At 45.8% G+C, this 288,358-nt stretch overlaps 3 protein-coding genes across 7 annotated transcripts; 2 read left to right on the plus strand and 1 right to left on the minus strand.

Annotated features, from left to right (window-relative positions):
• The first annotated feature begins 38,579 nt into the window (after positions 1 to 38,579).
• On the plus strand, positions 38,580 to 137,714 carry LOC141100595 (glutathione S-transferase 3-like). 3 transcript variants are annotated; one of them, XM_073589169.1, is made up of 7 exons: positions 38,580 to 38,760; positions 118,717 to 118,814; positions 120,316 to 120,367; positions 125,273 to 125,405; positions 133,209 to 133,350; positions 135,124 to 135,249; positions 137,359 to 137,714. In XM_073589169.1, exons 2-7 carry the CDS (start codon positions 118,728 to 118,730, stop codon positions 137,482 to 137,484), a joined length of 666 nt encoding a protein of 221 aa, XP_073445270.1. In that variant the 5' UTR covers positions 38,580 to 38,760; positions 118,717 to 118,727; the 3' UTR covers positions 137,485 to 137,714. The 3 variants fall into 3 exon arrangements, with proteins under 3 accessions (XP_073445270.1, XP_073445269.1, XP_073445268.1); XM_073589168.1 differs by lacking the exon at positions 38,580 to 38,760 and adding an exon at positions 107,267 to 107,386; XM_073589167.1 differs by lacking the exon at positions 38,580 to 38,760 and adding an exon at positions 116,647 to 116,677.
• Positions 43,360 to 45,422, plus strand: LOC141100749 (zinc finger MYM-type protein 1-like). The gene has a single exon (XM_073589436.1). The coding sequence runs from the start codon at positions 43,467 to 43,469 to the stop codon at positions 45,420 to 45,422; it is 1,956 nt and encodes a 651-aa protein (XP_073445537.1). The 5' UTR covers positions 43,360 to 43,466.
• A 14,946-nt stretch (positions 137,715 to 152,660) lies between the features above and the next one.
• Positions 152,661 to 192,692, minus strand: LOC141100596 (transmembrane protein 14C-like). Of its 3 annotated transcripts, none has more exons than XM_073589171.1 (6): positions 192,403 to 192,692; positions 186,338 to 186,417; positions 172,697 to 172,798; positions 154,558 to 154,666; positions 153,407 to 153,494; positions 152,851 to 152,900 (listed from the first exon to the last, which is right to left on the minus strand). In XM_073589171.1, exons 2-5 carry the CDS (start codon positions 186,411 to 186,413, stop codon positions 153,443 to 153,445), a joined length of 339 nt encoding a protein of 112 aa, XP_073445272.1. In that variant the 5' UTR covers positions 186,414 to 186,417; positions 192,403 to 192,692; the 3' UTR covers positions 152,851 to 152,900; positions 153,407 to 153,442. The 3 variants fall into 3 exon arrangements, with proteins under 3 accessions (XP_073445273.1, XP_073445272.1, XP_073445271.1); XM_073589170.1 differs by lacking the exon at positions 192,403 to 192,692 and adding an exon at positions 191,988 to 192,311 and having other exon boundaries at positions 152,862 to 152,900; XM_073589172.1 differs by lacking the exons at positions 154,558 to 154,666; positions 192,403 to 192,692 and adding an exon at positions 191,988 to 192,207 and having other exon boundaries at positions 152,661 to 152,900.
• Between the last annotated feature and the right edge of the window lie 95,666 nt (positions 192,693 to 288,358).

A 288,358-nucleotide genomic window follows, 5' to 3' on the forward strand; every position in this document is an offset into this window, starting at 1 on the left:
TCCATACTGAGCCTGAGAGCGTCTGTGTGTGACTCCTGAAATAGATACGAGATTTACAATTTTCCCCTTCACCGTATACAGCTTTACGCTTCTGATACAGTACCATATATCTGCTGGTATTTTTGGTACATTTTCCCAAACATGAGGAAGTATGGTGGAAGAGGCCGCAGACATGGGCGGGGGGGGGGGGCAGCTGGTACTGATGGTGGTGGTGGTGCATCTGCTGGTAGTGCCAAAAGCACAATAGCACCTAAGGCAGGAGGTGTTGAGCCTGCATTATCGTCTGGCTCAAGAAGGCCTGGAAGGCTCCCTTTTCTGGGAGTAGGTATACCAATTTTAAAGCTGGAGCATCAGGAACAGGTTTTGACTTACATTGCCGAAACAGCCTTCAGCTCTATTGTCTCCTCTTCTGAAGTTTCAAAAAATGCAAGCACTGAGTCGTTAGTGCAACACCTTTCCTTATGTCCTTCACCCCCACCAAAAGTGAAGGATGCGGCAGGCCACACTTCAGATTACTCCATAGAGCTCTTTTCACATACCATGCCTGGGTTATCAAGTCAAATCCTGAATTCCCCAGTCCAAGAAGAATCTGACATGGAGTGCACTGATGCACAGTCACTGCTAGATGATTCTGCTGGTACATTGACCCAGAGCACTACATTGCCCTCGCAGTCTACTAAGCCAGAATATGACCCTGATGAAACTCAGGTGCCCCTTCCCACATACTATACCACCTTACATGGTGACACAGAGGAAGGTGCAGATGAAATTGAAGAGTAGGTGATGGATGACCCAGTTGTTGACCTGGATTGGCATCCATTGGGGAAGAGGGTGCCGCTGGCAATAGCTCGGAAGAGGAGAAGGATCCGCAGCAGGCATCGACATCGCAGCAGCGGTTATCTGGCAGGGCCATAACTGTTCAAACACATGGTAAAAAACAAAAAGAGTTGCAGGACAGCTTGGCCAGATGGTCAAATTAGCACAGCGTGCAAGCCCTGAAAATTTATATCATAAAAGGGAGAGTGTAGTGTGGCACTTTTTTGACCAAAATCCTATTTATGAGGCAAAGGTTATCTGTAAGAAGTGCGGAAGGACCTTTAGCCGACGGAAAAATCTCTGAAATTTGAATACCAGTTGCATGCTTAGACATTTAATCACCATGCACTTACAAGCGTGGACGAACTACAAAACCTCAGGTAGCACATGTGCACCTGCTCCGACTGAAGGTAGCCAGCAACGCTCTATCGCTTCCCCAACTGTAAGCCCACCGGTAAGCACACCAGCAGCAAGAAATGTTGAGGTGTTGTCACAAGGCCAAAGCAGTCAGGGAATCACAATGTTTTTGCAACGAAAGACTGAATCTAGGCCATCACCACCACCATCACCAACCCCCTCTCAGTCCGTCATGTCCACCGCTAGTTCCCCCATATGCAGCTCTCAAGTCCAACTAACCCTAGCAGACACTCTGAGTAGGATAAGAAAGTACTCATCCTCTCATCCGCATACACTGGCTTTGAACGCCTACATTGCCAAACTGATCTCATTAGAGATGATGCCCTTCCATTTGGTTGAAAGTGAAGCGTTCCGAGAGCTCATGGCCTACGCTGTCCCACGCTATGACCTACCCAGTGGGCATTTCTTTTCTAGAAAAGCCATCCCTGCCCTCCACCTGCATGTGAAAGACCGCATTGTCCATGCACTCAAACAATCAGTGAGTGGAAAGGTGCACCTCACAACAGATGCATGGGCCAGTAGGCATGGCCAGGGCCATTACGTGTCCATCACTACACACTGGATTAATTTGGTGGATGCAGGCTCCACAGGGGACAGCGGCGGTGGAACAGTGCTGCCTAGCCCGCGATATAGGAAACAGTTGGCTGTAGGCATTCGACCCTCCTCCTCCAGAAGTGAAAGCTCGTCGACAGAGCGCAGTCGCACGAGCACTCCATCCGCAGCTTCCAGTGTTGCACACGAGGTGTCCCACTATCGAACAGCTAGTGGTAAGCGTCAGCAGGCTGTTTTAAAGATGATGTATTTGTGCAACAACAGACACACCATGGAGGTACTGGCCGACTACTTGCAGCGAGAAACTGAGTCATGGCTGGGCAGTTTACATCTTGAGCCAGGTAAGGTAGTCAGTGATAACGGCCGTAATTTTGTGGCGCCCATAGCCCTTGCAAAACAGACACATACCTTGCCTGGCTCACACCTTGAACCTGGTGGTGCAGTGCTTCCTAAATAATTATCCGGAGTTAACAGCCCTGCTCCATAAGGTGCGAAGACTTTGCTCGCACATCTGTCGCTTGCACAGTCGTATGCAGAGGCTGCAGCAAATCGCTCCACCTCCACAAGCACCGCCTAATCATAGACGTTGCAACAAGGTAGAACTCCACCATGCACATGGTTGAGAGGCTGTGTGAACAGAGGCAGGCTGTAATGCATTTGTGGGAGGATACACAGGCAGGCAGTTTGTGGGCAGACATGGAGTTGTCGGTTGTGCAGTGGTCAAAGCTGAAAGACCTCTGTAACGTCCTTCAGTGTTTTGAGGAATGCACACGGCTGGTAAGCGCAGACGATGCCATCATAAGCATGAGCATCCCACTTATGCGTCTGCTCATGCAAACTTTGACGCACATTAAGAATCAGGCGTCTGCAGCGGAGGAGGAAGAGGAGGAAAGCCTTGATGACAGTCAGCCATTGTCTGCTCACTGAACTGTCCTGGATGAGGTAGAGGAAGAAGAGGAGGATGAGGGGGATGATTATTATGGGGAGGAGGATGCTTCTCGGGGGGGGGCACAAGAAAATGTTGGCTTGCCAAGGTCAGGTACAGGTTTTGTGCGTGACTGGAGGGATGTGGATTTGGCAGAAAGTGCACCTCCACCCACCACTGTCAGTGCATCATTGACACCTGGAACATTGGCCCACATGTGTGATTATGTATTGCGGATCCTAAAAAGGGACCCCCGCATTGCCAAAATTATGAAGGATGATGACTACTGTTTGGCCAGTATCCTCGATCCACGCTATAAAGGCAAATTACAGAACATCATGCCACAGGAGAACCTAGAGCTAACAAACAATCAACTCTGGTAAACCGTTTGTTAGGGGCATTCCCAGCACACAGCAGCGGTGCAGGTTCTATCGAGCCATACTGGGCCAAATGGAAGAGGTGTTCGTGGTGCACACAGCCCAACTGGCATTGGAGACAGGGGTTTCATGACCATGTTGTGGACTGATGTCTCGAGTACCGCTCACACGACTGTTAATACTGAATCGATTGCAACAGACAGGAGACAGCAGTTGTCAACTATGGTTCAAAATTACCTCAACTTCCCTATCAATGTTCTCCCTCACAGTTCATTCCCCTGTGACTACTGGGCCTGTAAACTGGACACCTGGCCTGAATTGGCACAATATGCCTTACAGGAGCTCGCTTGCCCAGCTGGTAGTGTGCTATCAGAAAGAGTCTTCAGTGCTGCTGGATCAATCCTGACAGAAAGAAGGACCTGGCTGTCGACCCAAACTGTTGGTGATCTCACCTTCATTAAAATGAACCATGCATGGGTTTCAAAGGATTTTGTCCCACCTTCCCCTGATGACACATACTGTAGGTTGCCAGCAAAATGGCTCGCTTTATCCTCCTCTTCCTCTGACTTCTCCAATTCCTCCATTTGCAGCTGCTGAATGTCCAGCCTACACCTCAATATATGCCACCTCCCTAACTGGGCTGCACCCCCCAGGGCCAGCATCAGCACGTGGCGCACCTGGGCAAGTGGCGGTGCCCTGAGCAGGTGGGGGGCCCACTCATGGGTGACGGCACTGGCACAGGGCCCCTCACAGTACGCCGGTGTCTCTGATGGTGGGGGGGCCCACTCACCGTCAGAGACACCATCGTACTATGAGGGGCCCTGTGCCAATGCCGTCGCCCACGAGTGGGCCCCCCTGCTTGCTCAGGGCACCAGCACTTGCAATACTTACCTCTCCCTGCTCCACCGCTGTGACCTCTTCCGCGTTTCCTAACAGTGACATTCAGGTCAGAGAGCGCGATGACGTCACGTCTGTACGCCCACTGCCTGAACAGTCCAAGTGCAGAGAGCTGGAAGATGGCAACGCTGAAGAGTTTAGAGTAGAGTAGTGCCCAGCGAGGAGAGGTATTTCTTTTTTTAATGTTTGGAGCAATATATGGGGAGCATTATACACTGGAGAATTATATATGGGGCCCATCATACACTGGAGCATCATCCGTGGGGCCCATCATATACTGCAGCATCATATGGGGCCCATTATATATGGAGCATTATATAGGCGAATCATACAATGGAGCATCATCCAGGGGGCCCATCATATACTGGAGCATCATATGGGGCCCATCCTATACTAGAGCATCATATGGGGCCCATTATATACAGTTGTGGCCAAAAGTATTGACACCCCTGCAATTCTGTCATATAATACTCAGTTTCTTCCTGAAAATAATTGCAAACACAAATTCTTTGGTATTATTATCTTCATTTAATTTGTCTTAAATGAAAAAACACAAAAGAGAATGAAGCAAAAAGCAAAACATTAATCATTTCACACAAAACTCCAAAAATGGGCCAGACAAATGTACTGGCACCCTCAGCCTAAAACGTGGTTGTACAACCTTGCCAAAATAACTGCAATCATTCATATGCCATGCACACGGTCAAGCAGTCCAGTGCCAGAGGCAGCAAAGCAACCCCAAAACATCAGGGAACCTCCGCCATGTTTGACTGTAGGGACCGTGTTCTTTTCTTTGAATGCCTCTTTTTTTCTCCTGTAAACGCTATGTTGATGCCTTTGCCCAAAAAGCTCTACTTTTGTCTCATCTGACCAGAGAACATTCTTCCAAAACGTTTTAGGCTTTTTCAGGTAAGTTTTGGCAAACTCCAGCCTGGCTTTTTTATGTCTCGGGGTAAGAAGTGGGGTCTTCCTTGGTCTCCTACCATACAGTCCCTTTTCATTCAGACGCCGACGGATAGTACGAGTTGACACTGTTGTACCCTCGGACTGCAGGGCAGCTTGAACTTGTTTGGATGTTAGTCGAGGTTCTTTATCCAACATCCGCACAATCTTGCGATGAAATCTCTTGTCAATTTTTCTTTTCCATCCACATCTAGGGAGGTTAGCCACGGTGCCATGGGCTTTAAACTTCTTGATGACACTGCACACGGTAGACACAGGTCCTATACTGTATGGCACATTATATGGGAGCCATCAAATACTGTAGCATTATGTGGAGCTCATCATATACTATATGGAACATTATATGGGACCAATTATTCTGTATGGGGCAATTTATGGGGCTCATTATTCTGTATGGCGCACTATGTGGTGGCCATAATACTGTATGGAGGAATATACTGTCTGGTTTTTGAGCTATTGTAGAATTTAAAATAGATATGTCATGTAATGTAAGAAGTGAAGCATTTGTCATTGTACTATACCTATATTTCTCTGCCGTATCGGAGCATCATGAATTGTGGTATGTGTTAAAGGGGCCCACTGACACTCTTTCGCCCGGGGCACACGAAAACCTGGAGCCAGCCCTACCCCCCCCCACAACTTTATCCAAATAACCCCCAGTTTTCAATGCGTAATTATTATTATAAAGTAAATTAAGGTTGACAAGCGTAAGTAATAAGAATTGATGTAGTTGGCATTGAAATGGGCACTGTAGGTGTGTTTACTGTCCTCCACTCCCTGCCGACTTTGCTTCCCCATTGACTTGCATTGGGTTTCGGGTTTCAGTCAGACCTCTGACTTTTCCCGATAGTCGGCCGATTTCATTCAACTCGACTTTTGAGAAAGTTGGGTTTCATGAAACCCAAGTTCCTCCCCAGTTCCTTCCTGGCTTAACCTCGCGAAGATGACAATTCCTTCTGCCTGTTTCGCCCCAGACTCGAAATCATCAGTCACCCGGTTTGGTTGCCTCTGGTAAAGCATACGGCCCCTCTGTACCGTTCTCGTCGAAGCTCCAACTTCCTTCAACTCCTTACTCCAACTAACTCCTGCCCTAAAGGTGTCCGCACAGGCGATGAGTCTCCACATCTTTCCTGTACTGGCCCCCTACTATGATGCACAATGGCCGTGGATAATGTGGGCTGCAGCTATTTAAAGTTGCGTGGCTGCCGAGCTGTCCGGGCCCATAGCCCATGTGGACACTTGGGCACCCTGGCGCCATCTGAACTACCTTCCTAAAAAATCCTGTCTTACCACCCGGCAGCCCCTCCTACACTTAACCTTCTATAACCATACTATGAACTATACCTACAGTGTACACTAGTATGCCCCCATCTAGTGGTTCCCACAGGTACTAAAGTTACCCATAGTAATAAAGACCTGCAAACACTATAATGCCCCCCTCTATTGTCCAAAGGGTACACTTCACTTTCCCTAAACTGTACATGTGCATTAGTAAACATTATTACATTATATTATACTGTATACAGTATTACACTAAAGTAACACAACAAAGAAAGCCACATCAGGCGAAACGTACGTTGGAGTTGGAGAGTCACTGGGCACTTTATTACTGGTATATATAATCTTGTTTACATACTATGCACTTTAAGATTTATCTGTCCACTGTTATTGCACTTTATGTTTTGCCTAATGAGGATTATATGCCATCAGATTGTACAGATTGTTGCCCAATGTCCACTATGTAACGCCAAATGTTTATGGTACTATATATGTCTATTGCTGCTGGTTTTTTCCTTTTTTCTTTTTAACAAGAGAACTTAATAAAGTATTTTAATATTTCCATTCATTTGTATTTGGGATTATTCATTTATCTGAGAAGGTGTAATAATATAATATAGTTCTAAAGAGAAAAGTAACCCATGTATGAATGTGGCAGTACCATAAGTGTGAGCAGTAATACATATTACTATGTAGCAGTACCACAAATATTACCATAGACATTACCAACATTAGCATATGTAAACATCAATACACTGAGAACAATTAAAGGAAGGGAAGCAAGAAGGTAATGCTATCTTACAGACAGGTGCCAAATCCTGTTGGAGAATAAAATTTCTATCTCCAAAAAGCTTGTCTGCAGGGAAAGCATGAAGTGCTACTTATTAAATGTGCTTAGCTCTTCCTTTTCCCATTACTTTTTCACCATGCTTCCATATACCCTTACAGTTTTTACCCGACTAATCCTCACTCTCTTTCCCTATCCCCAAACCCCATAACCCACTAAACAATCATCTCTCCTTCCTGCTTACCTCCCCACCTGACCTTATCTGCAGACCTGCTCCTCAACCTTAGATCTCTTCTACTAAAGCATAAAAGAATCTGGTCTCTATCCTTCTCCCACCTGCTCTCTCTCTTTCAGCTTCTCCTCACTGCTGGCAACATATCTCTGAAATCCTGGACCCCCACAGCTGATACTTCTCATTAATTCCCCCTCCTATCGCTCCCAACCTAATATGAACTACCACAATCTTTCCTACGTAAAGCCCATACCTTTGATGCCCACCCCCCCTGCTCCCCCTGTCTGGAGTGCCTGCTCCATCTGAAATAAGCTCCATGTGATCCATGACCTCTCTACCTCTAATTTTTCCTTCCTGGGCCTCACCGAAACATGGCTGACACCCTCTGACATGGCCTCCCCTGCTGTGCTGTGTTACGGTTGCCTCCACTTCACACACTCCTTTCCCTGGCAACAGACATGGTGGAGGAGTGGATCTTCTCCTTTCTGCCAACTGCACCTTCAACCCAATCCCACCTCTTATCTTCCCTTCTTTTGAAGTGCACTCTGTCCGTATCTGCTCTCCCTCCAACCTCCAAGTGGCCATCATATACCAGCCTCCAGTCCCGATCACTTTATTGACTAATTCTCTACCTGGCTTCTGCACTTTCTCTCTGCTGACATTCCCACCATGATCAAGGGTGACTTCAACATCCCCACTGACACGCACAAGTCAGCAGCCTCCAAACTACTGTCGCTTACTTCATATTTTTGGACTTACTCAGCGGTCCTCCTCAGCCATCCACACAGGAGGACATATACTAGACCTTAACTTCACCTGTCTCTGCCCTCTATCTAACTTCACAACCTCCCCTCTCTGACCACCATCTACTCACTTTCTCATCTCTGTCCTCCTCACATTTCACCCATGTCCAGCAACTAACACACCCCTGCAGAAACTCACTCACACACTCTCTGACTGTATTCTAACACTGGCATCCATATCTTCACTCCATGACAAATACAGTGCCATTGTTTTCTACCATGCCACTCTCGCACCAGCTTTTAACATGGTCACTCCTCTAATGCATGGCAGAGTGCGACGAATCAATACAAGACTGTGGCACAATAACCTCACTAAAAAGCTTGGGCAAGTGTCCAGGTTTGCAAAGCGGCATTGGAAAAAAACACATTTGCAAGATGACTTCACCGCATTCAAAAAAGCTATATGCGCATTCAAATCGGCCTCACCTCTGCTAAACAGGCCTACTTCACGACCCTCGTATCTTCCTTATACTACAACCCCAAACAGTTAATCAACACTTTTAACTCCCTCTTCTGCTTCTACTGCCCCCTCTGACCTCCCTCATCTCTGCTGATGACTTTGCCACACACTTCAAAAATAAGATTGACCAAACAAGGCAAGTGTTTATTTTTCTACCACCACAACCCCTTTGTATAACAGACGAATGCCCTTCCCCATAACCTCCCTCTCCAACATATCCGAAAGAGAGCTCACTCGTCTCCTCTCCACATCACACGTCACCACCTGTGAACTTGACCCCATCCGATCCCACCTCCTCCCCAACCTCACCACCACATTTATCCCATCCCCAACCCATCTCTGTATCCTATCACTAACTTCTGGTACCTCACCTTCAGCTTTCAAACATGCCACAATCACGCTTATTCTGAATAAGTCATCCCTCGACCCTACCACTATATCCATCAAAAATTGAAAGCAGCACGCCTTAGAAAGTTCAATATAATGATGCTTTTATTCAGCCCATCAGGCTATGTGCCCATTCAGTGCATCATTTCAGTCCAGAAAGGGTGCTGACCCTTTATGGACCGAAACGTTGCACTGAATGGGCACATAGCCTGATGGGCTGAATAAAAGCATCATTATATTGAACTTTCTAAGGCATGCTGCTTTCAATTTTTGATGGATACTTCTAAGGTTTGGTATATGCCTGGGAGCGTGCACCCCCTTTTTGTTTTTGTGCTGCTTTTTCATTTTTTCATTGTATTACCACTATATCCAGCTATCGCCCCAAATTGCTGCTACAATTCGCTTCCAAACTCCTTGAGCATTACTGTATGTTCATGCTGAACTTTCCTCCCACCTCTCATATAGCTCTCTCTTGGACAACCTACAGTCTGGCTTCCGCCCCCACCATTCCACTGAAACTTCCCTGACCAAAATTACTAATGACTTAATTACAGCCAAAGCTAACAGACGATGCTCTGTACTCCTCCTTCTAGACCTGTCCTCTGCCTTTGACACAGTTGACCACTGCCTCCTACTACAGATTCTCTCTTCCCTTGGTGTCAAAGACCTTGCCCTATCTATATTGCTCTATCGTCTACCACTACCTGTTCATCTCTCCCTCTCTCTATTGGTGTCCCTCAAGACTTTGTCTTAGGGCCCCTACTCTTCTCCATCTAAACCTTTGGCCTGGGACAACTCATAAAATCCCATGGCTTCCAGTACCACCTATATGCTAATGACACTCAGATCTACCTTTCAGGTCAGACATCTCTCTGCTGTACAGAATCCCAGAGTGCCTATCAGACATACTGTACCTTCCTTCTTCTCCTTTCATTTCCTCAAACTCAATGTGAACAAATCTGAACTCCTTATCTTTCCTACGTCTCACGTATCATTATCAGCACATGTATATCAGTACATGTGTATCACCCCCATATTATTAATTAGCTAATGTATATATCATCCCCCATATTATCAGTACATGTGTAATGCTCGCGCCCTAACTGGGTGGCGCGAGTGAGGATTGTGGCCCACTGTGCCACAAACCAGACTATCCTGGAGGGGCCTGACTAAGCAGCTACCTTGATGTTCACTGGAGCCTCTAGTGGTGAGGTCAGGCTTGTGCGGCAGGTAGCTGCCATGTACCGCTCCAGGGCGGTGTCTGGCTGTAGCAGCTGATCCCTCTGGGTGACAGAACACTAATGACAGGTGCAGACAAGTACAGACAGGCATGACTGGTATTCTGGCTGGCACTCTGGCAGACAGGTGGGCACGGCTGGCACTCTGGCAGGCAAGCACGGCTGGCACCCTGGCAGGCAGACAGGCAAGGCTGGCACTCTGGCAGGTGGGCATGGCTGGCATGCGGGCATGGCTGGCACTCTGGCAGGTTGGCACGGGTAGAATAAGAGAACAGGTAGGAACCAGTTCAGACTGGAGGGACCGGAACCGTAGGACGCGGGACGGGAGCAGAGCAGAACTGCAAGGGTGCAGAACGGCTGTGGAGCAGAACCGCAAGATGCAGAAGGGGAATGGAGCAGAACCTCAAAGTGCAAAATGGGAGCAGAGCAGAACCACAAGGTGTGGAACGCGAGGGAAGCAGAGCCACAGGTTGCAAAGTGGGGAGCGTAGCAGAGCCGCAGGATGCAGAGTGGAGAGCAGAGCTGCAGGGTGCGGAGCAGAGCAGAGCCGCAGGGTGTGGAGCGGAGAGCAGAGATGCAGGGTGCGGAGTGGAGAGCAGAGATGCAGGGTGCGGAGTGAAGAGCAGAGCAGAACTGCAGGGTGCGGAGCAAAGAGCAGAGCCGCAGGGTGTGGAGCGATGAGCAGAGCCGCAGGATGCGGCGCAAAGAGCAAAGCAGAGCCACAGGGTACGGAGTGAAGAGCAGAGCCACAGGGCGCAGAGCGAAGAGCAGAGCCGCAGGGTGTAGAGCGAAGAGCAGAGCAGAAGGAGTAGACACAAGGCTACACACAGCTGAGTAGGGAAGGAAACAGACAAGGACACAAACAGGTACAAGAAACACAAGAAACAGACTTAGTACAGACAAGGATGGACACGGGAACAAGGACAGGACAAAGGATTCAGGCCTGGGCATGCAGCCCCCAGGGAGGCAGAACACAAGACACACAGTGCAGAAACGGGTCTGGGAATGCAGCCTCCAGAGAGGTGGAAACAGGACAGGACCTGGTAACTCAGCAGCAAAGTACAAACTGACAGAGTTTGTTGCTCAGGCATCTCCTTATAGGTGGAGATGCCTTAAGTACCCGATACCTCTTGGCAATAGGCTGGGGCCAAATTAGGGCCGTGCACACTGTCTCTATAAGACTCAGGAATCTGCCGTTGCTGCTGCCCTAAGCATACAGCCAGGAAGTATGCAGCAAGCAAGGACATGAGGCCCACAGCATGGAGCAGGCAGAGGACAGAACTCACAGCAAGGCCCGGAGTGGTAAGTAAGGTGGTGTATCTGCCTGATGGGAGATGGAAAACCATGCAGTGATGACGGCAGGGATTTTACAACATGTATGTCGCCCACGATATTATCAGCACATTTATATAACCCTCATATAATCAGTACATGTACATCTCTCCCCATAAGTACATGTACATCACCCCCATATTATCAGAAAATGTGTGAGGGGAGCCAGGGCCGTAGTCGTGGCTGACATAGATTGCTCCAGCATGCCCTGGTCTCCCGCCACATGCATCAGATGTCCCCTTTGTGGCATACCTTTTGTCACACATACTGCACCATCAGGGTCCCATCCGGTCTGCGGAAGTTGTGCTGCTAGTCTTGTTATGCAAAAAGAGACAGAGTCCAGTTCCAATAAAGAATTTACTTGCATCAGTACGCAGTATGTCCATTTCAGTTACAGCCATATCAAAAGGTTCCACACAGTATGCATCCTTCACTTTCCCTGTGCCTTCCCTGTTTCCTCCCAGGGTGTTCCTTGGATGTACCAACCTATTCGGTACCACAGCATCTCTCTTGTCCAGCTTCACTAACTTTAGGAGTTTCCCTTTCTGTTTCGCCCATGTAGTTAGCTGCCACATTCTGGTGCTGCCCTGCATCGTCCTCCTGCTACAACCTTCAGCCACTATTAGGCCCTGGACAAACTGGGCTCCTAAATTGAACGTTGCGGGGTCACTGTGCTGTCCCGGGCTCTAAGCCTTACAGGACTGTTTGAGCTCCCTGGCCCTACTCACTATAATCAGGAAATGCTCCTGCCTTACCCTCAGCTGACTCTTCCTAAGTAAATTATGTACAGTAATGTACCCCCATCTAGTGTCCACATTGAGGTACTGCATTTACCCTAAGCTACAGCATAATATCACAATACAAAAGTACAAAACACTATATACAGAGTATGACATTCAAAACCGGGGCAGTTGAAACGTGTGCAGGGCATTAATAGTTTCTGCTACCCCTTACACATGTATATCACCCCCTATATTATCAGTACATGTACTGTATATCACCTCTCCATATTATCAGTACATGTATATTACCCCCATATTATTAATTCATGCATATCATCCCCATATTATCAGTACTTGTATATCACCTCCCCATATTATCAGTACATGTATATCTCTTCCCATATTATCAGTACATGTATATCACCTCCCCATATTATCAGTGCATGTACATCACCCCCATATTATCAGTACCTGTATATCACCCCCATATTATCAGTACATGTACATCACCCCCCCATATTATCAGTACATGTATATCATCCCCCATAGTATCAGTACATGTATATCATCCCCATATTATCAGTACATGTATATCACCTCCTATATTATCAGTACATGTATATCAGTCCCATATTATAAAGACCCCCATACCAATTAAACTAATTGCACCCAAACCTGCCCATAATGACGAGTTCAATAGGCAGTCTAGTGTGTATGGAGGTCCCAGACTTTTCTCTCCCAGATGATGTTGAGTGGGGGATCAAAATGCAACATGTCCAATTTATTATTCAGATTTTTTTTGTTCTCTTATAGAGAAAACATGAGCAGGCGGCCGATCGGGTGATCTGATATATGGCAGAGTTGGGCAACATGGCTCTCGGCCAAACAAGGGGTTTTCTTATTACAGCAAAGTGGCAACTTTGATCTCATGGCTTCATACTCTGATCAATTATGATCCATTAGATAGAAAGTACAATTGTATGTGACAGTGAGACCTCCTCCTCAAGCTAGAACATTGTGGTAGAGCACCCAAACCCCTGACAAAACAATCTTAATTGGCCATGGGCAGATAGATTTTCATTACTGAATAATTTAACATTTTGATAATTGTTTTCTCCACTGCATTAGTCATAACCATCACAGTTTGTGCACATGAGATATTTAAGGCATTTGCAAACCTAGTGACTTTTTCAATAGGAAGACAATTCAGGTACTTTTTTCCACTTTCTCTGTCGTTTCAGGAGCGTTTTTTTCAGCGTCTTTGGCCACTGGCATTTTTTTTTCGTTTTATGTATAACATAGCAACTAGTAATGAGTGAACGTGCTTGGATAAGGTGTTATCTGAGCATGCTTGTGTGCTAACTGAGTGTCTTCGGTGTGCTCAAAAAATATGTTTGCGTCTCTGCGGCTGCATGTCTCCCGGCTGTTAGACGGACATATATATGGATTGCCTGTTAAGTAATTCTTGCATGTGTTGTGGCTGTTGAACAGTCGTGAGACATGCAGCTGCAGAGACTCAAACATATTTTTCGACCTTGCCAAAGACACTCGGCTAGCACAAGAGCATGACAACCAAATGCCTGCTCCAAACACTGCACTTCTCCTTCAACACCAACCCAGGAAGTAGAACAACTATAACTGTCAACTCGCAAGTGCTAGTGGTGAGCAAGTAGACCAGAGGCGAGTGGCCAACACAGAACAGCGGAAACAATTCAGAATGGAGAGCTCCAGGAGAGCAACTGAATTGATTAACCCTTGTAATGACAGAGCAAGGAAAATCTACACTATTTAATAGGATGGTGAAGCAGTTCTAATCAGTGCAGATATTCGTGTAACCATATGCCAAGATCTTCTGGCCTCTCTCTGTCGCAGTATCCCTGTGACAAGGAGATTGTGAACTAGACCCTCTCATCCAACATCAGTGTCTGACTTCACAAATGCTGTTTTAGATGAATGGGCAAAAATTCCCGCAGACACACTCCAAAATCTCATAGAAAGCCTTCTCAGAAGAGTGAGCACCTTTCCAAAATTGAAAAATTGTTGCATTGCGTGTCTGTGTGTGCCACATTGAGAACAGAAAGAGAAGAGAGCTGTCTGAAGGCTTGAGAATAAAAATTGTTGAGCAATATCAACAATATCCATCTCCAGAGATCTTGATTTTCCTTTTTCCAAGATGCACAAGCTTACAACCCATGGGACTTTAGCTAATCTCACTGGACGTGGACGGCAGAGAAAAATTGATGAAAGGTTGCAACGCAGGATAGTCAGGCTGGTGGATAAGCAGCCCCAATCAAGTTCCAAAGAAATTCAAGCTGTCCTGCAGGCTCAGAGTGTATCAGTGTCAGAATGAACTGTCTGTTGACATTTGAATGAAATGAAATGCTATGGCAGGAGACCCAGGAGGACCCAACTCCTGACACAGAGACGTTAAAAAGTTAGACGCAGTTTACCAAAATGTACATAAGTAAACCAAAATCCTTCTGGGAAAGCATCTTGTGGACAGATGAGACCAAGATAGAGCTTTTTGGTAAAGCACATCATTCTACGGTTTGCCGAAAATGGAATGAGGCCTACAAAGAAAAGAATACAGTACCTACAGTCAAATATGGTGGAAGTTTAAATATGTTTTAGGTTTGTTTAGCTCTCTCTAGCACTGGGTACCTTACTTATGTGCAAAGCAAAGCATCATGAAATCTGTAGATTACCAAAGGATTTTGGGTTGCAATGTAGTGCCCAGTGTCAGAAAGCTGGGTTTGTGTTCTAGGTCATGGCTCTTCCAGCAGGACAATGACCCCAAACATTCATCAAGAAGCGGCCAGAAATGGATGGAAACAAAGTCCAAGAGAGTTCTGAAGTGGCCAGCAATAACTCCAGATCTAAATCCCATTGAACACCTATGGAGAGATCTTAAAATTGCTGTTGGGAGAAGGCCCCCTTCAAATATGAGAATCTTAGAGCAGTTTGCAAGAAGTTTATTGCTGGTTGAAGGAAACAATTGGTTGCAGTTATTTATTCCAAAGGATGTGCAGTTATTTATTCCAAAGGGTGTGCAACCAAATATTAAATTGAGGGTGTCAACAATTTTGTCCGGCCCATTTTTGGTGGTTTGTGTGAAATTATATCCAATTTGTCCTTTTTTTTATTTTTTTTTGTGTTGTTCAAATACACACAAAGGAAATATACACATGTATAACAAAACATTTGTAATGGCAATCATTTTCTAGGAGAAATACTTAATTTTTTGAAACAATTTCTAGGGTGCCAACACTTTCAGCAATGACTGCTTATAAATGTTATACTAATTTACACCTCTATATTCTGTAATTATTTTTATTGCATGGAGTCCAAATATATTAGTGTATGTTACTTTTTTAGGCTAGTATATGTATAAACTGATATGTTTTATATTTAGGAAAGGAAACTATATTTTTTGAAATTTGGACATGACCTTATATTACTTCATAGACAACAGCATATACAAGAAGCCTTTCTAAATCACATTACTTGCATTACTACTCACCCTAATGTACATGCCTATTGGTGCAGTTTGCACGTTTCCACATTAACCCTCTAGATTTTTTCTGCTTTTTGCTGAAATGCAACATAAAAGGATAAACCTCCCCAAAATAATAATTTGTGATTGCAAGCAAAATCATTCATAGTCAAAATGACCTCATAAAATGTTGTCCCGACCCTCCTGTGCATAATGATACCATGTGATTGTTTCTCTTTCTTATTGGGCACTTGACATGGCCAAGAACAAAAGTTGCAAATTTTGGCCTAAAGATAACTGTTTCCAAAGCTGATTTTAAAACACCATTTTGTCATTACTGAGGCCATGTGGTGTCTGATCATAAAAAATATCCTTAAAATGACCCACGTTGGAAAACAAAACCACTTTTTTGCCACTTTAAGCTATTTTCTGCTTTTTGTGAAAATCCAACACAGAATGTTAAAAAATAAAAGTTATATATATTTTTTACTTTTCATTATGTTTTGTTTCTTTAGTAAAACTTTTGAATAGAGTTTTATTATGTTTATTATGCCCATGTCAGCTCTTTTTTCAGCTGAATGTGTGTCCTCAGGGGGCAGACCTTCCCCTGCAGCCTGGGGGAAGCCCTAGTCAGATGGCATTTCCTGCTGTTCCAGGTGGGCGGGAAGAACCTGAGAAAGGCGCCCAGCGTCGGAGGCATAAAAGGAGAAAGCTTGCGAAACAGGGGAGTCTGGCACCAGCTGAGTGCAGTGCAGAGGGCAGCGCAGAGAGCAGTACGCAGAGCTGTGATCGGCGTGCCCTGCTTCCCCCACCAGAAGGTACCGGTGTGGTGACGGGCCATATAGAAGGAGCCCCGGTCGCTTGCAGAGCAGATCCATGCCAGTGGAGCGGAGCCTTGCAGAGCAGAGCCGGGCCAGTGGAGCAGAGCCGTGCAGAGCAGAGCTGTGCCAGTGGAGCAGAGCCATGCCAGCAGAGCAGAGCCGAGCCAGGTGTTGTAGCAGCCAAAGAGAGGAGTGCTACTTCCCTCGAGTACCAGCGGCACGAGACTGAGGCCCTCACCGTTGATTAGCTACTGCAGTATATGGACAAGGGGCAGTGGAAGGTACCGGAGACCAACGACTGCTGCCGGAAAACTGACCAACAGCTACACTTCCACCCTGGAGAAGGCGCTGCACCCGCCATTGCCGTCGCTATTGAGTGTGCAGCAGTAGCTGCAGTGTTAAGGACTTCCTGATACGCTTGTTACCAAATTGCCGTTATTTGAACCATTGTACTTCACTTTTTTCACTTATACTGTTTAACCGTTCACCTCCCTGCATGGAGAATTCCCCTGTAAATAAACCTGTTAACCCTTGCTCTGCCTCCCGTGTGTCACTGCATCCCGCGTTCCTGCGATTTCTAAATATACAAGGGTGGCATTACTACAGCAAGGGTCAGGATGTAGGGCATTATTAAAGGACTAAGGACATTATTACAAGATGGGGTCCATAACAGAGGATATTATTACAGATGGGGTCCAGAACAGAGGACATTATTACAAGATGAGGGCCAGGATAGAGGACATTATTTGAAGATGGGAGCCATGACAGAGGATATTATTACAAGATGTGGGCCAGGACAGAGGACATTATTACAGGATGGGGGACAGAAAGAGGAGCATACACTATCTTGGTTTTTCCACAACCCCTCTAGTGAGGGTGGTATGTATATCCCAAGTCTCAGGCAGGAAATACACATGTAAAACCTACGTTCCGTCACTGCCAGAATCTCCCAAATACCCCAGAACACACTTTGCTGCCACCAGCTCCTCATTCTACAATACAATCAATATTGGGTCAGGAGCCAACCCACACGGTAGCGTAGTTTTAGCAAGGAGGATGTGGCAAAACGTTTATAGAGCAAGAAAAACAAAACTAATAAATTTTATAGATTTACTCCAGAAAATATAGGCAGTGTTTACAAAAATATAAAAGATGTTACAAACAAGAAAAGTTACAGTATATACGGGCAATTACAAAAAAATGGACTAAAAGATGAACTTATACTTATCAGTCAATGGCACGCCATGTGGAGGAGGGGGGAGGGTTCCCAAAGGCGAAGATTCAGTCCACAGCATGGATGGTAAATAGCTGTCCTCCCCATGTACTGAACACCCTGCAAAATGGCTGTTCCGATTTTATAGTTGGCCCATAAACTTAGGGGCAACCCTGTGCTAACCTCACTGGGTGGCTGGATACGCCCCCTTTGGAAAGTTATGAAAAACCTTATATTGGCCTTAACTCTTGGGGGGAAGCTCATAGAGGGGCAGACGGAAGTATTATATGTCTGTTTACAAAATCATCTTTCATTTGAGACTAAAGATCATATCTCTAGGTATTACGGGGAAGCATATATCCGTTTCTCAGTTTCTGGTGAGCGAGGACATCGCAAAACTCTGTGTTGAATAGCTTTCATCATGCAGATTCCAAAAATATATGTTTCCTGCATCTATGCCCAATCTGCGTTATTATATTCAGGTTTTTGAGGGAACAAAGGAACTTCTAAAACCATGTGCTTTTAAACAAAGGCTGGTTTAGCTGATACCAAACCACATTCCTGAGGAAGGGGGAAAGAGTGGTATGGAATTACACAGGCAGACGGAGGGGGCATGCAGCTGTGAAGGGGGGATGTTGGTGAGCTCAGTGTACTTTACAAACCAATGGGGGGAAGGGGCCTCATGTCATTCAGAAACCAAGGAGCTGCAGCTGAAGCCCTGTAGGTGTAATTGGAACAATAAGAATTGCATAATATTTCTTGACACCTCTCCCTTTTGGACTGCGTTACGGAGGCAGGACCTCACAGTACTCCTCCATGCACACCTCAGCTGGCTCACCCTGGCAGGACTATCCATCTGCATTGCCATGCTTGCTGCCCTTCTTGTGTTTAACGGTAAAGTCGTACTGCTGGAAGGCAAGGCTCCAGCGTAGCAACCTTCCGTTGGTACCAGACACGGTGTGCAGTCAGCTCAGGGGGTTGTGGTCGGTCACCACGGTGAAGGTGCGTCCGTACAGGTAGGGCTGCAAATGTTGCAGGGCCCACTCCATGGCCAGACACTCCTCTATTGTGGAATAGGCTACTTCCCTCAGCAGAAGCTTCCGGTTCAGGTACAACACAGGGTGCTCTTGGTTCCCCGAGTCGACCTGGCTAAGCCCAGCTCCGAGGCCAAACTTGCTGGCGTCATTCTGTACCAAGTACAGTCAACAGCACTTAGCACTGGAGAGCTGCTCAGGGCTGTTTTCAAAGCCCTAAATGCCACCTCACAGCCGTCTGACCAGCCGACTGTTTAGGGTAGCTTCTTCCTGGTGATGTCCGTCAAGGGCTTTGCAAGGATGCTATAGTTTTGTACAAAGCGCCTATAGTACCCTGCAGTGCCCAGGAAGGACATCACCCGCTTCTTGGTCCTGGGGGTGGGCCAGGACATGATTGCATCCACTATTCCAGGCTCTTGCCTCATACAACCCCTGCCTACCCGGTGCCCCAGGTAGTGGACCTCTCTCATGCCCATTTGGCACTTTCCCAGGCCTGCTTGGTGGATGCGCCTGAGCACCTCCTGGATATGCTGAAGGTGTTCCTCCCAGGTGGAACTGAAGATGGCAGTGTCATCCAGGTACACCACTGCGCACCTCTCCAGTCCCTTCAGCAGGTGGCAGGGGCATTCTTCATGCCAAAAGGCATGACCGTGGACTCATATAGTCTGAAGAGGGTGATATAGGTGGACTTCTTCTGCGCCTCGGGGCTCAGGGGAATCAGCCAATATCCCCGTCTCAAATCCATAATGGATAGATAAAGGCTCAAGAAGCTCCTTGACGCGTGGCATTGGGTGCGCATCAGAGGCTGTGATGGCGTTGAACCCCCTGTAGTTCACACAGAACCAGGTGGTCAGATCCTTCTTTGGCACCAGGACTACAGGTGAGGCCCATGCGCTCTTGGACCATTGAATCACCCCCAGCTGCAACATCTCATTGATCTCCTGGCGCAAGACGTGCTGCACCTCGTCAGAGATCTGATAGGGTGTGCGCCATAGGGGGATATGACTCCCGGTGTCCACTTCATGGGTCAGCATGTCCAGGAGGGGGTCTTCCTCCCCTTCCTTGGGCAGGTTGCAGACCAGTAGGATGCAGGCTCCATGTTCTTGATAAGCCTTCATCATATTGACGTGGAAGGCCTTGCGCCTACCCTGGGCGTGGTCAAGAGTGACCACATAGGTGACTGGGTTGAGCTGTTGGTGTACGACGTACGGGCCTTCCCAGGCCACCTGAAGCTTATCCTTCGGTACGGGGACCATCACCCACAACTTCTGACCCACCTGGTATGTCCGCTCCCTGGCGTTCCGGTCGTACCAGTACTTCTGGTCAGCCTGAGCCTGCGCCATATTGTCATGCACCAACTGCGTTAAGGTCTGCATCTTGTCAAGGAAGACGTAATATACTCCACGATAGACACTTCTGAAGGGTTCAGCTCTTGTTCCCATTATAAACTTACCAACCTAAGGGGTCCCCAGACTCGCCTACCATACAGGAGCTCTAAGGGGGAGAACCCCTTCGAGGCCTGCGGAACCTCTCGGTAAAAGAATAGCAGGTGTGGGAGGTACAGCTCCCAGTCGCGTCCTTGGGTCTCAACCAGCATTCTTAGCATCTGTTTGAGGGTACCGTTGAAGCGCCCACACAAACCATTTTTTGGGGGTGATACGCACTCGATACCAGAGGCTTCACCTGCATTTTCTCATAGAGAGTAGGCAAGACACAAATTGAGTCCACTGGTCGGTAAGCATCTCCCTGGGATATTCTACTCGTGAAAAGATGGCCAAGAGGGCATCCGCCACCTTATCCGCCCTAGTTGAGGACAGAGCCACTGCCTCTGGGTACCAGGTTGCATAGTCTAGCACAATAAGGATGTAACGTTTTCCAGAGCTGCTAGATACGGCCAGTGGTCCCACAATGGCCAGTGCGATCCTCTGGAAAGACTATCAGATAAGGGGAGCCTTGGGAACAGGCCCTGACTTCCCCACTCTCTGACAGGTGATACGAGAGCGGCAGTAATTGGTTACATCTGTCCCCATCTTGGGCCAATACAAGTGTTGAGACAAACGGGCCTTAGTTTTGCTGATCCCTAAGTGTCCAGCAAGTGGGATCTCATGGGCAATCCGCAATACCTCACCCCTAAATTGGTACAGGACGACCAGCTGTCTTTCCCTCAACCACTCCCTTTGGGATTTACCGGGAACTGACTCCCAGTACAACCTTCCTCGTTCCCAGAACATCCTCTCCTTATCAGTCTCAGAGGTGGGCGTCTTGGCGAGGCGTCTCAAGGTCTCTAGGCTCGCATCTGAGTGCAGAGCAGCCTGGAACGCCTGGCTGGAGGCAGCAAGAAGTGACATCAAGATCCCTTCCTCACGGGAGCCCTCTGGGACTTGCTCTGGGTTCGTCCCTGGTTCAGTCATCCCTCTGACTGAGGATTTTCCACAAGGCAGCGTGTTATCTGCATTCTGGGCACTGTGACTGCGAGTGACAGCGGCTGTCTCCCCGAGGATTTCCACAGACCCATCAGCTGGCGCTGCTATGGGTGCTACTGTAGGGGGTATGCTATATTACGGTTATACCTATGCCCTTTCTCGCTCGTCCCGGTAATGACCGTTATATATATATATATATATATCTATGTCCATGTATAATGTTATGTTGGTACTGCTACACTGGTATGTGTATTACCACTCTGCTAAATGTGTATTAGTACTGCTACACTGTTAAGTGTATTACCGTTTCTTGCTAACTGTATATATATGTGTATATTGTTATACTGTTGTAATGCTGCTATGTATAGTGTATAGGGTAAGTGCAGTTATTGGACTGGCCACTAGATGGGGGCATTATAGTGTACATGGCTTTCATCTATCGTGTAGTGTAGGAAATGGGGAAATGGTTAACATAGGAGGGGCTGCTGTGTGGTAAGTTAGGAACGTTTCCTTAGGGAGTGAGAAGGGCCCAGGCACCCGAATAGTCCATATGGGCTCTAGGCCCACGACACCACAGCAGTCACGTAACGTTAGAAGAGAAGCATAGCCATTCGGAATCTATAGGACAGAAGTATGGTATCAAGCAGCCGGATGGCAGCAGTTCAAATCTGGAGAAAGAAAGCGGTCCGGAATAGTACAGGGCGCAGATTGCTCAACATGTGGCAGATATATGCATGGGCTGATGCGCTCAGGACCGGGAAGAAACGGACTAGAGAATCCCCAAGCACAGTGAGTCTGAACAGGAAGAACGCTGCGGTACCGCCTAAGGCGCTATTACCCCATAATGTACTGGAGGATGTGGAGTACAGGGAAAGAGCAGAAGGAGAACTGCATGGGACTTGCTGTTGATGTTACTGACAAGAATGTGCTGCCAAGTTATTCAAGTAAAGTTTCACGTGTTGCATTTGAACCGGACTGTGTCTCAATTCTTGGAATACCAATTGCAGAAAGGCTTCAGCACCACAGTGATATCCCTGATAGCGCAGTGAGAGAAGACACAGCTACGCTGGTTAATGAATGCTGTTTTCATGTGAGAGGAGGCAAGGGCACAGATACACCGGAGTGCTCGGCCATGACTATGGCCCTGGCAGCCTCTTACACTACCTCCCCATCCACTCCCATAACCTCAGTAGCAGTGCTATATATGGGGCAGTTACCTGCCTCTGTGGCACTGGTCAGTTGCATGGCATCACCTTCCTCATGGTTCCCGTGCCTCTCCCCATTTCTCTTAGCACTGTCGCTTGCTCCAGTTAGGGGTTCCTCAGCCATCTCACCCCGCAGCAACACGTGGATGAGTATTCCTGTACCTTCAGATACCTAATTGTTATCACATAAATCATTGTCAGGTAAAGCATTCATATTCACATCATTTGATGCCATATGTTTTTTTTTTATGATCCATTCACTTGAATGACTGGAGTAAGATTTCTGTCATGGCTCGGAAGCGCAGCCCACTAATCAGACACTCCTGATTCATGGATAAGCATGCACCCCCACATGAATCAGGAGCGTCTGACTCCACAACACACTCTCATCAAGACCGGAGAGAAAATTGCCGGTATTGATGAATCGGAGCTATGTGTGCATGAAAATCACAGACGGCACAAGAATACCATTGTGATGAATACTGATGAAGCTCAGACCATTTTTTGCGTGCGTGAAAAATCACTAAAGTCTGAATAAGGCCTTTCATTAAGTCTTAAAGAGTATGGCATAGTAAGCTCTGCTGTGAACAAGACAAAGGAGCGAGTCCTTCGAGACGCCCAGGGCAGGCCAGCAAGGTATCTGAGTCAATGAACAAAAGCACCAAAAAATAAAACAAGTCACAATCAGTAAAAACAACAATGACAGCAATGAACCGCACCAGGGAAATGCAAATACAGCTTCAGATTTACCTATTTACCGGCTGTAAATATGTGAGTATTGTACAAACATGATTGGCATTTTATTTTTATATGGTTGCTATAACCACAATACCCATGCGGAGCTCAGGCTTTCCATGGAGATATATATTTGGTTACTAGGCTAGGATGCATGATCCACCAAGGGATTCAATTAATAACTCCTGGGTGTTGTAGTTATCTGAATAGCAGCTGGCATAGCACCCACATGAAATACGGTGTCCGTACTTCATCTATTGTAAGAGGGATACTGCGCCCTTGTAACAAATTTGTGTTCCCTTTGTAATTCATGCCATGGGTTTATCAATGGCATCAAAGAAAATAAATAAGAAAAGTTATATTTAAATGAGGCCTGCACCAAGACTGCTCTAAAAATGCACACCTAGATGTAGGGTGAGGGTGTCTGATATAAAAGGGGACCCTTTATCGATGGCCTATGCTTAGGATCAGATTATGTTAGAGATCTCGGCATAGTCAGCCATCTTGTTCATACAATCCTATTTCTGAAAACTTAGGTTGGGGTTCATACAGTGCTCTGCACCTAGCACCGTGTCAGAGAATTCCCGAAAAGCAATGGGCCCGATTCATTAAGGCGTTTATGCAAATATTCTGGTATAAAACACCTTATTAAATCACAATATTTTTGCGTAACTCAGGAGCTGTGTAAAAATATTACAACATTTGGCAGGTCAGCTATACCTATGGGGAGTGGCAACACCCGTGTGTCAAATTCATGAAAAGTTACCCCACTTTAGTGACGTATCTTACTCCAGTCATTCACTCTAATATATTTCTGGCATCAGTGCATACCAGTTAACAAATGCGCCACTGTTGGACCACAGGCAGAAAAGGACTCCTGTGCAAGAACAGTACTGTATGTGGGCCCTTTCCAGTGCCATAACTCCTCATAATGCACAATTCAACCTATTTTGCCGGTGTAAATGGGCCTCCTTACCTCTTAGGCCCCTGTACGGCAGCACGTGTTGCACCAATGGTATATATCCGCCCCTGAAATGTGCTTAAATCATTTAGTTTCTAATCTCGGTCTCTGCGTTACATTTTTATTACATTTATAATGGTTGTAATAAAAAAAATTGTAAGAAAAAATATCAATCATGCCATTTTTTACACCATTTACCTGTTCCTGTAAATTATCTGATCGCTGTGTTGTGCAGGTCATTACAATTATAGGGACACCAAATACCTCCATGTTATTTGCTGATTTGTGATGTTTATTTATTTACCAGCTGAAGAGCCCGGCGTTGCCCGGGCATAGTAACTAACTGTGGTTAGTTATAACAAATTATAATGATTATATTGCACATAAAAACATTTCACATCATATATTCAACACTACAGATCTGCAACACAAATGATTACCCAAGTATTGATACGCCTCATGCTTCTGCTTTTTACACAGCCTCCTCCTGCACCTCATGCTCCTCCTTTTAGTATCAGCCACAGGGGATATATGTGACGCCCCTGAGAGTTCAGTCACCACAGGGGCGTCCAGTAAATAAAATGGAGGGAAAGTTGTGTGATGTTGAAATGTGGTAAAAATGAAGATAAAGTTTACAGATGAATAAATACGTGACGCCACCTGTGGTATTCTGGTCAGAGGTGACCAGCGCTGCGGTGTTGTTTCCCCTGAGACTGTTGGTGTGTCGCAGCTAAGGCGAAAATAGCTGTCCACAGGTAGAGCAATAGTCCAAGGCAAAGATGTTTGATTAATAGTTAAGATGGCTGTGAACGTTGGGGTGCAGAGAAATGTGAGAAGGACACAGAGAGGTGCAGTTTCTTTACCTTTTACTGGCAATTGGTTGCAATCCGGAGTACCACATACTGGTGATGGATTGAGTCCGGCTCACCTGGAGGCATTCAGGGGATCCACCCTGCCAGGTGGGGGTTTGGGACCTTCCTTCTGCGCTTTGTATATGGGTCTCTGCTGTTTGTAACTATGCTGCAATCCTCTCTTGCGTGATTTCTCTAACCTGTACGGCTGTCAGCGTGAGCCTATTCCACGGGTACCGTCCTTTTCACAGTCAGCCCTGGGCTCCTTATCCGCTGCCGTGCCCTCAGGTGTTCAATGTCGCACAGGAGCTCACAGTCCCCTGTACTTTCAGATTCAGCTCCTGTCAGCCTAGGACTCTGGCATCCTCTTTCTCTCTATTAGCGCTTCGCTCTGGGGTCTGCTATATCGGTTTTTAGCTTCCCCAGAGCCTCTCTGTCCCTGCTCGTGTCCTCTCCCTTTTCACAGATCAGCTCACCCCTCACCAACTTCTCACAGATCAGCTCCCAGTCTTGAACAGACTGGATCTTCCAGAAAGATCTTTTTACCTCACGTTTAAACTGTCTTGTCCTTTTTCTCACAGCTCTCAGCTGCTCTCGTTTCCATGACAACTCCCTCAGCTGACTTCTAGCTGACTCACCAACCCCATCTGCTGGCCAGAATTTATAAGGCAGCTCCCTTTTCTGACCTGCAGCAGGAATTGTGATTTAATCTATGTTACCTGGCATGGGGGCCCCCTTCTGCCTGAAAACATGACTTCACACCTTTAGATGATCTCTTGAGACTGCTTCTAAGGTTTCTCCTCCATCCTTGCTGATGAGGCATACCTCGGTGTTATTAAAATCTGAAGGTATAACGGTGTATGGCTCTGCCTCCCACTGGTCATCTAGTTTGTGAACACTTCTCTTTCTTTTGAGTACTTGTTCTCCTGGGGTCAAGGGAACTGCAGGGGAGTGTTGATTGTAATTCCTTTCCTGCCTCTGTCTTGCTTGTGACAAACTTTTCTCCACACATTCTTGTACTTTGCGGTATTGTTGCTGCCGCTCTGTATCCCAGTCTGCATCTGGTGATGTTGTCTCCGGTGTTATGACTCCCATGTCTAAATCAATGGGTAACTTGCCAGGTCTTGCTCTCATCAGGTAGGCCGGAGTGAAATTGGTGGAGTTTACCGGTATATGATTATATAGATCTACCAGATCTGGCAACTTCTCTGGCCACTGGTTTCATTCTTCCAGAGGCAAGGTCTTCAATAATTCAATGACCACTTGGTTCATCTTCTCACACATGCCATTTGTCTGTGGATGGTACTGTGTTGTTCTGATTTTCTTGCAACCGTACATGTTACAGAACTCCTGGAACACTTCTGCCTCAAAGGCTTGACCTTGGTCGGTGAGCACTTGTTCAGGGTATCCGTGCAGTCGACAAAAGTGTTGCTGAAATGCCTTGGCTGCTGTCTTCGCTGTTTGGTCTTTAACAGGCACAACTACCAAGAACCTTGAGTAATGGTCAACGATGGTCAAAGCATAGGTGTAGCCATTCTTACTCGGAGTTAACTTCACGTGATCCAAGGCTACCAGTTCAAGCGGCTGTTTTGTGATGATCGGCTGTAATGGGGCTCGCTGGCTGTTTCGGTCTTTTCTGCGCAGGTTGCATGGGCCACATTCTTGACACCACTTCTCAATGGAACTCCTCATGCCAACCCAGTAGAATCTTTCATGAAGTAGGACCTCCAACTTGCTGGGTGCTGGGCTGCAATTGGACGGTGGAAGGCTGGTAACTCAATTTCTTCGAGTTCTTCTGGATCTTCTCCCCCGTCAGGTGAATTGGGCATCCTGGATAGCGCATCCGCATTAGCGTTCTTATGTCCTGCTCAGTACTTGATGGTGAACTCATAGTTGGACAGCCGGGCCATCCACCGCTGCTCAAGTGCCCCTAGCTTTGCCGTTTCAAGGTGGGTTAGCGGATTGTTGTCCGTGTAGATGGTGAACTTTGCTGAAGCCAAGTAGTGCTTGAAGCGCTCTGTTACTGCCCAGACTATGGCGAGGAACTCCAGTTTAAAGGAACTGTAGTTGTCAGGGTTCCTCTCAGTGGAACGAAGCTTCCTGCTGCCGTAGGCAATCACTCTCTCTCTGCCTTTCTGCACTTGTGATAGCACTGCTCCCAATCCTACATTGCTGGCGTCAGTGTAAAGTACAAATGGTTGGTCATAGTCAGGGTAGGCCAGGACCTCATCTCCCGTGAGGGCCATTTTCAACTTGATGAAGGACTATTCTATCCTTTTGTTCCACTCAAATGGAACACTCTTGTTCTTGGCTTTCTTGGATTGTACCACTAGAAGTTCTTGCAGGGGTGCAGCTATTTTGGTGAAGCCCTTGATAAATCTTTGTAGTAGCCTACTAACCCAAGAAATTGCCTCACTTCCTGAATAGTGCTGGGTCTTTGCCAGTCCCGGATAACGGTGACTTTGTCGGGGTCGGGTGCCACACCTTCCGTGCTCACCATATGGCCTAGGTACTGCACCTTGGGTTTCAAAAGGTTGCAAATTGGTTGCAATCCGGAGTACCACATACAGGTGATGGATTGAGTCCGGCTCACCTGGAGGCATTCAGGGGATCCACCCTGCCAGGTGCGGGTTTGGGATCTTCCTTCTGCGCTTTGTGTGTGCGTCTCTGCTGTTTGTAACTATGCTGCAACCCTCTCTTGCGTGATTTCTCTAACCTGTACGGCTGTCAGCGTGAGCCTATTCACCGTCAGCCCTGGGCTCCTTATCCACTGCCGTGCCCTCAGGTGTTCAATGTTGCACAGGAGCTTACAGTCCCCTGTACTCTCAGATTCGGCTATCAGGGCGTACAGCTCCTGTCAGCCTAGGACTCTGGCGTCCTCTTTCTCTCTATTAGCACTTCGCTCTGGGGTCTGCTATATCAGTTTTTAGCTTCCCCAGAGCCTCTCTGTCTCTACTCGTGTCCTTTCCCTTTTCACAGTTTAGCTCCCCCCTCACCAACTCCTCACAGATCAGCTCCCAGTCTTGAACAGAGTGGATCTTCCAGAAAGATCTATTTACCTCACGTTTAATCTGTCTTGTCCTTTTTCTCACAGCTCACAGCTGCTCTCGTTTCCATGACAACTCCCTCAGCTGACTTCTGGCTGACTCACCAACCCCATCTGCTGGCCAGAATTTATAAGGCAGCTCCCTTTTCTGACCTGCAGCAGGAATTGTGATTTAATCTATGTTACCTGGCATGGGGCCCCCTTCTGCCTCCAAGCATGACTTCACCTCTTAGAGGGAGGCAATGTCACTGTGACAACCGGACTCTGGGGTGTCACACGTAGATTCAGCTGCCTCCTGTAAGCTGGAGCTGCTTGCAAGGAAAGAGAATGAAAGAAGGATCAGTTGTTCAGAAGGAAGATAGATACGAACGGAATGTGAGGAGGAGAGAGACTGGGGACTGGGGCTAGTGCAGAGCCCTTTCCTAAGTTCAAGGCACCAAGGCCGGGCGCCGGTATCCGAGGCTGTGTGTGATACTAATGATCCTACAGCAGAAACCGGAGGAATAGAAGTTGTGACCACTTTATTCCCACCTAAGACTCGAAGACACAGCAGCAACGGGTGTGAGCCGGGACATGATTGTATGGAGTCCCCGAAGCAGGCTACAGCTGCCTGTTATACGAGTGGAGTTATAAGTAACATCAGGAAGGAGGAACTTGAGCATAATTCAGAACTACAAGTACTTCAGATTAGCGCTAGAAAGGAGACGTTCAGAAAAGGCACATGGAAGGGAGTGCTTGAAGGGTATCTGCCTGGGAGTTGGCTAAGCCCCTGATCTGGAGACTGCGGCACTGAAGCGGGCACCTGTCTGTGCCAGAAACGTGAGTAAAAGAATTGGAACTGCACTCAGCTGTGTCATTGCCTCCTTCCTGCGCCAACCTACTCAGCACTGCTACATCTCTGTGCCTAAACACTATGTAGGGAAGGTGATTTGACAATCGGACTTGACTGAAGGGAGAAGGGATGGTTTGTGCACTGTAGATGGATGTTTGTAATGACAGAAAGGAAACAGCTGGGGAAGATGGAAAAGGAGTGCAGTACCTAGATTTGACCACAAGATGGCAGGGAGAGCGTAGTTCAGGACTTGACAGCAGCTTAGGGCTACGAAAACGCTTAGTCATGGGGGGCGGGGAGATAGGAACCCAGGAGGGAAATTCCTGAGGAGGGAGATAAATAGGACAGGAGAGGGTTCCAGAGGTTTCCAGTCCCGGGAGGAGCTCAGGAGGAGAAGAGACAGTGAAGGAGAACTGACAACGGTGGAGAGCTCGACCAGGGGACTGATAGGAAGAGACAGTCAGGGGGGTGGCCCTGACACAAAGAACCACAGGACAGACGAGGCCCCGGGAGTACCGATTGGACGACGACCTCGGACTGGTGAAGCGCTGGCGGTAGATAGGCCTAGGGCAGCCCCAGCAAAAGATCTGCGAGGAACGTCACTACGACTGAAGGAAGGTGAAGGTACCCGGGCCTGAATACGGAGAGCTGTAAAGGAGCTGCGGTGTATGGCTACGGTCGTCAGGAGGACGGTCCATAATCTCGGACCTGTTGCATACAAAATCCACCTCCGTGGTGTCTGTGTCATCTGTGCGTGGTAAGCAGTGGACCACCCCCCAATCCGGGTCATTACCACAACTACACCATCTACCTCAACATCTACTACTACCGCCCTGGGACTACAGCTCTACCTGTGGAGAGCTATTCCACCTTTGCTGCATTATACCATCTGTCCCAGAGGATCTGCACCGCAGTCGGCTTAACACCATCATTGCCGAGTACCACAGGTGGCGTCACGAACTATTTACATATAAACTTTATTCAGTTGATCCATATATAATATAGTAGTATCAGCCACAGGGGATATATAGTATAGTAGTATCATCCACAGGGGATATATAGTATAGTAGTATAAGCCACAGGGAATATATACCGTCCCGCTCTCTCCCGCTGCAGCCCTGCTCTCCACTCACCGTCCCACTCTCTCTCTCCGAAGCCCAGCTCTCCACCCGTCATCCTGCATTCTCCCTCAGCAGCCCTGCTCTCCATTCACCGTCCCGCTCTCTCCCTCTGCAGCCCCGCTTTCACTCCGAAACCCTGCTGTCTCCCTCTGGATCCCAGCTTTTCATCCACTGTCACGCTCACTCCTTCTGCAGCCCCACTCTCTAATCGCCGTCCTGCATTCTCCCTCCACAGTTCCGCTCTCTCCCTCAGCAGCCCCTGTCTCCACTGGCTGTCCCGCTCTCTCTCTCCACAGCCCCTGTCTCCACTGGCCGTCCCGCTCTCTCCCTCAGTAGCCCAGTTCCCACCCGCATCCTGCTCTCTCCCTTAACAGCCCCGCTCTCCACCCGCCATCACCCTCTCCCTTCCTCAGCCCCGCTCTCCACCTGATGTCCCGCGCTCTCCCTTTGCAGCCCTGCTCTCCATATGCCGTCCCATTCTATCCCTCTGCAGCCCCGCTCTCCCTCCACAGCCCTGCTCTCTACCTCTACAGCCCCACTCTCCATGTGCCATCCCGCTCTATCCCTTCGCAACCCTGCTCTCCATGCGTGTCCCGCTCTCGCCCTCGCAGCTCCGCTCTCCACCTGCGTCCTGCACTTTCCCTCTGCAACCCCGCTCTCCATATAACATTACTGGTTACAATTATGGTCCATAACCAAATGTAGTACATATATATCTGATATGTAAAAAAAAGACAAATCAATATATAATACATTGCACATTGCCTGAAAAAATTATGTCAGGAATTATTAACAAGAGCCAGGTAGCAAATTAAATTGATAGATTGATAGGAGACAAAAACCTGTCGCATGAAAAAGGGAGGGGGGGTTGTTAAAAAAACACACCAAGAAGTCATTGTGAGTGTGAAGATCTGAGGTTGTGGATTATAAAAATCACCTAGGCAGTTTAACAATGCAACTATTTTTATTCCATAAATCCATGGTTGTACAACAAATCCAGGTAGATGGTCAACATACAATGTCCTCAGTCCACAAGTTCCCAATCGGAGATCTGTAGTTGCACTGGCCCCATACCAGGCAATATCCACTGTCTCCCAACTTTTGATTGGCCCACAGCTTTTGTTTTCTTCAGCCGGTATAGTGTGCAGTCACAGCCTATATTCCTCCAGACGATGGATATCATGACCGTAGCTCATAGATACCCCTCCAGCCAACAATCAATCTCCAAAACTCCATAGATCATCCACCCATCCCAGCTTGAATCCTCTCCCTTCAAAGTCCCTTCAGCAACTGCTGGATTCAACCCTGTGTCTTTCTCTCCCTCCCCCTTAACATTTTTCTTTAGCTCCCAGAAAAAAGCATATTCCATCACCTGGGACTGTATGTGAAACCGCCTGTGGTCACAGCTCCTCTGGGTTTACTATCTCATTCCACACAAAGGGCCTAGGCTGATGCAATGGCGTGAGACCTTGAGATACAAAGGGATTTGATAGGATGATTGCTTTAGGGTGGCTTCACATTTGCGTTTCCAACCGCAGCATCAGCCTGCGCACGGTCGCCGCTAAGCCCCGCCACCCTGCCGCGCCTCCTCCGGTAGCTCCGCCTAGGGGCGCATGACGCTGCATGCGACCTGCGTCCCCTATCTTTAGCACTGGGGACGCAGGCCGCACGCAGGTATGCGTTTGGTGACGCATGCGCCCTTTTGACGGTGCGCCGACCGGCGCCAAATGCAACCTGTTGCAATTTGGTGCGCTCTGCGCACCGTCAAAAGGACGCATGCGCCGCCAAACGCATACCTGTGCACGACCTGCATCCCCAGTGCTAAAGATAGGGGATGCAGGTCGCATGCAGCGTCATGTGCCCCTAGGTGGAGCTACCGGAGGAGGCGCGGCAGGAGTCGGGGCTTAGCTGCGGCCATGCGCAGGGCGATACTGCTGTTGGAAACGCAAATGTGAAACCACCCTTACATGTACCTTTAGCAATCTGCTGTCTGGCCTTAGGTTTATGAAAGATCCAACCTGCAGGCTTCCTCTGCTTACTGTCACTGAATGTAAACATTTATTCCTGAGGATGAACTGACGAGCAAGCAAATCACTAATAAAACACATGAAAATATCTAATAAAACACACCAGTATCGACACAACCAGTGCTCTGTGCCGGAAAAAGTCTGTATCTCTTAGAGCTGTGGACTCTGCTCTACATCCATTCATCCTATAGTCTTTAGTAAGTGGCCATATCCGCACACTCCTCTCCCACTTTTTTCAGCACGGACACGAATGTAAGAGGTTTCACCTCCATGAGAATGAAACTTTGTATAATTCATTTTCCTCAAGGCATATTCCATGTTGTCCTTGCAAATAAACTCCACAGTCCCCATTCCACCCTGGTGTACATCGGCATATTAGATATTTCCAGCTTGTCTCATATGATCTTTCAGATCCTGCCAACTCCCTGATGGGGGAAGCCCCGAGACAAGGACTCTGTATTTAGTTAGCTGGGACAGGGGTCTGTTTCTCTCACGGGGTCCTCCATATCCTCCCCCTGATCCGCGGTTGGACCTGGGAAACTCCACACGTACCCGATGAGAACCAAACTTGTATCCATTGCTTCCAACCCCATAGTGCTGACCCCCAGCTAGGGAAATGGTCACTTGGTGGCTTGGTAAATAATGTTCTGAAGGGACAGTATTTGGGCTTACCAGGGTGATGGTAGACCCAGTGTCCCGAAGTCTCTGTACCTCCTCTCTGATGTCATTTACTTCCCCAGGTCGCATTCCTTCATGGTAACAGACATTGCATTTCATGTATTACTCACCGCTGTCAGGGGGGTAGTCGGCATGTTGAGATGGCTCCATTCTCTCTCGGTTGATGCAGTGTGTACCGGACCTTTGTTTTGGGTAACGAGTTTGGTCCAGTGGCACATCAATCCTGCTCCTACGTTGTGATGTGAGCTAGAACGTTCCCGGCATGCCCTGGCAAGGTGTCCCATGTGTCCACAGTAGTGATGAGCGAGTATACTCGTGGCTCGGGTTTTTCCGAGCATGCTCAGGTGACCTCCGAGTATTTTGACGTGCTCAGAGATTTAGTTTTTGTTGAAGTAGCTGCATGATTTACGGCTGCTAAACAGCCTGAATACATGTGGGGTTCCCTAACAAACAGGCATTCCTCACATGTATTCAGGCTGTCCAGCAGCCACAAATCATGCAGCTGCGTCGACACAAACTAAATCTCCGAGCACATCCAAATACTCGGAGGACACCCGTTCATGCTCGGGAAAAACCTGAGCAATGAGTATACTCGCTCATCACTAGTCCACAGTTATGGAAGCTTAACTCTCCTCACCCCGATGTGGGCCTTGCTTGTGGGCTTGGGAAAGCTCCCCCTCTTTGTGAAGTCCGAAATCCCCTCAGTTCCTCCTCTTGCCAGTCCATGGGTCTTGCTGGCCTCCATGTAAGCTCCAGTTCGCGACTCGCTGGAGCTGTAGTTCACAGGAGCTACTGTTACATGCACACCCAGATATTTGCTTAACACTGCCGCCCACTCTATTCCTGTGGCCCGCTCTCCTAGCGCGTCCAGCATCTGCCTCAGCTCAGTCTGGATGATGGCCCTAAGCTGTGGTCCCTCCTCATGTGTTTTTTACGGTTCCAGTTGTCCAAGCATTGTATTAAGGTCACCCGGTTTTCATCTGGCAACCAATCTAGCTATCTCTCAGAGCAAAGGACTCTCAGCTCCTCATTCTTGAGCCTCTTGTAGATGAAGTCTGCCATCTCTTCTGCCAAGTCACCAATCAGTAACTTTCCCTGGTATGCTGTCCAGAGATAGGTGATCCCACCAGCTACCATGACTTGTGAAGAGCTGAGGTTGTGGGTTAAAAAAAATCACTTAGGAAGGTTAACGATGCAACTATTTTTTATCCCATAAATCCATGCTTGTACAACAATCCAGGTAGATGGCCAACATACGATGTCCCCCGTCTACAAGTTCCCAATCTGAGATCAGTAGTTCCACTGGCCCCGTATCAGTCGATACCCACTGTCTCTGAACTTTTGGTTGGCCCACAGCTTTTGGTATCTCCAACGGGTACAATGTGCAGTCACAGCCTATATTCCTCCAGACAGTGGATATCACGACTGTAGCTCACAGCCAACAATCAATCTCCAAAACTCCATAGATCATCCATCCATCCCAGCTTACATCCTCTCCCTTCGAAGTCCCTTCAAAAACTGCCTGATTCAACCCTGTGTCTTTTTTTTCTCCCTCCCCCTTAAACATTTTTCTTTACCTCCTAGTACAAAGCATGTTCCATCACCTGGGGCTGTATGTGAAACCCCCTGTGGTGACGGCTCCCTTGAGTCTACTGTCTCTATCCACACAATGGGCCTAGGCTGATAGTACAATGGCATGAGATCTTGAGATACAAAGGGATTTGATAGGATGATTGCTTTACATGTACCTTTAGCAATCTGCTGTCTGGCCTTAGGTTTACATAAGATCCAGCCTGCAGGCTTCCTCTGCTTACTGTCACTGAATGTAAACATTTATTCCTGAGGATGAACTGACGAGCAAGCAAATCACCAATAAAACACAAGAAAATATCTAATAAAACACAACAGTATCAACACAACCAGTACTCTGTGCCGGAAAAAGTCTGTATCTTTTAGAGCTGTGGACTCCGCTCTACATCCATTCATCCTATAGTCTTTAGTAAGTGGCCATATCCTCACACTCCTCTCCCACTTTTTTCAGCACGGACACGAATGTAAGACGTTTCACTTCCATGAGAATGAAACTTTGTATAATTCAGTTTCCTCAAGGCATATTCCATGTCGTCCTTGTGAATAATCTCCACAGTCCCCATTCCACCCTGGTGTACATCGGCATAGTACAGTAGATATCTCCAGCTTGTCTCATATGATCTTTCAGATCCTGCCTTTTCCCTAATGGGGGAAGCCCCGAGACAAGGACTCTGTATTTAGTTAGCTGGGACAGGGGTCTGTTTCTCTCACGGGGTCCTCCATATCCTCCCCCTGATCCGCGGTTGGACCTGGGAAACTCCACACGTACCCGATGAGAACCAAACTTGTATCCATTGCTTCCAACCCCATAGTGCTGACCCCCAGCTAGGGAAATGGTCACTTGGTGGCTTGGTAAATAATGTTCTGAAGGGACAGTATTTGGGCTTACCAGGGTGATGGTAGACCCAGTGTCCCGAAGTCTCTGTACCTCCTCTCTGATGTCATTTACTTCCCCAGGTCACATTCCTTCATGGTATCAGACATTGCATTTTGTGTATTACTCACCGCTGTCAGGGGGGTAGTCAGCATGTTGAGTTGGCTCCATTCTCTCTCGGTTGACGCAGTGTGCACCGGACCTTTGTTTTGGGTAACGAGTTTGGCCCAGTGGCACATGAATCCTGCTCCTAGGTTGTGATGTGAGCTAGAATGTTCCCGGCATCCCCTGGTAAGGTGTCCCATGCGCCCACAGTAGTGATGAGCGAGTATACTCGTTGCTCGGGTTTTCCCGAGCATGCTCGGGTGACCTCCGAGTATTTTGACGTGCTCAGAGATTTAGTTTTTGTTGAAGTAGCTGCATGATTTACGGCTGCTAAACAGCCTGAATACATGTGGGGTTCCCTAACAAACAGGCATTCCTCACATGTATTCAGGCTGTCCAGCAGCCACAAATCATGCAGCTGCGTCGACACAAACTAAATCTCCGAGCACATCCAAATACTCGGAGGACACCCGTGCATGATCGGGAAAAACCTGAGCAATGAGTATACTCGCTCATCACTAGTCCACAGTTATGGCAGCTTAACTCTCCTCACCCCGACGTGGGCCTTACTTGTGGGCTTGGGAAAGCTCCCCCTCTTTGTGAAGTCCGAAATCCCCTCAGTTCCTCCTCTTGCCAGTCCATGGGTCTTGCTGGCCTCCATGTAAGCTCCTGTTCGCGACTCGCTGGGGCTTTAGTTCACAGGGGCTACTGTTATATGCACACCCAGATATTTTCTTAACACTGCCGCCCACTCTATCTCTGTGGCCCGCTCTCCTAGTGTCCAGCATCCGCCTCATCTCAGTCTGGATGATGGCCCTAAGCTGTGGTCCCTCCTCATGTGTTTTTTACGGTTCCAGTTGTCCAAGCATTGTATTATGGTCACCTGGTTTTCATCTGGCAACTACTCTAGCTCTCTCTCAGAGCAAACGACTCTCAGCTCCTCATTCTTGAGCCTCTTGTAGATGGAGTCTGCCATCTCTTCTGTCAAGTCACCAATCAGTAACTTTCCCTGGTATGCTGTCCAGAGATAGGTGATCCCACCAGCTACCATGACTTGTGAAGAACTGAGGTTGTGGGTTAAAAAAAATCACTTAGGCAGGTTAACGATGCAGCTATTTTTTATTCTATATATCCATGCTTGTACAACAATCCAGGTAGCTGGCCAACATACGATGTCCCCCGTCCACAAGTTCCCAATCTGAGATCAGTAGTTCCACTGGCCCCGTATCAGGCGATACCCACTGTCTCCAAACTTTTGGTTGGCCCACAGCTTTTGGTATCTCCAACGGGTATAGTGTACAGTCACAGCCTATATTCCTCCAGACAGTGGATATCACGACTGTAGCTCATAGATACCCCTCCAGCCAACAATCAATCTCCAAAACTCCATAGATCATCCATCCATCCCAGCTTACATCCTCTCCCTTCGAAGTCCCTTCAAAAACTGCCTGATTCAACCCTGTGTCTTTTTCTCCCTCCCCATTAAACATTTTTCTTTAGCTCCTAGTACAAAGCATATTCCATCACCTGGGGCTGTATGTGAAACCCCCTGTGGTGACAGCTCCCTTGAGCCTACTATCTCAATCCACACAATGGGCCTAGGCTGATAGTACAATGGCATGAGACCTTGAGATACAAAGGGATTTGATAGGATGATTGCTTTACATGTACCTTTAGCAATCTACCTGCAACCGGCCCCCGCTGGATATCGCTGATCGTGCTCGAATGTCCTGGGCCATTTCTTCCTCGTTGGCGTCCCGCTGGTGCCGACTAGCGACGCATGGACGCAGGCGGAAGTCGTCATCATCGCTGCGGTGTGACAGGTAAGAGCGACCCCCGACTGATCGCTTATCGCTGCTGCGTCGCTGGTGAGATCTGCCTGTGTGGCAGCTCACTAGCGACCATTTAGCGATGCACCAGCAATGCTGACCAGGTTGTATCGTTGTCGGGATCGCTGGTGCATCGCTAAATGTAACGGGACCTTAAGGCTGAGTTCACACGTTGCATTTTTTTCGCGTTTCCGCGGCGGTTTTAACCGCACAATTTTGCCGTGAAAACGTGAAAAATAAGCATCCCATGCATTCCTATGGGATTCCGCAATGCTGTGCTAATGCTGCGGTTTTTACTGCGGCGGAATCGCTTGGGGGTAAAAACCGCAGCATGCTCATTAATTTCGCGGAATCGCGGCGATCCCGCACCCATAGGAATGCATTGTTCCACTTACTTCCCACATGTGGCTGTTCCCACCATGCGAAAAGTAAGCAGAACATTTGCGAATGGTACCCACTGTCCGGAGGAGAGGAGACTGTCCTCCAGGCTTTGGGTACCATATCCCTGTAAAAAATAGAATTTAAAATAAAAAATATTGTTATTCTCACGTTCCGACGTCCCGCGCAGCCTTCCCGCCTCTCTCCACGCTCCCGGTCCCAGTAAGCCTTTGCGAGCGATGACATCCGTTCTCGCGGGATCGCGAAGTCTCGCGGTCATTCGCGCGACGTCATCGCGAATGACCACGAGACGTCGCGATCCTGCGAGAACTGACGTCATCGCGTTAATTCGCGCAAAGGATTACTGGGACCGCGAGCGTGGAGAGAGGCAGGAAGGCTGCGCGGGACGTCGGAAGGTGAGAATAACAATATTTTTTATTTTTTTAATTATTTTTTACATGCTATCTTTACTATTGAGGCCGCATAGGCGGCCTCAATAGTAAAAAGTTGGTCACACTCGTCAAACACTGTGTTTGACAAGTGTGACCAACCTGTCAATTAGTGCTAATTACGCTTGCAAAATGCTAGTTTTTCCGCGGGAAAATGGAATTCCGGAATTCTCGCGGTAATTTCCACGAGAGTTCCGGTACGTGTGAACTTAGCCTAAGGCTTACATAAGATCCAGCAAGAAGTCTTCCTCTGCTTACTGTCACTGAATGTAAACATTGATTCTTGAGGATGAACTGACGAGCAAGCAAATCAATAATAAAACACAATAAAATATCTATAGAGCTGTGGACTCCGCTCTACGTCCATTCGTCCTATAGTCTTTAGTAAGTGGCCATATCCTTACAGTGATGATATAGAAAAAGCCATAAAACAATAGTGAGGCAAAACATATGTGCCCTGGTAGTATAATGGAGTGCTATCAACATTGTCCTAAACACAGTGACATATACAGAGTGGATGATACCGGCACTGGCGTAGCGTGGGGGGGGCGGCCTGCCCCAGGCGGCACGTGTGTGGGGGCGGCGCAGCACCAGCCAGCAATTCAATTCCTCTGCTCTGCTCTGTGAGGACTCCGCGGTGGGCGGAGGCACAGTACAGGCGGCTGCGCTTTCTACCTTGCTGCTGCCTGCTGGACTGTGGACAGACTCCTACTTGGAGCCCCGGCTGCTGTCCGCTCCTGAGCCGGTGCTGGGCGGTGGGCGCACTCAGAGACCCGTCCGCTCCTGGAGGAGGTGTTGGCCGCTCAGGGCGGGTTGGTCGTTGGTCGGAGCTGCCCGAAGAACACGTGGAGGCGGCGCTGAGGGGCTGAGGTGACGCAGGAGCAGATCCTCGCGGGGACACAGGAGCCGGTGAGTGAGGGGGACAGCGGGAAGCGCTGCCCCTGATATCTGTGAGGGGAGGGAGGGAGACACTGGCCTGCAGATAAACATTCAGAATGTGAGGATCATGATGTGACAGGCAATTCTCAATTCTGACAGGTATAGCCATGGAAAGAATGAGAGGGGAATTATTTACATCAGGATATTGGAGAGGAGACCCATGGGTATTTTGTGTTCCATTTAGAAAGGCAAGTGGGCTGCTTGTATGTGGAGACAGTGTACAGAAAGCATTATTGCGTGTAGAGGATTACTGCAGGGTCGGGGGGGGGCCCGGGGGGCATTCATTTGTGTAGAGAAGAGTGGTGAAGTAGTCATACTGCATGGGGGGGAGGTATGAGGTCCATGAAAGGGATATACTGGGTGGGAACATGAAGAGGATTCGCTATGAGCATTATTTCTCTGTGGGTGCGCAAATTCAGTTAGTTAGGGGACAACACCCTTGAAGAAGCTGGACGAAACGCGAGTGAAGGAACACAGAACCAAACACTGTGCTGCACACTGTACAGGCTTAGGGCTAGTCTAAGGTACATTCTGTCTAATTGTAGTGCTGCCACACACACCGCCTGGAGATTGGCATCTTCTATAACTCCAGCTGCCTGTAATGTAGTCAGTGCTGGATACAAACGCCTCCATCAAGAGCAGATATCAGCGTCCTAACGCCTAAAAAAATGCCACAACTTTTCAACTGCTCTCTGGCCTCCACCAGTCACGTACGCGGCGGCGGCGGGCCGGCCGGCACAGCTGTCATATTCGCCAGTCATGTAAGCCATCATATATGTCAATGTCAGTCATGTACGCCAGTCATGTAATATACGCCAGTCATGTAAATGTGCGCCAGTCATGTAATGTACGCCAGTCATGTAATGTAATCCAGTCATGTGCGCCAGTCATGTAATGTATGCCAGTCATGTAATGTAATCCAGTCATGTGCGCCAGTCATGTAATGTACGCCAGTCATGTAATGTAATCCAGTCATGTGCGCCATTCATGTAATATATGCCAGTCATGTAAATGTACGCCAGTCATGTAATGTACTCCAGTCATGTAATGTATGCCAGTCATGTAATGTACGCCAGTCATGTAATGTAATCCAGTCATGTGCGCCAGTCATGTAATGTATGCCAGTCATGTAATGTAATCCAGTCATGTGCGCCAGTCATGTAATGTACGCCAGTCATGTAATGTAATCCAGTCATGTGCGCCATTCATGTAATATATGCCAGTCATGTAAATGTACGCCAGTCATGTAATGTACGCCAGTCATGTAATGTATGCCAGTCATGTAATGTACGCCAGTCATGTAATGTAATCCAGTCATGTAATGTACGCCAGTCATGTAATGTAATCCAGTCATGTGCGCCATTCATGTAATATATGCCAGTCATGTAAATGTACGCCAGTCATGTAATGTACGCCAGTCATGTAATGTATGCCAGTCATGTAATGTACGCCAGTCATGTAATGTAATCCAGTCATGTGCGCCAGTCATGTAATGTATGCCAGTCATGTAATGTAATCCAGTCATGTGCGCCAGTCATGTAATGTACGCCAGTCATGTAATGTAATCCAGTCATGTGCGCCATTCATGTAATATATGCCAGTCATGTAAATGTACGCCAGTCATGTAATGTACGCCAGTCATGTAATGTATGCCAGTCATGTAATGTACGCCAGTCATGTAATGTAATCCAGTCATGTGCGCCAGTCATGTAATGTATGCCAGTCATGTAAATGTACGCCAGTCATGTAATGTACGCCAGTCATGTAATGTAATCCAGTCATGTACGCCAGTCATGCAATGTACCGTGAAGCACAAATCACACTGATATATGGCTCCGGGCAGACGCTCGATCAAATAGATTGGCGGAATGTGAGATGATATAAATCAGTCCAACTCATTACTGGCCCAGAAACCTCCGCTGCACCACACCGGACTTAACCCTTCCCTGGCTAGGGGTACCCGTTATTGGACCTGGGGACTCTTGCCACCTGCCACCTTCTGGCTGTGCTTGCGTCACGACCAATGCAGTCAGACATGACGTCTGATGGGAGATTAGGACTGTAGAAAAAATACCCGACGTACAAACAATATAATCAGCTGGTGCATTCTCTGCTGGAGTACGTCCATAGCAGATCGTCGCCCATTTCCCCCAGTTGTAAGCCGCCATTATGAACGCTCACGAATAAGAACACTGTTGGCTTGTCATGGACTGAATGGTGTGTGCCGCTTCACCCGGGACCGCGGTACATTCTTGCAGACTATGGATGATGGGGCAGTTGCGTTTTGTGTTCCAGTAGGCCAGTGATTGCCAACCATGATGCTGTGGCTTCTATTCTAGGAAGGCTGAGTTAGTAGTAGTGGCATTTTGTTATGGGTCCTGCACTGTTGCTGTAGATTCCCAAAATGTGACTTCCTTCACTCAAGTGCAAAACAAAGTAAACATGGATGTGGTCTATCGCACGCCCTTCACCAGAGGAAAAAGACCCCAATCCCTCCTTGTCAGAAGGCTATGCCCCCATACCCGTCCAGCTCCAGGATTATGTACGCCAGTCATGTACGCCAGTCATGCAATGTACGCCAGTCATGTAATGTAAAGTAAGCCAGTCATGTGATATACGCCAGTCATGTAATGTACGCCAGTCATGTAATGTAATGTAAGCCAGTCATGTAATATACGCCAGTCATGTACGCCAGTCATGTAATGTACGCCAGTCATGTAATGTATGCCAGTCATGCAATGTACGCCAGTCATGTAATGTAAAGTAAGCCAGTCATGTGATACACGCCAGTCATGTAATGTAAGCCAGTCATGTAATGTATGCCAGTCATGTAATGTAAGCCAGTCATGTACGCCAGTCATGTAATGTACGCCAGTCATGTACGCCAGTCATGTAATGTATGCCAGTCATGCAATGTATGCCAGTCATGTAATGTAAGCCAGTCATGTATGCCAGTCATGTAATGTAAGCCAGTCATGTAATATACGCCAGTCATGTACGCCAGTCATGTAATGTACGCCAGTCATGTAATGTAAGCCAGTCATGTAATGTACGCCAGTCATGTAATGTAAGCCAGTCATGTACGCCAGTCATGTAATATACGCCAGTCATGTACGCCAGTCATGTAATGTAAGACAGTCATGTAAGACAGTCATGTAAGACAATCATGTATGCCAGAAGTACGCCAGTCATGTAGGCCCATCATGAAAGACAGTCATGAAAGACAGACATGTATGCCAGTCATTTACGCCAGTCATGTATGCAAATCATTTATGTCAGTCTTGTAAGCCAGTCATGTATGCCAGTTATGTTACCCAGTCATGTGTGCAAGTCATGGAGGGCAGTCATTTACACCAGTCATGTAACACAGTCATGTAAGACAGTCATGTACTCCAATCTTTTATGCCAGTCATGTAAGCCAGTCATGGGGGCACCAGTGAGCCTTATATAGAAGCTATGTACACCTGTATACACCTCTGGAAGCCACCTATCGAAGCTATATACAAGTATACACCCCTGGGAACACCTATATATGCTATATACCCCTATATACTCACCTGGGAGCCACCTATAGAAGCTATATACACACCTGGCAGTAGTCTACAAAAGCTATATACCCGTATACACACTTGGGAGTCAGCTATAGAAGCTATATACCCCTATAAACAACCGGGGATGTGAGATCCACCTATAGAAAGGATATGCACATGGCAAAGTGTGATTCATCTCACTATATAACACTCATGGTATTATACAGAAGATGTGGTATATACCAGTGTACGCACACCTCTACCTATATACTCCTCACATCATGTTCTATTTCTGTATATAAACCCTGTTATATTCCATTATATAATATATACTTACCTGTAATGTGCTCATCTGAAGAAAATATATTATTCTCTATACATAGGGAGCAGTATTATAGTAGTTATATTCCTGTACATAGGAACAATATTATAGTAGTTATATTCTTGTACATAGGAACAATATTATAGTAGTTATATTCTTGTACATAGGAGCAATATTATAGTAGTTATATTCTTGTACATAGGGAGCAGTATTATAGTAGTTATATTCTTGTATATAGGGAGCAGTATTATAGTAGTTATATTCTTGTATATAGGGAGCAGTATTATAGTAGTTATATTCCTGTACATAGGGGCAGTACTATAGTAGTTATATTTTTGTACATAGGAGCAGTATTATAGTAGTTATATTCTTGTACATAGGAGCAGTATTATAGTAGTTATATTCTTGTACATAGGAGCAGTATTATAGTAGTTATATTCTTGTATATAGGAGCAGTATTAAATTCAGATGTCATTAATATCATGTTGAACTGAACAAAAGTTAGTTCTGCAAATCTAGTGACAGACCTTAATCTCTGTGATCAGGTGTGCTCTCCTAGTGCTCTAATTACACCGCCGCACACTCACAATGCTGGGGAGAAGCAGAGGTGCACAGCACAACCCCAATATGTGAGTGACCATTTGGCCCTATACATACTCCTCATTGCGCCCCTTCTCTTTGTGTTTTTTTTACATGCTGGCCATTATAGAACGTTGAAACACAGCCGGCCCTGCGGCAACGTTGATGCACATCCTGCCAAATTAGTTTGGCCTATGCGTGAATTTTCAAGAATCTTTGCGTGAATTGTAAGTGAAGGCATCATAATGAAGAGAGTAAAAGAGAGCGGTGCGGCATTCCGTAAAAAGAAAAAAGCCAAAGAAGAGGAGGCAGCAAAGAATAAAGGCGCGCTATTAAAGTTCATCCAAAAGACATCTACGCCTACAGCCGAAGTGGCGGAAGCAAAAGACGACATTCATGCTGAGACTGAAGATGAAGTTGATATTGCTAACATTGATACTGCCGAAGGCGCCATTGAGCATGTCGATGATGCGGAAACAGTCGGTGATGCGGAAGATGGTGCGCGTGAAGTTGAAGCATTGGAAGGGCAACCACTAGTCGGTCTGAAAACGGACATACCAACTGATTTTACTGATGTTGGTATGTGGCCTGTTAAGATTGACCATGAAATTCGCGCTATGATTGTCCAGCAGGGATATGCTGCTGTGCAGCACCTCGAATGTGAATTCAAGGAAGTAACGCGACCAGGAACTAAAACAAAAGGTGACACGAGGAAACTTACAAAGACATGGTTTTTTCGTGATTTGCGGAACGGAGAGAAAAGTTTGAGAACATGGATGGTGTATTCTCCTTTGAAAGAGGCCCTGTTCTGCTTTTGCTGCAGACTTTTTTCAACTGGGCTGTCCAGTTTTTCTGCTGCTGAGGGCTTCAGGAACTGGTGGAAATTAAATCCTAAAGTACATGAACACGAAGATAGCACATCACATGCTCAGGCATTCCTCTACTGGAAGGAGCTAGAGATCCGGCTTGCTGAAGGAAAGACAATTAACAAAGCTATGGAAGGTGTTATTGAGAAGGAGACTAAGAAGTGGCGAAAAATTCTAGCTAGATTACTGGATATCGTCAGATTTCTCTCCAAGCAGAATTTGGCACTACGGGGTCACCGGGAAGACATCCACAAAGATGAAGAAGGCCAGGAAAATAGAGGCAATTTTTTGGAATTGGTTCATTTGTTGGCCAAGTATGACCCTGTGCTCCGCGAACATTTGGTAAAAGTTAAGCTGGGAAAGAAAATCGTTACTTCTTATCTGTCACCAGAAGTTCAAAATGAATTTGTGAGCATTTTGGCAGAGCATGTGAGAAAGAAAATCATCGCACAGATAAAGGAAAGCAAGTATTTTTGCATAATTTTTGACAGCACTCCGGATATATCTCACAAGGACCAGATGAGCGAGGTGTTGCGCTACGTGAAACTGGACGGAAATGAAGTGAAGGTGCAGGAATCATTTCTCCGCTTCATTGAGACAAAGGGTAAAAGCGCAGAGGAAATTTCCAGACTGATATTGGCAGAACTGGAGAACGATGGGCTTCCAATAGATGATTGCCGTGGCCAGGCTTATGACAATGCTGCTGTTATGGCAGGCCATCGATCAGGTGTCCAGAAGCGCATCTCCGAAATCAACCCGAAAGCTCTGTTTGTGCCATGCTCAAACCATTCCCTGAATCTGGCTTGTGTACATGCAGCTTCTGTGTCGATTTACTCTGTGACATGTTTCGGCACACTGGACCAGTTGTTTTCGTTCTTTTCTGCATCTACGCATCGCTGGGATGTTTTGATTCAGGTGACTGGTCTAAGCATCAAACGGCTTGTGGAGACTACATGGAGCAGTCGAGCAGATGCTGTAAATGTTGTGGCAAACAAATTATCAGAAGTCGTAACGGCCCTAGAACAGCTCACAGAAGAAGGAGAAAATGTGACGACAAGAACAGATGCATCTTTAATTCTCACCTCATTACTGTCATTTCCGTTTCTGTCGTTTCTGAGCCTTTGGAAATCTGTTCTGCCAGAAATCAATGATGCCCAGAAGTATCTTCAAACAAAAGGGCTGGATCTGCACCAAAGTTCTGTCAAGCTCACAGCGTTGAGAGATTACCTCCTTCAGAATAGGGAAGCAATGGTGGACAGTGCAATGCACAAATCCAAGAAGCTCTGCTCTGAAATGGGGATAAGCATGGAGCGTAGAATTCGGAAAAAGAAATGAATGGATGGTGACTAGTGTTGAGCATTCCGATACCGCAAGTATCGGGTATCGGCCGATACTTGCTGTATCGGAATTCCGATACAGACTTCCGATATTTTTTCAATATCGGAAGTCGGCATCGGAATCGGAAGTTCAAAGTTGATTGACAGCCTGACGTCATCATGATGCGCGGTGTGTGCGCATCATGATGCGCCGTCATTTCGGGCCTTCCGGGGGTCTCTGCCGGCCTGCCGGGGGGCTGTGTGGACTGCCCGGGGTCTGTACCGGCCTGCCGGGGGGCTGTGCCGGCCTGCCGGGGGGCTGTGTGGACTGCCCGGGGTCTGTACCGGCCTGCCGGGGGGCTGTGCCGGCCTGCCGGTGGTCTGTGCACCCTGTGGGGGTCTGTACCGGCCTGCCGGGGGGCTGTGCCGGCCTGCCGGTGGTCTGTGCACCCTGTGGGGGTCTGTACCGGCCTGCCGGGGGGCTGTGCCGGCCTGCCGGGGGGCTGTGCTGATGTCCGGGGGTCTGTGCAAGCATCGTCCGATGGGACTATAAGTCCCATCTGGCGATGCCTGCTACCATGACAGTGATTGACACATTAGCCAATGATGGGACAGTAGTAGTCCCATCATCCGGCTAATGTGTTAAATGTTAAAAAAAAAAAAAAAAAAAAAAATACTACATACATACTACATACATACTACATGCATGCTACATACATACTACATGCTACATACATACTACATATATACTACATGCATGCTACATACATACTGCATGCTACATACATACTACATACATACCACATACATACTACATACATACTACATACATACTACATGCTACATACATAACATATATACTACATGCATGCTACATACATACTACATGCTACATACATACTACATACATGCTACATACATACTACATATATACTACATGCTACATACATACTACATACATACTACATGCTACATACATACTACATATATACTACATACATACTACATATATACTACATGCATGCTACATACATACTGCATGCTACATACAAACTACATACATACCACATATATACTACATACATACTACATGCATACTACATACATACTACATGCATGCTACATACATAACACATATATACTACATGCATGCTACATACATACTACATGCTACATACATACCACATACATACTACATACATACTACATGCATGCTACATACATACTACATACATACTACATACATGCTACATACATACTACATGCTACATACATACTACATACATACTACATGCATGCTACATACATACTACATACATACTACATACATACTACATGCATGCTACATACATACTACATGCTACATACATACTACATGCTACATACATACTACATATATACTACATGCATGCTACATACATATTACATGCTACATATATACTACATGCTACATACATACTACATGCATGCTACATACATACTACATACATACTACATGCATACTACATACATACTACATGCTACATACATACCACATACATACTACATATATACTACATACATACTGCATGCTACATGCATGCTACATACATACTACATACATACTACATGCTACATACATACCACATATATACTACATACATACTACATACAATACATTCATACAATACATACATAGACATACAGTACATATAACATAGAGTAACATACTTACCAATACTTGTCACATTGTTCCCCGAAGCCATTGTCTTTTAAAGGAATAAATATTAACATAACAAACCACAAAAATACTCACCCACGATCCGAAGCAGTCCACGAGTGTGTCCCACGACGATCTTGGGTAGAGAACTGCAGCATCAGCTGATGCCGCCGTTCTCTACGGGCTGCAGGAATCCAATGACGGAAGGTAGGTATCCTTCCGCACTGTATTCCTCCGCCACTTAAAAAAAAAAGTCCCTAGTCTCACTTTATGCCATTGCTGTGTGGGAATTTCCCACGCAGCAATGGCATAAAGTGAGACTAGGGACTTTTTTTTTTTTTAAGTGGCGGAGGAATACAGTGCGGAAGGATACCTACCTTCCGTCATTGGATTCCTGCAGCCCGTAGAGAACGGCAGCAACAGCTGATGCTGCAGTTCTCTACCCAAGATCGTCGTGGGACACACTCGTGGACTGCTTCGGATCGTGGGTGAGTATTTTTGTGGTTTGTTATGTTAATATTTATTCCTTTAAAAGACAATGGCTTCGGGGAACAATGTGACAAGTATTGGTAAGTATGTTACTCTATGTTATATGTACTGTATGTCTATGTATGTATTGTATGAATGTATTGTATGTAGTATGTATGTGGTATGTATGTAGCATGTAGTATGTATGTAGTATGTATGTAGCATGCATGTAGCATGCAGTATGTATGTAGCATGCATGTAGTATATATGTAGTATGTATGTGGTATGTATGTAGTATGTATGTAGCATGCATGTAGTATGTATGTAGCATGCATGTAGTATGTATGTAGCATGTAGTATATATGTAGCATGTAGTATGTATGTAGCATGCATGTAGTATATATGTAGTATGTATGTAGCATGTATGTAGCATGTAGTATGTATGTAGCATGCATGTAGTATGTATGTAGTATGTATGTAGTATGCATGTAGCATGTAGTATGTATGTAGCATGCATGTAGTATATATGTAGTATGTATGTAGCATGTAGTATGTATGTAGCATGTAGTATGTATGTAGCATGCATGTAGTATGTATGTAGTATGTATGTAGTATGCATGTAGTATGTATGTAGCATGTAGTATGTATGTAGCATGCATGTAGTATATATGTAGTATGTATGTAGCATGTAGTATGTATGTAGTATGTATGTAGTATGTATGTGGTATGTATGTAGCATGTAGCATGCATGTAGTATGTATGTAGTATATATGTAGTATGTATGTAGCACGCATGTAGTATATATGTAGTATGTATGTAGCATGCAGTATGTATGTAGCATGCATGTAGTATATATGTAGCATATATGTAGTATGTATGTAGCATGTAGTATATATGTAGTATGCATGTTGCATGCATGTAGTATATATGTAGTATGCATGTTGCATGCATGTAGTATATATGTAGTATGTATGTTGCATGTAGTATATATGTAGTATGAATGTAGCATGTATGTAGTATGAATGTAGCATGTATGTAGCATGTAATTTTTTTTTTTTTTTTTTACATTCAACACATTAGCCGGATGATGGGACTACTACTGTCCCATCATTGGCTAATGTGTCAATCACTGTCATGGTAGCAGGCATCGCCCGATGGGACTTGTAGTCCCATCGGACGATGTCTGCACAGACCCCCGAAGCCTGCACAGCCCCCCGGCAGGCCGGCACAGCCCCCCGGCAGGCCGGCACAGCCCACCGGAGCCTGCACAGACCACCGGCAGGCCGGCACAGCCCCCCGGCAGGCCGGCACAGCCCACCGGAGCCTGCACAGCCCCCCGGCAGGCCGGCACAGCCCACCGGAGCCTGCACAGCCCCCCCGGCAGGCCGGCACAGACCACCGGAGCCTGCACAGACCCCCTGGCAGGCCGGCACAGCCCCCCGAAAGGCCCGTACAGACCCCAGAGAGGCTGTACAAGGCAAAAACAGGGTTTTTCTTATTCCGATACCGGAAGTCCCATAGACTTGAATGGGACTTCCGGTATCGGAATCGGCGATACCGATACTTTTTTTTAAGATCGGCCGATCCATTCCGATCCGATACTTTGAAGTATCGGACGGTATCGCTCAACTCTAATGGTGACGGATCGACTGATGCAGTGATGACATTTGATGCTGAGTTGAGACGGGAAATGCTGTCTGTCATAGACATGCTGACTGAAGAAATATACAGCAGATTTCAACAAGTTCATGATCTTGCAAAGAAATACGCTGTCCTTGCACCCTCAAATCTGCTTGATGATAATTATGATTGCCAGCTCAGCGAAGTTGATGACGAGGTGGAAAAAGAGGAATTCTTGGTCGAAAGGAGAAGATTGAAGTATTTTGTGGAAGCTTCAGGAAACGACGGAATCGACGGACCTTTAGAAGTTTTGAGCTTCATACAGAGATATCGCCTTGGAGATTCTGTCCCTAATATTGTTATCTTGCTGCGCATCTTCCTTACCCGAGCTATTAGCGTTGCCAGCTGCGAGCGCTCCTTTTCCAAATTGAAGCTCATAAAGAACTATCTTCGATCTACAATGAGTCAAACAAGGCTTACAGACTTGGCAGTCCTCTCCATAGAGAGGGAGCTTGCTGATGGTCTCAATTTTGATACTGTTATCAAAAACTTTGCCGAAAGGAAAGCACGAAGAGTTTGTTTGTAAATTTTGCATTGAGTTCATACATTGCAGCAGTTCTTTTTGTAGTCGAATTAACTATTTTGAACATGGCCTGAATAATGAATCATAATTGTTAGTGAGTGTTACGTGACTGTTACAAATAAAACAACTTTACCCAAGTTTCGAAAATAATTTGTACTTTGTTTTTTTTCTGTCACATTATTAAAAATTATTATAAAAAAAGCCATTAGGTCTTCATCCAGCATCATCAAGCTAATACATACATATATATAGAGAACTGCAAGAAGATGAAAGTCTAGAAATTTAGAAATAATAACAGCAGAGATCTTTGAGTGTAGTGTGGGCTCTTCGGATGCTTCCGGATTTTCAACGACCAAAGGGGCGGCAAATTTTTCGACCGCCCCGGGCGCCACAAACAGTTGCTACGCCACTGGTTACCGGGCTGGTGACATTGTGATGGCAGAGAAGATGCACAAAGGAAAATGAATCTGGAGGGGTAGTGTACCACATGTGCAACAGTTGAAATGTAGCCTTAGCAAATAATATAACAAGATAGTCATATTGATGCAGCAATGTGCGTCCCAAATGAGAGTGTTCAGTTGTGGCCAAAAGTATTGACACCCCTGCAATTCTGTCAGATAATACTCAGTTTCTTCCTGAAAATGTTTGCAAACACAAATTATTTGGGATTATTATCTTCATTTAATTTGTCTTAAATGAAAAAAACACAAAAAGAATTGTCCTACAGCCAAATTGGATATAATTCCACACCAAACATAAAAAAGAGGGTGAACAAAAGTATTGGCACTGTTCGAAAAATCATGTGATGCTTCTCTAATTTGTGTAATTAACAGCACCTGTAACTTACCTGTGGCACCTAACAGGTGTTGGCAATAACTAAATCACACTTGCAGCCAGTTGACATGGATTAAAGTTGACTCAACCTCTGTCCTGTGTCCTTGTGTGTACCACATTGAGCATGGAGAAAAGAAAGAAGACCAAAGAACTGTCTGAGGACTTGAGAAACCAAATTGTGAGGAAGCATGAGCAATCTCAAGGCTACAAGTCCATCTCCAAAGACCTGAATGTTCCTGTGTCTACCGTGCGCAGTGTCATCAAGAAGTTTAAAGTCCATGGCACTGTGGCTAACCTCCCTAGATGTGGACAGAAAAGAAAAATTGACAAGAGATTTCAACGCAAGATTGTGCGGATGTTGGATAAAGAACCTCGACTAACATCCAAACAAGTTCAAGCTGCCCTGCAGTCCGAGGGTACAACAGTGTCAACCCGTACTATCCATCGGCGTCTGAATGAAAAGGGACTGTATGGTAGGAGACCAAGGAAGACCCCACTTCTTACCCCGAGACATAAAAAAGCCAGGCTGGAGTTTGCCAAAACTTACCTGAAAAAGCCTAAAACGTTTTGGAAGAATGTTCTCTGGTCAGATGAGACAAAAGTAGAGCTTTTTGGGCAAAGGCATCAACAAGGAGTTTACAGGAGAAAAAAAGAGGCATTCAAAGAAAAGAACACGGTCCCTACAGTCAAACATGGCGGAGGTTCCCTGATGTTTTGGGGTTGCTTTGCTGCCTCTGGCACTGGACTGCTTTACCGTGTGCATGGCATTATGAAGTCTGAAGACTACCAACAAATTTTGCAGCATAATGTAGGGCCCAGTGTGAGAGAGCTGGGTCTCCCTCAGAGGTCATGGGTCTTCCAGCAGGACAATGACCCAAAACACTTCAAAAAGCACTAGAAAGTGGTTTGAGAGAAAGCACTGGAGACTTCTAAGGTGGCCAGCAATGAGTCCAGACCTGAATCCCATAGAACACCTGTGGAAAGATCTAAAAATGGCAGTTTGGAGAAGGCACCCTTCAAATATCAGGGACCTGGAGCAGTTTGCCAAAGAAGAATGGTCTAAAATTTCAGCAGAGCATTGTAAGAAACTCATTGATGGTTACCGGAAGCGGTTGGTCGCAGTTATTTTGGCTAAAGGTTGTGCAGTATTAGGCTGAGGGTGCCAATACTTTTGTTTGGCCCATTTTTGGAGTTTTGTGCGAAATGATCAATGTTTTGCTTTTTACTTCATTCTCTTTTGTGTTTTTTTCATTTAAGACAAATTAAATGAAGATAATAATACCAAAGAATTTGTGTTTGCAATCATTTTCAGGAAGAAACTGAGTATTATCTGACAAAATTGCAGGGGTGTCAATACTTTTGGCCACAACTGTATGTAGGTTTAGCATATATGAATAGAATTACCTGGTCAGTGGTGCCCAGTCAAAGTGCGGACCCTCTGGCGAAGGACTTGGTTCCAAAACGCGCAATATTATATATTGATTTAAATCTGGTACATGTCATATGCCTAACTATATTATACTACCTATTTGGTCCCCCTTGATAGTGTTTGATCATGTTCTTCTCTATGTGTATTTTGTTACAACACAAGTGTGGGCACTTTGTAGTACCATTTATTACCACTCATTACTTAATATAGGTGTTTTTTTCTTCCATCTTATGTCCCACTTTTTTGACCACTTGTTTGGCATTCCCCTTTTGGTCTCTAGTACTATTCCGAATGGTCTACCATTCTTTCCTTTAGCATGTATATACCATGCTCTGTACCCATGGTATCACATCAGAGGTGTAGCTAGGATTTTGATTCAGAGGGGTGAAAACTTGTGAGTGAGCCCTTAACCAGTGTGATGCAGTGACCCCCTGAGACAGCTAGGGGGCGCTGTATGGGCTGCCCGGGACATGCATGCAGGTATTCCCTTTGTTATGATGGGAAAATGGTAAGCGGCAGGATTACCCCGGAGTGTACCCCGGAGAGGAAGGGTGCCCCTAAATGGGTGGTGTCCCAAAAGGGGGTGGTAACCCATACAGGGATGATTGCCAAAATGGGGGAGGAATCCCAAAAGGGGGTGATATCCCACAATGGAGTAGTTGCCCAAAAGGGGGTGGAGTCCCAAAAGGGGCGGTAACCTAAATTGAGGTGGTGGCAAAAAAAGAGGCGGCGGCGAAGGCACCATTGGACTGTAGCTGGGAGCAGCGAAGTTCCTGCTATGCAAGCCCCTGCTATACTGTGGATAGTGTTGGCATATGCAACAGAAATGGACTTATTGTTTATGTAAGGGAGGACTTTACACTAGCCTGACAGCAGATGGCAATAGTGTGAAGTTATATGTTTACTGTATTGTGGGGAGAGAAGCTCTCTTGTTGTTAAGTTTTACTTTTGCTTTTGACTGTATTATGCCAGCAGCATGGGTTGTGTGTGGGGTACTCGGTACCGGGCCAGTGTCAGCGGGATGTGTCTCAGCAGCGGTGACCCGGTCCATGGCCCTGGGCGCCCAAGTATTAGGGGAGATTGAATGGTGGAATGTAGTTAATGGAATAGTTCGTGACGCCACCTGTGGTGTTCGGCAAGTGAGATGTTAAGCCGACGCTGCGTGCAGATCCACTGGGACCAGGGTGGATAAAAATCAATGTTTTTTTTAAAAAAAATCAAAAAAAAAAATCGGATTTTTTTTATTTAAATCGGATTTTTTTCAATAAACTGCTTTTTGAGGAAAATATTTTACCATCCAAAGGTTCTTCCATCATGAGATAAAGCTGAGTTGTTTAACTCAGTAGAATAAAGGCTGTATATGTATAACATTCACAATGCCATGCTCTTCCAGAGGTTTCTGTAGGATTAGTGGGCAGTTTCTCTCCTATATTATCACAGACGCTCGCTTTACTTACGCAGTTCTCAAAACTGAATTTGACTCCGCAGAGGACCCAGCCTCTTCTTCACGGCAAAAATGTTACAACATGAACAGAGTTGAGAAAAAGACCTTAATCCTATTGTTCTACAAACCTATGAATACAGAATCAACCCCTTCAGTGCCAAGTCCAAGAAGTTAGACAATATGTTTCTGATTGTTTGGAGTGGAATAGATCTGCACAACACAAGAAGAATGTGAATCTAAGTGTGAGGAGGAGGAAGGGCAAGCAGACAAGAAAATGAAAGTGAAACTTTGAGCACAATACTGCAGCATAGCCACAGACAGACAAGTCTGGATCTGTTTGTGTGTACGATCTGAGGTTTATTACATTCTTTCCTTATAATGGCAGCAGGCCGTAAAAGAGACCCAGTTTGGGAATATTTTAATGAAGCTCCTTCGCCTGTCGGTAAGGCAGGCATGCGTGCAAACGATGCAACAAAGAGATGCAAGGCCTGGTGGCGCGAATGAGGCAACATCATGAGAAGTGCGGTGATGAAGATGACCAAAGAAACACTTCTGAACAGGCAGGATCTTCAGGTTGGTAAACATTTTTATTGAATCCTATTTCTAAAGACTGAACTGTCATGTGTGAGAAAAATTATATTTCTTATTATTACTGCATGTAAGGCTGGTTTCACATTCGCGCTTTTTAAGCGCACGCACGGCCGGGGGTAGCTCCGCCCCCGAGCCGGCTCTCTGCCCGGCGTGCCCGCCCCTTCCTTGTAGCGCCGCCTCCTAGCGCACAGCGGCGCCTGCGATCGGCGCACCCTATCTTTAGCATAGGGTGCGCAGATCGTGCGCAGGCCGTGCGCTAGTTGCGCTTTGACCTGCGCTGCGCACTTTTGACGGTGCGCCGTGCGCGCCAAAATCCGAAAAGTTTGATTTTGGCGCGCACGGTGCACCGTCAAAAGTGCACAGCGCAGGTCAAAGCGCAACTAGCGCACGGCCTGCGCACGATCTGCGCACCCTATGCTAAAGATAGGGTGCGCCGATCGCAGGCGCCGCTGTGCGCTAGGAGGCGGCGCTACAAGGAAGGGGCGGGCACGCCGGGCAGAGAGCCGGCTCGGGGGCGGAGCTACCCCCGGCCGTGCGTGCGCTTAAAAAGCGCGAATGTGAAACCAGCCTTACTGTCATTTGGTACAGTTATGAAGAAAAACAAATATTCCTTTTGGGGCAGGGGCAGTGATGTGTTGTGTACAATAAGCAGAAATTGTATAAACAATAAAATAACAGCATTGACTTTTTTTGTTTAGGGGAATTCATGGATTCTGGAAACTATCCACCTCCAAGATCACCATCATCCTGTTCTACAGTTTCAGAGTTATCCATCCAGGATAGTGCTTCATAGCAGCAGCAGCATCATCATCAGACACCCACAGCCACATATCACCATCACCCAAAAGGAAGAAAAAACCTTTACCTCCTGGAACCACCATAGATAGGTTTGTGATAAGAACTAGCAGATTAGAAAAAGAGTTGATTGATGAAAAAATTGCCCAGTTTATTTATGCAACGAACTCTTCTTTCCGTCTGACTGAGAACCCACATTTCATTAATATGGTTCAGTCACTGAGACCAGGATACAGTCCACCCAGCAGAGCTGATGTTGCAGGGAAACTGCTGGATCAAGTGTATGACAGAGAAATGGAGCAATGTGCAACAGCTCTGGAGGGTAAAATTGTTAACCTAAGTATTGATGGGTGGAGTAATGTCCACAATGATCCTATTGTATGTGCTTGTATAACAACAGAAGAAGGTAAAGTCTTCCTTGCACAAACAACTGATACGTCAGGAAATGCACACACAGCAGAATACTTACAAGAAGTGGCAGTAAAAGCTATAACGACATGTGAACAAAAATTCAAATGTCTAGTACGCAGTTTGGTCACTGACAATGCTGCAAACGTATCCAAGATGAGAAGAGATTTAGAAGAGCAGGGAGGGAATACAAAGCTGCTAATAACATATGGTTGCAGTGCTCATTTGCTGCACCTCTTAGCCAAAGACTTAAGTGTTCCAGAAATAAAGGCTAATGTTGTTGAAATTGCTAAATACTTCCGTAATAATCATTTTGCTGCAGCAGCTCTGAAAAGGATGGGTGGAACCAAGCTAACGCTCCCACAAGATGTTAGATGGAACTCTGTGGTGGACTGTTTTGAGCAGTATATCAAAAACTGGCCTATTCTGATGACACTTTGTGAAGAAAATCGAGATAAAATAGATGGCACTGTCACGGCCAAAATCCTCAACATTGGGCTTAAGAGAAATGTTGAACATATGCTGAGCTTCCTGAAACCCATCTCTCAAGCTTTAAACAAAATACAGAAAAATAGCTGTTTTATTGCGGATGCTGTTGAAATTTGGAAGGAACTGAGTGAACACTTAAAACAGAACTACACATGGACAGAATTAAATTACAAGCAGTAAACAAACGAATGGGACAAGCACTGACTCCAGCTCATTTTTTGGCAAATATTGTCAATATCCAATATCAGGGTCAAAACCTAAGTGCTGAGGAAGAGGAGTTAGCTATGACATGGGTATCCAGCAATCATCCATCTTTAATGCCAACTATAATAAACTTCAGAGCTAAGGGGGAACCATTCAAGAAATATATGTTTGCTGAAGATATTTTAAGGAAGGTCACACCAGTAAACTGGTGGAAGTCACTTAAGCGCTTGGATTTAGAGACTGTTCAAGTAATGATTTCACTTTTAACAGCAGTAGCTTCTTCTGCAGGCGTTGAAAGAATATTCTCTTCCTTTGGACTCATTCATTCTAAATTGAGCAATCGGTTGGGACCCAATAAAGCAGGAAAGCTTGTTTTTCTTTTCCAGATTATGAATAGGAACAAAGAAGAAGATGATGATGAAGATGACGACAAGTGAGCTACAGAGGACAGCAGGGACAGTAGTATTTAAGTTTTTCATGTGTCGGCTGGGCTGACAGTCTAAGTTTCTTAAAATATATATATATTTTGTTTAGCCAAATTAGTTAACAAACATGGATGTTTGTTTAAGCAAATAACTTATGCTGTAATGTTGTTATTGTTTCAGTTGAATAAATCTATTTAAATTGTTATTAAGGTCAGGATTATTTTTCTCCTTCCTAAGTACAACAGAACAGTGGTGTCCAAATATGAATGATTAACCCATTAAACTGGGGAGAAAAAAGTAATATAAAAAGTGATTCTAAAAATCTTCATCTACTTGCATGTTAAAGTAGCAAGAACTAGTTTAGGTAGAAACTTTGATTTAAATCACTGATTTAAATCAAGCCTTACCGACTAGTGATTTAAATCGTGATTTAAATCAGTTAGATTTAAATCAAATCCACCCTGACTGGGACTGATGGTATGGTGCAGCAAAGATGTAAAAGCTCCCCAAAGGTGAAGCTGTAGTCCCAGGGCAGTGTAGATGTGGCTGGCACGGGGATGTAGCAGTGCTGGAAGGGTAGGAAGCAGACAAAGACACAGCGAGGTGCAATTTCTGTACCTTTACTTGATAAATACAGTCCATGGTCCTGATTACAGATGGTACTGGAGCAGGCTAGCCTGGAAGCAGCTCAGGGATTCTCTCTCAGCAGAAGGGCTGTGCAGTCTCCTTCTTAGCGCTTAGAGTGAAGTACTCCTAGTACTGAGTTACACTGAAGTTCCTCCTAATTCTCTTCTACTAGCACTCCTCGTATGGCAGACAGCTGTAGCCGTATTCCTCTCTTGGCTCACTCCGTGCTGTTATGCCTCCGAGTCTTAGATGGGAGTAGGGCATTTACAGCCTTCTACTCCTCTGGTGTCTGTTGCAGGACCGTTAGTATCCGTACAACCGTGGAGACCAGGCTCCATTTCATGCGCTCTCACTGTGAGGGAGCTCTCTTTCCTTAGCTCAACCTCCAGCTTCTCTCCACATGTCTGCACATGTGGACCTCCTCACACTAACTGACCACTCCTTCCTCTTGGCCCTCAGAGAGCACTCCTCCCCTCAATTCCGGTTCAGAGTCCCCTCTGCTGGCCTGGAGTGGAACAGTGTTGCATGTATAGGTTAACTGCGAGAGAGACCCTTCACTGCTTCCAAGCATGACATCACCCTCCCTGGAGGAAGGCAAAGTCACTGTGGCGGCCATACCCCTGGGGGTGCCACATTCCCCCTAGTGCAAGTCAGCACTCCTGGGCTGAACAAAACATGAAAAACATATAAACAGTTAAACAATGTGAACAATTATAATTGTACAAGATTTGTAAAAGGGAAAAATGTACAAAAACCACAAGCTCCAAAAATAGTCCTATGATGACAAGTCCAAGCATCAATGTCCATGGTCCATTCCTGGGCAAATGGTGAACTATATGCAAGTTGGTGACCACACAAGTCCTGTGGTACAATGTCCATAAAACAAAACAGGAAAATTCAAAGGAAACTCTTACAGGTTACCTGTAGGCACAAAACTTGAGATCAGTTACATATATACACAATTTCAACATTTACATTTGCTTAGCTATATACGATATCTGATGGGTGGCATACCTTGTGTAATGCGGGTAGACTGGTGTAGTGTGTAATGTACTGGATACACTACTGGTGGTTCAACATGGAACAGGGATACTAGACTGTCTGTGGACTCTTAGACTCACCATGGGCATAGCAGGTTCACCACTGGCAGGGTGAGGGTTCTCTGGCTCCACTGCTGGTGTGGCATCTGCTGCCTGATTTTCCTGATCTTCAGGATTTCCTTGAGTCACGTCTTCCTGTGCTACCAATTGGGGAAATGTCAACACTGGCACCACTGTAGCATCATTTACTTTAGTCCAATTGGCAGGGAATTCTCCAAGTATAGTGTTGACTTTTTCTTCTTCTATGGGTTGGATGTTATCTTGTTCTTCCATTCTTTCTTTTAGCTGATCAGGGCATAATTTCAAATGATCTCTTGATATTGCTATTGATGTTTCTCCTCCATCTTTACTAATAAGGCACACCTTGGTATTGTCAAAGTTTGAGGGTAGAATGGTATAGGGTTCAGCTTCCCATTGGTCATCCAATTTATGCAGTCTTCTTTTCCTCTTGAGGACTTGTCTCCTGGTGACAAGGGAACTGCAGGTGCATTCTGATTGTAGTGCCTTTCTTGCTTTTGTCTTGCCTGAGCTAAACTCTTTTCCACACATTCTTGTACTCTTCTGTACTGTTGCTGCCTCTCCGTGTCCCAGTCAGCATCTGGTGATGTTACTTCAGGTGTCAGGACTCCCATGTCCAAATCAATAGGCAGTTTACCAGGCCTCGCTCTCATTATGTATGCTGGAGTGCAATTTGTGGAATTCACGGGATGTGGTTGTAGAGGTCTACCAGATCTGGCAACTTTTGTGGCCACAGATTCCTCTCCTCCAAAGGCAAGGTCTTCAGTAGGTCAATCACTACCTGGTTCATTTTGTCACACATGCCATTGGTCTGTGGGTGATACGGTGTTGTCCGGATCTTCTTACAACCATACAAGTTACAGAATTCCTGGAACACTTCTGCCTCAAAGGCGGGACCTTGGTCTGTAAGCACTTGCTCAGGATATCCATGTGGTCTACAGAAGTGCTGTTGGAATGCTCTGGCTGCTGTCCTGGCTGTTTGATCTTTGACAGGCACAACTACCAGGAATCTTGAGTAGTGGTCCACAATGGTGAGAGCATAGATGTAGCCTGACCAGCTTGGAACCAGCTTCACATGGTCCAGGGCTACCAACTCAAGTGGCTGTTTGGTGATGATTGGCTGCAGAGGAGCCCTCTGGCTGTCTCGATCCTTTCTGCACAGGTTACACTGTCCACACTCCCGACACCACCTCTCAATGGCTTTCCTCATACCAGCCCAGTAGAACCTCTTCCGGAGCAATGCTTCCAACTTCTTCCATCCAAAGTGTCCAGCTCCATTGTGGTATGCTTCCAGGACCATTGATGCCTCTCTCTTTGGGACTATCACCTGCCCAACCAGCTCATGAGTGCGTGCATTGATACTCCTCCGACACAGCTTTCCTTCATAAATGAACAGCCGACCTCTCTCCTTCCACAACTGCTGGGTTTCTTCAGGAGCATTCGACTCTGGGCGTGAGTCAGCTTGTGACCGTAGCTCCTTCACCAGGCGGACTGCGGGGTCCTTATCCTGAGTTTCTGCCCAATCATGATGGGGCAATGGATTTAGGGTGACCTCTTTCAAGCCAGACCGTCTGTTTCTCACTGCCTGGGCACGTTGAGCCGCAAGTGGCCGGTGGAAGGGAGGTAACTCTATTTCTTCAAGAGCCTCAGGGTCTTCTCCTGCATCTAGCAGATTAGGCATCCTGGACAGCGCATCAGCATTGGCATTCTTGTGCCCTGCTCGGTATTTGATGGTAAACTCATAGTTAGACAGCTGAGCCATCCATCGCTGCTCCAGTGCACCTAGTTTTGCAGTGTCCAAGTGAGTCAACGGGTTGTTGTCCGTGAAGATGGTAAACTTGGCTGAAGCTAGGTAATGCTTGAACCTTTCAGTCACAGCCCAGACTATGGCGAGGAACTCCAGCTTGAAGGACCTGTAGTTGTCTGGGTTCCTTTCAGTGGGACTCAGCTTCCTGCTGGCGTAGGAGATCACTCTTTCCTTGCCATTCTGTACCTGTGACAGTACTGCTCCCAGTCCCACGTTGCTGGCATCAGTATACAACACAAAGGGTTTGTCATAATCTGGGTAGGCCAGAACTTCATCTCCTGTGAGAGCCATCTTCAGTCTGTTGAAGGACCTCTCCAACTCCTCAGTCCATTCAAATGTGGAATTCTTCTGTTTGGCTTTCTTGGACTGCCCCATAGGAGCGGCTATTTCAGTGAAGCCTTTGATGAACCTTCAGTAGTAGCCTACCAACCCGAGGAATTGGCGTACTTCATGGAGGTTGCTGGGCTTCGGCCAGTCCCGGATGACTGTGACTTTGTCAGGATCTGGTGCCACACCTTCTGCACTCACTACATGACCGAGGTACTGTACCTTGGGCTTCAGGAGGTGGCATTTGGAAGGCTTCACCTTTAGGCCAAAATTGGCCAAGGCTTCAAACACCTCAGCCAGGTGCTCCAGATGATCGTCATAAGTCTTGGAGAAAACAATGACATCATCAAGGTACAACAGGATTGTCTCAAAGTTCATGTGTCCTAGGCAGCACTCCATCAGCCGTTGAAATGTTCCTGGGGCGGTGCAGAGCCCAAATGGCATATAACTGAACTCACAGAGACCCATTGGAGTGGTAAATGCTGTTTTCTCCTTGTCTGCCTCTGCCACGGGAACCTGCCAATACCCACTGGTGAGATCCAAGGTGGAAAATTAGTTAGCAGTTTTAAGTGCAGCTAATGCCTCTTCAATTCTGGGTAATGAGTAGGCATCTTTATGTGTAATGCTGTTAATTTTCCTGTAATCAACACACATTCTCATGGTACCATCTTTTTCTTTACAAAAACTATTGGAGCTGCCCAGGGGCTACAACTGTCTCTGATAACCCCTGCTTCCTTCATCTCTCTCAACATCCCTTTTGCACATTGGTAATTGGTATTGTGTTGGAGGTATAGGCCGGTACCTTTCTTTAATGGGTGGATGATCTCCAGTGGGGATATGATGTTAAACCCCTTTTGCCTCCCCAAAACCTAGTGGGTGTTTACTGAATATCCGCTCATATTCTTGTGTCACTCTGTAAACCCCATTTTTCTGGTATGAAGGTGTAGAGTCAGTCCCCACCTGCAGTTGCTGGCACCACTCCTCCATCTGCTTCACAGAGCCATTGTCCTCCACCTGTCATGGTATGCCTAGGTTACTTTAGGCAAAAACCCCGGGACCCCTGCGATGTCCCTCAGACTAGGGGAACCCTGTCTGTCCCTCTACCCAGGGTTTACACTGAAGGTGTGCCTGCCTGAGCCTCCACCCTGTCCCTGTCTCCTGTCCAGCCCTAAGCTGAACCCACCACCCTCCACCCAGTGAGGGGACCAGACACCAGACCCCACAAATACGTATGGACAGGGGTAAAAGAAACACCACACAGTTAATACACAAGGGAATACAATAATGTGCAAGGGCAACCAAATATATATATAACAGATTGGAGAAAGAACCACTGAGGGATATACTGCACCAGATATCAGACGCTCCAACACCACCACTGCTGACCGGTATTGCTAGCACTAGGCTAAAGCTATAGTCGGCGACGCCCATAGTCAGGACGAACTATTTAAAGACCAAGGGCGTGGCCCAGCCCTCAGCCAGCATGACAACCTGGTTAACCCTATCCCGACTGGAACAGAATACCCAACAGGGTATTACCGCTGTCTGCCGGACACCCTGGTGTGAACAGTGTCCGACATGACAGTACCCCGCCTTCTACGAGGGACCTCCGGAACCTCACCATGTCGAGGACCTGGCTTGTCTGGATGGCGACGATGGAACATAGTAACCAGTCGATCAGCATGAATGTCAGAGGCCGGCACCCATGTCCTCTCCTCAGGACCATAGCCACGCCAGTGGACCAGGTACTGTAGAGTGCGACGCACAACCCTAGAGTCCACCACTTTGGACACCTCAAATTCCAACGCGCCATCCACCAAGACGGGAGGTGGTGGCCCGGGGGAACCATCCACCAAACCCACGACCTTCTTTAGCAATGCTTTGTGAAATACATTATGAATCTTATACACAGCCGGCAACTCCAAACGAAATGCCACTGGGTTGATCACTGCGGAGATTCTAAATGGGCCAATGAACCTGGGACCCAACTTAAGTGACGGTATCTTGAGCTTAATGTTCCTAGTAGATAACCACACCCAATCACCCACACACAGGTCCGGACCTGGCACACGTCTGCAGTCAGCCACCCGTTTGTACCTGGAACCCACCTTCAACAAGCGCTGCTTGACTCTCCTCCAAACAGACGACAATTGAGCTCCCAACTGGTCCTCTTCAGGGACGCCAACTGAGCACCCCTGACGCAAGGTGCAAAATTGAGGATGTTGACCATACACACAAAAAAAAGGAGATTCCCCAGACGATTCCTGGCAATGGTTGTTTATTGCGAATTCTGCCAGAGGAAGAAACGCTGACCACTCTTCCTGATTGTCGGAAATAAAGCAGCGCAAGTATTGCTCCAGGTTTTGGTTCATCCGCTCAGTCTGTCCATTCGACTGAGGGTGGAAAGCCGATGAATGAGATAATTTGATTCCAAGGCGAGAACAAAAAGCTCTCCAAAACTTTGCCACAAACTGCGTACCTCGATCAGACACAATGTCAGACGGGACACCATGAAGTCTGACCACCTCGCGAATAAATATCTGAGCAAGAGTCTTAGCATTGGGCAAAGACGGTAAAGCAACGAAATGTGACATTTTGGAGAACCTATCAACAATTACCAAAATGACCGAGTTCCCTGCCGAGGCGGGCAAGTCAGTAATAAAATCCATGGAAATCTCAGTCCATGGCTTACTGGGCACCCCAAGAGGCTGCAAGCTACCAGCGGGACGGGAACGAGGAGTCTTGGCCCGTGCGCACGTGGTACAGGCAGCCACATATGAGGCCACATCCTGCCGGATTTTAGGCCACCAAAAACGACGCGATACCAATTCCAGAGTGCTCTTAACCCCTGGATGACCTGCCAGTACCGTGTCGTGATGTTCGCCCAACACTCTAGAGCGTAGATGTAGCGGCACAAAAGATTTATTAGCAGGTAACCCCGGCGGTACCACCTCCTGAGCCTCGGCAATCTCTGCCTCAATCTCTGTCGTGATGGCAGATACCACCACACCCTTTTGGAGAATAGGCACCGGCTCTTCACATAACTCTCCCCAAGGAAAACACTTGGATAAAGCGTCTGCCTTAACATTCTTCGACCCAGGTCGATAGGTAACAATGAAGTTGAACCGGGTGAAGAATAATGCCCAGCGAGCCTGTCTGGAGGACAGGCGCTTAGCAGATTCTAAATAAAGCAAATTCTTATGGTCGGTTATCACAGTAATCTGATGAACAGCCCCCTCCAAGAAGTGTCGCCACTCCTCAAATGCCAATTTGATGGCCAATAGTTCCCTGTTGCCAATATCATAATTACGCTCCGCAGGCGACAGCTTCTTGGAGAAGAAGGCACACGGATGCAACTTGGCCCAAGAAGGGCCCTGAGACAGTACAGCCCCCACTCCAACCTCTGACGCATCCACCTCCACGACAAATGGTAAGGAGACATCGGGCTGCACCAGAATGGGCGCTGAGGCAAAACTATTCTTGAGGAATTCAAACGCCTGTACCGCAGGCTCAGACCAGTCAGAAAAGTCGGTACCCTTCTTAGTCATGTCAGTCAGTGGTTTGGCAATCATAGAGAAGTTCTTAATAAATTTCCTATAGTAATTGGAGAAGCCAAGAAATCGCTGAAGCGCCTTAAGATTATCAGGCCGATCCCAATGTAGTACCGCCTGCACCTTTGCGGTGTCCATCTTAAAACCTGAGGCGGAGATTATATAACCCAAGAACGGTAGCTCCTGTACGAAAAACACACATTTTTCAAGCTTGACATAGAGCCTGTTCTCTCTGAGCAACTGCAGAACCTGTCTAACATGCTCTATATGTGTATCATGGTCGCGAGAGAAAATGAGGATGTCGTCAAGATAAATTATAACAAACCTCCCCAACAACTGAGAGAAGACATCATTAATGAAGTGTTGAAAGACCGCCGGTGCCATAGTCAACCCAAACGGCATTACCAAACTCTCAAAGTGACCCTCAGGGGTATTGAACGCTGTCTTCCACTCATCCCCCTGACGGACTCTTATAAGATTGTACGCCCCCCTGAGGTCCAGTTTGGAGAACCACCTGGCACCAACCACTTGGTTGAATAAATCGGGTATAAGTGGCATAGGGTAAGGATCACGGACCGTAATCTGGTTGAGTTCTCTGAAATCCAGACACGGGCGTAAACCGCCATCCTTCTTTTTAACAAAGAAGAAGCCAGCAGCCAGAGGAGAAGAGGAAGGTCTAATATGACCCTTGCTCAGGCTATCCGCAATGTATTCCTTGAGAGCTAGCCTCTCGGGACCTGAGATATTAAACATTCTAGCTTTAGGTAACTTGGCCCCTGGTTTCAACCTAATAGCACAGTCATAGGGGCGATGCGGTGGTAGTTCCGAACAACCCTTCTCAGAAAATACATCCGCATAATCCAGCAACGGCTCCGGGATACTGGGGGTCAAAGCGGAAATACATGTAGCCAGGCACCTCTCCTGACACTCCCTGCTCCACTGAATTATGTCCTGGGTCTTCCAATCAATAACAGGATTATGCATTGACAACCATGGAAAGCCCAGAACCATCTGAGCCGGTAAGTTACTAAGCACTTTACAAGTTACCCGCTCTGAGTGTAATACTCCGATGTGGAGTTGTATATCCAACACACACTCTGTGATCTCCCCTTGAGACAACGGGGAAGCATTGATGGTAACCACCCGGATGGGGTTCGGCAATTTCTCCACCGGAAATCCCGCTGTATGCGCGAACCTCTCATCAATGAGATTGGCAGCTGAGCCACTATCAATAAATACTGTAATAGAGAGCATTTGCCCCCCAAGTACCACCCTAGCAGGGAGCATACACTGGGAAACCATGACGGAGGATACACAAAGGCTCAGACTAGACTCCTCCAAACCCTCTGAGCCTATCAGTTTTCCGCCGGCGCGCCCTTCTTAGGTACCAGGGGGCAAGCGTTAATAAAATGTCCTCCTTTGCCACAAAAAAAACAGAGCCCCTGCCTTCTGTGCCAAGGACGTTTAGGCTTGTTACTCGGTGACTGTGCTATACCAGCGATCTGCATGGGTTCCACGGATTCACCCGCGGCAACCTCACCGACCACTCCCCCACCTCCCGGAGGCAACGAAACCAGCGCCCCCTGACGGAGACGTCGGTCTATGCGTACTACAAGTGCCATCGCAGCCTCCAGAGAGGCGGGAGTCTCGTACATTAGGAGAGTCTGTTTAACCCTTCCAGAAACCCCATGCAAAAATTGACTTCTAAGCGCAGGGTCATTCCACTGCGTGTCCATCGCCCAGCGCCGAAATTCCGTGCAGTAATCCTCAGCTGGTCGATCACCCTGTAGCAGTGAGCGTATCTTAGACTCTGCTAAGTTTAATCTATCCGGATCGTCATAGATCAAACCCAGAGCAGAGAAAAAAAAATCTACAGATTCAAATGCCTGTGAGTCTGAAGGGAGTGAAAAGGCCCAAGCCTGTGGATCACCACTCAGCAAAGAAATCACCAAGCCCACGCGTTGAGCCTCATTACCTGAGGAATGTGGACGCATACGGAAATACAATTTGCATGATTCACGAAACACCGTGAACTTACCACGATCACCAGCAAATCGTTCAGGAAGGGGAAACTTGGGCTCAGCTGCCCTGGCTGCAGCCTCAGCAGGTACTGCAGGAGCTGACAGGCCTTGTTGCTGGACCGCCCCCCTGAGTTCAGTGACCTGTATGGATAGAGCCTCCAGCTGCTTGGTTAGGGAAAGTATAGGATCCATAGTAAGTAACCCCTATATTCCCTATCTATACCTTTTTTTTTTTTTTTTTTCTCTCACTTTATTATTTGGGCCGACTATAATGTCATGGTATGCCTAGGTTACTTTAGGCAAAAACCCCGGGACCCCTGCGATGTCCCTCAGACTAGGGGAACCCTGTCTGTCCCTCTACCCAGGGTTTACACTGAAGGTGTGCCTGCCTGAGCCTCCACCCTGTCCCTGTCTCCTGTCCAGCCCTAAGCTGAACCCACCACCCTCCACCCAGTGAGGGGACCAGACACCAGACCCCACAAATACGTATGGACAGGGGTAAAAGAAACACCACACAGTTAATACACAAGGGAATACAATAATGTGCAAGGGCAACCAAATATATATATAACAGATTGGAGAAAGAACCACTGAGGGATATACTGCACCAGATATCAGACGCTCCAACACCACCACTGCTGACCGGTATTGCTAGCACTAGGCTAAAGCTATAGTCGGCGACGCCCATAGTCAGGACGAACTATTTAAAGACCAAGGGCGTGGCCCAGCCCTCAGCCAGCATGACAACCTGGTTAACCCTACCCCGACTGGAACAGAATACCCAACAGGGTATTACCGCTGTCTGCCGGACACCCTGGTGTGAACAGTGTCCGACATGACACCACCTGATCGGATGAGACCAAGGGCTCTGCTGCTTGCAAAGAGTTGTTATTAACAGTGAGCAACTTAGCAACTGTGGCGTACCGAGGTATTGTGCCTCCTCCTCCCCATAATTCAAAAGGCGTACAGGTACTCTCCCTTTACGTACATCAAACACCCCTCTGGCTGTCAGGACAGTGGGCCTGCTATCAGAATATACTGGTTCTACCAATGCCTGGTAATCCTTCCCTCTGAGGCCTATGGCTGCCTGACACCAAATCAACATTTCACATCTGGGGGGTATTGCAATGGGGAAAGCATCACTCACTCTGACACTACCAATTTCTCCGCCAGAGAGTTCTACCTGCTGTCTTTGCATCAGGGCCTTGATCTCCTTCTGCAGGACTCGTTGTTCACTCGGAAAGACAATTTTCAATTACATTTGTACCAAGAGTCATCATGGGATTACATTCACGTCGATCAATATCCACAACTATCAGACCTTGAGATTTTAACTCCACCCTCCCCACTTTAACAGTAATTTCTTTACATCCCACTTGTGGTAAAGACTGACCATTACTGGCAACTACTGTTAGTTCATCAGTTGGGCCACGGGTGAGCTCAGAATCAGCCCAATACCGCTTGTAGAGGATATAGGGCATAGTGGTCACCTGAGAGCCAGTGTCCAGCAAAGCGTTCATGGGAATGCCGTCAATCACCACAGGAAGGATCGGTCTCCCTCCCACATACTTGGCTCGCCAGTTCCTTGGGCCTTTTGGTCCTACTCCTGGGGGTTGGACCTCTGCCACAGGGGTTGCTCGTTTAAAGGACAAAATCTGGCAAGATGACCTGCCTTGTAGCAGCGACGACAGATGGGACGTCCGTCCTGGTCATAGCGATCGTTGTTCCTTCCTCGAAGTGGCGGGGTCCTCCTCCTCCGGAGCCACGGGACATCCTCTGGACTGGAAGCAAGCTGGATCTTGTCTTTGGAGGACACCTGCAGGGACTGCACAGTTTTAGTAAGTGCAGCCATCCCTTTGGTCAACTCCTGGACCTGAAGACGCAGCTCTTCTGTAGGATCTTTATCCAGAGTCTGTGCATCAGCCTCCACAGGGATGGAAGGGAAAGATGTTGCTTCCTGGTGGTAGGTGATCGCTGGGCGCCTAGGGGAGCTGGACGGCTGTCAGTTGATTCCTGCAGGACACGAATAGCCCTGTCCTTAAAATCAGCAAAGTCCAGGTCAGGGTTTTGCAGGGTTATGATGCGCAACTGTCCTCTGTGGGTACTGGATAGGAGTCCTTCAATGAACTGCTCCTTTAACAGTTTATCTTCCTCCTTCACACTGTCAGGATCAACTTGCTTAACTGCTCGCAGCGCCTCCTGCAGGTTAAGAGCATAATCCCTGATACTGTCCTGCGCTCTCTGCTTACATCCAAAGAATCGCATCTTGATTTCAGCTGCAGTGCAGGTGTCAAAGGTGCTTCTCAGCTTGGCTAGAATCTTTTTAACAGTCTCTTTGTCAGTGTCCTGCCAGGCTTTCACCTCTCTCTGTGCTGCACCCGTTAGCTGTCCAATAAGGATGTTCACTTTCTGGCTTTCAGACAGACGGTATACTTTAAACAAACTGCACAGTCTCTCTTTAAATTCACTCAGGGTATGTGACTCACCCGAGTATTGCGGTAGCCAGGCCGCTCCCGGTATATAGGGCATAGACAGCGGCATTATGGGGACCGCTGCGGCGGGCGCTACTCCTTGTGGCGCTGCAGGGTTGGCGACGGCGTTCGCCGCTGCATCGTTGTTCGGCACAGACATTCTCTTCCCCCCCTAGTTAACGAAAGCCAGGGCCGGGGGTTGTGTGAGCTCACCGGCGGCCGCTTCGCAGGCCCGACGCTCCAGGCTGTAGGCCTCAGCTCCTCCCCTTCTCGCGCGCTGTCCTCTCTTCCCGCGCGGCACTTCACTTCTTCGCGCCCTGTGGCAGGCTCCGCCCATGAAGGCCCGCCCCTCTTTCTTCCCGCGCGCGCAAAGCAGCTCGGCAATGGCGGCAATTGGTGCCAATTTCACACACAGTCTTTTTCACAAACACAGTCTGTGGCACACAGGACCCGGGGGGGTACCGGGCTCCGTAATACTGTTTGTGACGCCAAGTTGGGTCGCCCTCCCAGGGCTGTGGGGTACTCGGTACCGGGCCGGTGTCAGCGGGATGTGTCCGTGGCCCTGGGTGCCTGAGTATTAGGGGAGATTGAATGGTGGAATGTAGTTAATGGAATAGTTTGTGACGCCACCTGTGGTGTTCGGCAAGTGTGATGTTAAGCCGACGCTGCGTGCAGATCCACTGGAACTGATGGTATGGTGCAGCAAAGATATAAAAGCTCCCCACAGGTGAAGCTGTAGTCCCAGGGCAGTGTAGATGTGGCTGGCACGGGGATGTAGTTGTGCCGGAAGGGTAGGAAGCATACAAAGACACAGCGGTGTGCAATTTCTGTACCTTTACTTGATAAATGCAGTCCAGGGTCCTGATTACAGATGGTACTGGAGCAGGCTAGCCTGGAAGCAGCTCAGGGATTCTCTCTCAGCAGAAGGGCTGTGCAGTCTCCTTCTTAGCGCTTATGTGAGTGAAGTACTCTTATTACTGAGTTACACTGAAGTTCCTCCTAATTCTCTTCTACTAGCACTCCTCATATGGCAGACAGCTGTAGCCGTATTCCTCTCTTGGCTCACTCCGTGCTGTTGTGCCTCCGAGTCTTAGATGGGAATAGGACATTTACAGCCTCCTACTCCTCTGGTGTCTGTTGCAGGACCGTTAGTATCCGTACAACCATGGAGACCAGGCTCCATTCATGTGCTCTCACTGTGAGGGAGCTCTCTTTCCTCAGCTCAACCTCCAGCTTCTCTCCACATGTCTGCACACGTGGACCTCCTCACACTAACTGACCACTCCTTCCTCTTGGCTCTCAGAGAGCACTCCTCCCCTCAATTCCGGTTCAGAGGCCCCCCTGCTGGCCTGGAGTGGAACTGTGTTGCATGTATAGGTTAACTGCGAGAGAGACCCTTCACTGCTTCCAAGCATGACATCACCCTCCCTGGAGGAAGGCAAAGTCACTGTGGCGGCCATACCCCTGGGGGCGCCACATGTGCTTCTGAAATCTTATCTCATGTTTACCCATAAGAAGTAAATGCTGTTTACTCAAGATAACTTGCTCAGTGAAGTTCTCCTGTGTACCGGTTGAATTCTCAAAAGATACTCTCTGCTACAGATAACTCGGTCAGTGAACTGACACTACAGTGCCCCTTCTGGCTGGATGGAGAATGGGTGATGGGACTGTTGGACCCGGGGAGTCAGGTGTCTGAGCTGAGGACCACTCCTGGATGCTCTTTGTCGCCTGGGACGGGGACGAGAGTGAATGGCTTTGGTGGGGACGATAAAGAACCTTTGACAGCATACCTCTACATTGACACGACTGAGGGTTCCACGTACCATGAAGTGACGGTAGTCCCGGAGTTACGGTGTACTATGGTAATAGGGCGGGACTTAGAAGCCCTGTGGGACTGGTGGACAAAAGGAGAAGTGTCTGCAGAAATAATGTGTGTGGGAGGTAATGGTGTGGAAAGTGCGCCCCCTAAAGTTGACAGTCCTAAGTTAGGCATGACCAAAGGAAATGGTGGACGGGCCCAACTTAGTGACAGGGCGGTAACATCCTTGCGCGAAAGTATGACCAGAGAGAAGGGTGCGTCGGCCCAACTTACGGACATGATGTCACCTGACATGTGGGTCGCCCTCCCAGGGCTGTGGGGTACTTGGTATCGGGCCGTGTCAGGGGGATGTGTCACAGCGGCGGTGACCCGGTCCGTGGCCCTGGGCTCCCAATATCAATGGTGGTTTAGTTTATATGGATAGTTCGTGATGCCACCTGTGGTGTTCGGCAAATATGGTGTTAGGCCGACGCTGCATGCAGATCCTCTGGGACTGATGGTGTGTGCAGCATAGATGATAAAGCTCCCCACAGGTGGAGCTGTAGTACCAGGGCAGGGTAGATGAAGTAATGGCGGGGAGGCGTAGATGGTGTAGGTACAGGTACTCAGGTGTAGCGGTGCGGAATAACTGGAGGACACCAGGGCGTGCGGTTCCAAAGCTTTACTCACTGTTTGCAGTTCACACACATGCCGGCCTCCGCGCTGTGTTCTCCAGGTCAGGGCTCCAGCCAACCTCCGGGCAAGATAGGATTCTCCTTCCCACACTCCACCAACATGTACCTTCCTGAACGACTCCTCCAATGCGCCCTTATGTGCGAAGCACTCCAGTACTTAGTTACCCTGGAGTGCCTCTCTCTAGGTGTTCCTAGTCTCTACTTGTATGACAGACAGCTGTAGCCTGCTTCGGGGAACTCTAGCTCCAGAGTCCCGGCTCACTAATAAGGTGCTGTTGTGTCCCAAGTCTATGATGGGAGCAAGGCGTTAGCGGCTCACTACTCCACCGGTGTCTGTTGCTGGACATAAAGATCCGTTCAACCTCGGGGACCGGGCCCCGGCCTTTGCACTCTGGACTGGAAGGGTTATCTATCTTTCTTCAACCAGCTTCCCACCGTCCTTCTATTCTCCTTCGTTCCGATCTGTTCTATCTCTCTTATGGAAGGTCAGGTTATCAATCTTATCAGTCTCTTTCTATGTCTTTCCCGTGCCAGCAGCCCAGATCACTGGGACCTGCTGCAGCATGTCCTTCAGACATCCATCTTTCTTCCTAACTCAACTCAACTCCACTGAACTGAACTGAACTGAACTCCCTGCTTCCTGACTTTCCCCTTCTTTTATACTAACTCCACCCACCTCCCAGCACATCCCGTGTTACAAAGTAGGGTTCCACGAGGGGTGCCCTGCTACCCCCAGCCTGAAGCTGTTAGGTGGCCCCACTGAACTATCCTGTGTGTGGAATGCAGGTGTGGAGTGTAATCAGGAGTTCCCATCTTACCAGGATGGTGGGGCACTACACCTTAGGAGAAGGTGCAGTACCTCTGTGGCGACTGAAGCCTCAGAGGCGCCACATATATACCACAGGGTGACTGATAGTGATGTGGTAATTAAAAAGAGTGGAGCTGACACCCGAACAGAGGGCGACTTGAGCGTTTACCATACTCTGGGGTGTGACACAGGCACCAGGGGTGACTGTGACGTGTTATTGCCGTTAGCCACCACTAGGGCAGAGGACAACGTTCTGCAGGAGGAGAAGCTCTCCAATTTGACCGCTATCACCTGACAGCTAGAGGGTCAAGTTGACAAACTGACCAAGGAAGTGTGCATGTGGAAAGAGCGAGTTAACAGTTTTCACCAGGTAGAAGCACACATACGAAACTCAGAGAGAGAGCGCAAAGAGATCTGTCAAGAGCTGGCGAAGGAATGTTTAATGGTGGCGAGGATGGATGCTGCCAACTCCACGCTGTTGGAGCAGCTGCGCCACCTAGAGTCCGAGCTCTCGGCAGTCAAGGCCCTGAGACAAACGGCTGAGCACAGAGTGGATGAGCTGGAGAAAGAAGTCTTGGAGCTCAGAGGTCACCTGACTACGTGGCAAGGTGGGAATAAGAGCCTAAGGGAAGATATGGAAGTGCTCAGAGAAGCAGTGACAGGTCTTCTGCAAGAGGAGAAGGTGGTGGTCAAAAACTTACATCGGCCGTGCCCGACTGATAGCAAGGCAGAACTGCCAATGCCCATCTTCGCAAAGTGTCCTGAAGAGTGTAAATCTCAGGAAGACTGTGAGCCAAGAGCTGAACAAGACAGTCACTTGGTCGTGGCAGATGTCTTGAGGAAAGTGTCTGTGGTAAACCAGGAGCCATCTGTCCATGAATAGAGTGAGGCTTCGCTCTTTAAGTACGTGATGGAGGTACCCGAAGACATGCAAGGAGCGTATGCCAGTGTGGGTGCGCAAAAAAGTAATAAAAGCCTATAGTGTGAACTGGGCCCTGGAGATAAACCAGTTGGTGATACTGGCAGATAGGGAAGTCACAGAGAAGCGGGTGACCATCCTGAAGGAGATGCACCTACAATGTTTCTGCACGAAACAGATGGTCGTGTTGGGTAATAAAAAAGCCGCTTGATGCCTGGAGCTTGCGAGGGAAGCTCAAAGTCGGCTGGGCTTTGTGGAAAACATAATTCCGGTACCCAGAAATCTGGTGGGGAAAGTTGTTGGAAGACTTGGAAAGGTGATGCAGGAGATGGTAAATAGATCTGGTGTGAAGAGTGAGGATCCCACCTGCTGGTGAAATCCAAGTAGTGGTTAAAGATGACATGGTTCCAGTCATTGTTGTTGGCTCGGTGAAAAGCATTAGAAACATCCGAATGCTACTGGAATATCAGGTAGCCTACCTGCAGGAGATAGAGCAGTTGAGACTGGACCGACTGCAGATTAATAAACAAATGCAGAACATCAGGTGGCAGTTGCCTCCAACCCAAGGTGTAAGTGTGGCGCCCCCAGGAGTATGGTCGCCACAGTGACATTACCTTCCTCCTAGGGAGTGTGATGTCAGGCTTGGAAGCAAAGAAGGGTCTCTCTGGCAGTTAACCATAACATGCAACACAGTTCCCACTCCAGGCCAGCAGAGGGAGCTCTGAACAAATACTAAGGGGAAGAGCTTCTCTCTGGGGGCCAGGAGGGGAAATTAGTCAGTTAGTGTGAGGAGGCCGAAGTGTGTAGACGTGGAGCGAGAAGCTGGGAGACTGAGCGGAGTTGAGAGCTCGTCCCCAGCTGGAGCGCATGATCTGGAGCCTGGTCTCCATGGTTGTATGGATACTGAAGGTCCTGCAACAGAAACCAGAGGAATAGGAAGCTGTAAATGCTCTATTCCCATCTAAGACTCGGAGGCACAACAGCGACGTGTGAGTCAAAGGAGATAGAAGGCTACAGCTGTCTGCCATACAAGGTAGATCCAAAAGGGAAGAAGGAGGAACGTCAGTGTAACACAGTACTGCATGCACCTCAAGTAAGCGCTAGAGAGGAGACTACACAACCCATCTGATAGAGAGATTCCTAAGTTGCTTCCAGGCTAATCAGCTCCTGTGCCATCTGTAATCTGGACCCTGGACTGCACTTACAAAGTAAAGGTAAAGAAACTACACTTTGTTGTGTCCTTGCCTTCTTCCTGCAACTTCTTCAGCACTGCTACATCTCTGTGACAGACACTGCACCCTCTTCCTCAACACCTATCCTCTTCATCTACTCTGCCCGGGGACTACAGCCCTGCCTGTGGAGGGCTATAACATCACTGCTGCACCCCACCATCTGTCCCAGAGGATCTGTCTGCAGCGTCGGCTTAACACCTCCCTTGCCGAACACCACAGGTGGCGTCATGAATCACTCATAAGCTTTATTTCATCACTCAATCCTCTTTTATATGGGTGCCCAGGGCCACGGACCGGGTCACCGCTGCTGTGACATTCCCCTCTGAAGGACCGGCCCGGTACCGAGTACCCCACAGCCCTGGGTGGGTGACCCATTTTGGCGTCACAAACAGGATTTACGGAGCCCGGTGTCCCCGGGTCCTGTGTGCCAGAGACTGTGTTGTGTGCATTAGACTGTTTGTATCATTGCTGCCATTATCCCGCTGCTTGGCGCGCGCGGGAAACCAAAGAGGCGGGCTGTCGTGTGCGGAGCCAGCCGAAAAGCGCGAAAAGGGAAGTGCTGCGCGGGAAGAGGCCAGCGCGCGAGAAGTGAGAAGCGGAGGCCTGCAGCCCCGGCGTCCCCCCGATTGTCCAGCCCGTGGAGCGATAACCGGTAAGCCAGCGCAACCCAGGGCCTGGCCAACGTTAACTAAGGGGGGAGAGAATGTGTGAGGCAAGAGCAGATGCAGTGGTGGACGCCACCGCACCCCCCACAGCGCCGCAAGATGCAGGGGCCAGCCCAGCTCCAGCTCTAATGACACCGCAGAATCCAGCAGCCAGCGCTGCCTCCAGAGCACCGCAAGAATCAGCACTCACCGCAGCAGTCCCCATAATGCCCCTGTCTATGCCCTATATACCGGGAGCTGCCTGGCTACCGCAGTATTCAGGGGAGTCACATACCCTGAGTGAATTCAAAGAGAGACTGTGCAGTTTGTTTGAGGTGTATCCTCTGTCTGAAAACCAAAAAGTGAACATCCTTATTGGGCAGCTAACTGGTGCAGCACAGAGGGAAGTAAAAGCCTGGCAGGACACCGACAAAGAGACTGTACAAAAGATCCTGGCTAAGCTAAGAAGCACCTTTTACACCAGCAATGCAGCTGAAATAAAAATGAGATTCTTTGGGTGTATGCAGAGAGAGTGCAGGACAGTATACAGGACTATGCTCTTAACCTGCAGGAGGCGCTCCGAGCCATAAAGCAGATCGACCCAGACAGTGTGAAAGATGGAGACAGATTGCTAAAGGAGTAATTTATTGAGGGACTCCTATCCAGTACCCACAGAGCAAAGCTGCACATCATAGCCCTACAAAACCCTGACCTAGACTTTGCAGACTTCAAAGACAGGGCTATTCGGGTGCTGCATGAACCAAATGTCAGCTGTCCAGCGCCCCCTAGGCGCCCAGCGATCACATACCACCAAGAAGCAGCATCTTTCCCTCCCAGCCCTGTGGAGGCTGATGCACAGACTCTGGATAATGATCCATCTACAGAACTGTGCCTTCAGGTCCAAGAGCTGACCAAAAATATGGCTGCACTTGCCAAAACTGTGCAGTCCCTGCAGGTGTCATCAAAGGAGAAGATCCAGCTGGCCTCCAGTCCAGAGGATGTCCCATGGCTACGGAAGAAGAGGATCCTGCCACGCCAAGGGAGAGACAAGGATCGCTATGACCAGGACGGACGTCCCATCTGTCATTGCTGCTGCAAGGCAGGCCACATCGCAAGATTCTGCCACCCTTGGGCAGAGGGCCAACCCCCAGGAGTAGGACCACAAGGCCTAAAGCACTGGCGAGCCAAGTATGTTGGAGGACGACCGATCCTCCCAGTGGTGATTGACAGCATCCCCATGAACGCTTTGCTGGACACTGGCTCTCAGGTAACAACTATGCCGTATATCCTTTACTAGCGGTATTGGGCTGACTCTGAACTTACTCGCGGCCCAAGTGATGAACTCACAGTAGTTGCCAGTAATGGTCAGTCTTTGCCGCAAGTAGGATGTAAAGAAATTACTGTTAAAGTGGGTCGAGTAGAGTTAAGATCTCAAGGTCTGATAGTTGTGGATATTGATTGACGAGAATGTAACCCAATGATGACTCTTGGTACCAATGTGATTGAAAATTGTCTTTCCATGGTTATTGTCTTGTTGCAACAGGTGGCTGAGACTGCTGGTTCCAATGAACAATGAGTCCTGCAGAAGGAGATCAAGGCCCTGATGCAAAGACAGCAGGTAGAACTCTCTGGCGGAGAAATTGGCAGTTTCAGAGAGAGTGATTCTTTCCCCATTGCAATACCCCCCAGATGTGAAATGTTGATTTGGTGTCGGGCAGCCATAGGCCTAAGAGGAAAAGATTACCAGGCATTGGTAGAACCAGTGTACTCTGACGGCTGGCCCACTGTCCTGACAGCCAGAGGGGTAGTTGATGTCCGCAAAGGGAGAGTACCTGTATGCATCTTGAATTGTGGGGAGGAGGAGGCCACAATACCTCGGTATGCCACAGTTGCCAAACTGCTTACTGTCAGTAACAGTGCAATACGGGCAGCAGAGCTCTTGGTCTCATCCGACCAGGTGGAGGACAATGGCTCTGTAAAGCAGCTGGAGGAGTGGTATCAGCAACTGCAGGTGGGAACTGACTCTACCCCTTCATACCAAAAGAATGGGGTTTACAGAGTGACTCAGGAGTATGAGCGGGTAATCAGTTAGCACCCTCTAGATTTTGGGAAGGCAAAAGGGGTTCAACACCATATCCCCACTGGAGATCATCCACCCATCAAAGAAAGGTACCGGCCTATACCCCCAACACTATATCAATGTGCCAAAAGTATGTTGCGGGAAATGAAGGAGGCTGGGGTGATCAGAGACAGTTGTAGCCCCTGGGCAGCCCCAATAGTTTTGTGAAAAAGAAAGATGGTACCATGAGAATGTGTGTTGATTACAGAAAAATTAACAGCATTACACATAAAGATGCCTACCCATTACCTAGAATTGAGGAGTCCTTAGCTGCACTTAAAACTGCTAGCTACTTTTCCACCATAGATCTCACTAGTGGGTATTGGCAGGTTCCCGTGGCAGAGGCAGACAAGGAGAAAACAGCGTTTACCACCCCAATGGGTCTCTGTTAATTCAACCACATGCCATTTGGGCTCTGCACCGCCCCTGGGACATTCCAACGACTGATGGAGTGCTGTCTTGGACACAAGAACTTCGAGACAGTTCTGTTGTACCTTGATGACGTCATTGTTTTCTCCAAGACTTATGAAGACCATCTGAAGCACCTGGCTGAGGTGTTTGAAGCCTTGTCCAACTTTGGCCTGAAAGTGAAACCATCCAAGTGCCACCTCCTGAAGCCCAAGGTAAAGTACCTCGGTCATGTAGTGAGTGCAGAAGGTGTGGCACCGGATCCTGACAAAGTCACCGTCATCCGTGACTGGCAGAAGCCCAGCAACCTCCATGAAGTATGTCAATTCCTCAGGTTGGTAGGCTACTACTGAAGGTTCATCAAAGGCTTCACTGAGATAGCCACGCCTATGCAAAATCTTCTGGTGGGCCAGTCAAAGAAAGCCAGGAAGAAGAGTCCTACACTTGAATGGAATGAGGAACTGGAGAGGTCCTTCACTCGACTGAAGATGGCTCTCACAGGAGATGAAGTTTTGGCCTACCCAGATTATGACCAACCATTTGCTCTGTGCACTGATGCCAGCAGCGTGGGACTGAGAGCAGTACTGTCACAGGTATAGAATGGCAAAGAAAGAGTGATCTCCTACGCCAGCAGGAAGCTTCGCCCCACTGAAAGGAACCCAGACAACTACAGTTCCTTCAAACTGGAGTTCCTCGCCATAGTCTGGGCTGTGACTGAACGATTCAAGCATTACCTAGCTTCAGCAAAGTTTACCATCTTCACAGACAACAACCCGTTGACTCACTTGCAAACTGCAAAACTAGGTGCACTGGAGCAGCGATGGATGGCTCGGCTGTCTAACTATGAATTCACCATCAAGTACCGAGCGGGGCACAAGAACGCCAATGCTGATGCACTGTCCAGAATGCCTAATCTGCCAGATGCAGGAGAAGACCCTGAGGCACTTCAAGAAATCGAGTTACCTGCCTTCCATAGGCCAATTGCGGCCCAACGTGCCCAAGGAGTGAGAAACAGACGGTCTGGCTTGAAACAGGCCATCCTAAATCCATTGCCTCATCATGACTGGGCAGAAACGCAGGATAGCGACCCCGCAGTCCGCCTGGTGAAGGAGCTACTGTCACAAGCTGACTCACGCCCAGAGTCGGATGCTCCTGAAGAAACCCAACAGTTGTGGAAGGAAAGAGGTCGGCTGTTCATCTATGAAGGAAAGCTGTGCCAGAGGAGTATCAATGCCCGCACTCATGAGCTTGTCTGGCAGGTGGTAGTCCCAAAGAGAGAAGCATCAATGGTCTTGGAAGCATACCACAATGGAGCTGGACACATCGGATGGTAGAAGTTGGAGGCCTTGCTCCGGGTGAGATTCTACTGGGCTGGTATGAGGAAGGCCATTGAAATTGGTGCCGGGAGTGTGGACAATGCAATCTGCGCAGAAAGGACCGTAACAGCCAGCGAGCTCCTTTGCAGCCATTAATAACCAAACAACCACTCGAGTTGGTCGCCCTGGACCATGTGAAGCTGGTTCCAAGCCGGTCAGGCTACGTTTATGCTCTTACCATCGTTGACCACTACTCGAGATTCCTGGTAGTCGTGCCTGTCAAGGATCAAACAGCCAGGGCAGCAGCCAGAGCATTCCAACAGCATTTTTGTCGACCACACGGATATCCCGAGCGAGTGCTTACAGATCAAGGTCCAGCTTTTGAGGCAGAAGTGTTCCTGGAATTCTGTAACTTGTACGGATGCAAGAAGATCAGGACAACACCGTACCATCCACAGACCAATGGCATGTGTGAAAAGATGAACCAGGTGGTGATCGACCTACTGAAGACCTTGCCTTTGGAAGAGAGGAATCTGTGGCCAGAGAATAATAATAATAATACTTTATTTTTATATAGCGCTAACATATTCCGCAGCGCTTTACAGTTTGCACATATTTTCATCACTGTCCCTGATGGGGCTCACAATCTAAATTCCCTATCAGTATGTTTTTTTGGAGTGTGGGAGGAAACCGGAGTGCCAGGAGGAAACCCACGCAAACACGGGGAGAACATACAAACTCCTTGCAGATGTTGTCCTTGGTGGGACTCGAACCCAGGACTCCAGCGCTGCAAGGCTGCAGCGCTAACCACTGAGCCACCGTGCTGCCTGTAAGAAGTTGCCAGATCTGGTAGACCTCTACAATCACATTCCTGTGAATTCCACCAACTGCACTCCGGCCTACCTAATAAGAGCGAGGCCTGGCAAGTTGCCTATTTATTTGGATATGGGTGTCCTTTCACCTGAGGTAACATCACCAGATGCTGACTGGGATACAGAGCGACAGCAGCAGTACCATAGAGTACAAGAGTGTGTAGAAAAGAGTCTAACTCAGGCGAGAAAAAAACAGGAAAAGAACTACAACCAACATGCACCTGCAGTTCCCTTGTCACCAGGAGAACAAGTCTTAAAGAGGAAAAGAAGGATGCATAAATTGAATGACCAATGGGAACCTGAACCCTACACCGTCTTGCCATCAAACTTCGACAACACCAAAGTGTGCCTTATCAGTAAGGATGGAGTAGAAACCTCATCAGCAGTGTCGAGGGATCATCTGAAATTGTGCCCTGACCAACTAAAGGACAGAATGGAAGAGCAAAACAACATCCAACCCTTAGAGAAGGAAGAAAAGGTCAGCACTGTACTCGGAGAATTCCCTGCAAATTGGACTAGAGTGAATCAAGCCATAGTGGTGCCAGTTTTGTCCTTTCCCCAACTGGTAGTGCAAGAAGAAGTGACTCAAGAAAATTCTGAAAATCAGGAAATTCAGGTAGCAGATGCCACACCAACAGTGGAACCAGAGAATCCTCGCCCTATCAGTGATGAATCTGTCATGCCCTTGGTGAGTCTAAGAGTTCGCAGACAGCTACTACCTAGTTTACCTACAGTGAATAGAAGTGGTCCTAGGAAATCTAGTATCCCTGTGTTACACAGAACCACCAGTAGTGTAGCCAGTACAACACACACTACACCAGTCGTTAGCACCACGCAATCAGTGAGGTCCCCAACCACACCAGTGCTATGCAGGCCTGTCCGTAGTACCCAAGGTATACCACCCCTCAGGTTTCGTATCTAAATAAATAATGTAAGTGTTAACCTGTAAATATGCAACGTTTCAAGTTTTGTGCCTACAGAGACTCTGTAAGATTTCTTTTAGGATATTTTATTTTGTTTCAATGGACTATTTTTGAGCTTGGTTTTTGTAATTTTTCATTTTTTTTAAATCTTGTAACAGTTACAATTGTTAATATGTTTTACATGTTTTGTCAGTCCGGGAGTACTGAATTGCACTAGGGGGGAGTGTGGCGCCCCCAGGAGTATGGTCGCCACAGTGGCATTACCTTCCTCCTAGGGAGTGTGATGTCAGGCTTGGAAGCAATGAAGGGTCTCTCTGGCAGTTAACCATAACATGCAACATAGTTCCCACTCCAGGCCAGCAGAGGGAGCTCTGAACCAATTCTAAGGGGAAGAGTTTCTCTCTGGGGCCCAGGAGGGGAAATTAGTCAGTTAGTGTGAGGAGGCCGAAGTGTGTAGACGTGGAGCGAGAAGCTGGGAGACTGAGCAGAGTTGAGAGCTCGTCCCCAGCTGGAGCGCATGATCTGGAGCCTGGTCTACACGGTTGCATGGATACTGAAGGTCCTGCAACAGAAACCAGAGGAATAGGAAGCTGTAAATGCTCTATTCCCATCTAAGACTCGGAGGCACAACAGAGACATGTGAGCCAAGGGAGATGGAAGGCTACAGCTGTCTGCCATACGAGGTAGATCTAAAAGGGAAGAAGGAGGAACGTCAGTGTAACACAGTACTGCATGCACCTCAAGTAAGCGCTAGAGAGGAGACTACACAACCCATCTGATAGAGAGATTCCTAAGTTGCTTCCAGGCTAATCAGCTCCTGTGCCATCTGTAATCTGGACCCTGGACTGCACTTACAAAGTAAAGGTAAAGAAACTACACTTTGTTGTGTCCTTGCCTTCTTCCTGCAACTTCTTCAGCACTGCTACATCTCTGTGCCAGACACTGCACCCTCTTCCTCAACACCTATCCTCTTCATCTACTCTGCCCTGGGACTACAGCCCTGCCTGTGGAGGGCTATAACATCACTGCTGCACCCCACCATCTGTCCCAGAGGATCTGTCTGCAGCGTCGGCTTAACATCTCCCTTGCCGAACACCACAGGTGGCGTCACGAATCACTCATAAACTTTATTTCATCACTCAGTCCTCTTTTACATGGGCGCCCATGGCCACGGACCGGGTCACCGCTGCTGTGACATTCCCCTCTGAAGGACCAGCCCGGAACCGAGTACCCAACAGCCCTGGGAGTGCGACCCATAAGGACCCGAAGGAATCCTCCAAATAACGAAATGGCAGGTAGCCGAAGACTGTCAGCAAGACAAGAACATCTGCAAGTGGCAGTTCTACTGTCAGTAGGAAACTGAGAAACCTTAGCTCCTGTGAGGTACTAAATGGGTCAGACTCAGGCCAGAGTGTGACTCGACTGTAAGTGGGACTTCTGACCGTACCCACCGAGAGAGCCGACCAGTGAGAGAAAGGTCGGATGACGGGGCATACTACGGAAAAGTGGAGACTAAAAAGGGTATGGTGACACAGTTGGACTGTGACTTGAGGACCAAAGCTCAAGGCCGACATAAGGACTGCTGGGGGAGGGGAAGGCCTGACAGATTGACTCTGCAGAGGGAAAGGACAAAGTCCGATAATGTGGTGGTCCCAGAGAGGGATACAATGACAGTGATGGACTATGTCTCGGGAGCTGACGCTCAAAGACGACTGAGAGAGCCCTCTCGACTGGTAGGGCAAGGTGACATGGGTGCCCGGTCTCGAGGCCCCTGGTTTGTGACAAATGTTTAACCCCACAAGTTTGAACAGGGGGGGGGTATGTGATGCAGTGACCCCTGTGACAGCTAGGGGGTGCTGTATGGGCTGCCCAGGACATGCATGCAGGCATTCCCTTTGTTATGATGGGAAAATGGTGAGCGGCAGGATTATAAATGGCCAATATGTATCACAGGGGTGGGTGCCTTGTGATGGAAGCTGGAATATGTATTAATCAGCAGAGATATACTGCTGAGGATTTGTTGCTGTGTATCAGGGAAGCTTCCAGGTGACTTGGTGAGATGGGTGGTACCAGTCACCTACAAACCCACCCAGGGGCATGTGTCTGAATGCCCAATGTATAACCTGTGTATATGGCTGGGTGTTTTGAAAGGACGTGCAATAAGGTCATGAGCCATGTGATCCATACCTCACCTGTGGGTGTGGCTACGGACCATATAATGTGCCTGAGGTCTGGTCACATAAGAGAGAGTGTGTACCTGAATGGTTCAGGATGCAAGGTCCTGGAGGGTCAGTGTTGGGAGATTTTGGGAGAAGGATCGGATCCCTGGAGCACGTGCTGCGACCTTGGACCTGGTGAGGCGTGAGTGTTGGATGCTCTCAGGAGGGGACGGACATCCTGAATAGCACCTGCTGAGGCCCTGGTGGCCGGTGTGTTGGGAGACCCTGGGAGGAGGGTTGGATCCCTGAATAGCACCCGGTGAGGCCTGTGTGTTGGACGTTCCAAAATGGGGACGAACGTCCTGAATAGTACACAAACAGGCCACATGTGTTTGCAGAGTCAGTGACGGCACTGCATTGGGGGAGCTACCGTCCTTCTGTGGATCTGGACTGTCAGGTGGCCTGGTGAGCAAGGCGTTGTCCGGGACAGTGATCCCAGTTCGGCAGCTTCCCTTATAGAGAGGACTACCAAATAGTCGGCATCTGGAGCAGGAGCTCCTGTGAGGTAACCCTGGACATGGGGATATAACTGTTGGTGCTCGTGATGTTCTATGGACATTAATGAACTGTACGTCGTGCGGTCGCGAATGGTAACTAGACAGTGAGGAGGTCCAGCGTGTTTAGGGACTGCAAGGAAAAGCCATATGTTGAAATGTCATGGACTATGTGTAAGCCTGTGAAGTATAACATGGCTTACGGTGCGGTTTATGATGCTATAATAAACTGCATGGACTGTTTTTTTTTTAAAAAACCCGTGCCTGACCATATTAATCCACTGCCAAGTGAGTGTCCCCTAACACTAACAATAAGCGCTACCTTACACCAGGTAACCCTGATTACAACTGACGCACCCTAAGGCTGTGTGCCCACGTAAGCGTTTTTTTCATATTTTTTAAGCGTTTTTTCCATGCAAAAACGCTTTAAAAATGCATACATTAAGCATCCCATTCTAATAATGCATTCTGCAATTTTTGTGCACATGATGCGTTTTTCTCCGCATAAAAAACGCATCGCGGAAAAAAACCGAAGCATGTTCATTAATTTTGCGGAAAAAAACGCATTTCCAACTATATTCAATGAGAATGTGGATGCTCCAGAAAAAAACGTTCAAAAAATCGCACCAAAAATGCGAAAAATAAAAATGCGGATTTCCTGGTGTAGGGGTCGTAGGCCGGGCTGGGGGGTGGACCCTCTGGATACCGCGCAGTGACGTACAGACACAAGATGGAGGCAAGTTTCGGGTACAACAGGTCCAAGCTTTATTCTCTCGCCGTCCACACGACGGCCTCACAGCACACCACAATCCTCTTCACGGCTCTCCGGTTACATAACACATCAACGTACCGTACTTTTCACCAGGGACGTATATATACGCACCGTCTCTTTGCACTTAGTGACGCTCTGACAGCTCAGTCACTGTGGCTGCCTTAGGCCCATACACCAACAGTAATTTTACTGGTCAAACATCGTTTCCTGTACGGTATCCTTCGCCGGAGCCTCGTCTATACTGCGGTACTTTGTGTCAGGACCACCCCCTAACTTTCTCTCTCCTCAGTCCCCTGGTTAGGTTTTCCTCACAGTGCACCAACTGTCGTAGTCTTCCTGTCACTTGAGCTCCCCCTGGGGACTGGAATCTTCTGGAACCCTCCTGTCAAATTTATAGCTTTCCCTGTTCCCTGTAACTCCGCCCCCCATGACCAACGGTTTCTTAGCCCTAAGCTGATGTCAAGTCCTATGCTCACACTCCTCCCTGCCATCTAGTGGTCAACCCAAGGTACTACACGTCACCTACTCTTTCCTAGCTGTTTTCCCTTCTGAAATCTGATCAGTCAGTCCGTCCGTCAGGTCACCTTCCCTACACTGGGAAGGAATCAGGTTTTGCTCAGGAAATTTCTGCATACGTGGGCACATAGCCTAATAGTGGGTGTAGGAGAACCTGAGCAGATGACAGCACTGTTACTAAAAATAATATCTATCTAAAGACCAACATTGATATTACCGCTATATGGTCAGTGGTAGATACCAGTCCTACAGAGCATATAAGAGATTACTGTACAATTATAGATGGTGACTTACTGCAGACATTCTTTCTGATGGAGTCGTTCACTTTTCATGTCTTTTCCATCTGGCTCAGACCGACATGACAACTTGACCAGCCAGGACTCGGCTGCAGAGAATACAACAAAGACACATCAGACTTCTCACATTTTATTCCCAACCTGCACAAACTCCTCATCCTACTGATACCCCAATGCTGAGCCGCTGCTGCTGTATGTGCCCCTATTACTGCACCTGATACCCCAATACTGAGCGGCTGCTGCCGTATGTATCCCTATTACTGCACCTGCTGTGTGGTTCTCTGTGCCCTCTAAATTCTAAAGCAACCTTCTAGAATATAGTAATGCCAGGTGCAAGTGCCGTAGAAAACAGTGCCCGCATTATGTCCCCTAGAAAGTAATAATGCCCTGTGTACTCCTTTGACAGTCACAGTAACCTGAGTTCCCCTATACAATAAGTGCCCATTTTACATCTAATAATGTCCTGAGTCTCCCCCCGTACAGCTCCCCTATACATAGTATGATGCTCTCTTATACACAGTATAATGCCCCCTCACTGTATATATGCTGACACCTTGACACCTTTGTATCCCCCAAACTGTTTGATGGATCCAACACCATATGATTGCCCCTTCACTGTAATTTCCACCCTGTATGATGGCCCCCTAGATAGCCTCCATATAGTATAATGCACCAGATAGTCCTCAATATAGTATAATGCACTCCCCATAGGCCTCCGTATAGTATAATGTACTCCCCATAGACCTCCATATAGTAATGCACCAGATAGTCCTCAGTATAGTAAAATGCACTCCCCATAGGCCTCCATATAGTATAATGTACTCCCCATAGGCCTCCATATAGTATAATGCATTCCCCATAGGTATACTCTACAGTATATAGTATAATGCACTTCCCATAGACAAACTCTATATAGTACAATGCACCCCCCATAGGCAGACTATATAGCTTAATGCAGCCCTCCATAGGCAGACTCTATAGTATAATGCAGCCCCCATAGGCAGACTCTATAGTATAATGCAGCCCCCATAGGCAGACTCTAATATAATGAAGCCCCCATAGACAGACTCTAATATAATGCAGCCCCCCATCCCCATAGGCAGACTCTATAGTATAATTCAGCCCCCATAGGCAGACTCTATAGTATAATGAAGCCCCCATAGGTAGACTCTATATAGTATAATGCATTCCCCATAGGCAGACACTATATTGAATAATACACTCCCCATAGGCAGACTCTATATTGTATAATGTCCCCCCAGGCAGACACTATATTGTATAATGCACCCCCTATAGGCAGACTCTATATTGTATAATGCACACCCCATAAGTAGACTCTATATAATATAATGCACCCCCATAGGCAGACTCTATATAGTATAATGCACCCCCATAGGCAAACTCTATAGCATAATGCAACCCACATAGGCAGACTCTATAGTATAATGCAGCCCCCCATAGGTAGACTCTATATAGTATAATCCACTCCCCATAGGCAGACTCTATATTGCATAATGCCCCCCCCAGGCAGACTTTATATTGTATAATGCACCCACCATAGGCAGACTCTATATAGTGTAATACACCCCTCATAGGCAAACTCTATAGTATAATGCACCCCCCATAGGCAGACTCTATAGTATACTGCAGCACCCCATAGGCAGACTCTATAGTATAAGTCAGCCCCCATAGGCAGAATCTATAGTATAATGAAGCCCCCCATAGGCAGAATCTAATATACTGCAGCCCCCCATAGGCAGACTCTATAGTATAATGCATTCCCCATAGGCAAACTCTATATAGTATAATGCACTCCCCATAGGCAGACTCTATATTGCATAATACATTCCCCATAGGCAGACACTATATTGTATAATGCCCCCCAGGCAGACTCTATATTATATAATGCACCCCCATAGGCATTCTCTATATAATATAATGCACCCCTATAGGCAGACTCTATAGCATAATGCAGCCTCCCATAGGTAGACTCTATATAGTATAATGCACTCCCCATAGGCAGACTCAATATTATATAATGAACCATCTATAGGCAGACTAGCAGACTCTATATTGTGTATTGCACCCCCCCATAGGCAGACTCTGTAGTATAATGCACCCCCATAGGCAGACTCTATAGTATAATGCAGTCCCCATAGGCAGACTATATATAGTGAAATGCACCTCCATAAAGAATAAATACATCCAGTACTCACCTCTCCTTCTCTTCTCCGAGTGCCCACACTTCTTCGGACAGCGGGTGCCGAGTAGTGGCATCATTGCGACCCCTGTAAGTGTCTGCGTCAGGGACATCAGATGCTGAGAGGGGGATGATGGGATATAGAGCGTAACGCTCCTTCTTTCATCTGTCATGATCCCAGTGCAGGTTTTGACCTGCACGTCAGGGGTTAATGTCTGGAGCCCAGTGCAGGCTTTGACCTGCACGCCTGGAGTTAATTATCGCGGCCTCTCTTTGGTTCAGGGAGAGCTTCTTATAGCCCTGGGAAACTCCAATCCCCGTCAGTTATACTTTTGCCTTTGGCCGAGTGTGTTGACCCCTGTGTGCCTATGCCTTTTCGTTGTCTTATAGCTTGCTTATATGGTTCTGACCCGGTTCCGTCCCCCGTTGTGAGTTTGCCTGTTGATTCTGTACTGCGCTACCCTCTCTGTGTATGACTCATTGCCTGTGACCTGACTATTCTCTGCTCGCCCCTCTTGTACTTTGCAGCTATCTCCATGTATGACTCATTGGCTACATCCTGACTATCGGTTCTGTCTAATCCTCTGGTTTTGTCGTGCTATCTCGTGCTTTGATCTCGGCCTGATCTGTTTACGTCCCTGTCTATGCCCCTTGGTAACTTTGTCCCGTAGTTACCCTGTTAGGAGTTTTCCTGCAGCTCCTATCTCTCTGAGGTTTAGGCCATGCCCCCAGCAGTCACGTGCTTCAGGTCCTGCTGGTCTGAAGTACGCACCTTCTCTGCTGCTGCCCGCTCCACAGGTATCTCTGAGCACAGTATGTCTTACTCAGGACACGCACACTGGCTCAGTAAGCAAGTTCAGTGCGGTGTTCCTGACATCATCAATGGGATCAACTGTGTCAGCATCTAGCCGATAAAGTTGCACTTGCGATGACGGGTGGGGGGGAGCACTACTGGCCTCAGGCCCCCCTCCTGCTCAGCGGCCCCATAGTATCCAGATGGCAGTGCAGGGAGATCGATTCTCAATGCTCTGCTGCAGAATGTAACTGTAAAGGCATGCTGTGCAAGCTGATACAGTAGCGTAGCTCCAGATGGGCCCCCACAGAGCACGGGGCCCAGGGCGACCGCCTCCCTCTGCCCCTAGCTATGCTACTGTATCACATTTATGGTAATATGACCTGATACGCTCAGTTTACGTTTGTTCTATCACTGTAATATTAGTACTCCAGTAATGCTGCTGCTCTGTACTCACTGTAATATATTAGTACTCAGTAATGTTACAGCTCTGTACTCACTGTAATGATATTAGTACTCCAGTAATGATACTGCTCTGTACTCATTGTAGTGATATTAGGACTCCTGTAATGATACTGCTCTGTTCTCACTGTGATGATATTAGCACTCCAGTAATGATACTGCTCTGTACTCACTGTAATGATATTAGTTCTCCAGAAATGTTACAGCTCAGTACTCACTGTAATGTTATTAGTACTACAGTAATGATAATGCTCTGTACTCACTGTAATGATATTAGCACTCCAGTAACGATACTGCTCTGTACTCACTGTAATCGCATTAGTACTCCAGTAATGATGCTGCTCTGTACTCACTGCAATGTTATTAGTACTCCAGTAATGATACTGCTCTGTACTCACTGTAATCATATTAGTACTCCAGTAATGATGCTGCTCTGTACTCACTGTAATATATTAGTACTCCAGTAATGATGCTGCTCTGTACTCACTGCAATGATATTTGTACTCCAGTAATGATACTGCTCTGTACTCACTGTAATATATTAGTACTCCAGTAATGATGCTGCTCTGTACTCACTGTAATATTTGTACTCCAGTAATGATGCCACACTGTACTCACTGTAATGATATTTGTACTCCAGTAATGATACTGCTCTGTACTCACTGTAATATTAGTACTCCAGTAATGATGCTGCTCTGTACTCACTGTAATATTAGTACTCCAGTAATGATGCTGCTCTGTACTCACTGTAATATTAGTACTCCAGTAATGATGCTGTTCTGTACTCACTGTAATGTTATTAGTACTACAGTAATGATAATGCTCTGTACTCACTGTAATGATATTAGCACTCCAGTAATGATACTGCTCTGTACTCACTGTAATCGCATTAGTACTCCAGTAATGATGCTGCTCTGTACTCACTGCAATGTTATTAGTACTCCAGTAATGATACTGCTCTGTACTCACTGTAATCATATTAGTACTCCAGTAATGATGCTGCTCTGTACTAACTGTAATGATATTAGTACTCCAGTAATGATACTGCTTTGCACTCACTGTAATGATATTAGTACTCCAGTAAAGATACTGCTCTTTACTCACTGTAATCATATTAGTACTCCAGTAATGATGCTGCTCTGTACTCACTGCAATGATATTAGTACTCCAGTAATAATGCTGCTCTGTACTCACTGCAATGATATTTGTACTCCAGTAATGATACTGCTCTGTACTCACTGTAATGTTAGTACTCCAGTAAAGATACTGCTCTGTATTCACTGTCATAATATTAGTATGCCAGTAATGATACTGCTCTGTACTTGCTGTAATATTAGTACTCCAGTGATGATGATGCTCTGTACTCACTATATTAGTACTCCAGTAATGATGCTGCTCTGTACTCACTGTAATATATTAGTACTCCAGTAATGATACCGCTCTGTACTCACTGTAGTGATATTAGAACTCCAGTAACAATACTGCTCTGTACTCACTGTAGTGATAGCACTCCAGTAATGATACTGCTCTGTACTCACTGTAATGATATTAGTACTCCAGTAATGATGCTGCTCTGTACTCACTGTAATGATATTAGCACTCCAGTAATAATGCTGCTCTGTACCCACTGTAATGATATTTGTACTCCAGTATTGATACTGCTCTGTACTCACTAATGAAATTTGTACTCAAGTAATGATACTGCTCTGTACTCACTGTAATGATATTAGTACTCCAGTAATGATACTGCTCTGTACTCACTGTAATGATATTTGCACTCACGTAATGATACTGCTCTGTGTTCACTGTAATGATATTAGTTTTCCAGTAATGATGTTGCTCTGTTCTCACTGTAATGATATTAGTACTCCAGTAATGATGCTGCTCTGTACTCATTGCAGTGATATTACTACTCCTGTAATGATACTGCTCTGTACTATCTGTAATATTAGTACTCCAGTAATGATACTGCTCTGTACTCACTGTAATATTTGTACTCCAGTAATGATGCTGCTCTGTACTCACTGCAATGATATTTGTACTCCAGTAATGATACTGCTCTGTACTCACTGTAATATATTAGTACTCCAGTAATGATGCTGCTCTGTACTCACTGTAATATTTGTACTCCAGTAATGATTCCACACTGTACTCACTGTAATGATATTTGTACTCCAGTAATGATACTGCTCTGTACTCACTGTAATATTAGTACTCCAGTAATGATGCTGCTCTGTACTCACTGTAATATTAGTACTCCAGTAATGATGCTGCTCTGTACTCACTGTAATATTAGTACTCCAGTAATGATGCTGTTCTGTATTCACTGTAATGATATTTGTACTCCAGTAACGATACTGCTCTATACTTACTGTAATTATATTAGTACTCCAGTAATGATGCTGCTCTGTACTCACTGTAATATATTAGTACTCCAGTAATGATGCTGCTCTGTATTCACTGTAATGATATTTGTACTCCAGTAACGATACTGCTCTATACTTACTGTAATTATATTAGTACTCCAGTAATGATGCTGGTCTGTACTCACTGTAATATTAGTACTCCAGTAATGATGCTGCTCTGTACTCACTGTAATATTAGTACTCCAGTAATGATGCTGTTCTGTACTCACTGTAATGATATTTGTACTCCAGTAATGATGCCGCTCTGTACTCACTGTAATGATATTTGTACTCCAGTAATGATACTGCTCTGTACTCACTGTAATATTAGTACTCCAGTAATGATGCTGATCTGTACTCACTGTAATATATTAGTACTCCAGTAATGATGCTGCTCTGTATTCACTGTAATGATATTTGTACTCCAGTAATGATACTGCTCTATACTTACTGTAATTATATTAGTACTCCAGTAATGATGCTGCTCTGTACTCACTGTAATATTAGTACTCCAGTAATGATGCTGCTCTGTACTCACTGTAATATTAGTACTCCAGTAATGATGCCGCTCTGTACTCACTGTAATGATATTTGTACTCCAGTAATGATACTGCTCTGTACTCACTGTAATATTAGTACTCCAGTAATGATGCTGCTCTGTACTCACTGTAATATATTAGTACTCCAGTAATGATGCTGATCTGTATTCACTGTAATGATATTTGTACTCCAGTAATGATACTGCTCTATACTTACTGTAATTATATTAGTACTCCAGTAATGATGCTGCTCTGTACTCACTGTAATATTAGTACTCCAGTAATGATGCTGCTCTGTACTCACTGCAATGATATTAGTACTCCTGTAATGATACTGCTCTGTACTATCTGTAATATTAGTACTCCAGTAATGATACTGCTCTGTACTCACTGTAATATTTGTACTCCAGTAATGATGCTGCTCTGTACTCACTGCAATGATATTTGTACTCCAGTAATGATACTGCTCTGTACTCACTGTAATATATTAGTACTCCAGTAATGATGCTGCTCTGTACTCACTGTAATATTTGTACTCCAGTAATGATGCCACACTGTACTCACTGTAATGATATTTGTACTCCAGTAATGATACTGCTCTGTACTCACTGTAATATTAGTACTCCAGTAATGATGCTGCTCTGTACTCACAGTAATATTAGTACTCCAGTAATGATGCTGCTCTGTACTCACTGTAATATTAGTACTCCAGTAATGATGCTGTTCTGTACTCACTGTAATGTTATTAGTACTACAGTAATGATAATGCTCTGTACTCACTGTAATGATATTAGCACTCCAGTAATGATACTGCTCTGTACTCACTGTAATCGCATTAGTACTCCAGTAATGATGCTGCTCTGTACTCACTGCAATGTTATTAGTACTCCAGTAATGATACTGCTCTGTACTCACTGTAATCATATTAGTACTCCAGTAATGATGCTGCTCTGTACTAACTGTAATGATATTAGTACTCCAGTAATGATACTGCTTTGCACTCACTGTAATGATATTAGTACTCCAGTAAAGATACTGCTCTTTACTCACTGTAATCATATTAGTACTCCAGTAATGATGCTGCTCTGTACTCACTGCAATGATATTAGTACTCCAGTAATAATGCTGCTCTGTACTCACTGCAATGATATTTGTGCTCCAGTAATGATACTGCTCTGTACTCACTGTAATGTTAGTACTCCAGTAAAGATACTGCTCTGTATTCACTGTCATAATATTAGTATGCCAGTAATGATACTGCTCTGTACTTGCTGTAATATTAGTACTCCAGTGATGATGATGCTCTGTACTCACTATATTAGTACTCCAGTAATGATGCTGCTCTGTACTCACTGTAATATATTAGTACTCCAGTAATGATACCGCTCTGTACTCACTGTAGTGATATTAGAACTCCAGTAACAATACTGCTCTGTACTCACTGTAGTGATAGCACTCCAGTAATGATACTGCTCTGTACTCACTGTAATGATATTAGTACTCCAGTAATGATGCTGCTCTGTACTCACTGTAATGATATTAGCACTCCAGTAATAATGCTGCTCTGTACCCACTGTAATGATATTTGTACTCCAGTATTGATACTGCTCTGTACTCACTAATGAAATTTGTACTCAAGTAATGATACTGCTCTGTACTCACTGTAATGATATTAGTACTCCAGTAATGATACTGCTCTGTACTCACTGTAATGATATTTGCACTCACGTAATGATACTGCTCTGTGTTCACTGTAATGATATTAGTTTTCCAGTAATGATGTTGCTCTGTTCTCACTGTAATGATATTAGTACTCCAGTAATGATGCTGCTCTGTACTCATTGCAGTGATATTACTACTCCTGTAATGATACTGCTCTGTACTATCTGTAATATTAGTACTCCAGTAATGATACTGCTCTGTACTCACTGTAATATTTGTACTCCAGTAATGATGCTGCTCTGTACTCACTGCAATATTTGTACTCCAGTAATGATACTGCTCTGTACTCACTGTAATATATTAGTACTCCAGTAATGATGCTGCTCTGTACTCACTGTAATATTTGTACTCCAGTAATGATGCCACACTGTACTCACTGTAATGATATTTGTACTCCAGTAATGATACTGCTCTGTACTCACTGTAATATTAGTACTCCAGTAATGATGCTGCTCTGTACTCACTGTAATATTAGTACTCCAGTAATGATGCTGCTCTGTACTCACTGTAATATTAGTACTCCAGTAATGATGCTGTTCTGTATTCACTGTAATGATATTTGTACTCCAGTAACGATACTGCTCTATACTTACTGTAATTATATTAGTACTCCAGTAATGATGCTGCTCTGTACTCACTGTAATATATTAGTACTCCAGTAATGATGCTGCTCTGTATTCACTGTAATGATATTTGTACTCCAGTAACGATACTGCTCTATACTTACTGTAATTATATTAGTACTCCAGTAATGATGCTGGTCTGTACTCACTGTAATATTAGTACTCCAGTAATGATGCTGCTCTGTACTCACTGTAATATTAGTACTCCAGTAATGATGCTGTTCTGTACTCACTGTAATGATATTTGTACTCCAGTAATGATGCCGCTCTGTACTCACTGTAATGATATTTGTACTCCAGTAATGATACTGCTCTGTACTCACTGTAATATTAGTACTCCAGTAATGATGCTGATCTGTACTCACTGTAATATATTAGTACTCCAGTAATGATGCTGCTCTGTATTCACTGTAATGATATTTGTACTCCAGTAATGATACTGCTCTATACTTACTGTAATTATATTAGTACTCCAGTAATGATGCTGCTCTGTACTCACTGTAATATTAGTACTCCAGTAATGATGCTGCTCTGTACTCACTGTAATATTAGTACTCCAGTAATGATGCCGCTCTGTACTCACTGTAATGATATTTGTACTCCAGTAATGATACTGCTCTGTACTCACTGTAATATTAGTACTCCAGTAATGATGCTGCTCTGTACTCACTGTAATATATTAGTACTCCAGTAATGATGCTGATCTGTATTCACTGTAATGATATTTGTACTCCAGTAATGATACTGCTCTATACTTACTGTAATTATATTAGTACTCCAGTAATGATGCTGCTCTGTACTCACTGTAATATTAGTACTCCAGTAATGATGCTGCTCTGTACTCACTGCAATGATATGAGTACTCCTGTAATGATACTGCTCTGTACTATCTGTAATATTAGTACTCCAGTAATGATACTGCTCTGTACTCACTGTAATATTTGTACTCCAGTAATGATGCTGCTCTGTACTCACTGCAATGATATTTGTACTCCAGTAATGATACTGCTCTGTACTCACTGTAATATATTAGTACTCCAGTAATGATGCTGCTCTGTACTCACTGTAATATTTGTACTCCAGTAATGATGCCACACTGTACTCACTGTAATGATATTTGTACTCCAGTAATGATACTGCTCTGTACTCACTGTAATATTAGTACTCCAGTAATGATGCTGCTCTGTACTCACTGTAATATTAGTACTCCAGTAATGATGCTGCTCTGTACTCACTGTAATATTAGTACTCCAGTAATGATGCTGTTCTGTACTCACTGTAATGTTATTAGTACTACAGTAATGATAATGCTCTGTACTCACTGTAATGATATTAGCACTCCAGTAATGATACTGCTCTGTACTCACTGTAATCGCATTAGTACTCCAGTAATGATGCTGCTCTGTACTCACTGCAATGTTATTAGTACTCCAGTAATGATACTGCTCTGTACTCACTGTAATCATATTAGTACTCCAGTAATGATGCTGCTCTGTACTAACTGTAATGATATTAGTACTCCAGTAATGATACTGCTTTGCACTCACTGTAATGATATTAGTACTCCAGTAAAGATACTGCTCTTTACTCACTGTAATCATATTAGTACTCCAGTAATGATGCTGCTCTGTACTCACTGCAATGATATTAGTACTCCAGTAATAATGCTGCTCTGTACTCACTGCAATGATATTTGTGCTCCAGTAATGATACTGCTCTGTACTCACTGTAATGTTAGTACTCCAGTAAAGATACTGCTCTGTATTCACTGTCATAATATTAGTATGCCAGTAATGATACTGCTCTGTACTTGCTGTAATATTAGTACTCCAGTGATGATGATGCTCTGTACTCACTATATTAGTACTCCAGTAATGATGCTGCTCTGTACTCACTGTAATATATTAGTACTCCAGTAATGATACCGCTCTGTACTCACTGTAGTGATATTAGAACTCCAGTAACAATACTGCTCTGTACTCACTGTAGTGATAGCACTACAGTAATGATACTGCTCTGTACTCACTGTAATGATATTAGTACTCCAGTAATGATGCTGCTCTGTACTCACTGTAATGATATTAGCACTCCAGTAATAATGCTGCTCTGTACCCACTGTAATGATATTTGTACTCCAGTATTGATACTGCTCTGTACTCACTAATGAAATTTGTACTCAAGTAATGATACTGCTCTGTACTCACTGTAATGATATTAGTACTCCAGTAATGATACTGCTCTGTACTCACTGTAATGATATTTGCACTCACGTAATGATACTGCTCTGTGTTCACTGTAATGATATTAGTTTTCCAGTAATGATGTTGCTCTGTTCTCACTGTAATGATATTAGTACTCCAGTAATGATGCTGCTCTGTACTCATTGCAGTGATATTACTACTCCTGTAATGATACTGCTCTGTACTATCTGTAATATTAGTACTCCAGTAATGATACTGCTCTGTACTCACTGTAATATTTGTACTCCAGTAATGATGCTGCTCTGTACTCACTGCAATGATATTTGTACTCCAGTAATGATACTGCTCTGTACTCACTGTAATATATTAGTACTCCAGTAATGATGCTGCTCTGTACTCACTGTAATATTTGTACTCCAGTAATGATGCCACACTGTACTCACTGTAATGATATTTGTACTCCAGTAATGATACTGCTCTGTACTCACTGTAATATTAGTACTCCAGTAATGATGCTGCTCTGTACTCACTGTAATATTAGTACTCCAGTAATGATGCTGCTCTGTACTCACTGTAATATTAGTACTCCAGTAATGATGCTGTTCTGTATTCACTGTAATGATATTTGTACTCCAGTAACGATACTGCTCTATACTTACTGTAATTATATTAGTACTCCAGTAATGATGCTGCTCTGTACTCACTGTAATATATTAGTATTCCAGTAATGATGCTGCTCTGTATTCACTGTAATGATATTTGTACTCCAGTAACGATACTGCTCTATACTTACTGTAATTATATTAGTACTCCAGTAATGATGCTGGTCTGTACTCACTGTAATATTAGTACTCCAGTAATGATGCTGCTCTGTACTCACTGTAATATTAGTACTCCAGTAATGATGCTGTTCTGTACTCACTGTAATGATATTTGTACTCCAGTAATGATGATGCCGCTCTGTACTCACTGTAATGATATTTGTACTCCAGTAATGATACTGCTCTGTACTCACTGTAATATTAGTACTCCAGTAATGATGCTGCTCTGTACTCTCTGTAATATATTAGTACTCCAGTAATGATGCTGCTCTGTATTCACTGTAATGATATTTGCACTCCAGTAACGATACTGCTCTATACTTACTGTAATTATATTAGTACTCCAGTAATGATGCTGCTCTGTACTCACTGTAATATTAGTACTCCAGTAATGATGCTGCTCTGTACTCACTGTAATATTAGTACTCCAGTAATGATGCCGCTCTGTACTCACTGTAATGATATTTGTACTCCAGTAATGATACTGCTCTGTACTCACTGTAATATTAGTACTCCAGTAATGATGCTGCTCTGTACTCACTGTAATATATTAGTACTCCAGTAATGATGCTGATCTGTATTCACTGTAATGATATTTGTACTCCAGTAATGATACTGCTCTATACTTACTGTAATTATATTAGTACTCCAGTAATGATGCTGCTCTGTACTCACTGTAATATTAGTACTCCAGTAATGATGCTGCTCTGTACTCACTGCAATGATATTAGTACTCCAGTAATGATACTGCTCTGTACTCACTGTAATATTAGTACTCCAGTAATGATGCTGCTCTGTACTCACTGTAATATTAGTACTCCAGTAATGGTGCTGCTCTGTACTCACTGTAATGATATTTGTACTCCAGTAATGATGCCGCTCTGTACTCACTGCAATATTTGTACTCCAGTAATGATACTGCTCTGTACTCACTGTAATATTAGTACTCCAGTAATGATACTGCTCTGTACTCACTGTAATGATATTTGTACTCCAGTAATGATACTGCTCTGTACTCACTGTAATGATATTTGTACTGCAGTATTGATACTTCTCTGTACTCACTGTAATATATTTGTACTCCAGTAATGATGCTGCTCTGTACTCACTGTAATGATATTTGTACCTCAGTAATGATGCTGCTCTGTACTCACTGTAATGATATTTGTACTCCAGTAATGATATTGCTCTGTACTCACTGTAATGATATTTGTACTCCAGTAATGATGCTGCTCTGTACTCACTGCAATGATATTTGTACTCCAGTAATGATACTGCTCTGTACTCACTGTAATATTAGTACTCCAGTAATGATACTGCTCTGTATTCACTGTAATGATATTTGTACTCCAGTAATGATACTGCTCTATACTTACTGTAATGATATTAGTACTCCAGTAATGATACTGCTCTGTACTCACTGCAATGATATTTGTACTCCAGTAATGATACTGCTCTGTACTCACTGTAATGATATTTGTACTCCAGTAATGATGCTGCTCTGTACTCAATGCAATGATATTTGTACTCCAGTAATGATGCTGCTCTGTACTCACTGTAATGATATTAGTACTCCAGTAATAATGTTGCTCTGTACTCACTGTAATATTAGTACTCCAGTAACGATACTGCTCTGCACTCACTGTAATGATATTTGTACTCCAGTAATGATGCTGCTCTATACTCACTGTAATGATATTTGTACTCCAGTAATGATACTGCTCTGTACTCACTGTAATGATATTAGTACTCTAGTAACGATACTGCTCTGCACTCACTGTAATGATATTAGTACTCCAGTAATGATGCTGCTCTATACTCACTGTAATGATATTTGTAGTCCAGTAATGATACTGCTCTGTACTCACTGTAATGATATTAGTACTCTAGTAACGATACTGCTCTGCACTCACTGTAATTATATTTGTACTCCAGTAATGATGCTGCTCTATACTCACTGTAATGATATTTGTACTCCAGTAATAATGCTGCTCTGTACTCACTGTAATGATATTAGTACTCCAGTAACGATATTGCTCTGCACTCACTGTAATGATATTTGTACTCCAGTAATGATGCTGCTCTGTACTCACTGTAATATTTGTACTCCAGTAGTAATGCTGCTCTGTACTCACTGTAATGATATTTGTACTCCAGTAATGATACTGCTCTATACTTACTGTAATTATATTAGTACTCCAGTAATGATGCTGCTCTGTACTCACTGTAATATTAGTACTCCAGTAATGATGCTGTTCTGTACTCACTGTAATATTTGTACTCCAGTAATGATGCCGCTCTGTACTCACTGTAATGATATTTGTACTCCAGTAATGATACTGCTCTGTACTCACTGTAATATTGGTACTCCAGTAATGATGCTGTTCTGTACTCACTGTAATATATTAGTACTCCAGTAATGATGCTGCTCTGTATTCACTGTAATGATATTTGTACTCCAGTAATGATACTGCTCTATACTTACTGTAATTATATTAGTACTCCAGTAATGATGCTGCTCTGTACTCACTGTAATATTAGTACTCCAGTAATGATGCTGCTCTGTACTCACTACAATGATATTAGTACTCCAGTAATGATACTGCTCTGTACTCACTGTAATATTAGTACTCCAGTAATGATGCTGCTCTGTACTCACTGTAATATTAGTACTCCAGTAATGGTGCTGCTCTGTACTCACTGTAATGATATTTGTACTCCAGTAATGATGCCGCTCTGTACTCACTGCAATATTTGTACTCCAGTAATGATACTGCTCTGTACTCACTGTAATATTAGTACTCCAGTAATGATATTGCTCTGTACTCAATGTAATGATATTTGTACTCCAGTAATGATGCTGCTCTGTACTCACTGCAATGGTATTTGTACTCCAGTAATGATACTGCTCTGTACTCACTGTAATATTAGTACTCCAGTAATGATACTGCTCTGTATTCACTGTAATGATATTTGTACTCCAGCAATGATACTGCTCTATACTTACTGTAATGATATTAGTACTCCAGTAATGATACTGCTCTGTACTCACTGCAATGATATTTGTACTCCAGTAATGATACTGCTCTGTACTCACTGTAATATTAGTACTCCAGTAATGATGCTGCTCTGTACTCACTGTAATATTAGTACTCCAGTAATGGTGCTGCTCTGTTCTCACTATAATGATATTTGTACTCCAGTAATGATGCTGCTCTGTACTCACTGCAATATTTGTACTCCAGTAATGATACTGCTCTGTACTCACTGTAATATTAGTACTCCAGTAATGATACTGCTCTGTACTCACTGTAATGATATTTGTACTCCAGTAATGATATTGCTCTGTACTCACTGTAATGATATTTGTACTCCAGTATTGATACTGCTCTGTACTCACTGTAATATATTTGTACTCCAGTAATGATACTGCTCTGTACTCACTGTAATGATATTTGTACTCCAGTAATGATGCTGCTCTGTACTCACTGTAATGATATTTGTACTCCAGTAATGATATTGCTCTGTACTCACTGCAATGATATTTGTACTCCAGTAATGATACTGCTCTGTACTCACTGTAATATTAGTACTCCAGTAATGATACTTCTCTGTATTCACTGTAATGATATTTGTACTCCAGTAATGATACTGCTCTATACTTACTGTAATGATATTAGTACTCCAGTAATGATACTGCTCTATACTTACTGTAATGATATTAGTACTCCAGTAATGATACTGCTCTGTACTCACTGCAATGATATTTGTACTCCAGTAATGATGCTGTTCTGTACTCACTGTAATATTTGTACTCCAGTAATGATGCCGCTCTGTACTCACTGTAATGATATTTGTACTCCAGTAATGATACTGCTCTGTACTCACTGTAATATTGGTACTCCAGTAATGATGCTGTTCTGTACTCACTGTAATGTATTAGTACTCCAGTAATGATGCTGCTCTGTATTCACTGTAATGATATTTGTACTCCAGTAATGATACTGCTCTATACTTACTGTAATTATATTAGTACTCCAGTAATGATGCTGCTCTGTACTCACTGTAATATTAGTACTCCAGTAATGATGCTGCTCTGTACTCACTACAATGATATTAGTACTCCAGTAATGATACTGCTCTGTACTCACTGTAATATTAGTAGTCCAGTAATGATGATGCTCTGTACTCACTGTAATATTAGTATTCCAGTAATGGTGCTGCTCTGTACTCACTGTAATGATATTTGTACTCCAGTAATGATGCCGCTCTGTACTCACTGCAATATTTATACTCCAGTAATGATACTGCTCTGTACTCACTGTAATATTAGTACTCCAGTAATGATACTGCTCTGTACTCACTGTAATGATATTTGTACTCCAGTAATGATGCCGCTCTGTACTCACTGCAATATTTGTACTCCAGTAATGATACTGCTCTGTACTCACTGTAATATTAGTACTCCAGTAATGATGCTGCTCTGTACTCACTGTAATGATATTTGTACTCCAGTAATGATATTGCTCTGTACTCAATGTAATGATATTTGTACTTCAGTAATGATGCTGCTCTGTACTCACTGCAATGGTATTTGTACTCCAGTAATGATACTGCTCTGTACTCACTGTAATATTAGTACTCCAGTAATGATACTGCTCTGTATTCACTGTAATGATATTTGTACTCCAGCAATGATACTGCTCTATACTTACTGTAATGATATTAGTACTCCAGTAATGATACTGCTCTGTACTCACTGCAATGATATTTGTACTCCAGTAATGATACTGCTCTGTACTCACTGTAATATTAGTACTCCAGTAATGATGCTGCTCTGTACTCACTGTAATATTAGTACTCCAGTAATGGTGCTGCTCTGTTCTCACTATAATGATATTTGTACTCCAGTAATGATGCTGCTCTGTACTCACTGCAATATTTGTACTCCAGTAATGATACTGCTCTGTACTCACTGTAATATTAGTACTCCAGTAATGATACTGCTCTGTACTCACTGTAATGATATTTGTACTCCAGTAATGATATTGCTCTGTACTCACTGTAATGATATTTGTACTCCAGTATTGATACTGCTCTGTACTCACTGTAATATATTTGTACTCCAGTAATGATACTGCTCTGTACTCACTGTAATGATATTTGTACTCCAGTAATGATGCTGCTCTGTACTCACTGTAATGATATTTGTACTCCAGTAATGATATTGCTCTGTACTCACTGCAATGATATTTGTACTCCAGTAATGATACTGCTCTGTACTCACTGTAATATTAGTACTCCAGTAATGATACTTCTCTGTATTCACTGTAATGATATTTGTACTCCAGTAATGATACTGCTCTATACTTACTGTAATGATATTAGTACTCCAGTAATGATACTGCTCTATACTTACTGTAATGATATTAGTACTCCAGTAATGATACTGCTCTGTACTCACTGCAATGATATTTGTACTCCAGTAATGATACTGCTCTGTACTCACTGTAATGATATTTGTACTCCAGTAATGATACTGCTCTGTACTCATTGCAATGATATTTGTACTCCAGTAACGATGCTGCTCTGTACTCACTGTAATGATATTAGTACTCCAGTAACGATGCTGCTCTGTACTCACTGTAATGATATTAGTACTCCAGTAATAATGCTGCTCTGTACTCACTGTAATGATATTTGTACTCCAGTAATAATGCTGCTCTGTACTCACTGTAATGATATTTGTACTCCAGTAATGATGCTGCTCTATACTCACTGTAATGATATTTGTACTCCAGTAATGATGCTGCTCTGTACTCACTGTAATGATATTTGTACTCCAGTAATGATGCTGCTCTGTACTCACTGTAATGATATTTGTACTCCAGTAAAGATGCTGCTCTGTACTCACTGCAATGATATTTGTACTCCAGTAACGATGCTGCTCTCTACTCACTGTAATGATATTAGTACTCCAGTAATAATGCTGCTCTATACTCACTGTAATGATATTTGTACTCCAGTAATGATGCTGCTCTATACTCACTGTAATGATATTTGTTCTCCAGTAATGATGCTGCTCTGTACTCACAGTAATGATATTTGTACTCCAGTAATGATGCTGCTCTGTACTCACTGCAATGATATTTGTACTCCAGTAATGATGCTGCTCTATACTCACTGTAATGATATTTGTACTCCAGTAATGATGCTGCTCTATACTCACTGTAATGATATTTGTACTCCAGTATTGATACTGCTCTGTACTCACTGTAATGATATTTGTACTCCAGTAATGATGCTGCTCTGTACTCACTGCAATGATATTTGTACTCCAGTAACGATGCTGCTCTATACTCACTGTAATGATATTAGTACTCCAGTAATAATGCTGCTCTGTACTCACTGTAATGATATTTGTACTCCAGTAATGATGCTGCTCTGTACTCACTGTAATGATATTTGTACTCCAGTAATAATGCTGCTCTATACTCACTGTAATGATATTTGTACTCCAGTAATGATGCTGCTCTATACTCACTGTAATGATATTTGTACTCCAGTAATGATGCTGCTCTGTACTCACTGTAATGATATTTGTACTCCAGTAATAATGCTGCTCTATACTCACTGCAATGATATTTGTACTCCAGTAACGATGCTGCTCTGTACTCACTGTAATGGTATTTGTACTCCAGTAACGATGCTGCTCTATACTCACTGCAATGATATTAGTACTCCAGTAACGATGCTGCTCTGTACTCACTGTAATATTTGTACTCCAGTAATGATACTGCTCTGTACTCACTGTAATGATATTTGTACTCCAGTAATGATGCTGCTCTGTACTCACTGTAATGATATTTGTACTCCAGTAATGATACTGCTCTGTACTCACTGTAATGATATTTGTACTCCAGTAACGATGCTGCTCTATACTCACTGTAATGATATTTGTACTCCAGTAATGATGCTGCTCTGTACTCACTGTAATGATATTTGTACTCCAGTAATGATGCTGCTCTGTACTCACTGTAATGATATTTGTACTCCAGTAATGATGCTGCTCTGTACTCACTGTAATGATATTTGTACTCCAGTAACGATGCTGCTCTATACTCACTGTAATGATATTTGTACTCCAGTAATAATGCTGCTCTGTACTCACTGTAATGATATTTGTACTCCAGTAATGATGCTGCTCTGTACTCACTGTAATGATATTTGTACTCCAGTAATAATGCTGCTCTATACTCACTGTAATGATATTTGTGCTCCAGTAATGATGCTGCTCTATACTCACTGTAATGATATTTGTACTCCAGTAATGATGCTGCTCTGTACTCACTGTAATGATATTTGTACTCCAGTAATAATGCTGCTCTATACTCACTGCAATGATGTTTGTACTCCAGTAACGATGCTGCTCTGTACTCACTGTAATGATATTTGTACTCCAGTAACGATGCTGCTCTATACTCACTGCAATGATATTTGTACTCCAGTAACGATGCTGCTCTGTACTCACTGTAATATTTGTACTCCAGTAATGATACTGCTCTGTACTCACTGTAATGATATTTGTACTCCAGTAATGATGCTGCTCTGTACTCACTGTAATGATATTTGTACTCCAGTAATGATACTGCTCTGTACTCACTGTAATGATATTTGTACTCCAGTAACGATGCTGCTCTATACTCACTGTAATGATATTTGTACTCCAGTAATGATGCTGCTCTGTACTCACTGTAATGATATTTGTACTCCAGTAATGATGCTGCTCTGTACTCACTGTAATGATATTTGTACTCCAGTAATGATGCTGCTCTGTACTCACTGTAATGATATTTGTACTCCAGTAACGTTGCTGCTCTATACTCACTGTAATGATATTTGTACTCCAGTAATAATGCTGCTCTGTACTCACTGTAATATTAGTACTCCAGTAATGATACTGCTCTGTACTCACTGTAATGATATTTGTACTCCAGTAATGATGCTGCTCTGTACTCACTGTAATGATATTTGTACTCCAGTAATGATACTGCTCTGTACTCACTGTAATGATATTTGTACTCCAGTAACGATGCTGCTCTATACTCACTGTAATGATATTTGTACTCCAGTAATGATGCTGCTCTGTACTCACTGTAATGATATTTGTACTCCAGTAATGATGCTGCTCTGTACTCACTGTAATGATATTTGTACTCCAGTAATGATGCTGCTCTGTACTCACTGTAATGATATTTGTACTCCAGTAACGATGCTGCTCTATACTCACTGTAATGATATTTGTACTCCAGTAATGATGCTGCTCTGTACTCACTGTAATGATATTTGTACTCCAGTAATAATGCTGCTCTATACTCACTGCAATGATATTTGTACTCCAGTAACGATGCTGCTCTGTACTCACTGTAATGATATTTGTACTCCAGTAACGATGCTGCTCTATACTCACTGCAATGATATTAGTACTCCAGTAACGATGCTGCTCTGTACTCACTGTAATATTTGTACTCCAGTAATGATACTGCTCTGTACTCACTGTAATGATATTTGTACTCCAGTAATGATGCTGCTCTGTACTCACTGTAATGATATTTGTACTCCAGTAATGATACTGCTCTGTACTCACTGTAATGATATTTGTACTCCAGTAACGATGCTGCTCTATACTCACTGTAATTATATTTGTACTCCAGTAATGATGCTGCTCTGTACTCACTGTAATGATATTTGTACTCCAGTAATGATGCTGCTCTGTACTCACTGTAATGATATTTGTACTCCAGTAATGATGCTGCTCTGTACTCACTGTAATGATATTTGTACTCCAGTAACGATGCTGCTCTATACTCACTGTAATTATATTTGTACTCCAGTAATGATGCTGCTCTGTACTCACTGTAATGATATTTGTACTCCAGTAATGATGCTGCTCTATACTCACTGTAATGATATTTGTACTCCAGTAATAATGCTGCTCTGTACTCACTGTAATGATATTTGTACTCCAGTAATGATGCTGCTCTGTACTCACTGTAATGATATTTGTACTCCAGTAATAATGCTGCTCTATACTCACTGTAATGATATTTGTACTCCAGTAATGATGCTGCTCTATACTCACTGTAATGATATTTGTACTCCAGTAATGATGCTGCTCTGTACTCACTGTAATGATATTTGTACTCCAGTAATAATGCTGCTCTATACTCACTGCAATGATATTTGTACTCCAGTAACGATGTTGCTCTGTACTCACTGTAATGATATTTGTACTCCAGTAACGATGCTGCTCTATACTCACTGCAATGATATTTGTACTCCAGTAACGATGCTGCTCTGTACTCACTGTAATATTTGTACTCCAGTAATGATACTGCTATGTACTCACTGTAATGATATTTGTACTCCAGTAATGATGCTGCTCTGTACTCACTGTAATGATATTTGTACTCCAGTAATGATACTGCTCTGTACTCACTGTAATGATATTTGTACTCCAGTAACGATGCTGCTCTATACTCACTGTAATGATATTTGTACTCCAGTAATGATGCTGCTCTGTACTCACTGTAATGATATTTGTACTCCAGTAATGATGCTGCTCTGTACTCACTGTAATATTTGTACTCCAGTAATGATACTGCTCTGTACTCACTGTAATGATATTTGTACTCCAGTAATGATGCTGCTCTGTACTCACTGTAATGATATTTGTACTCCAGTAATGATACTGCTCTGTACTCACTGTAATGATATTTGTACTCCAGTAACGATGCTGCTCTATACTCACTGTAATGATATTTGTACTCCAGTAATGATGCTGCTCTGTACTCACTGTAATGATATTTGTACTCCAGTAATGATGCTGCTCTGTACTCACTGTAATATTTGTACTCCAGTAATGATACTGCTCTGTACTCACTGTAATGATATTTGTACTCCAGTAATGATGCTGCTCTGTACTCACTGTAATGATATTTGTACTCCAGTAATGATACTGCTCTGTACTCACTGTAATGATATTTGTACTCCAGTAACGATGCTGCTCTATACTCACTGTAATGATATTTGTACTCCAGTAATGATGCTGCTCTGTACTCACTGTAATGATATTTGTACTCCAGTAATGATGCTGCTCTGTACTCACTGTAATGATATTTGTACTCCAGTAATGATGCTGCTCTGTACTCACTGTAATGATATTTGTACTCAAGTAACGATGCTGCTCTATACTCACTGTAATGATATTTGTACTCCAGTAATAATGCTGCTCTGTACTCACTGTAATATTAGTACTCCAGTAATGATGCTGCTCTGTACTCACTGTAATGATATTTGTACTCCAGTAACGATGCTGCTCTATACTCACTGCAATGATATTTGTACTCCAGTAACGATGCTGCTCTGTACTCACTGTAATGATATTTGTACTCCAGTAATGATACTGCTCTGTACTCACTGTAATATTTGTACTCCAGTAATGATGCTGCTCTGTACTCACTGTAATGATATTTGTACTCCAGTAATGATACTGCTGTGTACTCACTGTAATGATATTTGTACTCCAGTAACGATGCTGCTCTGTACTCACTGTAATGATATTTGTACTCCAGTAATGATGCTGCTCTATACTCACTGTAATGATATTTGTACTCCAGTAATGATACTGCTCTGTACTCACTGTAATGATATTTGTACTCCAGTAACGATGCTGCTCTGTACTCACTGTAATGATATTTGTACTCCAGTAATGATACTTTTCTGTACTCACTGTAATGATATTAGTACTCCAGTAACGATGCTGCTCTATACTCACTGTAATGATATTTGTACTCCAGTAATGATGCTGCTCTGTACTCACTGTAATGATATTTGTACTCCAGTAATGATGCTGCTCTGTACTCACTGTAATGATATTTGTACTCCAGTAACGATGCTGCTCTATACTCACTGTAATGATATTTGTACTCCAGTAATGATGCTGCTCTGTACTCACTGTAATGATATTTGTACTACAGTAATGATGCTGCTCTGTACTCACTGTAATGATATTTGTACTCCTGTAACCATTCTGCTTTATTCTCACAGTAATTAATACAGAGAATACGTTCTGAACAAGAACGACTTTCCTTTGGCAGCCAGGTTGCTCGATTGGTTAATAGGACCCCGCCCCTTTGCCGCCCCCGCCCCTCTTTCAGACTTTCCTTTGCTGCTCCTCTGTCTCCTTGTGATCTGGTGAGCGGCGCGGGTGGAGGTGAGTGATCAGCGGCTGGACGCCCCCAGAGTCATCAGGTGGCTGTGCAGAGCGCAGTGTGACCGTACAGTACTGGCAGTATGGAGGTGCATTGTAAGGAAAGTGACAGGGTACGATAGATCTCTGCTATCAGTCGCCCCCGGACGAAATACTACAGGTCTCCATGCTCTGAGATCAGTGCACTGCCATCCGAGGATGGGCATTGCTATTGATGCTAGTGCTACTGCCTCTGCTTCACTTTCCTAAGTATCAGTGTGTGAGTGTGGAAGACTGAGAGTCTGCACTAACAGGAAAGTGAGGCAGTGAGGGTCTCCACTAGGAAAGTGCGGCAGTGAGGGTCTCCACCAGGAAACCTGAATAGGAAAGTGCGGCAGCGAGGGTCTCCACTAGGAAAGTACAGCAGCGAGGGTCTCCAGCGGGAAACCTGAATAGGAAAGTGCGGCAGCGAGGGTCTCCACTAGGAAAGTACACCAGTGAGGGTCTCCATCAGGAAACCTGAATAGGAAAGTGCGGCAGCGAGGGTCTCCACTAGGAAAGTACACCAGTGAGGGTCTCCATCAGGAAACCTGAATAGGAAAGTGCGGCAGCGAGGGTCTCCACTAGGAAAGTACAGCAGCGAGGGTCTCCACCGGGAAACCTGAATAGGAAAATGCGGCAGCGAGGGTCTCCACCGGGAAACCTGAATAGGAAAGTGCGGCAGCGAGGGTCTCCACTAGGAAAGTACACCAGTGAGGGTCTCCATCAGGAAACCTGAATAGGAAAGTGCAGCAGCGAGGGTCTCCACTAGGAAAGTACAGCAGCGAGGGTCTCCACCAGGAAACCTGAATAGGAAAGTGCGGCAGCGAGGGTCTCCACTAGGAAACCTGAATAGGAAAGTGTGGCAGCCAGGATCTCCACTAGGAAACCTGAATAGGAAAGTGTGGCAGCCAGGGTCTCCACTAGGAAACCTGAATAGGAAAGTGTGGCAGCCAGGGTCTCCACTAGGAAACCTGAATAGGAAAGTGTGGCAGCCAGGGTCTCCACTAGGAAACCTGAATAGGAAAGTGTGGCAGCCAGGGTCTCCACTAGGAAACCTGAATAGGAAAGTGTGGCAGCCAGGGTCTCCACTAGGAAACCTGAATAGGAAAGTGTGGCAGCCAGGGTCTCCACTAGGAAACCTGAATAGGAAAGTGTGGCAGCCAGGGTCTCCACTAGGAAACCTGAATAGGAAAGTGCGGCAGCCAGGGTCTCCACTAGGAAACCTGAATAGGAAAGTGCGGCAGCCAGGGTCTCCACTAGGAAACCTGAATAGGAAAGTGCGGCAGCCAGGGTCTCCACTAGGAAACCTGAATAGGAAAGTGCGGCAGCCAGGGTCTCCACTAGGAAACCTGAATAGGAAAGTGCGGCAGCCAGGGTCTCCACTAGGAAACCTGAATAGGAAAGTGCGGCAGCCAGGGTCTCCACTAGGAAACCTGAATAGGAAAGTGCGGCAGCCAGGGTCTCCACTAGGAAAGTGCGGCAGCCAGGGTCTCCACTAGGAAAGTGCGGCAGCCAGGGTCTCCACTAGGAAAGTGCGGCAGCCAGGGTCTCCACTAGGAAAGTGCGGCAGCCAGGGTCTCCACTAGGAAAGTGCGGCAGCCAGGGTCTCCACTAGGAAAGTGCGGCAGCCAGGGTCTCCACCAGGAAACCTGAATAGGAAAGTGCAGCAGCGAGGGTCTCCACTAGGAAAGTACAGCAGCGAGGGTCTCCACCGGGAAACCTGAATAGGAAAGTGCGGCAGCGAGGGTCTCCACCAGGAAACCTGAATAGGAAAGTGCGGCAGTGAGGGTCTCCACTAGGAAAGTACACCAGTGAGGGTCTCCATCAGGAAACCTGAATAGGAAACTGCGGCAGCCAGGGTCTCCACTAGGAAACCTGAATAGGAAAGTGCGGCAGCCAGGGTCTCCACTAGGAATCCTGAATAGGAAAGTGCGGCAGCCAGGGTCTCCACTAGGAAACCTGAATAGGAAAGTGCGGCAGCGAGGGTCTCCACCAGGAAACCTGAATAGGAAAGTGCGGCAGTGAGGGTCTCCACTAGGAAACCTGAATAGGAAAGTGCGGCAGCGAGGGTCTCCACCAGGAAACCTGAATAGGAAAGTGCGGCAGTGAGGGTCTCCACTAGGAAAGTACACCAGTGAGGGTCTCCATCAGGAAACCTGAATAGGAAACTGCGGCAGCCAGGGTCTCCACTAGGAGACCTGAATAGGAAAGTGCGGCAGCCAGGGTCTCCACTAGGAGACCTGAATAGGAAAGTGCGACAGCCAGGGTCTCCACTAGGAGACCTGAATAGGAAAGTGCGGCAGCCAGGGTCTCCACTAGGAGACCTGAATAGGAAAGTGCGGCAGCCAGGGTCTCCACTAGGAGACCTGAATAGGAAAGTGCGGCAGCCAGGGTCTCCACTAGGAGACCTGAATAGGAAAGTGCGGCAGCCAGGGTCTCCACTAGGAGACCTGAATAGGAAAGTGCGGCAGCCAGGGTCTCCACTAGGAGACCTGAATAGGAAAGTGCGGCAGCCAGGGTCTCCACTAGGAGACCTGAATAGGAAAGTGCGGCAGCCAGGGTCTCCACTAGGAGACCTGAATAGGAAAGTGCGGCAGCCAGGGTCTCCACTAGGAATCCTGACTAGGAAAGTGCGGCAGCCAGGGTCTCCACTAGGAAACTTGACTAGGAAAGTGCGGCAGCGAGGGTCTCCACTAGGAATCCTGAATAGGAAAGTGCGGCAGCCAGGGTCTCCACTAGGAAACCTGACTAGGAAAGTGCGGCAGCGAGGGTCTCCACTAGGAATCCTGAATAGGAAAGTGCGGCAGCCAGGGTCTCCACTAGGAAACCTGAATAGGAAAGTGCGGCAGCGAGGGTCTCCACCAGGAAACCTGAATAGGAAAGTGCGGCAGTGAGGGTCTCCACTAGGAAAGTACACCAGTGAGGGTCTCCATCAGGAAACCTGAATAGGAAAGTGCGGCAGCCAGGGTCTCCACTAGGAGACCTGAATAGGAAAGTGCGGCAGCCAGGGTCTCCACTAGGAGACCTGAATAGGAAAGTGCGACAGCCAGGGTCTCCACTAGGAATCCTGAATAGGAAAGTGCGGCAGCCAGGGTCTCCACTAGGAAACCTGAATAGGAAAGTGCGGCAGCCAGGGTCTCCACTAGGAAACCTGAATAGGAAAGTGTGGCAGCCAGGGTCTCCACTAGGAGACCTGAATAGGAAAGTGCGGCAGCCAGGGTCTCCACTAGGAGACCTGAATAGGAAAGTGCGGCAGCCAGGGTCTCCACTAGGAGACCTGAATAGGAAAGTGCGGCAGCCAGGGTCTCCACTAGGAGACCTGAATAGGAAAGTGCGGCAGCCAGGGTCTCCACTAGGAGACCTGAATAGGAAAGTGCGGCAGCCAGGGCCTCCACTAGGAGACCTGAATAGGAAAGAGCGGCAGCCAGGGTCTCCACTAGGAGACCTGAATAGGAAAGTGCGGCAGCCAGGGTCTCCACTAGGAGACCTGAATAGGAAAGTGCGGCAGCCAGGGTCTCCACTAGGAGACCTGAATAGGAAAGTGCGGCAGCCAGGGTCTCCACTAGGAGACCTGAATAGGAAAGTGCGGCAGCCAGGGTCTCCACTAGGAGACCTGAATAGGAAAGTGCGGCAGCCAGGGTCTCCACTAGGAGACCTGAATAGGAAAGTGCGGCAGCCAGGGTCTCCACTAGGAGACCTGAATAGGAAAGTGCGGCAGCCAGGGTCTCCACTAGGAGACCTGAATAGGAAAGTGCGGCAGCCAGGGTCTCTACCAGGAATCCTGAGCAGCAGCCCCTCTACATGGCACCCGAGCAGCACTGGTGCCCCCAGGGATTGCCTAGGAGGGAATACTGTTCCAGCAGGCCCTAACCTCTGTCTCCAGCCCATCCCCACAATTAATGGCAACAGTGGAATCCAGACTGTCTTATGTAACTGACTGCTATAGAGAAAGTCATGCCTATCCAGGGGTAGAGACTCCCAGCGTGTGCCACAAGCACTGTATGGGTGCCAAGTATCACACAAAGGCTGTCCAGCAGGGATACTTTTTCCCTGTATAGGTAAGCTCAGGCTTTCTATACCGCATTTTTTTTTTTTTTTAATGGCGCTCTAGGGTCTCCATATCCAAGAAAAAGTGTGATTGGTGGGTATTCTTGCGTCCGTCTGTCTGGGAAGACTCGAGGTCAGACTGCAGTGATAATCATGTCTGATCCCCTCGTTTTCAGCAGATTTTCCTAAAGACAAAGCAGCAAAAAGTGATATAGTGGATCTTGTGTAGTAATTATGTAAGAGAATATGTAATACCTATGGGATATGATATACTACTGTTGGGATTAAAGGGTTATTCCCAAAATGGTAAATTACCCTCAGTCCACAGGCTAAGGTATATCTTGCTGATAACTGGGGGGATCTGACTGCTTTGGAACCCAGGAACCTGTAGACCATCACCACAAATTGCATATTCAACACCACCATTCATGGCTGGCCTTATTTTCAGGATTGCTTGAGGTCCCAGCAAGGTATCCCCTATCCTGTGGGTATGGACTCCCATCTTGGGAATAACCCTTTATCTACCGTATGTAACAAATGTCCATTGGTATCTGAGTGATGAATGAAGCCGGTCTATCCAGTCTCCTTGTCGTAGGCGTCTTGTCTTTATATTTTGTGAAATCCTATATTATATGTGACTGTGAAAAAGGCCTAAATGGTGCCATATTTATCAGGATGGCATTCATGTAATGAATGTGAAACAACTAAATTGTGCGGCTCCTTCTAGCAATGCCCCTTTTTCTACATTGGGAGGTGTAAAAAGTTGTCTAAAGTTTGACCATTCTACAATCGCAAAGTGAAGAAACCATGCAGTGAGCACATGTAAAGGGGTTCTGACCTCACGTCACCAGTCCACCTCATCCATAGTTATAAGCGCCAGGGAAGATGCCAAGATATGTGTATATACAAGACTATCCTGTGGCGCCAGCCACACCCTGTTCATAGGCATCATATGAAACTGAATGGTTCTACTTGTCTTCTGAGCTGATCTGTCACAGTTCATGGTTTAGGAATTCTACTCAGTCAGTTCTATTAACTATTTAATCCTTCTATTGGCAAAGTGAATTTATTGCTACTGTTGATTCCTAGTTCAATAACTTCTTCTGTCTAATAATTCATTAAAATACTATATACATTAAGGCTGTGGCCACACTTGCGTAGCAGCCGCCCACTCTGGTCCGAGTTCTGGCGGCAGTGCCAGGTATTGATGCGAGAGACTCGTGCATCACACTCACGAGTGTGACCCCGGCCTTATGTAGATAAGTGTTGTGACTTCCACATATTGCACCTGCAGGAGCTGTTATGACTAGAGTTGAGCGAATTTGCTCGGGTCCCTGCTTATTCGGCAAGCTATAGCACTCACCGAATAAGCTGCAGAGGGAACCCGGCTTCCTGATCAGCTGTTCGGCTCCACAGCTGCATGTGTGGCAGCCGGGTGACAGTCATGACACATGCATGGAGAGCCCAACAACCAGGCTCATTAGGTGACCTGATCTTTTGGCTTGGTTATAATAAATAAAAAAAATCTTTGAAGTGCAGTCTTTTCTATACTAGTCAGATAATATATATACCCAGCTTTAAAGGGAACCTGTCAGCAGGATTGTGCAGAGTAAACTACAGACAGTGTCAGGTTGGCGACGTTATACTGATTAAAATGTTACCTTGGTTGATGAAATCCGTCTTGTGGTAGTTTGGGTAGTCTTTATTTTCAGTTTTGAGTTAATGAGTCTCGTGATTTGGGGTGGCCTGTGTGTGGTGCTCTGATTACATATTCATCTGTATGGGCTTATGGTGGGTCACTGACCTGCCCCCTAATTTAAATACTGCGCTTTTGCAGTTCCTATTGTGGTCTTTGAGGGGAAAAAAATGTTTGCAGCAAAATAGTGGCGGCGCACGTGCAGTAGCATCTATCGCTTGCCAATACAATTCAGTGAACAGATGACTTAGTGATTGGTGTGTATAAAAAAGTGTGTGTTTTTTTTTTTTTTTTCCTCCCCCCTCTTTCCACTAAATCCCCCCCCCCCCCCCCCCGCTCCCCAAAAAAAATTTAAGGTAAAACAATATTAAAACTAACATGTGTTGGGTAAAATGACACAAAAAAAATGCTCCAGTTTGTCTAGTAAAAAAGCAAGTTTCCTATAGTGAGGCTTATTTAAAATGAAAAGTAAATCAGAAGATGTGCATCACACAGCTGTCATTGCGTGTGTTTGTGTGTGCCTAGTTTATATATGCCCGTGTGTACTATGTATGGTATATGCTTGTATAATACACTTTATTGATCCCTAAGGAAATTGTAGGATCGCAGCAGCACAATATAAACAAGAACATGAATTACTTAATAGAAACAAAACCGTAGCATTGGCAGAAGAATGTCGTACATTACTGTTCTTTCTGACAGGTTATACACAGGTCATACCCAATTATCTGCAGGTTATATGCAATAAAACAACAATTCACTTTCAGGCTTTTCCCTCTTCCGTAATGGTTATACATTCCCATAGCAGTCGGCACAAATGATGTCCTGTATTTTTCCTCCTTACACCTTAGTTGGATTAGACTGAGTATTTGATTGCAGAATTTTCTGCATCTCTTGGCAGGAAAATGCAGCCTCAAAAACGTTGCTTTTTTTTTTTCTTCAGGGCATTAAGTGGGTGGAAAAGAACAGCCAATTGACATGCAGATTATTTTCTGCACCAAAATCTGCAAATACTCAATGTGTGCATGACCCTTCAGGATTCTCTTTTACTTTGCTGGTGACGCGCCCCAGAGGCCGTGGGATACTCGGCGCCAGGCCCGTTGACTTCAATGGGAGATGTCACAGTGGCGGTGACCCGGTCCGTGGCCCCAGGCGGTCATGTAAAAGGGGTTGAATTGAATGGGGATAAAGTTTATGTAGTGAATCGTGATGCCACCTGTGGTTTCTGGTCAGATTTGACCAGCGCTGCAGTGTTGCTTCTCTGGGACAGATGTGGGGTGCAGCTGAGATGTTGAGCTCTCCACAGGGAGAGCTGTAGTCGCAGGGCAGAAGAGATATGTGTGGTAGATGTTGAGGTGATGTAGAAGGGAAGATGTAGCAGTGCTGGAGGAGTGGCGCAGAAAGAATGCGGAGGACACAGTGGCTTGTAGTTCAGTGGGCTTTACTCACAGTTCTGCTGTACACCCAGATGCCCGCTTCAGTGCTGCGTCCTCCAGGTGAGAGGTCCAGCCAACCTCCAGATAAAATGAAATGCAGCTTTCCCAGTCAGTGTGTGCCTTTCCTGGTCGTTACCAAACAATTTGCTGCTAAAACACCTTCCTTCCACTCCAGCACTTCACAGTTATCGTTCTGGGCCAGCAGCTGTGAATCCTGTTCAAACGCCTCACCGTTTCTGTGATTCTATATAGCGCCTTTTCAGTCGGACTAACTGTGGTAGGGGCGATGGTCCATAAAGTAACCAAAGCTGTCGGCTTGCTAGTGGCACCCTGAAGAATGCGATCTAGGCTAGGGGCTGTTCCCTTTGTGACCAGTTTCTCCCTCCATCTGACTTGTAGTCAGCGTGGATAAGGGACCCACGGGGAGCTCGCTCCAGCCGTGTCCCAGAAGAACTTTCTTTCCTAGGGATCTTCCCTTGTATTCCAATCCGTCCAGCAGCCTCTAAGCAGTAGTGCTGCTGCAGACAGTCCTTCTGCTTTCCCTCTCTCAGAGGGATCTGATCTTGCTTTCTATTCTACTCCCTCTAAGCTACGCTACGCCCACCTTCCAGCACTCTTCGTGTTCCAAGCAGGGAGCCATAAAGGGTGCTCTGCTACACTACTGGTGTGGGTGTTGGAATCTGGTGGGGTGCACTCACCTTACCTGGTTATGGGGACCACACCTCTGGGTGAGGTGCACTGTGCTTCAACGGTTACCATTAACCTGTACTGTATGGAACAGGTTCAGCTCCTGAGCCTGCTCTATATATTCAGTTTACACATCCACCTTTTTTATGTATGTTGGATGTTACTAGTTGAAACCTGGGCAGACCGGGCCTCCAGGTGCAATGAGCCCCATCACTTACTAGCGCTAGCCCTGTGCCATAATATTTGTGTAACGTGTTTAGATGCTTCCGATTCTCTGCATGCTGATGGCCAAACCGTATAGAACGGACATACCGTGTAAGGTCTCTAAGTCCAGTTGTAATGTGTATGTGTGTCATATACAGTGGGTATGGAAAGTATTCAGACCCCTTTAAATTTTTCACTTTGTTTCATTGCAGCCATTTGGTAAATTCAAAAAAAAGTTCATTTTTTTTCTCTCATTAATGTACACTCTGCATCGTGACTGAAAAAAACAGAAATGTAGAAATTTTTGCAAATTTATTGAAAAAGAAAAACTTAAAATATCACATGGTCATAAGTAGTCAGACCCTTTGCTCAGACACTTATATTTAAGTCACATGCTGTCCATTCCCTTGTGATCCTCCTTGAGATGGATTTACTCCTTCATTGGAGTCCAGCTGTGTTTAACTAAACTGATAGGACTTGATTTGTAAAGGCACACACCTGTCTATATAAGACCTCATAGCTCACAGTGCATGTCAGACCAAATGAGAATCATGAGGTCAAAGGAACTGGCCAAGGGGCTCAGAGACAGAATTGTGGCAAAGCACAGATCTGACCAAGGTTACAAAAGAATTTCAGCAGTACTCAAGGTACCTAAGAGCACAGTGACCTCCATAATCCTTAAATGGAAGAAGTTTGGGACCACCAGAAGTCTTCCTAGACCTTGCCGTCCAGCCAAACTGAGCAATTGTGGGAGAAGCTAAAATAGGAGTGGCTTCAGAACAACTCTGTGACCATTCTTGACTGGCCAAGCCAGAGCCCTGACCTAAACCCAATTGAGCATCTCTGGAGAGGCCTGAAAATTGCTGTCCACCAACATTCACCATCCAACCTGACGGAACTGGAGAGGATCTGCAAGGAAGAATGGCAGAGGATCCCTAAATCCAGGTGTGAAAAACTTGTATCTGTCATGATCTGACAGTTTTAAATTGCACTGGGTGAACTTTTTTTACTTTGGAAAGTTCCAAGGTGTCTTGACTGTCCCCGGTGGTGGTTAGCAGTATTGCACTTTAGGTTTTTGTGCACTTAATTAGGGATCAGGTGTGACACCCTATAAAGGTGTGCTAGGGGGTGCAATCACTGCCTGTGATATTGTGAGTTTGTGTTCACTCTGTTTTTGGAGAGCCTGGATGAAGGATGGAGCTGGTGAGGAGTCCTGCGCAGCTTAGCCAGGGGGGATGTGTTTCAGCTATGGTGTCTGGACAAAGGGCTGGCATGGCGTGATGGTGTCAGCGGGAAGTGTCTGCATGGGCTGGTGGAGTGGCGACTATGGAGAGTGGCACTCACCATGTGGGACTTGGCCGCTGAGCTGGACTCAAGCATGCTCGACTTCATGTCAGCAGCTGAACTCATCCTTGGGACTCTGGTTCTAAGCAGCTGCAACTGGTGTTGGACTCTGCTCCAAGGTTGCACTAAGGTGAAGGATCCTGTTATGGTGATGGATCTGGGTGGAGGAGAAGATGCACTCAGGTGGAGGGCTCTGTTGCTAGGAGCGCACGCAACAGAGCAAAGCTAAGTGGTGTTTCCCCTGTATTGTTTCTTTCCTCATGTGTGTTATTAGTACAGTGGTGGGATTAGTCTAAGCACCGACCCATTCCCTAGTGAGGGTTTAGGGTCAGGGTGAGCAAGGGCGTTAAGGTACGCATGCGGCGACAGGTGCGGAGCCTGTTTAGGGAATGTAAAGAGTGCAGGGACACTGGCTCAGGGGAGCTTAGGAGGTCTCCATTTCCCCATTCCCTATCGCAGGGCCCACCATTGTTATAGTTTCCCAGGTTCCCCCTTTATTATTTGATTATTGTATGTATAACGTGTAATACCCAAATTCGCCAGGTGGAGGCGGCGTATCCACCTGCACGTTTTATTATTTATTCGCCCCACTCGAGGCGGTGTATCCAGGGTCACGTGTGTCACATGGGTTCGCCTTGCGGAAACATCTGCGTCCTGACATACGTGACCATGACAGTATCATTCCCAAGAAGACTCATGGCTGTGCTAGCTCAAAAGGGTGCTTCTACTCAAGACTGAGTAAAGTGCCTGAATACTTATGACCATGTGATATTTCAGTTGTTTTTTTTGTTTTTAATAAATTTGCAAGAATTTCTACTTTTTTTTTTTTTTTTTTTTTTTTTCCCAGTCAAGATGGGGTGCAGAGTGTACATTAATGAGAAAAAAATGAACTCTTTTGAATTTACCAAATGGCTGCAATGAAACAAAGAGTGAAAAATTGAAAGGGGTGTGAATACTTTCCATATCCACTGTATGTATGTTTAGGTGTGTCCTAATGTCTGCATACTGATAACCAAAACCATATATAACTGAGTGTATGGTGACTTGCATTTTTTTAAGGCGTATACTGAATGTTCCAGCGTGACGCCAGCTGTACTTGCTGTCTACTAGGATGGATAGTAATTTAGATTTTTTTATTGAACCGTTCATGTATGGTAACAATTGGCAGTATCTGAAAGTTCACGTCACACGTTGTGACTGTGCCAAAATCCCCCAAACTATTCTGCTTAATATAACTGATTTTCAGTCATAGAAAATTCGGCAACAAATCTTCGGCACACTTCTTACCCACTTGTCCATATAGCAACCCAATCCTGTCCCTAAGGATTTGTGCCCACGATGAGTTTTTGGTGAATTTTTCATGCTGCGTATTTTCGCTCTGTCAAAAACGCAGGGTCTTACAGTTCCAGCAAAGTGGATGGGATTTATAGAAATCTCAGGCCCACTGTGCTTTTTATTTGGTGTATACTGACCTGCGGTGAGTTGGTTGTTTTTTTTTTTTTTTGTGGATTTTTCCAATATACTTGCATTAGGTGCGGAATTTCGCAGGTAAAAACTTCTGTAGCTAAAACGCTTTAAAAACACAAAAAAGGGCGAATAACCTATTATCTTTAATGAGTGCAGAAGATCTGCAACATCAAAAACTCCCCAAATGCTCATCGGGGGAACATGGCTTAATAGTTTAAGCTTGGTTGATACTTTTTTTTTTTTTTTTTTTTTGATAGGGCAATGTTTTATTACATTAGACTTTTTCAACCATCTATACCATTCATTTAAAATTTTCTGTTCTTTGATATCGTATATATGTATTTTGCTAATAAGATAATGTTGGCATTTTTCAGCTGTGTTCTGACCATTCTCCACATTATCTCATCCTTGTCTTTTTGTTCTCATTTTAGAACTATTAATCATGGCTGGTAAACCAGTACTTCATTATTTTTGTGGACGCGGAAGAGCGGAAGCTATCAGGTGGCTGTTGGCAACAGCTGGTGTTGAGGTTGGTAACAAACCCGATATACACTCCTCAACATTGAAATTGTAACCCCCCCAAGAAGGAAGTCGTAGAATTATGAAAATCACCGGATGGACAGACATGTCCAAATGCAAATGATGGAAAAAATGGGAAACAAAATTTTCAAAGCCTCTCGATTCATTATCGCATATGATCACCATGCTCAGAAATGCACGCTTTTGTACACCATTACATGTCATCAGTGAGGTTATTGTTTGGGGAATGTTTTGCCATGCCGAATGCACTTGGACATACAAATCATCAAGATCCGCTGCTGGCAGCTCTTTGCAATTGCTGACCAATGACATCTCAGATGTGCTGAAGGGTAGACCGGTCGAGGAATGAGCACACTTTGCTTTTCACCGGTCCAGCGCCGTCTGCGATTTGTGGACACTAATGGTCGGCAAACTTCAGCAGTCGTCTGAACCTAGTTTAAGGCCTCATTCACATGTCCATATTTAAACATGTATGTGAAAACAAAATAGTACTAGTGTCGTCAGAGTTTTGGATCAGTGTATAGTCCGTGTCCCTTTTAAATAAGGCCTAAAGGTATGCGCAAACAACATCACTAACATGAACTAAATTCTCAAAACAATGAACATAAGGGATTTGTGTAAAAACAATGTACTGTACAAGTGTTCAGTCTCATGAGTATCTTTTAACCACTTGAGGCTTCCAAAGACACCAAATGATAAAAAGAGACAAGCTGACCATTCTTTGGATGCTTTCTTCTGTGAAGATGCTCTAGACTTTTATAATAGAAGTCAATGGAAAGACTTGAGACTTTTTGAGCATTTTTACTTGAAAAAAGTTTAATTTCTTCATTGTTGAATGGAGTTAAAAATATATATATTTGGCCTCTAATCTCTCAACTGTAAAATGCTAATAAATAAGCTGCCACAAAAATATTAGACTGATATATAGTGGGGAAAATAAGTATTTGATCCACTGCTGATTTTGCAAGATTTCCCACCTGTTTGTAGGTGGGAAAACTTGCAAAATCGGCAGTGTATCAAATACTTATTTTCCCCACTATATATAATAATAAAAAATGCCAGCAGTCACAAACTTTGAAAAAGTGCTCAGGAAACTACAAAAGAGAAGGCTAAATAAGATTCTTTAGGAAATTAAAATAAATACTATAGATGAGTGAACCCGATCTGTAAAGTAGATCTGGCATAGTTTTCAAGAGCAATCCACTTCACGTATCAATCAGGTTTTTGGAGGCTTTTAGCATATGATTTTTTTTGGAGTTTATCGTGACCGTGTCACGCTTTTAAGCAGATACTACAAGGAACCTGCACCAAAGGGTGGCCTCATTGGGGGGGAAGCTTCCAAAAACCTTGCTGTATGAGCAGCATTGTGGCTATCCCATTGAAGAGTATTTGCAGCTTTTGTTTCATGTGCGTGTTGAAGTGAATTCGCTTCCAAACCCAACTAAAATCTCAGGTGTTGAACACTACTTTTCTGTCTTTTGTTTCAACAGTTTGAAGAGAAATTTTACAGAACAAAGGAGGAATATAACAAGCTGCTTGCATGTAAGAAGTATTTTGTTTTCCTGTATCATGAGATTCATGTAAAAGTGTAGATGGAACACTATGGGACTGATATGAAAAGTCATAAAAAATATGCTTAATATGGAGTTATGAAAAAAGGTTGCAACTTTTAGCATTTTCTCACCATTTTGCATCAGCTCCGCCAAACTGTGTAGTGTTGGGGAGGAACCAAGATGGGACATGGTCTTTGGCGCCCATGGATTTTCATGAAAAGTGCCAGTGTTTTTTAATACATGAGAAATGCTGTGCCAATTACAGACTGGCTTTACATTTCTGGCAAGGTGTATGGAGACGCTCGCCACTCAAAAGTAGCACCGAATTCATTAAGTGGGGTGCGCCTCCAGTGAATTCAGGGTCTCTTCTACTCCATCACAAGTGGCGTAGTGCGATCGTGTTACACCAGTCTTGATGAATCAGCTCCTATATTTTCACATGTATACATAAAGTTGGTATCCATGACAATAAAAAAAAAAATTATGGCCAAAATGCCAATTTATTGTACGTCCATAGAAATGTTAACGGACCATCAGGCCGGTTGTGCAGGATGATGCGTTACTGCAGTGCATGGATGTATGACTACTGCTCTACCCATGTGAAGTCCTTAGGCTTGTTCAAATATTGCGTTTTTGTCATGGTTTTTCTGCGTTTTTTTTTTTTTTTTGGTCACAGAAAAAGCATTTTTTTATAGTATTGCTGCAAATATCAAATGTATGCACATTAGGGTGACAGTGTTCTATAGGAAAAAAATAATACAAATTAGTTTAATTACAGTCTTGCCCCTTAGAATTGTTACACATAATGATCTGGAATTTCTTTAAAAAAAATTCTTTTTTTTTTTGGTTTAGTTTTTAAACTAAAAACCTTTCCTATATAACATTGCTACTTAAGCCTCTTGGCTGCCTGGCTCCCTTCCCCGAGGAAGCCCTCTTGGCTGCCTGGCTCTGATCCAGAATACCCTATCTAGGTCATTTACATATTGCATAAATTGTTTATGGAATGTTCCCCTTACAGCATTCTGTAATGCTGTAGATAAGCCCCCGATGTAACCTGAAAGAGAAGAAAAACAAGTTAGAATGCTGTAGATAAGCCCCTGATGGCGGTGGCCACATCTTATAGGCCAAAAATGGGGTGACAGATTTCCTTTAAGTGAAGAAAGCCCCTTAAATTATTGTATAATGCAAAGTTCTGCAATGCTCAATAGATAATATTAATTCCATTGCCCCCTTCTGGCCCTTTACGTGGAAAATAAACTAACTCTCTATATGGAACTGGAAAAACGTACATTTTCGCCAGGGTTCAGAAGGCCTCATTTCATGGTCCACACATGGACAGCAATGCCTAGCTGCTGGGACCCTGAGCCAAATTTCCAACCTACATGTGCCTAAGAGGTTGCTAGTTTAGGTCAGGAGACCATCATCAGTCCAGACTTTGCGACCATTAACTGATTGTTACTATAGCTGTCTGCACCACAAGTTAGATTGGTTTCTTTTTTTATAAGTACAATTGTGCATATTTTGGAGGAGACTTGTGCTTTGTCCTCACTATATAGGGTCAGATGGGAGTTTCCTGCTGTTCTAGACATGTGAGTCTGTTCTGCCTTGTGGGCTGTTTCTCATTCGCTTCAGCTTCATCATAGCTGCTGGCTGTTGGAACGAGACCAAATGAAAGCTGAGCGTCAGTGGAATGTGCAAAAAAAAAGACAAGCTGCCTAATCCTTCTAGGCCCTACCTCCCATCATACAACGCTTATAGGATCTGCAGCTCATATATTGGTGCCAGATATCACCGGACACCTTCAGAGGTCTTGTGGAGTCCATGCTTTGATAAAGACCGGAAAAGTCAAAATGTCACTTTTCTTATGTATGGAAGAATAAAAGACTTCTTTTTTTTTTTTTATTATTCGATTGATCACCACTAACACAGGTGATTTCCGCAATGTTAGGCTGGTAGCTTTAACCTCTTCTTGACATGTACTATCCAATGTCGGCTCCCTGTCTTTACCCTGAGCCAGCATCTGTCCTGTGTTATTCAGCCATCATCTGCCTCTAACAGCCGCAGGTGGAGTTGAGCGCTGACCACTGCGGCAAACCTGTCAAATGCTGCTGTCAATCTGACAGCGGCATTTACCGAGTGCTGCAAGGTGGGGAGTGCCGTTCTAATCGCCCCGCCCTCTGACACAATCACGGGGTGCCAATAGCTTGCCATGACAATTGGGGTCTGCTCTAGATCCCCATGCAAATCATGACCTTGGCAGGGCTTCATAGGAGACCGTGATTTTTGCTATACACACCAATACTTTTAATACTGATACTGTATATGTAGTACAAGCAATCAGATGTTTGTTGGTGTAAGTACATATAAGGCCGGGCACTCACGAGTGCAATGCGAGAAACTCTCATCAATACCCGGCACTGCCACCGACACTCAGGAGTGTGCAGCTGCATGTCTTTCTGTGCAGCTGAATGCTCCGGTCTGAACCCCCCGACAGCAGTGCCGGGTATTGAGGCTAGAGACTCGTGCGGGTTTCTTGCATTGCACTCGCAAGTGTGACCATGGCCTAATAGTTTGAATCATTTACCCGTACTTTTCCCTAACAAGAAACATGTGTATTTTTTTTGTATCTCCATGTCCGTTAAAGTCCCATCTACTACATAATTGTCTGTCATGGAAATCCCACCTCGCTGACTGGTCGCGGCCTAACTGTCGCGACCAATCAGCGACAGTTGCTTAGTCGTTGTGGCAACACGGTCGCATTGCTTATTGTACAGGCACATTACAGCCGTTAAAGGCATCACTGCTGCGTTGCTCATTACACAGGCACAGTCCTGTACATATTCTGGAGTACAATACATTAGGTAACAGCAGAAAAGTGACTGCAGCTCTGGGTGTAACTTGCGTACAAAATATTAGGTGACGGCAGAAAAGTGAATGCAGCTCTGGGTGTAACTGAAGTACAATACATTAGGTAAGATCTGAACAGTGACTGCAGCTCTGGGTGTAACTGGAGTACAATACATTAGGTAAGAGCAGAACAGTGACTGCAGATCTGGGTGTAAATTGCGTACAATATATTAGGTGACGGCAGAAAAGTGAATGCAGCTCTGGGTGTAACTGAAGTACAATACATTAGGTAAGATCTGAACAGTGACTGCAGCTCTGGGTGTAACTGGAGTACAATACATTAGGTAAGATCTGAACAGTGACTGCAGCTCTGGGTGTAACTGGAGTACAATACATTAGGTAAGAGCAGAACAGTGACTGCAGATCTGGGTGTAACTGGAGTACACTACATTAAGTAAGCAGAACAAGAGAGTCCGGGGGCCGTCGGGAGGTGAGTTTTGAGTATATCACTATTTTTTATTTTAACAGAGACTCTAGAATACCCGATGCGATAGAATCGGGCCACCATCTAGTCTATCGTAATTAGTGATGAGCGAGCATGTTGGGATATCATGTTATCTGAGTGTCTTCGGCATGCTCGGATAATATGTTCAAGTCCTCTCGGCAGCTAGACAGCTCCAACCCATGTGGGGACTGCCTAACAAACAGACAATCCTCACATGTGTTGAGGCGGTCTAGCAGCCGTGAGGACTCAAACATATTATCCAAACACACCCAAGATACTTTTATAACACCCGAGCCTGCTCCGATAACATGATATCCGAGCATGCTCACTCATCGCTAATCATAGTATAAAATTAATTTCCTAATTTTTAAACACCATTAAAGATAAAAATTTAGATGAGAGAATTGTTTTTTGTTGTTTTTGTTTTTTTTAAGCAATTACCTGCGTTTGGATTTTTTTCCCCCTGGTGTCATTCAAAATTACTACTCCTCTTGCAGAAAACAGTTCCTCATACGGCTATGTCGACATTAAAATAAAAACCGTTATGGCTCTTGGAAGAAGCAGAAGCAAAAAATAATAGAACTATGTTCTCACTGGAAAACCAGGTCTATTCTTTAGGTCTTAAACTGATTTATTAAATAATTACTTAGTTACTACTTCATAGAAGGACTCGACAGCCGGTTGGATAAGCCGCAGTGCTTTAACGATATTGCAATTAAATATTAACCAATTAAAATCAAACATAACTTTTAATGATGCGACAACATGACTGAGAGCATTATACTGCCTCTGTACAAAACCCTGATTAGACCGCACATGGAGTACTGTGTACAGTTTTGGGCATCGGTGCTCAGGAAGGATATAATGGAACTAGAGTGAGTAAAAAGGAGGACGGCAACAAAATTAATAAAGGGGATGGGGGAACTACAATACCCAGAGAGACTAGCAAAATTAGGATTATTTATTTTAGAAGAAAGACGACTGAGGGGCGATCTAATAACCATGTATAAGTATATAAGGGGACAATACAAATATCTCTCTGAAGATCTATTTATACCAAGGAAGGTGATGGTCACAAGGGGGCATTCTCTGCGTCTGGAGGAGAAAAGGTTTTTCCACCAACATAGAAGAGGATTCTTTACTGTTAGGGCAGTGAGAGTCTGGAATTCCCTGCCTGAGGAGGTGGTGATGGCGAACTCAGTCGAGGGGTTCCAGGGAGGCCTGGATGTCTCCTGGAGCGTAACAATATTGTATCTTACAGTTATTAGGTTCTTTAGAAGAATGTAGATCTGGGGATTTATTCTGATGGAATCTGCCTGAAAGACTGCACATGCCTTAAGGCTCAGAAATACACTATGAATTATTGGGGTACAGCAAACTCCTCTTAGGAGCCACAATATCTGTCACTGGTGCAGGATTGATGACCAGCTGCCCTCCCCAGCTCTTATATATGCATGTATGCTCGACCCTGGGTGTAAATATCTGGCGTGCAGACTTTACCACAGTTCATCCCTAAGCCAATTCTAATACTCTTTCTTTTAGCTGGAGACCTGATGTTTGGCCAAATACCAATGCTGGAAATCGATGGGTTGAAACTTGTGCAAACTAAGGCCATTCTGAATTACATAGCTGGAAAGTATAACCTGTTTGGAAGTGACCTGAAAGAGCGAGCCTAGTGAGTACACCCGCCTCATCAGTCTGAAATGGTTGTCTTTTCTTATACACGGTCTGTGAACTCTGTATTGAGACTAATATTTACTGTGGACCATATTCTAGTCCTATAGTACCAGCTGTACTCCACCCGGTGCCCCACCCCCCCATACTGACAGTGTACTTGTGCCCTTAATAGTTTAATCCATTATTAGCCCCCATTTATTGTACCAGGTAATTCCCTCTTGTTAGTAGGCTTAAAGGGGTATTGTCAAGTTTGGATGTTATCCCCATTCCATTCACAGGATCAGTGGGGGCTGAAGTTATCCCCTACGACAGATGTTGAATAACTTGGATTTCCCTATAAAGCCCCCATTACACACTGCGATATCGCTGTAAAGTCACCAATTTTGTGACGTAGCAGCGATATTGCTAGCGATATCGCTACATGTGATACTTGCCTCCGACCGGCTCCCCCGCTGGTTATCGCTGATCGCGCGAGAAGGTCCTGGATCATTTTTCGTCGTCAGCCGCTTCCTGCTGTGACGACGAGCGACGCGTGGATGCGGGCGGGAGGACGCAGGATCGCCGCGTCTGACAGGTAAGTAGCGACCCCCGTCCCCAGCGATGTCGCTGGTGAGATATGCCTATTTGACAGCTCACTATCGACCACTTAGCGATGCACCAGCTATCCATATCGTTGTCGGGATCGCTGGTGCATCGCTATGTGTAACGGTACCCTAAGGCAGACCATGTCATCCCTAAAAAGCACATGCATACCATCCACCCCCTCAAAAAACGAACACTAACGACATTGTTGGAGACAATAAATCTGTGTCAATCATTTTAATACCTTAATTCCATGTGGAGATTGCTTGAGGTTATGTGTAAAAGCAAACAACAACTTCTGGCTTCTTTTCTGTTGCTTCATTCTTATGGAGATGGAGGTGGATCAATCATGAAATACTTGGAGGTCCCAACATACACACCCAAGGCTTGGTACACTCAGTGTTTCAGCCTTACTTTTCTGGCATCCACTGCATAGATATACTGATTGTAGCACCCCATTGTAATAAGTCATGTTCCTGTGCGATGTGCACTTTCCATTATATGCATTTGCTTGGAGTGCTGTAGTTTAAGACGGCTTTTTTTTTTTTCTCTCATCAAAATACTCACCTGGAGGGCCTTCACTGGCTCAGGTAAATGTCCTGTCACATGCACCAAGGGCAATGCAAAAACCTAATGAGTAATGATGAGCGAACGTGTTCGGATAAGGTGTTATCCAGCACGCTCGAGTGCTAATTGTCGTCAGTGTGCTCTAATACTATGTTCGAGTCCCCGCGGCTGCATATCTTATGGCTGTTCGACAGCCATAACACATGCAGGGATTGTAGAGACATACAACTGCAGCGACTCAAGCATAGAGTATCTCTCGTGTGCTTGGATACTATTTGCCTCCGAGAATGCTCGGATAACGCCTTATCTGAGCACGTTCGCTCATCACTACTAATGAGCCATTCCCTGAGGCCTCAGTCAGACATCTGTGAATCACGTACGTGTGCTATCAGTGGTTTTTGACAGAACACGTACCTATTCTAATCTATGGAGCTGGTCACATGCACAACTATTTTGCTGACTGTATGTCTGTTTTGAATTGGCATCTTGGATCAAAATGACCTGTACAGGCTACATGGATGGCATCTGTGTGCTAGTCGTGATGACCATTGTAATGGCTAGGAGAAGCTCTGTCATTTTATTTTTCATAAGTGAAAATCACTTTGTTTTGAATCCGTGTTCAATTTAACCGTAATGACACCAGGACATTTTTTTTTCTACACATATAAAAAAAAAATCACTGACATCTCAGACACCAGAGGTACCCGATTCACTAAAGAAGCGCTCCCACTAAGTTGTGTTTTTATTTATTTTTTTATTCATGTGTATTTGCATGTAATGTAGTGTGAGTGTGGACATTGGGAAGCGCAGCAGTAGGTGAGTATACTAGTACACTCGCAGTACATTACATGCAGATATTCACACATTGAATGAATAATAATCTTAGTTGGAGTGCGTTATTAATGATTGGGCACTTCTGACTCCAGCATGTCACATCATCAAGCCCAGTGTGAAAAATGCCAGTCTGGATGAATCTGGGCCAAAATCTCTACACATGTCAGGAGTTCTTTCAGATTTCCTACCATTAGGTCTCCTCACGCATTGGAAATGTGATCATATCTCGGCCTTCAAACAAGGTATTGGAAATGTATTTCACTTGATCAACTTTCATTCACTAACTAAAGTGCTTTTGGTCAATTATTTTCTCATCATATTAATCACGTGTACAGTTAATGTGATGCTGCTTACGTTTGAGTCTCCACCATGACAATGATGGTCTTAAATTCCAAGTGCAAAAATATGTAATTAACTTAGATTGCATATTGTATGTAGTTAAATTTTTACTCTTCGCCACGACAGCACCCACTGGAGGTATCGGATCCGCCCATTTGGAACAGGAAACCCTACAGGAAAGAAAAGGGGCGGTCCGCCTTTCCTCCTCAGTTTTGGTTTCCTGTTCCAAATGGAGCAGGATCCTGCAGGATCTTACCTGGGCCATGCATCCGCCTGTGCGGTCTCTTCGGGAACGGCAGGGGCTGCGGTCCGGAAGCAGCGTCGGGGGAGACTCCGTTTGACGGCTCCCCCCTCGTCTGGTGGCATAGTGGTAATGGCCGGGTCCGGGGAGGGCCGCCCGGTCTTACCAGGGAGCGGGGCCGGTCTGGCATCCGGGAGATTCCCCCCCCCCATCCCCATCGGTGGGGGTATAACGTGGATGGTGAGGCCATGAGCGCGCGAGCCACGCGTGTCAATAGCGGTGGCGCGGGAGCAGGCCGGCGCCCGACGCTCCTATACCCCGGAAGTAATGGTTGAACTTCCGGGGTAAGATGGCGATGACGCGGCGCATGCGCCCTGTGACAGGGCGACTTCCGGGGGTACAGATAAAACAGCGCTGCAGCGCTGCAACGTTGGAACATGTCGTCCCCCGCAGAGTCGCAGACCCCAGCAGGGGATTCAGCTGGGGGCAACTCCACCAGGGACCGCAGCGCCAGGACAGAGACTGCCCGCAGGAGCGAGGCAGCAGAAACCCGATCCAAACCGTCTCAGCCATCCGAACCGGTATTAAGCTTCACTGGGTGAGTGTGCAAAGCATATGCTCTACCTATTAAGCTAACCTCCTCTCCTCCCCCCCCCCCCCCTCCCCCCTCTCTTTACCTTTGACCTCCCACTTCAGTCAAAGAAAAAAGGAAAAACAAAACATAAAGAATGCGCATTATGTTCAGAGCCTCTCCCTGACTCCTACCCCAAAAAACTCTGCAAACAATGCATTAAAGAGACCAGGCAGGGGTCGACGATATCTTCTAAGGATATCCGAGCCATAATTAGGGAGGAAATACAAGCCATCAACCGCGCCAGCACTCCCGCAGAGTCCAGTCATAGAAAACAGGTCATTGTTAGTTCAGAGTCAGAGGAAGAACAGGAGTTAATCTCAGGCTCCGCATCCACGTCCTCATCATCATCCTCGGAGGTGGAAGGACGCGCATGTTTTCCACTGGACAGCGTAGATAACCTGGTAAAAGCGGTTAGAAATACTATGGGGTGTGAAGAGGAAAGGGGAGCCCAGACCGCGCAGGACATTGTTTGCGGGATTGGCAGAGAAAAAGAGGAGATCATTTCCAGTGATACCGGCAATTAAAGATCTCATCAAAAGAGAGTGGGAAAAACACGACCAGAGGGGTTTTCTCCCATCCGCTTCAAAACGGAAGTATCCGTTCACTGATGAAGATCTATTAAAATGGACTAAAATACCAAAGGTGGACGCTGTCATATCCTCCACTTCCAAACAAACCTCGATCCCGGTCGAGGACGCAGGATTGTTAGCAGACCCATTGGACCGGAAGGCTGAATCTTCGCTCAAAAGGTCCTGGGAATCCACCACCGGGGTATTCAAACCCGCAATAGCCAGCACATGTACTGCTAGGTCAATGCTGGTATGGCTAGATCAATTAGACCAGCAGATTGAGCAAAGAGTGTCAAGGGAGAAACTGCGTGCAGCCATCCCGTTGATAAGAGGGGCAGCTGCCTTTATGGCAGACGCTTCAGCGGACACCCTAAGACTGGCAGCAAGGTCGGCAGCCCTGGTGAATAACGCCAGACGCGCGCTGTGGATAAAGAGCTGGAAAGGGGATGCACAGTCAAAATCCAAAATTAGTGCAACCCCATGCGAGGGTGAGTTCCTCTTCGGAAAAGCCTTAGACGAAATTCTCGCCAAGGCAAAAGAAAGGAAAAAGGCCTTCAGTGATTCTTCCATTCCGTTTTATAGGAAAACCTTTAAAAGACGGCCATTCGGGAGAAGAAGGCAATCGGACAGAACGAACAGATGGGCCACGAAAGACGAAAAGCAGAAGGGTACCATCTTTAGAGGGCCAACATATAGGAGAGAAAAGAAGTAAAAGTTTAGACCCACCAGTTGGGGGTAGATTAAAATTTTTTTTTACCAAGTGGGAACAGATTACGTTAAACCCATGGATTTTGAATATAATCAAGGAAGGAATAAAGATTGAATTCCTTCGGATCCCCTATGAGTTCTTTGTTATAACTCGCCTTAATTCCTCACTTCAGCAAAAGGCTCTCGAAGACGAGATTCGAGTCCTGCTAGCTAAAAAAGTTTTAGTTGATGTCCCTGAGGAACAACAGGGTAGAGGCTTTTACTCTCCCCTGTTTTTGGTGTCTAAACCAGACGGTACATTTAGAACCATTATTAATTTAAAGAAGCTAAATTCATTTATAAAAAATTATAAGTTCAAAATGGAATCAATCAGATCCACTATAAAGCTTCTTTTCCCAAATTGCGTAATGGCAGGGATTGATTTAAAAGATGCTTATTATCATCTCCCTATACACAACAGATTCCAGAAATACCTAAGAGTCGCAGTGGAAGTCGAGGGAAGGATTCATCATTTCCAATACGCGGCCATGCCCTTCGGGCTTTCCACGGCACCAAGAATATTTACCAAGGTGATGGCAGAAGTGATGGCCTACCTTCGCCAAAAGGACACACTAATTGTGCCATATCTAGACGACTTCCTAGTAATTGGGAATTCAGTCAAACAATGTACTGAACGCGTGACTGACGCAATCTCCTCTTTTCAGAGCCTTGGCTGGATCATCAATATCCAAAAGTCCAGACTCGATCCGCAATCTCTCCAGACATTTCTAGGATTTCAACTAGATTCCTTGACCCAGAGATGTCTTCTACCCCAGGTAAAAATCATCCTCACAAAACAAAAAATACAAGCAGCTATAGATAAACCACGTGTATCCTTAAGAGGAGCAATGTCACTATTAGGATCACTAAATTCTTGCACCCCGGCAGTCCGGTGGGCCCAGTACCATGTCCGTACGCTACAACACCAGATCCTCCAGGAGGATAAGCGACATAGTGGTCATTTACAGAGCAAAATAACCCTGTCACAAGAAGTCTTGACTTCCCTAGAGTGGTGGTTAGACGATGATCATTTATGTTCAGGAGTTCCATGGGTTATAGTTCCATCCTGTATCGTAACCACCGATGCCAGTCCCCAGGGCTGGGGAGCCCACATGGAGAATGGGTTTTATGAGGGAAGGTGGAGTAATCTAATTTAAAAGAACTGACTGCAGTGTTCTATGCTCTATACAACTTCCTTCCGCAGCTCCAACAGAAGCATGTAAGGATCCTGTCGGACAATACCACCACAGTGGCATATATAAACAGACAAGGAGGAACTCGATCAGAGACTCTGATGTCTTCAGCGGCAAGAATTTTAAACATAGCAGAAAACTATTTTTTGTCCCTCTCGGCCCTTCATATAAGAGGCGAGAGCAATCAAAAGGCAGACTTCCTAAGCCGTCGCACTCTACGACAAGGAGAGTGGTGCCTCAATCGGAAGGTCTTCAGGGACATAGTAGCCGCATGGGGACAACCCGAGGTGGATCTTTTCGCCACAAGAGAGAACAGGCAGATAAAAACTTTTGCCTCCCTATCTCCGTCAGATCACCCAAACATACTGGACGCCTTTCTAGTTCCATGGAATTTCAACCTAGCGTATGCGTTCCCTCCATTGATCCTCCTACCTCAAGTAATTCGGAAGATCAGAGACGACAGAGCAAGAATAATCTTAATAGCACCGTTCTGGCCAAAAAGACTGTGGTTTTCGTGGCTGCAGATTATGTCGATAACAGATCCTTGGGTCCTTCCGACTGCCAATCTACTCTCCCAAGGCCCCTTTTTCCACCCTCAAGTGCTCAGCTTGCACTTGACGGCGTGGAATTTGAGAGGCAGTTATTGAGGACAAGAGGATTCTCGGAGTCCTTAATTACTACACTACTACAAAGTAGAAAACAGTCCACAACCCAAATTTACACTAGAATATGGAAAAAATTTCTTCAATTCCATACAGTACCTCATACAACAGAAGTTCCGATAATCCCAATCTTGGAATTTCTGCAGAAGGGGAAAGACTTAGGCTTAGCAGTAAACACACTGAGAGTAGAAATATCGGCATTAGGAGCACTATATGGCCATAATATAGCAGGCAACAAGTGGATAACTCGTTTTATTACAGCATGTGAACGAATAGCTCCAATCCACATACCCTCCGTCCCTACATGGGATCTAAATCTGGTCTTAGACGCCCTAACGGTAGACCCCTTTGAGCCGATCGACACAATACCCTTCAAATACTTAGCACTTAAAATGGCCCTCTTAGTATCACTGACCTCAGCTAGAAGAGTGGGTGATATTCAGGCCTTGTCAATAGATCCACCTTTTTTCCAAGAATACCAAGACAGATTAGTATTAAAACCAGACCCTGCCTACCTGCCAAAAGTGGCAACAAAATACCATAGATCTCAGGAGATACTCCTCCCAACCTTCTATAAAAATCCCTCTACTCCAGAAGAGCAGAAGTTCCATACTCTGGACGTCAAAAGAACTGTCCTAAAATGTATTGAGAGGTCCAACAGTTGGAGGCAGAGCAGGGCCCTATTTGTTTCATTTCAGGGCTGTAAGAAGGGGTATGGAGTCACGAAGAGCACCATTTCCCGGTGGATCAGAGAGGCCATTCGTTTAGCCTACTCCGCAAAAAACGAAGATCCTCCAGGGAACATCAGGGCGCATTCCACCAGGGCAATGGCAACCTCTTGGGCGGAAAAGGGAGATGTTCCGATTGAAACTATATGTAAGGCGGCAGTTTGGTCATCCCCTTCTACCTTCTATAAGCACTACAGACTTGATCTTTCATCCACCTCTGACTTAAGCTTTGGCAGGACTATCCTTGGCACGGTGGTCCCACCTAGGTGATGGTCTCTGGAATCTCTCCAGTGGGTGCTGTCGTGGCGAAGAGTAAAAAGCCGGATTACTTACCGGTAATGCTCTTTTAATGAGTCCACGACAGCACCCGCTCACTTCCCCCCCCTAAAGATATCAATAGTTAAAGTATATTAACCAAATAATGGATAAGAAAGATGTTAAAATAAGAGAACATTGCCTAATCCTTGGCGGTCCTTCTGGTACTCTGAAACGTAAAACTGAGGAGGAAAGGCGGACCGCCCCTTTTATCTTTCCTGTAGGGTTTCCTGTTCCAAATGGGCGGATCCGATACCTCCAGTGGGTGCTGTCGTGGACTCATTAAAAGAGCATTACCGGTAAGTAATCCGGCTTTTCACTTTACATAGTGTAGACACATAATTATCGATCTAATAATATATCCATTGTTTCCCCTTTCTTGCCTTCTAGTATTGACATGTATGTTGATGGAGCCACTGATCTAATGACTCTGATCTTGTCCTACTTCTTCCTCTCCGACTGTGATAAGGAAAATCAAATAAAACTGATGAAGGAAAAAGCACATAAAAGATATTTTCCTGTGTACAGTAAAGTAGGTTTTGTTATAACATTTTATTTATTATTGATGAATGAATTCTAGAACCTGTGGGCCCCATTGTTCATCTCGGTGTCAGTTTCTTGTCTATGATTTAGACAGTCCCGAAAAGACCAATAGAAATCTGTAACGCTGCCCTGGCATGTTACATCATGAGGCCTGCAATGACTCAGCCATGTGGCCAACGTGGTGTTCACAGTCAGTCAGGGACTGATGGAAGGGCTCTGGAAGCGTCTTTTACTCATTTATTACCAGTTAATTGAATTTGGGGAAAACCTTCCTAAATCTTGGCTAAAGTGGATCAGACTGCACAATAGGACCTGCTTATGTTATTTAATCTTTTATGCCTGTACTTAGTTAAAAAGAAATTATGGCAGAATCTTTGTAGTCCTGAATTTGAAATGACCATTTTATGCTTCCAGCTAAAGAGTGAAAGAGCTCATGAGCCTAAACTAAATTCAGTTTCCACCCATCTAGCCTGACCCATCAGCTTGTCCTGAGCAGTATGAGATCTCTGCAGCAGCAGGGTGGAGGAACACTGAGGAACTGTTGATCAGGCCTGGTGGATGGAAATTGAGTTTAGATCTTCAATAGGGATTATACAGCTATTCCAACATGAATTAATAAAGTAAGTACACCAGCGTAATCCGGACTAAGAGATCCACTTAATGTACGCAGTTTGCATTGTGAAATCTGGTCACAGATCTAAATGATTACCGTATACGCTGTTCGCTGATTTCTCAATGCAGACAAGAATCATTTCTTTATGTAAGCCAATAAAGTTGCAACCTACTTTGTCTGGAGCTATAGTAAAAATTATGTGAACTGTTTTGAGAAAGGGTTTCAGAAGGCTTTGTTTGAATAGTGGACAACCCCTTTAATTTTATCATACCTAATGTTTCCCTCCAGTTACCTAGCACTTGTATTCTCCTCAAGTGCCGGTATCGTTGCAGCAGTGTTGGCACTGGCTGTCCCCGGGCTCTTGTGACATTATGGGAGCACTGGGAGAGCCACTGCTGGAACAATTCCGGCACTGGAGTTAACTACTTGCTATTTACTGGGAGCACACATAGGGATTCATAAGGGGCTATAGCGTAGTAGTGGACAACCCCTTTAAGTAGTAGCCATCATCATCTAGATGCTAATATTAATTGGGAAAAGAGTTAGCCTCAGACTGGTGGGTTTTTTTTTTTTTTTTTTCCCTCCTCCCCCAATATCACACATTTACAGATGTGGTCACCCGGGTCCTTAATGACCCCCTAAAGGCCTTGGACTTTGTAGCAAAAGTCTAGTGTGAAGTTCACATTTTTTGGGATCCCAACATGCTGAGCAGGATCCCACAAACATATGTGGCCTTCCTTACTGTGAAAGTGCAAATTCACAATTTGCCCTAACCCGCTAACTTAAACATTTACCAAACTGTAAGCGCTCTAGTGATGTTACCTTACATCATAAGGCACCCATTTAATCAGGTTTGTGGCAGCGCTGGTTTGGTACAAAGCAAGATCTTCCTTTTTCACAGCGAGGAAGGCGCCGAAAGGTTGTACGATACCGGCCTGCATGCTAGGATCCCACAATATGGAAGTTTGGGCCCAACGTTTGCTAGAAAGTCTGGTCCTTTAGGAGGGTCATTTCACTAATATAGGTGATCGTTTTATAAATCACCTGTGTGAGGCTGACTATGCTTTTGTTAAATAAAGTGCAGCCACAGACTTGTGACGCACTCTTTATGGAGATCTACCATTAGAAGTGTCTCCTTTTATATTTTAGGCTCTTGAAGGTAAGGAATTCTTAGTTGGAAACAAGCTCAGCTGTGCAGATGTTTTTCTATTGGACACCATCCTATCACTGGAAGAATTTCATCCTGACATCTTGCAGGACTTTCCTAATTTACAGGTAGGTGTTGTATAGGATGAAAATGCCTACTGTTTTAAAAAGTAATGTGAAAAAGAATACAAGTAATTGGGAAGCCATTAGGTTCAGTTCATGGAATTTCAAGGCAAATTGTAGTAAAGAGCCTCTCGTAAGTGGTAGATTCTACGCCTTATTAAAGGGGGTCTGTCAGTAACGTTTCCCTAAGCAAGCGCAGGTACTGTGGGGTAGGGAAGTTTATTTTTATATTTTTCCTTTTCCAAGACTACCTTTTTAATTTTATTTTCTTTGTTGCTACTAGTGATGAGTGAGTGTATTCTGATACAGCGTTATCTGAGCATGCTTGGGTGTTCAGTATCGTGGGTGCTTGCGTTATATGTTTGAGTCACTCCGTTTGCATGATTTGCGGCTGTTGGGTAATCCCTACATGTGTTGTGGCTAACTCCATCTCCCACGATACTATGATAACAATCGAGCATGCTCGTACAGTGCTATATCCGAGCACGCTTGCTCATCACTAGTTGCTACCTGATGTTCCATTGCTGTAAAATTCTAGATTCATATACAAATTAGCATTGCAAGTGCACTTCCAGTCCTTGGCTCACTTTTACTTTCCGCCAGTGCTGCAACCACTCATGATTGACAGTGGAGACAGATGCTATGCTGCATACCCTCACCTCTCCTTGCCTAGGGCAAATTTTACTGATCTAATTCCTTTTAATGGCATTATGACTGTAGAAGTGCAATTATCCTGGTCCTCATCTCATCCATACAGTTCCTCCAGTGTACACATTTTACCAGGGCTGTGGAGTTGGTAAGCCAAATCTCCGACTCCTTAAATTCCCTGACTCTGACCCCACAGCAGTGTGAGCATGTACATAAAGTGCAGCACAGATTCATCTCACCTACAACTCCACAGCCCTACCTCACTACTGAGCATGTACATAAAGTGCAGCACAGATTCATCTCACCTATAACTCCACAGCACTGCCTAAATACTGAGCATGTGCATAAAGTGCAGCACAGATTCAACTCACCTACAACTCCACAACCCTGCCTCACTACAAAGCATGTACATACAGTGCAGCACAGATTCATCTCATCTACAACTCCACAGCACTGCCTCACTACTGAGCATGTGCATAAAGTGCAACACAGATTCATCTCAACTACAACCCCACAGCACTGCCTCACTACTGAGCATGTGCATAAAGTGCAGCACAGATTCATCTCACCTACAACTCCCCAGCACTGCCTCACTACAGAGCATGTGCATAAAGTGCAGCACAGATTCATCTCATCTCACCTACAACTCCACAGCACTACTTCACTACTGAGCATGTACATAAAGTGCAGCACAGATTCATCTCACCTACAACCCCACAGCACTGCCTCACTACCGAGTATGTACATAAAGTGCAGTATAGATTCATCTCACCTACAGCTCCACAGCACTACTTCACTACTGAGCATGTGCATAAAGTACAGCACATATTCATCTCCACTACAACTCCACAGCACTGCCTCACTACAGAGCATGTACATAAAGTGCAGCACAGATTCATCTCACCTACAACTCCCCAGCACTGCCTCACTACCGAGTATGTACATAAAGTGCAGTATAGATTCATCTCACCTACAGCTCCACAGCACTGCCTCACTACTGAGCATGTGCATAAAGTGCAGCACAGATTCATCTCATCTACAACTCCACAGCACTGCCTCACTACTGAGCATGTACATAAAGTGCAGCACAGATTCATCTCGCCTACAACTCCACAGCACTGCCTCACTACTGACCATGTACATAAAATGCAGCTCAGATTCATCTCTGCTAAATGCCGAGATCATTAGATCAGGAACAGAACAGACATTTATAAGACATTTCATAACATTACTAAAGTCTTATGCAAACATTTGCAGCACATCCTGCATTGTACTACTGTACCCACCTTATTGTATATTCTAGTTGTTGGTCCATTTTATACCGACTACAGAGACCTGCATTTTACTGCTGTAGATGCGGTTTGTTAATATTTTTCAGGCAGCTCCAACCATGCATGCGTTTGCCAGTTGTGTAGAAGCTTTGGTTTATTGTTGCAATTCTAATGTATTTATGTATTCAATATTCAGGCTTTTAAAAAGAGAACCTGTGAAATCCCAAATATAAAGAAATTCTTGCAACCGGGAAGTAATAAAAAACCAATGGCTGATGCCACCTATGTGAACACCGTGAAGGAACTTGTGTTTGGTAAATAACTTAAAGTTCAGCTGCATGAAAACTTGTGACTTGCTCCACGTGAACTTTACACCCTGGAAGTCTTCTCACATGATCTGTCTCGGGCAACCAAGTTTTCTCTGTTTGACTTTTTAGAACCTTATATTTAATGTACATTACTTCTCGCTACTTCATCTGTTACATGCTGCACTTGGCAATATCTGTAATGTACTTTGAAAATCCTTAAAATAAAGAATTGATTAAAATAAAATGTAGTTTGTATTGGTTTTACGTTGAAATTCCAGTATCATGATTTCTGTCCATTCCTACAGTGCAATCTATAAATGCTGCTCACTGTAGAGTAGAAAAATGGCTTGGGTGAAATACTTTTTGCTGTAAAGCGGTTTTATATTCGCACACACCTTTTCTAATATGCTTTATAAATTCTTCTTTTTCTTCTCCATAGGGTAGGTCATCAATAGATCAGTAGGAGCCAGACTACCAACACCCCCCCCCCCCCCACTGATCAGCAGTTATATTCTTCAGTGCCCATCAGATGTAAATGCTAATGATGAGTGAATGTGCTCAGATAAAGTGTTATCCGAGTGTCTTGGGCGTGCTCTGATAACATGTTCTAATCCCTGCGGCTACATGTTTTGCAGCTGTTAGACAATCGCCACATGTGTGGCTGCTGTCTAACAGCTACAAAACATGCAGCTGCAGGGACTCGAATATATTGTCAGAGCATGTCCAAGATACTCGGATAGCAACTTACCTTTTTTAACCTGCCACCACAACCACGTAGACTCTCTTGGCCGGGCCCTACTCTACTCTAACCTATGAAACATTTCTTAAGCTATGCAATACAATTTGGGTATATTTTTATTTTTTCAATTTCTAAAATGACCAATATCACATACAAGGGACAAATACCACCGCACCATGACCAAACTCTGTATTACCACCACATAGTGACCTATAATACCACATACATTGAACAAATACCACCACACCATGTCCAGACCAAATATTACTACCATATAGCAGTAGTATAGCTACTGGGGGGGGGGGGGGGCGGCAGAGGGGGCTGTTGACCCGGGCCCGGTCCCATGCAGGGGCCCACTGGGAGACATGGCCAGTTTCTGAGCTGTCTGGGAGAGAGCAGCACAATGCTGGCTCCCCTGTCTCATAGAGCCTGTCTGTGTAGTGTACGGTGCTGCTGTCTCACCGGAGGAGCTGCTTCCTGACCGGCAGCAGTGACGTGCAGGCTCTGGTTGCCTTAGGCACGCTGGGTCCTAGTGCCCTCTGTGTGCATACACTGGACACTTCCTGGTCCTGCCTCAGTTGCTGCCTGCAAGCTTCATGGTAAGTGGGGATTGAATTTATTAAATTCATTCACCTTAGGCATGTCATGGTCCCTGTGGGGTGAATGTGAGAGGATCGGGGTATTGTGGGGTCAGGGGGATGGAGCTCTGAGGGGTGCATGTGAGAGGATGGGCTGTCTGGGTCTGTGGGGGGTAGGTAGGGTTTTTTTTTTTTTCCTTTTTTTTTTTTTTTTACTTGTGAGCTTGTTAATACTCTAATAATAGATTCATATTTCAGTATTAGTATAACAAGGTTATTTATTTATATAGCAACATTAATTCCATGGTGCTGTACATGAGAAGGGGGGTTACATACAAAGTTATAGATATCGTTAACAGTAAACAAGTTTCCACAACAAATTTACAATGACAGACTGGTACAGAGGGGAGAGGACCCTGTCCTTGCGGACTTGCATTCTACGGGATAGCGGGGAAAAGACAGGTCGGGGATTCAGCAGCTCGGGTGGTGATGAGGCGGCAGCTCGGGCGGTGGTGAGGCGGCAGAATGGTTATTGCAGTCTGTAAGCTTTCCTGAAAAGATGGGTTTTCATGTTCCGTTTGAAGGATCCGAGGGTGGTGGATAATCAGACGTGTAGAGCCATGACATTCCAAAGGATAGGGGATATTCGGGAGAAATCTTGGAGGCGGTTGTGTGAGGAATGAATAAGTGTGGAGGAGAGTAGGAGGTCTTGGGAGGATCGAAGATTACGTGAGGGAAGATATTGGGAGATTAGTTCCGAGATATAGGGAGGGGACAGGTTGTGGATGGCTTTGTAGGTCAGTGTTAGTAGTTTGAACTGGATTCGTTGGGGAATTGGGAGCCAATGGAGGGATATTCAGAGGGGAGAGACGGGAGTAGCGAGGAGAGAGGTGGATTAGTCGGGCAACAGAATTGAGGACAGACTGGAGTGGTGCAAGAGAGTTAGCAGGGAGGCCACAGAGGAGGGTGTTGCAGTAGTCGAGGCGGGAGATGATGAGGGCATTTGCAAGAGTTTTAGTAGCTTGAGGACTGAGGAAGGGACGGATTCTGGAAATATTTTTGAGTTGGAGGTGGCAAGAGATGGACGTATGGCTTGAAGGACAAGGCAGAGTCGAGAGTTACTCCAAGGCAGCGGATTTCAGGTGCGGGAGAGAGCATGATGCCATTTACCATAATAGATAGATCGGGTAAGGAAAATACGTGAGATGGAGGAAAGATGAGTTCAGTTTTGTCTACGTTGAGTTTTAGGAAGCGAGAGGTGAAAAATGAGGATATGGCTGATAGACACTCCGGGATTTTGGACAGCAGAGAGGTGACATCTGGGCCAGAGAGGTAGATCTGAGTATCATCTGCATTCAGGTGGTACTGGAAGCCATGGGACTTTGAGTTGTCCTAGGCCAAGAGTATAGATGGAAAAAAGTAGGAGCCCCAGGACAGAGAGGGGGCGGGATGAGGAGGTAGTGTGGGAGTGGGAAACGCTGAGTGTGCGGTCAGGTATGAGGAAATCCAGGACAGGGCGAGGTCTTTTATGCCAAGGGAAGAAAGAATCTGTAGCAGTAGGCAGTGGTCAACTGTGTCAAAGGCAGAGGACAGGTCAAGAAGGAGGAGGATGGAGAACTGTCTGTTAGCTTTTGTCATTAGTAAGTTTGGTCAGGGCAGTTTCAGTGGAGTGGTGGGGGCAGAAGCCAGATTGCAGGATGTCAAGGAGGGAGTTAGATGAGAGATGGGAGGAAAGTTGAGCATGGACCTGCTGTTCAAGGAGTTTGGAAGCAAACGGGAGCAGTGATATGGGGCGATAGCTGGGCATAGCAGTTGGGTCAAGGTTTGATTTTTTTGAGGATGGGTGTTATGGTGGCATGTTTGAAGGCAGAAGGGAAGGTACCAGAAGTTAGGGACAGGTTGAAGAGATGGGTTAGGGCTGGAATGATCATGTTAGTGAAGTTGTGGAGCAGGTGGGAAGGAATGGGGTCAAGTGCACAGGTGGTGAGGTGTGATTTGGAAAGGAGATGAGTAAGCTCTCCTTCAGTGATGTTGGAGAGGGAGGTTATTAGGGAAGGGCAGAGGTCCGGTATGTGGAGCGGTTGGGATGGTGGAACTGTAAAGGTTTGCCTTGTTTGGTCAATCTTGTTTTTGAAGTAGGTGGCAAAGCCCTCAGCAGAGATGAGGGGAGTTGGAGGTGGCAGTGGTGGGTGGAGGAGAGAGTTGAATGTGCTGAACAGTTGTTTTGGGTTGTGGGATAGTGAAGATACAAGGTTTGTGAAATAGGTCTGTTTAGCAGAGGTGAGGGCTGATTTAAAGGCAAGTGTAGCTTGTTTGAAAGCAGTGAAGTCGTTTGGCAGGCATGTTTTTCTTCCAGCGCCGCTCTGCGACCCTGGATGCTTGCATAACAAGGGCACAGACAGACGGCCGTATAACTCATGCGAGGATCACACTGCAATCTTCGGATTGGCCTGTACCGCTCCTGACATGAGCGTGATGGATTTATATGCAGCTGTCACTCAGGTGTGGAGATCTGACGGTCAGTCCGAGGATTGCAATGCGATCCTTGTAGACCTCCGTCTGTCTTTCTGCCCCCCTGACAAGTATAATCATATAGTAACCACGAGCTGCATTCTATTTAATAATTTAATACATTTATTAAAGGCTCGGGATAATTGTCTGCAGTCACTCTGAGACTACAGACTGCAAAATCATGATGGAATGCGATCAGGTGGTCATGTGCTATTTGCACTGTTCCAATAGATTAGTTTGACTTTACTCAATAGAAGATAATTGGGAGAAGCCGAAAGAGTCCTCACACGGCCCCCTGCTCACATCAGCGATGCTGGGGCCGTTACTACTGTACATAGGGGGAATCGGTTAAATATTAAGTGGGCATTTAAGAAGCATTATTTATAGGGGCACGAGAAGGGTAACTACCGAGTGGCAGATGGTGCTGAGGCGGCTGTCAGTCAGTGCCGGGGTGAGGTTACAGCCACCACTCTCTATACACAGAGCAGTGACTAAAACTGTGCCAGCGAAACCATTATTACAGGAAGAGCAAGGCTGCCAGGAGGAATAAAGTTAATTTCCTCCTGGTAAAGGGGCTCTCAGTACAGGAGCCGCATGGTGTCAGAACGCTATTAACTATTATATCGTGTATTGGAGGAGCAGTGGGCACATCATTATATGTATAGGAGAGCTGTGGGATCATCATACGGTGTATAGGGGAGCTGTGGGCCAGTATACTGTATATAGAGGAATTGTTATAGGGGCTCTCAGTATTATGACCATCAAAGTTGCACATGGACTATTACTTTCTAGGGACAAAATTTGGAGGGCACATGCACAGGAAATTTTCTAGGAGGCAATTTTGCCATCTAGAGCGTACAAGAGGCATTATTGCTATGTAAGGGGCACAGTGGTGACATTACTATGTGGGGCAGTAAGAGGAGCTCTGCTTTTGTACCACACAGCAGGTGCAGTAATAGGGGTACATATGGCAGCTGCGGCTCAGTATTGGGGTATCGGCAGGATGAGACGATTGTGCAGGTTGGGAATACATTTGCACATGGAAACACGAGAAGCAATGGGATGAAACTTAAAGGGAGAAGATACACATTAGATATTAGAAAACACATTTTGACAGGGTGATCAATGAGTGGAGCTGGCTGCCAGGAGAGGTGGTGAGTTCTCCTTCAATGGAATTGTTCACACAAAGCCTGGACAGACATCTGTCTGAGATGGTTTAGTGAGTCCTGCATTGAGCAGGAGGTTGGACACGATGACCCTGGAAGTGTGAGAAGACAGATGTGTCTTTGTTGCAATCTCTGCAGACGAGTCCTGGCTGGAGAAGTCGACATGTCGGTCTGGGCCAGATGGAAAAGACAGGAAAAGTGAATGACTCCACCACAAAGAATGTTCCCTGTAAGTCACCAACTATAACTGTACTGTGATCTCTATATGTCCTGCAGGACTGGTATCTAGCACTATGTCACCATAAGGCGGTAATATCGGTTCTGGTCTTTGTATGCTTTTATTTTCAATAACAGGGTGGTCATGTCCTGAGGTTCCCCTATACCACCATAGTTATAATCATGATTACCTGGTTAGGCGCCACAGGCGGACACAGACAGACAGGGCCCCTGTGCATGAACAATATATGATCCCTTTGCAGCCCAAGAGCTCCTAAAAATACAAAATTGCACCTTTTTGGAGGATGAAATGGGCCCCCTTACCTCTTGCTCCCATGTATGTCCGCGCAGGTTGCACCAATGATATGCCCTCCTGTTAGGGGCCCACTCAAATGCCCCACCCCCGAGCTGAACCCCTAGCTACGCCTCTGCCACATACTGAACTATAGTACCACTTACATGAATTAAATACCACCGCACCATGAAAAGACCACATATTACCACCACTGTCTGGGCCGCCATAAGGGCATTACTGCCCTGACTGGCGTATGGGGCCCGCATTGGGCCCCGTCTCTTCTGCTCATTGGGCCCTAGTGGCAGGATTCTGCTGGTGCAGAAACTGAACCTGCGTGTCTCCCATCCTGCCCCCGTGTCTCCATTCTGCCCCAGGAAGGATGGAGGCACATGGTCCATGTGTCTCCATCCTGCCGTCGAAATATCTTACTGCTTGCCGCTTTCAATAAAAACAAAAACTTTCTCCTTACCTGGCTATGTTCCTGTGGCAATGTTCCCTCCAAGCATTTCAAGCGCGGACTCGCTGGCGAATTACAATAACATCATACACCGATGACGTGTGCGCTGACATCAGCTGCCAGACTCCGATTGGCTGGCGGCTCTTAACTTTTGCTGTACGAGCCTGCACGGCAATAGAGTTTAACTGAATCTGTGTCTCGGACGCAGGTTCAGTTTCTGCATCGGCAGAATCCTGCCACTGGAGCCCGATGAGCAGAAGAGACGGGGCCCTATGCAGGCCCCGGCAGTAATGCCCTGATGGTGGCCCTGGATATACTGTACCACACAGCATGAGGGCTGAGTGCTACTAAGACATTTTACAGATCAAGTCACTATTATATAAATATACTCTTGATCTATATGTCACTTAAGTGGTAGTTCACAGCACCTCATGTAGACAAAGGGTTAACTTTACCCATACTGAAAGCGCACATCATTTCCAAGGAGTCCCTCTTGGCAAAACGTTCAAACAATGTAAAAAAGTGAGGACAGCGCTTCCCAGGTTGGTGAAATTCAATCACTTTATTCTGCCATCTGTTGCGCCGTTTCGATCTATACAGCTCTTTATGAAGCACCTTGATAAAGATTTGTATAGATCGAAACGTCGCAACAGATGGCAGAATAAAGTGATTGAATTTCACCAACCTGGGAAGCGCTGTCCTCACTTTTTTTTTATTACATTATAGAGATCATGAGTGTCATTCGTATTTAATTAAAAACAGATACCTTATTTCAAAAATTAGACAAACCAAATGTCACTTAAGCAGGGAGAATGGCTATAGCAGCAGGGATATAATATTCTATGCAATTTAGCTATATAATATAGCCTTGTGCAAGCAATTGATGCCATTATCATAATGGTAAAAATAAATTTTTAATCATCTGTATGAATTTTTGGAAAATGGACATTATATAAATGATAAATGATATTACTTGTTGAAGGCTAAGTATAGCTAAATTGCATAGAATATTATATCCCTGCTGCTATAGCCATTCTCCCTGCTTGTGACATTTGGTTTGAGGCAAACATTTGTTATGTTTGATTTTTTTTAAATAAAATATCTCTCTTTTTAATTAAATATGAGTGACACTCTTGATTAATATATGATATATCAGTATACGGAGTGTAGCCTGCTCCTTGGTTAGGATAATGGGCTTGGGTATTGTGCTTACTAAGACATTTTACAATAGATTTTGTCATTGTGATTATAAAGCACTCATTCAAATCCGTGATATGTCTTTGTAAGCCCCAGACAAGCTGGGTCCTCTGGCTAACAGAAGTGACTCCTGTGAGAGGACTCCCATCTTTTACATGCTTATGTCCTGTTCGGGCATATACACATGAATGCCTTGTCAAACTCCTAAGGCACAATGACAGAGTATTGCGGGACCAGAACAGGGACCTAAACAATAACTGTAGTAGGACAAGCTGGTTAACTTCCCGAATGGACACAAAGGGATAAGAAGTACCGTAGTCTTCTCAGTTTTGCAGGACTTGTGGCCTGTTACTTCGGGCTCCTAGCTGGTTCAGCTATAGCACAATGTCTCTCCAATGTCATTATCCGCACATGCTTGTTGGCATATGCTACTCTTCAAATTTCTATGCGCTTTGAACATTACTTAAAAGATCCACCACATAAGTAATATGCCACCCAGAGTGGTGCATCTCGCACGTCCAAGCTAGAATGCATTGCGGTCTTAACAGCATTCAATTGTCCCGTCGGGGCTTCCGTCTGAACTTGACGCAAAATGTGATTTGGGCATGTGCGTCCACGGGCCTTTTGACTATAATGGTGTCAAAATGTGTGAACACACATTGAAGGCGAACACACATTTATGTGAAAGGGGCCTAAGAAGCTATATTCTGAACCACATTTGTACCCGGGTCAAGTTCTCCCCATCACCATGTGTCCATTACTACAACCCATAAGCTTTGTCTTCATTTCACACAGCAGTATTTATCAAAATGACTGCAATTTAAAAAAAAAAAGCTGGAGACATTGCATCATGGCCACTTGGCTTCTATAAACAATAGGTGAATGAGTAAGGTAAGTAACCATTTTTAATAACCAATGTTGAGGGAGGATAAAAATGATCCCACCATGCTGCACCGACGCGCGTTTCGCGTATAAGCTTTCTCAAGGGGAAGTATCATGAGTGCTGTCCTGTTGGCTATGTGTTGTGGTGACAGGTGTAAATTAGAGCTGCGCATGGGTCTGGTCGCCATCATGGCAATTTCTACTGTGAAAGAAAGATTACAACATAAGAATGGGGAGGGAACACAACCATTGGATGCCAAAGGTGTGGGGCTGTTAACACGTTACAGCACTTACATTAGTGACGTGTGCACATGGTCCAATAATGTATGATCAGCAAATGCTGAAACAATATAAAATTGATATCTTGTTTCAGTATTTGCTCCCCTCTTTTCACACCTGTCTGATGTGTTCGTTCTTTCACTTACTTTATACATAGCCTCACAAATGGCCGCTCACAACGGACTTCTTATAAATAGCCACCAATGTGTGTTGCACTTGATGCCTTTCTGCTCCGTCCGGTAATCTGCTATGCAACGTGTGGTTCTCTATGACATCACTGGGTCTGATTTACCCGACACGCGTGTGCCGCCAATTGGCGCTTGTGATCGCAATATAAATAGCCAACAGGGCAGCACTCATGATACTTCCCCCTTGAGAAAGCTTATACGTGAAACACGAGTCGGGGCAACGTGGTAGGCTCATTTTTATCCTCATTATGGGTAAGCAACACTCTTTAATAACCACACTTTTTTCATCCATTGCTCTTTGCCACTTGGCTTCTATGCTATGTGACTGGCATATATATATAACAATATGATTTAGAGGGATGGCCGGGTCTTGGTAGATTTGCAGTGGTATGATACTCCTTCCATTTCAATATGATCGCTTGCACAGTGCTCCTTGGGATGTTTAAAGTTTTGGAAATCATTTTGTATGAAAATCCGGCTTTAAACTGCTCCACAACAGTATCATGGACCTGCCTGTTGTGTTCCTTGGTCTTCATGATGCTCTCTGTACATCAAATAGAACCCCGAGACTATTACAGAGCAGGTGCATTTATACGGAGACTTGATTACACACAGGCGGATTATATTTATCATCATTAGTCATTTAGGACAACATTGGATCTTTCAGAGATCCACAATGAACTTCTGGAGTGAGTTTGCTGCACTGAAAGTAAAGGGGACGAACAATATTGCACACCCCACTTTTCAGCTTTTGAATTTCCACAAAAATTTAAAATAACCAATAAATTTCATTCAACTTCAGAATTGTGTCCCACTTGTTGATTCTTCACCAAAATATTACATTTGGTATCTTTATGTTTGAAGCATATGTGGGAAAAGGTTGAAAAGTTCCAGGGGGCCGAATACTTTCGCAAGGCACTGTAGGAATAGGTGAGGAGCGTCAGACAAATGTCAGACTGAAAGCACACCGCCTCCTCTGACAATAAGATTAAAATATAGAACTTTAGGCTATGTTCATATGTTGCTTTTTATGCAAATTTTAAGCTGTGTTTTACAGTACCAGCAAAAGCTGAGATCTTAGAAATCTCATGTACACTTTTTTTTTTAATTAATTGATTTGTATTTTTTTTTTCCCCCAATAGAAAGTAATGGGTAGTGCAAAACTGTAGGTAGCAGTTTTTGGTGCAAAAATCTTAAGTTGGGGAGGTGGGTGGGCACTGTACAGTACTATCAGCATGCACAAGATACAACAAAAACACAGCAAAAAGTTATTTTTGTAAGCAGCTTCTTTACTGCCAAGACAGCAGGTTTTGCCCACGGGGAAAAAAAATACACATGTGTTCTGCTTTTCTGCATACAATAAAATGTTCCAATGTGAATTAAGTCTGTAGGATTGACTGAATAATGTACACACTTTTTATTCTATTTCATAACCGCCCTGAAAAGGCAGATCTGGCATTGGGCCTTAGGGTCCCGTCACACACAGCGATCTCGCTCGCGAGATCGCTGACTTTGTGACACATCAGCGAGATCGCTGTGTGTGATGGGGGATCAGCGACCGGCCCCCCTGCCGGTTATCGCTGATCGTGCTCGAGCGGCCTGGGCCGTTTTTCGATCACTGGTCTCCCGCTGCCCAGCACGCATCGCTGCGTGTGGCAGCGAGAGACCAGCGATCAGCGACGCTGGTTTCTAATGTAAACGTCTGGTATCCAGGAGCCGCGGCTCCTGAATACCCGCTATTTACCATGGAAACCGGCGTACACGCTGGTTTCCAAGGTAAACAGCGGATACCCAGGAGCCGCAGCTCCTGGATACCAGACGTTTACATTAGAAACCAGCGTCGCTGGTCCTGACAGCTGGGGCTGTCTATGTGACAGTGTAGGGAAGGTGACCTGACGGACAGACTTGTCAGCAAGTAGGAAGGAGGGTTTGCACCTTTCAGGCAGATAGCAGTTATGACAGTGGGGAAAACAGCTAGGAAAGTGTAGGTGACGTGCAGTACCTGGGGTTGACCACAAGATGGCAGGGAGGAGTGTGAGTTCAGGACTTAACAGCAGCTTAGGGCTTTAGAAACCGTTGGTTATGGGGGGTGGAGTTACAGGGAATCGGGAAAGTTATACATTTGACAGCAGGGTTCCAGAAAGTTCCAGTCCCCGGGAGGTGCTCAAGAGACAAGAAGTCTGTGACAGTTTGTGGACTGTGAGGAGAGCCGAGCCAGGGGACTGAGGAGAAAGGAAGTCAGGGGGGTGGTCCTGACATGAAGTATCGCAGTACAGACGAGGCCCCGGGGAAATACATACCAAGTTGAAGACGATACCTGACCAGTAAAATTACTGTTGGTGTACGGGCCTAAGGCGGCCACAGTGACCGAGCTGACAGGAACGTCACTAAGTGAAAAAGGATGGTACGCGTATTTACGTCCCTGGTCATAAGTACGGTGTGTGTAACGGGGCCTGGACACGGAGGACAGTGAAGAGAATTGTAGTGTATTCTGAGGGCCGTCAGTCGGACGGCGGGAAATAAACTTGGACCTGTTGCACCCGAAATCTGCCTCCATCTTGTGTCTGTACGTCACTGCGCAGGATACAGAGGGACCACCACCCCCCAAACCGGTGCAGGACTCTACACTAGCTGACCAGCGATCAGCCTAACGATGTCCCAGCGATCCCATCATGTCGGATGGGTGGTGGGATCGCTGGGACATCGTTATGTGTGACGGGGGCTTTAGCGATGAAATTGTATTTACCATTGTGCAATCAGCCATGCTATGAGCGTTTGGAAGATGAACATTGACCTGGTTTAACGCCTTGTTGTTCTCAAAGGCAGAATTTGAGCTCTGGTCAAATCTGGCCTTGCATCTGCAGTGTGTTAGAGGTAATCACTGGGAGTCGTGTCTCTTGCATAAAATTCAATCCTACACAATGAGAAAAAGATCTGCTCATGCATACCAGCCCAAGTATGCCCTTTTTGACATGTGCTGGGTTTCGCCATGTAGATTTTGGTATTGAAAATAGGCATTGCACCAGGAAAGTAAAGACATTCATATTGCTGTGGTAAAAGTGCACATTGCTAGAAGAGTGAGACTGCAGTAGATGTGTCCTTAAGTGCACAAGAATTGTTGTTCTATAGCAATTACACCGGTTTTATAGGAAGGTGTAGCTTTTTGGACACCTTTTCCTTCCATGCCAATTAAGTGCCCTGCCCAAAGCTGCAACATGCCAATTCCTGCTCAGTTTTGCTGATGTGATGCTACAGATAGTTACATAGGTTGAAAAAAGACCTAGGTCATCAAGTTCAACCTTTCGCCACCAATTGTACATTTTGTCACTAATTTAACGATAACCCCCAATGTTATGTGTATCAAGGAAATCGCCCAGCCCTTTTTTAAAATTATAGGGTCTGCAATTACTACCTACCTCCTGTGGTAAATCAAAACAAACACATCCAGCACATGAACGGCAGCGTTTTTTCATTAATTGATAGAAGATACAACGTGTTTCGGATACAGTATATATCCTTCTTCAGGTATAACATAAAAACACAATACAATTCCTACTAGTAAAAATTCAATCACACTAAGGCCTGTTTCACACGTCAGTGGCTCCGGTACGTGTAGTGACAGTTTTCTTACGTACCGGAGACACTGACACACGTAGACCCATTCAAATGAATGGGTCTATGCAGATGTCAGCGTGTTTTTACGGACACACGGTCCATGTGCAAAACACGTAGACATGTCCGGTTTGACCCGGACACACGATCCGCAACACGTGCACACGGAGAAGTGTACACTGTTCTCCGTGAGCACGGACAGTCGCCGGGGAAGAAGCGGCTACTGTTAGCGCTGTTCCCCTGCTTTTGGTGCTGAACTTGGCCGTCATTCTCCCTGCTCTGCCGGCAACATCGTGAGCAGGGAAGAATGAATGAAAAAAACCCGACGTGGGATCCCCCTTATATTTTTAACTAACCTGGCGAAACTAACAGGTGCAGGCTGCTATTCTCAGGCTGGTAAGGGGCCATTTTTTCCATCTTTATTACACTGCTAATCCCATCCTGAATGCCTCGTTCTCCTTTAAAAAAAATATATATACCCCATAACTGTCCGGCACTCAGTCAAGTCCCACGGCATAAATCCATATCTGGGGGTTAATTAGTTTACAGCCGGAGCAGTGCTAATGCGACCGCTCGGGCTGTAAACTACTGGGGAATGAATGGTAAGCAGCGCACACAGGCTCAGTGACATACTGAGTTTGTGTTCGCTGCTGGCACGAACTCCTGTAACCTCAGCACCGTTATTTTCCCACTGTGTGGAGGTCACAGGAGCTTATGCTGGCAGCAAACACAGACTCAGCGACGTCACTGAGCCTGTGCGCGCTGCTTCCCATTCATTCCCCAGTAGTTTACAGCCCGAGCGGTCGCATTAGCTGGACGTATTTCTTTTGATTTACTTCGTCCTGTGTGAGCCTGTGTTTGGCTCTCTCACTTGGCTCCACCCGATGCAAGCTGCAAGCCCTGTCCATTGAAAAGTATCCCAGAGAAACTTTTTTGAGGATACACGATCTAAAGCCATATCAGTCTTTCACCAGGTGAGTGCATGAAGTTGTCCACCCATCAAATACTATTATATATTGTGTTTACGCACTTAGGGCGCCGCCGCGTTTTGTCTGTTCTCTCCCAAACAGGGTTTTTTTTGTTTTTCGTACCTTTTGTGGTAGGGCATTCCACAGTCTGACTGCTCAAACTGTAAAGAATGCTAACACGCCATTTTCTTTCACTTAACGTAGTTTATTCATGTAATTTTTGGGGTTGTCCACTTTCACTTGTGCCCTCATTATTCATCCCCCCACCCTCTTGAATCACTTGCTTTCACCTAGCGTCTCACATATCCCTATCACTTTTATTTAATTAGGTTATCCTCATTTCAGTATTGTTCAACCATTCACTACTTCACATAATATTAACCTTGATCACTAAAATTTAATTGTGCTATATGGGCCTAAGATTACCGTGAAATGGTAGCAGCATCCCCAACAAACAAAACAATATATTCTTTCCATCTTTATTAGAACTTTCTCAACAATCTTGATACTTAATCACGTGTCTGTCATTCACGTCCGTGGTATTTCTTTGCTAACAGTACGTACTGTTTAAGTCTACTGGTTCCATCCTTTTCTTCCTGTGACATGGTTGCACCATTTGTTATGCATATGAATATCGCTGCCCTACTTGTGTTCTTTTCCACTTGCCTCTCCTCCGTTTATTGTATGTTCAGCTCTCACTGCCTGTGCACGCGTGAGATGCCCCATGATAGTCAAATCTACTAACGCATGCGTGCCACATGTCTTTGTGTCTAGTTTATAAAGCGCACGCTAGTTTTGGGACCAGTGCTTATTCTAGCACATGCACTCTGTACGTCACCAACTCTATCTAGCACATGCCGTAAATCGACTCATTGAACACCAACATCATGGCGGCCACGCACGCCACTCCTGCTGGCTGGTAATGATTTAGCTTATGCATTCAGTTGTCTTATTTTAATAATGTATATGTTTTCATTACATGTAGTTAGAAGTAGACACCTTCCCTGAAGAAGCTACAGATGTTTTTGGCAATACATGTGGGGTCTGCTCCTCAGTAAGTTCTTTATTGGCTCACATGGCCTCAACTGAAAACCTTTTCTTTTGACACCAGGAGGTTTGATTTCCAACCATTTCCCACTGATGCAATTCATTTTAGAAACATTTCCTTCTGCTAACAGCATACGTCTGATATCATCTTATAGGGTCATGTGATTCTGTTCAGTTCAGACCAGCTGCACTTTGTAGTTGGTTTTCTTTTGTATGCCCTAATCTTATTTCTCTAGTAGGGTTAAGAAAGCACGACAAGTAAACAGGAAAAAGGTGGGAAAACCCAGACAATATATGAAAGAGTACCCAATCAACTAGCATACTAATGTAAAACCTCTTGTGCATATATCTCAATTCCAGAGAAAAACTGAAGTGCAACAATTGCTACCATAAAAACACAGCAGTCATTTTCCTGTTTACCTGCGGTGCTTTCTTAACCATTTTTGCTGCTTTTATGTATGGTTTGTAATGTATTGAATAAAAGCTATTTTTTTTAACCATTTACACCCTGGCCTTTATTGTAAAGTCCTTATTGGTGCTCTATGCCCTCTTATTTATGGCCACAGTATAAGATAATTTCTTTGGTGTATTCTCTAATAGGGTGTCAGGCTATAGCCTGGTGCTAGAGGTTTTTATTGCCACAAGTTGTCTGTACAACTCATTTGTTATTTCTAGATATTGTGCATTCACAGATCTACTGGTATAGTTGAATAGGGTCATATTCACATGAGCACAGATTTGCTACACACAAATTCAGCTTTATTTCTTCCGAAAAATGACAAAATTTGATGCAATTTCCATGTAGAAGATTTAGCAATAATAAATGACGTGTATTTTAAAATCTGCTCCTTATTTGCCATTCCACACAGATATTTCTAAGGCATGTGACTCTGGCATGAAATGGTCCACCTGAAAGCATTGCTAGAGGAATACCAGTGGATTCTGTCGGACATTCTGATAGAATCCCAAGTCAGTAAGTGTGGCCCGTTATTACAAGTAAAACATTTTATTTGCCAGCTACACAAGATTTACCTATATAATTCAGACACATGGAACATTTAGAAAGCTTGTTTTATTCATTCCAGCTGAATTTGGCAATAGGAAGAAAAAAAATAGATTCCGTCACATAGAAAAATCAGTACAATTGAACAGATTATAAAGATATCAGTGCATATTTCATTTTTAGCAAAATGTATAAAATTGATCCATAGCCAAAAGGGTTTGTCTGCAGAGTCTATCCATCCATTGCAGGCCTCTAGGTCAGGTTGATCAGCAGCTTTAAGACCATGATGATGCTGGAGAAAGTATGACGCAATGGTGAGTTTTATAAAAGTAACCAGTCTGTCAGAATTCTTTAAGTACCGTATACCTTCAATAGGATTACATACGAGTCTCACCAGCATCAATGTCCAACCCTAATTTAGGATGTTTAGTTAAAGTCATCCATTTTGTAAATTGTTTTCAACCGAACATGTCGCCATTTGTCTCGCACTTTTAAATTTTAAGACGCTTTGAAAATCTCTTAAATGATGAAAAATACTGCACATACAGTTGATGAGACTCAAAAGACTAAAGACCCCCATATAAATTTGCAAAACACAGCCAATACGGATTGGTCTGGCCAACAGTAATGTTTATAGGGCAGTACACCACAGCAAAATCCGCTGCGGATCCGCAGGGCCAAACAATGTAATGTGAAACCAGATGCTGTACATTATACAAATATTCAAGATTTTCCCTATGAATTTGAATAGATTAAGTGATACTTGTCAGTTGGAACAGAAAAAAAAAATAAACTTACCTTATTATTGTTAATATTCCAGCAGGCATGACTTTCCTACTGTGATTGTACCTCAGGCCCATTATTATTGCAAGGGAGCCCGCAGCAACTATGCAAAGAAATAAAATCACCATTGGCATGAACATAAAAGAAAAAAAAAAGTGAATTACAAATACTGTACACGTGCCTGCATTACACGGCATTCACAAAGATTTTAATGGCATATATATATATATATATATATATATATATATATATATATATATATATATATATATATATATATATATATATATATATACACACACACACACACACATACACACCAAAGCCAGTCTACATTATAAAGAAAAAAAATTCAAGTCCTATGAGTAATTGTTAATATTAGAGAAGAGCAAATTAACTCAAAGGACCCTGGTACAGTGGCCACACCACTTGTCTGTGGCAAAGGATGGATACGCTGCCTTCTGCCTGCCATACTCCCATCTTCTCTTGATTTCTAGCCCTGGCACAACATCATGCATGCACACGCATTGAGTACATACAGTATCAAAACAGGTGCTAGGGATGTCATAAGGAGGCGGGTGGCAGGTCGTGAATCTGGTGACCACTAACATTCCTGCTGGACCATGGGCACAAGAATTGATTTGCTCATCCCTAGTTAAGGTAACAAAAACTGACAGGAGTGAGTCAGTTACCCCACCTGTACTGCATCCAAGGTTCTTTTATGAAAGTGTCTAAAACTGTGTGCACTGGACTAGAGAACAATAGGCACAAGATAAATGAGGAGCTGAAGTGGATGTAGATATGCTAGGTTTGGGCATATTATTGAGGAAAATACAAAATCTAACTAGTAAATGATGCAATTATCAGTAATAATTCCCGTTAAGCAATTACAAATTTTCCTTTTACACATGACAGCACAAGAGATTTACAGAGAAATTCAACTCTTATGGAGAGAACACAAACTGTAGAACCCTGGGAGGAAAAAAAAAAACAAAAAAAAAAAAAACACCGCAATCACACCACACCTTGACCTGAGGTTTGCTTTCATGAAATTGGATATCCAAAACAGTCACAATTATATAATGTGAAATATAAATGCAAAGAGAGGGAATTAATTTAAACACAGGTAAACTCATTGCGCCTAACTGAATCGACAGGGTGCTCACCTTACAGGGTTGTGCCACCCTTGCACAACCACGGTGTGAACATGAATGGTAGTTGGGGAGTTCCTATAGACCGCTTTTTTTGTTGTTGCTTCAAAATTATATAATGCACCTAGAGAAGAAACCAGTACCTTATGAGTACTAGTAGATAACCCCTGTTCTACACCTTAACTCCCTAGTCTTGCCCCTGAGCGAGAAAGAAATTTTTTCCAGGTGCTACCACAAGTCTTTGTTGCTATCGGTTTTCTACTTTGAAGCAAGGTGGAGACCAGGTTCAGTGAGAACCCTGCATTTGTTAAAAGCTATCTCGAGTTCCATGTTGTAAAGTGAAGATTGGCCGCCTAGGCGGGGTCAAACTGGAACCTGAACGAGTAGATCCTTAACCTCTGGTAGTACCTATGGTTTAGTGACCAACGTTAATTTCATGCATGAGAACCATAGCACTTTTTTGGCCTAAGGCCATCAAGATCACCCTCCCGATTTTTCTCAGAACTGCCGGAAACCACATCACTGGTGGTAAAAAGTAGGAGCTAGATTGAAGTCCCATCTGACCAGGAAGGAATCTTCTATATGTGGCTGTTCTCTGGGATCCAGTGAGCAGAACTTTCTTGCTCTGTTGGCGAACAGGTCTGTCGTGAAGCCCCCATAACTATCTAAGACTCCTAGATTCAGACGATTGAGACTTTGAAGTCTGCTTTGAAGTTCACTTTTATGTTAAGTGCTGTTGGAGAGATGGGTTTCTGCCATCTGAAAAATCTGATCGGTTAAAGCCATTAAACAAACGGACAGAGTTCCTTCATGATGGTTGATATAAGCTACAGTCACGTTGTCAGATTTGTACATGACAGACCTGTATTGCTGAAAGCTTTTTGTCATGGCACGTTTCTCCCCCAGTAGCTTTTTCAGGTTGGAGGAACTAAACTTCTCCGGTTCAACAGCCCAGGACCAGGCAGTCTTCCAAATGCGCTCCCCATCCCCTTTGGACTTGCATCTGTAGTTATAACTAGGGTTGATCGAATAGCTTCAGATAAGTGCTTATCCGAATAGCTATAGCGCAAGATTCTTGCCTAGGCAGGGAAAGACAGTTACTTAAAAAGGTAACAGGATTTCTCAGAGCTGATGACAGCACCATAGAGGGAGGGGGATCTGCCTATCAAGGACACCAAACCTACAGATAAGGGTGGTACTTCTACCTTGCATCAATTGGTTTACAGAGCACAAGACATCCACATTCTAAAAAACATTTCAACCATAATACTTATAAGGAAAACACCCTGTGACCTATACATAAAATCACACACAGAAAGGAGAGTGCTCACACACGTGACGCGAGGTAATATAAGGGTGCCGTCATGGGCTCTGAGAAATCCCATTACGCAAGTAACGGTCTGGCTTTCTCCTTCTCCTTGTATCTTAGGGAGGGACCACAGCCTGTAGAACACTCTTCCCAAAGGTGAGATCACAAGAGGCGGCTAGGTCCAGCCGGTAATGATTGTAAAAAGCTAGAAGGAGATGACCAAGTGGCAACCTTACAGATCTGTTCTATAGAAATCTGACTTTTCCTCTCAAGGAGGTTGCCACCGCTCTCGTAGAACGAGCGTTCAATCCCTCTGGGACGACATTCTCACTGGACGAGTAGGTCAATGTGAGTGCATCCTTATTCACCTTACCAAAATTCTAAAATGGCCGTGATTGGAACCCTGTCCTGTACTCTGACCCCTGAGGTAGGCAAGAATTATTTCCAAGTTTTCCCAAAGGCTCTAGTAGTGACAGGTGTTTCGATTTGGAGTAGCATAGAAGTCAAATTTGGGGAAAAACCTCTGTCCCTTAAGAACACCTTAATTTCCATGCTCTCAAGGGTGAACTTGCTGCCTGAGGAGGTTTTCCCGCCCCCTGGGAGAAGATCGGGAATCTCCACAGCACCCAGGGTGAGGGGTGTGGGGGTCTTTGATAAACATCATCCTCAGCCAGGAGAACAAAGTTTTTTTTGGCCAGAGGGGGGCTATCAGAATTACACTTGTCCTGTTGTCTCAGATTTTGTCTTAGGAACGCTGGGATCAGGATAACTGGAGAGAAGGCATAGGCCAGAGAATGATTCCATGGAATCATGAAGGTTTCTATATGGGCTCTATAGAACAAAAGGCCTCTACCCTTTTGTTCTCGCTGTTTTCAAAGAGCTATAACTGGGAGACCCCACATCTCTACGATCCGGGCCCTGTTTTAACTGGGTCCGGCTCAAAAAAAAACAAAAAAAAATAAAAAAATTCTACCTTGTAGTTTTGCACCCCACATACGTGGAGCGCCAACCGAGAAAGGAAATTTATCTCTGCCATCTGGAAAATCTGGGCTGTTATAGCCATCAAGGGATGAGACCTGGTTCCGCCCTAGTGGCTCAGATAGGCTACAACTACCTGGTTGTCCAAGAAGACCCCTACATGCTGACCCTGAAGGGATCTAAGAACTCTGTCAGCCTGCTTGACTGCTAAAAGTTATTTCATGCTTGAGGAAATTATTTTTCTGCTCCCCCATCCAGACTCCAAGCCACCATGTTGTTCAGAGGTGTTCTCCAACCACTGGGGCTTGCTTGCATCTGTAGTGACAAGTCGAGAACAAGAGAAAAGAGACATACTACACACCAGGGATCACCAAGAATAGAACAAAATGTGTATTTTATTCAATTAGTCAGAGAAAACACACACCAAAAGATACATAAAAACATTTTAAAAACAAGGACAGAGCCCCCAATGATGTAATATGCCCCCTGAGCCACAAACCGGTACAATAGTGATACATGTACAAAAAATGGTCACAAATCAAAAGTAGATATGATTATATGAGGGCAAAATCATGCTAAGAAATAACAATCACATCCCATTCCTGGAACCTCCCAAGACCTGGAGAGAAATGCTCAGACCGGTCGTCTGAACCGACGAGGAATGAGTATATATAGGCAGATGAATGCTGGAGAAATAGTGTTTTATCCCACTGGTGAATCCTCCAAAGGCCTGAGGAGCAGTAGGATAGCCAATGTTTAACAAATACAAATAGTCCAGGAAAAAAAAAAAATACCGTAATCAGATGGAATAAATAAATGCGCAAATAAGTGCTAGAGGTGGTATTCACATCCCATGTTAAATCCCCCAAAAAGCCATGAGGACGATACATTAACCAATATTAATGCTAACATGCGATCCCAGAAACAAAAATTCTAAGGATAAACACTATAGCAAAGTTCTATATTCAGAGAGATATAAAGCAAGATCACTAAATGGCTCCTAGTAGCATAGAAGTAGAACCAAAATAAGCAACAGAATCCTGGAACAGAATAATCGCAAAGAGTCTGCACATATAAGTACAAATAAACCAGACCAAGGAGGTTTTAAACCATCAAGAGATGGCTAGTATGAGAAAACCAGGAGTGTGGAAACCCGCACAGCATAATTAAGCATGACCAGAGTGTTTACCAGAACCGGGGGCGCAGGGGGCAGAAGCCCAACGCGAGTCGCCACACAACAGTGGCTTAGTCAGGGGCAGAGGTGGTGATTAAGCCGGACAATTGAGTATTTATAGTGATAAAATTAAATGAACTTACAGCAGCTGCATGGCGCTTTATGCCTAGAGACTTCCTGGTGTGAGCAGGCGCTGGAAAACGGCGGCGAACACCGAGGATAGCATGAAACAGGTGCACCAAGATGGCCGATCAGTAACAACTGCGCATGCGTCCACATATGTGAAAGTAGCCCGTGGTCACATATGTAAAATGAGGCGGGCGTGTTGCAGAGCAGACGTGTGTATTCGTTCACGTGTTATAGCCACTGTGTAAGGGGCCAGACCCTGGCTATGCCAGCACTCAATACAAGGCATGGACACAAACTGTTGTGTCTGCACCAGTATAGAAAGTCTGTAAAGGACATTGACAAGTTACAATTGGATCCTCACAAACAGGACAACTTGGGTAAGAAGGAGAGGGAGGCTTTACGTAATTTGAAGAACAATGTTGATTTTGTAATAAGGGAAGCGGATAAAGGGGTGGAATGTGGTCCTTTGGTCACATGTCCTATACCGTAAGGAGGTCACACGTCAATTGTATGGGGGACACTTATATGTCATTACCATCTGACCCTACAAAATTCTTTAAGGAGCAAATTGATTCTCTGGTTTACAGTGCCCTCCGGGATAATGTTCTGACCAAAAAGGAAGCGGATTTTCTCATCACTCCATCCCCAATTGTGCCGACTTTTTATGTACTCCCCAAGATAACTAAATCCTTATCAGAACCACCACTTAGGTCGATTGTTTCCGGTATTAGCAGCCTTTTTGAACGGTCATGCATTTACGTTGATCACTTCCTTCAACCCATGGTTGTAACATTGAACTCTTATACTAGGGATTCTTCTCACTTAATGCAGGCTCTAGAAAATTTGGTCATACCGGATGGAACTCTTCCCGTTAGCATGGATGTAGAATCGCTTTATACAAGTATCCTGCATCAATCAGGTATGCTGGCAGTGTCCTACTGTCTCAAAAAAATCCAGAAAGTTCTCTGGAACATGATAATTTCATCCTAAAACTTCTATTTTTCATTTTAGACAAAAATTACTTTGTTTTTGACAGAAAATTCTTCAGACAGTTGACAGGGACCACCATGGGCGCACGATGCGCACCGTCCTATGCCAACTTATTTTTTGGATGGTGGGAGGAGTTGGTAGCCTACAAACATCCAGCATTTATGTCCAAGGTATTAACTTGGCAAAGATACATCGTCGATGTACTGCTGCTCTGGACTGGGTCGATTGTTATGAATGAGTCACCGTAGGAGGCAAAAACAAATACTAGCCAAGTCCAGAAAACCAGAGAAGTTGGCAGCTATCAGATTGCAGACCCCTGAACCTATCAACAACTAGCAGTAGCCGTGGGGGGATCCTACGGTGCCCTAGACCCCTCGATCACAGCCGGAGAACTAAATAGCCTAAAGACAGAAAGGGAAATCTAAACTGCCCCAGAGCAGACCCGAAAGCAATAGGCTGCCCCCAACATATGACGGTGAAGCAAGATGAAAAAACACACAGATAGAAAGATGGGCCCCATCATTTGCTCAGCCTAAGCTAACTAAATAGGAAAGGATAGGATAGAAAAGCTGCTGTCTGCAATCTGCCAAAACCCTATTAAAAGAAGAGCCAACAGACTGATAGGGAAAAAAAGCCCTGAAGACGCTAGGCTTCAAAAAGACTATCAGTACTCAGGTATTTTCTGAAGACAGAGCAAAAAGGAATTCAGCTCACCCCAGCAGGGAATGGCAGAAATCCAGAAAAACAAGGCAAAACAAAACAAAAACACAAATGCAAAAACAGAGCAGAAAACTTAGCTTTTGAGGAGCAGGAATCAGACTGGTCTCCTAGAATCCCTCAGAGAGGTCACCAGCAAGGCAGAAGGGCGTCGGCTGCCTTATATCCAGTCAGCAATTCCAGTCACCATCATCCTGCTCAGGTGCTTGGTAATCAGCCTCACTACCTTCCTTCACCAGAAGAGGGAGTTCACCAGACCTCAATGGTGAAGGGGAAAATGAACTCAGTTGATGGAGGATTGCCAGGCCTTTATTGGGGAGCTTAACCAAAATCAATTCAATATTAAATTGTCTAATATTTCAAATACCTTTGTTGATTTTCTGGATCTAAAACTCTCCATTGCGGACACAGGCATCAGGTGTACCCTGTTTCATAAAACCACGGCTACCAATAGCCTCCTCCACTTCACGAGCTTTCATCCCCACCATTTAATAACAGGTATCCCTAAAGGCCAGTTTCTGCATCTCAGGAGAAACTGTAGTTCTGAAGTAGATTTTCTTGATCAAGCTAAGGATTTGTCTTCATGTTTCAGGAAAAGGGGTTATCCCAAAAGGACCATCTCTGAAGCTTTCCAATTTGCATCTCAGCAGGATAGGAGGAATCTTCTTTCAAAGAAGGTACGTGAATCTTCTCGGCCACTGTCTCTCATCACGACCTTCAATAATCAGTGGTCTGATATTCGAGGGTTATTAGATAACAACTGGGATATCTTATTGAGTGACAAAAGGATTATTCCATTTGTCTCCCAATCTCCAAGCTTGGTTGCCACAAGAGCCAGAAATTTAAGAGATAGTCTATGCCATAGTCACTATCAACGGCCAACATTTAAACTTAATTGTGGCACAAGGGTTTTTGGCTCATACCCTTGTGGCAACTGTAGTATATGCCAGTTCATGATTGGACAGGATGGTTATTCTATCCTTCCCTTTCAGATCAGACCAAGGGAATGCTTCAATAGCATATACTACATTCGGAGATCTGCAATCTACTGCGATTGTCCCAAGATCTACGTGGGCCAAACCACACAGGAGATTAGAAGGAGAATGCAGCAGCATCTGTCTACAATATCAACGGCCCAAAGGGACTTTGAGAAGTACAAGACACTTACCTCTGTTGCAAGCCATTTTTTAGAACATCGGGGCAGGACCACTAGCTTCAAAATTATGGTACTTGAAAGCGTACGTTCCAACAGAGGTGGTGATATTGTCCATGGTTTACTCTGATGTGAAAGTAAATGGATTTATAACTTGCAGAGTCTCTCCCCAAAGGCCTTAATGAGGAATTGCTTTTTAATGGATATTATAAGCAATTATAGGGGTATTTTCTTCTGTCCTCGTTTGCTGTACTGCTTGATTTATACAATTGATTGTCTTTAGTGAGAGGGATCGCGCAAACCTTTATATCCATTTGTGCACTGTTCTAAACTCTCATGTGGTTTTTTGAACTGAGTAAATACGTTTTGGGACTATAGATGGTCAACTCCAGACAGCCATTTTTGAGCACCTCTCTTGGCATATTCGTTCCCTTATTATTTATCCATCATCATTTACTGTTGTAGCCAGTAACTACATTTGATAATGCCTTTTGAGACCTAAATTGGACGCCTTTTCTCTGAGCAAGCAGAACTTTTTTTATGCACAATCTGTCTGACGCACAGTTACCGTATTTTGTGCTTGACATATTACTGAGAACTTATCAGGTTTGGTGCGCCTCTATCTCCTCTCACATCTCTAGTTAGTAAGGCAGTATTGACTAGCTGCATGCGATACTTATACTCTTGCCTCGGCATACATCTGCACCCTCCTTGCACTATCTTTTGTCAGATGCTTCTAACTATACATGGTTGGATTATTGCTCCCTTATTGACGGTTCATTGGGTATGGGTCTACTCTGTTTATATTGCCTACTCCTGTAGGTTGCAATATTTACTTATTAAAAGGTTACTATGGATGGCTTCGCCACTCATCTCTTCTGGTTGACTAATTACTCCCTTGGTGGCTTCCACCAAGTAGGTATAGGTGGGACTGATTTCAGCATGGAAGACTTACTTAGTTCTCTTGCCTTCCCCTCATACAGTGGCTAGAGTAGGCTAGTGGCGCTAGGATTATAACTATATGCATGCAGCTAAGAAGTTCTAAATTACTGCAGGTATGACAAGGGGTAATCTATATCTCCTGTCTCTACCATATATAGCAGCCATAAATGGTATAGTGGTTTTACGACTATAATTGTGCGCATTCAATAAAGACACTATTGCGCCCTCTACGCAATGTTTTGCGTCATACTATATGTAATCAGGTATGCTTCTACAATGGTGACTGTCATTCAGACCCGAACAGCGGCTATAACTATATGTGGTTTATCTATCCACTCCTTTGAGGCTATACATGACTGGAGACCATGTGATTCTGTGGCCTTTGTAAACTGCTCATGTGTGGCAGGAGATGCTAAACACATTAATGGGACCAACGTCCGAATGGGAGACCAGCTTTGAATCACCGTGTTCTGGTCCCAGACCATAACAGCATGATTAAAGCCCCCGTTACACACTGCGATATCGCTAGGAATATTGCTGTAAAGTCACCGATTTTGTGACGTTGCAGCGATATTGCTGCATATGATCCTTACCTCCGACCGGCTCCCCCGCTGGTTATCGCTGATCGCGCGAGAAGCTGCTGGATCATTTCTCGTCGTCAGCTTCCTGTGCGGCGCCGACGAGCGAGGCGTGGAGCCGGGCGGGAGGACGCAGGATCGCTGCGTCTGACAAGTAGCGATCCCCGTCCCCAGCGATGTTGCTAGTGAGATCTGCCTGTGTGGCAGCTCACTAGCGACCACCTAGCGATGCACCAGCGATCCTGACCGCATCATATCACTGGTCGGGTTCGCTGGTGCATCGCTTGGTGTAACGGTACCATAAGTCTTTAATAATTTGTGGTAATGGTTGTTGTTGGTATAAGTGAAGTGAGCTTGTGCCATATCAACCATTTGGTAGAACTGTATTTATCATATATCATTATTACATCATCACCAGTATAATACTGCCCATATGGCAGGTTATGGTTTAGACTGCAGCTTAGTGCTGCCTCTTACCAATTTTTCACTTTGATCAAGCATAATTATAATAACCATCTATGCCTCTATCTAAACTTATACATGAAGCAAGTTTTGTTAAAAGATTAATGGGGTGCCGGTTTTCCTACTTACTATATATTCAGTATAATTATAAGTTTGATACAATTGGCGCGCATTTCTTATGTGCTTGTTTTTGACGCTACTATCTGTGTTCTATACTGGTGCAGACACAACAGTTTGTGTCCATGCCTTGTATGGAGTGCTGGCATAGCCAGGGTCTGGCCCCTTACACAGTGGCTATAACACGTGACCGAATACACACGTCTGCTCTGCAACACGCCCACCTCATTTTACATATGTGACCACGGGCTACTTTCACATATGTGGACGCATGCGCAGTTGTTACTGATCGGCCATCTTGGTGCAAATATTTTCATTTCCTGTTCCATGCCATTCTCGGCGTTCGCCGCCATTTTCCAGCGCCTGCTCACACCAGGAAGTCTCTAGGCATAAAACTATAAAATACTCAATTGTCTGGCTTAATCACCACCTCTGCCCCTGACGAAGCCACTGTTGTGTGGCGACTTGCGTTGGGCTTCTGCCCCCTGCGCCCCCGGTTCTGGTAAACACTCTGGTCATGCTTAATTATGCTGTGTGGGTTTCCACACTCCTGGTTCTCATACTAGCCATCTCTTGATGGTTTAAAACCTCCTTGGTCTGGTTTATTTGTACTTATATGTGCAGACTCTTTGCGATTATGCTGAACCAGGATTCTGTTGCTTATTTTGGTTCTACTTCTATACTACTAGGAGCCATTTAGTGGCATTGCTTTATATCCCACTGAATACAGAACTTTGCTATAGTGTTTATCCTTAGAATTTTTGTTTCTGGGATCGCATGTTAGCATTAATATTGGTTAATGTATCGTCCTCATGGCTTTTTGGGGGATTTAACATGGGATATGAATACCACCTCTAGCACATTTATTATTGTTCCATCTGATTATATATTTTTCCTGGACTATTTGTATGTGTTAAACATTGGCTATCATACTGCTCCTCATGCCTTTTGTGGGATTCACCAGTGGGATAAAACACTATTTCTCCAGCATTCATCTGCCTATATATACACTCATTCGTCGGTTCAGACGACCGGTCTGAGCATTTCTCCCCAGGTCTTGGGAGGTTCCAGGAATGGGATGTGATTGTTATTTCTTAGCATGATTTTGCCGTCATATAATCATCTATTTTTGATTTATGTGACCATTTTTTGTACATGTATCACTATTGTGACCGGTTTGTGGCTCAGGGGGCATATTACATCATTGGAGGATCTGTGTCCTTGTTTTTATGTATCTTTTGGTGTGTGTTTTCTATGACTAATTGAATAAAATTTCACATTTTGTACTATTCTTGGTGATCCCTTGTGTGTAGTATGTCTCTTTTCTCTTGTTCTCATATACATTTTTTGACATACTCCGGGCTTGTATCCCATCGTCTATCCAGTATTTGATGGTGCCCTCCATCCCTTGTATTTCTGTAGTGATGAGTCGAGTAACAGCTTACCCAATGAGCCCCTTTGGCCAAATTTTCAGTTTTTGCTTTTTTGCCACCAACCCAGGAAGAGAATAGTTCTTGAAGACAGTCAGGTCCTAACTGTCCTAGGGAAACCTGGTTTCCCAAGAAGTCCCACTGAAGATCCTTGATGTGTACTCGGGCCCAATGTGCTGTTGGCATGCAGAAGGGTTAGGAAACCTAGAAGGGACAAAGTTTTCCGCAAAGTCATACATAGATATTGTTAGGCGTCGGTTTTCTGCAGCGGCACAGCAGGAATCCAGAGCCTCACATTCTCAATCGACCGCAGAGGAGCTTGCTCAGCAGCCCCATCGTTCCCTACACTCTGCTCAGACCAGCTCTGTGGGTCTGGCTGTTGCTGCCACCTCTGGGCCTGCAATAGCAATGCAGGCTGATCAGCAGCAAGCCACTCCAGAGGCGAAGTCCTTCCGTCGCTCCACTGAGCATGCTCACGAGACGATCTCCCATTGGAGATTGGGAGTGACATGCACAGGTCCTTCTCCAGATCTGATTGGTCCATCTCTGGGATCTGGAAGCTTCCGGAAGGTCCCGGCTATAAAAGGTTCGCATGGCCATGCACTAGTATAGACTCTAGTTGCTACCTGTGTGAATGATGACAGATGCATGGACTTGCAAATGACTCATTAAGATTCCCCTCCCTCTTATGTTACGTGTGTGGATAGGGAACTAGTGATAGAGTCAGCACCAGTCTGTGGCAAGCTACAGGCCACAGTGCATATCATCCACGGTACTAGCGTCCGACAGTGTGCCTGCTACCGGGCATTGTCATACAGCGGCAGTGTGTCGCTGCAGTCAGCAGTACTTATTGGCGTCCACGGTTGCGACGCCACACGCACGGTAGGTCTAGAAGGACGCTGACCCTGTGTCTTGGGCCCGAGTCCTGTGACCATATACTGTGCGTGCATTCCACTGAGTTCTGTGACGTCAACAGGCTCGGCATTTGTGTTTAACGCTTCGGCGCCTCTGTGAAGTAACAGAGACCGCCCAGCGCACACCAGGTGACGTTCAACCCGTGTGCATTATACCGCCATATTGTGCGTCTGCCATTACATAGCAGCAGCGTAACACCTTCTGCACGGTGGACCCCAGGAGGCGAACGCACTTACTATTATTTAGTGCGTTCCACCGTCCCCAACATTATACTAGCGCCAGGGTCTGGCTAGTAATGGCGGACCAGCAACTGCAGTACATTCGGCAGCTGGAGGGCAGGTTGGCAGCCCTCGAGAGTTCCACCTCAGCTGCGAATGCTACAGCTGCTGCTGCCCAGGCAGTCGCAGAGGCTGTCTCGCGTGGGTTCATACCCACGCCTGCACCGACAATATCCCGCCTCCCGTTGCCCGATAAATTTTCTGGGACAGCGCCACCTGTAGGGGTTTCGTGAGCCAGTGCTCTATCCAGCTCAAGTTACTGGCCACGCGATTCCCTACGGAGCGGGCTAAGGTGGGGTTTATCATCTTCCTCCTGTCGGGCAGGGCGTTAGAATGGGCCACGCCACTGTGGGAGCATGGTGATCCTGCGGTTCTGAGCACTGCTCCGTTTCTAATGTCCCTAAAGCAGGTATTTTTGGGGCCACGGGTCACTCATGACACCTCCCTCCAGTTACTAGCATTAACACAGGGATCCCTCTCGGTCAACCAGTACGCCGTCCGTTTCCGGACACTGGCTTCCGAGCTGGAATGGCCTGACAAGACACTCGTCCCTCTGTTCTGGAGAGGTTTGGCGGAGCATGTCAAGGATGCTCTAGCCACCAGGGAGGTTCCCGTGAGTCTGGAGGAGCTGATTGCCATTTCCACCCGCATTGATATCAGTGTTTCTGAGCACGGGCTGGAGCGTGCTCAATCCAGACACAGGGGTAGCTTGGCTCCCGACTTCTCTACCTCTTGAACCCCCCGATCTGGAAATTATACTACCTGAGCCCATGAGGTGTCTCGCACCAGTCCCAAGCTGCGCCCGGCACAAAGCTCCGCACACTGTTATCATATAATCATAGAATCGTAGAGTTGGAAGGGACCTCCTGGACCATCTGGTCCAACCCCCTGCTCAAAGCAGGATTCGCTAAATCATCCCAGTCAGATGTCTGTCCAGCCTCTGTTTGAAGACTTCCATTGAAGGAGAACTCACCATTTCTCGTGGCAGCTTGTTCCACTCATTGATCACTGTCAAAAAGTTTTCTCTAATATCTAATCTGTGTCTCCTCCCATTCAGTTTCATCCCATTGCTTCTAGTCTTTCCTTGTGCAAATGAGAATAAAGTTGATCCTTCTACAATGTGACAGCCCTTTAGATATTTGTAGACAGCTATTAAGTCTCCTCTCAGTCTTCTCTTTTGCAAACTAAACAATCCCAGATCCTGCAACCTTTCCTCATAAGACAGGGTTTGCAGACTGGTCACCATTCTGGTTGCTCTTTTCTGAACTTGCTCCAGTTTGTTGATGTCTTTTTTTAAAATGTGGTGCCCAAAACTGGACACCATATTCCAGATGAGGTCTGACCAAAGAGGAGTATTGGGAAATAATGACTTCACGTGATCTAGACTATATGCTTCTGTTAATACATCCTAGAATTGCATTTGCCTTTTTTGCTGCTGCATCACACTGTTGACTCAGTCTGTGATCTATTAGTATACCAGGGCTGTGGAGTCGGAGTCGTGGAGTCGGTGCTCATTTTGGTGGAGTCGGAGTCGGTATAAAATGGACCGACTCCGACAATATATAATAAATTGGGTACAGTAATTCAATGCAGGATGTGCTGAATATTTTTTCATAGGAGTTTGGGAAAGTTATGAAATGTCCTATAAATGGCTGTTATATTCCTGATCTAAGGCTACATTCACACACAGCGTTTTTCCTGTGTTTTTTGAGGATACGTTTTTTCAGCTGCAAAAGCTGATCATCTTTTTAAAAAACTGCATCACCTGAAAGGTTTTTGAGCTCATAGATAATGTTTTCAATAGCAAAAGCAGATTAGAAATCTGCTCTATCCATCCATTTATCCATATCGTATCTGTACCAAAAAGAATGAAAACCGGGTAGTACACCAATATATATTCTGTTCTATCTAAATATCTTGATTATTGGATCATAAAAATGATTAAATGTCTGAGGTTCACATTGTACTACAATAAATTTTTCACTTAAATATAAGCAATGTGTGGGAGTCGGAGTTGTGGAGTCGGTGTAAGGGAAATTGAGGAGTCGGAGTCGCAGGTTTGGCTTCCCGACTCCACAGCCCTGTAGTATACCCAAGTCTTTCTCACATGTGCTGTTGCTTAGCCCTATTCCTCCCATTCTGTATATGCTTTTTTCATTTTTATTGCCCAGAAGTAGTACTTTGCATTTTTCCCTGTTAAAAACCATTCTGTTAGTTGCTGCCCACTTCTCCAGTTTATTTATATCTTTTTGAATCCTCTCTTCTCTAGTATTAGCTATCACTCCTAACTTTGTGTCATCAGCAAATTTAATCAGTTTACCCTCAATTCCTTCATCTAAAATCACTGATAAAGATGTTGAACAATACAGGGCCCAGGACAGAGCCCTGTGGTACCCCACTTGAGACATTCTTCCAACTGGATGTGCAGCCATTTACGACCACTCTTTGGGTCCGATCACTAAGCCAGTTATGAATCCACCAACAGTTACCTTGTCCATTCCATACTTAGTCATTTTTTCAATAAGGATTGTATGAGATACTGTGTGTCGACTGTCTGGTCACTTGGCTAACAGGTGCCCGCAGCGGTCGAAAAAACGATCACGTCCAGTGGGAGTTGGTGGGGGTCTATTTGATATGGAAACTTTCTCCCCCAAACCGGCATTAGGAGGGACGTTAAATAGCGGTGCTTCCACTTGGGAGGTAGAGGTCACGGTGGACTCCAGGGCAGAAGGGAACTATGTCCTCGGCCTTCGCCCATCGGCACGCAATCCCGTTGGTGCCACTTCCTCACCCCGTGCCCATCCGTGTGGTCAACGGTTCGACCTTACCATCCCAGATTACCCACCAGACAGCACCCCTTAGGCTCTCAATCCCACCATGAGACACTGTCCCTACTCATTATGCCAGAGGGCATCGACCAGGTGCTCTTCGGAGTTCCCTGGCTCCGTTGCCATTCCCCTCATATAGAGTGGTCCTCAGGGAGAATATGGGGATGGAGCAGGGACTGTGTGGGAAGGTGCATGGGGGGCAGCGTCCAAGTAGCCTCTGCGGAGGTGCCCGCGGATCTTTCCGCGCCCCCCACTGAGAATCTGAGGACCGGGGCTCCGGTCGCCCTCGAGTCAGTGCCGCCGGGCAAGACCTTTGTCCCTCCTCGCCTGCGGTCAAAGGTTCTCGCGTGGGCACACACGTCCAGGGTGGGTGGTCACTTTGACTACATGCGGACAACAGAACTCCTGGCAAGGTCTTATTGGTGGCCGCACAGAGCTTGGGACATGAAAATACATTCAGGCATCCCTTGCCGGTGGCAGATCGGGCAGTGGATGTTCACGACATTTGGGATCGCGCCCAACATGGCATTCTAGCCTCTAAGGAGAGAACGAGGGCGTCCGCCGACACACATCGGCGCCCGCTCCAACTTTTGCCCGTGGCGACTTAGTGTGGCTCTCTGCCAGAAATTTCAGGCTGCGAGTCGAGTCCACCAAGGTTGCGCCACGATATATATTGGCCCCTTCAAGATCCTCGAGCGGATTATCGTCTGGCTCTTCCATCACGCTTGGTCATCTGACGCCTTTCACGTGTCCCTTCTCAAACCTGTTCACATGTCCTGGTTTTCTGAGTCATCTGCCGGGACATCAGACTTGTCTTCGGACGAGTTTGAGGTCAACGTCGTTGTGGGACGCAGGGTAGTGCATGGCAAAAAGCTTTATATGGCGGATTGGAAGGCTCAGAGGGGAGGGGGGTAATGTTAGGCATCGAGTTCCTGCAGCGGCACAGCAGGAATCCAGAGCCTTACATTCAGCGGTCTCCCATTCTCCATCGACCGCAGAGGAGCTTGCTCAGCAGCCCTGTCGTTCCCGACGCTCTGCTCAGACCAGCTCTGTGAGTCTGGCTGTTGCTGCCACCTCTGGGCCCACAATAGCAACGCAGGCTGATCAGCAGCTAGCCACTTCAGAGGCAAAGTCCTTCTGTCACTCTACTGAGCATGCTCACGAGACGATCTCCCATTGGAGATCGGAAGTCACATGCACAGGTCCTTCTCCAGATCCGATTGGTCCATCTCTGGGATCTGGAAGCTCCGGAAGGTCCCGGCTATAAAAGGTTCGCATGGCCGCTCGGCCATGCGCTAGTATAGACTCTAGTTGCTACCTGTGTGAATGATGACAGATGCATGGACTTGCAAATGACTCATTAAGATTCCCCTCCCTCTTATGTTACGTGTGTGGATAGGGAACTAGTGATAGAGTCAGCGCCAGTCAGTCAGTGGCAAGCTACAGGCCACAGTGCATATCATCCACGGTACTAGCGTCCGACAGTGTGCCTGCTACCGGGCATTGTCATACAGCGGCAGTGTCTGTAGCCACGCTGCAGTCAGCAGTACTTATTGGCGTCCGCGGTTGCAACGCCGCACACACGGTAGGTCTAGAAGGACACTGACCCTGTGTCTTGGGCCCGAGTCCTGTGACCATATACTGTGCGTGCATTCCGCTGAGCTCTGTGACGTCAACAGGCTCGGCATTTGTGTTTAACGCTTCGGCGCCTCTGAAGTAACAGACCGCCCAGCGCACACCGGGTGACGTTCAACCCGTGTGCGTCATACCGTCATATTGTGCGTCTGCCATTACATAGCAGCAATGTTACACCTTCTGCACGGTGGACCCCGGGCAGAGAACGCACTTACTATTATTTAGTGTGTTCCGCCGTCCCCAACAGGTATTGCAATGCCCTAAACACCTGACTCGTAATTTTTTTCTATTTTGTCTTCCGGGAGGCGACACTACTGTTTTTTTGGGAGTCTAGTACAAGGCCCTGGAACTCCTGTACCCTTTTCAGCTCGACCTTTGATATTCTTATGTTTAAGACGCATCCTAAGCTTACTAAAGGAGGTCATAACGTTCTAGCTGAGCTTTGCAGTGCTGGATCAAGTTGTCCATCACTAGAAAGTTGTCCAGGTAGGGGACAATCAAGATGTCCTGCTCCCTCAGGTGTGCCATTGCTTCTGCCATCAGCTTGATAAAACACTCGAGGAGCCACTGCCAAGCCGAAAGGGAGAGCCCTGTACTGAAAGTATCTGATTTTCTCCTTTATGGAGACGGCTACCCTGAGGAACTTCTGATAGCCTGTGTATGGGAATGTGATAACAAGCATCCCTCAGATCCAGAAAGGTCATAAAGTTATCTAGAAACAGAATTTTGATCGTTTTTATTGACTCCATTTTGATCGTTTGAGTTTTTAGCGAGTTGTTCAGATTTTTCAGGTTGATCATTGTCCTGAAGGATCAGTCTGGTTTCTTCACCAGAAACATTTGGGAGTAGAATCCTCCTCTTCTCCTGAAGGGAAATCTCCTGGAGGAGAGCTTTGTTTACTAACTTAGTACTTCGTGTGCCCAGGCCAGTTGTTCCTCTGAATTCTAGTTTAGGCCCAACTTTATTAGGCTCAATTTCTAGGAACTCCTGGAAACATTTTCCCAGGCTGTCGGGGCTTACGTCCAAATGTGCATTCTAACGTGCATAATTTTTGGGCATGTACACCTACTAGAGGCAGACAGACTGAATCTGTGTGTTAGGCTAAGTGCACACGTACCGGAACTCTCGCGGAAATTACCACGGGAATTCCATTCCGCGGGAAAAATCGCATTTTAAATTCCTGCGATTTTCCCGCGGAAAAACTAGCATTTTGCAAGCGTATTTAGCTTGCAAAATGCTAGCGTTTTCCCAAGCGATCTGTAGCATCGCTTGGAGAACTGATTGACGAGTGTGACCAACCTGTCATAGTGTTTGACGAGTGTGACCAACTTTTTACTACTGAGGCCGCCTATGCAGCATCAGTAGTAAAAGATAGAATGTAAAAAAAAAATATAAAAAAAATAGTGTTATTCTTACCTTCCGACGTCCCGTGCATCCGTTCCCAGTAATCCTTTGCGAAAATGCCCGCGATGACGTCCATTCTCGCGGGATCGCGATGACATCGCGCGAATGACCGTGGGACTTCGTGATCCCGCGAGAACGGACGTCATCACGGGCATTTTCGCAAAGGCTTAATGGGAACGGGAGCGTGGAGAGAGGCGGGAATGCTGCGCGGGACGCCAGAAGGTAAGAACAACAATATTTTTTATTTTACATTCTATTTTTTATAGGGATATGGTACCCAAAGCCCGGAGGACAGTCTCCTCTCCTCCGGACCGTGGGTACCATCTGCAAATGTTCTGCTTACTTTCCGCATGTTGTGCGCAGCCACATGCGGGAAGTAAGCGGAACAATGCATTCCTATGGGTGCGGGATCGCCGCGATTCCGCAAATTAATGAGCATGCTGCGTTTACCGCGAAGCGATTCCGCCGCGGTAAAAACCGCAGCATTAGCACAGCATTGCTGAATCCCATAGGAATGCATGGGATGCTTATTTTTGTGGCAAAATCGCGCGGTTAAAACCACCACGGAAACGCGAAAAAAACGCCACGTGTGAACTCAGCCTTAGTCTCCAGTAGGCATACACACCCGAAAACAATGCACAACGTTTGCCGTCGGCACCATTATAGTATATGGCTCAGTCTGTTCATATGCCCGAATCCAGTTTTGCTGGGGTTTAGACACAAGCCCGACTGAGTCACTGAACAGGTGCCTAAATGTAATGCGAGAGCATCCTTCTACAGCCGGTTTCTCACTTGCAACTACAATGCGAGAAACTCGGCACTGCCTCCAGCGGTTCGGACCGGAACGGTCAGCTGCATAGAAATACATGCAGCCGCACACTCCGGTCCTGAGTGACGGAAGCAGTGACAGGTATTGAGGCGAGAGACTCGCATAAGTTTCTCACATTGCTGTTGCAAGTGTGAAACCGGCCTACAACTGAGGATCAGATGTTTAGTTCTCTTTTAATCCCCATTTACAATATACTCTAGACACACCTAACATTCCCCTGAATCACAAAGTGACCAACGTGCAGAAATCCAAGTCACTCTTCTTACAAGAGTATAGTTGTACTTACTTAGGGATATCTTGATATCTCTGGGATTGTATGAAACACGCAGGGCCCCAACAGCTGCAAGCAATCCAAAGACAAGACCTGCAGCAAGTGATACAATACTGCCTGCAAGATAAAGCAATAAGGTAGTTGAGCAAAGAAATTCCTTTCTGGTGGTTTACTTTTTTTGTTTAAAGAACTAAATCTCTACCATTGCAGTGGTGTATCAAGCCAAATCAAATTCTACTGCAAAAAAAGAAAATCCCATCTTATGACTTGTACCAAGTATAAAAAAAAAAAAAAAAAAAAAAAAAAAAAAGGCTAAAACTTATGTCTGACCAAAGTCAAAACAATTGCAGGTGCTATCTGCCCCATAGAATAACACTGGCCCAGTGCCATGTAATGTTTTATTGCACAGCACTTGGCAGTCTTGTACGGTAGTGCGACGCCGGCTTAATTTGGTGGTGTGAACTTCAATAAAGTTTTCATATTTTAAGATTGCCTAGTCAATGGGCTGACTCATTAGCATTTTGTCCAGTGTTGATGCAAAGTCTGCTGAAATAAGATGCAGCAAATTTATTAACACCTTCACCCCGAAGCCTGTTTTCACCTTGCTGACGAGGCTAATTTTTACAATTCTGGAACGCTTCCATGGATCCCACTGATTCTCACATTATTTTCTCATGACATTGTACTTTATGATCGTGGATTTTATTTGATATGACTTGTGTTTGTGGAAAAAAATAAATAAAAATAAAAAAGCCGTGGGCTCCCGCGCAAATTTCTGCGCCAGAGGGGGAAAGCCAGGGGCTAATATTTGTAGCCTGGAAAGGGGGTAATACCCATGGCCCCTTTCCAGGCTATGAATATCAGCCCGCAGCAGTCTGCGTAGCCTGGCTATAAAATATAGGGGGACTCCATGCCATTTTTTTTTTTTTTTTTTTGGGGGGGGGGGGGGGGGGGGGGTCCCTCCTATTTTAATAGCCAGTAATAGTTGGTAGGCTGCGAGAGGTTTTCTTATGGAGGCAATAGAGGTGTAAAATACTGATCATACAACCACTCGCAGCCTGCCAACTTATGGAGGAGGTGATTGCTTGGTGTATGATTGCACAAAAGCAGCTTGTATAGGGCGCTGTTCACATGTAGGTAATGCAGTGTCTGGTTTACAGCCTAATAGTGACGCCCATACAATTATATCAGGCGGGCTGCCCAGCACTAAATACATCACGTGTGAACAGACTCCACAGTTTACAAGACCAAAAATGCTGGGCTTGTCTGCACCCTGAAAAATAAAAGTATAGAAAATACATATAAATATGTAAGGTATTGGTTGATATTTTGGCCAAGATATGCAAGCTTGCAACACACGCCAAGGGTCCTCACACTTGTGAGTCCTAACACTAAACTTAATAACAAAGCCACAAAAAGAGGACTAAAAATCCTCCAAAAATTCAAGAATTAATACAGCTGACAGTGCATTTCTTCAGGATTTTTAGTCCTCTTTTTGTGGCTTTGCTATTAAGTTCAATAATTATTTATGCCTCTTAGCTCCGTCCAGTAACCAGAAAGTTGGCAGGGCTGGCATAAAAGCTGCAAGTCACATATTTGTGTAACTGCGTGTTGTGCAAAAAAGTTGGCCCCAAGTTTTAAATAGCCAGTATTGATAAATCTGCAACAATAAGTTGCAAATAACCTAAATCATAGAAATATAGGCTGTTCTATTTAGGTTATACAAACTATAGAGCCCATACTGTACGGCCTTAGGTACACAGTATAATATATGTACCTTAACCTATGAACTCCATAGAAACTAGATAAGACAGTGAAACTGAACAAACTCCATTACCTTCACTTTCCAGTGAATGATTTGGCTAGCAAAATATATTCTAAAAAAAACCCAACACACACCAGAGGGTGCGACCATGATGAAGGGGAGCCCACCAAAGCCAGCTACTTCAGCTGAAGTGTATTGGAGCGTAAGGACCTTCCGGCTCCCTGCGCTGCAATACACACCAGCGGCAAATCAGAGGCCTGCAGCTGACATTGACACCACACATCTTCATAACAGGAGCGCTGCTGTGCCGGCTACAGAACACCGCACGTTGAGGGAGCAGAATGGGTTTTCCTAATGCAGAGGGAATGGGGGAACATACGGTATATACCAGGACGAGGCACATTTTACCATGAAGGGACACACGATGGGAGACATATATACCAGTAAGAAGGACATAACTATACAACGGGGGATGGGAGGCAGCACTTATACGATTTAGAACGCCACAAAGGCTCATATATCTGATGAACATGAAGGGGAGGGAACCGAGACCAAATTTTGCATTGTGAGCCCATCGGACTCTAGTTACGTTACTGTACCTCATTCAGGGAAAGTAAATCGAACAAGTTAGACACCTAGCTCACGATGACTTCTCATATGCACTACAAAACACAGAACATGACCAAGAATCTGCTAGTGCGGGTAATGTTCATTGTGAAGTGAGAACCATCGCTTCTTCCTCCAGCAACGATCATCCCAACCATTTTAAGGATCATGCTGCCAGCGGTGACAGGTCCAATGATCACAAAATAGTACTGGTGTGTTTTAGATTCTAGTGCAAATATACTCATAAAGAGGCGCAAAATTTTTGCACAAATTGAGATTGTGGAAGAGAAAAGTGCAACTCTACATTTTTATGTCAGTTTCATCCAGTTCCTCCAAAACAGCAGGACTAGTCCAATTCATGATGAATTGTCGCTTATGTTATGCCAGAAACCTTACCTCAGGCCGAGGCAAACACCACTTTTCAGATGTGCAGCATGCATTGTGAACTTGTGGCCTATTAGATTACATTGGCCAGAGTGTTGTCTGACTTACTTGCACAGCAAACTTCTATATAAAACGTTAGTCTGAACGAGCCCTTAGGGCAATACCAGACATGGCTTTGCAGCTGTGCTGATTTCAATCCTTGATTTTGCAGTGAAATAACTGTTTAGGACACGAATACCACTTCTGGTCTTGCCTTTACACTGGGCAATGATATAGGACAAATATTAAAAAAATCATTCAGGTGATTATCACAACTAGTACAATGTCTCTATGTAGGGATAGAACTAGCCATCAGGCCATGGCCATGGTGTGGGTGTGATGCCACCAGGATTATCAAACTGCCTATTAAACAACTTTCATTTTGCAAGGGAACGGATGGTGCACCCGGCGAGAGTCACATCTGGCCCCATCCTTATACTAGGCAATAATATGGACAAATACTCTGAGACCGGAGACACTAGTGTATGGTATCCGATGTGAGAGCATTGGATGGGATGTGCCGAGAACACTCGGCTCCAGCTTTGCTGAAAGAATCGCAGCACAGCTGTTGAGAAATTAATTTTCTCTGGTCACCTTCCACGACAGCATAGGTTGTCTCCATGCCCTAATGGGGGACAGGAAGCACAAAGGTTAAAAGCACCTCCTATTCGCCAGTGTCTTTCCTATCCCCCATGGGGAAGAAGAGGCTATCGGGTATGCTGCGTGGCCGGTGCTGTAGTATACCTTTATTATGTAGCCGGGCAGTGGTGGTCGTGGGCTCTGCCTTCCTCCTCCTGGTTCTCCCCGCTTGCGGTGGATTCTGGGACCCTCCTGGCCCACCTGCACCCCCCAGGGGTAAAGCGGGCCAGTGATCTCCATGCCGGAGGTCTCCCCGAGCTCTCTAGCTTTCCTCCTCCTGCGCGCTGTTCGGTGACCCAGAAGTGACATCAAAGGGAGCGTGTCACTTCCGGGCCTTGCGTTCCATCCGGTTTTGGCTCTTTACGGCCTCCGGATTGTTGAACGACGTGCAGAGCATGCTGAAGCTGGCGGAAGCCTACTCAGGACTCGGGGGGGGGGGGGGGGGAAAATCATTAGCGCTAAGTGCAGGGTTTATCTAATATATACTTACCTTGTAATGTCTTCACATCCTGTCCTGTCCGGATCCCAGAATTCCAAGCAGCCGAAGTTCACCGGCCGCTATATTGGGACACCCAAGTGATGGGTGTCTCAATATGGAAACTGCTGGTGGCAACAGCCTCTTGCGCGGTACCGCCGTTGCACCACACACTATACGCCGTACGCAGTCTCTTGGCGGTACCACCAGCAGAACACCATCGCAAACACGCTGCTGGGATCAACCGTATGATTCACTGAATGCCGCCATCTTTGTACAGGATGAGCGCATGCGCAGTTTTAATGTGACCGCCGATGTCTGCACAAAGATGGCGGCGGTCTGATTTACTGCGCATGTGCGAATTCCACACAGGTGCAGTGAATGATTCAGCTGATCCCAGCTGCAGATGCGCGGTGTGTCTACAGGCAGAGGAAGCCAGTCACATTAAAGGGGTTTTCCCACGACCAAAAGTTAATTTTTAAAATTGTCTGTCTGACCGTGTATGGGGCATACCACATCTCCTGGGCAGGGGAGGAAGCAAAAGACAATACTAAAATTACAGCAGGGGGATCACAGAGGATTCATTTTGTGAGGTAAAATACTTCACTGACTGTTTTTAAACAATATTTTACCTCACAAACCATATCCTCTGCAATCCCCTGCTGTAATGTCAGTATTGTCTTTTGCTTCCTCCCCTGCCCAGGAGCTGTGGTATGTTTTGTACACATTTAGACAGACAATTTTTAAAATGAACTTTCGTTCATGGGAAAACCCCTTTAAAAAAAAACAAATAACGTCAACATGGGGTGGACAGGTCAAAGAAGAGCGGCACAGACGGGAGAAATCAGCACATGGGGAAAGAGTGGATAGGTGGGTGAGCACGTGGGGGGGGGGGGGGGTAGATTCAACGCCGCAAAGCCTGCCCCCATCATGACACTACCGCCCTCCAGATGCAATAGCATCGGGTCTCCATCTAGTTTCTACATAAACCTGCCAGAAGACACCTCCAGGTAAGGCCTATCACTGCAAGTATGGACAGTGTTTCCTGCCCTGCAAAGCCCAGAACTGCCCCAGTAAGTCTGTGGTGGTGAGGGTCCTAATACAGGTCTTATGTCAGTGATAGTGGGTCCCCTTTTTAGTTATACTTCTCTCCCTAGGGAGACAAGTCTGCCCACAAAAACCCGGCTAAAAAAGGTCCTTAAATGAGCCCTCTGCATTAAGAAGCTTCCATCCCGGTGGGAAAAGAAGTTATGTCAGGAATTTACTACAGACAAGGTGGTTAGGGCTGAACATCCCTCTCTCCTGGACGAAATTCATACCCTGGTAAAGCAGGAGGTTTAATCCTCCTTGGCTGCCTTTACACCTTCTCCTCCAGGATCATCTCCCCCTAAGAGGTGAAAGCTGTGTATTGAGGACTTTGGCTCAGATTCCAGACTCTAAGGGTATGTTTCCACAGTCAGGATCTGCAGCGGATTGGAGCAGTTATCCTACATTTTTGCATGCTATAGCGCAGCAGTGTACTGCCTTGTTTGTTTGATTGTATACAAGTTGACGACTCTAGGTTGGAACCTGTTCACACCTAGTTCATGTTTGGATGTGACGGTCAGTTATTTCGATTTGTATTCATTGGCCTTCTGACTGAGCCCTCTGCCCCCTAGCCTCAGGCGTTTTTAATCACAGCAGGATCACTACCCATCTACAAAGATATTAGACTTTAGTCTAGGACAGAATTTACATTAGGTTCCCATAGAGTTGTAGACTGTCTAAGAGAGGATTGGCATTGTTAGATCCTGGTATACTAGAATCACCTTACCGTGGCTACGAGGTACACATGAATTGGCTAATTAATGCGCTAAGCATTATCAAATTTTCGCATTTCTAGTGCAGTAATGCAATTCAATTTTCAGGTTTCATTTTTGCATGCTATAGCGCTGCAGTGTGCTGCCTTGTTTGATTGTATATGAGTTGGCGACTCTAGGTAGGCACCTGTTAATGTTTGGATGTGACAGTCAGTTTTTTGATTCTTTTCAATTAAGGACCCCATGGATAGGAAGGTGGAGAGCCTCCTGAAAAAGTATTGGGAGACCTCCACTTCCTCACTTAGGACAAATATAGCTTCCACCTGTGTCGCTAGATCCCTCTTTCGGTGGATGGACCAGTTGCAGAGTCATATCCCAGGGGACCTCAAGAGGGGAATTGTTAGAGTTCCTTCAGCTGCTTAAAAATGCAACCTTTTTATGGCGGACGCCTCGGCTGAGTTGGTTCGCATTGCTGCTAGGTCCATGGTCCAGTCCAACTCTGCCAGGAGGGCCCTGTGGCTTAAAATGTGGAGTGGGGATGTTACATCAAAGATTAAGCTTTGCTCCATCCCTTTTAAAAGGTGAATATGTCTTCGGACAAGCCCTCTATGACATACTGGAAAAGGCTACAGATAAAAAGAAGACTCTTCCTGAGCAAAAAACTGCCAAGAAGCGTTTTGTCCCCATCTGCCACAGACCCCTCAAGACAGAGGTAAAGGGAAGACTACGCTAAAGGGAAAGGCAAAAATATTCTTGTCCTCCAGCAGCAGCACAGGACAAACAGTGACTTAATGCAATGGAGGGAGGGAGGCTTTCGAGGTTCTTCCATCAGTGTCTTGCAATTTCCAATTACCAGTGGGTCCTCAATATTATCAAGGCGGGCCTCCTTATAGAACTCAAATCTTCCCCTTCTCAGGGTCTAAAGGCCCCTTTACATTTAGCGATGCACCAGCGATCCCGACAACGATACGACCCGGTCAGGATCGCTGGTGCATCGCTAAATGGTCGCTAGTGAGCTGCCACACAGGCAGATCTCACAGCGATGTAGCGACGCAGCAGCGGTCGTTACTTACCTTTCAGACGCTTCGATGATGACTTCCTCGCAGGAAGCACCCGACGAGAAATGGAGCTGCACGATCAGCGACAGACAGCGGGGGAGCAGGTCGGAGGCAAGTATCACACATAGGGATATCGCTGCTGCGTCACAAAATCGGTGACGCTTTAGCAATATCGCTATGTGTAAAGGCCCCTTAAGAGTCATCTCCCTACCATCCCGGGGAACACAAGACCTTCTGATATAAGGTCTTCAGGATCTGCTGAGATCAAACGTAATCTCCCCAGTGCCAGCGGAAGAATGGGGAAGGGGTCACTACTCTTGCCTTTTCATCGTGAGAAAAACCTTCAGGGGATGTGCGCATCATTATAAATCTGAGGGGTCTCAATCAGCATGTGGTACACCAAAGATTCAAGATTGAGTCAGTGAAATCAGCAATTCCACTAGTTGGACACCATTTTGTTATGCAACCATTGACCTGAAGGATGCTTACTTTCACAATCACCACAGGAAGTATCCAAGGTTTGCGGTCTTACAAAACCAGCAGGTGAAGCACTACCAGTACACCGTGCTCCCCTTCGGCATCTCATCAGCACCAAGGGTTTTCTCCAAGATAATGTCAGAGGCAGTAACCTACATCTGGGAGCAGGGCATCTGTATCTAACCTTATCTGGATGATCTATTCATAGCTCCATCTGCTCAGACACTCAGGGGTCATGTACTGAGGTCACTGGACATCCTACAATCCCTGGGGTGGCTCCCGAATCTAAAGAAAACGATAATTAAACCTACCAGTAATTGTATTTCCAGGAATCCATCCTGACAGCACCATCCTTCTCATCCTCAGTGGGACAGGAAACAACGAGAGGTTACCCCTTACCACCCTTCAGTGTCTTTACAAAGTAACATCTGGATGGATGCAAAAGAAATTTTAACAAACAATCTTATACAAACGTTACGTCACATTAGTATAGAATATTTGCAGTAGGGAGGGAACTAGTAGTGCTGTCAGGATGGATTCCTGGAAATACAATTACCAATAGATCTAATCTGTTTTCCAGTTCACCACCTGATAGCACCATGGAGAAGTACCAAAGAATGATAGTCTAGGGTGGAACTACTGCATGAAGGACCTTCCTACCGAAGGCTAACTGCTCTGAAACTATGTCCAGTTTATAATGTTTAGAAAAGGTACTAAGACTAGACCAAGTTGCGGTCCTGCAGATCTGGTCTTCTGATGCCCCCCCCCCCCACCCTTTTTCTGCCCATGAAGTGGCCATAGCTCTAGTAAAATGGGCTCTGAGAACATCCGGGGGAGAACTTCCCTGAGCTTCGTAGGCTAGACTTATCGTGGATCTGATACAACTAGCGATTGTGGATTTTGCAGCCTACCTTTATTTGGACCCCCATACTGTACAAAAATTTGTCATGCATCCAACCCTCCATTGCTTCTAGGTATTTGAGAACCGTCTGCCTAACATCTATGTTATGATAGGTTCTTTCGGGTTTCTAGGGTGTTGGCAGAATGAGGGTAGAACAACTTCCTGATTTATGTTTGAGGCAACCTTAGGGAGAAAGGCTTGGTCGAGCCTCAAAACTAAAACAATCTTCAAACACTTGTAAGTACGGGTTCTGAATAGATAGGGCTTGTAGTTCCCCCTAGCCTTTTTGCTGCCATAATAGCAACCAAGGCGGCAGTTTTGAAAATGAAAGCTTGCCAATATCCAGATCCTCTGATAGATCATATGGGCGTTTACACAGGGCATTAAGGACCAGATTAAGGTTCCATGGTGGAAGCTACCTCCGTATCAAAGGCTTCAGCCTCTGTAAAACCTAGCTATCCAGGGGTGCAAGGACAGAGGAGAGTCAAAGAATACACTACGGGCCGAGATCTGCACCCTCAGACTACTGGGTCTAAGGCCTTTCTTAAATCCTAACTACAGGAAGTCAAGAATTTTAGGAATGTTTGGATGGGTAGTGTCTACTGGTGCCTCTCCACAATAACTGCAGAATCGTTTCAATATTTTGTTGTAGATGGCGGATGCTACTGGTTTCCGATTCGCTTGATGTGTGGAGATCACCTCCTCGGACAAACCTCTGGACTGTAGGACCTGCTGTTCAGGATCCAGGCTGAGAGTTGGAGAGCATCTGGGTTGTGATGGATGACCGGGCCTTGATGGAGGAGATCTTCACTCCTTGGCAGTAGGATTGGGGGGGGGGTCTTCCCTCGACATCTTCCTCAGCAGAGGAAACCAGCTCCTTTTCGGCTAGAAGGGCACCACCAAGATAACTGTTGCCCTTTCGTTGTGTATTTTCCTGAGAATTCTCGGAATCAGAGAAAGAGGTGGAAATGCATATAAGAGGCCCTCTTCCCATGGCTGGGATAGAGCATCGAGTCCTGCTGAACAATCCAGAGGTTCTAGGGAGAAGAAGGTTTTGACTTTTGCATTTCGTCTGGTGGTGAACAGATCCACGTCTGGTCTCCCCCAGCATTGGCACAACATGTTGAACACATAGTTATTCACTTCCCACTTTGTGGAGGCTACCTTCTTCCTGCTCAGAAAATCTGCCACCTGATTTTTGGCCCCTTCTAGATGTACTGCGGAGATGGATAGGACCGATCCTTCTGCCCATCTGAAGATCCGTTTCGCCAATGCTGTAGTGCCGGATGCCTCGGACCTCCTTGATGACGCAGAAATGCTACTGCAGTCGTGTTGTCGGATAAAATTTTTATGCTTGCCTTTGACCAGTGACCGTACTTGGAGAAGCACCTTCCACACTGCGTATAAAACTCTGAAATTCGAGGACTTGGCTTTTATCTCTGGACTCCATTCTCCTTGGAAGCATCTCCCTTCCATGTGACCGTCCCAACCCAGCTGACTTGCGTCAGTGAGGATACGCGGGGAGAGAATCCACGGAACGCCAGTCTGGAGGTTTTCCTGAATGGACAAGAAACCAAAGGATTCCTCACCCAAGAGGATAGGGACATTTCCTTGTCCAGCGAGAATTGACTTCTATCCCAGGTTGATAGGACCACCTTCTGCAGTTCGAGAGTGGAACTGACTTCACCTTACACAGGGGATGCAAGATGTCATCAGTCCCAGAACCTTCATCGCTTCCCTGAGAGAGCAGCGGTTTCTTGCGAACTGGTGAATCCTTTCTACCATCAGTCTGTTTTTCTTCCGGTAAGAAAGATGTTCTCAAATGGGAGTCTAGCAAGACCCCCAGAAATCTTATCCTTGGCTCTGGGACCAGATTCGACTTTTCCCAGTTTATGATCCATCCTAGAATCTGAAGAGTGGAGATTGAGATTTGGCAATCGGCCCAGAGCTGTATTTCGGAATTGGCCGCTATCAGGAAGTTGTCTAAATAAGGTATTGTTGTGATGTCACGATTTCTCAGATAGGCGACCACCTCTACCACTAGTTTTTTAAATATCCTGGGGTCTGAAGCTAGGCCAAAGGGAAGACACTGAAACTGGTAGTGACGGACCCTCCCCAAGCTTTTTTTGCTTTCTTTTATTAATTTAACAAGGAAAAGGGGTACAAACAATTATAGTATGTTCATGACATTAAACCATAACCCCACCTTTTCCCTTATTCCCCCCCTCCTCTTCCTGCAAATATCATTTAAAAAGATTCCTTAAATTGGTGCGTGTCCTCCAATGCTTTGTAGCAAGTACCACCTGGTGCTTTCGAATTGTTTCCCAAGTCTGTTTCTAGACTCTGTATCCAAGGAGGGAATAAGAAACGACCATGTGGTGAAAAACTTCTCTGTTAACTTTTGTTAGTCAAGGTTTTCAACCAGTCCATTTTAAACAGAAAATGAATTTATCAATATTAATGATTTTGACGGAACATTTGAGTTTAACCATTGATGTAATACTTTTTCTTACTGCTGAGGCCCAAATCACCAACATGGCCTTGGTGTGCTTTGGTAATACTCTTGGCGTCTCCTTTAGAATATTAAAAATAGCCCATTGCGGGGTAAGAGGGAACTCAAAACTCCCCTGAACTCTTAGGGCAAACTTCAGATATCTTTGGTAGGACTCATGAATCAGAACGTGATAGTATGCACTTTTCAATTCTAATGTGCACATCACCATATCCTTGTCTATGAGGGGTATTGTGGACCTTATCTGTGACCTCGTCTCCCAGTACTTAGCTGCACGCAACCCCCGATTCTCACAAGATCTTTCTCTACTCCCCTCTTCCCACAATTGCATACAAGATTTCTCCTGCACATCCCCCCTACTCTGGAACTCTCTACCACAACATATCAGACTCTCGCCTACCATGGAAACCTTCAAAAAGAACCTGAAGACCTACCTCTTCTGAAAAGCCTACAGCCTGCAGTAACCACCGATCCACCAAACCGCTGCACGACCAGCTCTACTAGGGTTTGACATTTATTATTGTCCTGGTTTCTCCCGAAGATTTTTTTTTTTTTTTTTTTTTTAAATCGAGGAAAGGTTTGAGTAATGACCTCTGCCCTTCTCCTGAATGGGAACCGGGACTATAGCATCAATTCTTAAGAGATCCTGAATGTCCAACCACATCGGGGAGGTTGAGGGAAGGCAAGGGTTGGTTATCACAATCACCTCTGGAGGTAGATGGGCAAACTATCTTGTAACCTTGGGAGACGGTCTGTAAAACCGACGGATTTTGAGACACTTTCTGCTAGCCTCCCAGGAACCCGCTTAGCCAACCCCCTATTCTGACAGTGTCATTTCCTATGTGAACCTGAAAAAAATGGAGTCTCTACCCTTCCCTCCTTTGGGGTAACTTCATAGGCCTTCATAGGCCTTAGCTGAGGCCTTTTCCAGAATGTCATCTAGAACAGGCCCAAACACCTTACTAACAGAAAAGGGGATGGAGCAAAGTTTATTTTTATAATTAAATACCTTACCGAGCTATACTGAGCAGATGTGAAAAAAAGAGGTCTGTAATGGACAAAGAAAAAAGGGGGGGGGGGGGGGGTTTATAAACCAATACTTACTTTTAATTGAAGGGATTTTGAGGAATATTCTTAATGATATAGGGCGTTTGTCTGGCGGATACCTCGCCTGTGATGTGATTTCTTGTAGTGATCAGTGATGCTGATAAAAGAATATATTAATAGGATTAAAATATCAGTAGTGTTAATATCCTATACTAAACCTTAATAAATTAACTTTACTCACTATGATTTACTGAATATTGCTATTTCCTTCAGGTTGGTACCGTGGTGTTTACCGTGGTGCTTGCTGATAGCTATTAAGAATATTCCTCAAAGTCCCTTCAATTAAAAGTATTGGTTTATAAACCCCCTCCCCCCCCCCCCTTTTTTCTTTGTCCATTACAGACCTCTTTTTTTCATCTGCTCAGTATAGCGCGGTAAGGTATTTAATTATACAATTCTTTGGTTTTAAACAGGAATCGACACAGTCCAGTCTCCCTATCCGCTGCATCTGAGCTATAATTTGTAGCTGGGTAGCGCCCGTGTATATTTCACTCTTAAAGTTTATTTTTAGACTGCGTGTCCCCTGACCAAGTCTTTGTCCAATGCGGCTAGAAGGGCTATTTGGCTAATGATCCGTTGCTGGCTGTGAATCGTACTGACAGCAGATGCGTCAGCCATGAAGCCGGTTGCCAGCTTTAGGAGGGGTAAAGATTTAAGAATAGTGTCTCTGGGAGCTTTGGCTTTTAAATGCTCTTCCAAGTCGTCCACCCATAAGTGCATAGAGCGCGCCACCGATGTTGTGGCAATCTTGGCCTGTATTATAGCTGCTGAAGACTCCCATGTTCTTTTCAGAAGTCTGTCTGCTTTACGATCCATAGGCTCCTTCAGGCTGGAGGAGTCCTCAAATGGGATACAAGTTCTTTTTGCCACCTTGGCCACAGGAACACCTATTTTGGGAATATCCTCCCAGGCCTTGACATCCTCCAAATCAAAGGGTAAATGGAGTCGGAAGTCTCTTGGAATCACCAGCCCTGAGAACTCTTTCCTTCACTTCCTCTGGTCCATGTTGAATGTGTTACACACCATATCACCAAACAGCACAGCGAGTATCTGTAGCCCTCTATACAGGACCACTCACTGATTCCAAGATTGTAGACATCTGTGATGCTAACTAGTGGATACACCTTGATTTAACATGTCCATTTTGTCACATTATTTTCAGGGGTAGCATCACTTATGTCCAGGCCTATTTTCATGAGTTTTATTTTTAAAACAAATTCTGTGGAAGCATGGTTGAAAAGCAAAGTAGGACTTTCATATTTTCATAGATTTTTGATTTATTACTACTTTTGTCAGATTCATGTTATTTCTGTCACTATTGTGGGTTTTTCTGTCATTAAATGAGGGGTACCAGCAATTTTGACCAAGTGTGTATACCTCAGCATTTTAAAGCCAAAAATAGGGACAATCAGAGGAACACTATAAGGCTGAGTGCAGACGTACTTTTTGGCCCTGCAGATTTTTCAGCGCAGAAAGGAAGAAATCCGCAGGTCAAATGACCTGCATTTTTCTGGCGGATTTCTACAGGTTTTTGTGCGGTTTTCCCCCTGCAGATTTGGTGACAGGGGAGATGGAAAACCGCACAAAAGAAGTAACATGCTGCGGATTTTGTACCGCAGGAAAACCGCATGGAAAAATCTGCAGCGTCTTTTTTTTTTCATTGATTTTAAGGCTACTGTACATCACAGTGCGGATATGCAACGTTTCTGCACAGTAAAATCCGCTGCAAATCTGCATCGTGTGCACACAGCCTAACAGAAACAAGTCCCCACTTCTGCATTTTTGCCAGCTTCTGATTTTGGCTTACAAATACGGATGTAAAAAACACATGTAATACTTAATGTGTGCATGTGGCCTCATAGTAAACATGAATACCCATTTATATTGCTCTTACCTTTACGGGAAAATCCTGTAAAGCCCCCAGCAACCAACATGAATGCATATCCAAAGCCAAACCAGTCTATAGCCATGATTCTGGTAAGATAAAAAGACATGAGCATTCCATAAGCATTTCCAGTCAGGAGAAGACAATTAGTCAACTCATACAGAATAACTGAAGGATATAAATCTAATTAAATAGAAATGGCAGTTTGGGAAATCTGATATAGAAAGGTCCTTTTCCGATCATACAACATGGTCATTGGTTGTATTTTCTACGAAAGTTTGCACCAAGTTAATAAATTATCTTCTTATTGTTAACTGGGATGCCTGGTGTGAATGGAGCACTGGGCTTCTCTCTGGCATTCCCACTGGTACGGAATGGAGCAAGGGGGCACATGCTCTACCTCCGCTGCATTCAGACAGGACATTCTAGTTAGCAATTAGTTATCCTCTATCCTGACAATAGTCAAAGACTTATTAGCTCGGTCCAAGCTCTGTAAGTAGCTTGTTCTATGTAAAGTTCTAATATCAATGCTTTTTTTTTTTTTGGAAAGTTTCAGTTCTCTGTTTGCAGTTAGTTATGTAATAAAGAAACCATGGGGCTGATCTGCTAAGGTACATGCACCAGAGATGTATGCCTTGCATAACATTATGTGGTTTACATGCACTGTCAATATATTCAACAAAGGGATGTAGCCCATTGGAAAAGGGTGGGGATGTCACAGTTTACATAGCGTTAACCACTACGTTCTGTGGCTCCATCGGGGCTTAGGTACGAACCCTTGCAGAACTTGATTTGGGAGCATGTGCTGATGGGGCCATCGTCTTTTTTCCTGAAGTTATGATGGTTCCAATAGAGACGTTTGTGCTTTATTCTTTAAATGTTGGCCTTTACGGAACATCTGATTTATTTTACAACTTTCATCAACTCACTTGCACCATTTTGGAGACTCTGGTACAAAAACGGCAACCAATTCCAAGAAAGAAAAAAAATTCTCAAAAGTAATGAATCTGTGCCTTTGGCACATTTAAAGGGAATCTGTCACTCCTTGGGAAGTATATGACCTATAAATATGGGCATACAGGTGATAGGACTAGTTTCATATCTCTGCCTGTATGCCTCATTAACAGTCTTGTTGAGAAATTTTATAATCTCTTTACAGTTGTGGCCAAAAGTATTGACACCCCTGCAATTTTGTCAGATACTCAGTTTCTTCCTGAAAATTATTGCAAACACAAATTCTGTGTTATTATCTTCATTTAGTTTGTCTTAAATGAAAAAACACAAAAAGAATTGTCCTAAAGCCAAATTGGATATAATTTCCACACCAAACATAAGAGGGTGGACAAAAGTATTGGCACGGTTCGAAAAATCATGTGATGCTTCTCTAATTTGTGTAATTAACAGCACCTATAACTTACCTGTGGCACCTAACAGGTGTTGGCAATAACTAAATCACACTTGCAGCCAGTTGACATGGATTAAAGTTGACTCAACCTCTGTCCTGTGTCCTTGTGTGTACCACATTGAACTTGGAGAAAAGAAAGACGACCAAAGAACTGTCTGAGGACTTGAGAAACCAAATTGTGAGGAAGCATGAGCAATCTCAAGGCTACAAGTCCATCTCCAGAGACCTGAATGTTCCTGAGTCTACCGTGCGCAGTGTCATCAAGAAGTTTAAAGCCCATGGCACTGCTAACCTCCCTAGATGTGGACGGAAAAGAAAAATTGACAAGAGATTTCAACGCAAGATTGTGCGGATGTTGGATACAGAACCTCGACTAACATCCAAACAAGTTCAAGCTGCCCTGCAGTCCGAGGGTACAACAGTGTCAACCCATACTATCCGTCAGCATCTGAATCAAAAGGGACTGTATGGTAGGAGACCTAGGAAGACCCCACTTCTTACCCCGAGACATAAAAAAGCCAAAAAGAGGCAAAGAAAAAAAAAAAAAAAAAAACACGGTCCCTACAGTCAAACATGGCGGAGGTTCCCTGATGTTTTGGGGTTGCTTTGCTGCCTCTGGCACTGGACTGCTTGACCGTATGCATGGCATTATGAAGTCTGATGACTACCAACAAATTTTGCAGCATAATGTAGGGCTCAGTGTGAGAAAGCTGGGTCTTCCAGCAGGACAATGACCCAAAACACACTTCAAAAAGCACTATAAAATGGTTTGAGAGAAAGCACTGGAGACTTCTAAGGTGGCTAGCAATGAGTCCAGACCTGAATCCCATAGAACACCTGTGGAAAGATCTAAAAATGGCAGTTTGGAGAAGGCACCCTTCTAATATCAGGGACCTGGAGCAGTTTGCGAAAGAAGAATGGTCTAAAATTCCAGCAGAGCATTGTAAGAAACTCATTGATGGTTACCGGAAGCGGTTGGTCGCAGTTATTTTGGCTAAAGGTTGTGCAACCAAGTATTAGGCTGAGGGTGCCAATACTTTTGTCTGGCCCATTTTTGGAGTTTTGTGTGAAATGATCAATGTTTTGCTTCATTCTCTTTTGTGTTTTTTCATTTAAGACAAATTAAATGAAGATAATAATACCAAAGAATTTGTGATTGCAATCATTTTCAGGAAGAAACTGAGTATTATCTGACAAAATTGCAGGGGTGTCAATACTTTTGGCCACAACTGTATGTTAATGATTTCTTCCAGGCTCCAGGGTGTGCAGTGCCTGGAAGAAATCCCTGCCTCCTGTCTTCATTACCTCTTCCATACAGGTCAGTTGTGGCGCTGGAATCCCACGCCCTGCACTCCCTCAAACATATATACCTTTTCCTCCCTTCTATGGGCACTGTATTCAGAGAACTTCTGCGCAGGCGAGTCACTGTAACTTCCAGTGTGCGCACCGATAAGGTGCTCTCCCCACATACCGTATATACTCGTGTATAAGCCAATCCCCTAATTTTGACACAAAAAACTGAAAACTTATTGACGCGTGTATAAGCCGAGGGTGGAATCCATAGACTATGCCCCCATATGCTGTTCCATAGAATATTCCCCCATATGCTTCTCCATAGTTTATGCCCCCCATAGACTATGCCCCCATATACTGCCCCATAGAATATGCCCCCATATGCTGCCCCATAGACTATCCAAAGTATCTCCAACCAGGAATTAATCAGCACAGCAAGAAAATGCATTCGTTGTGCGCATGCCTGTGTGAACTGCTGCCTAAGAGTGCGTGCAGTATAAGAAGTTCTCCATAGACCGGGGTGCCACTCCAAAGCAATAGGCACAACAACTTCACCAAAAAAGAAATACAGATGGCATTTCTTTTTTGGTGAAGTTGTTGTGCCCCATAGACTATGCCTCCATAGTTTATGCCCCCATATTCTGCAAAAAAAAAAAAAAAAAAGCCATACTCACCTTTTTTGGGTCCATCGCCACTGTCTGCCGCTTCATGTCAGTGACTGTTCAGCCAGCAGAGGGGCGGCGCGCACTAATCACGTCACCGCGCCCCCCCGCTGCCTAAACGTCACTGACACAGGATGCAGCAGAGACAGCGGTAAACAGCGATGGACCGGGGGACAGGTGAATATCGCTATACTCACCCATCCTGCTGCGGTCTCTGCAGCCTCGCTCGCTTCTCCACTGTCTCCCTTCCTGTCCTCAGCGGTCACGTGGTACTGCTCATTACCACTCATGAATATGCGCATATTCATGAGTGGTAATGAGCGGTACCACGTGACCGCTGAGGACAGGAAGGGAGACAGTGGAGAAGCGAGCGAGGCTGCAGAGACCGCAGCAGGACAGGCAAGTAGGATCTCTGACACCCCCACTCCGACCCCCAGGTATATGACCCGTGTATAAGCCGAGAGGGGGACTTTCAGCCCCCAAAAAATGGGCTGAAAATCTGGGCTCATACACGAGTATATACACGATAGTTATTGCTAGGAACCATGTATACATAGCAACGACTATACAGGGAGGAAGCGGGGAGAGCACCTTATAGCACACGCCGGAGCTCACAGTAACTCGCCTGCACAGAAGATCCCTGAATGCAGTGCTTATAGAAGGGAGGAAGAGGTATGGATTTTTGAGGTGTGCAGGATCTGGCACCACTGATGAGCCGGGGGGAGTATTAGGGTGTGTTCACACGCTGCGGATTCGGCCGCTGCGGGTCCGCAGCAGTTTTTGCTGCGGTGTACAGTACCATTATTCCCTATGGGAATAAAAAAAACCTGCTGTGCAGATTTTTCCACGCGGTTTGCAGTCTCCTCCATTGTGGAGATGAAAAACTGCAGGGCAGAACCATAGGCCAATCCGCAGGTCTTTTGACCTGCGGATTTTACAAAATCCACGCGGCCAAATCCGCACCCCAATCCGCAGCGTGTGCACGTACTCAATGAAGACGGGGGGGCAGGGATATCTTCCAGGTATCGTGCACCCCAGAGCCTAACAAATCATTAACAAAGAAATATAACATTTCTCAACAAGAGCACTATTGAGGCATACAGATAAGACTAGTGTAACATTTTTATTAACTGCATGCCCATATTAATAGGTAAAATACATCCCAGATCCCCTTTAAAAGACAGTATAGCACAATTAGCCATAGTGACTCTTGCTGTTTGATAAATTAGGCTCGTCTTTACACTGTGTAAAGTTTACAGTCTATTAAGTAGTTTACTTTGTGCCAGCAATTTACATGACAATTTGGCCATAGAGGTTGAATTTTGGGCCCAGTCATGTTTTCTATTGGATAAACTATAGCTGTCCTATTCACAGGAATCCTAACACAGCACCTAGTTGGGAACAGTACTAGATCACACGGCCAACGTTTCAGTCCGCCTTGACCAGGGCCAGACCGGCTATCTGGCAAATGCCAGAAGGGCCCGTTTGGTCGTGGGCTGCCTTGTCTGCTACAGTTAACAGAATCTGTGTTCTCAAGATACCCATACTGTTAAGAGTTGTGATGGAGCACCAAGTCGCTGACTCCGTCACTTACCCCAGCAGGCCGCGGGTATCAGTAGAAATATTGATCTTGTAGTAAATCTTGCTTTCCTCCATCCAGGTTAATATTATTAGTAATATATCCCCATCTGGTGCTTGGGGAGAGTGACAGCATGGGCCTGTGTGATTTCAAATGCCAGGGCTGAGTTTCAGCCCCGGACTGTACCTGGCCTTGGCATTACTTACAGAGACCCTTAGGCCAAGTTCCCATAATGAGCCTTTGATACTGCAGGCTCTCAGCACCTATTAAATAATGAAGCTTACTCGCATTTTTCACACCAGTTTGCCTCTCGCTGGTGTCAGGTTTTAAACAAAGCTGCTTTGTACGTGATACTGCCTGGAATTCAGCTTTGACTAAAAACTTGACATGCATTTTTGGTGCGGAGACAATAAAGACGCAAGTGTTTGCCTGCAGCTTTTCCGCATCTAATACGAGTATATGGAAAAATCTGCACATGCACCAGAAGGAGAAATCCACACACAGGCTTGAAACACACAGGTCAGTTTAGTCAGCCTAAAGCCATGTTCACATTATGTATTACTGATGCATTTTTTGCTGCAATTGTAGGAAAACTGCTGCACAAAACGCAGTGTGACCACAGGGCTCTGACAGCTTGTACATTGCATTTTTATTTTGTTAGGATTCCCTGTGTAGCAGCCTAAACTTCACAGTGGCCAAGCCTGCAGCCCACACACTTACCCGAGCCTATCACATGAAGTAACACTGCCGCCTCAGAATGAAAAGTGGTGTGCATGCTGGAAACCTGGTGCAGCCGCCTTATAAATGGGGAGGGCGGGCTAACCTGCTCAGCACTGCAGCCAATCACAGTCCAGCTCTCATTGTACATCGGGCTTTCACAACTCACAGCAGCCACCTTATTGGTTCCCGCCTAGAATGGCACGTGATAGACGCGCTGTCTGTCGGCAGTCACTCCCTCATGAAGCCTCAGCAGGAAACGGCTATGGCTGGAAAATGACTGCTAGACTGAGAGGGGAGCTGCCAGTATGAAGTGTCATGGCTGAGAGCGGCACTGCGCCCTGTCCTCCCCCTCACTATAACGCCCAAAGTATTAATGAAAGCGGAGGCCCGGGCAGGAGCCTGCGCCCGCACCTACCTCAGCCTGGTGCCCGCCTCCAACTGTGACCTTTCACCAGTGACACAGTGATACAAGGGGGTTTGTCCTGGTCTGGCGTCGTTCGCAGCGGCTGCTCTGAGCAGTGTACCGCCATATTAGAGGAGGACTTTATCCGGTGGTGACCCCAGTATTCTCCATTCTGGAGGAGATGGGAAACTTTGGAATGTGACTGCTCATTGCCCATTTTATGGGTGTATAGCGACATCTTGTGGCTGCATCTAGCATAACACCAGTCCTGTCTAGGACAAATGTGGAGACACGAAGGCCGTGTGCAGTTTGGATTTTTCTGTCAGAAAACTCCACATGTAAAAAAAACCGCTTCTAAAAATCACTTTTCTACGTGTTTGGTAAAAATACTCTTTTCGTTTAATGCTGTTATGCTTTTAATTAAGATTTTTGCAGCGGAAACCATTGAAAGCTAATTAAAAAAAACCATACGTGTAGCAATGTAAAAAAAACGACTCACTGTGCAAATATTTAGTTTTTTTGGTCGTCTTTCAACCACTGGTTTGTAAAGCCATAAGTAGTTACAGTGATATAAGTGACCTGACCATTCTTGATGCCACGTCCACTCACTATTCATATAATTATATGAAAAAAGGCCGGTGGCCCAGTTGCTGGTCAGAAGGACAAAAAACACCACCATAGGGATAAGTGATAAGATTTTTTTTACCCCTCAACTCCAATGGGCATCCTGACTGCCAGTTATAATGGATGGGTACAAAGCTTTACTATGTGATGGATAACAGAGCCTTTAGGCCATGTACTGAGAGCTCACAATATTTGAGACGGTGGACATGAATGTAGCTTCCAACACGTCATTATTAAGATCATCTCTTGTTAAGAAAGCTCCAGAACCAATTGTACATCGAACTCTACCTGGTGGTGCAGGAAAGACAAACCCAAGCCGTAGCGATCAATGCATGTCCAGGTATAGTCCTGCACACATCCTTTGTATTTTCTTAAAATGATCATTCTTTATTAATCCATGTAAAAGTCACTTAACCCCTAAATGACCACCAATACGTCTATTTACTGACCTGAGATATAAGAGAATAGCATCCCCATACAGGTGACAATCCAGCAGGTGTCGGCTGTACACTATAGCTGCCAACTTGCTGCATCAGCCACGATCAGTGTTTGCACCCTCCATATCTGTTTAACCCCTTAGATGCTGCTGTCAATGGTAACTACATTATGTGAATGGTTAACAGAGTGTAGGGGCTTCCTCTTTATACCCATTGGCATGCTGAGATCATGATTGTGTGGTCCTGATGTTTGCCATGGCAGTTCACAGCCAAATAGCGGCCTTAGAGTCTGCTGGCTATAGTAACATGTATAGAAGTTAGCAACATTTAGGTTTTTAATTCCTGCCATGTCACTTTACATTAATTCCTGAAAAGCACCTGAAGGGTTAATAAACTGCCTGACTGCAGTTTTAAATATGTTAAGAGGTGCTGTTTTTAAAATGGGTTTTTCCAATATATAGGACCCCCAAAGTCACTTCAAACCTGGATAGGACCCTTAAAAAATGATTTTGTAAATTTCCATGGAAAAAGGAAAAATTGCTGCTACATTTATAAACCTTCTAAAATGCTAACAAAATAAAATAACATTTTACAAATGGCGCTGATGTAAAGCAGACATGAGGGAAATGTTATTTATTAATGTTTTGCTATGGTATGACTGTCTGGATTAAAGGGATAATCATTCAAATTTAAAAAATTGCAATTTTTTTTTACATTTATGTCAAGTCTGTGATGTGTTTTGTGTTTATTTATAAAAAATATCGACCTAAATTTACCATTATCACAACGTACAATGTGTCACGAAAAAAACAATTTGAAAATCACTGCGATTTGTTGAAGCGTTCCAGAGTTGTCAGATAAAGTGACACTTGTCAGATTTAAAAAAAATTGGCCCAGTCACTAAGGGGTTACTGAAGCTCTCCCATAAAGTTTTTTTTTTTTTTCATTAACGCCACATTCACACGTTCAGTATTTGGTGAGTATTTTACCTCAGTATTTGTAATCTTAAACCAGGAGAGGAGCAGTCAGAGGAAACGTATAAGGCCGGGGTCACACTTGCATCTCAATACCCGGCACTCCGGACCAGAGCGCTCAGCTGCATAGAAATACATGCGGCTGAGCGCTCCGGTCCTAAGTGCCGGCGGCAGTGCCGAGTATTGAGATGCGAGACTTGTGCTAGTTTCTCGCATCTGTGACCCCTAATAGAAACATGTCACCACTTCTGTATTTCTCACCCACTTTTGGTTTTGGCTTACAAATACTGAGGTAAAATAATTAACACATACTGTACGTGTGACTATGGACTTATGGCAATGTTTCCCAAACTCCAGTCTTCACGGCCCCCAACACGTCATGTTTTCAGGATTTCCTTAGTATTGTGCAGGTGATGCAATTATTATTAAGGCCTCAGAAACTGCCACAGGTTCTCTCACCTGAGCATTGTTAAGGAAATCCTGAAAACTTGATGAATTGGTGGGGCTGTGAGGACTGGGTTTGGGAAACATTACTTTAGGCCATGTGCACACATTGCGGATTCTGCTGCAGATCCGCAGCAGTTTCTGCTGCGTTGTACGGTACCATTGTTTTCGATGGTAAACTGAAAAACGCTGTGCACATGCTGCGGATTTTTCCATGCGGATTTGCTGCGGGTTCAAATCCACAGCATGTTAATTCTTTGTGCGGATTCAGCTGTGGTTTCACACCTTCTCCATTGTAGAGGTGTGAAACCGCAGGGCTAATCCGCAGGTCTTTTGACCTGAGAATTTACTTGCGGACTTTTCCAAATCCGCGGGGAAAAATCCGCAGGACCTAAATCTACATGTGCACATAGCCTTAGGGCTCTTTCACATGTACACATCCAGTACGTGTGGTGACAGTTTGCACACGTACTGGAGCCACTTACACACATAGACACTTTCAAGTGAATGAGTCTGTTGCACATGTCAGTGTGTCTCCACAGACTCTATGTCCGTGGGCAAAATACGCTGACATATCTGTTTTTTAACAGCAGCACGGGCCGCAAAATGTCCCGCACTCGTGCATTCTGAAGACACACGGATAAAATCCATTTATCATCAGTGTGACACGTACTGGCACCTGTGAAGCAGCGGTACAATGTGCGCTGTTCCCCGACCCGGGTGCTGGAGACCGCTCTCATCATTCTCCCCTGCTCGTTACACGAGGGCTTTAATAGAGCGTTAGGTGAGTATAACTGTATAACAAAATACTAACCCCATTGATGAAAAATGGTCCTTCATTTCTATTCTTAGTGACATTTGATGTCAATAATCTTTATACCGCCATCCCTTGCACTCAGGGTATCAAATTGGTCTTTGATCTTTTAGCACTATCACATATCTCTCCAGAAGTCACCAAATTTTGTATTTAACTATTAACGGGAACCTGTCAACTGTTTTGGCCGCTATAAGATCCGGCCACTGCCTTTCAGGGCTTATCTACAGCTGTAGATAAGCCCCCAGTCCGACCTGAAAGATAAGAAAAATACATTATATTATACTCACCGGGGGGGGGGGGGGGGGGGGGGCTGTCTGGTGCGGTCTGGTCCAGTGGGCAGGTCCGGGTCCAGTGCCTCCCATCTTCTTGCGACGACGCCCTCCTGCTTGCAGCATCGCTCCCCGGCGGGCAGGTGTACTTTTCTGCCCTGTTGAGGGCAGAGCAAAGTACTGCAGTGCGCAGGCGCTGGGAAAGGTCAGAGAGGCCCTGTGCGTGCGCACTGCAGTACTTTGCTCTGCCCTCAACAAGACAGAGAAGTACGCCTGCCCGCCGGGGAACGATGAAGCAGGCAGGAGGGCGGCATTGCAAGAAGATGGCAGGCGCCAGACCAGGATCTGCGACACTCATCGGACCTGACCGCCCCCCCTGGGTGAGTATAATAAAACTTATTTTTCTTATCTTTCAGGTCGGACCGGGGGCTTATCTATAGCATTAAAGAATGATGTTAGATAAGCTCTGAAAGGTAGTGGCCGCATCTTATAGCTGCCAAAACAGGTGTCAGGTTCCCTTTAACAATAGTACTTACCAAAAATGATTTCCTTTTTTCAAGACACCTTTTACTTTCAGGCGAAAGGTACGACTATGGGCTTAAATGTATCACCCCCTTATGCAAATTGCTATATGTCTGCTTTTGAAAAATCAATACCTTATCCTAACATTTTGCTTCAAAAACCCTCCTTATTGTGGAAACGCTATATTGACAACATTTTTTGCATATGGGATGGTACTCTTAAGTCCCTCAATATCTTCTTTGAGTTTTTTAACTCCTCCTGGAGTAGCGTAACAATAACTATGTCTCATTATTTACATCAAATTCACTTTCTGGACACTTTGGTTCTCAAGGACGCTGCAGGACATCTGACAACAGATTTATACACCAAACCCACAGACCAAAATGGTCTGTTACATTATCGCAGTCTCCATCCCACAACCATGTTTAGGTCTATCCCCAAGTCACAATTTCCACGGGTGAGGTGTATGGTTAGTAATCCCACTCTTAGAGACCAAAGATTAAGGGTATGTGCACACGTTGTGGATTTTTCTGTGGAATTTTCTGCGCGGATTCTTCCTCTCTTGGCAGAAAATGCAGTTAAAAATCAGCGCAGATTTGATGCGTTTTTGATGCGGATTTTCATGCAGATTTTCATGCGTTTTTGTAAACTAAATAAAGATATTATTTAACAAAAAAAAAAGAATTGTGATGTCATTTCCTTGTCCAACCTCTTCTTTTAAATACTCCATTGAAGATCATGATATCATTACATACCATATTCAAGTATAATGTTTACACATACAAAACAAATATAAATGACTATTATATATATATATGGCTTGAGAAAGGCTCAGTTGAGCCGAAATGTTGCCTTGATATGTGGGCTGAATAAAACTCACTACCACTTGAAAACAATTACCATGGAGTGCTGCCTTTATTTGGAGTGAATATTGAAATTGTGGCTGAAAACGGGACTTTCTGCTATGCTGTTTCCTTTTTTTTCCATAGATAGATAATACCAATCCCAATTTTTAGTAATGAACATAATAAAATAGTACATAAAGAGTTAAATAAACACCCACACACACGAAATCTGCATGAAATGCAATATCTGTTTAACCCCTTCATGACCGGGGCTTTTTTTCGGTTTTGTGTTTGCGTTTTTCGCTCTTCTTATTCCCAGAGCCATAACTCTTTTCTTTTTCCATTAATATGGCCATGTGAAGGTTTTTCTCGTTCGCCTTATTGGGGGACACAGAGACCTTGGGTGTATGCTGCTGCCACTAGGAGGCTGACACTATGCACAAAAAAAGATAGCTCCTCCTCCGCAGTGTACACCCCACCGACCGGCAGAGAATTCCTCAGTTTAGCTTAGTGTCAGTAGGAGGTGGACACGGGTCTTTTATTAGACCCATATCTACCTCGTTGTGCGTCGTTCCTTTTCAGGTTCTACGGAGGGATACAGAGTGAAAAGTCACATGTACTCCCACATGGAGTCTGCAAGTATGGCGTGTACTGCCACCCCGTATCCTTGCGGTTCTCCGCGGCAGGACCAGCCAGACGGACGCCGACACCAAGACGTGCCAGCGACTCCAGGGGTCCTTGTCACCAGTCTCCCTCCCACTCGCCTACCAGAGCCTGTCGGTTGGATGAGACGCAAGACTTCTTCAGACAGGTAACGGATCGTGGATAGGTGAGTATTAGGCCCTGCTGCCCATTCCCGACGGTCACCTCTTCAATGGTCACAGGGGTAGGCGCTGCGGTCGCTCGCAGTCGCCACAAGGCTATACGCAGCTCAATGTTGCTGGGCATCCCCCCCCTTCCCTCCCCCCTTTCTGGGTACAGGGAGCAGGGGTTTTTTTCCCATTGGGAGCGACTTGTGACTGCGGCGTCCCACTTTTTCGGACTTCCGCGCCGACCCCCTGCTGACAGGCGGCCGCCGCAACTAATTTAGGCCCCGGCTTCAGTTCGGGCCTACCGCTGCGTCGCGGCCACGCCCCCCGCCCCTTTCTTCTAAGCGGGCTTCTCTCCCGCTCTTCCCAGGCCCTCCCACCGCCTGTCCTTCACCTGCCCAGCCTGCTATTGGCTAGAGGGCGGTGAATTTTAACCCTGCGAGGTGCTCCGCCCTCCCTCCTCTCCTAAGGCGCGCTTTTTCTCAGGACGGCGCCATTTTCCCAGCCTGTTAGCCAGGCACCAGCTCCTCACTGGACAGCATCTTCTCCAGCTGGTTTTTTTCAGGAGGTCTGTCAGCCGGATTTCGCTCTGACCTGCATCCACTGACAGGTCGCAGAGCATCACTTCTGGGGACACCGGACCGTGAGTAGCTCTGCACTGCAGACTGACCCTTCTCCGCCCTCTGTCCCCCAACCTTCCGGCATTACCTCAGCTTTTCACTATGTCTAAGTCTGATCGTACCCGCTCTACCGCCCCCCCTGCACTTTAGTCAAGTACTTTGCATGTTCTTCGTGCAATCGCAAACTTCCCTCAGGCCAGTCCACTCCCCTCTGCCTGGATTGTAGCAATCCAATTCAGCCTGACGCCGTCCAGGAGCCATCTGCGGCCCCAGGTGAGAGTGAGCCCCCCATGCCTGGCTGGGCCTCCTCGCTTTCTCAATCAGTGGCAGACCTCACCAGGGTGTCTCAGTCCCTGGTGGCCATTCTTGATAAGTTGCCCCTGGACTCTTCAGCAGGGCCAAGCAGGTCCCAAATTGTTCCATCTGAATCAGCCAGCGGTAGTCGCAAAAGACCTAGGCAAGATTCCCAGCCGGAATCCTCTCCTAGTCCCATCTCACCGCATAGCCCTTCTCACCAGTCTCCCTCTCGGGCCTCCTCTCCCGAGTCAGGGGAAGCGCTTTCGGACAGGTCATCTGAGGGGATTTTAGAGCTGGATTCAGACCAGGATGCAAGCATGAAGGTCACAGTGCAGGACCTCATTGCTGCGATCCATCATACCTTCGATATTGCTGACTCCCCTGCGAAATCCTCAGATCAGGAGGTTTCGTTCAGACGGGCAGAAACTCCCTCCAGGGTTTTTCCTTTCCATTCCCAGTTTGGGAAAATTTTTACCAAGGAAAGAGAGGATCCGACCAGACGCTTTCAAAGAGGAAAACGTCTCGGCATACTCTACCCATTTGCTAAGGAGCTCACGGACAACTGGTCGGCCTCTCCCTCAGTCGATCCGCCCGTGTCCAGGCTATCCAATAACACGGTTCTCCCGCTTTCAGGCGTGGCGTCCCTAAAGGATTCTAATGACAGGATTATAGAATCCCTGGCTAAGTCTGCCTTTGAAGCGGCTTCAGCGGCGGTGTGTCCAATCTTTGCTTCATCCTGGACAGCAAAGACCATAGCCACGTGGGCAGACGACCTTCGGCAGGGCATCTTAGATAAGGCGCAACCGGAGCATTTGGCCAATCTCGCCAATCAGATCTCCCAGGCTGGGGACTATCTTCTCTCCGCTTCCTTGGATGCTGCATCCTGTGCAGTTCAGGCGTCAAGCAACGTTATTGCAATTCGACGTACACTTTGGCTAAAGGCATGGCAAGCGGACTTGTCTTCTAAAAAGTCCCTCACTAACCTGCCTTTTCAGGGGGTGCGCCTCTTTGGGTCCCAATTGGACCAGATTATTAAGGACGCCACCGGAGGCACGAGTTCACTCCTCCCTCAGTCCAAGCCTCGCAGACCCCCACTAAGGCGTCAGTTTCGACCCTTTCGGACTTTCCGCCGTTTCAATACGGCGGACAACTCCTCCAGCCAACAGAGACCGCAGGCTCGCCAGGAGAGAAGGAAAGTTTCCTTCAGACCCACTCCTTCCTGGCGACCCCACTCCTCCCAGGGCAGACCGTCCAGATCTAGATCTGGACGGTCTACTTCAGCATGACTATCATCGGGCACGCGAAGGGCCTTTCCAATTGGGAGGTCGACTTCTTTCCTTCAGGGACGTTTGGCTGGCCGCCGTGGAGGACGCCTGGGTCAGGGAGGTCGTATCCTCAGGATACAAGATAGAGTTCGTCTCTCTCCCACGGGATCGTTTCTTCGAATCCCGGCCTCCAAAGGATCCAGCCTTGATCCCGGGGTTCTGTACAGCTATCGCCGCTCTCCTCAGTTCCGGGGTGATTGTGCCCGTTCCCGAATCGGAGCGCTTCACGGGGTTCTACTCGAACCTGTTTGTAGTGCCGAAAAAAGACGGCGCAGTTCGACCCATCTTGGATCTCAAGCTGCTCAACAAGAGGGTCCGCCTTCGCCACTTCCGCATGGAGTCGCTTCGCTCGGTCATCGCCTCCATGGAGGAGCAGGAATTCATGTGCTCAATAGACATCCAAGATGCCTATTTACATGTTCCAATTTTCTCCGGACATCAGAAGTTCCTGCGCTTTGCGATTCGACAGCACCACTACCAGTTTGTCGCACTGCCCTTCGGTCTTGCCACCGCTCCCAGAGTCTTCACGAAGATCATGGCTGCGTTGATGGCTTTGTTGAGAGTCAGAGGCCTCGTTCTTTTCCCGTACCTAGACGATATTCTGATCAAGGCTCCCTCATTCCAACAGGCTCACCAAAGTTTGTCAATCGTCCTGGACACTCTTTCCAATTTCGGGTGGATCGTCAACAGGAAAAAGTCCTGTCTGGTTCCTACCCAACGCCTGGTCTTTCTAGGTCTTCTGTTCGACACTCGTCGGTCAAGGGTCTTTCTCCCACAAGAAAAGATTCTCTCTCTGCAGCAGGAAGTACGATCGCTGCAGACCTCGCGATTCCCATCCCTCCGTACAGCCATGAGGGTCCTGGGAAAGATGGTCGCGGCAATAGAGGCAGTTCCCTTTGCCCAATTTCACGCCAGGCCTCTCCAGCAGGCCATTCTGTCGAAATGGAACAGGTCGCCTCGGTCCCTGGATCGCCCTGTCCATCTTTCTTACCGGATCAAGCGGTCTCTCAACTGGTGGTTGTCGTCACCTCTCATTCTATCGGGTCGATCCTTCCTTCCCATTCACTGGCAGATAGTAACCACAGATGCCAGTCTCCTCGGTTGGGGTGCTGTGTTCCGCAACCACACTGTTCAGGGTCGATGGTCGGATCGGGAATCAGCGCTACCGATCAACATTCTGGAGATTCGAGCGATCCATCTTGCTCTGGTCCACTGGGAAAGGCTCCTCAAGGGACTGCCGGTACGGATTCAGACAGACAACGCCACAGCGGTGGCATATGTCAACCGCCAAGGGGGAACACGGAGTGTTTCAGCCCTGGCGGAGGTGTCCAAGATTCTTCGTTGGGCGGAGAGTTCCGTCCCGACAATCTCCGCAGTTCACATTCCCGGCGTAGACAACTGGGCCGCCGATTTTCTCAGCCACGAGGGTCTCGCGGCGGGAGAATGGTCCCTACATCCGGAAGTGTTTCATCTGCTCTGCCTTCGGTGGGGAACCCCGGATGTAGACCTCATGGCGTCTCGCCTCAACAGGAAAGTCCCACAATTCGTGTCCAGGTCTCGGGACCCTCTGGCAGTGGGCGCCGACACCCTGGCCGTTCCTTGGTCCCAGTTCGAACTTCCCTACCTGTTCCCTCCTCTGCCTCTTCTTCCCAAGCTGTTGAAGAAGATCAAGGCAGAAGGACTTCCGGTCATTCTCATCGCCCCGAATTGGCCCAGAAGGTCTTGGTTCGCGGACATTGTCAATCTTCTCGCGGACGCCCCCTGGAGGCTTCCAGACAGAACAGATCTGCTGTCTCAGGGTCCGATTTGCCACCCCAATTCTCGGCCGCTCAATTTAACGGCGTGGCTGTTGAGACCGAGGTTCTGAAACGAGCAGGATTTTCCAACCACGTAATTCAGACCATGATCCGAGCCAGAAAGCCATCATCTTCCAAGATTTACTACCGTACTTGGAAGGCCTATTTCACTTGGTGTGAGACCAATGACGTCGCGCCCATGTCCTTTTCGCTCCCTTCAGTCCTAGCGTTTCTTCAGGCAGGATTGGATGCGGGGCTTGCCCTCAGTTCCCTGAAGGGTCAAGTTTCGGCGCTGTCCATTCTGTTTCAGAAAACGTTGGCTTCCCGTCCTCAGGTTAAGACCTTTCTTCAGGGCGTGGCTCACACGGTCCCGCCGTACCGGGCGCCCGTGGATCCATGGGATCTTAATCTGGTTCTTGAGGTTCTGCAAGGTACGCCCTTTGAACCCCTCAGGGATATTTCCCTTTCTCTCCTTTCTTGGAAGGTAGCCTTTCTGGTGGCCATCACCTCCGTCCGGCGCGTGTCGGAATTGGCAGCTCTTTCGTGCCGCTCTCCCTTTCTGGTTCTCCACCAGGATAAGGTAGTTCTGCGGCCTCCGCCCTCGTTCCTTCCGAAGGTGGTGTCCTCGTTTCACCTCAACGAGGATATCGTGCTCCCGTCCTTTTGTCCGAATCCAACTCATCCCCGAGAGCGTTCCTTGAACAAGCTGGACCTGGTTAGGGCGGTAAGAGTCTATCTGTCTAGGACGACTTCCTTGCGAAAGACAGAGTCTCTTTTCATTATCCCTGATGGAGCGCGGAAAGGTCACCCGGCGTCAAAAGCCACCATTGCTCGCTGGATCAGATCGGCTATCCTGGAAGCCTACCGTGTTAAGCGTCGCGGAGTCCCTCCGGGTATCAGGACCCACTCTACTCGAGCAGTGGGTGCCTCCTGGGCGGTGCGCCACAGAGCTTCCGCACTGCAGCTTTGCAAAGCTGCAACATGGTCATCGGTTCACACGTTTGTGAAATTCTACAGAGTCCACACCTACGCTTCGGCGGATGCCAGCCTAGGTAGACGGATTCTGCAGGCCGCGGTGGTGAGTCCGCTGGCCTGATGGAAGTTTGTTTCCCACCCCAGGGACTGCTTTGGGACGTCCCAAGGTCTCTGTGTCCCCCAATAAGGCGAACGAGAAAACAGGATTTTTGGGTTGCTTACCGTAAAATCTGTTTCTCGGAGCCTTCATTGGGGGACACAGCACCCTCCCATGTTTTACAGCTCCTGTTCTTACTTTGGTTGAATGTTTACAGTTGAGTTGTCTATGTTGTCAACCTATTCTGTTCCTTCTCCTACTGCTTTCTCACTAACTGAGGAATTCTCTGCCGGTCGGTGGGGTGTACACTGCGGAGGAGGAGCTATCTTTTTTTGTGCATAGTGTCAGCCTCCTAGTGGCAGCAGCATACACCCAAGGTCTCTGTGTCCCCCAATGAAGGCTCCGAGAAACAGATTTTACGGTAAGCAACCCAAAAATCCTGTTTTTTTTGCGAGACGAGTTGAACTTTTGAACGACACCATTGGTTTTACCATGTCGTATACTAGAAAACTGGAAAAAAATTCCAAGAGCGATGAAATTGCAAAAAAAGTGCAATCCCACACTTGTTTTTTGTTTGGCTTTTTTGCTAGGTTCACCAAATGCTAAAACTAACCTGCCATTATGATTCTCCAGGTCATTACGAGTTCATAGACACCAAACATGTCTATGTTCTTTTTTATCTAAGTGGTAAAAAAAATTCCAAAGTTTGTTAAAAAAAAAAAAAATTGCTCCATTTTCCGAGACCCGTAGCGTCTCCATTTTTTGTGATCTCGGGTTGGGTGAGGGCTTATTTATTGCATGCCGAGCTGTCATTTTTAATGATACCATTTTGGTGCAGGTACAATCTTTTGATCGCCCGTTATTGCATTTTAATGCAATGTCGCGGCAACCAAAAAAACATAATTGTGGCATTTTGAATTTTTTTCTTGCTACGCCGTTTAGCAATCAGGTTAATCCTTTTTTATTGCTAGATCTGGCAATTCTAAATGCGGTGATACCAAATATGTGCATGTTTGATTTTTTTTAAAATTGTTTTATTTTGAATGGGGCGATTCCATCCACGGCCATGGCGGGCACATGTCAGCTGTTCAAAACAGCTGACCTGTCCCGGCTTTGCTGTGGGCTCACCGCCGGCGCCCACATCAATGGCAGGGATACTGACATTGGCGTACTATTACGCCCAATGTCAGTAAGGGGTTACTTTAAAAAAAATGGAAAAACAAATTGCATTGGCTCAAACGTAATTTTCTTAACCAGCAGAGGGAAAGCCGACGACTGGGGGGAAGATGTTTATAGCTTGGGAAGGGGGTAATACCCATGGACCTTCTCAGGCTATTAATATCAGCTCACAGCTGTATACTTAGCCTTTACAAGCTATTAAAATAGAGGAGCCCCCCAAAAAATGACGTGGAGTCCCCCTATAATTAATAAACAGCAAAGGCTATACAGACAGCTGCAGGCTGATATTAATAGCCTAGGAAGGGGCCATGGATATTGCCCCCCCGACTAAAAACATCAGATCTCAGCCGCCCCAGAAAAGATGCATCTCTAAGATGTGCTAATTCCGGCACTTAGCCTTGCTCATCCCACTTACCCTGTAGCGGTGGCAAGTGGGGTTCATATTTGTGGGGTTGATGTCACCGTTGTATTGTAAGGTGACACAAAGCCCACGGCTTAGTAATAGGGAGGTGTCTCTAAGACACCTCTCCATTACTAATCCTAAAGTTGTTACATGTTAAATAAAGACACAGCCAGAATAAAGTATTTTAATGAAATAAAACACAACACAGTTTGCCATTTTTATTAATACTCCTAATCCATGCGAAGCCCTTGATCTCCTTCAAAAAAATAAAATAAACCAACACAAATACTCCCTGTTCCAATGTAATCCATTTAATAATGCGTGTCCCACGATGATCTCCCATGTAGAGCAGTCACATCTCCCGATGTGACTGCTCTACAGGTCCTCTGGAGATAATCGCTCCTGCAGTGTATCAGAGTTCATCGGAGTTTGTGCTCTCACTTAACGGCACTACTGCTGTGTGAGAATTTTCTTATGCTGCGGTGCCGCAAGTAACAGCATGAACTCCAGTGAACTCTAGGCGGCGGAGTGATACACTGCGGGAGGATTAGGTCCTGTCACTGTATCACCGGAGCCCAGGTAGAGAGGTCACATTTCCCGATGTGACTGTTCTACACGGGAGATCGTCGTGGGACACTTGTTATTAAATGGATTACATCGGAACAGGGAGCATTTGTGTTGGTTTATTATTATTTATTTTTTTTGCAGGAGATCGAGGGCATCGGGGATTAGATGTTTGGTGAGTATGAATTATTTTTTTTTCTTTTTTTTTTTTTTTTTTTACTATTGACCACAGTAGCCGGATAATGGGATCATCGGCTAAATGCTGTCACTGTTATATATGACAGCAGACTAGTAGTTCCATCAGACGATGCTTGCCTACACACAGACACACACACACAAACCCGCACACAGCTGCGCACACACTCGCAGACACACACAGACCCGCACACACACACGCAGATACACACAGACACCCGCAAACAGACACGCACATCTTCTCCGCTCACAGTCTCTGCCCACACATAGTCTCAGCCCACACACTCTTCCTCCCTATCTGCAGCGTTTTTCGCATGCACATCCGCCACAAATCTTTTTACACCTGCGGTTTTGCTGCAGATTTGACTGACTCAATGGGTGCAGAAACGCTGCAGATCTGCAGAAAGAATTGACATGCTGCGGAAAATAAAACGCTGCAAATCAGCGCGGATTTTTCCGCAGCATATGCACACCAATTCTGGATTCCCATAGATTAACATTGGCTGGACACTACATTGCAGATTTGGTGCAATTCCGCGCGTCCAAATACGCTGCGGATCCGCAACGTGTGCACATACCCTTAAGGAGATGAGCAAGAAAGTTTCTGAAAGGGGTTATCCCTTGAACCTTTTAATATAATCCTCTGATCCTTCCAAACCAACTCCATGCGCCCGTCCTTCCGTGAGTGACCTGACTACATTCCCTTTGTTCATACTTACCATCCATTTACTTATATTCTACATAAAACCATCCGCAAACATTCACACAGCTTCACACAGCATATCCTTCTGTAAGAGAATTCCAACAGTTCTTTCTTTCACGCTCTAAACAAGCACCCAATATTAGAGATACACTCGTACATGTTGATTTTGGTACTGCAGCCAGGGGCGCCCCTACCATGAGGCAAGTTGAGCACTCTGGCTCAGGCGGTGCATCCCTGAAGAGAGGGGGTGGCAGATTCTCGGGTTGCTCATACATGGCTGTTCTGTGCGCACAGGACCTGTGATGAGGTCACAGGTCCCCGGGGAGGAGTCAGGGGTCACATGATCTGGGGCCTCAGTGTATGCAGGACTCTGCTGTGCTGGTTGTCATGGTGCTGGATGAGGGGAAGTTTATGTGTGGGATCAGGAGGGGTTTACAGGGTGGATGTAGCAGAGCTGTGTGTGTAGGAGGTGTACGGAGCGGAGCCATGTGTGTACGAGGTGTACGGAGCGGAGTCTCATGTGTACAAGGTGTACAGAGCGGAGCCGCGTGTGTACGTGTTGTGCGGAGCCGCGTGTGTACGAGGTGTGTGGACCAGAGCCACATGTGTACGAGGTGTACGGAGCTGAGCCGTGTGTGTACCAGGTGTACGGAGCTGAGCCGTGTGTGTACGGAGCGGAGCCTTGTGTGTATGATGTGTACGGAGCTGAGCCGTGTGTGTACTTGGTGTACGGAGCTGAGCCGTGTGTGTACGAGGTGGGCGGAGCAGAGCCGCACATGTACAAGGTGTATGGAGCGGAGCCGTGTGTGTACTTGGTGTGCGGAGCCGTGTATGTACAAGGTGTGCGGAGTGGAGCGCATGTGTACAAGGTGTATGGAGCGGAGCTGTGTGTGTACTTGGTGTACAGAACGGAGGCATCTGTGTACGAGGTGTGCGGAGCGGAGCCGTGTGTATACTTGGTGTACAGAGACAAGCCGTGTGTGTACTTGGTGTACAGAGCGGAGCCGTGTGTGTACGAGGTGTGCGGAGCAGAGCCGCATATGTACAAGGTGTATGGAGCGGAGCTGTGTGTGTACAAGGTGTGCGGAATGGAGTGCGTGTACAAGGTGTATGGAGCAGAGCTGTGTGTGTACTTGGTGTGCGGAGCAGTGTGTGTATGAGGTGTGCAGACAGGAGCCGCTTGTGAACAAAGTGTATGGAGTGGAGCAGTGTGTTCACGAGGTGTGCGGAGCCGAGCTGTGTGTGTACAAGATGTATGGAGCGGAGCCGTGTGTGTACTTGGTGTACGGAGCGGAGCCGTATGTGTACAAGGTGTGTGGAACGGAGTTGTATGTGTACAAGGTGTAAGGAGCGGAGCCGTGTGTGTACTTTGTGTACGGAGCGGAGCCATGTGTGTATGAGGTGTGCGGAGTCGAGCGGCGTGTGTACAAGGTGTACAGGGTGGAGCCTTGTGTGTACTTGGTGTATGAAACAGAGCCGTGTGTGTACTTGGTGTATGGAGCGGAGCCGTGTGTATATGGGATGTACGGAGCGGAGCCGCGTGTGTATGGGGTGTACAAAATGGAGCCCTGTGTGTACAAAATGTACGGAGCTGAGCTGTGTGTGCGGAGCAGAGGCATGTGTATACAGGGTGTACGGGGCAGAGCCGCATGAGTACGAGGTGTATGGAGCGGAGCCGCATGAGTAAGAGGTGTATGGAGCAGAGCCGCATGTGTACAAGATTTACGAAGTGGAGCCGTGTGTGTACCAGGCATACAAAGCGGAACTGTGTGTGCATGAGGTGGGTGGAGTCACGTGTGTACGAGGTCGGTATATGATGGGGAGTATTCATACCTCCCAACCGTCCCAGATCCAGTGGGACACTCCCGATTTTGAGAGTCTGCCCCGCTGTCCCTGCCGGGAGCTTACTTTTCCAGTGGACACAGGAGTACACTTCGGAGCACTTTAAAACTCACACGTGACGTTCCACCGGAAGTGATGTGCTGGAAGCTGACCAGAAATTAGGTAATTTCGGGAAGAGATTGTGACGGAACCATGGAGGCACTTCAGGGTATGCTTCAGATCCATCACCGTGTCCTCCTCCAACAGTGTGGACAGCGGGATCGCCTTGGAATCGGGGATGCCGACCATGAGCGGATCATGATATGTCCTGCACCGGGAGGTCCAGGTGGGCATTACAATGGGAACTGTTATGATTGAGTCACCGTAGGAGGCAAAAATAGTAATGCTAGCTAAGTCCAGAAAACCAGAGAAGTTGGCAGCTATCGGATTGCAGACCCCTGAACCTATCAACACAACTAGCAGTAGCCGTGGGGGGCTCCTACGATGCCCTAGGCCCCTCGATCACAGCTGGAGGACTACATAGCCTAAAGACAGAAAGGGAAATCTAAACTGCCCCAGAGCAGACCCCAAAGTAAAAGGCAGCCCCCCACATATAATGACGGTGAAGCAAGAAGAAAGAACAAAACACAGACAGAAAGATAGACTGAGCAAAGATGGGGCCCACGCTAGCTTAGATAGGAAAGGACAGGAAGGCTGCTGTCTGCAATCCGTGAAAACCCCTATGAAAATAAGAGCCAACAAACTGACAGTAAAAAAGGCCCTGAAGACGCTAAGCTTCAAAAATGCTATGTCAGTACTCATATTCTGAAGACAGAGCAACAGGCAAAAGGAGATTCAGCTAACCCCAGAAGGGAATGGCAGAATCCAGAAAAGCAAGGAAAACAAAACACTAATGCAAAAAGGCAAAGCAGAAATCTTAGCTTTAGATGAGCAGGAATCAGACTGGTTTCCTAGAAGTCCACAGAGAAGGGCGTCGGCAGCCTTATATCCAGTCATTAACTCCACTCAGCCAGTCATCATCATCAGCCCCAGGTGTTTGACAATCAGGCTCACTACCTTTCTTCACCAGAAGAGGGAGTTCCTCGGGCCTCAGTAGTGAAGGGGAAAATGAACTCACAACAGGGAACCGGGCTGCTATAGTATCTTTATAGAATCTTTCTTTCTCTCTCTGTTTCTTTCTCTCTCTTCTTTCTTTCCCTCTCAAATCCTTCATTCTTTCTCTCTCTGTTTCTGTCATGATCCATGCTGGATCAGGACTGATATAAAGCACAGGTAACCTTTTTTTTTCTTAAGCTGTGCTTAAGTGTGGTTTTTGCACCCTGTGGCCATTAGGATTATAGCACTGTGGTGTCGTTTGTTCTAAGTTTGCCCCCGGTGGTGGTGAGCGTCATTGCACTCTGTTTCTTTAGTTAAGTGCACATGATTATAATACAGGTGTGATTGCTCTGGCTCTCCTATAAAAAGAGTCACAGGTGTTGCAATCAGCGTTGGTGATAGTATTCATTTCAACCATCCTTGGTGGAGGAAGGAGCTGGAGAACGTTCCTTGCAGCACTGTCTTAGCCCTGGTGTGGAAAGAGTCATAGGGGATTTCCTTGTAGCTGTGACAGAGCTTGGTGGCAGCGTTTCAGGAGGAGAGCTGCATTCTGGTGGTGGACTCTGTTGCCAGGAGCAAGTGCAACAGAGTAAAGCTAAGTGGTGTTTCCCTGTTTGTGTTTTCCCTTAGTGTGTATTAGTACAGCGGTGGGGCCAGTGCCTGCGCCACCCAGCTCCCTAGCAAGGGATAGGTGTAGGGTGTGCTAGGGCGACAGGTATCCTGAGCGGCGCCCGGTGCGTAACCGGCCTAGGGAACGTTAGGAGCATTAGGGACACTGACTCAGGGGAGTGCAGGAGGTCTCCACGTCACCTTTCCGTATTGCAGGGCCCACCATTGTAACTGTTTTCCCTTCCCCTTGTCTTGTTGTTTTAGTTACCGGCCTGCGGGCCATGTCACACAGGACAGTATCACGTGCCGCGTCTTGTTGTTTTAGTTACCGGCCTGCGAGCTGTGTCACACAGGACGGGTCCACGTGACATTATCACCAACCGATAATTTTTTTTTCTGCTGAGCTGTTATGATTGAGTCACCGTAGGAGGCAAAAATAGTAATGCTAGCTAAGTCCAGAAAACCAGAGAAGTTGGCAGCTATCGGATTGCAGACCCCTGAACCTATCAACTAGCACTAGCCGTGGGGGGCTCCTACGATGCCCTAGGCCCCTCGATCACAGCTGGAGGACTACATAGCCTAAAGACAGAAAGGGAAATCTAAACTGCCCCAGAGCAGACCCCAAAGTAAAAGGCAGCCCCCCACATATAATGACGGTGAAGCAAGAAGAAAGAACAAAACACAGACAGAAAGATAGACTGAGCAAAGATGGGGCCCACGCTAGCTTAGATAGGAAAGGACAGGAAGGCTGCTGTCTGCAATCCGTGAAAAACCCTATGAAAATAAGAGCCAACAACTGACAGTAAAAAAGGCCCTGAAGACGCTAGGCTTCAAAAAAGCTATGTCAGTACTCAGGAATATTCTGAAGACAGAGCAACAGGCAAAATGAGATTCAGCTAACCCCAGCAGGGAATGGCAGAATCCAGAAAAGCAAGGAAAACAAAACACTAATGCAAAAAGGCAAAGCAGAAATCTTAGCTTTAGATGAGCAGGAATCAGACTGGTTTCCTAGAAGTCCACAGAGAAATCACCCGCAGGCCAGAAGGGCGTTGGCAGCCTTATATCCAGTCATTAACTCCACTCAGCCAGTCATCATCATCAGCCCCAGGTGTTTGACAATCAGGCTCACTACCTTTCTTCACCAGAAGAGGGAGTTCCTCAGGCCTCAGTAGTGAAGGGGAAAATGAACTCACAACACTGAGCCATGGACCCAGTTCAGCCCTTTGCCCAAATGCTGCAGATCCTTACTAATGAGATTAGGGTGCTGCGTGGAGGGTTGGTGCAGCAGCTGCGGCTGTTGGTGGGCTCTGGGGGCTTGGTTCAGGAACAGGCTCAGCCAGAACCCAAGATATCCCTCCCTGACAGATTTTCTGGAGGGAGAGATCAATTCTTGGTGTTTCAACAAGCCTGTAAATTGTATATCAGGCTGCGCCCTCGTTTATCAGGGAGTGAAGAGCAATGGGTGGGAATCATTATGTCCCTTCTTAAAGGGGATCCCCAATCATGGGCCTTCTCCCTAGCGGACGATTCTCCATCATTGGTGTCCGTGGACGAGTTTTCTGCGGCTTTGGCGCTTGTGTATGGGGATCCTGATGGCGTCGCCCTGGCGGAATCTCGACTCCGTAGGTATAAACAGGGAGCCCAGGTTGCTGAGGAGTACTGCTCAGAGTTTAGGAGGTGGGCCACTAACACTCAGTGGAATGACCCTGCACTTAGGAGTCAATTTGTGCAGGGTTTGTCTCCAAAGTTGCAGGATACTCTGGTGCAGTACGCCGCCCCCAGGTCGCTGGAGGCTGCCATGTCCCTTGCCATCCGGGTGGATAGACGCCTTAGGGAAAGACATATACAAAAAGTGCCCCCTGATGTCCTCGCTAGGGAGGGGGACCCACCAGTGCGGACGGAGGAACCCAGACTGCCCGGTGTTGTTGATACAAAAAAGGGGGTGTCTGCGGCTCGTCGTGGTGGGGGGTATACTTTTCCTGTGGGAAGCCTGGCCATTTTATGAGAGCCTGCCCAGTTCATGCCAAGTCTCCTGACGAACGCATGCAAGTAGGAGGAGCTAGTTTGTATTTGGAGCTGCCAACGGTTCGGAGAGTGGTGTCGGCATGTTTGTATTGTGGGCAGACTGGTCATGTCCTGAAGGCTTGCCCATTGCGCGCCAAATTATCTGAGCCATATGAGAAGCCGCATTCCCCTGGTCGCTTGGAGGGAGGCGACCAGGGAGTATACATTTCCTCCATTTTGCCCTCCCAAGGTACCATGTCAGCAGAGGTCTTGGCTGGCGGGGTACCGGAGGTGATACCGGTGCTTTTGGACAGCGGAGCAGGAGTCAGTCTGGTGGATGCTCGCTTTGTCCAGACTCATGGTCTGAGGTGTAGGACGCTAGCCCAGCCTATAAGCATCCAGGCCATTAACTCTGTTCCACTGAACCAGGGGAGCTTGACCAAGGTCGTAGAGAATATCCATCTGCGTATACAGTAGGACATCATGAGAAGTCCTTGTTATGCTACGTCTTGGAGGGAATGCCAGTACCTATTGTTTTAAGCCTCCCTTGGCTGAAAAGACACAACCCGGTAATAGATTGGCGGGCGAGGGAAGTGGTCAGCTGGGGGCAATCGTGTGAGGGCTGCTGCCTAGGAACTACTGTCTCTGCCCTCTCTCTTCAATGGACCCTTCCTCTCCGGTGAGGGCAGCAGATGGGCTGCAGGAGAGTAGGGGCAAGTCTCAACCCTCGCCATTGGCCAACCCTGGGAGGCGCAGACCTCGTGGTGGAAGGAGTTGGAGGGTGGTGTACCCCTTGGTGAAGTGCGGGGGTGTGAGTGTGGTGACACAGGGGGACGCCTCTGTTGTCAATCCCAGAAAGAGTTCTCCAAGTGGTGACAAACGAACGAGTGGCAATAAACGTTCAGGTCCGGACCTGTGTGTGAACGAATGTGTATGGGTGGCCACCAAAAAACATCCAGTGGAAGTGTGTTGTGGAGTGTTACCAGCTCATACCAAACATACACATACACAACCCGTTCCCCAGGTCAGCGCTTCGGAGATGTGTGGTGCCTCCAGAACATACGTAGCCAATACCAGCGGGCTCGTTTCTCATCAACCTGACGTGCAGGTAGTTGCTGGGGTGAACTCTGGGTCTGGGCATCCCCGCTGTAGGTGGTTCCCTGATGGGGAGCGGTCTTGAGGGTCCAGAGGCCCCTCATTAAGGGGAGGGTACTCTCATGATCCATGCTGGATCAGGACTGATATAAAGCACAGTTAACTTTTTTTTTCTTAAGCTGTGCTTAAGTACAGTTTTTGCCCCCTGTGGCCATTAGGATTATTGCACTGTGGTGTCGTTTGTTCTAAGTTTGCCCCCGGTGGTGGTGAGCGTCATTGCACTCTGTTTCTTTAGTTAAGTGCACGTGATTATAATGCAGGTGTGATTGCTCTGGCTCTCCTATAAAAAGAGTCACAGGTGTTGCAATCAGCGTTGGTGATAGTATTCATTTCAACCATCCTTGGTGGAGGAAGGAGCTGGAGAACGTTCCTTGCTGCACTGTCTTAGCCCTGGTGTGGAAAGAGTCATAGGGGATTTCCTTGTAGCTCTGACAGAGCTTGGTGGCAGCATTTCAGAAGGAAAGCTGCATTCTGGACTCTGTTGCCAGGAGCAAGTGCAACAGAGTAAAGCTAAGTGGTGTTTCCCTGTTTGTGTTTTCCCTTAGTGTGTATTAGTACAGCGGTGGGGCCAGTGCCTGAGCCACCCAGCTCCCTAGCAAGGGATAGGTGTAGGGTGTGCTAAGGCGACAGGTATCCTGAGCGGCGCCTGGTGCGGAACCGGCCTAGGGAACGTTAGGAGCGTTAGGGACACTGACTCAGGGGAGTGCAGGAGGTCTCCACGTCTCCTTTCCCTATCGCAGGGCCCACCATTGTAACTGTTTTCCCTTCCCCTTGTCTTGTTGTTTTAGTTACCGGCATGCGGGCCGTGTCACACAGGACAGTATCACGTGCCGCATCTTGTTGTTTTAGTTACCGGCCTGCGAGCCGTGTCACACAGGACGGGTCCACGTGACAGTGTCTCTCTGTTCTTTCCTTCTCTGTTCTTTCTTTCCCTTTTCTTTCTCTGTTCTTTCTTTCCCCTCTTTCTTTCTCTCTCTGTTCTTGCTTTCCCCTCTTTCTTTCTCTCTGTTCTTTTTCTTTCCCCTCTTTCTTTCTCTCTCTCTGTTCTTACTTTCTCTCTCTGTGCTTTCTCTCTCTCTGTTCTTTCTTTCTCTCTCTGTTCTTTCTTTCTCTCTCTCTGTTCTTCCTTTCTCTCTCTGTTCTTCCTTTCTCTCTCTGTTCTTCCTTTCTCTGTCTCTGTGCTTCCTTTCTCTCTCTGTTCTTTCTTTCTGTTCTTTCTTTTTTTCTCTCTCTCTGTTCTTCCTTTCTCTCTCTATGTTCTTTCTTTTTCTTTCTTTCTTTCTTTCTTTCTTTCTCTCTCTGTTCTTTCTTTTTTTCTCTCTGTTCTTCCTTTCTCTCTCTCTTCTTTCTTTCTCTCTGTTCTTTCTTTTTCTCTTTCTTTCTTTCTTTCTTTCTCTCTCTTCTTTCTTTCCCCTCTTTCTTTCTCTCTCTGTTCTTTCTTTCTTTCTTTTCCCTCTTTCTTTCACTCTCTGTTCTTTCTTTCCTCTTTCTTTCTCTCTCTCTCTCTGCTCTTCCTTTCTCTCTCCTTTCTTTCGACTCTTTCTTTCTCTCTTGCTGTTCTTTCTTTTTTCTCTCTCTGTTCTTTCTTTTTCTCAGTACCAGTCAGTGTGATCAGCAGTGCTAAATGGGTGTGATTGGGGCGTGGATATGGGTGTGACTGGATTGGAGACAGATGGGGCAGGATGGATATGATGGAGACAGATGGAGCAGGATGGATATGATGGAGACAGATGGGGTAGGATTATGGGACATCACATGGGGGCAGAATGGATACTCATGAGGGCAGGATGGGTGAACATATGGCTCTAGCTAGGAATTTGACACATGGGGGCCAGGATATACCATAGGGTCTAATTAAGGGATTATCTGTGTAGCAAGGTGGATATTAAAACTTAACCTTTATTAGGTAAAATTGTAAAAAGCCAAATTAGTCAAACAACAAAAACAAAGGGGTACCACAGTGAAGGAAGTTCCCTATAACCAATCAAAAAGGGGGGGGTTGTTAAAAGGGTACTACTGGCCTCTGAGCTCCTTGATATTAATCTGACCTGATAGCAAAATGACTATAGTTGGCCATTGGATGAATAGTATTTACATGATCTCATTTATATGGTACAAATAAGTGGTGCTTACAGTATAAGAAAAGGATGTTATACCCATACATGTTATTGTGACTTACTTGGGCAAGTGGAGGACATATGCTATGGGCAACTATAGTCATTTTGCCATCAGGTCAGATTAATATTGAGGATCTGAGAGGCCAGTAGTACCTTTTTAACAACCCCTTTTTCTGTTCATTGGTTATAGGGCACTTCCTTCAATGTGGTACCCCTTTGTTTAATTGTTGTTTAACTAATTTGGCTTTTTACAATTTTACCTAATAAAGGTTAAGTTTTAATATCCACTTTGCTACACAGATAATCTATTTTGTGGATTGTTCTATTCCTGGTTTATATGCGAATTAAAGGGATATTATTACTGCAGTGATGTATTTAATTTATTTTTTGAGGATACTGTTTTAAATGCGTGGGTGGTCCTGTTAATGTGCAGAGCGACACTGTCGCTTTTTTTCTTCATCTGGAGTAGTTTAGAATTTGGGATAAAATTAAGTAATGTGCTCTGGAAGTGGTGCTCAAGATAAGGCTAGTTTCACTACTAGCGTTTATTCGACGCAGCGCACGGCGCTGCAAGCCCCGCCCCCTGCCCATGATCCGCACGATCTGCCTGCATAGGGTGCGCAGATCGTGCGCTGGCCTGCGCTAGTAGGATTTTGGCGTGCGCTGCGCACTTTTGAAGGTGCGCCGTGCGCGCCGAAATGCAACATGCTGCGTTCGGCGCGCACACCAAAATCCTACTAGCGCACGGCCAGCGCACGATCTGCACACCCTATGCTAAAGATAGGGTGCGCAGATCGCAAGCGTCCATGTGTGATAGTAGGCGGCGATGACCGGATGGGGCGGGCAGGGAGCCGGCAGCGGGCGGGGCTTGCGGCGCCGTGCGCTGCGTCGAATAAACGCTAGTGTGAACCTAGCCTAACTGTGTTATTTCCCTGGCTGGAAGAAGTGACAGCGGTCTGTGCTAAATGAAAGATGAAAACCAAAGATGAAGGACTTCACCTAGAGACGTCACTGGTGAGTTAGTGTGTTAGGCCTCTTTCACACATCCGGTTTTCAGCATCAGGCGCGATGCGGCGAAAAGTGTAAAAACCGGATCCGGCGCCGGTTGCCACCGGATCCGGTTTTTCCCCCATTCAGTTTCATTATTGCCGCATCGCGCCGGATACCTATGCGGCGTATCCGGTTTTTGCCTGATCCGGCAAAAACAGCCTGTCCGGCGTCTGGAAAAAACGTTCCATGTAACGTTTTTTTGCAGCGCCGGACCGGCTTTTTCCACAGCGCATGCCCGGACTCTGTGAATGTTAACCCCACAAGTGCCCGGCGAGAGAGAGAGAGATCTCTCTCTGTCACCCGGACACTTGTGAGAGATCTCTCTCGCCGGGCACTTGTGGGGTTAACACTCACAGTGTCTGGGTGAGAGAGAGAGATCTCTCTGTGGGGTTAACCCCACAAGTGCCCGGCAAGAGAGAGAGATTCTCTTGCCTGGACACTAAGTGTTAACCCCCCATGTCTCTCTCTCTCCACCCCCCTCCCCTCCCCTCCCCTCTCCTCTCCTCCCCTCCCCTCCCCTATCCTCTCCTCCCCTCACCTCCCTTTCAGCAGCTGTCTCATTGGCTGCCTCTGTCCACCTCGTCCTGCGGCTCCTTTAATAATGTCCGAGCCGTATCGTCTCACCGCACACACATCCGGTGTCACGGCTGCAGGCCGGATCCAGCGGCCCGGCTTTTCGCCGCACGCCGCCGGACCCCACACACCGGATGTGTGAAAGTAGCCTTACCTGTACACTGACACTATACACTGTATACTATATACAGTGGTCTGGTGTGTAATGTCACCGGTGATCAATGTATTACCTATACATTATATACAGAGCTCCTGTGTATAATGTCACCGGTGATCACTGTATTACCTGTACACTGACATTGTATACAGAGCTCCTGTGTATGTCACTGGGGATCACTGTATTACCTGTACACTATACACTATATACAGAGCTCCTGTGTATAATGTCACTGTCTACACCTATTATAAGAGTGCCATCTTGGGACTGCAACTTCTATCTGCGGGAAATCAGATGTAGCAGAAACCCTCTATCAGGCCACGTTCACACGTTCAGTATTTTACCTCATTATTTGTAGGCCAAAACCAGGAGTGGAACAATCAGAGGAAAAGTATAATAGAAACACGTCACCACTTCTGGATTTCTCACCCACTCCCGATTTGGCTTACAAATACTGAGGTAAAATACTGACCAAATACTGAACGTGTGAATGTGGCTTTAGGCTGGTTTCACACATCCTGATATTTCCGATATCAGAAAAACAGTTAGTGGAGATATCCCTGTCCGTGTGTGTAATATGTGTGGCAACTGTGTGCCGCATCAGTACCACATGGACAGCCGCCGGGGAAGGAGCACTACAGTAAGCACTGTTCCCCAGCCAGGGGCGCACCTAAAATGAAGCAAATTGATCACTTCACCTCAGGTGGCATTGAGTCCCTGAAAAAGTGTAAAGATCGATGTTTCAAATATATTTCTTTTTAAAAGTGTATGTATTTTACATGTGCGTCAGGTTAGGCTAGCAAAGAGTAAACCAGATTTATTTGTACTGATTATACTACGGGGGGGGGGGGGGGCGCCATTTTGCAGTTCGCCTCAGGCAGCAGAGAGGCTAGGTTCACCCCTAACTGCACAGGGTCAGACTAGACAAAAATTTCCACAAAATCCCAAAGCTGGCACTTTCCCATGTCTTCAATGTCACCAATGTAGTAACATATAACCTGTTACATCATCCAAACACGGGAAACAAATATACCAATAGAGATTGCACCACCGGTGACTCCTTATTTATCATCTATCTCATCAAATATCCATGTGGGCTTTTGTACATTGGAGAGACTATGCAACCGATCAAGGACAGTATATCCCAAACCACAGTCCACCGTTAGATGCAAAAACTTTGTATTACCCCTACCACACCATTTTATAACAGCAGGACATAACGTTACTCAATTGAAATTTCAAATCATTTAACACGTTCCTCCCCCTAGACAAGTAGGTGACCGTATATGTCTGCTGAAATGTAGGGAAGCCTTTTGGATCCACAATTAAACTCTCTGGCTCTAAAAGGCTTACATAGGGAATATGAGATTCAATCTTTCACATGAATGCATGATCTATGATATTATCTGTTTATATAATTTGTAATATAATTTAACATGGTCTCTCACGTCTGTTTAAGGAATTACGAGGACGTTCATTATTAAAGATTTCCCCTGACCCACTTCTATTTATCACAGGACGCTGAAACTGCACATTTGTAATGATTTAAGTCTCTATAGGGTACGTGCCAGTTTGCAACTCAGAACTGATAATGGTCTTTCTTTTACATGTGCTGAAGTGGTGTGAGGTTTGATAATGGACCCGGTGGAATACAGAGCAATCATCAAGTTCCTTTACTTGAAAGGCTGCACACCAAAGGAGACATTCTATGAGATTAAAGAAGTTTATGGTGATGATTCCCCATCATATCATGTAGTCAAGAACTGGCATTGTCAATTCAAATGTGGTTGGACTTCAGGGCAAATGGGTCCAATTCCAGGCCGACCCCACTCTGCTATTGATGAACACACCATCCAGCAAGTGGAGGTTGCCATTTTGGAAAATCGCCTAGTACCCATTCGCCACATGGACCAAAATGTCAAGATTCGTGGAAAAAATCATCCAAGACCGTCTTCACATGCATAAGGTATCCGCTTGCTGGGTTCCCTGGCTGCTCACACCTTTCCCGAAGCAGGCACCAGTTGAATGCTCTCAGGCTCTATTGACGATGTGCCATGGAAACCAGGAGGACTTTTTCAACAGACTGATCACACAGGATGAAAGCTGAGTCCATCACTATGATCATGAGACTAAAGTCCAGTCTATGCAATGGAAGCATCATGACTCACCGCCTCCAAAGCAGGCACGTGTGCAACCCTCGGCAGGCAAGGTCATGCTCACAGTATTTTGGGACCAGCACGGAGTAGTACTGATTGATTTCCTAGCTAAGGGTACCATGATAACTGAGGCATACTATGCTTCAATGCTGTGGAAATTGCAGGAGGCCATCAAAACCAAGAGACCAAAGGTGTCCGCCTTCTGCCAGACAATGCATCAGTTCACAACTCACATGTTGCCCAAATGGAAGCAGGCTCCTGTGGCTTTGGAATTCTACCGCATCACCTCATTCACCCGACCTCCCTTCCATATACAATCTCTTGCCTGCGCTTGCCACTTACACCTAGAGAACATCTCTAGAATCCGCTCCTTTCTCACCATGGAAACAACAAAAACCCTCACTGTAGCATTGATCTACTCCCACCTGGACTACTGAAACGCTCTGTTAATTGGCCTCCCCGTTACTCGACTATCCCCTCTCCAGGCCATACTTAATGCAGCAGCCAGGGTCATCCATCTGGCTAATCGGTACTCGGACACGTCCACTCTTCGCCAGTCCTTACATTGGCTGCCCATTCATTATAGGATCCAATTCAAAGTACTTGTTCTCACCCACAAAGCTCTCCACAGTGCAGCACCTCCCTACATCTCCTCCCTCATTTCTGTCTATCGGCCTAACCGACCGCTGTGCTCTCTGCAAACGACTTTCGACTAACCTCTGCACTAATCCGTACCTCCCACTCACGACTCCAAGACTTCTCCCACGCTGCGCCAATCCTCTGGAATGCTCTACCCCAAGAAATTAGGACTATCCACAATTTGCATAGTTTCAGGCGCTCCCTCAAAACACATTTGTTCAGAGCGGCCTATCACGTTCACTAATCAAAGTCATTCTATGTGTAAGTGTGCATGTGTAGCCCATTCACTATTTACATCCAACCCTCACTCCCTCAAGATGACCGGACTATCATTGTAAATACACCATTGCAAATACACACCTGTACTTTGTATCTCCCCCACAGCATTGTAGATTGTAAGCTCTCACGAGCAGGGTCACCTTATTTTGCTTTAATTATTGTATTGTTGTTAACGTTATTACTTATGACTTGTGTTTTGAAACTGTTAAACTGTAAAGCGCTGCAGAATATGTTGGCGCTATATAAATAAAGATTATTATTATTAAATAAAGATTATTAACTGCAGTACCTCATCAAGTGGCAAGGATATCCGTCTGATGATAACCCAGGTTGGCAAAGAAGGGTGTTATCTTAGTAGGTGAACTCTGAGAGTTGTTGTAACAAAATTCTGCTAGCGGAAGTAACTCAACCAGTCATCATGTGAATGGCTGCTATAGCATCGAAGATACTGTTCCAGAGTCTGATTAGTTTGCGCTGTCTGCCCATTAGTCTGAGGATGATACGCAGAAGACAGACAAACATTAACACTAGAGTTGAGCGACTTTTGGTTTTTTAGGGTCGAGTTTCGTTTCGTGAAACCCGACTTTTCCAAAAGTCGGGTCGAGCAAGATCGTCCGATTATAGGGAAAAGTCGGGGTCGTCCCGAAACACGAAACCCAATGTAAGTCAATGGGGAATAAAAGTCGGCAGTGAGAGGAGGACAGGAAACACACCTACAGTGCCCATTTGAATGCCAAAAGCATCAATTCTTCTTACTTAAGCTTGTCAACCTTAATTAACTTCATAATACAAGTTACGCACTGAAAAATGGGGGTTATTTGGCTAAAGTTGTGGGGGGGAGGGCTGGCTGCAGGTTTTCATGTGCCCTGGGCGAAAGAGCGCCCCTTTAACACATACCACAACTCATCATGCTCCGATACGGCAGAGAAATAGCGGTATAGTATAATGAAAAATACTTCACTTTTTACATCTCATGACGAGGCCCATCTATTTCTCCATACAGAATCATTGGTCCCATATAATGTTTGAAACAGTATATGATGAGCTCCACATAATGCTACAGTATATGTTGGTCCCCATGGATGAAGCTCCACTGTCTTATGGGCCCACATAATGCTCCAAACATAATGGGCCCCATTTCTAATGCTCTAGTGTATAATGGGCCCTGTAAATGCTGCTCCAGTGTCTGATGTCCACCTTTGGAATGTTCCAGTGTATGGTGGGCCCCATCTATCATTCTCCAGAGTATAGTGCTCCCCAAAAATTTCTGTCCCAACATTGAAAACAATCAAATAAGTCTCCTCGCTAGGGAATCCCTGTACTTGTCTGGACTCCTCGTCGTCCCCATCTTCCATCTCACTGCACAGTATTTCAACTTTGCAAGTGCTGTGATCCTGAGCAAGCAGGGGGGGCCCACTCGTTGGCGACGGCACTGGCACAGGGCCCCTGATAGTACGGTGGTGTGTCTGATGGCGGGTGGGCCGAACCTGCACTTTCATCTGCAGCTTCCTCTTTGTCACCGTGTAAGATGGAACTGTATATGGGAAGGGTAACCTGAGTTTCATCAGGGTCAGATTCAGGTCGTGTAGCGTGCGAGGGGAATGTAGTGATGTACCAGCAGATTCATCGAGCAATGGCTGGGCATCAGTGCACTTGTGTCGCCCCCAGGAGTACGGTCGCCACAGTGGCATTACCTTCTTCCTAGGGAGTGTGATGTCATGCTTGGGAGCAACGAACGATCTCTCTAGCAGGTTAACTGATTGGGCGGCGTTATTCCCACGAGTCATGACCCTCCAAACAGCGTTCATGAAGGCAAAGTGTTTGTTTTACGTGGGCAGTATGGTTGCAAAGCTGAACCTTAAAGGAATGTCCAGAAGGGCACCACCAGGAGTGGAGCCTACGGTTAAATTCGACTCCACCTGGGAAACCTCAACCATGCCAGCTACAGAACAGATGCACACATTGCAAGCTTAATTCCGTTAACGAACGAGACTCCGTCATGCCCCGCGGTCCGAGCCCCGCTTACTAGAGGGACACGTGAGGCTCTGGCACATGAGATTGGCCAATAACTGGTGTGTCATGCCCTTACATGTCCGTGGCTGCATGTGCGCTACACTGAAAAGGCCAGCGTTTGTCGCTTACAGGTGCAGATAACCCGCTGAACAACGTTAGTGATGGGGATCACTGATTACAATTATTACCCGCGAACAATGATTTCCCAGTAAGTGCAGGTCAACCGCAGTTCCGGAATTAGGCCTAACCGTCATTCCTGAAAAAATGAAAAACTTACGTGTGCAAACCACAGGTGCTGTAGCTTGCTTAACAGCTCGCCAGCCGCTCTCACGCCCAGTATGGATTACACGTGATTGCACAAAGGTGAGAAAGGGTACTGTATCCCCAGATAACATGTATGGATAGCGTACACATTCAAAATATATGTCTATACATCAGGAGGCAGGCTCAGACGGTGTTAGGCCCAGTATGGATTGCACGTGATTGCACAAAGGTTAGAAAGGGTACCGTATCCCCGGATAACATGTATGGATAGTGTACACATTCAAAATATATGTCTATACATCAGGAGGCAGGCTCAGACGGTGTTAGGCCCAGTATGGATTGCACGTGATTGCACAAAGGTTAGAAAGGGTACCGTTTCCCCGGATAACATGTATGGATAGCGTACACATTCAAAATATATGTCTATACATCAGGAGGCAGGCTCAGACGGTGTCAGGCACAGTATGGATTTGACGGCCCAGACTACACAGCGGAGGAGCAGGGAGAGGTAAAGATTGCAAATGCTGGGGCCCTGCCCAAGCAAGGGGGGCCCACTCGTGGGCGTCGGTACTGGCACTGGGCCCCTCATATTACGGCGGTGTGTCTGACGGCGGGTGTGCACCACCACCGTCAGAGACACTTGATTGCACTATGAAGGACCCTGTGCCAGTGCCCGCGCCCAAGAGTCGGCCTACCCACCTGTCCAGGGCAACGGCACTCGCACGGTGTCGTGCGCTAGGTGGTGACCCCGGCCATGGGGGGGGAGGCAGCACAGTTAGGGAGTTTTAGAAAGTGGCATATGTTGATGTTGGACATTCAGCTGATGCAAAAGGTGAAATAGGTCAAGTCCCAGGAAGAGGTGGACCAAAGCAAGCCATTTTTCTGTCACCCTATGTGTCATCAGGGGAAGGTGGGACAAAATCCTTGGAAACCCATGCGTGGTTCATTTTAATGAAGGTTAGATCATCCACATTTTGGGTTGACAGACGGGTCCTTTTTTCTGTCAGGATTGATCCAGCTGCACTGAAGACTCTTTCCGATAGCACACTTGCAGCTGGGCAAGCGAGCTCCTGTAAAGCATATTGTGCCAATTCAGGCCAGGTGTCCAGTTTAGCGGCCCAATAGTCAAAGGGGAATGACCTGTGTGGGAGAACATTGATATGGGAGGAAAAGTAGTTTGTAACCATAGTTGACAACTGCTGTCTCCTGTCACTTTCCATCGATGCAGTATTACCAGTTGTGTGAGCGGTACTTGAAAAATCAGTCCACAACATTGTCATGAAACCCCTGTCTCCAACGCCACTTCTGCTGTGTGCACCACGAACACCTCTGCCAAGCTGCCCCCGGCCCGTACGGCTCGTGTGAGAACCATCACCGCTATTGTGTGCTGGGAATGCCTCAAGCAACCGATTTACCAGAGTTGCTTGTTTATTAGCCAATATTAGGTCAAGGTTCTCCTGTGGCATGATGTTTTGTAATTTGCCTTTCTAGCGTGGATCCAGGATGCTGGCCAACCAGTAGTCGTCATCGTTCATCATTTTGGCAATGCGGGGGTCCCTTTTTAGGATCTGCAAGGCATAATCTGACATGTGGGCCAATGTTCCCGGTGTCAATGATGCACTGCGAGTGCTGGTTGGAAGAGCACTTTCTGGCAAATCCACATCCCTCCAGTCACGCACAAACCCTGTACCAGACCTTGCCACGCCAACATTTTCACTTGCCCCACGAGATGCATCCTCCTCCCCTAAGTAATCATCCCCATCATCCTCCTCCTCCTCCTCTTCTTCCTCCACCTCGTCCAGGAGAGGTCCCTGAGCAGACAATGGCTGAATGTCATCAAGGATTCCCTCCTCCTCTTCCTCCTCATCAACATTGGCTGCAGAAGCCTGCTCCTTAAGGTGCGTCAAAGTTTGCATGAGCAGACGCATAAGTGGGATGCTCATGCTTAGGATGGCGTCGTCTGCACTTACCAGCCGTGTGCATTCCTCAAAACACTGAAGGACTTTACAGAGGTCTTTCAGCTTCGACCACTGCACACCGGTCAACTCCATGTCTGCTCTCAAAGTGCCTGGCCGTGTATCCTCCCACAAATGCATTATGGCCTGCCTCTGCTCGCACAGCCGCTCCACCATGTGCAGGGTGGAGTTCCACCTTGTTGCAATATCGATAATGAGGCGGTGGTTGGGAAGGTGGAGCAATCGCTGCAGCTTCTGCATACGAACGGAGTGTACAGGCGACCGGCGGATGTGCGCGCACAGTCTTCGCACCTTCTGGAGCAGGGCTGTTAACTCCGGATAATTTTTGAGGAAGCACTGCACCACCAGGTTCAAGGTGTGAGCCAAGCAAGGTATGTGGCTGAGTTTTGAAAGGGCTATGGCTGCCACAAAATTACGCCCGTTATCACTAACTACCTTGCCTGCCTCAAGATGTACACTGCCCAGCCATGACTCAGTTTGTCGCTGAAAGTACTCGGCCAGCACCTCGGCGGTGTGTCTGTCGCCCAAACACATCATCTGCAACACTGCCTGCTGACGCTTTCCACTAGCTGCTCGATAGGGGGACACCTCGTGTGCAACAGTGGCAGCTGCAGATGGAGTGCTCGTACGACTGCGCTCTGTGGACGAGCTTTCGCTTCTGGAAGAGGAGGAGGAGGAGGAGGAGGGTCGAACGCCTACAGCCAACTGTTTCCTATACCGTGGGCTAGGCAGCACTGTCCCACCACCGCTGTCCCCTGTGGACCCTGCATCCACCACATTAACCCAGTGCGCAGTGATGGACACGTAACGGCCCTGGCCATGCCGACTGGACCATGCATCAGTTGTGAGGTGCACCTTTCCGCTCACTGACTGCTTGAGTGCATGGACAATGCGGTCTTTCACATGATGGTGGAGGGTTGGGATGGCTTTGCGAGAGAAGAAGTGGCGACTGGGTAGGTCATAGCGTGGTACTGCATAGGCCATGAGTTCGCGGAAAGCTGCGCTTTCCACCAACCGAAAGGGCATCATCTCAAACGAGATTAGTTTGGCAATGTGGGCGTTCAAACCCAGTGTACGCGGATGAGAGACTGAGTACTTTCTTGACCTACTCATAGTGTCTGGGAGGGTGAGCTGGACTTGAGAGCTGCATATGGTGGAAGTAGCGGTGGACAGGGCGGACTGAGAGAAGGTTGATGATGGTGATGGAGTTGGTGTTCTTTCTGATGGCCTAGAATCAGTCTTTCGTTGATATAACAGTGGGATTCCCTGACTGCTGTGGCCTTGCAACGACACCTCAACATTTGCTGCTGTGCTAACCGGTGGGCTTACAGTGGGGGAAACAATGTAGCGTTGCTGACTACCTTCGTTGTGATCAGTTGCACATGTGGCACTTGAGGTTTGGTGTTGTGTCCACGCTTGCAAGTGCATGCTGGTTAAATGTCTATGCATGCAACTGGTATTCAAATTTTTCAGATTTTTCCCTCGGCTAAAGGTCTTTGCGCACTTCTTACAGATAACCTTGGCCTGATCATGAGGATTTTGTTCAAAAAAGTGCCACACTGCACTCTTCCTACTTTGGCAGACATTTTGCGGCCTAGCACACTGTGATCTTTTGACCCTCTGGACAAGCTGTCCAGCAACTCTTTTGATGTTTGGAACCTGTCTTTGGAGTGCTCCGGGCCTGCCAGATAACAGCTGTTGCGATGTCGATGTCTGCTGTGGATGCTCCTCATCTGAGCTATTGGAAGCAGCACCCTCTTCCCCCAATGGATGCCAATCTGGGTCAACAACTGGGTCATCCATCACCTCCTCTTCTATGTCATGTGCACCTTCCTCTGTGTCACCGTGTATGGTGGTATAGTGTGCGGGAAGGGGCACCTGAGTCTCATCAGGGTCAGAATCTGGCTCTGTACACTGCGAGGACAATGTAGTGCTCTGAGTGAATGTACCAGCAGAATCATCCATCAGCGGCTGTGCATCAGTGCACTCCATGTCAGATTCATCTTGGCCTGGGTAATTCACCATTTCACTTGATAATCCAGGCATGGTATGTGAAAACAGCTCCATGGAGTAATCAGTAGTATGGCCTGCGTCATCCTTCAATCTTGGTTGGGGTGAAGGACACAAGGAAAGGTGTGGTTCATGAACATGAGCCTCCAATGACGACTCAGTGCTTTTACTTTTTACAACTGAAGAAGAGGAGGCGATAGAGCTGGAGGCTGAGTCAGCAATGTAAGACAAAACTTTTTCCTGATGCTCTGGCTTTAAAAGCGGTTTGCCAACTCCTAGAAAACTAAGCGTTCGAGGCCTTATGTAGCCAGATGATGACGCAGGCTCAACACCTCCTGCATTCGGTCCTATTTTGCTCTTGCCACTACCATCAGATCCACCACCAACACCATCATTACCAGCTGCCAACCCCCGCCCAATTCCACGGCCTCTTCCACCAGCCTTCCTCATTTTTGGTAGAAATGTAGACAAAATCCAACAAACTATATAGTAATGTAAAACAAGGTACAAGGTGTCTATAGGACAGGGGAGATTTTGAATTTCTGCAGACACTTGTGGACACTGGACACTTTTGGATTGTGTGAGGCCCACTGAATATCTGAGCGCTCTGTCACAGGCTCGATGGCACAGCTGTGACCAAAGTGACTAGAGGATAAGGGAGATTTTGAATTTCTGCACACACTTGTGGACACTGGACACTTTTGGATTGTGTGAGGCCCACTGAATATCTGAGCGCTCTGTCACAGGCTCGATGGCACAGCTGTGACCAAAGTGACTAGAGGATAAGGGAGATTTTGAATTTCTGCACACACTTGTGGACACTGGACACTTTTGGATTGTGTGAGGCCCACTGAATATCTGAGCGCTCTGTCACAGGCTCGATGGCACAGCTGTGACCAAAGTGACTAGAGGATAAGGGAGATTGAATTTCTGCACACACTTGTGGACACTGGACACTTTTGGATTGTGTGAGGCCCACTGATATCTGAGCGCTATGTCACAGGCTCGATGGCACAGCTGTGACAAAAGTGACTAGAGGATAAGGGAGATTTTGAATTTCAGCAGACACTTGTGGACACTGGACACTTTTGGATTGTGTGAGGCCCAATGAATATCTGAGCGCTATGTGACAGGCTCGATGGCACAGCTGTGACAAAAGTGACGAGAGGATAAGTGAGATTTTGAATTTCAGCAGACACTTGTGGACACTGTACACTTTTGGATTGTGTGAGGCCCAATGAATATCTGAGCGCTATGTGACAGGCTCGATGGCACAGCTGTGACAAAAGTGACGAGAGGATAAGGGAGATTTTGAATTTCTGCAGACACTTGTGGACACTGGACACTTTTGGATTGTGTGAGGCCCACTGAATATCTGAGCGCTCTGTCACAGGCTCGATGGCACAGCTGTGACCAAAGTGACTAGAGGATAAGGGAGATTTTGAATTTCTGCACACACTTGTGGACACTGGACACTTTTGGATTGTGTGAGGCCCACTGATATCTGAGCGCTATGTCACAGGCTCGATGGCACAGCTGTGACAAAAGTGACTAGAGGATAAGTGAGATTTTGAATTTCAGCAGACACTTGTGGACACTGGACACTTTTGGATTGTGTGAGGCCCAATGAATATCTGAGCGCTATGTGACAGGCTCGATGGCACAGCTGTGACAAAAGTGACGAGAGGATAAGGGAGATTTTGAATTTCTGCAGACACTTGTGGACACTGGACACTTTTGGATTGTGTGAGGCCCACTGATATCTGAGCGCTATGTGACAGGCTCGATGGCACAGCTGTGACAAAAGTGACTAGAGGATAAGGGAGATTTTGAATTTCAGCAGACACTTGTGGACACTGGACACTTTTGGATTGTGTGAGGCCCACTGATATCTGAGCGCTATGTCACAGGCTCGATGGCACAGCTGTGACAAAAGTGACTAGAGGATAAGGGAGATTTTGAATTTCAGCAGACACTTGTGGACACTGGACACTTTTGGATTGTGTGAGGCCCACTGATATCTGAGCGCTATGTCACAGGCTCGATGGCACAGCTGTGACAAAAGTGACTAGAGGATAAGGGAGATTTTGAATTTCAGCAGACACTTGTGGACACTGGACACTTTTGGATTGTGTGAGGCCCAATGAATATCTGAGCGCTATGTGACAGGCTCGATGGCACAGCTGTGACCAAAGTGACTAGAGGATAAGTGAGATTTTGAATTTCAGCAGACACTTGTGGACACTGGACACTTTTGGATTGTGTGAGGCCCAATGAATATCTGAGCGCTATGTGACAGGCTCGATGGCACAGCTGTGACAAAAGTGACGAGAGGATAAGGGAGATTTTGAATTTCTGCAGACACTTGTGGACACTGGACACTTTTGGATTGTGTGAGGCCCACTGATATCTGAGCGCTATGTCACAGGCTCGATGGCACAGCTGTGACAAAAGTGACTAGAGGATAAGGGAGATTTTGAATTTCAGCAGGCACTTGTGGACACTGGACACTTTTGGATTGTGTGAGGCCCACTGATATCTGAGCGCTCTGTCACAGGCTCGATGGCACAGCTGTGACCAAAGTGACTAGAGGATAAGGGAGATTTTGAATTTCTGCACACACTTGTGGACACTGGACACTTATGGATTGTGTGAGGCCCACTGAATTTCACAGCGCTATGTCACAGGCAGAAATTGGCTAGTGTATCACAAACTACAAGGTGTATGTAGAATTGGGCAGAATAGGAATCTCCCTAGAGTGCAGGTCTGTAAGAACGGAACATGTCCTCGTTTTATTCTCACAGAGTGACACACTGATAGCTTCACTGTGGCTGTGATAACAGCCGTTACACGGTACTGTGTGAGGAGTGTACACCGCTGTATGGTGTGAAAAAATGCACGCTCAGTACCTCAGCAGGACAAAAAAAAAAATTGGGATTGCTTTTAAAAAAGCAGTTTGCGGAGCAGTGGGTAAACAGCAATGCAGGAATGTCAGGAAGCCTTAGAAGGCAGCCCAACAACCAACACCACTGATACACCACTATATAGCCTCCCCTTGCACTGCACACACAGTGACTGATGTGTTGTACAGGCAAAATCGCTAGCAGCAGAAGCAGTTTTTTTTTCTTCTCAGCAGGACAAAAAAAAAAAATTGGGATTGCTTTTAAAAAAGCAGTTTGCGGAGCAGTGGGTAAACAGCAATGCAGGAATGTCAGGAAGCCTTAGAAGGCAGCCCAACAACCAACACCACTGATACACCACTATATAGCCTCCCCTTGCACTGCACACACAGTGACTGGTGTGTTGTACAGGCAAAATCGCTAGCAGCAGAAGCAGTTTTTGGTGTCTTCTTCCCTGCCTAACGCTCTCCCTACAAAATCAGCAGCAGCAGCAGCTCTCCCTATTCTGAGATCAGCATGAGTAACATGGCGGTTGGCGTGCACGCCCTTTTATACCCCCTGTGACGCCCCCCAAAGCAAGCCAATCACTTGCATGCCCTTCTGAAAGATGGTGGTGACCCGTGCCTATGTCATCACGTTGCCCACAGTGTCCGTGGATCCTGATTGGCTGAAAAAGAGCGCAAAACAAACTTTTGAAACGCGACTTTGGCGCGTAAGTCGCCGACCTCGTGGCCGACCTCATCCTAGAGTCGGGTTTCGTTTCATGAAACCCGACTTTGCCAAAAGTCGGCGACTTTTGAAATTTTTCAACCCGTTTCGCTCAACTCTAATTAACACCAAGTGCAGAACAGAATCCCTTCCAGAACCTGGAAGTAAACTGCACTCCCCGATCAGAGATGATTTCATTCGGAACTCCTTGCAGCCGGAACACATTCTGGATGACCAGATCTACCGTCTCCTTGGCTGAGGGAAGACCAGTGCAATGGATGAAGTGGGCAGATTTAGTAAACCAATCTATAACTACCAGAATAGAATTCTTTCCCGCAGAGGTGGGCAATTCTACTATAAAGTCCATTGAAATAGACTCCCAAGGGCGAGGGGACAGGTAGTGGTTGAAACAATTCAGTAGGTGATACTTGAGGAGTCTTAAAGTGTGCACATACCTCACAAGAGAGAACATAGCTCTTCACGTCTTTCAGACAGGTAGGCCACCAAAACAAACGGCTCAGGAACTCCTATGTCTTCTGTACCCCCCGATGACCCGCCAACTTGGAGTCATGGGCAAACTTGATCCCGGACCCACATACCATTCTTGAGAACTAAGTTCACATCAGCAGTCGGGTTGGCAATAGTCTTCCATAAGTCCTTATTCTGAATGACTCTGACAAATTTGTCTTCAGACAAGACGGTCTTAGACGGGGTCCCAGGTACAGAATCTGTGGCATGGATTCTGGACAAAGCATCCGCTTTCCTATTACTTGAACCTGGGTGGTACGAAATGACAAAATTAAATTGGTTCAGAAGTAAACTCCAATGAGCCTACCGTGGAAAAAGACATCCAGAAAATCTAAGGAATTCCATGTTGCGATGATCTGTGAGCACAATAACTTGTTGTGCTGCCCCCTGCAGATGGTGCCTCCATTCCTTAAATACAGCGATAATGGCTAGAAGCTCTTTATCTCCCACATCGTAGTTCTTCTCTGCAGCGGAGAGTCTGCGAGAAAAAAAGCACAAGGATGTAACAGACCCTTCTCTCCTGTTCTCTGTGAGAGGATGGCCCCTAGAGCACAGTCCAAAGTGTCCACTTCCATGATGAAAGGATGTGCTGGGTTAGGGTAAGTCAGTACAGGTGCAGAAGTAAACCGGGACTTAAGGCAATCAAAGGCTTCCTGAGCCTGTGAGGACCACAAGAATGTCTTTTCTTTCTTGGTTAACTGTGTAATGGGTCAAACAATTTCAGAGAAATTCCGAATAAATCGTCTATAAAAGTTTGTGAATCCGATGAAACGCTGGATCTCGTTGACATTTTTGGGTGCGGGCCAATCAAGAACAGCCTGGATCTTACTTGCCTCCATGTTAAGCCCCTGTGGTGAGATGACATACACCAGAAATTGAATCTCAGTGCCATAGAATACACATTTCTCAGGCATTATGTAGAGGTGATTCTCTTTCATACGCCTCAGAATGGTTTTCACATGCTCCTGAAAAAAAATCAAAATATCATCCAGATAGACCACGACAAAATGGTGTAACAGATCTCTGAAAATATCATTAGCCAGATGTTGGAAGGTTGCCGTAGCATTGCAGAGACCGAAATGCATCACCAGATATTCAAAGTGCCCATACCAACATCTAAATGCCGTCTTCCATTCATCTCCAGAGCAGATTCAAATTAAATTATACACTCCTCGTAGATCCAGCTTGGAGAAGATTTTAGCCTGTCGTACGCATTCCATCAGTTCAGGAATCAATGGTAACGGGTAGCGATTCCGGATGGTTACCTTATTGAGCTCCCGATAGTCAATACAAGGTCTAAGAGTTCCATCCTTCTTTTAACGAAAAAGATGGGTGCTCCTGCCGGTGATGAGGAGGGGCGAATGAAACCCTTAGCCAAATTCTCATCGATGTATTCCTTCTAAGCCTGAAGCTCCAGAGCTGCTATTGGGTAGACATCCTTGAATGGAATAGCTTGCCCCCGGGAGCAGTTCAATGGGACAACCATACGATCTGTGAGGAGGAATCTGGTCTGCCATTTTCTTCTCATAAATATCCGAAAATTCACTTTAAACAGATGGTAATAAAGATACCTCAGTGATACATTCCAGATCCCGAGGACTTGCCTGGCTTGTTATTGGTGTCTCCTTTGATGGGAAAGTGATCTCCTTAGTCTCCCAGTTGATAATAGGATTTTGCGACTGCAGCCATGGAATTCCTAAAATTAAAGTGAAATGTGGTGAGGAGATCAACATAAATGACAGCATTTCCTGATGATCGGGCTCTATGAAGACTTCCAGAAGTACAGTCTCCTTGTCATGATCCAGCGTGTATCTGACAAATTAAATGGATAAGTGAACTTTTTTCCTTTGGCTAGGTGCCAAAGTGATGTGATTGCCCCTGGTGGCCATTAGAATTATCACACGTGGTGTCGTTCATTCTGAGTTGCCCCGGTGGTGGTGAGCGGTAGTGCACTTTAGTTTCTTTGGTTTAATGTGCACTTAATTACAAATCAGGTGTTAGGCTCTATAAAGGAGAGCTAGGTGTGTGCAATGATTGTTGGTGATATTGATTGTGTGTTAGTCATTCACAAGGAAGCCTGGGTGAATGAAGGAGCTGAACATGAGTCCTGCACAGCCCAGCCAGAGGGGACGAGTGGCAGCTAGGTGGTCTGCAAGAAGGGCTGGCATGGCGTGGTGGAGTCACAGTTTATGGTGTCGGCAGGAGGTGTTTGCATGGCTTGGTGGAGTGGCGACGATGGTGAGAGTTGCACTCACCATGCTGGACCTGGTTGCTGAGAGCTGGACTCAAGCATGCTTGACTTTTAGGGCAGAAACTGAACTCATCATTGGGACTCTGTTACTGGACTGCTGCAATTGGTGGTGGTGGACTCTGCTCCAAGGCTGCACTATGGTGAAGGATCCAGTTATGGTGATGGATCCGGGTGGAGGAGAAGATGCACGCAGGTGGTGGGCTCTGTTGCTAGGAGCGTACGCAATAGAGCAAAGCTAAGTGTTTCCCCTGTATTGTCATCTTTCCTCATGTGTGTTTTAGTGCAGTGGTGGGATTAGTTTCTGCACCGACCAATTCCCTAGTGAGGGTTTAGGTCAGGGCGAGCTAGGGTTTTTAGGTTCCTGTTGCGCGCCCGGTGCGGAACCGGCATAGGGAACGTTAGGAGTGCAGGGACACTGGCTCAGGGGAGCTCAGGAGGTCTCCACTTCCCTATTCCCTATCGCAGGGCCCACCATTGTTAATGTTTCCCAGGTTTCCCTTATTGTTTAAATTCGCCTTACTGGAGGCGGGGTTTCCAGACTTGTATATACGTGTAATGTCTAAATTCGCCAGTTGGAGGCAGTGTTTCCAGCTGCACGTGTTTATTATTTAAATTCGCCCCACTGGAGGCGGTGTATCCAGGGTCACATGCGTCACATGGGTTCGCCTTGCGGTACTCGCTGCGTCCAGACACGCGTGACCGTGACACTCCTGATCTACTGGTCCAGAAACTAAGGGGGAACCATCCCTTGTTTCCATAGTTACAGGGGCGGCTCTCTGCTGAGTCTGTATGCCATGTTTCCTGGCAAAGGATAAGTCCATAAAATTACCTCCTGCCTCTGAATCCACCATAGCTGCATAAAGAATCCATTGTCCCAACGACCAGATCTTAATGGGAAGGGAGCAATATGTGTCTTTATCTTTCTTTGTCTTAGGAGAGGCAGTCATAACTAGACTCAGACGTAACGGATTCAGCATCCTGATTCTCAAATTCACCTACCGTAGCTAGTACCTTGCGAGGCCACTTGGGACAGTTGATAACAAAGTGATCTGACTGACCACAATAAAAGCACAGACTTTCCCAGAAACGATGCTCCCTGCGCTTGTTACTCTCACACCGCTGTAGAGCATCCACCTGCATGGGAACTGTCTCAGTCTCCCAAGAGGACTTGCCTGTAGGTTCTTTAGAAGGAAGGGAAGAGTTAGTGACACGATTAGAGGCTGCAAATCTCTCCTGTGTACAATCAGAAATGCGTACACAATGCTGTATAAAAGTGTCTAACTCTTAAGGAGCATCTGCATGAGCTAACTCATCTTTCAACACACTAGACAATCCCCTCTTAAAAATAGGTAATTGGGCGTAACTGTCTCAAATCGTATCCACCGCCAGCCATCTAAACTCAGTAGCGTATTCGATGACAGAATGCTTACCCTGACGTAATGATAACAAGGCGGTTTCAGCTGTAGTGCGTCGATTAGGATCATCAAACATCATAGACATAGCAGCAAGAAAATCATCAAGGTTATTTAAACAAGGGTCACGAGTCTCCATAAGCGGGTATGCCCAAGCGAGAGCTCGGGAAGTAAGTAACCTGATTATACATAAAACCTTAGATCGATCAGTAGGAAATGGGCGGCATGCACATCAAAATACAAAGGGCATTGATTCACAAACCCTCAAAACTTGTAGCGGTCTCCACTAAACCTAAATGGTGGTAACTTTGGAGGGCTAGTTGGCTATGGCTGTAACGGGAGGTGGAGGCGCCCGTGCAGCCATCAGATTAGCCACCTGATTACTTAAATCCTGAATCGCCTACCCAAAATGGGCCTCCCAGTTAGCAACCTTGTCTTGCCGAGCCTCTATATCCCCCTGTAACAAGTGGATCATAGAGAACAACTGATCCAACTTTGTCTTGGTCGACATTATCCCAGCAGATTCCTTTATGGTCTGAGTATCCTGTAACAACTATAAGGGTACTACGGAATCTAATTACGTGGGATAATACGAGACTGAGACCAAAGTTGATGCAAATAAGTATATTTAACAAGGGTAACACAACTAACAGTTCTTCCTGCAATGGTAACGAAAACACAGCAAAATATAGAGTGAATAAAGTAAGGTAAAATTAGCAGAGCATTTCCTGCAATAGTAACGAAAACACAGCACAATATAGAATGATGCAAGTAAAGTAAAACTAGCAGAGCACGTCCTGCAATAGTAACAAAAACACAGCACAATATAGAATGATGCAGAATAAGTGAAGAGCGAGGCGCGACCGTTAATATGAACTAGTCCAACAGTAATATGACGCAGGTGTGCTCAAGGCACTAAATGTAGGCATCCAGAAGTAATTATGAAATTAGGAACACCGCATTTAATAAGGCAGTCCAGTGATGTTATGAATGAGTACACACACAACACTAAAGTGTAAAAGTCCAACAATCACAAGGGAGGAAATGCACACAGCACTTAAATGTAGTCCAGCATGATACAGGAGCAGCATAAACAGGAGGTCACTATATGTACCTTTAGGGCTGAAAGTCCCGCACAAGTCCAGCAACGCATCCCAAACACAGACCTAGAGGAAATGGAGATGTCACGATTCCTTACTAGCCACAGTAGTTCCAGGGGTGAATAGTTCCACACTAGAAGTCCAGACTGTAGTTAGTCACAGACTGCATCAGGGAGACGCACAGAGGACTGTAGGCGGCAGAATGTGGAAAGGCAGAGCACCGAGTAATGAGCTGCAGCAGCATGGAGTCCACCAGCAAACAGGCAGGCGCTCTGGAGCCAACAGCAACAAAATACTCAGGCACAGAGGAGCACATGACCTGGACTTAAATAATCAGGACAGACAGGAAGTTCCATGACAGGGTGAGATATGAGACTCCATCTTGGATCAGGGCAAGCATGAACAAAGGAAAGTCCGGAATCCTTACAATTAGTTGCAAAACATATAAATACTCACAGTACCATGTAGTACATCTATAATGGAAATCGTTGTGACCTTATTATAATTGTTTTTTGATTCTTCTCTGACAACAAGAAACAGTTTATACTTTTGTATTAAAAGTGCATATTTTTTCAGGGGATAAATACATCCTGGAGGTGAACTAATCTACATCAGCTAAATTACTTGCATATGAGTGGAGTGTTTCCCCTTTCACATTGAATCGACATACTGTAGTATATTTATTCTGAGATTGCAAGATGCCAGATAACAACTTGAAAAAGGCATCTGCCGAAATGCGTGGTTTTAGGGGGATGAGGGGTTAATTTTTGGTCTATGCATGTAACATTTTTGAATTCATTAAATATTGAGTTCTTTGCAAAAATATCTACTACTGTTCCTTCTACGCTCGCTGGAAACACTTGGAAGCGCGTCTGAAACGGCCGTCATAGTGGTGAGCTGAAATTATTTATATTTTTTCTCTTACTATTCAGTGCTTAGGGATGTGACAGGGGTCCTTAAACCTACAGTGCCGATTTTTTAAATTATCATTAATTCTTTATTAATAAATGTAGTAATTGTAAAAAAGTAAATATAATGAGGGTACCTGAGGATCAGTACAGAGCATATAGATATCTTTCAAGTTCAATATCACAAAGTGGGGTCAGGAAATACAGAAAAAACAATGTACAAAAGAACAGTCATATATGTACGAAAGAAGAATGGATGTTGTAAATATGAAACTGATAATGTCATCTGAATTCTGGCGGGGAATAGCAAGAAAAAACAATAAGGCCGGGGGTTACACTTGCGAGTGTGATGTGAGAAACTCGCGTGAGTCTCTCGCATCAATACCCGGCACTGCCGCCAGCACTCGGACAGGAGTGTGTGGCTGTATAGAAATGCATGCAGCCGCACACACTGGTCTTGAGTGTCCGCGGCAGTGCTGGGTATTGATGCGAGAGACTCGTGCGAGTTTCTCGCATCACACTCACAGGTGTGACCCCGGCCTAAGTGAAATAGTGACAAATATATGGATGAGAAAGAAAGCGGGATCATAAATCATTAACAAGATGGTGGAGGTGCGCTTCTAATCAGTACCTTGGGAGCATTTTTACATAAGGGTAGCCAAGTATTGACGAATTGGGAATGCATGAGTTTCCAAACTGGAAATTTCTTCAAAATGGAAAATTGGATAAACTTTAGTCTGCAGAAAGGGTTGTGTAATGCAGCACTAGGTAACCCTGCTGGAGGTCCCACTAGGGAACTATCAATGAGACGTGGGAGCAGGCCAGAAAGGAACCGCTGGCAGCACAGTGTCTGCAGGGATGATGGGGACGGCGTCAGCAGCAAGTCGAGTTGACGTGGGCTGGTCAGAGCGCGGCAATGGACGGTAAGACAAAAGACGTAGTTGGGAATGAGCCAGGGGGTCAGAAGCCAAACGGGAGTGCAGTGTCCAGGGAGAAAACCAAAGCGTAGTCGGGGACGAGCCGGGGAGCCAGGAAAACCAGAGAGGACAGAACGGTACCAAATCGGACGATAGAGACGCAGGTCAGGGAACAAGCCGGGTCATACAAACCAGAGATCAAGCACGCAGAGGAACAATGACTACCACTGAGCAATCAGGGTCAGCTGCTCTAGCTGAGTGACTGGAACTATCGCTGACAGCGGACCTAGGTAGTGTCACGACTAAATAGCCGCCCCCACATCAGAAAGAGGCAGAAACAATTAACCCTAGCCTGCCCAGGGCGGGAAAGGAACATACTCCATCCAGGATCATGACAGGTTGGAGGATTAGTTTGTTTCCAATGTAACAGATTATGGTGTTTAGCAGTAGCTAAAAGAAGGGGAAGTAGCACATCAATTGATTCTTAAGATTTTTACCACTGATTTAACCGTGTAGTGTGACATCTGCAAAACAATTCTCGATAAATTCTGTATCCTCAATATCTGCTGTGGATTCATCAAATGTGGAAGCTTCTTCAAGCTGATACTTTTACTTAGATTAGTTTTTATGGTTGAGCATAAATGCATATATGGTAATATTGTATGACATCAAAACATACTTTTCATGTTTTTATCTACTCATGCATTACTTAGAACAAAATATACATGCAGGTTATTTGCTAATTGGACACAAACCTCAATATCTGGTGTTCATCCAGGCATCAGTGAGAATTACAGCGCTACTTTACATTTTCAAAGATTGAACATTACACTTAGCTGGTAATTACTTGAAAAATTCACGAACCTGTTGCTTCACTAATGAAAGTTGCCATGAACACTAAATTCATTTTGCAGTTTTTAAGGTTAGAGATAATATGTCATCCACAGAACGACCAATCATGTTATTTAATTGGAATGTCAAACATACTGAACGAGGAGATAATAAAAGAGATGCCAGAAATAATTTGGTTTAGTGGTTAAGTGGTACAATGTGATACATGCCTGAAGTGCATGAAGATGTATTCAGAAATGGCTGAAATAGAGTGGATATCTGTATACACCAGGTAGGATAAAGACAAACTACATAGGGATTACTAATCCTTTACTTCTGCTAACAATGTATGTACAGAAAATTTACAATATGTATATTCCTATGTATTTTTTAATTTATTATCTAAAAAATACAGCCGTGGTTGAAGTGCAACAATCCTGTAATTACAATTGGGTGTTAGATCGTAGTTTCTGATCTTGTTCCCAGAGATGTTGGTGGAGATTTATTAATAATTTCATAGGGTGCATGAAGTCAACAAATCATTTTATGCACACAAATAAATAACTCTTCCTCATTTTGCTTATTAAATCTTCCTATTACCATAAAAAATAAACGTTTTCTATGTATCAGTGTTTGTACAGATGCATCAACGCAGTTTGAAAAGAAGCAGTATGAAAGGTTTACTTTTTATTCATATATCCAGTGGCACCACTGGTCAACAGTTAAGCAAGTTGAAGATGAAACCTAACGTCAAAGATTGTTCTGTTAGTTGCTTCCCGTCCTGATTCACACTCTGTTAGTATTTACAGGCTGTTTTTTAAATGTGGTGTAATCCTCCATTACATGAGTCTCAACGACAACTGACTACAATTTCCAACAACACAACAGAACACACATAAACAAAGAGAGACCCCTAGAACCAAATCATCATATAACATATTGCTACATTCTTTCTCTTTGAACTGGAGGAACAATGAAAAACTAATAAAACAATGGGTTACATTACCAAGTTAGAGTTCTAAAATAATAAGTCCAGTTAGATATAATCCTTGAGGTGCGCCAGCTTTCTGATAATTCTGCCAGCTTTAGTAACATAAGATATGTCATTGTTTACATCTTGTAGTTCTTCTGATTCTGGTATTATACCTTCTGATATTGCCTGTCTCTGACCCAAATCCTCACCCTGATGGTCAGCTGTCACTCTTGGTACTTGACTTGTACTTGCTGCCTCGTTTTCTTGGGTGTCCGAATACTGTTCAAAAGGCCCTGAATCATCTCTTTCTTGCATTTTCCTGAGATATCTCCAATTCCTCCTTAGTCTTCTTCCTTCCTCTGTTAGAATTTCGTAGGACCGAGGTCCTAGTTTCTGGACAACCTTTGCCTTTTGCCAGTGTTTGTCAAATGTGCTGCTTGGCTGCAGCCGAATGTTGTCATTTTTCTGGAGCTCAGGCAGATCCTTTGCAGATTTATTGTAATAGAAAGCTTGCCTATCTTGATTCTTCTGTAATTTAGCTTTGATATTTCCCAACAACTTTGGCTTTATCAGTTGACTAGCAGTTGGTAAGAGTGTCTTTGTACGCCTTTTCATGAGCCTCTGTGACGGACTGCTGTCTAGGCCTTGGCTGGGCGTGTTCCATTTCACACAGATATACATCCGTACCTTCCTGTTTTGCTTTCTGCATGAGTTTTTTTTGCCATTTTTACTGCTGACTCTGCTTTCCCATTAGTCTAAGGATATCTCGGAGAAGACATATGGTGTTCAAATTCCCATTTCTTGCTGCGCCGCATTGTCCGAGAAAACGATATCTGGAATGCCATACCTGGCAAAATGGGTCTTGAGTTTTTAATCACTGTTCTCGCCCTTGTGTCCTGCAATAAATCAACCTCCCAGAAGTTTGAAAAATAGTCCACCGTAATCAGGTATTCCGTGTCATTCCATGTGAACAAGTCCGTTCCTATTTTTGACCATGGCCTATGTGGAATTTCATGAGGTTGCAATGTCTCCTTTGGTTGCTTAGGTCCCTTTCATACATCAGTTTTTTTGCTATCAGTTGCAATCCGTCGAATTTTGAAAAAAACTGATCCGGAGACTGATGCCGCTGGATCCGTTTTTTCTCATTAACTTGTATTAGCGACGGATTGCGACGGATGGCCTCATGTTTCATCCGTCGCACGCCGGATCCGACGAAAATTGTTTGTCCACTGGCCGGAGATGACAAAGTAACGTTTCTTGTCCACGTCGAAAAATCGGACACTGACGGATCCGTCGCCGTCCATCGTTTGCTAGAATGGAAGCCTATGGGTTGCAGGATCTGTCGTAATCCGTCAAATGACGGAATCTGGCGACGGATTCCGTTTTTTTAACTGAGCATGATTTGATTTATTTAGGATCCAATTAGCCAGCCCCCAATTAGGAAAGGTATATAAACCTGCCAGATAGGGCTTCACTCATACATGTCTCAGCAAGCAAGCCAGCGGAAGTCCAGCAAGCAGAAGTCCAGCCAGTGGGAGTCCAGCAAGCCTGAGACCAGCCAGCGCAAGTCCAGCCAGCCTGAGACCAGTCAGCAGGAGCTGAAGTGTCCAGTGTCCCAGCCAGGCCTACCAGCGACCCAGCCAGGCCTACCAGCCACACAGCCAGGTCTACCAGCCACACAGCCAGGCCTACTAGCCACACAGCCAGGCCAGCCAGTCTCAAACATGTCTTCTCCTGGGAGCCCTTCCTCATATCGTCAGCGAACTGAGGTAAATATTTTTTTTCTTTTTTGTGATGCTAACATTTTTTTTTTACACATAACCATATATGCATTAATTCTTGTTTAACAGGAAACTGCAGCATCAGAGGTGCTTCCAGAAGGAGACAGACGGGGTGGAGAAAGACCCGGAGTGGGCTCGCAGAGTGTAAGTTTCTTACATGGATCGCAGAAACAGATCATCACAGACATCACAGTACACCCAACACACAAAAAACACATAATCACAGACATCACAGTATACCCAACACATAAAAAACAGATCATCACAGATATCACAGTACACACAACACATAAGCCTACATCCAAGCACATTTTTTTTTTAATAGTCTTCCGATTCTGGGGCTCAAGGTAGGGGTCCTCAAAAGTGCCTCCCAGGGTCGTCGGCTTGAGCTTCTTTGCTGTCAGCAAAGAGTGTACCTTTTTTTTATTTTTTTATTTTTCTACTTCATGTGAATGATTTGATGAATGTAATGTATTTGTTTTTTGTCTTTTTTTAACAGGCTTCACAGTGTGCTCCCGACTCTGATGGTGAGCAGGCAGGACTAGACATCGACCTCTTTATCGATGTAGTCCAAGAGCGGGAGCTGCTGTGGAACATGGGGGATCGCCGCCATGCTGATGTTGTTGTGACCCATCGACTCTGGGAGGAAGTGTGCCACAAAATTGTGGAAGATTGGGAGGACCTTGATGCTCGGGCCTAGAATCAAGAGCATAAGTATTCACAGTTCAGTAAGTTATGTTGCAGGATGTAATGTGTTGTATACTAACCATTTTGTGCTTTCACTTTACAGGGGACAGAGTTATCAAGAGGTGGCGGTCACTCAGGGATCGCTTCAAGAGGGAGTTCAACAAAGAGATGCAGGCCCCGAGTGAATCGGAAGGACGCAGATCGAAGTATAAGTATGCAAGAGCCCTGTCGTTACTCTGGTCAACTATGGTGAGCAGAAAGTAAATATTCCCCACCCTATTTACTAAGTAAAATTTTTTACATGTGTAACCTTTTTTTTGGTTTCAGCCATGGCCAAGCAATAGCAATATATTAATTAATTTTTTTTTTCTTTGTACCGCAGCTCCGTCTGCAGCACTCGGGAGCCTGCAGAGTTGAACCCTTCTGGAATGATCCCACAGGAGTCCGGTACCGGGGACCACTTCAACAGACCTGACCCATCTGTACCTTCCCTGCCTGCCCTCACATCTGGTCCCTCGGTCCCATCCACCAGCGCTGGAGCATCTTTGTTACATGAAGCTGCTGGTGACGAGGAAGCTTTTCTTTTCCCCACCCATCTGACACTGCTGCCACCTATAGAACACCTTTGGGTTCTTGGCGGCAGCGCCAGAGGGGTCAGGAAAAGAACTATGCGCCCGAGTTCTTACATCTAAATGCATCCTTCAGAAACTTGCACAAACTGTTGTCCGGGTTGCTGCATCTGCAATAGCTTTCTTTACTGATCGGAACGCAGTTTGAGGGGTAGAGCCTAGGTGGAGTCTCAAGGGGGCCCCGAAATTCCTAGTGGCAGCCCTGGCATGGCAAGCAGTGCCAGGGTGTGTGACCAGCAGTAGCCAGCAGGTGAGGGGGGCTTGGAGTAGCATGGTAAAATGAAAACCTGGCACTCAACTTCATGCTTGGTGAGGCAGTTTATTGTAGTACCAGAAAACGTTTCGGTCGATATAGACCTTCATCAGTTACGTGCTAGTATGTTTGAAAGTAGCTTGAAGGAGGGCGCTTTTTATGTTATTCACTGATAACGCCAGTAATCAAATGGTCAGAATGCTGCTGTAACGCAGGATAATCTTAATAGTTGAAAATATCAGCGCAGCCTGTTCCTCCTTGACAATATTTTCAACTATTAAGATTATCCTGCGTTACAGCAGCATTCTGACCATTTGATTACTGGCGTTATCAGTGAATAACATAAAAAGCGCTCTCCTTCAAGCTACTTTCAAACATACTAGCACGTAACTGATGAAGGTCTATATCGACCGAAACGTTTTCTGGTACTACAATAAACTGCCTCACCAAGCATTAAGTTGAGTGCCAGGTTTTCATTTTATCATATATGGTTTGGGAACCTAACTTGGCACCACTACAGTAGTGCACACGGTGTTTTCTACCTGGAGTAGCATGGTGGCAGGCAGTGCCAGGGTGTGTGCCCTTTGTTTCTGTATAATTTGAACATTTTTTGCTTTAAATACTGTATTTGCCTATATTTATTAAATATTGCACTATAAAACATTGCAACAAAACTATAGTGTGTTAAATTAATAGGGAAAATGTGAATTTGGGTGGAAAATATTTTGGCATGGGGGGGCCCCATTTGAAAGTTCGCACCAGGGCACATAAGTTCGTAGTTACGCCACTACATATTGATGACCTGTATCCGGTAGAGGTCATCAATATGAGATCAGTGTGAGGTCACCACCCACCCCGCATTCCCACTGATCAGCTCAAATTCGATCCAACAGTGGCTGGCTTTAAGCAATATACACTCACTGGCCACTTTATTAGGTACACCTGTCCAACTGTGTGTTAAGACTTAATTTCTAATCAGCCAATCACATGGCGGCAACTCAGTGCATTTAGGCATGTAGACATGGACAAGACAATCTCCTGCAGTTCAAACCGAGCATCAGTATGGGGAAGAAAGGTGATTTGAGTGCCTTTGAACGTGGCATGATTGTTAGTGCAAGAAGGGCTGGTCTGAGAATTTCAGAAACTGCTGATCTACTGGGATTTTCACGCACAACCATCTCTAGGGTTTACAGAGAATGGTCCGAAAAAGAAAAAAAATCCAGTGAGCGGCAGTTCTGTGGCCGGAAATGCCATGTTGATGCCAGAGGTCAGAGGAGAATGGGCAGACTGGTTCGAGCTGATAGAAAGGCAACAGTGACTCAAATTGCCACCCGTTACAACCAAGGTAGGCAGAAGAGCATCTCTGAACGCACAGTGCGTCGAACTTTGAGGCAGATGGGCTACAGCAGCAGAAGACCACACTGGGTACCACACCTCTCAGCTAAGAACAGGAAACTGAGGCTACAATTTGCACAAGCTCATCGAAATTGGACAGTAGAAGATTGGAAAAACGTTGCCTGGTCTGATGAGTCTCGATTTCTGCTGCGACATTCGGATGGTAGGGTCAGAATTTGGCGTAAACAACATGAAAGCATGGATCCATCCTGCCTTGTATCAACGGTTCAGGCTGGTGGTGGTGGTGTCATGGTGTGGGGAATTTTTTCTTGGCACTCTTTGGGCCCCTTGGTACCAATTGAGCATCGTTGCAACGCCACAGCCTACCTGAGTATTGTTGCTGACCATGTCCATCCCTTTATGACCACAATGTACCCAACATCTGATGGCTACTTTCAGCAGGATAATGCGCCATGTCATAAAGCTCGAATCATCTCAGATTGGTTTCTTGAACATGACAATGAGTTTACTGTACTCAAATGGCCTCCTCAGTCACCAGATCTCAATCCAATAGAGCATCTTTGGGATGTGGTGGAACGGGAGATTCGCATCAGGGATGTGCAGCCGACAAATCTGCGCCAACTGTGTGATGCCATCATGTCAATATGGTCCAAAATCTCTGAGGAATGCTTCCAGCACCTTGTTGAATCTCTGCCACGAAGAATTGAGGCAGTTCTGAAGGCAAAAGGGGGTCCAACCCCTTACTAGCATGGTGTACCTAATAAAGTGGCCAGTGAGTGTATGTGGAAGGTCACTGCTGCCCCTACATTTCTTAATGGTTGTCATCAAGTACTGTTCTCACACACCCTGATCTCATATTGATGAACTATCACGTTGATAAGTCAATAAGAAATCAGTCCTAGACAACACTGTTAAATTATATATGCACATGTTTCTATCTTCTGATATGACACAAAGTGAGCATAGAGTCTCGTTGATGTGGACAGATATAACCTACTATGTCCTTTGTGCTGGTACATCAGTTGCACATATAGTATACTTGTCGCGGAGCCTTACAATGTAAATGAGAGATGCAAATATCCAAGGACCAAGTGAGGATCCAAAGAGTGAAGGTCCTATTGCCCAAATTTCCATTTCTTTTATCTTCTGATATATCAACATATTGTTAAATTTATCAGTTTTATGTGTTACTGTTTTTAAACCACCAATACAATATACAGGGTGGGCCATTTATATGGATACACCTAAATAAAATGGGAATGGTGACAGATTCCTTGCATAGGGTGTGTTGCATTGAAATCTGCTGCAGTGACCAAGGTACTGCGTTCATCAGACATCAACACAATTTCTTTCCGCTCCTCACGTGTTAACCTCTGCAACATGTCAATGGCTGTAAACAAAGAGAAACTTGTAAATAACTCATGAAAGAATATAAAGTTATGTTAAAACCAAGCACACCACTGTTTTTCTTGTGAAATTCTCAATAAGTTTGATGTGTCACATAACCCTCTTCCCATTGAAAACAATAAAGTTGGATCCAAATGGCCAATTTCAAAATGGCTGCCATGGTCACCACCCATCTTGAAAAGTTTCCCCCTCCCATATACTAATGTGCCACAAACAAGAAGTTGATATCACCAACCATTCCCATTTTATTTAGGTGTATCCATATAAATGGACCAACCTGTATATTGTTAAATGCATGAGAAAGTCCCATCCTTTATGCTTGGTATTTATGTGGTTTGTGCCAATTTCAAGGGGGTTATACATTATACTGAAGAATCTGTTAAGGGTTCATCTTTTCTGTAATTACATACTGTATGTGAAAATCTAAATGTTCTAAAGGTTATTTGAAGCATTTTCCCATACTACTTACAATATATAATTGTCTGACACCTCACTAACCCTTTCATTGCCACAAATGTCTGGGTTCTCTCACAGGCAACGCCATGTTCTCAGAAACTTACATTTCTTCATATCCCAGAAGACCTACAAGTAAACAAGAGGATATATGGGAACTACCAAACTGTGTCAGAGTCACGTCCTTTGTCCGTGCATTGACGTAGTCTTTCTACATAAACTAGATGTATCTCGTATTCCGACTCTTTAATAGCAGTGCTGGAAGCAACCAACATATATATTTTCTTTATGTCAGCTACAAAAAAAAACTATGTGAATCATACATTAGCTACAGAAAAAATAGAATAAAAATACTCCAGTCTCGACACACGCCGAATTGTCCAGTAGGAAACCTTAGTAAAAAGGTAGTGCCCCGATGAGTCTCTTCATTTGTCTGATATACGGTAGTCGTTTTCCAGGCATATTCTTTTTTTGTTTAATTTATAATCATGAAGTTTAAAAGGAATCGGTCAGCAGATTTTTACTAACTCATCCGAGAGCAGCATGATATGGCAATACAGACCCTAAATGCAATCATGTATCACTTAGACTATGTTCACATGTCCAATAATGATCCATTAGAACAGATCCTACAGAAATCCGTTAGTCAAAAGTTGTGTTGACACAACTTTTTAGTCTGTCACTCACTAAGGCTGGTTTCACATTTGCGTTCAGGAGAGCTGCAGATGGCTGCCTACTTCCTCCTGTCATCCACAAGAGTAACTTTGTAGAAAAGGGCAGACAATCTCCAAACTTTTATTGCACATCAAAAGGTTAACAGGAACTGAAAGCCAAGGGGGGGGGGGGTTATCTATTGCAGTTCAGAGTGTTATTCCTGACACCTAGGCCTGGGTGGCCCCAGCTTCTAATGATGAACAATTGGTCCTATATTATCTAAACTGGACATTCTCCATCTCCTATATTAAAGGATGCAACTAGGATGTACTATTTAATATTTAGTGTATTTGCCCCCTTATTAGTTCACTGTCCATTTATAGACCTATCATTTCCTTATTAAAAATATAGGCTGTCCTAGAAACTTTGGCCCAGGACTAGGTATATAAAAAGATGTGTAAAGGGTAACGTGGTGGAACCACTGTGCCATGGACTGAGGAGAGCCTGGAGAAGCATAACTAGGTGAACACCTGCCTCTTCACTAGAGCCCTTGAAGGTGTGGTTAGACTTGGCTCCAGATGGACGCCAGGTGCTACTCCAGAAAAGACCTCAAACACACCGCAGCTGGCACCCAAAAGGAGAAGGCAACTGGAATGGCCAGGAATGGGTAGACTTAGCAAGAACAGGCAGGCTTAGCGGGTACACTGGAAGACAAGGCAGGTGCAGACGGGTACAGCTAGTATACAGACTGGCACGGAAGGTGCTGACATGTATGGTTGGTATACAGACTGGCACAGCAGGTGCAGGTGAGTAGACAAGACAGGTATACTGAGATACGAGCAATGGGGACCTGAGAACTAGCAAGTATGCAGATAACTGACTAAACATGTTGCTCAGGCACCTCCCAACAGGTGGAGGTGCCTTAAATCATATGTGTCTCCATCCATTGGCTAGGGACACTTTTAGATGGTGTGTGCTGTCTGTTTAAGAAAGAAGCGCAGTGCCTTGAGATCAGCCAGGCGTGTGCTGACCCTGGGGAGCAGCAGGAGGAAGAGGATGCACGAGACGATGCGTGAATCGGCGTTCCTGGGGAGAATGTGAAGCATGCAGGGATGCCAATGCGCAAAGATGGCATAAAAAATAGAAAGACATTCACGTGCTGGGGTCAGCCTAGACTGTGAGGATCCATAATGTAATACTAATAATAATAATAATTTTATTTCTATAGTGCCAACATATTCCGCAGCACTTTACATTATAGAGGGGACTTCTACAGACAATAGACATTACAGTATACCAATAAACATAGATCAAAACAGATACCAAGAGGAATAAGGACCCTGCTCGCAAGCTTACAACCTATAATGTCCCCTGAAACATTTACGTAAATCTGTCATTTATCCTGTTTGTTTTATAACTGTTTACATATTGGTACTGTATATTGCCTTATTTTCCTTCTTACTCATTTTCTTGCAAGCACTGTACATTTTGGACTAAAGCATAAAACTTTAATAGGTTGGACCTTGTATATTCTAAAGAATCCATAGCCTTCCAGAAAGTGTTTGCCCTTTCACTCTCAGCCAATAGTGTGTATCTTGGGAACTCATCACCCTCTTTATTTATTGAGTGGTGGCAGCATGCTGTGTGTCTTGGGGGTGTGATTTATGCTCACTTTGCAGCCTGAGTGCACAATTGAGTGAATAGAGATACATTAGCCCCTTGCAGTCACATCCACATCATGGACTGAGAAGTCTAAAGGGCCTGTCACACTAAGCGATATCGCTAGCAATATCGCTATAACATCACTGGTTTTTGTGACGTTATAGCTATATCGCTAGCGACATCGCTATGTCTGATACTTACCTCCGACCGCTCCCCTGCTGGTTATCGCTGATCGCGCGAGAACGTCCTGGACTGCTTCTCGTCGTCTGCTTCCTGCTGCGCTTCCTGCTGTGACGACGAGCAACGCGTGGACGCGGGCGGGAGGACATCAGGATCGCCTCATCTGACAGGTAAGTAACGACCCCCGACCCCTGCTATGTCGCTGGTGAGATCTGCCTGTGTGGCAGCTCACTAGCGACCACTTAGCGATGTACCAGCGATCCTGACCGCGTCATATCGCTGGTCGGGATCGCTGGTACATCGCTAAGTGTGACAGTACCCTAAGTGTGACAGTACCTTTAATGTGATACTAACTGAATTTAGTGGATATGTTGATCTGCCATATTGGAATTTTTTGGTTGTTGATGGGTGTTGTGGGTGGAAAGTTGTTCTTGCCAGCAATGGAAGCATAGACCAAGCCAGAGATCACATCAAATTTTGCCATTTACCTTTTGACAATATTATCTTTTAATGAGAAATAATTTGGAAAATGGTGGTGGGGTGGGAAGGTGCACTAAAATACTCAGCCACGTATGACTGAGTGCTTCAGTAGCATATCTGAATAAAGAATGATTTCTAGCTAACAACAATGGATTTGGTATGATTTTTATAAGAGCTATGTACTTTACTAAGGTGTTGTGCTTGGTTCGACCAGTCATATTGTGCTGACAAACTCCCTTTATCCAGAGCAAGCGGACTACAGTGCCATTGTCTGTGTCTCAGTGTAATATTTGTGATGATAATTAGTTTCTAATGTTTTTCCTGTTTCTGTTCATGTTCAGGTTTCTTGATTAACAGCAAATTACACACTATTACAGCAAACAAATTTTGTTCATATGGGAGCAAAGTTTATTAATTTTTTCCTAAACTCAATTGCTTAGAAATATGAATAACATTTGTACTGTTTTGCTATGTCATTACCATTGATTATTATTAGAGACAAGGCCAAATTACTTCTGTGTTTGGCTGCACATAATTGGTAATTTCACACTGGCCCTGTTATTACTTCTAGTCAATTTAAATACACTTTTTAAACGTTATTGCATTTTACAGAAAAAAATCTGTATCCAAGAGATTTTCAATCTTTATGTTCGCCTGCCTGTGCCTGCATACAATATAGAATAATGTAATGGATTCTACCATGGGCGTACCCATCGTGAGGCGGGGGGGCAGCGGCCCTCCCCCTAGAAGCAGGGGCTCGCCACGTGTGCACCTATCATGATGAGGCCACCTGGTCTGCCGGCCCTTTACAAGGTGCTTGGCTGCGACGCACATAGGGGTAAGGGGTTAAGAACGTCCTGATGTTATACGTCAGGATGTTCTTTGTGGGCGGAGTGAGCGCACTCTGCTTTCCCGCCCCTGGCTGCAGGCCTGCTGCAGCAGTTGGTTGTGAGGTGTGAGCGCTGCAGCCTCCCTACCTGTGCGTGTCTGGCGACTGCGGCCTGCCCTGCCTGTTGCAATCTCATGGCGCTGGTATAATCATCACATTCTGACCAGTGACGCTGGCCTCTCTGGGACTGGGTGAGTCACCCAGACTGAGTGTATATTATAATAATAATAATAATTGACAGAGAAAGATGTTTAACCCCTTAGCGACAGAGCCAGTTTGCAGCTTAATGACCAGGCCAATTTTTACAATTCTGACCACTGTCCCTTTATGAGGTTATAACTCTGGAACGCTTTAATGGATCCTGCTGATTCTGAGATTGTTTTTTCGTGACATATTGTACTTCATGTTAGTGGTAAAATTTCTTCGATAAGTCTTGTGTTTATTTATGAAAAAAACAGAAATATGGCAAAAAATTTTAAAATTTTGCAATTTTAAAACTTTAAATTTTTATGCCCTTAAATCAGAGAGATGTGTCACATAAATTTCTTAATAAATAACATTTCCCACATGTCTACTTTACATCAGCACAATTTTGGATGCAAAATTTTTTTTTGTTAGGAAGTTATAAGGGTTAAAAGTTGACCAGCGATTTCTCATTTTTACAACAAAATTTACAAAGCCATTTTTTTTAGGGACCACATCATATTTAAAGTCATTTTGAGGGGTGTATATGACAGAAAATACCCAAAAGTGGCACCATTCTAAAAACTAGACCTCTCAAGGTGCTCAAAACCACATTCAAGAAGTTTATTAACCCTTTAAGTGCTTCACAGGAACGAAAGCAATGTGGATGGAAAAAATTAACATTTAACTTTTTTTGGGAAAAAAATTACTTCAGAACCAATTTTTTTTATTTTCACAAGTGTTAAAAGAGAAAATCAACCACAAAATTTGTTGTACAATTTCTCCTGAATACGCCGATATCCCATATGTGGGGGTAAACCCCTTTTTCAGCACACGGCAGAGCTCGCAAGGGATGGAGCACCGTTTGACTTTTTCAACGCAGAATTGGCTGGAATTAAGATCGGATGCCATGTTGCGTTCGGAGAGCCCTTAATGTGCCTAAACAGTGGAAAACTCCAACAAGTGACCCCATTTTGGAAACTAGACCCATTAAGGAACTTATCTAGATGTGTGGTGAGCACTTTGAACCTTCAAGTGCTTCACAGAAGTTTATAACGTAGAGCCGTGAAAATAAGAAATCCATTTTTTTTTCCACAAAAATGATCTTTTCGCCCCCAAATTTTTATTTTTACAAGGGTAACAGGAGAAATCATACCCCCACAGTTATTATGCGATTTGTCCTGAGTACGCTGATACCCCATATGTGGGGAGGAACCACTGTTTGGGTGCATGGGAGAGCTTGGAAGGGAAGGAGTGCCATTTTGGAATGCAGACTTTGATGGAATGGTCTGCGGGCATCATGTTGCGTTTGCAGAGCCCCTGATGGGCCTAAACAGTGGAAACCCCCAACAAGTGACTCCATTTTGGAAACTAGACCCATGAAGGAACTTATCTAGATGTGTGGTGAGCACTTTGAACCTTCAAGTGCTTCACAGAAGTTTATAACGTAGAGCCACGAAAATAAGAAATCCATTTTTTTTTCCACAAAAATGATCTTTTCACCCCAAAATTTTTATTTTTACAAGGGTAACAGGAGAAATCATACCCCCACAGTTATTATGCGATTTGTCCTGAGTACGCTGATACCCCATATGTGGGGAGGAACCACTGTTTGGGCGCATGGGAGAGCTCGGAAGGGAAGGAGTGCCATTTTGGAATGCAGACTTTGATGGAATGGTCTGCGGGCATCATGTTGCGTTTGCAGAGCCCCTGATGGGCCTAAACAGTGGAAACTCCCAACAAGTGACTCCATTTTGGAAACTAGACCCATGAAGGAGCTTATCTAGATGTGTGGTGAGCACTTTGAACCTTCAAGTGCTTCACAGAAGTTTATAACGTAGAGCCGTGAAAATAAGAAATCCATTTTTTTTCCACAAAAATGATCTTTTCGCGCCCAAATTTTTATTTTTACAAGGGTAACAGGAGAAATCATACTCCCACAGTTATTATGCGATTTGTCCTGAGTACACTGATACCCCATATGTGGGGGGGAACCACTGTTTGGGCGCATGGGAGAGCTCGGAAGGGAAGGAGTGCCATTTTGGAATGCAGACTTTGATGGAATGGTCTGCGGGCATCATGTTGCGTTTGCAGAGCCCCTGATGTGCCTAAACAGTGGAAACTCCCAACAAGTGACTCCATTTTGGAAACTAGACCCATGAAGGAGCTTATCTAGATGTGTGGTGAGCACTTTGAACCTTCAAGTGCTTCACAGAAGTTTATAACGTAGAGCCGTGAAAATAAGAAATCCATTTTTTTCCACAAAAATGATCTTTTCGCGCCCAAATTTTTATTTTTACAAGGGTAACAGGAGAAATCATACTCCCACAGTTATTATGCGATTTGTCCTGAGTACGCCGATACCCCATATGTGGGGGGGAACCACTGTTTGGGCGCATGGGAGAGCTCGGAAGGGAAGGAGCGCCATTTTGGAATGCAGACTTTGATGGAATGGTCTGCGGGCATCATGTTGCGTTTGCAGAGCCCCTGATGGGCCTAAACAGTGGAAACCCCCCACAAGTGACCCCATTTTGGAAATTAGACCCCCTAAGGAACTTATCTAGAAGTGTGGTTAGCACTTTGAACCCCCAAGCGCGTCACAGAAGTTTATAAACGCAGAGCCGTGAAAATAAAAAGTCTTTTTTATTTCCACAAAAGTGATTTTTTAGACCCCAATTTTTAGACCCCCAAAGTTGGTAAATAGTGGAAACCCCTCAATTCTTGCTCCAACCCTAACCCCAACACACCCCTAACCCTAATCCCAACCCTAATCCTAGTTCGCCCTAACCCTAGCCCAACCCTAGCCCTAACCCTAGCCCAACCCTAACCCTTAACCCTAGCCCAACCCTAACCCTTAACCCTAGCCCAACCCTAACCCTTAACCCTAGCCCAACCCTAACCCTAGCCCAACCCTAACCCTTAACCCTAGCTCAACCATAACCCTAGCCCTAACCCTAGCCTAGCCCTAACCCTAGCCTAACCCTAGCCTAACCCTAACCCTAGCCTAACCCTAACCCTAGCCTAACCCTAACCCTAGCCTAACCCTAGCCTAACCCTAACCCTAGCCTAACCCTAACCCTAGCCTAACCCTAACCCTAGCCTAACCCTAGCCTAACCCTAGCCTAACCCTAACCCTAGCCTAACCCTAACCCTAGCCTAACCCTAGCCTAACCCTAACCCTAACCCTTATGGAAAACTGAAAAAAAAAATATTTTTTTTATTTCATTATGTGTGCCTATATAAGGGGGTGATAAACGGGGGGGTTATGTACTATTTTTATTATTTTGATCACTATGATCGTTTATCATAGTGATCAAAATAATGAATGGAATCTGCCAGCCGGAGCCAGCAGATTCCCGGCGGGCGCACTGCGCATGCGCCCGCCATTTTCAAGATGGCGGCGCCCATCGGATGACGCCGGTGGGCGCGGGACCACCGGGAGGGGACGGAGGACAAGGGAGAGGTACCGGGAGGGGACCGGGGGGATCGGGGACCCTATTTCTCTATCCTCTGATGTGCGATCACATCAGAGGAAAGAGAAATTAAATGTAAAATCGCGGCTTTTTTTTTTTTTTGCGGTCGCCGTTATAGGGTTAATAACGGCGAGCGCAAAAGCGGGGGTCGGTAAAAACCGACCGATTCATGTTCTCTGGGTTCTCGGCTACCCCTGGCAGCCGAGACCCCGGAGAAAATCCGACACTGTGGGGCGCTATTCACTTAAATCACAGCGCAGTGAATTAACGGCGCTGTGGTTTAAGTACCCTTAATTACCGCCGGTAAAAGGCGTATCGGCGGTCGTTAAGGGGTTAAAGTAAAATACATCAGCCCAGCCCCCAGCGGCCAGCACCTGTAATACAGTGGGGCTGATGTATATACAGGTGCTGGGCTGGGGGCTGGTGATGGTGATGTATACAGGGGCTGGCCTGGTGGTGATGTATATACAGGTGCTGGGCTGGTGACGTATACAGGTGCTGGGCTGGGGGCTGGGTTGGTGGCGTATACAGGTCCCGGGCTGGGGATGGTGAGGTATACAGGGGCTGGCCTGTTGGTGATGTATATACAGGTGCTGGGGTGGGGATGGTGATGTATACAGGTGCGCTGGGCTGGGGGCTGGTGATGTATTCAGGGGCTGGCCTAGTGGTGATGTATATACAGGTTCTGGGCTAGGGCTGGTGACATATACAGGTGCTGGGCTGGGAGCTGGGCTGGTGGCGTATACAGGTGCTGGGCTGGAGCTGGTGACGTATACAGGGGTTGGCCTGGTGGTGATGTATATACAGGTGCTGGGCTGGGGACGTATACAGGAGCCAGGCTGGGCTGGTGACGTATACAGGTGCTGGGCTGGTGATGTATATACAGGTCCTGGGCTGGGGCTGGTGACGTATACAGGTGCTGGGCTGGTGATGTATATACAGATGCTGGGCTGGTGATATATATACAGGTGCTCAGCTGGGGGCTGGACTGGTGACCATGGCTTTCCCCCCCTAGTTTTGATCCTGGGTATGCTCATGGATTCTACTGTGCTAGTCCATAGAGAGTCTATGGCCAGGATCACACTTGCGAGAAACTCGCATGAGTCTCGCACCTCAACGCCCGGCACTGCCACCGGCACTCGGACTGGAGCACTCAGCTGCATAGAAATACATGCAGCCGCACACTCCGATCCCGAGGGTCGGCGGCAGAGTCGGGTATTGAGATGCGAGACTTGTGTGAGTTTCTCGCAAGTGTGACCCCGGCCTAAGGAGGAAAGTTTCTCCATATAGCGTGCCAAGCTGGCATAAGGAGACTTATAAGTCATGCAATGCTCCTCTGGGAACTTAAATATGCAAATAGCTCTTCAGGGAGGAAGAGGACGGGAACTCTAGTGCTACCTATTGGAAGTAGCAATCCAATATTAAACTTTGGTTTAGGATAAGAAGCCAAACCAGACACTCCATTTGCAGACATGTATCAGGCTGTTTGCCCTTCATCAGGAGTGCTAGATGAGACGTCTCTGACATGAAGTCGAAGGGGAACATTTGTCCTTATGGAAAGTGTCAAGCAAGTGTAAGGAGACTTGGCTACTTATCCTAGGTCATATCAGATACCATGCTTTGGCATGCAGTAATTGGTTGAACCAGTCACTACTCACCAGGTAAGACATGGAATGATTAAAGTGGGGAAGGGGGGATAGCTTCCCATGCTACAAAATAAACAACTGCACAAATTGGTTTGAAAGTAATGTGATCAATTTATTATGCTCTATAGAACTATCTAGATGTACAAAAGAATTATATTCTCTATATAGCCTATTTACATCATCCCATGGGCAGCACGGTGGCTCAGTGGTTAGCACTGTTGCCTTGCAGTGCTGGGGTCCTGGGATTGCATCCCACCAAGGTCAACATCTGCAAGGAGTTTGTATGTTCTTCCAGTGTTTGTGTGGGTTTCCTCTGGTTTACTCAAACATCGCTATATAAGTGAGTACAATAAACCAGGTCATCTCCAGTGGGGTCAGCAAGAAAAATACACTATTAAAACACTTTTGTTCCTTTCCTTACCTTCCATCATTGCTTCAAACCATCTAAAACAGTCTGAATACAATTTTTCCTCACTCATCATATCCATCCAGTAACCATTACTCAAGAAAACAGCTGCATATGAGCTTATTTGTATTCTATACCATTTTTAGGTAATGGAAGAAAACTTTGAAGAGATATGCATCAGAAAGTATCACTGTCTTAGAGTATATTGCAGAATATCTTCAGGACACAATTTACATCTAGATTTCAAGCGCCAACCTTTGGTTTTGTAATGTCTATGGAATACAGTGCTATATGTCTGCTGGGCTTGTCTGCTTTGCCTTGAAGCCAGACAGTAATGATCTCATGAATATTTTCATTAAAAAGTAATTCAGCCTTACACGTTTTTATGAGCTCATTAGGGACTGGTTAAATATTTAAATAAGGATATAATTACAATATGTTGATTTGTCATCATTTTGTCATTGTTCATTTAATGTAAAATTAATTCTTATTAACTCATTTGCTGCTTCAGTACAGTTTTATTAGGCATTCTGCTGCAAGGCAGTGTTGGAATCTGAGAGCAATATTGTACTTTAGAAGCAGAATACTTTCATATAACTGCACTGTTTCAAGTTTTAGGTTATGGTTTGTAAGTTTTGAAATATATACACAATCAACCATAATGTTAAAACCTGCTGTATTTTATGTACAGTATATCTCCCTCATGCCACCAACACAGCTCTGACCCATGAAGGCATAACGCACAGAGATGCTGCTGCAACATTACATGCATCTTATCTTTATTAAAGAATCACACAGAACGGGGCAAAATGGGGAGACACGTGCAAGGGAACAGAGTGATGAATCTTCAAAGACCTTTCTGGATAATTTTACCAGAAAGAGGAGTGGTGGTAGTAAGGCCTGTGGTCATTGCGTGGCATGCAGTAATATGGTTAGGGATGACAAGTTTTTCGATTCTTCTGGACGGAAAATGTTTAATATCAAGAAAGCCATTACTTGCACGTCCCGCAATGTAATTTATTATGCCACATGCCCCTGTTCCCTGATCTATATAGGGTTGACCACTCGCCAGTTAAAGGTGAGGATCAGGGAGCATGTTCTTGGCATACAGGCCGCAGTAAATGAAGAAGATCTTAATTTACTTAAAACTCTACCAAGACACTTTAAGATCCATCATAACTGCGACAGTAGTGGCCTAAAGGTGAAAGGCATAGATATGATTGATGTGGGGATTCGGGGTGGACGTGTGTCTCAACGATTGGCCCAGAGAGAGACACGTTGGATTTGGACTTTGGACACGGTACACCCCCTAGGATTAAATGAAAATATATCTTATGTTCCATTCTTGTGATGTCCCTGTGATTGGAGCAATGCACGGAGATGCATTGTGCTGCAGTTTGTTTGTTTTTATTGATTTTAATTTGTTTTTAATTTTAATCTTTTTAGGATTCTTTTGGTCCAGACCGGCAATACCATCACATCTTGGATCCCCCTTACCGTCATGGTTGAAGAGTGGTTTTCCCCTCCATTTTCCTTTCCTTCCCCCCCCCTATTTTTCCTAATCCCCTTATACTTCCCCTCCCATGGATGGACTCAATTTTATATGTGTACACATGTATATTATATCTTTATGCCCCGTGCTTTGGTGTCAATTGATTTTCATATACTAGGATATAATAATATATATGTATTTTTACATTACATACATTGTTGTTTATAATTACGTGTGGGTATATAGGTACATGTATGTACATATTGTTTATTGACACATTATTTCTATGCATTAAGGTTTGAAATTGGGAGTTTGATTTTCAATGTTATATGTGGACATCTGGTATGACATTATGTCATGGATTATGCAGATTGTCATATTAGCTGACCTTTTAGTGGCTGTGATTTGTCTTTGCATCGATATGATGCGGGGTGGCATAGGGTATGTAATGTAATTCTACATCTGATCAGCCTGATTTGTTTTTGTTTTTCTCCCCTCCTCTTCCATGATTAGTGACGGTGGATCTGACGTGGCGCTGACCCTGTACGCGCGTGGGTCATGTCCCGGTGCGTCGGATGGTACTGGTGTCTCTATGCGGTGGGAGTGTCTCAGGTTTCTGGGCCCCTATCACATGACGCTATGTCCATCCGGCGTTCCCGGTATCCATGACTGCACCCGCGTCACTTCCGGTCCGCGTCACGGGCACTTCCGGTTTGGCGATATTTAAACTCACCGGTCTTAGATTACATACGCCCCCTGACGAAGGAGTTTTTCTCCAAAACGCGCGTCGGGGTGACGCGTTGACTGCCCAGGCCTCTCATTCATTCCTTTTGCAGGTAATTACCTCTGCCTTGTGCCGTCAACCAGCGTGTTGGCGGGCGGATTATTTGTTATACACATGGTGGATATTAGACCTTATATATGGTCATTGCATTATTTCTAATTGGGCACTTATAGTTTGGGCTTGTTATAGTGGTGAGGATATGCCCTGAATATTTGTGGTTGTCCATATATAATGTAGCCCATCAATATTCATAAATTAAATACACTGTAATAACAGGAAGATAATCGGCTTGCCAGGCCTCTCTAGGCTATAGGAATGATGTGAATTAATTTAATTTATTTTGTAGAATTTGACATTGTAAAATTTGGCCAAGGGCTGGTCACATGTCCGTTGCACTGCAGCACTCTGTTCCCTTGCACGTGTCTCCCCATTTTGCCCCGTTCTGTGTGATTCTTTAATAAAGATGTTTTTCTAATGGATCCTTTGGTCGTAATTTGTGGTTTCCACATCCCCTTTGCTATGCATATCAACGACTGATCCCTTGTTTATTCCATAACACAGGCATCCTATTTAGTTATAGTACACATGATGCTGTTATTTACCCTTGCTTTGTTGTTATATTATTGTTCTGTGTTTTGCACAGGTTCTGGCACGGGTCAGATGGATTATAGGGCCAGGGAAAAAGCCTGGTTAGGACAGATTGATGATGTTTTTGGACAGGACGGGACCAGTGGTACACAGGCTGGTGATCTCAAGAATGATGTGTTATTTGATTCCATTAAGAAGAAATTGACGAAACGTACAAAAATTTGGTGGAATAGAATTTTTTTAGAGAAATATATTACAAAAAACATGATACCTAGGGGTCTCCGTGTCCGAGTTCTACCCACCTTTCCCATTGATGATGCTGAATTTATGACTGGATGGGAGGATGCATGTGGGACCTGCTCAACTACCTTGATGAAATTACTTGTGGGACATAACACTAAAATTATCAACGGTTTGGATAAAGAGATCGATCAGGCTCTGATTGATCTCCGGACCACCTGTTCAGTTGAACAGTTGAAATCATATGAGGAAAATTTGGATAAGTCAGTGGATGCTATTGTGAAGAAAATCAATGAAACACAGACCTCTAAATTCAATAGGGATCTTAGAGATTACCAAATGAAAACAGTATATCAATGGAGGAAAATTTCTTCACAGTTACCATCTATGCATCGTAGTTTTTCCAATACCTCGGTGTCATCAATGAGTGCACAGTCAGATGTTTCCGCCTCCTCAATGACTACTCGATCTAGAGCTAACTATGGGAAGATGAGGAATTATAACTTCCACCCATATAAAAGACAGAGAAATCGCTCGCTTGGAGGCCCGAACAGGGATAATAAGGTAATTAATCTTAGCACTCATACCCTTACATCAGCTGATTGCGCTCTTCTACATAAGGGACTGTCTTTCTCGCCTGTGGCAGGCTTCGATAGATTTATGGCCATTAAAGATCTACACATTTTCGCCAGGTCTCTTTTGTTTAAACGTTTTTTCTTTGATGACAACCTAAATAAATTATTTCCCACAGAAAAAGAACGATCAGCCCTGAGGATATTAGAGGACTTGTCTGAAGAACATTTAATCACAGAGGGAGGTAAGGTACCCCCGTCAATTAGGCCACACTCTAAGAAGTTCCCCCCACTTTCAAGCTGTAGTGCCATTGATCTTTTTGTTAAGGTGGTTAGTAAGGAATTCCTGAAAATACCTCAGTATATCCAGAGGGATAATCTAACTAAGGAAAAGAGAAGACGCCTTGTCTATTTGAAAAGTCTCCCTGATGTTGTAATCAAACCGGCGGACAAAGGGGGTAACATTGTTTTATGGCCTAAACAGCTTTATGTGAAAGAAGCCATGCATCAACTTCTTGATACTACTTGTTATAAAAGATTGACATATAACCCCCTTTCCGCCTTTTGTGGACAACTCAGGGAGATTCTGTCTAGAGCGATGGAAAATGACATTATTTCTAAGGAGCTCTTGTCAGCCTTGATTGTGGTGGAACCCACGATTCCGACGTTTTATCTACTTCCGAAAACCCATAAGAATGTACAGTCACCACCAGGTAGGCCCATAGTGTCGGGACGGGGGAGCTATTTGGAGTGCGTGAACAAGTGGCTGGATTCTCTTCTTCAGCCACTTGTAGAATTGATGCCCTCATACCTTAAAGACACTAATCAGCTGTTGCGAAGGATGGATTCTCTCTTTTTGGATAATGACACGCTGCTGGTCACCATGGACGTGGAGTCGCTATACACGAGCATCCGCCATGGTGATGGTTTACGTGCCACGAAATTCTTTCTAGCAATGTCCAACTTATCTTTGGGATTCCAGGCCCTTATTTTAGAGGTTCTGGAATTCGCTCTTACGCACAGCTTCTTTGTTATCAGGGGGTCCTTCTTCCTACAGCTCCAGGGCACCGCTATGGGAGCGGCCTATGCGCCCTCCTATGCAAATTTGTTCCTGGGGCTGTGGGAGAGGGACCTCCTGATGTCAGATCATCTGCCATCTATGGAGCGCGTCCTGTCATGGACGCGCTACATAGATGATATTTTTGTTATCTGGCAGGGTGAGGCCGGACCATTAAACGAATTCATAGAAGCACTTAACAATAATGATCGGAACATTCGGCTCACAGGTACTTTTGATAGGGACAAGATTGAGTTTTTAGATGTCTCTCTCACTAGGGGTGATGAGGGTCTGATCCATACAACTATATTTCGTAAATCAACATCAACGAATGCACTCCTACATGCATCTTCCTCCCACCCAGCTCATATGGTGCGTTCTGTACCAGTTGGCCAGTTTTTACGTCTCCGACGGATCTGTTCAACAGAACAAGAATTTGAATCCCAGGCCCTGGATCTGAGAAATCGGTTCTCCGAAAGGGGATATAGCAATCGTTCTATTAAACGGGCATATCTCCGGGCTAAACATAGCAGTAGGAATTCCCTCCTATATAAAACCAAGGAGGTACAGGAAAAGAAGGATGTGTTGAGATTTATTACAAATTTCAATGCACGGTCGGGTCAAGTGCGTGGGATTCTTGAAAGGTCTTGGGATATATTAAAGACAGATCCCATTATCACTAAAATTATTCCAGAAAGACCGCGGATTACGTTTAGGAGGGCCAAAAACCTGCGGGACCATATTGTGCGCAGTCATTTTATTGATGAATCTTCAAAGACCTTTCTGGATAATTTTACCAGAAAGAGGAGTGGTGGTAGTAAGGCCTGTGGTCATTGCGTGGCATGCAGTAATATGGTTAGGGATGACAAGTTTTTCGATTCTTCTGGACGGAAAATGTTTAATATCAAGAAAGCCATTACTTGCACGTCCCGCAATGTAATTTATTATGCCACATGCCCCTGTTCCCTGATCTATATAGGGTTGACCACTCGCCAGTTAAAGGTGAGGATCAGGGAGCATGTTCTTGGCATACAGGCCGCAGTAAATGAAGAAGATCTTAATTTACTTAAAACTCTACCAAGACACTTTAAGATCCATCATAACTGCGACAGTAGTGGCCTAAAGGTGAAAGGCATAGATATGATTGATGTGGGGATTCGGGGTGGACGTGTGTCTCAACGATTGGCCCAGAGAGAGACACGTTGGATTTGGACTTTGGACACGGTACACCCCCTAGGATTAAATGAAAATATATCTTATGTTCCATTCTTGTGATGTCCCTGTGATTGGAGCAATGCACGGAGATGCATTGTGCTGCAGTTTGTTTGTTTTTATTGATTTTAATTTGTTTTTAATTTTAATCTTTTTAGGATTCTTTTGATCCAGACCGGCAATACCATCACATCTTGGATCCCCCTTACCGTCATGGTTGAAGAGTGGTTTTCCCCTCCATTTTCCTTTCCTTCCCCCCCCCTATTTTTCCTAATCCCCTTATACTTCCCCTCCCATGGATGGACTCAATTTTATATGTGTACACATGTATATTATATCTTTATGCCCCGTGCTTTGGTGTCAATTGATTTTCATATACTAGGATATAATAATATATATGTATTTTTACATTACATACATTGTTGTTTATAATTACGTGTGGGTATATAGGTACATGTATGTACATATTGTTTATTGACACATTATTTCTATGCATTAAGGTTTGAAATTGGGAGTTTGATTTTCAATGTTATATGTGGACATCTGGTATGACATTATGTCATGGATTATGCAGATTGTCATATTAGCTGACCTTTTAGTGGCTGTGATTTGTCTTTGCATCGATATGATGCGGGGTGGCATAGGGTATGTAATGTAATTCTACATCTGATCAGCCTGATTTGTTTTTGTTTTTCTCCCCTCCTCTTCCATGATTAGTGACGGTGGATCTGACGTGGCGCTGACCCTGTACGCACGTGGGTCATGTCCCGGTGCGTCGGATGGTACTGGTGTCTCTATGCGGTGGGAGTGTCTCAGGTTTCTGGGCCCCTATCACATGACGCTATGCCCATCCGGCGTTCCCGGTATCCATGACTGCACCCGCGTCACTTCCGGTCCGCGTCACGGGCACTTCCGGTTTGGCGATATTTAAACTCACCGGTCTTAGATTACATACGCCCCCTGACGAAGGAGTTTTTCTCCGAAACGCGCGTCGGGGTGACGCGTTGACTGCCCAGGCCTCTCATTCATTCCTTTTGCAGGTAATTACCTCTGCCTTGTGCCGTCAACCAGCGTGTTGGCGGGCGGATTATTTGTTATACACATGGTGGATATTAGACCTTATATATGGTCATTGCATTATTTCTAATTGGGCACTTATAGTTTGGGCTTGTTATAGTGGTGAGGATATGCCCTGAATATTTGTGGTTGTCCATATATAATGTAGCCCATCAATATTCATAAATTAAATACACTGTAATAACAGGAAGATAATCGGCTTGCCAGGCCTTTCTAGGCTATAGGAATGATGTGAATTAATTTAATTTATTTTGTAGAATTTGACATTGTAAAATTTGGCCAAGGGCTGGTCACGTGTCCGTTGCACTGCAGCACTCTGTTCCCTTGCACGTGTCTCCCCATTTTGCCCCGTTCTGTGTGATTCTTTAATAAAGATGTTTTTCTAATGGATCCTTTGGTCGTAATTTGTGGTTTCCACATACCCTTTGCTATGCATATCAACGACTGATCCCTTGTTTATTCCATAACACAGGCATCCTATTTAGTTATAGTACACATGATGCTGTTATTTACCCTTGCTTTGTTGTTATGCATCTTATCTTGCACACCAGAGGTTCACAAAAATCTTTTTCAGGATGGCCAGAGAAGAAAGTTCAGCCCGGAAATAAAGTGAGTGGACAGAGCTGTACCCATGCAGACACGTGTGCAAAACTTCGTATGTACATTTTTGAGACCCCTAGTGTTTCCATTTTCCAGATCCGGGTAAGTCTCAATTCCACTTTCAATGCTGAGGGATTACTGGTGCCACAACTTTGTTTTCTCTCTCAGGTTAAAGGTAGTGATAGGTAAACCCGTGGATGTTTGTGTTCAATCGATCATTTAAAAAAGTTTGGTTTGGGTACCAGAACAATATCAGAACCCGGAACCCATTCAGATGAATGGAGGGCCCGAACATCCATTGTTTGCCATGCTGTCATCTGTGTGACAGCGTGGCAAACATGGTCTCTGATCGTCAATAAGATTATAACCACGCTGTCGGATGAAAGCATGTGAGCCAGCATCTGTGACCAGTGGTAAAAAGGTTACCATCGGTCACAGGCATCAACTGATGAGAGTACTACTCTCATCAGCGTACACCTGCTGTCACTGATAGCAGCAAGAGAAGGCGAGGCTGATGAGTATTCATCAGCCAGCATCTGTGCTATAAATAAATAACATAGAACAACTATGGAGCGCCCGCCAGGGCCATGGGGATACTCGGTACTGGGCCGCTTCTTAAGGGGATGGGTCACAGCAGCAGTGATGATAAAAGGAGAATAAAGTTTATAAAAGATAGTTTGTGACACCACCTGTGGTTTTCGGCAAATAGGAGATGTTGGCCGACGCTGCTTGAGGAGACCGCTGGGGCTGATGGTGTTGCAGCAGGATTGTTACAGCTCTCCACAAGTAGCGCTAAACCCCAGGGCAGTTGTAGTGTGATTCGATGGTGATGATGGTGGATGTAGTGCATGGCAAGTGAAGCAATAAATAAATTGGAGGACACAGCAGTGTGCAGTCTTCACAGGTTTTACTCACAGTTCTGATGTTACAATCCCCAGCTGGGGTGCTGTGTCCTCAGGGTCTGTGGTCCAGACAGCTCTCAGGTAAATTGGGGTATACCGTGTCAGAACCCCCTTCAGATGTTCCTTTCCTGGCCATATGACTGCGCAGGCTCCCTCCTCTCCTGCCCTGCACCTTCACACACAGTGTCCCAAGCCAGCAGCCCATGATCTTGTCGGGCGACGTGCTCTAGGGTTCTAAACTTTTCTGTTTGGGCTCACCCATCACTACTTACAGGTGCTCGGGGAAATCCTCTGACCCATCAGGTTTGGTTCATGTTGCTCATCCTGATCTAGAGAATGGTTGGCTTAAAGAATCAACCTCATTAGATGAGCTCTTATCACTGTCTAAGCAACAGGTACCTGTCAGTATCCAGAGGCTATGCCCAAGATGGGAAGGAACCTTGAAAAACCCAGGGTCACATTGTGCTTGGTGACGTTTACCATTTGCAACAGCACACATAAATCCTTCACAATGTACAGGATCCTATCTCTGCTTTGCCTTTTCTTTTCAGCTGCTGGCACAAATAAAACAGTGACTTCTATTAATCTTTCTTGGCGTCAACTGACAAGAGCAGCAACAGTTCATGGACAACCAGAAATTCTAGGAGGGCACCCTTTGACAACCTGCTCCCCCAGGCAACTCTAGAAGTATCTAATCTGTTACTTCTGCAGGGTTCTTAGTAGTGCTATCTGTGGGATTTATAATTTGTATCATATTTCTAATATTGGTCAGTAAATCTATCCTAACTCCCACAATACATTTACCCTAAAATGCACACCCAGGTTTTAGTTACTTCACATATCAAGAAGGGAAAAAGGAGCTTCAAAGGTAAAGAGGATAACTCAACTTTATTAAACACTAGCTGAAGAGCCCGGCGTTGCCCGGGCATAGTAATTAACTACGGTTAGTTATAACAAATTATAATGATTATATCTATATATATATATATATAAAGCTGAGTGTAGACCCCTGCCCACTCCGCATAGCCACATTCACTATAATATCCCACATCATCTCGTCAGCCAGAGCTACCGGACTACTACCCCTAATATCCCACATCGTCCCGTCAGCCAGTGCCACCGGACTACTACCCCTAATATCCCACATCATCCCGTCAAAGCCACCGGACTGCTACCCCTAATAGCCCACATCATCCCGTCAGCCAGAGCTACCAGACTACTACCCCTAATATACCACATCGTCCCGTCGGCCAGAGCCACCGGACTACTACCCCTAATATCCCACATCGTCCCGTCAGCCAGTGCCACCGGACTACTACCCCTAATATCCCACATCATCCCGTCAAAGCCACCGGACTACTACCCCTAATAGCCCACATCATCCCGTCAGCCAGAGCTACCAGACTACTACCCCTAATATACCACATCGTCCCGTCGGCCAGAGCCACCGGACTACTACCCCTAATATCCCACATCGTCCCGTCAGCCAGTGCCACCGGACTACTACCCCTAATATCCCACATCATCCCGTCAAAGCCACCGGACTACTACCCCTAATAGCCCACATCATCCCGTCAGCCAGAGCTACCTGACTACTACCACTAATATCCCACATCATCCCGTTAGCCAGAGCCACTGGACTACCACCCCTAATATCCCACATCATCCCGTCAGCCAGAGCCACCGGACTACTACCCCTAATATCCCACATCATCCCATCAGCCAGAGCCACTGGACTACTACCCCAAATATCCCACATCATCCCATCAGCCTGGGGTCAGAACCAGAGCGCTGAGTGGAATGGTCGTAACTTCCATACCAGGGATCCCTTTAAGAGAGGCCTGGCTTCAGAACCAGAGCGCTGAGTGGATTTGCCCTGACTTCCATACCAATGATCCCTTTAATAGAAGCCTGGGGTGAGAATCAGAGCGCAGAGGGATTTACCCTAACTTCCATACCAGAGATGCCTTTAAGAGAGGCCTGGGGTCAGTACCAAAGTGCAGAGTGGATTTGCCCTCACTTCCATACCGGGGATCCCTTTAAGAGGGGTCTGGGGTCAGAACCAGAGCGCTGAGTGGAATTGCCCTAACTTCCATACCGGGATCCCTTTAAGAAAGCCTTGGATCACAACCAGAGCGCTGAGTGGATTTGCCATGACTTGCATACCAATGATCCCTTTAATAGAATCCTGGGGTCAGAATCAGAGCGCTGAGGGATTTGCCCTAACTTCCATACAGGAGATCCCTTTAAGAGAGCCTGGTGTCAGAACCAGAATGCTGAGAGGAATTGCCCTAACTTCCATACCGTGGATCCCTTTAAGAGAGGCCTGGGGTCAAAACCAAAGCGCTGGATGGATTTGCCCTGACTTCCATACCAGTGATCCCTTTAATAGAAGCCTGGGGTCAGAATCAGAGCTCTGAGTGATTTGCCCTAACTTCCATACCGGAGATCCCTTTAAGAGGAAAGATGTGCCTATGGGATGGAGGATGTGTGATGGGTATATGGGCAGGGAGGGGGTGAATCATTTCTGTCATGTGCTCTCTGCTCCTTTCTGGGGGGCAGACAATGCCTGGGGGCTTATGTTCTATGGGATGCTAGATTTCTCACACCTGGTCAGTTTCTGCTGAGGTGTTGTGGAGTGGGAAAACTGTTGCTCATAGCAACCAATCACAGCTCAGCTTATTTTATACAGCTCTGGTGAAATGAAAGATGATTCGTGATTGGTTGGTGATATACACACACACATACATTCAATTATATATATGTAGATGGCCACTAACAACAGGCATTCTCCCACCAAGCCCTTTGTTCCCTCTAAAAAGTACATAAGTTGGCACCTCCCTATGCAGTTTTCAGGGCATTGTATTTTTTTAAATTCATGTGGTTGGTGCTTGTGTTACTGCATAATGTCCTTCTTTACTTCAATCCAACTTTCTACCTGGCCAGCCTCTTACTCCTACTTAGATTTCCATTACTTGCAATCCTTCAGGGTATGGCTTATGAGAAACCAATCTCTGCTGATGCTTCTTTTAGCTCTATTATCATTCACTCCCGAGACTTCAAAAAGCTTGTATTTTTCTGATACCAGCCCTGATTGTTGAGCTATTGGGACAACTTAAGCCTTTACTCTATAGCCAATGTGATTGCTTTCTTTAGCACCTGGATTTAAGTGAATTCAGGTTCATGCCTGTGCTTCTCCTTCAGGACTCTTGGGAACTATTGATTTCTGATTCCTAGAATAAACTGGTGTCACAGTACAATGTCAGAAATGGTTAAGAACACAGCTCCTTATTATTAATTCTAGTGTAACAATGCAAGCAATTCTTGGTTAAAGACTTGGAACTTTGTAGTCTTTACAGGGGGCAGCCCTATCAAGAGCTGAGTTACACTGTGACTTTGAGAGATGATGCTCCCTTCTGATTTGTGTGCACTTGGACTAGTCCTTCCGCCCCTGCAGTTTGCTGTGGGTTGGTTTGAGCAAGAAGCAGGAAGTGTTTGTAGGGAGAGACTTGTGCCTGGGTGAGAGACACAGGACAATAAGTGTGCCCTAACACTGAGAGACTGGTAAATGAACTAATAGCTTTAAGGGAGAAGAAGGTGCCTGATTACCGAAACATTAATCACCAGGTCCGTGTCAGAAGGAAAGAGTCAGAAAACATATTTAGATCACAACCAAAGGGTAAGTTAGCATCACGTGTACATAAATCCCATTAGAAAGTAAACAATTTTTATTTTAAAAAGTAAAAAAACACCCTAATTAATGGAATTTGGTGCCCCTGCTCCATGGTGGCTTGCCCGCAATCACCGTAGTTATCCTTGAACATGAAGATAATTCAAGGAATATTCTAATCTAGACATAAAGATTCTATTCCTAGTGAGCATATGAAGCAGACCGAACGAAAACAAAGTGAAAACTTATCATTTCATGGTAGATTTCTGTGTCTCATACCTCAAAGGAAAGAGTCGCTTCACACAGCTATTCTCCCCGAGCACCTGTAAGTAGTGATGGGCGAACCCAAACAGAAAAGTTTGGGTTCCGTACTAAACACATTGTGTCCATGCACAGACCCCAAATATGGACTTCTCTAGGAAGTATGAAAATGAAATGGAATTGGTAAATGATGACGTCCACACTGTATGTCGGACTTATGATGGGAAATACGATCCTTAATACTGAGCTTCTCTTCTCCTGAGCTCCTCCTGGACTGGCTTCCTTCTGGAACTCTCTATCCCTTCTTATATTCCCCTCCCTGGTAATTCCCCTCTAGAGCTCCTGTAACTCCGCCCCCCATGACTGAGGTTTCCTAGCCTTAAGCTGATGTTGGGCCCTTTCCTCACTGCTCCCTGCTTCCATCTTGTGGCCAAACTACAGTACTATACCTTCTTCTGTTTCTGCTGTTCTTGGTCTCCCCCTAGTGGCCAAACCCAGTACTCCACCATCCCTTACTATCTCCAGCTGTCTCCCACCTTCATATACAGCAGTCCATGTCAAGCACACTGTACATTTACCTTCCCACTACAGACAGGTCCGTAGGTCAGTCCACTTCCCCTACATAAGAAAGGAGGAAGTAGTCTGCCATCCGCAGCCCTTCTGAATGTTAGTGTGAAACTAGCCTTATAGCATGAAAGTCAGGAGTAGCAGAGTAAATAATAGACACATGTCTGGAGCTGAACAAAGTGATGTAGTAGCAGTAAACTCCTGCTAAACTTGAGGCAACTATGGACAATGCTACTTAATGCCCAACACCTGGTCTTTGCCTGACATTGCCTTAGGCCTCTTTCACACATCAGTGGCTCCAGTACATGTAGTGACAATTTTGTCACGTACCAGAGACACTGACACACGTACACCCATTAAAATGAATGGTTCTCTGCACGTTAGAGTGTTTTCATGGACCATGTGTCCGTGTGCAAAACACGGAGACATGTCAGTGCTTGTGGGAGCGCACGGCCCACAAAACATGCTGCACATGTGCACACGGAGAACAGTTCACACGGTCCTCTGTGTTCACGGACGGCCGCCGGGGAAGAAGCGCTACTGTAAGCCGCTGTTCCCCAGCAGGTGGTGCTGAACGCAGCTGTCATTCTTCTCTCCTGCAAAAAATTTTGCGTTTCCGTGTGGTCACCGCACATGTCAAATCACTGCATGTGGACGCATCCTCACACAACACATGTACCTGCGTACTAAATGTTAAAGACAGGTACGCAGGGAAACGCAGGATGCATACAGAAGTAGGTGGAGCCTCAGGGAAGAAGAAGGGAGGAAGTAGGCAGCCATCCTCAGCCCTCCTGAATGCAAATGTGAACCTAGTCTTAGACAAGACTTTATTTGCGCAACTTTCTCCCTAGGATTTTATCTTGGATACACTAAAAGCCTAGCAAGTGTCATCTATTAGGCTACTTTCACACATCAGATTTTCGGCGTCAGGCGCGATCCGGCGTCGTGCCGGAGCGCCGGATCCGGCAAATATTTCGTAAAACCGGATGTGACGGATCCGTTTTTCTGCCGGATCCGTCTTGTTCTTGACAGACAAAACCGGATCCGTCTCATCCGGTTCATCCGGTTTTTGTTCCGTTTTTTGACGGATTATGCCGGATCTGGTTTTTAAAATTGACCCTTGTGGCCTTCCGAACGGGATTGGCTACTGAAAAACTATATATAGCGTGTTCCTACAGCCCTTCTTTGACAGGTTGTAGAGGAGAAAGTGCAGGTTGGAGAGAAGAGAAAGTTACTGGCGAAGATGGATGTTGTGATTGGAAATATTTTGAAGAATTTGGCGGATTTTACAGCGGAGGCGAATCGTTTGAGGGTGATTGTTCTGGAGAAGGAGAGAGCGAGACAGCAGTGCATCAGGCATCGTAGACGACGTTTGTGGATCCACCCCATCACAGCCAAGAGAATGACGCGTGGGGTCTATTCTACACTCTGCATGGACCTTAGACGAAACCCGGATAAATTTTTTGGATATGTTCGGATGAAAATGGAGAATTTTGATTACTTGGTGGAGCGCATTGCACACCTCATAAGAAAAGCGGACACCTATTGCCGCTTCTCTGTTTCACCTGCAGAGCGTCTGATGGTGACTTTAAGGTAAGCCACATTTATTGGATATGCTCGCATCAGAGCACACTTTCACTGCAATCTTGTTGGTGGTAGTTTGTATCTCCAAGTGTTATAGGTCAGTTTTGGTATGTAATGCTGTGATTTTAAACTAATTGATTGTTTTTTAATTCCCCACAGATTTCTTGCAACTGGAGAATCCCTTTCGTCACTGCATTTCCAGTACAGACTCGGGATTTCCACCATATCTGGAATAGTGAAGCACACATGCCATGCACTGTGGGACTCCTTAGCTGAAGAGTTTTTACCAGAGCCCACAACAGAGAGGTGGATTGAAATTTCAGAAAAGTTTCAACAGATATGTCAGTTTCCGAACTGCTTGGGTGCTGTGGACGGGAAACATATCCGCATTGTAAAGCCAGCCGGATCCGGATCTGAATATTTCAATTACAAGAAATATTTTTCCATTGTCCTCATGGCCATCGCTGACGCGGAATACAAATTTATTGCTGTTGATATCGGGGCCTATGGCCGCTCCAATGACTCTCAAGTTTTCAAACTGTCTGCCATGGGGCGTAAACTGTATGGAAACACCTTCCAGTTCCCACCACCTAGACCGCTGCCGCAAACATCTGGTCCACCTATGCCATTTGTCTGTGTAGGGGATGAAGCCTTCCAGCTGTCAGAACACCTTTTGAAACCATACGGTAGCAGAGGATTGTCAAGAACAAAACGCATTTTTAATTACCGCCTCACAAGAGCAAGAAGAATGGTTGAATGTACCTTTGGTATTCTGACAGCCAAATGGCGGGTCCTATTGACTGCGATCAACCTCAAGACAGAAACTGTGGACGAGGTGATCAAAGCGTGCGTGGTACTCCACAATTTTGTTATCTGCAAGGAACCCATTTCCATTGAGGACACCTCTGAAGAAACCACCTTGCAAGATTACCATGACATTACCACTAGAAGTTCTGTGACGGTTTCAGTAATGAGGGACAATTTTGCACTATACTTTATGTCACCTCAAGGCAGAGTACACTGGCAGGATGACAGAGTGTGAAAGATTTGTGCCCTTAACCAAACTTGTGTACCTTCTGTACCAACAGTATATACCTTTGCCAACCAAAGTTGGCTATCTTGTCATGGTCTTACTATTTTTACCTTTAGGCCACAGGTGTGTACCTGGTTGTGTTTTATGCAAAGTATTTCACCTTGTAACAAAAGTTGTGTACATTGTTAGGAAATCACCAACAATAAACACAACTTTTTAGGTGAAATACTTTGCTTCAAACACAACCAGGAACACAACTGTGGCAAAAAGGTAAAATGTACCCACAGTTATATACCTGGTTTTGAATACCTTTTTACCTTTGAAATACCCTGTATTTAACCTTTTTTTTAAACATAGTTCGCCGCGGAAAGAAATGACAGACAACCATTGTGAAACGATAATTTAACTTTTATTTAAAATATTTTTTTTTTGTAAAATGTTTTTAATGTGCAAAAAACTTTTTTAATAAAGGTTTTAAAACCAATAGGCAGGGACACTGGGAGTGTGGAGTGTGGAGAGAGGACTGGGATCGTGGTGGGGAAGGAACAGTTAGAGGTGAAGGTGTGGAAAAAGCTACAGAATGGGTGGACATGTGGGAGGCAGAAGAGGTGGTGGGCGGTGGAGTGGAGGGTTGGGCAGGGACTGTAGGAGCAGATGATGTTGATGGCAAGTTGTATGGGGAAGGAGTTTCGTACGGGGAAGGAGTTTGGTAGGGGGCAGGTTGCTGGAAGTGGGGAGATGTCTGGTACTGGGGAGGTTGCTGGTACTGGGGAGGTTGCTGGTACTGGGGAGGTGGCTGGTATGTAATAGGAGGGGGAGGATGGAAAGTGGCTGGAGGGGGTGCAGGTGGAGGAACTACTGTGGTGGGAGGAGGAGGTTGGGAGGTAACGTGCTGGAGAGCACCGTGGCATGAATGCATTACATGCATCTGCGGGGTAGGAGAGAGCGTTGCCATGCGCTCCACAACAGACCTGAAAAAGGTGTGGTTTGGCGAAGATCTTGCTTCTGAATGCATGGTTTGCAGAAGTGTCTTCACCTCCAGAATGCTGGAGTTGATCTGCTGAAAGCCTGCGGAGATTTGCTCTGACAAGACTTTTAGACAGTTCTGGAAAGATGCATTCAGATGCAAGAACTCTGGCGCATAAGTCTTTTCCTGACCCCTCTGCCGCTGCCGCCCATTACCCACAGGTGTACTAGAGGTGGCAGGGGCAGAAGGGTGGGGTAAAGGGAAAGCGATCTCCTCACCAGCAGCTTCATGTAATGTAGGCGGCCACGATGCTCCTGTGCTGGTGGATGGGACAGATGGGTCGAATGTGTGGGAAGGCTGGGAAGGTGCAGATGTACCGGGGCGGTCGAAGTGTCCCTCGGTGCCGGTCTCCTCAGGGATCGCCTCAGAAGGGTCCAATCGTGCAGGCTCCCGAGTGCTGCTCACCGTGCTGTGGAATAAAGAGAAAAAAAACAATTAAAATAGTGACATGGTATGGCCCTGGCTGAAAAAAAAAAAGTTACATCTAAACATTTTTTTTCACATGTGCTGTGTAATATTTACCTTCTGGTGACCATTGTTTCCCGGAGGAACGACAGGGCTTGTGCGTACTTGTACTTGCTCCTGCGTCCTCCAGATCCACTCGGGGCCCGCATCTCTTTATTGAACTCCTTCTTGAAACGATCCCTCACAGACCGCCACCGCTTCACAATTCTGTCCCCTGAAACGAGAAAGGAGTGGTTAGTATACAACATCAGTGTTTCCCAAACTCCAGTCCTCATGGTCCCCAGGGGTCATGTTTTCAGGATTTCCATAGTAAATGGAAATCCTGAACACATGATCCGTGGGGACCACGAGTACTGGAGTTCGGGAAACACTGGTTTACATCAAGCAACCGGTACTGTATATACTTACGCTCTTTAATCTGGGCCCGAGCATCGAGGTCCTCCCAGCGGTCCACAAGGAGCGAACAGATTTCCTCCCAGAGTCGTCGGGTAACGATCAGGTCAGCATGGCGGCGGTCAGCCATATTCCATAGCGGCTCCCTTTCTCTGACGAGATCGATGAGGTGGTCCACATCGATTCCTCCATCCTCACCGTCAGAGTCGGGAGCACGCTGTGAAGGCTGTTAAAGAAAAAGACAAAAATAACATAATTAGCCTCCACAAAAGAAATGAAATAAAAAGTGCAAAAAAAAAAGCAAAAATATTTATACTTACACGCTGGTGACCGCCGCGTTGCTGTCGCCGACGACCCTGAGAGGCACTGCGAGGACCTCTTGGCCGAGTACCAGATTGGGAAGACTAGAGAAGAAAACAAAAAATGTTATGTCTTTGGATGTAGGCATTTGTTTGCTGTGTGTGGTCTGCAGAACATTGTTTTCTATATGTTGTGTGTAGTGTGATGTTGTGTTTCTGCGTTTGATGCAAAAAACTTACCAATTGTGAGCCCACTCCAGGTGTCTGTCCACCCCTTCCTTCTTCTTCTGGGAGCTCCTCTTCATCTTGTGATTCCTGTTTTGAAATAAAAGGCAATGAATAGACATATATTACAGAGATGATGGATTTTGGAAATAAAAACTTACCGTCAAACGCTGACGATGCGAGGAAGGGCTCCCAGAAGAAGATGTGCTGTCTTCCTGCTGGCCAGACTCCATGCCTGTGGGTGGTGTTACTGCTGCTGCCGGTGCTGCCAGTGCTGCCACTGTTGCTGCTGCTGCATCTCTTGGGCGGCTGTTGAATAAAGAGAAACAAAGGGCCAATGAATATCTTGATATTCCATGGCCCTAGTTTGGAGGAATGGGGGATTTGATAATTACCATCTCTCATCTGCTGCTGGACTCCCCTCCCGTTGCTCAGCATGCTGCTCCATTTGGAGTGGTGGTGGTGCTGATGGTGCTGCTGCAGTGGTCTCCTGCCTTCTCCTGCACCTGGTTGCTGTCTTGTGTGGCATCTTGGGTGTGGCTGAGGGTCCCACTGTCATGCTTTTATATATGTGTCTTGTGGGCAGAGCTACTGAGCATGCTCAGACCAAAAAAAACGGATCCGGCGCATTGCGGCGCTCATAGGCTTTCATTGTGTGAAAAAGCCGGACACGCCGGATCCGGCGTGTCCGGCTTTTTCGCCGGAGACAAAAAACGTTACAGTAGCCGTTTTTTCCAGACGCCGGATCGCGACACATTGCCGGATCCGGCGAAAACCGGATGAAACGCATGGCCATCCGGCTCGATCTGGCTCTAATGCAAGTCAATGGGGGGGAAACCGGATCCGGCATTGCATTTCGCCAGATCCGGTTTTTGTCAAAAGCGCCGGATCGCGCCTGACGGCGAAAACCTGATGTGTGAAAGAGGCCTTAAGAGAAAATGTTAAGGACCAGAGAAATATGATGAACAATGGAGTCCAACCTATAGACTCATAGGTATAAACAGTGCAGCACAGCTCCAGGCCTTTCTGTGTCTAGTCAGGTACAACAAGCAGTTTCTAAAAGATTTTACTAAAATGTCTGTACTGTAGTATGACCGATGCAGTTCATCCGGAATCAGTGTAGGGTTTAATACAATAATTAACAAATTGCCAAATCACAAATTGATCCTAACTAAAGATCCTTAGACAATAAAATATAACTTGTAATGATTAATTATAATTATAAGGAATTGTGTGCATTAAAAATACAGAGTCTACAATAGTCATTGATGTCCTGATTTGATGTATTGCTGGTATACATCAATGTAATACCTCCAAGCTTCAAGGAATCCATTTGCAGCCTCATTCCTTGAAGAAGCCGGCAATGGCGAAACAGGTCAGGGAGCAGCAGGTTGTTGTTAGATCAGATAGTCCACATCAGGGGTGGGCAATTAATTTTCCTGAAGGGCCACATGAGAGACCACGACTGTTTTGGAGGGCCGAACCAATAGCTTGAAATTAATTCTACTCAATATTAATTTATTAATATTAATTGTATCAGTTAATATTGAGCAGAATTAAGTATGCTGACACCCCCTATATATCTTTGAACCCAAGTACAGCCCCTTCTGTATATCGTATGAACCCCCCACAACCCCTTATATACAGCATGAGTCTCATACAGCCTCCCCATATACAGCATGAGCCTCATACAGCCTCACCATATACAGCATGAGCCTCGCACAGCCTCCCCATATACAGCCTTCCCATATACAGCTTGAGCCCCACACAGCCTTCCCATATACAGCATGAGCCCAACACAGTCTCCCCATATATTGCATGAGCCCAATACAGCGTCCCCATATATTGCATGAGCCTCCCTATATATACTGCATGAGCCCCACACAGCCTCCATATTTACAGCATGAGCCCCACACAGCCTTCCCATATACAGCATGAGGCCCACAGTCTCTCCACATACTGAATGAGGCCCCACATAGCCTCCCTATATACAGCATAAGCCCCATAGAGCCTCCCTATATATTGCATGAGCCCCACACAGCTTTACCACATACTGCATGAGACCCCCATAGCCTCACCATGTGCAGCATGTCACCCCCATAGCCTCTCTGTGTGCAGCATAACACCCTCATAGCCTCCCCAGGTGCAGCATGTCACCCCAGTAGCATCCCCATGTTCTGCAGGACAGCTCCATAGCCTCCACATGTGCAGCATGTCACCCGAATAGCATCCCCATGTGCAGCATGTTACCCACATAGCTTTCCCATGTTCTGCACGACATCCCCATAGCCTCCCCATGTGCAACATGTCACCCCCCCATAGCCTCCCCATGTGCAACATGTCACCCCCATAGAATCCCCATGTGCTGCATGTCACCCCCATAGAATCCCCATGTGCTGCATGTCACCCCCATAGAATCCCCATGTGCTGTCTGTCCCCCCATAGAATCCCTATGTTTTGTCTGTCGCGTCAGCTGTTTCAGATGTTGATTGGCGGAGGAAGTGGCCTGACGTCTCTCCTCCACCAGGGGGCGGGCACGGTGTGGCCGGAATGAGACAGCCAGAGGATGTGGTCGGATGTGGCCGGCGGGCCGCACTTTGCCCAGGTTTGGTCCACACCATTGCAAAACGCCATAAGAGTGGTCTGCGGCCACCAAGGCTAAAATATAATTATAATTGCTGTCCTGAAAGCTAATGATAGGACTCACATAGGGATTTACTAAAAATATGTACCCCACCAAGGCTAATAGCCAGCGAAAATAATTACTATAACACGCATAAAGGGAGGAATTGAACAATACCTACCCTCATGTGAGACCATCTATCATTATTAGATCTATACGCTAATAGGGAAGCACTTCCCAATATCTACCACTGTAGTAATAGCCCCAGCAATTTACAATCACACTGCTTGAGGAGGTATTACGCTGATGTATACCAGCAATACAACAAATCAAGACATCGATAACTATTGTGGACTCTATATTTTTAATGAGCACAATTCCTTATTATTATTATTATAATTAATCATTAAAAGTTATATTTTATCGTCTAAGGATCTTTAGGCAGGGTCTATTTGCCATTCGACAATTGGGTAATTATTGCTCTCTAGTTTGCTCTTGTTAAGTGGGGTAATATTTGGTTTCTCCAAAAACTAAAAAAAAGGGAGTTAAACCAGATCAGACCTTCTAAGACACTAACAAGTTTTGAGCTGTAGCACTTTCCTGTGAATCTGCTGATGACACCAATTCTTTTGCACTCTATGAATGGAAGCTTGGAGGGGCGTGAGTAGTTCGGTCTCAAGTTTAACATGGCTATGGGCAAGTGATCTCCTATGCTCAAAGAAAGGCACGATGTAAAGTAGATCGTGAAAACTACAGTTTGTTCAAGCTGGATCTAAACTATTGGCAGTAGTATGTTCTATTGCAGAGAAGTTTGCTGATATCTTGTCGGGGAAAATTTTAAACCACAGGCTGACAATTATTCCTCTAGTGGATTCGTATGAGGGTGTGGGCCTTGGAATAGAGGTGGGTGGCCAAGTTCAGTAAGTTTAAAGGGAACTTGTCAGCAGGATTGTGCACAGTAACCTACAGACAGTGTCAGGTTGGCGCCATTATACTGATTAAAATGACACCTTGGTTGTTGAAATCCGATTGTTCATTGAGTCACCCCAGCCCAACTCTCAGGAAAGCATCTGCTTAGCAGTGAGTGCTGTTTTGCTGTAACAATGGGTGAAGTCTTTTGGTATTTATTGCGTTTTTCATGTTGTACACTTTCTGCACTTATTAGCTAAATTAAGTTACTTGTGTTTTTTTACTTGCGCTTTTGAGTGCATTTTTTTCCTTGCATTTTTATCACATTTGTGTTGCTATGGGTTTTATGTCCTTTTGGCATGTCATGTTTTAACACTTTAACAACTTATGACATTCATATGTCGTGTCCCTGACTTTGATGCAGGCTCCATGCTGAACCTGCATCTTTTCCCTGATTAAATCAGCTGTGATGTGCCTTTAATAAACAGTTAAATCCCGCTGTCAATCTGTGTGTTATTCTGGCTGCCCATTGGCGCCCCTGTCACGTGATCACAGAGTGCTGATAGGTTGTCATGACAGCCATGTGGTCTTCAGAAGACCCCCGTGCCTGTCATTACAATACTTCTGTGAACGCAGACTCATAGGACGCAGGTGTTCAAAGGAGCACTGAAGCACTGCTATGTATAGCACAAGCGATTGGACGATTATAGCTTCAAGTTTCCTAAGGGGACTACTAAATAAAATAAAATAAAAAAAAAAGTTTTAAATTTAAAAAAAAAAACAAGTTTAAATCACCTCCCTTTTGCTACATTGAAAATAAAACAATAAACATAATAGACATATTTGGTATCATTACATTAATGAATGTCCGATTTATCAAAATCTAAAATGAATTAATCAGAACGGTAAACAACGGTAAAAGTGCAATGAGAAAATAATCGAAACACCTGAATTGCGCTTTTTTGGCTGATGCACCATTGCAATAAAAGGTGATCAAAACATCGTATCTTCCCAAAATGGTATCAATAAAAATGTCAGTTCAGAGCATAAAAAATAATCCCTCACCCAGGACCAGATCCCGAAAAATTGAAACCCTATGGGTCTCGAAAATGGCTAAATATGCAAAAAGTTTTTTTCCGACAAATTTCAGAATTTTTTTCACCGCTTAAATAAAATATGTACAATACATGTTTGGTATTTGCATATTTGTACTGACTTGGGGAATCATTGCCAGGTTAGGTCTGTTTCACACCTCCGTTTTTCAGATCAGTTGTAATCCGCGAAAATGGCGGAAAACGGATCCGTCGGCGGATTGACAGGAACGTGTGGCACCGGACCGTTTTTTGACGGATCCGGGGAAGGTTGAATTTTCAAGGAACCCGTGCCCGGAAAAACGAGAGAGAGAAAAAAAATTTACTGGGTTAAAAATGATCCCGGAGCAAAGCTTCCGGGCATGCGCACATGAGAATAGCGGACCGTCAAGAGGAAAAAACGTTGCAGTGTCCGTCTCATCCACCCGGGAGCCAGAAAAATTTTGGCGGATCCGTCAAAAAACGGGGGTGATGGACGACCGTCAGTCAAGATCCGCCAATAATGTAAGTCTATGGGGGAAAAAAACGGATCTGCCCCTTTTTTGGCGGATCCGTTTTTTTCAAAAATTGGTGGATAATGACTGATGCGAAAAAAACTGAAGCGTGAAAGAGGCCTTAATGATATAGTGAACATGGTAAATAAAATAAAAAAACAATTGTGTTATTGCACTTTTTTTTGCAATTTCACCACAATTTTTTCCTGTTTTCCTGTACACTATGTGGTAAAATCAATGGTGCCATTCAAAAGTACAAATTGTCCCATAAAAAAAACAAGCACTCATATGGCCATATTGACGGAAACATTAAAAAGTTATATAAGAAGGGGAGGAAAAAACGAAAATGGAAAATGTCCCGGGGTGAAGTGGTTAAACAAAACTTTTTTTTTTTTTATACATCCTGGTATTTGGCTTATACAAAACTTTATTGATGTGTGGATTAAATGCGTTATTAGCATGTTTCCACAGCGGAAAAGTACTAAAAAGGCATATGCACTTTTTTTTACCTGTGGATTATTTGTATCTTATGCAATTCTATTGGGAAAATTTGAACAAAAATCTTAGCGTACCCGCAAGAAAAATTGACAAATTGCTGGTTTCAAACATGCATTGCATGTCAGTTTATGCAGCATATAAAAATTCTATAAATTTCATCCACCTTGCTGGAACTGTAAGATGCTGCATTTTTTTGTGAAGCAAAAATACACAGCATCAAAATTTCATAGTGAAGTAGATAGCGATACCTTCAGAGTTTCCAGATTCTGTTTCATCGCCGCCAATCTCTCATGAACTGCAGGCACCAGTGCATCTATCAGGGATCTGGGAAGAATACTAGGATGATAACTCAGGTTGGCAAAGAAGGGTGCTACCCAGTAGCGTAGTGTGCCGGTACAGTTACATTCTGTGGCAGAGCAGGGAGAATCGATCTCTCTGCTCTGCCACTTGGTTGCTATGGGCCCCTGAGCAGGCTGGGGGGCCCGGTGCCAGCAGTGGGCCCCCGACCTTTCATCGATCGCAGGTTCAGCTGCCGATACAGCTGACCTCCCATCATCCTCCTCTCTGACAGCGTTCGCGATAATGTCACTGCCCGGAGCACGCTGTCAGGAGATGAACGGGAGTGGTGAGCAGCGCAGGAGCCGGGAGCAAGAGAGGGGAGTACTGGATTTATTTATTTTTTTATGGGGGTGCATTATACTACAGTCCGCCTATAGGGGATGGGGGGCTGCCTTATACTACAGTCTGCCTATAGGGGATGGGGGGTTCTGCCTTATATTACTGTCTGCCTATAGGGGATGGGGGGTGTTGCCTTATACTACAGTCTGCCTATAGGGAATGGGGAGACTGCCTTATACTACAGTCTGTCTATAGGGGATGGGGAGGTTGCCTTATACTACAGTCTGCCTATGGGGGGTGCTGCCTTATATTACAGTCTGCCTATGGGGGGGGGGAGTGCTGCCTTATATTACAGTCTGCTGATAGGGGGCTGCAATATACTATTGAGTCTGCCTATGGGGGGCTGCATTATACTGTAGAGTCTGCCTATGGGAGCTGCATTATACTATATTGAGGACTAGCTGGTGTATTATACTATATGGAGGCTATCTAGGGGGCCATCATACAGTGTGGAGATTACAGTAAGGGGGCCATCATACAATGTGGAGATTACAGTGAGGGGGCAATCATACAGTGTTGGAGTCATCATTGGGGCATAGTAAGGGGTCAGTTTGTATACATTGAGGGGGCATTATACTGTGTATAGGGGAGCTGTACAGGGGGGGACTCAGGACATTATTAAATGTAAAGTGGGCACTTACTGTTATAGGGGAACACAGGTTACTATGACTGTCAAATGGGGCACACAGAGGGCATTATTACATTCTAGGGGTCAAAATGTGGGCACTGTTTTCTAGGGCACTTGCACCCAGCATTACTATATTATAGAGGGATGCTTTAGAATTTAGAGGGCACAGAGAACCACACAGCAGGTGCAGTAATAGGGACACATACGGCAGCAGCCGCTCAGTATTGGGGTATCAGGTGCAGTAATAGGGGCACATATGGCAGCAGCGGCTCAGCATTGGGGTATCAGCAGGATGAGGGGTTTGTGCAGGTTGGGGATACATGGTGATTGGGCTGGAATATGAGAAGTGATATGTGTCTTTGTTGTATTCTCTGTAGCCGAGTCCTGGCTGGAGATGTTGTCATTGTCAGTCTGGGCCAGAAGGAAAAGACATGAAAAGTGAACGATTCCATCAGAATGAACGTCAGCGGTAAGTCACCAACTATAATATAATCTCTTATATGTTTTGTAGTACTGGTATTTACCACTGACCATATGGCGGTAATAGCCATGTTGGTCTTTATATAGAGACTAGCTGAAGAGCCCGGCGCTGCCCGGGCATAGTAACTAACTGTGGTTAGTTATAGCAAATTATAATAATCCTCCATCCCATAGTCCCGTGCCCATATACCCATCATACATATCCACGATCCCATAGGCCCGTGCCCATATACCCATCATACATATCCTCCATCCCATAGTAGAGTGCCCATATACCCATCACACATCCTCCATCCCATAGTCCCATGCCCATATACCCATCATACATATTCGCCATCCCATAGTCGAGTGCCCATATACCCATCACACATCCTTCATCTCATAGTCCCATGCCCATATACCCATCATACATATCCTCCATCCCATAGTCCCGTGCCCAAATACCCATTATACATATCCGCCATCCCATAGTCCCGTGCCTATATACCAGTCATACATATCCTCCATCCCATAGTCCAGTGCCCATATACCCATCATACATCCTCTATCCCATAGTCAGCCATAATGACATCATAATGAGCGGCGGGGCTTGGACCTATGATGACATCAGCGTCGCCATGGCAACCATTGACATCATAATGAGGGGCGGGGCTTGACACACACTTTTTCCCCCATTATGTAAATAGGGGCAAAATTGTTTGGTGAATTGGAACGCATGGGGTTAAAATTTCGCCTCACAACATAGCCTAGGACACTCTCGGGGTCCAGATGTATGACTGTGCCAAATTTTGTGGCTGTAGCTGCGACGGTGCGGATGCCAATCCCGGACATACACACATACATACACACACACTTGAGCTTTATATATTAGATTATTTTCAGTAACAGCGCAGTCATCTCCTACATCCACTATTATGGTGCGTCACCGAGTTGTAATCAAAGTTACCTGGTTAGGGGCCCACTCAGAAGTTTCGCCCCCCGAGCCAAAACCCTAGCTACGCCTCTGGTGTTACCTTAGAAGATGCACTCTGTGAGTTGTAGCAAAACTCTGCTAGAGGAAGCAACTCCAACCAGTCGTCCTGTGAATGACTGATATAGCATCGAAGATACTGTTCCAGAGTCTGATTAGTCAGCTCTGTCTGCCCATTAGTCTGAGGATGATATGCAGAAGACAAATATTAACACCAAGCGCAGAACAGAAACCCTTCCAGAATCTGGACGTAAACTGCACTCTCCGATCAGAGATGACTTCATCAGGAACTCCATGCAGCCGGAACACATTCTGGATGACTAGGTCTACAGTCTCCTTGGCTGAGGGAAGACCAGTACAAGCAATGAAGTGGGCAGTTTTAGAAAGATGATCTATTATAATCAGGATAGAATTTTTTTTCCCCAAGAGGTGGGTAATTCCACTATAAAGTCCATAGAAATAGACCCCCAAGGGCGAGAGGGGACGGGAAGTGGTTGCAGCAATCCAGTAGGTGACACACGAAGAGTCTTAAAAGCGTGCACATACCTTACAAGAGAGAACGTAGCTCTTTACGTTCTTCAGACAGGTAGGCCACCAAAAGAAATGGCTCAGGAACTCCTGCGTCTTCTGTACCCCCTGATGACCAGCCAACTTGGAGTCATGGACAAACTTGAGGACTTGCAGCATTACGACCTCCGAAATGTATAAACAACAATCCAGGACCCACATACTGTTCTTGAGAACTAAGTCCACTTCATCAGTCGGGTTTAGCGAAAAATGTGTCTGCATCATAAGCCTCCTTAATAGTCTTCCATAAGTTCTTATTCTGGACGACTCCAACAAGTTGGCATCCGACAAAATGGTCTTAGATCTTGTCCCAGGTACGGAATCCGTGGCATGGATTCAGGACAAAGCATCCGCTTTCCCATTACGTGAACCTGGGTGGTACGAAATGACACAGTTAAATTGATTCAAAAATAGACTCCAACGAGCCTGATGTGGAGAAAGACATCTAGCAGATCTGAGAAATTCCAGATTGCGATGATACATGAGCACAATAACTTGTTTTGCTGCCCCCTGCAGATGGTGCCTCCATTCCTTAAATGCAGCGATAATGGCTAGAAGCTTTTTATCTCCCACATCATAATTCTTCTCTGCAGCAGAAAGTCTACAAGAGAAAAAAGCACACGGATGTAACAGACCCTTTTCTCCTGTTCTCTGCAAGAGGATGGCCCCCAGAGCACAATCCAAAGCGTCCACTTCCACGATGAAAGGATGTGCTGGGATAGGGTGAATCAATACAGGTGCAGAAGTGAAAGGGGTCTTAAGACAATCAATAGCCTCTTTAGCCTGTGTAGACTGCAAGAAAGTCTTTTCCTTCTTGGTTAGTTGCTTAATGGAATGAACAATTTCAGAGAAATTACGAATAAACCATCTATAAAAGTTTGCAAATCTGATGAAACGTTGTACCTCTTTGACATTTTTAGATGCGGGCCAATCAAGAATAGCTTGGATCTTATTTGCCTCCATGTTAAGCCCCTGTGGTGAGATGACATAACCCAGAAATTGAATCTCTGTGCAATGGAACTCACATTTCTCAGGCTTGCTGCAGATACAATTCTCTTCCAGGCATCTCAAAACAGTTCTAACATGCTCTTGATGTTCCTGCAACGAATCAGAAAAAAAAAATCTAAATATCATCCAGATAGATTACGACAAAATGATCTAACAGATCTCTAAAAATGTCATTAGCCAAGTGTTGGAAGGTTGCCGTAGCATTGCAGAGACCAAAAGGCATCACAAAGTATTCGAAATGCCCGTAACGACATCTAAACGCAGTCTTCCATTCATCCCCAGAGCGGATCCAAATCAGATTATAAGCTCCTCGAAGATCCAACTTAGAGAAGATTTTAGCATGTCATACTCTTTCCAACAATTCAGGAATTAAAGGCAAAGGATAACGTTTCTGAATGGTTACCTTGTTGAGCACCCGATAATCAATACAGGGTCTAAGAGTTCCATCCCTCTTTTTTATAAAAAGATGGGTGCTCCAGCCAGTGATGAGGAGGGGTGAATGAAACTCTTAGCCAGATTCTCATCAATGTATTCCTTCAAGGCTTGCAGTTCTAGAGCTGCCAGTGGGTAAATATTTTTGAATGGAATAGCTGCCCCCGGAAGTAGTTCAATAGGGCAATCATACGGTCTATGAGGAGAAAGCAGATCTGCCATTTTCTTTTCACAAATATCAGAGAATTCATCATAAATGGATGGTAACATAGATACCTCAGTGGTACATTCAGTATCCTGAGAACTTGTCTGAATTGTTACTGGTGTCTCCCTTGGTGGAAAAGTGATCTCCTTGATCTACCAGTGTAAAATTGGATTCTGCGACTGCAGCCAGGGAATTCCTAAAATTAAAGGGAAATGTGGTGAAAAAAACTATAAAGGATAGCATTTCCTGATGATTGGGTTCAATGAAAACCTTCAGAGGTACTGTCTCCTGATTCATCGATCCTGAAATTAGAGGGGAACCATCCATAGTTTCCATGGTTACTGGGGTGGCTCTCTGCTGAGTCTGTATGAAGCTGATCTGCCATTTTCTTTTCACAAATATCAGAGAATTCATCATAAATGGATGGTAGCATAGATACCTCTGTGGTACATTCAGTATCCCAAGAACTTGTCTGAATTGTTACTGGTGTCTCCCTTGGTGGAAAAGTGATCTCCTTGGTCTCCCAGTGGAAAATTGGATTCTGCGACTGTAGCTAGGGAATTCCTAAAATTAAAGGGAAATATGGTGAAGAAATTAACAATAAAGGATACCATTTCTTGATGATTGGGTTCAATGAAAACCTCCAGAGGAACTGTCTCCTGATTCACCAGTCCTGAAAGTAGAGGGGAACCATCCACAGATTCCTTGGTTACCAGGGTGGCTCTCTGCTGAGTCTGTATGCCATTTTCCTTGGCAAAGGTTAAGCCAATAGAGTTACCTACTGCCCCTGAATCCACCATGGCTGCACAGGAGATCTATTGTCCCGACAACTGGATCTTTATGGGAAGGTAACAATGTGTCTCTTTATCCTTCCCTATCATAGGAGAGACATTCACTGATAGGGAATGAAAGACGGCATTCACAGAAAAACTGGACTCGGAAGCTACAGAGTCATCATACTGATTTTCATATTCTCCTACAGCAGCTACTACCTTACGAGGCCGCTTGGGTCAGTTGATAAGGAAGTGATCTGACTGACCGCAGAAAAAGCAGAAACTTTCCCAAAAGTGATGATCCATGTGCTCATTACTCTCACGCTACTGTAAGACATCCACTTGCATGGGAACTGGTTCACCTTCCCAAGAGGATTTGCCTGCAGGTTCTTTAGGAGAAAGGGAAGAGTTAGTGACATGGTTAGAGGCTGCAAATCTTTTCTGTCTACGCTCAGTTATTTGCATATCAATGCGCACGCAATGCTGTATGAATGTGTGGTAGGGGCCGGGATTGGGGGGTGGATCGCTGCTTACCCTGTCTGGATGACACAGACACCAGGCGATGCAAGGACGAGGTGGAGACAGATTTCAGTTGTAACAGTTCTGGATTTATTTGTCGTCCTCCTGACGACCACAGCCACGCACCGCAGCCACTTTACAGTTCTCTGTCTCCAGGCCCGGGTACCTGCACCTTTGCTCCAGTTCAAGTAACATCCCTTGCGGATTTTTCGCTGGGGCTGTCCTAGACCAATCTACCGCCAGCGCTTCACCTGCCCGAGGTCGTCGTCCAATCGGTACCCCGGGGTCTCGCCTGTCCTGTGGTCCGTCGAGTCAGGGCCACCCCCCTGACTGTCTTCTCTGTTGTCCGTCCCCTGGTCAAGCTCTTCTCTCTCCTCCGTCTTCTACCGAGCTCCTCCCAGGACTAACCTGCCTGGAACCCTACCCTGTTCTATTTATCCCCTCTCTCACCGGGAATTCCCCTCCTGGGTTCCTATCTCCCCGCCCCCCATGACTAAGCAGTTTCTATAGCCGTAAGCTGATGTAAAGTCCTGTACTACACTCCTCCCTGCCATCTTGTGGTCAAATCTCGGTGCACTCCCTTTTCTGTCTTTCCCTGCTGTTACCTTTCTGTCATTGCCAATCCCTGTGTACCGTGCAAACCTCGTCCCCTCCTACTACCTGTCACGTCTCTCCGTCAAGTCACCTTCCCCACACTCCCCTTCCCTTTGTCCATTGTCGTCCCGACAATCGTACTCCCTACCTACGTCGTTCTGAAGCTTGTCCACAGTCTGTTGTCGGACCGGTCGTTGGGCCAAACCCACCATCCACGGGGGCCGAACCGAACCGGGAGCACCATGCTCTGAGCAGCCTACTGCTATCCGCCGGCCCGCACGCCACGTGACAACTTCTTTCAGGTTGGCGAGGTCCACCCGGACTACTCTACGGCGTGTACCTCCCACTGCTCTCCCCTTCTACTACCCTCTACTGTCTGGAACGCCATGACCGAGGCCTTTCGCCTACCAGGTCACCATTGACGCCCGCCCGGTCACCATTGACACCCGCCCATCCTTTTGGGGTGTCCGTGGTGTCGGGGACCTGACTGACGGATCACTGTCTGGTTCAACATCCTTCGTCTCTTTGTCCTTCACTTAAAAGAGTCATGGTCGGCGTCTTAGTTACATCTACCTCGTACCCGGAACCTGTAGTAGCCGCGGGGGCAGTACTCTTTGTAGTACGATACAAGTCGCCCTCTCGCAAAGCCCGGCCGTGACGGATGGAAGTCACGTTGAGATATACCTTTTGGCCGGTTGCGAGGTCTCGAATGAACCCGTAACCTTTCGGCAGGTTGGTGTACACAAGCTGCCCTGTAGATCGTGAAGCTGCCATGCCAGCCTCCCCTCTCTCGTGGAGCAGGTTCCAGACCTCCCGCTCCCTGGCCTTTTTTTTCTGGATGACCTCCGCGACCCAGACGGAGGGTCCGGTGTAGGCCTTGGAGTCCAGTGGGCGGGACACGGCCGGGGTTGAGAGAGGGGCAGAGGCGGCCGTAGATGTTTGCGTCCCAGCAGCCGCTGAGGCCGGGCGGCAGGCAGGGGCAGCCGTGGCTCCCGGCAGATAGGTCGCAGAGCTCGACAAGCAGGCCACAGCCGACTCCGGGGGTGACAGAGATGTGGCCGCGGGGCAGGCCGCAACCAGAGTCGCAGACGGGGCCGGAGTGGTGGCCGGCTTCAGGGAATGGGCCGCCGCTGGCAGGTGAAACGCAGCAGTGTCGGCCGCGGGCTGGTTCCGCACCGGCGACACTGGACATGGCGCTGCCGGGCGGAGTGGCTTGGGGACGGCTCAGCCCAGTGGAAGCCACAGAACCCTCCGCAGCCGGTGTCACAGGAGCGGGGGAGACCGCGTGGTGCGGCCGGGTGGTGGGGGCCTCCAGCAGAGTCGCCGGGGGAACTCTCACCTTCCCTGGCGCCGCAGCCTCCGACATCTCACCCCACGGCTCCTCTCGCAGCCTCCGATCTTCACCACGCCGTCCGGCAGGGCTAGCCTCTAGGCTCGTGTGTCCCACGGGGAGGCTCCCAGGTGACGTCTTTGGCGGCTGCTCCCGCAGGGCCCGCAGTTGCTCCTCTTCTCGGCCCGATGTCTTGAGGATGGTCTGTGATTCCAGGAAGCAGGTCTCCCAACGAGACTCGGCCTCCCGACGCTACCGCCACTCCAGGCGTCCGAGGACACGGCAACTGCAGTGTCGTATCCCGTCCGGTGGGCAACAGTCGAATGGCGCCAAGCAGCCGCAGCCGGCCTTCTCTCCCGGGCCACTCCCACTCCTGGGTGGGGCGATGGCCGACTTCTCCACCCATCTGCCCGGGTCCAAGATGAGGGGACGGCGGTCTCCGGACATACACCGCTCCCCACAGGGGTAAGTGGGAGATGGCCCCAGTCCATCCAGAACTGCTGCAAATGCCCGGGCCTCTCCCCAGCGCTGGAGTACCACGGCCATGTTGGACGGCTTCTGGTACCGCCCCGGATCCTCTGATGGCAGCGATGATCTGGAACAAAGTCTCCACTTTATAATCCAAAGGTGAGCAGTTTTGTAATCCACAGGTATTTATAATCCACAGGTGAACAGTTCTTTAGGAGTCCTCCTGGCACAGGCCTGCCGCAGAAGATGTCGTATTAGCGGCGGCGATCCTGCCGACTATGCCAAATGTGGTAGGGGCCGGGATTGGGAGGTGGACCGCTGCTTACCCTGTCCGGATGACACAGACACCAGGCGATGCAAGGACGAGGCGGAGACAGATTTCAGTTGTAACAGTTCCGGATTTATTCGTCGTCCTCCTGACGACCACAGCCACGCACCGCATCCACTTTACAGTTCTCTGTCTCCAGGCCCGGGTACCTGCACCTTTGCTCCAGTCGAAGTAACGTCCCTCGCGGATCTTTCGCTGGGGCTGTCCTAGACCAATCTACCGCCAGCGCTTCACCTGCCCGAGGTCGTCGTCCAATCGGTACCCCGGGGCCTCTCCTGTCCTGCGGTCCGTCGGGTCAGGGCCACCCCCCTGACTATGTTCTCTGTTGTCTGTCCCCTGGTCAAGCTCTTCTCTCTCCTCTGTCTTCTACTGAGCTCCTCCCGGGACTAACCTGCCTGGAACCCTACCCTGTGTTACACCCGGTCCCCGTCCTGGCGCTGCGCCCAGGTCTGCAGCTGTTACATCTGGCCCCCGTCCTGATGCTGCGCCCAGGTCTGCCACTGTTACATCTGGCCCCCGTCCTGACGCTGCGTCCAGGCCTGCTGCTGCTGTCCGTTCTGGGCACTCACCTCGAGCCTCTCATGCTGCTGCTCAGCGTTCTGTTCTCCCTCCTGCCTCCTCCTCTTGGCGTCCTGTGAGATCTGTAGCTAAGGCTATTAGGGCCTGCCCACTCTCTTGCCTTCTTAAAGGGGCGGCGTGCATTATTCAAAAAATGCAATCAACGGCAGCGCACTGGCTGCTATTTCTGGCCTCTCCTCCATAGGGAGAACGCCGGAGCAATGAGTATCTATCATTGCTACATCCAGTTCTCATGCTAACCTGTC

The sequence above is a fragment of the Dendrobates tinctorius genome, unplaced genomic scaffold (assembly GCF_039654945.1).
Source record: "Dendrobates tinctorius isolate UK_male_01 unplaced genomic scaffold, ASM3965494v1 ptg000107l, whole genome shotgun sequence".
NCBI classification, from domain to species: domain Eukaryota; kingdom Metazoa; phylum Chordata; class Amphibia; order Anura; family Dendrobatidae; genus Dendrobates; species Dendrobates tinctorius.

Excerpts from the sequence above, each read along its gene's own strand:
- LOC141100749 (XM_073589436.1), top strand. The coding sequence starts at position 43,467 with ATGAAGAGAGTAAAAGAGAGCGGTGCGGCATTCCGTAAAAAGAAAAAA.
- LOC141100595 (XM_073589167.1), top strand. Across the intron at positions 133,351-135,123 it reads ATTTTCCTGTGTACAGTAAA|GCTCTTGAAGGTAAGGAATT; the intron begins GTAGGTTTTGTT and ends TTTATATTTTAG. Across the intron at positions 135,250-137,358 it reads AGGACTTTCCTAATTTACAG|GCTTTTAAAAAGAGAACCTG; the intron begins GTAGGTGTTGTA and ends TTCAATATTCAG.
- LOC141100596 (XM_073589171.1), bottom strand. The coding sequence starts at position 186,413 with ATGGCTATAGACTGGTTTGGCTTTGGATATGCATTCATGTTGGTTGCT. Across the intron at positions 172,799-186,337 it reads TACAGGATTTTCCCGTAAAG|GCAGTATTGTATCACTTGCT; the intron begins GTAAGAGCAATA and ends TTTATCTTGCAG. Across the intron at positions 153,495-154,557 it reads GGGTGGCACAACCCTGTAAG|TTGCTGCGGGCTCCCTTGCA; the intron begins GTGAGCACCCTG and ends TTCTTTGCATAG.